This window comes from Magnolia sinica, chromosome 4 (genome assembly GCF_029962835.1).
Source record: "Magnolia sinica isolate HGM2019 chromosome 4, MsV1, whole genome shotgun sequence".
In the NCBI taxonomy this organism is placed as follows: Eukaryota; Viridiplantae; Streptophyta; class Magnoliopsida; order Magnoliales; family Magnoliaceae; genus Magnolia; species Magnolia sinica.
This window is the reverse complement of record NC_080576.1, coordinates 94,984,905-95,273,262: the sequence shown is the minus strand read 5'-3', so window position 1 is coordinate 95,273,262 and position 288,358 is coordinate 94,984,905. Positions and strand designations below refer to the sequence as shown.

Here is a 288,358-nt window from a genome sequence, read left to right as displayed (position 1 = left end):
GGAAGGTTTTTAATGGTAGACATTCAATCACTACTGTTTTCCCATGGTGTGGTCCACATGAGATTTTTCTGCCTCATTTTTGGAATGGCTTTTTAAATTGATGTGTAAAAATGGATGGACGGTGTGGATAAAACACAGAGATTATGATGGGGCCCATCTTTACTTTGAAACTAATGGCGTTTGATGGAAATACAAATTTTATATGTTTGGAATTTAGATGATATATCTGATTTTGATTTTCTAATTCTTGTGTAGACTTATCTTATCAAATAGGTTGGTTTAGGGCTTTGGAGAAATAGGTATATTTAGTTTTAAATGTGTGCATTGATTAGGCAATTAATTTTCATTTAAAAAATAATAATAATGAGAAACGCTGCCGGGGCAAATGTCCTTCGGTACATCGAAAACGCCGACGGTTTAAATCCGTCGGCGAGCAACGTCCACGTTCCCCGTCCCGGCTGACTATCCAATGGCTTTAAGCCGTTGGGGACGGTCATTGCCGACGGTTTTTAACCGTCGGTATTTCCCTATTTTTTGGTAGTGTATTAATGATTTCCAATGAGCTCAAACTTTTCATGACCTAATGATTGAATGGTTTGAAACTCTCCAAACCTCAATAGCAAGATTTGAGCAGAGGGAGCTAGCATATAATGGCCTTTAAGACTCCCTTGCCAGGGTTTACATGGCATAATGACAGGCTCATCACCACATCAGCAAATTACAACTACTTAGATGTAGGTTAAGGAGGGAGGCCAATTGCAGAGCTCACTCTACAAATTTGGAAAGCTGACATCACACGGTTCAGCTTCAACTTTAGGCAGTTCAAAGAGATTTGTGCCTTATAATCACAAGATGGACCAGGGCAGAAGCAGCCATCGACCAAGAGGAGGAGAATATGAAAAGGCGAGATTTCCTCAAGCAAGAAAGGCGACCTCTAAGGGCATTCAGTCAATCTCAATTGGCCGACTACATTACCCGATATGAATCCCTTTGTAACTGGCCACACTTAGAATTTTGACTCTTTTTCTATTGTTTTGTATATGGGGTTCAGCTGAATATCGTGGCCGAATCTCTTTCATATTCTCTTAATTCTTCAGGTATATCAGTCTCTCATGTGAAGGAAGTGAACTTTTTCAAATATTGACCATTAATAGCCTATGTTTCCATCTAACTCTTGTAAAATTTACTCCGCCTTTCATTACTTTATGGATAGACTAAACGTTATTCCAAGTAGGTGACCATTTACCAAATACGTCATCTCTCGTACCAATCGGCAAGACCACTTTTCATACCAACTCTCATTCGACAAAAGATTTACCTTTTACCTTTTTATTATAAATCCTGGCTACCCGCTCCTCTTGACGTTTTAAAGCATATGATTTTTAATTGGAATTTATCTAAATCTTCTAACTCCATAAGTATAACTTATGTAAATTCTTCTGGAGATAGATTTGTTTTTGGAAAACCACCTTTAAAGATGGTATCATTATCTCCTTAGGCAGTCCCACATTGTGAATGTATGTTAGAGTAAACGAAGTCACTTGTGTTCCAGTTCAAGGTAAATTTTGGTAGGTCCAAAGTGCCTCGGATAAATTCATATGCCACATATGTGGCTTATCTTCTATCATTTTTCTGATGATATTTTTGAGAATCTTATTTGTAGATTTTGTATGATTGTTTGCCTGCACGTAATACGACGAAGAGTTTAATATTTTAATCTTATATTCTTCGGCAAACACTTTCACCTAGGTAGCATCGAATGTTGTCCCATTGTCCACTGTAATAGATTCAGGAATGTCGAACCTATGAATGATGTGCTATTGAATGAACTCAATCACATCAGTATGCTTGACTTCTCTCATGGGTTTGGCTTCTACCCATTTAGTAAAATAATCTATAGTTACAATAAAAAAAATTATGCTCGCTTAAAGACGAAGGATATATCATACAAATTAAATCAATGGCTCAACCTTAGAAAGGTCATGGTTTCATGATAGGATGTAGCTCTGTGGCTGACATACACATGTTGGTTGCGTCCAGCCAATAGTAGCCATATCATTGAACCAACATCCTAAGCTTTTTTCCTACCTTGTTGTGACCCATATATGCCTTCATGAGCTTCACCCATCATTCTTAATGCTTCACCCAACGATATGCATTTTAAGAGTATACCATCGTAGCTTTTTCGAAATAATTCATCGTTCATCATAACGTAATTAGTAGCCATCGATCCGTTTGATCTTTCAATCAACTCTCATACCTAGATTACTCAAAAACTGGATTATAGGCATTCGCCAATCAAATGTATCTATGGTTGCGTTTAACACCCTTACATAAGGTTTCCACTCTTTTTATTGATGGCAATGATCGTTTCTAGGTAGTAACGATTATTTTCACTATCCCTTCCAGAAGTTTTAAACCAGAAGTCAATTGCGCCATTACATTGGCATTGGTGTTTTCTTCTCTTGGCACAAAGTTTATAGTAACCTCATCAAAACATCTCATTAATTTGTCTGTTATGAGGAGGTGTGAAATCAAATTGTCGTTTATGCATTTATAAACTCCATTGATCTGGTTCACGACTAAGTAAGAATCTCCATATACATCGACCTTTCAAGCTTTAAGGTCACACAATATATCTAGGCCGATTCTTAAAGCCTCGTATTCAACCTGATTGTTCATGCACTGGAATTCCAGTTAGAATGCTAACTCCTGACTTTCACCAGTGGGAGCCGCGATGATAATTTTGGCTTCGGCCGATTGATCTGATTTCGAGCCGTCAAACATTAGCTTCTAGATGAAATATTAACATGACATATTTTAACTATTTCTTAAAGGGTTGGGCCAACATTCTTAGTTGGGTGCTCAACCAAAAAATCAGTTATCACCAGCCATTTTACAGCTTTTTGAGGTACGTAGTTAAAGTTGAATTCAGACAACGCTAGAATTCATTTTCCGATTCGGCCTCTTAGTATAGGCCGAGTCAGTATCAAGAAGGCAATTACATAGATAGTGCTGAACATGAAATAATGCCGCAATTTAATAGCTGTGAAGTACAACAACAAACACAACTTTTTGAATGGTGAATATCGGATTTTGACATCGTTCAATCGCTTGGTAAGATAGTAAACAACTTGCTCTTTGTGAACACTGTTTTCTTGCGCCAGCAATGCTCTAATCGATTCTTTGGTTGTTGATATGTATAGCCGAAGAGATCTATCCTTGCACGATAGAATTAAGACTAACAACTTTATTAAGTATTCCTTTATCCTATTGAAAGCCTGCTGGTGGCATTATTTCCAGACAAATGTTTCTCATGCTTTTAACTTAATGAGCGAAGAAAAGACCATAGTTTTTCATGCCAAATTTAAAATAAATTGACACAAATAATTAACTTGACCAAGAAACCTTTTTAATTCTTTTTTGTTCTTTGGAGGTTGGGCTTCGATGATGGCCCGAGTTTTGTTCAGGCCAACTATAATGCCCCTTTGATGTACCAGGAAACCTAAACAATTCCTCATTGATACATCGAACACACATTTTAAAGGGTTCATTTTTAATTTGTGCTTCTTTATATGCTCAAAAATTAGGTGTAGGTAAGCTAAATGATCAACCAAAACAAATAATTTGACAGCTACATCATTGACATATACTTCTAACATCCGACCAATCATATCGCGGAAAATGACATTCATAGCCCTTCAATAAGTTGCTCGGCATTTTTAAGACCAAGCAACATTACTTTCCAACAATAGGTACCGATAGCCCCTTGACATCTAATATCCATCTTTGCAACATCATTTTCTGTAATATAAATTTGGTTGTAACCAGAATGATCATGAATGATATTATTCTATGACTCGCCGCTTGATCAATTAACTGATTGACAACATGCATAGGATATTTATCTTTTGGAGTTGTATGATTCAAGTTTCTGAAGTTAATGCAAACTTTTTTTTTGTCATTCTTTTTTATCACTGGAACTATATTGAATATCCATTCAGCATACCCAATTGGCTAGATGAACCCGGCCTTCAGCAATCGCTCGACTTCTTTCTTTACTTTGGTTGTAACCTCCATGGTCATCCTTCTTGGAGGCTGCTTGACTAGACAAAAATCTTTTTTTATCAGTAATCGGTGCTTGACCAATTTTCGGTTAAGACAAGGCATTTTATGATAATTCTAAGCAAAGCAATCTTTATACTCTTGCAATAGCTGACCATTAGTTTGCATTCCTCAAGTGGCAAGCATCCACTAACATATATTGGTCGAAGACATTGATCTGATCCCAAATTAACTTCCACTAGTGGATCTTGCACACTTGCTTTCAAATCATCTAACTTCGTAGGTGCAACTTCTAATTCTTCAAAAGATATGCCGTCTTTGAAAATCTCATCATGTTCCAATAAATATTCAGCTATATTGATGAAACAACCGTTATTTAACTCATGTTTATTCCAAGCCTGCTTAAGTTTAGTAAACCAAGCCATGATCTCGGCTATTTCTTGTTCTTTTGTAAGAGCTTTAATCATGTAACTTTTCAACGATGTAAGATTGTCCTGGGTGATATACAACAAGTACTTTCGGTGCAGCAAGTTTCATGCTTGCAACTAAGTTAATATCTTTTATCTTAATTAACAAGTTTTTTGATATAGAAATTCCCATTGGTTGGCCAAGCTGATCTTGACCCGTGAAAAACATTGTCTCAATCTCATTTTCATATAAATAAGCTTTGACCGTATTGGATTCAGAGCGAAATAGTTTATTGTCAGCTAAAACTAATTTGATGTTTCCCTTATTCCACAAGATAAGAAATTAATGTAGTAAAGATGGAATGCAGTAATTTACATGAATTCAATCTCTTCCAAAGATGGCATTATAACTTGAAGCTGATGGTACTACGAAAAATGTCGTTAATGCTTTTTTTACTTCCAATCGTTAATTCAATCGGCAAAATTCCTTTTGTATCTATTATGCCACATGTGAAATTAGTAACTGCTTTTTTTTTTTTTTTTACACACGCACACACACCCCACACACTCATGCTAGTGTATTTCACCACTTATGGTATTATGAAAAATGCTGCTAATGCTTTTTTACTTCCAATTAAGGATCCGTAACTGCTTCTTCTGTGGCAATCTGATTGGAATAGCATTTTTCCAATTTTCTAAACATGTTTCTTGACAAGATGTTGACCATTGTCCCATTGTCCACCATTATGTGGGGAATAGGACATCCATTTATATATGCGGATATGAATAACAATTTAATATATTGTGAGATTGCATAAGAGGGTTGGTTGAATACTTCTATTTATGCGTGTACATCTAGCTTGATGGTGACTGTAGTCACAGCCTTACAATCTAGTAGTTCCTAAGTTGTTACTTCTTCTGCGACTAGGGTTGCTCTAGTTTCTTTGACTCACATTTGATATTACTTGGCTGATCTGTCTTAGTTAAAAAAAATTAGTGGGAGAGTGAATACCATATTACAATTTACCTGTATTGGTGGTAATGTCCCGAATGTTATGGTTGTCATCTTTTGTTCGTTAGGGTTTTCAACATTTTTTGGATCCGTTGCTTGTTGAAAATTGGTGTCATTTTCTACAATCTTTGCATTTATTAGCATCTATTTAATTAGCAGATCTTCTAGAGAGTTTGAGTCACTTAGAGCCTCCTCAGAGACGTTGTCTTTCATAACTTTGCCAATCAACTCTTGCTTATTCCGGTCATCCTATGCACCACTAGATAGCGCATTTATTTTGAAAATTTTCTTTTTTACCGAAATTAATCTCCCAAGTCCAATTTTGGCTAAAAGATTGTTGACCATGAGTCATTGGCCATCTCACAGATCTATTCTATGTTTGATCTTGTAGATCAATAATTCTCCTCACCGCTCTTTGTCATTGCTAACAACATTTTTGAGTTCTTGTCATTTCTCGTGTGTTGTGGAAACTTTGGATGAATAACCCTAACCCACCCGTTAGCCATAGTTTTGACAGGCTTGACCATCCTTGGTCATTTTCTCTTGTAATTTTCAGGAAAGTTCCTTTGTTTCAAGCTTGGTTGTTGCCTTCTCAAATATTCGGCATGATTTTTTGGAACGGTATTGTTACCATGCACATTCACCTGTTTCTTCAGTGCATAATACACCTTTTGTCAAATACAGTTGTTGACTGTCTTCATGGCATCGTTCACATAGTTGGTTTTTCTTGATTACCGACTCATTGCCATAACACCGCCGCCCCTTAATGTTCTTTTAAAGTTTTGATTTTTTATCGGCATGACTCGGTTGATGACCATGTCGTTTTGTTGCCAATATGAGATTTACTTCTTCTTAGGGGCGTTCATATTTCTCAGATTAGTGAAAACACTGTTGATTCCCCATTGTTGGAGGGAATGGATCAGTACCCACTAGCATGACTTTGTTTTCCTTCTTTGGGAACTTGAGAATCCTATAATATATATTTATCTTGAATCACTTTTCTAAAAGCAATACAATTTCTAGTTGGGTGAGCCCGTGTTTCATGCCATTTAAAATACTCCATTTTTTAAAATTCCTCTTCCATTGGAATATTCTGTTTTAACATAAGTTTGATAAATTTGGCAACTAATAAGATGTCAAAAATCTAATTGGCCTTCGTAATATATCAAAAGAAAATCGCTTGTTTTGTTCAAATTTCTTTTTAACAGTATTGGAACCTTGATAATGAGACTCGTCGTTAGCCTTCGATAATGTCATAAAGATGAATGGTTTGTTGAAGGTTATTTCTGTCAACACCAACTCATAGTTTGGGTCTTGGTAATAGGTTCCCACTGATGAGTTTCTCCGTTGGTTTTTTTCACGAAGGAGCCACTTGTATCCGGCCGCTCTATCAGACAGATCGACCAAATCTTTGAAGTCCATGTCTTCAAACTTCTTTTGAAGTTTGATATCAAGACCTTCCATGGCTAATTTGACAAGCTTCTAGTAGGAATACTCGATATTTGTTCTTGGCTTTTTGAATCTAGTTATGAATATGTTTGCTAACTTGCCAAGAGATTGGCTCAAGCATGATAAATCGACTAAAGAAAATTTAGGTTTAGTTTAGAATAATTGAGCATAAAACATTTCTTCCATATCTTGCCAGTTCTGAACTGAAATTGCGGGCAAATTAATATACCATGTGAATGTTGTGTCGGTTAATGAATTTGCAAACCATTTCAGTTTCACATATTCGTTAGTTGAAAATTCACCTCATTGCATCATGAAAATAATGAAAACTTTAGAATTTTACTCTCTCGGCACCTCAGTAAGCCGATCAACCCAGTCTGGGTATGGCTTCCGAATAATAGGTCGATTAGTATGACAACCATGACATTGGTCGGTTACTTCATTTTTTAGGTTAATTAACTCATCTTGGCCTACTAGAGGGAGTTTGGGATTAAATATCTAAGGTAGCTGCATGCCTTGGGCAAGTTGCAACATTGGAACTTGCCCCCCAAGTGCCCCATTGTTCAACATGAACTATCCTGCATTGAGTATGTCATGGTTAATATCATTTTCATTTTAGTTGTTAATGCAGCCATTTCATCCATTTCTCCCGATGCTTACCTAAGGTGGCATGTTTCAGCCCAACAGACTTGGGTATGACCGAATGTTTCGTGGGCAATTAATCGCCAACTTTGGGGGAGCACTGTCGAATTAAGGTGCTTATGTGTTATAATGACCGTAATCTAACAACCTGTCATTTAGGAATGTCATAAGTCTATTGATGGCCCAAAACTCAATTAGTATATGTAGAATTGTTTTGGGATGATGACCCTACTTTTGGAATGACGGGAAGTGGAGGGTTTGGGATCTTTAGTTCGGCCTGCATTGAAAATTCTTCAATGGCCTAATTAAGTCCTATTCTTCAATATTCCCACTAACTCGAGTAGATCGTCTACTCATATTGTTATAATATTTAATCAACAACTACATACCTCCTATTAGGCATGCCACTTACGGTGTTGAACCCGAAATTCGGATTCATAGGAATCCCGATCGCCGAATCCGGTGCCGACAACCTCTGTAGTACCCCATTCTCGGTTCCTAGCGTCCATATGCTAGATTCCGATCCTAAGATCCTACAAGGAGGATTTTTTAACGTATATTTATCTCATAAGAAGCACAACCACAAGATTACCCAATTCACAAAGGCAACATCATCATCACATATCTACTAATATAATCATTTGAGTACAATGCTGAAAGGGAAATACATAAATCGAAAATCAAGCTCCACAAGCTCCACCGCAAGCTCCAGCCTCAGATCGGCTGCATCCTAACATCACCTACACGCATCTATCGTGAATATGCTTATATAAAGCTTAGTGGGTTGTGTAATTGTTTGCACAAGGTAAGTGACAAGTATTCAATACAATGCCATTATCATACAAACTGAAAATACTGATAATCCATAAATCGTACAATATCGGAAAATATTGACAAGATCACAAATCATAAGATAACAGAGTAAGCAGAAATACTGACAAGTCCATAAGTAATACAATATTAGAATACGTAATACCAATCAACTATGCAAATGAGGAGTCATAGAGCGCCAAATATCAGATGCAGAGGATGCAATGCAATATACATTCCTGATGAGTAACACAAATAGCGTCAGCCATACCTAGACCATATAAATGCAGAAACACAATAACCCAAATTGTCATATGCCGCAGATATAATGCAATATGCGGTGCGAATGGAGTGACCATGCTAGAGTGTGAAGTCGGGATGATAGTACATAGTATCGCAGGCTATAGGGCCCATCACAAGGGACTTCTATCCAAACTAGTCCCATACCTAATTTGGATAGTCAGTCTCAATGTGGTAAACTCCTGATATCAGGTTAGTCGCACACCCCAACTGAAATCCTGGCCATTGCGAATGTACACGTAATAAATAGTTGCGCACTACCAGCCCGAGTGGATAGTGAATGAATGAATGAATGAGTATGCAACTCCTGCTCAATAAGTCTACGTATCAGTACAGTTCACCTTTGAGATCATCACCGGGGTTTAGTACATTCCAAATGGTATTACCGCTCTCTCAGTCGCATAGTCCAAGTGAGAGTAAGAAACCTTACTATCCGCCTGGTCAATAGTCTGCCAATACATATTCAGCACGTCGATAACAGACCCATTCACGAGCTGGCTAAACTCAGCCTAGCAATGCCCCCTGCTCTCCGGCAGGTAAAGCCATACCCCCTCCCAACCGACCACGACACAATGGGAGACGCGGCCTCCTAGTATTCGACACTCGGGCGCTCATGTATCCACTCGATCTCGACGTTGGGGCGTCCTCTGGTACCAAGATGGTTTAGAAATTTTCACTCAGGATCATCTATGGTAGCTCGATGCTAGAATAAATTTTTGGTGTCCCGTTTGGCCATCCACGATATGCCTATGGAGGCTACGGCCCTGATGTCGCTAGGGCGTACAGTAATCATAATGCAAGATGCATGAGTCATATGTAACGCCCGAAATTCGGGGGTCGAGCATAACTCAGCTCCTGAGTTTCAAAACATCACTTATGCAACATATGTAATGATAAATGTATGTTGTCTGTATTAGTGCATAAAATATGAAGTAGATTAAGCCAAACTGCAAACATAATCCAGGGACAGGTGAAATATGCAAGCGAAAGACTAAAGAAATATATATACGTGTATATATACATATATATATATATATATATATATATATATATATAAGTCCTTGAGATATGTATGCTCTGCTAGGTCATAATTATAAGTGTTTGTTTCAACATACAAGTATCAAAACGAAATAAACCATTACAAAAGAAACCCTGAATCCCCGTAGCTCAGGACACGACTCACATGAACCCACCTGAGAATTACATACAGGAGAATGCCTCCTCATCATCCTCATACTCCTACTCTGTCTCGTGGGTCGCATCATCATCTACATCTAAGATAGAGTCTGGTTGGTGTTTAAACACTGTCCCAAAACGTGGGAGTGAGTGATCAACTCGGTGGAACTATACAGTAAAAGTTAACATGTTATCACTTCAATCAAGCAGTAATGATAAGGCAATACAATCAAACATGTCCTAATTACTCTTGTTAATGCAAGGATGTATGTAGAAATGATGCATGACCTTGCCTACACTCTCTCGGTGTCTTCATCTTACGGTACGCATGACAACCTCCCGCAGTGCTCCACAACGCCAAGGCACATGCAATGCGGTGCATGGACATGATTACCAAGTTGTTATTAGTCCTTTTCATACAATAGGATTGGGAAGCTAAGGTACCTTCCTTATATTAATTCTCAAATAGTGATCCATTCTAGGGTCGTCAGTCCTAGACAATCTCATACGATATTATGGTTCTAGGTCGCTGCAAATGGCTCGTCACCAATCAATGCATGCCTAATCATACCTTAGTTACCACAATAAGGCTCATCACCTCAATGCAGTATCAAGGTATGCTCGAGGTCACTACAAAGGGCTCGTCACCAATCAATGTAGGCCGACAACACGAATATAGTGTCCTATACCATCATAATCGGCTCACGAGTCTAGATTGCTCACTGGTCACTACGAGGAGGCTCATCACCCCAGTGTAGGCCGATAGCTTGACCACAGTGTCTCATACCACCATGTTCATCTCATGAGTCTTAGCGGATCGAGGTACCATGGTTAACGGGATTGCACTGGTAAGTTTGGTACCCTAGATTCAAACAGTAGCGTCCATACATGGTGAACATCCATCGAGACAATCGGGTTATTTGACGAGCTCGACTAGCACGAGCATACGTTGAGTTGAATGACATGAAGTGTGCAAACACTCTGTGTGGCCAAACCACTGCCGACAACCCTAATACGACTTGGGTTCGTCAAACACGTCTTACGTGATGAATGAATCTCAACCACGATCTCAATGCCTGTTACCGATTGCCTGGACCATAACATGGCCCCATACACATTCAACCATAATAGCAAACATGTTATAAGATGCAAGATAACGAGAATCCATTCATAAGTAAGGCGGTAAGATTAACAACTTGCATGGAGGAAATCATACACATAGTCAACATGGATAGTTAGACTAAGCAATTCATGGAGGAAATAGTATACATAAATAAGGTAATTGGGATTTCATATCTCAACTGCCTCATAATTCACACCTTACTAAATACGAACTCATTCAGACATTTTCACAAACACTTAAGACTACACTTGGCAACATACATCACATATGTCGGCCATAGTACATATTAGGGCAAATCCTTTTGACAAGGAGTTGTCGCATAAATAACAGTCATATTCTTACGACAATTAATCATGGCAATCACATTGCCAAATTCCAAATGCATACAAACCTTTCAACAAACACATGAATCACACTACTTACAACAAAGATTATATATATACATAAAATGAAACAGATATTGCATTTGGCATGTGAATTGGCACCATGTCAGTAGTAAATCATTAACTGACATTGAAAGCTTTGAAAACCATAACCTATACGAATATAGTCTGCACCTTAAACTAGAAATTGCACAACGGATCTGATTTAGACGATAAGTCGTCGTCAATGGCAAATAGGTAACCTAAGGCATGAATTAGATTAGCTACATCAACACTTAAACTATTCTAAGTTCCAAAACAGGTTAGGGTTTAATTGACTTACCCAAAAATGAGATTAGAATCACCGGAATAACGATTCAGATGCGATGGATTAGGTACGCAGGGTAACTGGAAAGAATTCCAAGATGATTCACCAACTTCTCTCTCACTTTCTCTCTCTTTTCCTCTCTCTCTCTTAGCTAGGGTTTGGAAAATTCGTATGGAATTTGAGAGTGAGGGTTTAAGGTCTTTATATAGGCCTAAAATTGATGGAATTAGCCCCAGGGCCAAGGTATACTTAGGTTATAACCAAATCGGGTCTATTTCGATTCAATGGAGCGTTTCTGGAGGTCCTTTTTCTGAATGCGGTCGGACTTAAGCTCACTAATATTGGATCTTAAGCAAGTTAAGTTTTCAGTCCGATCGGGTTTCCAGATCGCTCATGGCGGACCAATTTCAATTCAACGGTCACCGAAACTCGATCAGGGCCACAAGCACTTTGACATGTGTGGGCCATCTTCCTTGATCCGAGGGTGAATTTGGGTCAGAATCCAACGGTCAGAATGCTTATAATCGACGCGCAAGCGACACGACTCAGATTACTTAAATTCATATTTAATTTCTAAATAAATTCACCTTTCTCACACTCTTCACTCCGGACTCATGCAAATCGTCTCAGGACATCATCTGGACTTGATTTTCGAGGTGATTGTCAAGCCCAACAAGGTGGTCATAATTGTCTAAGTTTATCGCTATCGGACTTTCGACGTGCGGTCCAGGTCCGATACAAAGTTTCCAAGTACTCCCGAGAGCAACTGGGTTTAGCGTTGAATCCTAGATTTCAGGGTAACGTAGCGCTAACGATTCTACAGGTTTTGGGTCTTACAGATCGTATTTAACGTGGTTGGTGCTAATTTTCACAAGTAATCGAGTTTAGCGCTAGTTAATTCACATTTAATTTCTAAAGGATTGAGTCCTAAGAGAATTCTAGTTGAGGTGGTGCTCGGGTCTTTGTAAGGAATTTTTCAGGATGTTACAACAGGTGGTGCAGGTGGGGCAATGTGCATACCGTGTGCTCATGTGAGATAACCTCCGCCTATCAGGGAGTCTCATAACAACACGCTCAATGACATATGCAATGATCAACCACATCTCATAACAAACGTGCAGACGATGCGTATGGGCATGTATCATGATGCTATGTTGTCACATACTCATAATCGGTATCAATAACCAACATCGTCAATCGACCTCGACAATGTGGACATTTAACCAACATTGCCCCGAGGAATGACCCTCATAAATCCTAGCATATAGTGGACCCATGACCTCACACAAGGGCCAAATATACAACACCATAGGCCTCGCTCAAGAGCTTAATACACATCACGATGGACCTTTCACATGGGCCTAACATACATCACAATGGGCTCCATCGCCTGACCCTCAAATGCATCACAATGGGCCTCATCACATAGACCTCATATTCATCACATTAGGCTTAAAACACGGGCCGAATATACATCACAATGGGCCTCAACTACGAGTCGCATATACACCATATAGGTCTCGACAATCGGCCTCGACAATCCAAATCGACACTCGGACTCGACAATCAGAGTCGGCCTCGATACTTGGCCTCAAAAATCGGGATCGATCGATAATCAGAATCGACAAATCAGTCACGTCAATCGGAATCGGCAATCGGCCACGACAATCGGGATCAATTGATAATTAGAATCGACAAATCGGTCATGACAATCGGATTGATTGATAATCAGAATCGGTAAATCGGTTATGGTAATCGGAGTCGGTAATCGGTCACGACAATCGAAATTGATCGATAATCAGAACCGACAAATTGGTCACGTCAAACGGAATCGGCAATCGGCCACGACAATCGGGATCAATCAATAAAATCGGCGTTCACCACGACAATCGGGATCGATCGATAATCGAATCGACAAATCGGTCGCGTCAATCAAAATCGGCAATCTGTCATGATAATCGGCCTCGATCACTAATCGAAACGATCACGATAATCAAAATCGATCGATAATCGGCCTCGATAATCAGAATCGGCAAATCGACCACGTTAATTGGAATCGGCAATCTGCCATGATAATCGGCCTCGATCGCTAATCGAAATGGCCACAACAATCGGAGTCAATCGGAATCGGCCTCGACACTCGGAATCGACCTTGATGATCGGTCGAACAAGGCCTAAGGGAAGGTTACAATGTAGACATTTAACCATCATTGCCCATTGATGTGGTCATTTAACCAACATTGCTCCCAAGGGGTGGCCCACATAGAGCCAAACATATAGCGGGCCCAAGGCCTCACACAAGGGTCTAATACACATCACAATGGGTCTCGCTCATGGACTGCTTATGCATCACATTGGGCCTCGCTCATGGACCTCATGTTCATCATAATGGGCCTCCAGTACGTCGCAATGGGCCTCGGCACATGGGTCATGAATACATCACATTGGTCCTCATATATGGGCCTCATATATACATTAAGTGTGCCGTATCCACGGGCCTTACCAAATGGGCCGGAAATACATCACAATGGGCCTTACCAAATGGGCCAGAAATACATTACAATGGGCCCATGGGCCTTACCAAATGGGCCGAAAATACATCACAATGGGCCGCATCACATGGGCCTGATATATATCACAATGGACCATAACCCATGAGCCTCAATACATCACAATGGGACACAACCCATGGGTCTCAAATACATCACGATGGGCCTCATATCTGTGCCACATATACACCAAGTGGGCCGCATTAGTGGACCGCACCAATGAGCCTCATACACAACAAGTGGGCCGCATCAATGGGCCACACCAATAGGCTTCAAATACACAATAGGTGGCCTCAAATACATCTAATCGGGCCCATCGTTCTAGGTGAGCTATCTACACCATACATCTATTTTTAGAGATCATTCTAGAGTGTTATCCAAATGAATCATAATGGGAGATCATTTGGGCTATACCACAAATAATCGGGGAGATAATGATTCTCACTGTTAAACTAATCACAGGGCCCACCATAAAGTTTATTCCCCATCCAATCTGATCATAAGGTCACAGAGACCTGGATTAAGGGGGAAAACAAATATCATATTGATCCAGAAACCTCTGTGACCCAAAAAGGGTTTCAATGGTGGACATTCAATCTCCACTATTTTCTGCAGTGTGGTCCACATGATAGCCGACGTGGACAACATATTCATCAAAGGTGGACCGGCGGTGTGGATGATGATCATCAAGGTGGGATTGGAAGATGAACGGCGTAGAGTATACATCATGCGGGCCCCGCAAATGGACGACATGGATATATAATGCATATGACACGGTGGGCCGCATACACGGGCCAAATATACATCACTAAGGGCCATGACCCATGGGCCTAATACATCAAATGGGCCTTAACAGATGGGCCACAACGTCAAGGTGTGGTCTACGCCAAAATGGATGGACAGTGTGGATACAACGCATCTTCAAGGTAGGGCCCAACGTAACGTTATTTTCTATGACTTGGATTAAACCAAGCATCAAAGTAGCTATGCAAAACTCCTACCCGTCCAAACTAAGGGCCCGTTTGGACGGGAGTATTAGGGTGGAGTACGGTGCAGTGGGTTGGAGTGCACGAAAAACGAAGCTGAGTACAGTCGCTGATGTGTTTGGACTGGCAAGGGATTGAAGGCCGATGGGATTCACCAGCGATCTAGCTGGATTCGGCACAGCGCCTGGTCATCGGGTGTTGGATACCCTTCTTCTCTGGCTCGTGGCCCACCTGTACACCCTCAGACCCTGGATGACTGACACCTGTCGCCTTGTGCCCACCCAAAATATCCTCTTCTCTTGCTCGTGGCCCACCTGTACACCCTCATACCCTGGATGACTGACATCTGTCGCTTTGTGCCCATCGAAAATACCTTTCTTCTCTTGCTCGTGGCCCACCTGTACACCCTCTTACCCTGGATGACTGACATCTGTCGCCTTGTGCCTACCTGGCAATTTCTCTTTGATTTTCTCCGTCAAACCCTTCTCCCTACGCCCACCTTGTTCATCATCCTCCAACTACAAAATAGACAGACAAATCAAAGTTCTAAAAATAATGAAATCCTTTTAACGGCGTAGATTTGCTACTGCTCATTTCATCTTGTTTCCATCATAATGTTTGATTTGTGATGTGTGGGCCTGCATTTATCCCGTTGATTCATAAAATCGTATCCAGACCTAGATGAGTGGAGTATATGAGCCGATTGACGGTTGTGATTGTATTTCTATGTAACAGGCTTTGGTGGACCTCATACCACCCTATAATTCTATTTTAAAAGGCTTTTAGTGAGGATGTGCACCAAAGCCAGTACGATGGACGACTCATGCGGTCTGCTCATTACCATACAGCGTATCAATCGATCATCATCGCAAGATACGGTGCACAAAAGCCCATAATCACAACCGTTGATTGGCTCTATCTAGTCCACAACGCGATCCACCAAGTGAAATGACCAGAATACCCTTAAGAAACATCAAATATACTTATATTTGAAATGACCAAAAACCCATGCCCGGCCAAACACCCTCCGCATCTACAACGTTTGGAATCGTTGGACCGCCCAAACGTGCACACCATGCGGGCGCTGGATCGTCACTCCAATTGGATAGGAGACAATCCACTGGCTTTCAATAAAGAGCTTCGTTTGATGTGCACTCCAACCCACTGCAACATACTCCACCCTAATACTTCCGTCCAAACGGGCCCTTAGCGAATTCTTAAAATCTTGTATCGTAATTCGTAAACTGGTTCCACGCCGTCGAGCGATGATGAAAGGTCAATGTTCCGTTACCGACCGACGCGGATTGTGCAGTGAGGCGCTCACCACCCTTTATTGTGGTGGTGAAGACTGTGGGGTCCACTGTGATGAATATGTTTTTATCCACACTGTCCATCCGTTTATCCAGGTCATTTTTCGTTATGAGAACAAAATTAAAATTTACCCAAATCTTAAGTATACCACACACCAAAGGAAAATGGGCAAATTGAATATCTACCGTTGAGGACGGCCTGGATTTCAACACATAATCATCATGGTGGCGTCCCACTCCACCTGACGTCTGCTGGGCCTGCCTGTTTGGGTCCCAAGTCCTAAAATGATCTCTCTGATGGATGGCTGGTGTGTACACACCATGCATCAAGACGGGTCCACCTCAGTGTGGCCCACCGGCTAAGGAACAAGCTGGTATTTGTTTTCCCCCCATTCAAATGGTCAACAGCTATGACCATGCAAATGGAAGCCTCTGCTGCTTGCACGGTGCAGCTCACAGAACACTGTGCAGATGAATGGTATAGATGCAGATCACATACATCTCAGGGTGGGGTCCACGTACACATAGCCCACTAGAGGAGATGAAACTGATTTTGTGCTTGCCTTCACCCCAGCAGTCAGCAACAAAGCAGGATGGCCTAGAGATCCACGGTACCAGCACACCACCGTTGCTGCTGCCATGGTGCGACCCACGGACATTGGGTCTGGGCCGTGCAGATGGACGGCTGGGGATATAGAACATACGTACATCAAGGTGGGATCCACGCATGTGGCCCACCAGCTACAAGTTCAAGCTGATATTTATAATCTCCCTTCAAACAACCCTACATGACCGGACGGTCATGCAGGCCCTATGACGGCAGTAAGGTGGTCCCATTAAGTGGGCGTCATGGATAAAATACATACATCAGAGGGGGCTTCACGTAGGTGGGCCACCTAGCTTGAGATCAAGCTAATCTTCATTTTTTCCCTTCAATTGGGCGTGCCTAGAAACGGGCAGCAACTATTGCCCCTGGATGGTCCAACAAGGCTGTCCCATTTTGTGGACAGCGTGGATCTCATATATACATCCATGGTGGGCCATCAAACCAAGAGAGAGAGAGAGAGAGAAAAGCACCCACGTTAGATCTCTTCTTCATTCTTTCGTCAATGCAGGCTAAGACCCCTTTCAATGGTGGAGATGGGCTTGTAAGGGTTGGATTAGGAGAGATCTAAAGGTAAAAGGGCTGGAAATGGAGCTTGCTTGGGACGTCCATGGCTAGCAACGAAAGTGAAGAGGAAGAGAGAGAGAGAGAGAGAGATGGTAAGGGAGAGGGATGGGTGTGATGGGTGTACTTGACTTGAGGGGTATGGGTTGTTTGACTTTAAGGGTTGCTTGGGAATGGGGCATTGTACTTGGCATGAGGGGTGATTGATGGGATTGATTGATGAGACATTCTCTTGAGTTTACAAAGCGCGGAGTTTTCTTCAAACTGAACACGGGCCCACATCTCCTAGCCTGGGTATCGCCTCAGGGCGCGAGACGCGGCATTGGAACCGCGGCATTTGGGATCTTTAGTTTGGCCTGCATTGAAAATTCTTGAATGGCCTAATTAAGTCCTATTCTTCAATATTCCCACTAACTCGAGTAGATTGTCTACTCATATTGTTGTAATATTCAATCAACAACTACATACCTATCCCATTAGGCATGCCACTTACGGTGTTGGTGTGATTTTCAGACACATGAGATACATGTGCTGCTTTATGGGCATACCAAAATCGATTGGGTTTGATTCAAATAGTGATCACTGTTGACCCCTAAAGTAGAGATAGAGTGATGCTTAGCTGATCAGTCAACAGAAAAAACCATCTATTCAACCAACAGTGCACACATGTGTCAATCAAGCAATTGGCGGAGGTCGGGGCTCTTCCTCCAAATAAGCTCTTTTTTCCTTGAAAACCAAGGACTTCTAAAGGTGCAACAGTTGTATGGTCAGAAAGAAATAAAACGAAATGGTAGATGTGGGAGTGAATGGATGAGAGCAGCAGGGTACTTCCTGGAGTAGCGTTCTGATGAGTGAGATCAAGGTAAAAAATCATAGATTACAACCATAGTCAGCCCAACGTGTGAGCTTAGGCAAATGGATCCTAAAGTTAAGTTCTTCCTTCAAATCCGGCTCATAGGCACAGATGGATGGGAATTACAACTATAGGTAATATCTAATGGTTGGTCTAACATATTTGTAGGGTTGAACTGAAACTAACTCTACCTAAAGGTCCATTGCTGAAGAGTGATGACAAATCTAACCTAAGATACACAACGTTGCACTGGATTGAGTTGTGTTTTGGATTGAGGATTCGGATCATCCTCTGTATCTTCTTCTACTATTTATAGCTTTCCCTATAGAGATATGAGAGCAATCGCTTGTCCACATGGCGCCATCACAGGTAACCAGTTGGGAAAGAGCGGTTACCTTTCCTCGATCATGGTCTTGTCTTCGTCGAATGCCCAAGACGTACTCCAACGCTGACGTAGCCTTGACGATTACTTGACTTTATCTTGAGATAGCCTAAATATCAAGGCAAATCTGCAAGGGTGATTTGTCCTCCATATCCTTAATGTGTGCTCTCCAAATATCTTATATGCCACTTGGCTCATCCTGCATCGTTAATCTGGTATGCCAGATTTTGGTACAGACAAGGGCCCATGGGTTATCTTGATCTACGATTAAGATCATTAAACTAATCATTAAGATTAACCCATTAACTTTGTAGGGCACACAACACTAATATAAAATATTTACCACAAAAATTTTTACAAGCATCGAAACAACTCCTAAAAAGCTCACATATTTGTGAATAAAAGTAACAAATCAAGATCCTACTAAGATCCTAGGCCCTCTTGAGTTTGAGGATAAACATCACAAGCATAAGTACAAGTTAATACCAAATAGTAGAATATAAGTTGACTTCTTATATCCAATCAATATTTACACATGCAATCACCTACACATGAGTGGAGGCAATGTCCTGTTGTAGAGACTCCTATACGCCCACCAACCGTACTATGCATATAGCCATAGATTAAATTATCCTGACTTATAAACTAACCTTGACAATATTCTAAGCTTATAAAGAACCGAACAAGTTTGCCATTTGTGTAGGACACCCATACCATGAAAAAAATTAAGCCCTAACATAAGGATTACTGTAACGCTCTAAATTTTGAGGGTTGAGCAAAGCTCGACTCCCGAGATTCCGAACATCACTTATGTTTTGCAGAAGCCAATATCCTGATTACTTTCACGTTAGGCATTTGAGCATGCATAAAATTATACTAAACAATGTATCATACTCCAGGTTTAATGTAATTAAAGCAAATCTGTAAATCAAAATATATATATTGTGAAGTTCCTTCCAGAGTATGAGTCCACGGCTGGGTTTAATGTATATAGATACAATTCCAAAATAATAAATAAAATGTGATAATGTAACATCCAGCTAAGCCCATATGTCCAGCGCTCCATGCCCAGAGGTACATAGCCTACATCGGCCCATCTGAGAGCTAGAAATAGAAGAATTCCTCCCTTAACCCATGAATGCCTGCCCCAGTGTATCGGCATCAACGGTACCTGCATCTACACTAGCGTCTGGTTGGTGTTTTAAAACATCGTCCCAGAGTAGGAGTGAGTGATCAACTCAATGGTTCCATAAAGCAAAGGTTACACATGTTATCAAGTCAATCAATATAATAATGATAAGCAATGTAAAATAATCGCTTCCTAACTACTTTTCTTAATGCAAGAATGGGGTTTATGAATGATGCATGCTCTCACCAATTGACACTCCCTCAACACGCGACTCCAACCACCTATTTCACTCATGCTAACACTTCCTTAACATGCGACTCCAACGCCTATTTCGCCACATTTTAAACTAATGCAATGCGGTACATGATTATGTTAGCCGAGTGGTTAATTATGCCTATTCATCCAATAATTTGAGGAAGATAGGATACCTCCCTTTTAAACATCGATCCCAACTGAATCACTAGGCATGGGATGACCGCAGTAGTCCTACGCCTGTGTTCTTGATCCGTCTAGGTTTGTCACTCCTAGATAAATACATACGATAGACAAGTTGTAAAAAAGTGATATCGCGGTCACTACGAGGAGGCTCGTTGCCCCAGCATAGGCCGACAGCAAGGACACGGTATCTCATACCATCATGCCCAGCTCACGAGTCTTGAGGATCATGGTACAATGGTTAATGAATGATCTTTACAATAGTGAGGGGGTACCTTAGATTTAAGCAATTGCGCTCATACATTGTGAACATACAATAGGTCAACCAGTTCTTTGGGCATTTTTTATTGGTACGGGCGCACACTAACTTAACTGGCATGTTGCGCGTCAGCGCCCCGCGTGGCCTAGCCACTGTCGATAGTCAATGTCCAACACATATCGTTCGAATTTACCCAGGGTGACCAACCTGATTCGGCCACCTAAATGTGGAATTTACCGGTTACCTGGACTACTCTCGTAGTCTTATTCCTATTCAAATCATGTTAACTGGTATGGGTAAATCCAAACCAAGCTACATCAAGATTAATTCTAGCACCATTGAGGAAGGCCTCAAACTAATTACCGTCTGAGGTAAGGTGAACGTCCAACTCGGGAGCTCTTATAGAACTACAACGCCGACCTGGGAATCACATACCCTATGTGTAGGACCTCAGAGCAGTAACAATATGTATAAGCCAATTTGTCTGTTACCCCCGACCGACCCGATCCTCTCTACTTAGTGTATCAATAATTCACTTATCCATGGGCTCGGGTCATCGAGTAAGATCTGAGCCATGAGGTCGACTCGGATGGGAACCTGGTCGGCGACAATATTAATGCACAACCCTAGTAACGCACGACTGGAGTAATGCTCAGAGCACAATCTTCAGGTAACCACCGACGACTACGCGCGCGTAGCCCTCGTGTAGTGGCGATGACCATGCCGAGATTATCGGACACGTTCATTGCAACCCTTAGGTATAAATACAGATCATTTCTATAGGAATAGGTACACAAGATCTTGCACCCTCACTCTACTCTATGCCACTTAGACCCTGTTTCCTTAGCCTGACTTAGGCATCGGAGGGTCCCGTGGTTAACCTAGGTTCTCCTTTGCTTGTTACTTTGCGCAGGACCAGGATTCACTCCGAGCACTCAAGGCTCGGAGGAGGGTGATCCAGATTTTGACATCAACATTTTGGCACCTTCTGTGGGAACTGATACAAAAGGACGGGAGCTTTACCGGAAATGGCAAGAGGAAAGTAAAAAACATTCCCAATAGCAACTACGAAGCCCAAACCGAGCGGGCAACATCACTCGTCCTCGCTACTACACACCGATTAACTCCAACCGGGCTGTCTTAATGGACCTGAAGCCGAGGAGGAAAATACCGAGCCTTATAGAACAAGGTACAGATGCTAAGAGATTAGATCAATCGGATGAAGGAGCAACAAGAGCCTCTCAACCCAGAAGAGGTGGCCCCAGTAACCGAGGAGGAGCTACTCCTCGTAAGCTCCCGTGCCAGAGCATCCTAGAACTTGTCTGTTCGAGCCCCGGAGCCAACGCGGCATGCCGAGCTAACCTACATATCTTCAACCTCGGCGTTAGCCCTGACTGACCTCCGCCACGAACTGGAGAGGAGAAGAAGGGGCAGAACACATGAGGTCGAGGTTCCTTAGGAGACTGTAGCAGAGAATTGAAACCCGTGGGAAGCTCAGCTTGACGAGCTTCAGAATCAAATCAAGACCCTGCAGAGGAACCAGCAAACCCCTGCTTGGACTGTAGTGGAAGTGATGATGGAAGAAACTGAACCTTCCTTCACCAGTGATGTGATGAGCCTCTGAGGTTCAAGATGCCCCCCATCTCTTAATATTCTGAGTCAGGTGAACCAACAGAGCACGTGGAGTCTTACCGCTCATGGATGCAGATTCAATCCACATCGAACGTAATGATGTGCCGAATCTTCTCGATAACCCTTACTGGGGCCGCGAGAAACTGGTATCGACAGCTCAGGCCGAGGTCGATCAGCACATTCGCCAAGCTCAGTAGGTTATTCTTGACTCAGTTTATCATCAGAAAGAAGAGTCGAAGGCCATCGACCCACTTGCTGACCCTCAAGCAGAAGAGTGGAGAGTCATTGAAAGACTACATTTCCACTTCAACGAGGAGGCCCTGCAGGTGGACAACTACTCGGACAAGATGACATTGTCCGCAATGATCAGCGGGCTCAAGGAGGGCAAATTCTTGTTCTCGATCGGGAAGAACCCACCTTCAACTCTTGGCGAGCTTATCAGTCATGCGCAGAAGAACACTAATGTTGAGGAATTCTTCAGCTCGCGTAAGAGCAACCAGACCTTCGAGTCCTCGTTTAAGGGCAAGAAGAGGAGGGACGAAGCACTGTAGTGTGCGGACAAGAGGAGGTCGGACGACAGCGCCTCTTGGGATAGAAGGCCGAGCCGGAAGCCTGAGAGGAAGTTTAGCTTGTACACTCCTATCAACATATCTCCGGAGCAGATCCTTTTAGACATCCGAGATCAGAGGCTACTGCATTGGCCGAGTTGCATGAAAACAAATGTCGACCAGCGGCACAAATACAAATATTGCCGCTTCTATCGCGACCACAACACTAGCGACTGCGTCGACTTAAAAGAGGAGATCGAGACCCTCATCCGTAAGGGTCATCTGCACTAGTATGTGAAAGAAGAGAGGCAGACTTGGAAGGATGACCAGCTTAGTAAAGCCACGGAGGAGGCCACAGAGATTCGAACGATTTATGGTGGCCCGTCTAGTGACAGAGATTCGAATCGGGCTCGTAAAACCCACTCCAGGAGCACCGACCCTGAGCATTACATCCACTTGGCCGAAAGGCCGAGGAAAGAGCTCTGAGTAAGCCCTTGCAATCTTACATTTATAAAAGATGACGCACGAGGAATCCAACAGCCTCATGACGATGCCCTAGTGGTGGCGATGACAATAGCCAATCGCAAGGTCTATCGTATCCTGGTCAACACTTGGAGCTCGGCCAATATACTCTACTCCGAAGTGTTCGATAAGATGGGGATAAACAGGTCATGCCTCTGACCTGTGAAGACTCCGCTGCACAGATTTGCCAGAGATAAGGTGATCTTCAAGGGCAATATTTTCCTCCCAGTTACAGAAGGAGAAGGGCAGAATTAGGTGACTCTGCTAGTGGATTTCCTGGTAGTGAATGTACCATCAGCACACAATGCCATCATAGGTCGGTCGTCCCTTAACGCCATGAGTGCGGTCGTATATACGTATCATCTGATGATGAAGTTCCATGCCGATGGAGGGGTCAAATATGTCTAAGGAGACCAGCATGAGGCACAAAGGTGTTACTCGGTAGCAGTAAGAAAGGGCTCCGCAAAGCAGGCCCTCACAGTAAATGTGCTCAACCCTAAAGAAGACAACCCTGCAGAGGACTCCACTGAAGAACTTGTGACTGTCCCGCTCGAGGAAGCCGATCCAAGCAGAACAGTTCAGCTCGGGTCATCGCTAAATTCCGAGCAGCGAGCTTAGATGCTGACCTTCCTACGACAGCACAAGGACGTCTTCGAGTGAATGCACTAGGACATGTCCGGCATCTCTCCAGAGATCATGGTTCACAAACTGAACGTGGACCCAAAGCACAAGCTAATGAAACAGAAGAGGAGAGCGTTAGAGTCCGAGAGGTACGCGGCCATAGCCGACGAGGTGTCGAAACTCTTCAGCGTTTGTTTCATTGAGGAAATTCACTACTCGGACTAGATCGCTAATGTGGTCCTCGTGAAGAAAGCAAATGGAAAATGGTGGGTTTGCGTGGATTACTCAGATTTGAACAAAGCCTACCCCTAGGATAGTTTCCTCCTACCTTGGATCGACCAATTGGTCGACAGCACGGTCGTGCACGAGCTTCTCACCTTCTTGGACGCATACTCTGGTTACAACCAGATAGCAATGCACCCCTCAAATAGGTAGAAGACGACCTTCGTCACAGACAAGGGACTCTACTGTTACCGGGTCATGCCTTTTGGCCTGAAGAATGCTAAGGCGACATATCAGAAGCTAGTGAACCTGATGTTTGCCCGACAGATTGGTCGGACCATGGAGGTCTACGTCGATGACATGCTCGTCAAGAGTGTCAAAGCATCCGATCACATCAAAAACCTCAGAGAGACTTCTCGATCCTTCGGGAATATCGCATGAAGCTGAACCCCATCAAGTGTGCCTTCAGTGTGGGCTCGGGCAAGTTCCTCAGATTTCAGGTTAGCCAGAGGAGTATTGAGGCAAATCCCGACAAAATCAAGGCTCTACTCGACATAAGCTCACCTTAGACGATGAAAGAAATTCAATGCCTCACTAGACGAGTCACCGCGTTCGGACGGTTCATATCCAGAGCCACTGATAAGTGTCTCCCCTTCTTCCAGCAGTTGAATGGACACAAGAAAGTGGAATGGACCTCGGACTGCGAATAGGCTTTTCAACAGTTGAAGCAGTACTTAGGGTCACCACCTCTGCTGTCCCAACCTGAGGAGGGGGAGCCCCTATTTCTATACTTAGCAGTCTCAGCCTCGACCGTCAGCTTGACACTCAATCGAGAAGTGGAAGGTAAACAGGGACCCGTCTACTACACTAACAAAGCAATGGTACCGGCCGAGACTAGGTACCTGAGCATAGAGAAGCTAGCCCTCAGCCTAGTCGTCTTTGCTCAGAGGTTGCGCCCGTACTTCCAGGCGCACTCCATTATCGTCATCACAGATTCACCCCTTCGATAAGTACTTTAGAAGCCAGAGGTATCTGGGCGGCTTACCAAGTGGACGATAGAGCTCGGAGAGTTCGATATTCATCAGTATCGACCGAGGACTGTGATTAAGGGCTAAGCCATGGTTGAGTTCACTACTTCGAGTTGTGGGATCAGAGACATAAGTTCGAAAGTCGCCCCTATGGTTCTTCTAACTCTTCCTCTTCTTAAGAGCGCAAAACTAGAAGGGGGAGAGATGGACTCTCTTTGTGGATGGGTCGTCTAATTCGAAACGAGCCAGGGCGGGAATCATCCTAGTCGCACCAACTCGACCACTATCCAGTACGCAATCAGGCTCAGTTTCAAGGCATCCAACAATGAAGCGGAGTATGAAGCCTTGCTAGCCGGACTCAGACTAGCCGCTAGTCTGGGAGTTCAACTCCTTGACGTGTGGTGTGATTCTCAGCTTGTTGTGAATCATATATCAATAGAGTATGAGGCTAAGGAGATGAGGATGATAGCTTACTTGGCCAAGGCTCGGAAGTTGACAGGAAAATTTAAAGATTGTGTCATCAACTAGATCCTAAGAGCCGAGAACTCTTGGGCCGAGTTCCTCGCGAAACTGGCCTCAGCTGCTAAAGGGAAGATCCCAAGGATTGTCCCCATTGAACTTTTAGATAGCCTGAGCATCGACTGAACTGACCGAGCCGACCAAGAGATGATCAATCTAGTATAGACAACTTCAAGTTAGATGGATCCGATCATCAAGTACCTCACCACTGGCAAAGTCCCTTAAGATAAATTGGAGGCTCGACGTCCGAAGGTTAGAGCACTGTGGTACATGATTCTGGATGACACATTGTACAAGAAATGGCACTCCCAGTCGTACCTCAGATGTCTCCGACTCGACGAAGCAGACTATGTGATTCGAAAAGTCCATGAAGAAATTTGTGAAAATCATTCCGAGAGTCGTGCCTTAGCTCAGAAAATACTTCGCCAAGGGTACTTCTAGCCAATGATCTGAGAAGCTTCTAGGAACTTTGTCCAAAGGTGTGACAAAGTGTCAAAGATTTACTGTCGTGTCAAGACAGCCCATAGAAAAACTAACCCCCATGAGCGAGTCGTGGTCGTTCGCCTAGTGGGGGATCGACATCATCAGACCTCTGCCTCTTGAAAAGGGACAGCCTAAGTTCGCAGTCGTGGTAATTAACTACTTTACCAAGTGGGCCAAGGCTGAGCCAGTGGTGAAAATTAATGAGCAGAAGGTGACAGACTTCGTGTGGAAGAACATCATCTGTCGATTTAGAATCCAACGCATCATTGAGTCCGATAATGGGAAACAGTTTGACAACGACAGATTCCGAAGCATGTGCCAGGGGCTCGGCATTACCAACACATACTCATCGCCTCAGACAGGTAGAAGTCGTGAATAAGGTGATCAAGCATCACCTCAAGACAAAGTTGGAGAAGGCTAAGGGCAACTGGGTCGATGAGCTCCCGTTCGTTCTTTGGGCCTATAAAACCACAGCTTAGTCATCCATGGGGGAAACCCGCTTTTCATTGCTTTACAGCTTGGAGGCCATCGTCCCTGTCGAGATAAGACTCCCCACTGTGTGAGTGAGGAGCTATCAAGAAGAGTAGAATGCTAACCAGATCGTGACGAGCCTGAATTTACTTGAAGATGTACGAGATACCGTCAAACTCTGAGTCGAGACTCAACATCAACAAGTTGCTCGATTTTACAACTCCAGGGTTAGGATGAGATGGTTTCGATGAGGAGATTTAGTCCTTCACCATGTCTTCTAGAATACTGCGGAGCCTGGAGTAGGGTCCCTTGGGCCGAACTGGAAGAGACCCTATCGAGTGGTCAGCTCGGTTAAACCAGGGTCCTACCGTCTAAAGGACTTGGAAGGACGTCCGTTGCCTCACCCCTGGAATGCCGAGCATTTAAAGATCTACTATCCCTGAGGGAAAAAACTTTATATCTTATACGGATCGGATCTGCTAGCCGCTTCGATTCTTAATAAAAGATCGTCTGCTCTTCTACTCTACTCTTCTACTTGGTTTATTATGAAGTTACTTCACTATGCTGCGAAGGGTCATCTCTCATGTGCAAAGACGAACCGATCCCTTAAAGAAGGGGTCAGCTCGTCATTCGACAAGGGTCTATAAAATGGTTAAGTGCGCTGTAAAGGGCCATCTCAATTACTTAGATGGAACCCTTCGATGAACCAACCCCTTAAAGAAGAGGTCGGCTCGTCATTCGACAAATTCAACAAGCAACAACATGAAAAAGGCAAACATTCACACGCTGAGTCAAAAGATTAGTTTTTTTAATTAAATTGGATATGTTCGATTACAACTTGTCATTACAAAAAGAGGGGCAATGAGAAGGATCAACTTGAAGTCAGGTCGACTGGGGGCTTGGCTTTAGGGGCCTTCTCGGCCTCGGCAGTTGCTGGTGGGTCCACCTCTACCTCTGGAGAATCCTCGGCATCCTCCATCGCCAAGACATCGAAGTCCAGCTTAGGATAAGCACCTCGGACTTCGCCCAAGCACGCTTTGTAGCCGGTGTTGTAGGCAAAGTTGTAAATCTTCTCTAGCTCATCATTTCGCTCCTTGGAGGATTTGAATTCCTCCACAGTCGCTGCGGCCTGGGAAGCAGCCAAAGCCTCAAGTTCTGAGCGCTGCTTGGTAAGACCCTCAGCAGCCAAGGCTTCCAGCTCGGAGCGTTACTTGGCGAGACCTTCAACAATTTAAGCCTGACAGCCTCAAGCTTGGTAATCAACCGAGCATTGTCCACCCTCGAATCATTCAGGTCAGAATTTGTCGAGTCAACACGAGCCTGCAGCTCGTTGATCTCCCCTTGGAGCCCCAGCTCCCTCAGATGACCCTCTTCAAGCCGGACCTTCAGCTTCTCGAATTCTTTAGCCAAGGCCTTCAGGCGTTCTTTCAGCTTGGCCTTCTCCCCTTCAAGCCGAGTTATTGTCCTCAGCCTTTCTCTGATCTGGATGAGTGTCGGCATCACCTAAGAAATCAAGGGTTAAGTCGTCAGATTAACAGCCAAAAGACTACAAGTAAAATGACATAGATCAAAAGACTTACCGTGTAAAGCACGATGCAAAGTCATTTATGACCGACTCGAGAAGTTAGGTCATGGTCCGGACCACAGTCGACTTAGGTGCGTGCTTGGCCGCCCAGCCATTCAGCAGCGACATCTGGTGGCCGGTCACCAGCTCATGTCCCGCAAAAGGGACTGGACTTGCAACACCCTCGACGCCACTGGAGCCAAGGCCTGAGCCTCGACCTCGGGAGCATTGGAGTCGCTAACCAGTGCTTCGACTCCATGGAGCAAATTCGTATTCACCTTCGCAGCGGTGAACACGAGATTGGGGTTCTTGGCATTGGCGACTGAGTCGTGAGAGAAGTCTGGCATCGTGGATTCTCCCACTACCTCCCTTCGAATCCCAAGAGGTGAGGAAAGGAAGGCCTCGGAGGCCGAGGCTGATGCCGATGCTGCGGCCACCTCTGCCATTGACGGCTCGGTGATGATGGGCTCGGCTGCTGGAGTCTTCCTCTTCCGGGCCGTTATCTTGACTCGGGTCTTTGGCGCCGACGCCAGAATGACGTTGAATGGGGGGCGTGCTGCTCCCCCCCTCTTCCTCTTTGATCCCGCTGCCTCAGCCATTCTTGATCAACAAAAGAGTTAGCCTCTTTTACTCAGGAAAAATAAGAAACAAAAAGAAATGAAGTCCTGAAATTTATCTAAGGCCGCGGTGAAAGGCACGACTTTTCAAAAGACGGACGATGCAAGGTTGTCCGGAGTGATCAGACTATGTCAGATATGTTCCTCCTCCTTGAGTAGCCGAGCCCTGACTATCTGAGCTCAGAGGGGGGAGGAAAGTTCTGGTGAGCCCCTTGGGTAATCTACAAGCAAAACAAGCAAAAGTTAGAACAAAAAATGAGTAAAGAAGAAAAGAAAGTTAAAGCCTACGCAAATCCACCTGGGAAGGTAAACTTGGTGGGTACTCGGACTCGAAGGCGTCCGAGCTCGGATGCTGGTGCCTCCCACTCTCCTGAGGCGCAGAACCATTTCCCATTTCAATCCTTGTTGGAAGAAGGAAGCTTGGCGACTAGGCCCGGGTTGTACTAAGCCCTGGCCGAGAAATAGTACCGGTAGGGCTCAGCGCTGTAATGCTTGGGCTGGTACATTGCCAGGAACTCATCCAGAGTCAACTCCTCGTTCCTCAGCTTCTGCCAGATGATGAAGGTCGATGTCAGGATGCACCACACGTTGGGGACGAGCTGACACGGAGCGAGCCTCAGTTACGCCATCAGCGCACATACGAAAGGATGAAGTGAAAACTGAAGTCTGCATTGTAGGGCACAGACAAACTGCTACTTCCCCGTTGGAAGGGGTTCCAGGTCCATCAAGGGCAGAAGGGGCCCTAATGTGCACCAAGTCCGGGATCTGGAACTCGGCACAGAGTTGAGCCATCTGAGACTCAACCAAAACTGAACCCCCTGGAACCTCGGCTTCAACTCGGCCTCCCGAGGGCCCGGCAAGTGATCTCCCAACAGGGTCTCGGAGTACCCTCTTCGTCCCCTCAACTCTGCCCTTGGACTTAGCTCCGGTACTCTTCTTGGGCAGAGGATATAGTGGGATAGCCTCGAGAGTACCCTCCGAGCCCCTTCACTTGGAGTATGTGCTCTCGGGCTCCAACCCGTTCTGAAGTAAAGTGAAATGGTGGAAGACTCACAGCGGTCTGGGCAATTTACTCTAGCGAAAATGCTCCTTTCCAGTAGTCTTCTCCGAGTGAAATCCTCTTTTCTTACTAGAAAAATCCCCTTTTCGACTGGTGACACTCTTTTCTGACAGCAGATCTCTGGGAGGAGAGCAAGAATTAGAAAAAGCTAAAGAGTATTCGAACGCATGAGAGGTGAAATGAAAAGAATCTCAAGATTTTTATAACTCGAGCCCGCCACCTACAATCATGATAGACAACTGTCGTCGAAGCTGAAACGGCTCGGATCCGAGCCCAATCGTACACGTGGCGATTCGCAATACGCCCAACCAAACGTTGCTTTGACCTGTCCGCAGTCAGCATTCAATGCGCTGATGTCTCTTCGTATTTCAAGCTCCACATGGCATCACCTAAATCACTAAGCCGAAATGTCCTGACATCCTTGACCACGTGTCCAATGCCCAATGGTCAAAGCAGGATAAACGGCTACCCCCGTATAGAGCACGGATCTCAAAGCCTATCATGGCAACGCTTCACCCGTGCCCATCATTACAAGGGGAGCAATGACTCGCCTCCCCAAGCCTTGGTTCGTTTCCCCAAGTGTATTATTCTCTGAGTCCGAACTCGGACTTAGAGAGTAGGGGGCTTCTGTTATGGGTAAATCCGAACCAAGCTACATCGAGATTAACTCTAGCACCAATGAGCAAGGCCTCAAACTGATTAACGTCCGAGGCGAGGTGAACGTCCGACCCGGGAGCTCTTGTAGAACTACAACGCTGACCTGGGAATCACGCACCCTACGAGTAGGACCTCGGAGCAGTAACAATATGTTTGAGCCAATTTATCTGTTACCCCCGACTGACCCGATCCTCTCTACTTAGCGTATCAATAATTCACTTATCCATGGGCTTGGGTCGTCGAGTTTGATCAGAGCCATGAGGTCGGTTCAGATGGGAACCTAGTCAGTGACAACATTAATGCACAACCCCAGTAATGCATGACTGGAGTAATGCTCAGAGCACGATCTCCGGGTAACCGCCGACGACTGCGCGCGCATAGCCCTCGCGCAGTGGCGATGACCGTGTCGAGATTATCGAACACGTTCATTGCAACCCTCAAGTATAAATACAGATCATTTCTACAGGAATAGGTACGCAAGATCTCGCACCTTCACTCTACTCTACACCACTTAGACCCTATTTCCCTAGCCTGACTTAGGCATTAGAGGGTCCCCTGCTTGAGCCAGGGTCTCCTTTGCTTGTTGCTTTGCACAGAACCAGGGTTCACTTCGAGCACTCAAGGCTCGGTAGAGGGTGATCCAGATTTTGACATCAACATTAAAAAACATTCATAACACATGTGTTAAAGTTTAATAATCAAATTTTGATAAACTACTCATTTAGGCATTTCATCGAATACATAAACTACATTACACTACAACTTGCAATTCATTAATTCATTTAATATAAATATAAGTTTACCTAAGACAACAAAAAACTCTACGTTAGCAATCATAAATTATTAATTGGAATGAAAGCATTGATAAATCACAATCTAAGCATTTATAGTCCGCACCTTTTGGTAGCATGCTTGACTCAAACTCGCTCCTACGATACGTTTCCAAGGAAGAATCATCGGCCGCCTAAACGAGCACATAGGTTAGTTAGGGTTGGAGAAAACCCACTTGAAGACCTACATCTATAAGGGAGTTTGTAGTCTTTACCCTAGGTCGTAGTCGGAGAAGTTCCGGTAGCGGGAGTGGTGATAATTAGGTTTGTGAGTCAATTGAAGAGAATCACCCTTCGTAGCAAGCACCCCTTCAATCTCTCTCTTCCTTATCTTTCTATTTTCTCTTCTCTTTCTCACCTTAGGGTTCCCAAATTCGTATTTGAAGGAAATGGGGTGAATTGGGAGCTATTTATAGCTCAAGATGGCGTGTAAATGGTCCTAGGGCCACTTTATTTGATACTTATACCCTATGGGTGGCCATTTCTGTCTAACAGGGCCCCTAGGAGGGCCCGCGGGTTCATCTATATCATATGGTAGGCTTCCTATTAATGGATCAACACTAGGACACAATTTTGGTGCGATCGGATAAACAGATCGACCGTGGGAAGCCTGTATCAGATCAACGGTTAGTAATGTTCAATCGGGGCTGCGGTTATGTGGATGTGTCTAGGGAATTTTTCTTACCCTACGTGTGAAGTTTGGTTATAAATCGACGATCCGAAATTCTCAACTTTGCATAAGAGTGGACGACTCAATTCACTCAAGTTTTAACTTATTCTTTTAGGGCATTCACGCTTCTCATGTACTCATCCCTCGGCTCAAGTTGAGCAGTTCTGGACACTAGCTAGGTCCGACTCCCGCGATGGACGTTGAGCCTAGTAAGACAGACATTGCTCTATAGTTTCAAGGCTACCGGACCCCCGATGTGCGATCTAGGTCCTTTATGGACTTTCAGGGTACTCCTGAGAGGGGTGGGCACTTGGGATTTCCCTCGGGTTTTCGGATGGTGGTGCGCTAGTGCACTTGTGATCATGGGCTATATTTATTGGTAGGAATGGTAGCTCGAACTTAATTTCTCTAATGTTATGTATTAATGCACACCTAATCGTAGCTAGCTAGTCGAGTATGGCCCTCGGGCGGTCCTATCCGTGGTTGAACTCGAGTCTTAGTACGAAATTTTTCAAGACGTTACAATTACCTTGCACAAAATAAGATGTGACACACTGTCACAAACAATGGCCAACTAACGGTCATCGTTTAAAATACATGTGTGACACACTTAGTGAGAGGATTAGCCTATTTTAAAAAGGGCCATCTTCATGGTCGGTCCTACCATTTCATGCTACAATGTCCTACACAAGTGGCATATTAGTCGGAAAGATGGTACAACACCACAAGTCGTGTTATTGTTTCTTTTAGATCCTATTTGGTACTAGCAAAAGCTTAATCTTGGATGGCTTGTGTAGATCAGGATTGTCCCTATCTTATTTGTCTAGGTTATCTTGGATTAATTATTCTTGTACCTTTTGTCATGTATTTGGAATAAGGGAGTGATATCTGGCCCACATTAGCACATTGAAAACATGTGGCACATGCCTAATGCTTGAAATATATGATGGCTTATGTGGCATGTGTAGGTCGCTTGATGATATATGGTGCCATTTTTTATTTTTTGTTTGTTAGTACACAACACTATCAGTTCACACTTCACTATTAGCCACCCCCACTAGGCAATCGATACCAAGACCTCAGTGTTGAAACGAGATACTTGGTGGCATTGTAACATATGCATTGTTGCATGTATAGCTTGGCAAATGCAACACATGAAGGGCACTTGAAAGTTTAACGTGACACATTTGAGTCGTTTGAAGATAGATGTAATACTTATGTGGCACATGTGTACTACAAGAGAATAGTTTTGGGTGCACCATAAAAGTGACAACTAAGTTTTAATATTTTAGAACAAAGAAGGGCCTATTGTCATCTTTAAGCACTAAAATGCAACAAGTGCTACTATCATCTTCAAGTGCTACAAATATAATATATTCAACTTACAAATGCCTTCATGTGCTTGATTTCCCACATGTGCCAAATTGTACTTGTGACACATGACTATGTTCGCATGTGCCACTGTAAATTTCAAGCACCCTACATATGCAACCATACATTTTTAAAAGCCACATACGCTAAGTTTTCAAGGTGTAGATTGTTTCTTTTTTGAAGACACGTGGTGTTCCCGCCCCTTTTGAGACGAGACTATTCCATGCGGATACACACAATCACCCGAAATCACGTGTATCGGGTAATGCCGAGGAGGGAGTTTTCAAGGTGTAGATGCATCACATATGCCAAATAATTTTTCTTTATTTTAGGTGCTAGACAAATTATTTGAGATAAGTTAATCCAAGATAGCATAAGCCAAACATACAAGACCTAAATGAGCATGATCTAGACAGGATCTTTAGGACTAAATTTTGCTACTAACAAATTAGCGCTTAGGAGATCAATTTTCATCCAAGGGAGTTATTTGATACTTTGGCTATGCATGACACTTGATACACAAGCACTACAAAACAATAGTGTAGCATACATCAACTCAAAATAAATTGCCTAAATTGTGTAACTCACCATCACTAAGTTATCGTCCAAAAATAAGATTAATTGCACAATCCTAACCTCTGAATGGTGGACATTTGCTTGCTATAATAAAGATCATGTGATACTTTTCATTTTTTACCATCCAATAAATGTCCATAAAGATGATAATAAGATAATGAAGTAAGCATAATTTTTGCTTTATGATACGTTTTGACTTCTATATATAATTGACCATTTAATTTAAATTACTTAGGAGTCGTTTGGATGCCTATAATTTTTTTTAGTTGTAAACACATTAAACCTTAAAAAGATTTCAGGTGTAATCGGTTTGCATGTTATTCTGTTTGGTTTTTAATTGGTAATCTGTATTTATAGGTAAAGAGATTGTGTTTAGCTAGCTTGTAAAGTGTTTAAAATGAATAAAGTAGGTATTCATATCAGAGAGCTTAGGCGGCGAACCTTTCAAAATATACAAAAATCACATAAGAAAGACTTGATTTTTTTAGGACCCTAAGAGGGCATTAAAGCGTGCACACACAGACACACTAAATGGATTGGATGTTTTCCGCCCATCACGGTGGGCCCTAAATGTAATCTAGAAGTTTTTAATGGTGGACGTTCTATCCCTTCCCTCGTGTGGTCCATTTGATAATGGACAAGCTGTTGTTTTAGGCCATAAGAGAGCATCAAGGGAAGTACATGATGGATAAATTGGACGTACCATACACATTATGGTGGCCCACATATCATGAGTGAATATTAACCATTGTGTACTAACATGCATAATGCTTTTCGAAATATAAAGGCTTTTCCAAACATGGCTTTTTACTGGTTTGAGATTACAACAAAAAGTAGTAATATGTTTATTGCCAAAGCCTTTACAGGCAAATAAGTCTATCCAAACAGCCCCTGTAATTGTATTACCTGTAATCGCTTCACAACTTAATAACATTTTAGGCATCCAAACGACCCCTTATATGTTGCGTTCTCAATTTCTCAGTAAGTTATAAGTCGCAAAGACCTTATCATGTAATTCCTCCATGGGAGCACGCAAATGCAGTCCAAAGAAAATGGTGTGTAACACACTCCATCGTGCATTTTAAGATACAACTGTTGTACATTTCATGGGTTGCCATGCAAAATCACACTGGTTGGACAATCCATCCTCGATTTGGCTTTCTTTTTCATAGCCGTCCTTTTTCTCAGCTATGAATGGAACGGTTAGGATTGCCCAACATAAGTGATCCTTTACTAATCACATATAACCCATGATAGGCCCAAAAAATAAAATAAAAATACATAGATCCACATGCTGATTGGACCTAATTTTGAGTAAATGATCTTGATCGTGGTTATTAAATGCTATAGGTTTGTAAGATCGGTCCTGATGTTTGAATTGTAACCCAAGCAATATACTAAGTGTCCCAACTGAGCCATTTTTCATTATATTCTTATTGATTGTTGTAGCAACCTAACAAGTTCTGTGGGCTACCACACATCAGGTAAGAGAAACCATTAAAGTGGTACATGAATGCCTGATCTAATCTATCCAACGGGTGATCCTAGCCTCTTATTTGTGAGGGTGGCAATGGCTGGGAAGTCCACCCAACCCAACGAGCCTGATCTGGCTTTGGACCTACTAGCTTTAGGTCAAATCATTTTTACTACTTGACCTGACCTAACTTTATATGTGCATGTTATATTCTATAAATATATCATTTTAAACCTTAGATATTTATTTAATGTTGGTTTCATCCCTCTAAAATATTTATTTTTTGTTCATGCATGGACAACTTGATAAACGGAAAAAAAAAATTTGAAGGAAAAAAAAAAGGATTTTAGCATTTTTGTGTTGGTTGAGTTGGGCCCAAGCCCAACCAAACTCTTGGTCTGGGACTTCGGTCTTAAGTGTCGGGTTAGGGCATGGCCCAACCTTAAATAGAGGTGTACACGAGTCGAACCATGTCGAGCTTGGCATAGCTCGACTTGGCTTGACCACTAGGTGACCTAGCTTGAACTCGGCTCGGCTCACTCCTTGAGCCCAACTAGCCAGCTTGGCTCGGTTCGGTTAGCAGCTCGAGCCAATGTGGCATTTTCTCAAACACATGGAATGCACCTTCAATTTCTCACGGAAGATAAAGCAGCAATATTGGTTTACAAGTATTTGATCAAACACTCAGCAGGCAACATAAAAAACAAGATACATGGGTATTTGTTTCATATCCATACTGTTCTCACTACCAGCTGATACTTCGGCGGGTCATTTCATCAAACACTTGTGGGGCAACATCAATATCAAAATAACCAAGTCACTTGATTCAATTTGAGTTGAGGTTCGATCCAAGTCGAGTTGAGCTTGAGTAAGCTCGAACTCAGCTTGAAATTTATTCGAGCTAAAAAAATCGGCTCAACCTGGCTCAAACTTAGGTTCGAACCAAGTTGAACTGAGCTTTTTCGAGTTGAGTCAAGCGAGCTGATGGAGCAAACTCGGTTTGTGTACAGCTCTAACCATGACCCAGACCATTGACAACCATACTTAGTTGACATGAACCACTGGAAACCTAAAAGAGCCTGATGGGCACCTGAACCAATCGGATCCGGTCTTCAAGAACGAGAACCAAGCTCGGCAAGATACGACGTTATTTAGCCCGGGTAGGATACAATTGGACCCGACTGGAACTGGACCAGTCGACACCTGGCAGAGACCCGCGTGGCGCATGTTATGGTTCGGAGAGGGCGGAGCGGATTGCCTGTGACCCTGATCAGAGAGATACCTCTATGCCCGGAGCTGTGTGGGGTCCATAGAGATGTCCGTTACAAATCCACTCCGTCCATCTGTTTTGAAAGACCACATTCGGGTAAGATTCTAAAAATCAGGCAGATCCAAAATTCATGTGGGCCATACCACACGAAAAAGTGAGGATTGAAATCTGGGCGGTGAGAGAAGTTTTGTATCAGGATGGTATTTGTTCCGATCCAGGAAGGTTTCAACGGTGGACGTTATTGCTCAGACTGTTTTGTTGGTGTGGCCCACATGAATTTTGAATCTTCTTGATCTATGAGATAACATCATATTCTGGTATTTCAAAACTGATGGACGGAATGGATTGATCACGTACATCTGTGTGGATCCCACAGCCCCGGGCACAGAGATATCTTGTGCCCGGGGTCACAGACAATCCGCTCCCCCAAGGGAGCACCGAGAACAGATTCCGCCCAAACGAAAGCTTGTGTATCACGCACCGTAGCGCATTTTAGGATTCGCTGCTCCACCTCTCTTTCATCTTTCAGAAGCAGCAGAACTGCGATTTCTCTCGATCGCAGGTCTCTTTGCAAGTGAGGAATCATCGCTACCGCATCTTCGGCTTTCAATCGCGGTGATGCTTCTCTCTCTCTCTCTCTCTCTCTCTCTCTCTCTCTCTCTCTCTCTTTTCTTTCACGGTATTGAATTTAGATGAAGCAATTGCAATATTTTGGATATTTTCAGTTATATTTATATTTTCTTCAGCATTGCATTTGTTTGGAATTAGATCTGGTTCGAATCTCCATAATTCTTGATTTCTTCGGCGCTGTATTTGTTTGGATTTCGATCGGAATTGAATTTTCATAATCGTGGAGAATTCAGTCAATAAAACTTGTGTAAGTATACGTGAATTTGAGAGATTTTCTAGCTGGCCCGACATGCACCCCTCCAGACTGTAAATTTACATCCAGCACATGTGCCCACCCAGTTTTGTGGGTGGTATTTGAGCTGTTCATATGGTCGGCCCCAGCGGGCAGGTGATATAATTGCAAATTTCAGGATGGTCCATGCATCAGGTGTGCCATGTGTGTACATTTGAATGTGAACTATTGGCATTTTTTTTTTTCCAAACTTTTGTTGTTTTTGCACAGGGCTGGCTTGCCCGATTCGTGGACCAGTCATCTGCACGATGGTGATGGTCCCACCGCATGCACGCATGTTCGTTTGGCTAGAAAACCTCATGAGTTTGATTGGATTATTCTGCAATTTTTATTTTTTATTTTATTCATTCATTCATTTATTTATTTATTTTTTTGGTGGGGCATGGGGGAGCATCATTCACGTTTGGAGGATCTTTTATTTCTTGAAAATTCTGGTACAGCTGTTCCATTTTATTTTATTTAATTTTAATTTTAATTTTAATTTTTTTGGGAAAAAAAAAACTCATTTATTGGAGTTTGGATAGGAATAGTCTTCAGCAATGACTAAAATCCATCTGAAAACTGGGAGATTACATGATGGATGATAATATGCTGTTTCTCTATGCAATGTGATTTTGTTGCTCCAACATCAAGATAGTTAAAGAGAATGGGGAAGGAAAGCTTTCTGTAAAGATCATTAAATGGAAAGGCACCCAGAGACACAGAAACACATGCAAACACACATGCATGGATCTTTTCTGTCTCCAATGGATTTTTGTCCCGCCATCCTCGAGATTATTAAAGAGAGTGTGGAAGGAAATTGGTGTCCAAAAACGATCTCAACTGGAAACTCAGGTGGGCCATGCCACAAAGAATAGTTGGAAGGAAATGCTCAATCAGTAAAACCTCCCAGACTATTTGTGGGACCACACCCATTAAGCTATACAGGGGTTAATTATTCCGTTTCAAAAACAAAAAGGCTGTATTGGCCCCCAAGGCCAAAATGAGTTGTATCAGTGTTGATATGATCTTTAGAGGTCGATACTAACATGAAGTCCCATTTGAATTTTTCTTCATTTCAACCATATAGGAAGCTTTAAAAGTTAATTTATACTAGATCTAGGCCTGTCGTAAGGATCAGAGATTTGATGAATTGAAGAGAAATGAACCATTTTTGGGAAAAAATAGAAGGGAAAATTCTCTATTTCTCTCTTTTTCTTTCATATTCCTTTTGTAGTAGTTTACAGAATGGGCTTTACTCTATCACATCATGCTTGATTGTGTTCAATTAGGGACTATTTGGTTGACTCTAGCAGCTCAAGCTAACAAACAACATTCTTAACAAAGAAGGGTCTGATACATCATTGGATACATGTTAAAAAACATTAAAAAATAATTAATTCCAGTGTTTTACATGTTTCCTATTTCCTAAAAATTTCAAAATATTTTGGGCAAAAAAAAGAAGGGTCAATGTTGGTCCAATTCGCCTTATTTTTTTCAATCAAAATGGAATGGACCATCATGAAAATCAGAAAAAAACATTTCATCTTCTTTTTGTTGTATTTCAATGTAATGGGCCCTATTTCACCAAATCATGCTTGATCCGTGTTTATCATTAATTTTACAAAAACGAAATGCTTGATTTGTTGTGTTCAATTAGGCCTTATTTTGTTTGCTTTCAGTAGGCCAAGTCAATAGACAACATTCTTATCGAAGAATGGTTTAATACACATTCTTTAAAAAAGGAATGGTAAAGCTTGGTGGGTTGTGCACTTGTGTTCCAAATAGAAGGTCAGGTAGGTCACAGGCTCATGTTAAAGCTCAAGATGCTAAAAGAGAAGATTTTAAAGGTTGGGGTGAAATCAGGAAGGGAATCAATTGAAGATGAAAAAGGCAGGTTACTTGAAGACTAGTCAATGTATTGATGGTAAAGAAGAATGGGGCCCCTTGGAGGAAGCTGATGGGTTGGATAGACATACACTCAAAGTGGAGCTTGATAGGATCCTTCTTCAAGAAGAAATAAAATGGTAACAAATATTAGGAGTGGTGTGGCTCAAAGGTGAAAAGAATGCCAATTTGTTTCAGGGCATTGCCAATGCTAGAAGAAAGGCCAATTGTATTCATATTTTGTTGGTGAATGATATAAAAGTGGAAAAAAAAGGAGGAAAATTGTGATTCTATAGTTAGCTTCTATTCTGAGTTGCTTTTCAAGGAGGCTTGGACTCGGTCGCGGCTAGAACCTACCTATCTCCCTTTTGAGCATATAGAGGAAACTGAAGTTGCTTGGTTAGAGTGGATCTTTGGGGAAGATGAGGTGCTTGATGCAATTCATAGCCTTGCCAAAGATAAAGCTTTCCACCCGGATGGTTTCCCTAAATATTTTGGGAGGGCATTAGAAGGAACATCATAGACTTCTGTTGGAAATTCTATGAGAGAGGCATATTATCTGTAAGGATATAGGGGCATCTTTCATTGTTCCAATCTGCATGAGAGGTTGTAGAATGCTTAAAAGATTTTCATTCAATTAGTCTTATTGGCTGCATGTACAAGATTAGTGGAATGGTAGAACATGATTCATGTAGCCAACCCCAATTAATTGGGATAAGGCTTAGATGATGATGACAACTTGTATAAGATTCTTGCAAAAATCCCGGCGTCCGGGCTTTGCAAATTGTTGAGTGCTATCACTTTGAAATCTTAAATTGCCTTTATGTTTGGGAGGTATATTCTAGATAGTGCCCTTATTATTGTAAATGAGTGTAGTGATTGCGGTATCAAGCAGGGAAAAGTCAGGGATTTTGTGTAAACTCGATTTGGAAAAGGCTTACAACCACGTTGATTGGAATTTCCTTTAATGCATGCTTTTCCTATTGGATTCAGTCTTAAATGATGCAAGCGGATTCAAGAATGTTTAAGTTTGACACCTTTTTCTATTCTAGTTAATGGGTCCCCAAGGGATTTTGAGAGGATCTAGGGGTTGAGACAAGGGGATCCTCTTTCCCATTTTCTTTTTGTCGTCATGGCAAAAGCTCTTAGCAAGATGATGGATTGCATGCTTAGTCAAGGTCTTGTTAGAGGGTTTGATGTGGAGCGTGCCAATTTGTTAATTTCTTACTTGTAATTTGCAGATGATACTTCATTGTTTTGTGAGAGAGATGGGGTAGATCGATAATCTTATGAAAATCTTATGATGCTTTGAGACAGTGTTTGGTTTGAAAATCAACATCCATTGGTGAAATTTTGGGTATTTGCTCGAGTGAGGTGGAGGGTGGCTTCTTTTGCTCAAGTTTTCGGCTGTAAGCCAGGAAATCTCTATCGTCCTATTTAGTTTTACCTCTTTGCATTTGTTATCTGGCCAAGCATCTTTGGGATGTGGTATCTTTGCATTTGTTATCTGGCCAAGCATCTTTGGGATGTGGTTATTGAAAAAATGGAACATAAGTTGTTGGGTTGGGAAAGACGCTATCTTTCCTTGGGGGGAAGAATAACCTAGATCAAGTCCGCTCTTGTTAGTATGCCTCTTTATTTCATGCAACTTTTTCATTCTCTAGTGATTGTCATTCAAAAAATGGAAAAGATCAAAAGAGATTTTCTTTGACAGGGTTTGAAAAATAAGAACAAGTTCCATATGGTTAGTTGGAAACACGTGTGCAAGCCCAAGGAAGAGGGTGGTTTGGGAATTAGGAATCTCAAGCTTATGAATGCTATGCTTCTAGGCAAATGGCTTCGGCGGTTTGGGGAAAAGGTAGTTGCCTTTAGTAGAAGATCATTCTCAGCAAATACGAACGAAGGAAGACGGGTGGTTCCTGTGTTCTTCGATCCAATATAGAGCATCGTCTTGTAGAAAACCATGATAAAGGTGACGGCCCCTCTTCAAAAGGGTATTCTTCTTTAGTCCAGGGGAGGGTTTTAGACTTAGGTTTTGGTTGGACAGATGGTGTGGGTAGGCTTTTCAAGATTGCGATTGACAATGATGGTCCAATCTCTCTTTTCGGTTCAGAGGTGGGTGGGGGTATGTGTGGTCCCCAAAGTTTCATATAAACCTCTCGAGGATGAGATCGATGAGTTTTCTTTTCTCATGCACTTTCTCCATCAATCAAGATGGGTTCCTTCCGAGGTGAATACATGGTTTTGGGGAGTAGACAAATCGGGTTTGTTCTTGTTCAAGTCTTTTTATTTGGCGATGGCTGGGCATTGCCCTTCTGTGCAATCCATTTGGAGATTCCTTCCCAATCTCAGTGATCAATGGGTGATGCCGTGGGAAGGCTGCAAGAAGAGGAAAACTATTTGGTGTTTGTTTTTATGTGTTGTGCTTTGGGTGGTTTGGCTTGAACAGAAAAATCGACCCTTCTGTGATACTATTTATAACTCTAAGGTGGTGTTCCTTATAGCTGAGCATCTTGTACTTGTATGGTCCCATTTGGCCAATATTTCTGGGATATTTTGGGAATGATGTAAGCAGGGGTGGCAATAGGCTGCGCTACCTTTAGGGCCAGGGCTTGGGCCCCTAAACTTGGCCCGAAGGTCAAGCTCAGGCTAGAAGCAAGGCCCGTTGTCCACCCGGGATGGGCCTTGGCCAATGGCAAATATCCCGGCTTGGCTTGGCCCGATCCTTAGGCCCTAGTGGATATAGTATGTGGTGTATAAATTAGTATTAATAGTTTAATACTCTGGTAGTGTTGTGGCTGATACACATGCACTTGTAAATTACTTAGAAATCACATACTTTGCAGACAAATGATTCAAATTAGACTGTCCAAATTATGGACCCTAATTTAAACATATTGTGAAAAAATTACCAATATTTGATTAGCTAGCTATATGATTGGTGGACACTAATTGGATGGTTAAAATGAAAAGATCCGTCCTATTTCAGCAAATAAGTGTCCACAATTCAGTGGTTAGAATTTGTCGACCAATATGATTTTTGGAATGTGACACAGAGACACTTGGTCCCACAATTGACTTGGTTTCATTTGAATTTATTTCTCCCTTGTGTATAATTTCCTAGTGTGTGTATCAAGTGTTGTATGCAACTGAGTGTGAAATAACTCCCTATATAGTAATATAATATGTACCCCTATCGAAGGGTAATGATTTTATGGGCTAACTGCTTGGGAACCTTTCCATGCGCCTATTTTCATTTGGATTTGATGGCATCCACATCACCTTTTAATTTTCACTTTAATATGGGTAGGCCCTGATTCGGGCTGTCCTTCTCTCGTCCCTGGCCTGACTCTCAGTGGCTAGAACTAGAGCCAAACCTCTTTAGCCATTTAGGTCCAGGGCTTAGGGCTTTATGGCTGGGCCAGGGTCAACCTCAGTCTAGCCCTAGCCCAGCCCATTGCCACCTCTAGATGTAAGGGGCTGGGATTGTTTTCTTTTCTTCCTGGGTAATGCCTAGTCATCCTTGTTTTGGTTCAATAAATTGATGGTATCCTTCGAAAGAAAAATAAAGTTCAATCCAAGGTAAAGGACAAAAGCTAATGATGTTTGTATACACAATGAGCAAGTTACCCTAAAACTGATCCAACTTGAAAGCAACCCAATTATAACTTGGGGCTGTCCTTCAATCTGAATGCTATGGAAGGAAATTAGAATTCAACTATTTCCACTTTATTGGAGTAATGATTGTATACTTTTTTGACACTAACAATAACTTCATTAAGATTTAAGACATAAAAAAACCCCTTATGCTAATGCAGGGGCATTTTCACACCGGGCTCGAGTGGGGTAGCTCGTGGGATGCGGGGACACACTTGGGGTGGGTGGCCCATGTGATTTGGGGCCCATGGGGGAGGTCTCGTGTTCGAGACTCCTCACCGGGGTTGATTAATGTGCATTTCACATCGGGCTCGAGTAGGGTAGCTTGTGGGATGTAGAGACACACTCGGGGTGGGTGACCCATGTGATTTGGGGCCCACGAGGGGGGTTCAGCCGAGGTCCTAACTAGAGTTGGGCATTGGATCGAGTCGGATCGAATTGGGTCCAATCCGATTCGGTCCGAAATCTATGTAGGTTGACCCGAACTCGATCCGATCCGAGACCGAGTCCGGGACATCTGACTCGAATCGATCTAATGCACAGTTGGCTTGATCCGAACTGAGTCCGACCCAGTCAGGGAAACCGAGTTGGATCGGGTTGGGTACTGTTCGGATTGGGTTGGGTCTGTAGGTCAAACTATAAGGTATGTGTTATATCCAAACCGTCCATCCATTGGGAGAGTTCGTCTTAAGGCTTGAGCCAAAAAATAAGACAGATCTAAAGATCAATTGGACCACACTGCAAACAATAGTGGGGGATTGAACGTTTACCATTGAAACCCTTTTGGAGATCACGGAAGTTTCGGATTAATATGAAATTTAATTTTCCTCTTCATCCATGTATTTTTAACCTTATTAACAGATTAGATGGAAAATAAACGTTATGGTGGGCCCTACGAATTTTTAACGGTGAAAATCATTATCCTCACTTTTATTTTCGGTGTAGTTCATTTGAGCTTTAGATATGATTTTCTTTTTTTTCAAATGCTCTAAAATGATCACGAAAAATGGATAAATGGCATGGATATAATAAATACATCATTGTGGGCCCCATCTAATTTTGATCTCATTTGAGCCGTTCGTACAACTCAGAGCTCGAGGCGCGTCTCCGCTCGTCCTTGCATGACACATATCTACACCAGCAGTGTTGACGTGCACAACACGAAAGGAGGCGGATTAGATAGTGGCGTGCACAGCACGACGGGTTGAGACTTTGAGGGAGACGGATTGGGGCTGGTGGTCGGTGCTTTGTGGGCCCCACCATGATGTATTTGTTTCATCCATTCCGTTCATCCATTTTTACAGATCATTTTAGGGATTGATTAAAAAAAAGGATAGGGATATAAATCTCAGGTGGACCACACCACAGGAAAACAATAATGATTGGATATCCACCATTAAAATCCTCCGAAGGCCCACTGTACTGTTTATTTGACATCCAATCTGTTGATTAGGTCATAAAGATCCAGATGAAGGGAAACAATAAACATCAGCTTGATCCAAAACTTTTATGGCCCCCAAAACGTTTTTAATGGTCAATGTTCATTCAACATTGTTTCCTGTAATGTGGTCCACTTGAGATTTCGATATACCTCAATTTTTCTCTCAAAACATAAAATGATCTATAAAAATAGATGGACAACATGGATGAAACACATACATCATGGTGGGGCCCACAGAGCACCGACCACCAGCCATTGGCTGGTGGCAGGGGGAGTAGCCAATCTGTTTCCGACTTTGAGTAGGGAGACTCGCTACTGAAGTGACATCACCAAGTTCTGCGGACCCCACTATGATGTATGCGTTGTATCCACAACGTCCATCCATTTGGAGATATCATTTTAAGGTATGAGCCAAAGAAGGAGGTAGATCCAAAGCTTTAGTGGACCCCACCATAGAAAACATCGGGAAGATTGATGCCCACCGTTGAAACTTTCCTAAGGCCCACCATGATGTTTTTTCGAAATCCAACTTGTTCAAAAGTTAACAAAGACATTAAAGAATGGAAAACACAAATATTAGCTTGATGGAAATCTTTTGTGGCCTTTAAAAGTTTTTAACGGTGTCATCACTCTTTCCACTATTTTCTGTGGTGGGGTCCACTGGAGCTTTGGATGTGACTCATTCTTTGGATTTTACCCTAAAATGATCTCTCCAGATGGATGGACGGCGTGGATACAAAACATGCATCATGGTGGGGCCCACAGAACTTGGTGACGTCAGTTCAATAGCATTCTCGCTACTCAACCCGTCAGTAGAGCTGGGCATTTAAAATATCATTTCCCACTCTAAAAATCTTTCTGGCCTGCACTAGCTGTGAGGAGTGCTGCACTAGCACGAGAAAGATGACACCCAGAATGGCCATCCCAACATCAGTCCAGGGCCGTCCGATCGGGATTAGGAGCCCAACTCCCGGCCGTCGGATTGCCTTGGTTGCAAGGAAGAAAGAGAATAGCTAAATGGGAAGTGGAGCGGAGTGGTTGCGTTATTCCCTTTGTTTGGTTCCGACTCCCAAGGCTGTAGCTAGGGTTGCATGGATAGGGCGTGACTATATGTGATAAATATTCATAAGAATTACTCCGGATTGACCACGATTTGAACTTGATCTGATGAATGATCGGACTTGATTGGCCCTACTTGAACCGCACCGATCCAGGCCATCGATTTGGTTCGGGTCGGGTCGGATCCACCGGATTGGGTCAGAAATACCTAGCCTTAGTCCCAACACATGAGATGTGGGGCATGGGCTATGAGATAAAGGGATTAATTCGCCATACTCTAACAGTTCGAGCTTTTAGAGCAAGTGGTTAATTGTCTTGCATCAAATTGGTATCAGAGCGGGAGGTTTCGTGTTCGAGACTCCTCATTGGGGATGATTAATGTAAGGGTATTTTCACACCTGGCTCAAGTGGGGTTGCCTGTGGGATGCAGGGGCACACTTGGGGTGGGCAGGGTACACCGGGGAGGTCTTGTGTTCGAGACTCCTCACCTGAGGTGATTAATGCGTATTTCACACCGGGCTCGAGTGGGGTAGCCTGTGGAATGCGGGGACACACTTGGGGTGGGTAGCCCGTGTGAGGCGGTACACATGTGATTTGGGGCCCACGAGGGTGGTTCGACCAAGGTCCCAACCCATGAGATGTGGGGCCTGAGCTATGAGATAAGGGGATTAATTCGCCATGCTCTAACAGTTCGAGCTTTTAGAGTAAGTGGTTAATTGTCCTGCATCAATTGGTATCAGAGCGGGAAAGTCTTGTGTTCGAGACTCCTCACTGATGGTGATTAATGTAGGGGCATTTTCACACCGGGCTCAAGTGGGTTCGCCTGTGGGATGCAGGGGTACACTCGGGGTGGGTGACCCATGTGATTTATGGCCCATGAGGGGGGTTCGGCTGAGGTCCTAACCCATGAGATGTGGGGCCTGGGCTATGAGATAAAGGGATTAATTCGCCATACTCTAACAGTTCGAGCGTTTAGAGCAAGTGGTTAATTGTTCTGCATCATATGCATTAAGATAATGAATAGGAGTCCAACATACAAGCTAGGCCTAGCTACACCTGATTTGGCTAGATCATCTGCTATAGAATTTATTTCTCAAGGTACTAAATCAAAAGATAGGAACCCCCTCGAGCTTGTAGAGCAAGTGGTTAATTGTCCTGCATCATATGCATTAAGATAATGAATAGGAGTCCAACATACAAGCTAGGCCTAGCTACACCTGATTTGGCTAGATCATCTGCTATAGAATTTGTTTCTCAAGGTACTAAATCAAAAGATAGGAAACACCCCCCCCTAAATAAAATAATACTGCCTCGTTACTTTACATCCCGGGACCTATTTAAGTAACTTTTCATTAAGCTACCTTATTAATCAAGTTAATTGTCGTAGTGGTATCTTCCAGTTGTTTTCTCTAAATTCCGTCAGATTAATTGTGCTTTTCTATAAATGAAAAAATGGCAACAAATAAAATGCAGCATGAAAACACAGACCCACTGCATTTCTCAATCTGAGCGAATAAAATAACAGAGGAAAAGAATCTGAGCAACACATCATTGAAGACAGAGAAGAAGAAAGGAGAAGAGATAAATAAAAGGATAGTGAGAAGAGAGCTCTTTTTTCATTAGAAAGGTTGAAGGGGAGGGGTAACAGAGTCCTCTGTCATGAAAACGACTGCTTTCCTAAAGGACCCAGTGCACCTGGCACATCTTAGTGCAGGGCTAGGCCTGGTTCATGTCATCATGAATAAACATGCGCCTCTCTTCTCTTTTAATCTCCTTTTTAGTTCTTAAGCTTCTCACCTCTCTTCCTTCCCTCTTCTTTTCTTCTTCTTTTATCTCTTGAGAAACGATCTGGTGCTGCAAGAGCTACTGTAACTTACAGTGCTCCTAGTTGTGTAGGGACATATTGACAGTCCCATCCATCGATCTGGACTTCGGGTTTTGTCCGACCCACCCTTCTTCCCCCACCGAGATAAAACCACATGGATTGGACGGTTTTAACCATCCGATTGATGGCCGATGATAAAAGGATGGTTGGCGTTATTTATTGAGAAGTGTTCAATCAGCTATTTTAAAAACATCCATTAGGAAGGACCATTTGTTAATTGCTTGTGGTTCCAAAGAACCAGTTTAATCAAATAATCCCAACAATGGCATGGAAAACGAATGGTTACAGAGAAGATGGCCAACAATGGGTGGATAGGATCATCCGATCAGCTTTTTTTGGTTGGATGTATTGGATAGCCAAGATGGATCGATTGCACCATAATTAAGTGTACTACAAGAGAACTGGATCATTTCTCTTTTCCTGTTGTTTTAATTTTTTGCAGAAGATCCCAGGAATGCCCCTGTTGAATATGGGAAATGTTGGACATGGTTGTGGAAGAATACTACACCGTTTACGATCCATTTTTATGGAAATTGTTCCTTTTCTTTTCGTACATCTCTCCCTTCTTTGGTCGTCGTGTATGGTAGTCCACTGTTCTGTAGCACAGAGTTATTTGGTAATCCCAGTATGTTTGTCAGGAGCAATGGCCCAAAACCATCTGGCCCCACATTGTCCACCAAGAGGAGCCCTGGGGACCGGCTAATTTGTGCTTCAGCAGACTACAGCTTTTTTGTCCCATTTGCATGGGAAAGAGGAAAAAAGAAAGGAAATGTCAGTTGGCATTGGGAGACAAAATCTGTCCATATCTAGTCATCTCTTCCAAGCTCCAACTGGGCCATCTTTCGCTCCTGGAGACGTGCCCAAAAACGTCGTGCTCATTCATGTGTCTGAAGGGTACTTCGGTCATTTCACTAATGGGTAGACCGTAGAGCACAAGTCTGATGGACCACTAATTTTCTTGGTTCACTTGTCATAAATCCATTCCTGAAGTTGTGGGGCCCACCTATTATCCTGTGTCTGCAGTTGAAAATGGTAGGGCACCCAGGGGACCAAATAAATTGGTGGTCCAGGGGACGAACCACCAAAACACATATCCTTTCAGGAGTGTCAACTTCTAGTAGTCGAGAATTCTTCCATGCTTTTGGTTCTTTGGTGCTGTCCCCCAAGGTGGCCTCCATCTGGTTGGTAGGAAGGAAACGTATCATAACCACAGACAATCTCTGAAAGAAGGCGATGGTTCTTCCTAATGTCTGCCTAGTGCCTACTTTGTACGAGAGATGCGGAGACGATTGATCATTTATTCTTTCACTTCCTGTTTGCGTGCCAACTGGTTGCCCTTCCTATAGATTTTTGGTGTGGCTTGGGTGATGCCACAATCAGTAGTGGACTTGCTTTGGATGTGGCATGGGGTTATGTTCAATAAGCAGAGGCTAGTGTTGTGGCGTTTGGTTATCCTTGCAGTCTTATGGAACATTTGGGTGGAGCGCAATAGTCAGTGCTGGGCCCTTGGGAAGTAGTAATTTGGAAGTCAAAGAGGGATATCATAGATTTGGCATCTGGGGTCAAACATGTAGATGTTCTTGATGTTTCATTGATGTTTGGGCTGTAATGTTTTTTCTTTTTCTTTGTTTTGTTTGTATTCTTTGCTGCCTTGGTTATGTCAAGCAGCTTCCCAATAAAAGCAACTCATTATCCTTGAAAAAAAAAAAAAAAGAGGTTGTTGTGGGGCATGTACTTAGCAATAAGCGTCGCTACTAATATTGAATATTTTAGGTACTTTCATACTAGATATTTGCTTATAGATCCAGATATAGTATACATCTGGACTTTAACCTTTGGACTTGGGGTCATCTTTTAATGATCCAAACTGTTGATGGCCCTTGCTCATATGGGGGACAACCAAAAAGGAAAAAAAAAGAAATCTAACATTGGGATATTTTAACCCTTTTATCATTCCACTCTTTTAGTTTAATTTTAAATATACTTACAGTTGTTATCTTTCCATCCGAGGTTTTTTTTTTTGGGAATCTCCTGTCCAATGTGAGGCCCATCATATAAACGGTTTGGATAATTGAAAAGGACCTAGATACAAGTACAGCAACTAAAGCCCCACGGTATCAATACAAACAGTTGACCTCATAAATATTTTGAGTACTAAATACATGTATGTATGTACATCATGGTTGGTAGTTGACTTCTCATTTATTTCAGCAAGAGATAGAGAAGGAAAATTCCAGGGGCATTTTTTGTAATCCACCAAGCCATGTGGGGCAGTTCTGCATATAAAGTTATAAACTTATAGGTGGGCATTTTTGTCATTTATGCAAAAAGCATACTTTTTTTTTTTTCACAAGCACTCAACCCCCCCCCCCCCCCCCCTTAATGCAAAAAGCACCCTTAATGTTATGTAATTTAGAGAAAAATAATGGAAGGTACTGCTATGACAATTAACTTGATTAATAAGGTGGCTTAATGAAATGTTAATTTAAATAGGTACCGAGATGTAAATACCATATTAATGAGGTAGTAATATGTAAAAAAACCCTAAAAGATATAGAAAGATGGGCCAAGAGGTCTTTAATTTCATTAATGCATCCCAATGCCCCTCATTGTGTCTCATAGAAGCTAAAATTGTTCTGTGGGATTGCCAAAGACTGGCTTGGAATTGGTCCCGAGATTTTTTTTTTTTTCCTTTTGAAATTGGACCCAAATTGTTTGTCTTCATGCACTTGTGTCATTAGCATACATTTTATTCCATAACTGGTTCAGTTTCCTTGTCATTGCTTGATATGTTGTCAATTTTATTTTTTTTTATATTAGGAGCTTTGAAGTGCGATCATCTGGTTTTACGGTAGATACTCAAGATGGTATGCCTCATTATCATATTTTTCTTAATTCAGTCACTATATTAGCAATTATGCTATTTGACTACAACTCCCTTGAAATTGACAAAACCTCATGTGCAGCCTTTGCACTTCACAAAATGATGTTTATTGCAATATTAGTTTAGATCATAAGGATTTAATCTTAAATTACTTTTTGTCAAGGTTCTATCCATTTTAATGGTTGTAACAGGATATGGAATAGATATAGTTTTGCTAGGGATAGAACCTTGTAATAAATTTTGGATCTTATTGGCAAAAATCAGCTGTGGATAGTTGGCAAGGAAATTGTGGCTGTGTTTTTCTTGAGTGAAATAATTTTCTTAACACTTTATCAACCTTGCCAAACGACGAAATATGAATGACCATTCTCTCATGCAAAATTGCACTTGATTTCCTTCTTAATTATCTTTTACTTAAATTTCCACTATATTTTTATTATATTACAATTTTTACATTGATACAACACTGATTTGTGTCCTGAAAGTAGCGTCAGTTCTCTCATTGTCTTGGAGTAACATGTTAATATCACGCTTGATGGGTTGAATATTTTCTTGCCTACACCAGTTGAAGCAGGGAAGTCATTTTTGTATTTCTACTTATTATATGTCTGCATCTTTACCCTTTTTGCTTGTATCGTTCTGTCATTCCAATCAATGCAATTCCCAGGGGTTCATTGGTTCTCGAAGCGTGCTTGATTTGGAAGAGGATTTCTTTCTCTTTTTGCTAGGTACATTAGTAGCGTGTAGCGCGTATTGAAGAAAGAAATCATGGCTGCTATTGTTTAGAGAAAATAAAGAATGCAAAATAAAGAAAATAAAGAAACATGGCTGCTATTGTTTTAGAGAAAATAAAGAATGGGATTATTGGATTAAGAATATGGAGCTACAAACAATTTAGACAAGAAACAAGGGCTTCTCTTTTGGTAGGTCAGCACTTCACTGAAACAGCCATCTGTGAGAGACAAGCATGGGACTTCCCTCCAGAGGGTGTTTACTAACCAAGTTGACTTGTGAAGCTAACATGGGCTTCATATGGGAATACAAAATGGAAATGGAATTCTCTATTTATGAAATGAGAACTCTTTGTTTTTAATAGTATTTAAATGGATCTGGGTCTAATTCTTTGACCAGTTCAATGATCAACGAAAAAAAATAAAAATTCTTTGACCAGTTAAAAAATCGTGTTGGGTTGGTTCGATCACTTTAGATGCTTTTAATTTAAGAATCAGGTTCAGTCATGTACCTAAATGGGTGCGGATTAGGCTGACATTGAATGTATCAGATCAGGTTCCTGTAGTCTTGTGATGCGTATTGGGTACTCTTAGACCAATCTGAATGAATTTAGAAGGGTGGATGGGATTAGATCACAGAGAAAGTTGGAAGATTCTTTTGTGATTCAGTAAAAATCTATGGAAAACAGTTGTTTGATATGATAACTGGGTTGGAGGATCAATGGTGATCGCATCAAGTACTAACTAGAACATAGGAATTTATGTGGAATAGTAATCTAAGGCAATGGATAAGAGTCCTCCATGCAAGGAGTTTGGACACCTTTGCAAGCATATTAGTGATACGATTTGTCTTTTAGCAGCACGATTGAATGTAATAATCACACAGCGATTGCATATCTATATCATTATAAACACGAATTCTCAAGGAGGAGGGCTTATCCCATCAGCCCAAGCAATTGCTGAAGTAGAATTCCTTTCAATGATTAGATGTTCTTCCACTCCACTTGTTACAATTTCCATTCCAGTCTTTATCGCTAACCATTCCGCTCCTTTTGAATTCTCAAACCTTGCTGGCCCAGAGTAGGGGAGTCTGACATTCTCATGCTCATCGGTTACAGCATCACCTAACAAAGACCAGGGAAAGAAGTGGGGATATGCATCTGGAATTTTATGTGATCATCATGTACCAATCAAACCGAAGGGGAAATTTTATAGGATAGCTATAAGACTAGCCATGCTTTACAGGACAAAATATTGAGCAGTTAAAAGAACAGTATGCTCATAGGATGAGCATAGCTAAAATAAGGATGTTGAGATGGATGAGTGGCAAGATGATAGAAGAGAGAATTAAAAGTGAATGCATCTGAGGGAATATAGAAGTATCACCAATAGGTAATAAGATTAGGGAAAGTAGACTTAGATGGTTTGGCCATGTGCAACAGAGACCAAGAACTACACCGATTAGCAGTTGCTTGGTTCAAGTTGAAGGTTCTAAAAGGGCAAGGGGAAGTCCCAAAAGGATGTGGGTGGAGGTAGTAAGAAAAGACCTGAGGACCAATAGTTCAACTGAGGATACCATGATTGAGTTGAATGGTGGAACAAGATCATGTAGCGGACTCCAATTAGTTGGATAAGGCTTAGGTGGTGGTGGTGATGTACGGTACCATCCTGGAGAGGTTATCTCTTTAACATATTAATATTGCACGATAAGTAAATTTACAACTATTAAGATCTATGATTCTATCATGATTTTAAAATATTCAAAATTGAAATAAATTTTAAATGCTCGTAGTAAATATTTAATTAACCTTGTTCCTAGGAAATACGGGGTTCAGGAGGGTGGTTGGTATGTGAAGAGATCTTTGCTTTATAGAGCTTCTTATGTGTGGAAAGCAATTGTGAAGACAACATCTTGTTAGACAGGGAATTACATTTTCTTTGGGTGACAGAGCATCTTGTTAGACAGGGAATTACGTTTTCTTTGGGTGATGGTCATCGCATTCGTTTATGGGTTGATAGATTGTGTGGAGATCGAGCTCTTCAAGACCTTTTCTCGAGAGTGGCAAGACTAGCTCATGATCGATTTGTCTTGGTGGCGAGCTGTTTTTCTATGGTTGGTGGCTTAGTGGTTTGGAATCCCCCTTGCAGGAGGCATATGTCGGACGAGGAATTCGTTAATTTTGTTGATTTGTTGGCCCATCCGTCGAATGCTTCCCCTTCCCCTTCTGCATCAGATTCTCTGTTTTGGTTGGGTCACATTTTCGGAAAATTCTCGGTGCATTCTTTTGTGAAGTGTCTAGGTGAGGTCAACTGCTCTTCGCTCCCTCCTTGCCCATTCCATTGCTGGTTCTACAGAGCTCTTCTGAGGGTCGTGGTTTTCGTTTGGCTTGTGGGGTGTAAGAGAATTCTCACCTTGGACAATCTTCAAAGGAGAGCATCGATGTTACCCAATATGTCTGACGTGTGAGGAGAATGTGGAATTGATTGATAATTTGTTTTTGCATTGTTCCTTAGCCTCTAAAGTGTGGGCTCATTTCCTTCGTTTGCTTCATTTGGATTGGGTTATGCCAAAGTCGGTAGAAGATTTCATGTGGGCCTAACATGGAGGAGGAGCGGGCAAATCAGAGAAAGCTAAGTGGTGATTGATTTTGATGGGTTTTTTTTTGGGCTATTTGGGGGCTAGAAGCGGTCATTGTTTTCGGTTTGAAAACACGGGGGTAGAGGATCTTATTAGGTGGATTAAAGGGCTTGTGGCGAGCTGGGCTGTGTATGTTAAAGCCAGTGTGTTCGGCAATCATTTTGGCATTGTCTTGGTTGTATTTTTTTCCTGCTTTGAAGGTTGTTAATAGAAATTTTTGTTCTCTAAAAAAAATAAATTAAAATATTGGATTAGGAAAATTTTAGTGATAAAGAGAAATACATGAAAATTTTCCTAATTAAATTTATTTATTTTATAAGTAAACTACTTAATAAAAACCACAATAGTGCAAATTGGTGCAAGTATTGTTTTATTAACTCAACACTCTCAGAAGAAGTAAGAGAAATCGTACCTGACTGAACAAGGGTAGCCATGGAGGATGAAGCATGCTTGGAGCAAGCTTTCAGAAGCTTGGCATACAATGTACTCTTCCTTTGACAAAGTAACTGTATCATGTGCAACACTTGGCTCGGAATGGGTGGAAATAGACTTGGAGATATAACCCCAAAGCCATCATCCAAAGAGCGAACCTGATTCACTCAAGCTGGTTTATCGATAAGATCCTAACATGTATCAACTGTGTGGTTATTTAGACCATAATGAGTGTACTACTGATTACCATGACTGCGGCTATGACCAAAGTCTGTGCCGCAACCTCCACATGTATTCCTGCCTCCAAAATGACCTACCCCACAATCTCTACCATCAAATCGTCCACTATGACCATGACCACCTTAACTTCCTCCATCCCCTCTACCAGATGCATAGACAAATGCAGGCTGATTAGATGAGGACGAACTCTGTCAATTTATACTTGTTGTACGCTGAACTTGGGCAAATGCCTCACTATCTCCAAGGATTTGAGCTCTCATTGGCTATAACTCAGGATAAAGAGAAGAATTTAGCAATACAGAATTCCTCTCTTTATTGTCTCATGGTCTCATAATCTGTTAATAGCGGTTGGTACACATTTAGTTCTTCCCACATGCCTTGCAAGGCTGAATAATATTCCCTTACGCTCTAATCTCCCTGTTTGAGAGCAAAAATATTCTGGACTAATTTATAGATATGGGTTAGGTTCACTTGAATACATTTCCCTCAAGTTTTCTCACACTTCTTTTGTTGTTTTGAAGATGGCATTTGCACTGATGTGAGGTTCCATAGTATTCTACAACAAAACTTAATCTAAGCATCTTCTACCACCTAATCTTCATATTCCGTTGAGTTTTCTATAGGGTTAGGGGAAGTTGAATACTTTTAACTTTCTCTTACCCATAACACATAATTCTGCAGGTGTGGCCCACTGTAGGTAATTTTCTTTGTTATGTTTAATTGATGTGATTTGCAGATTCATCGACTCAAATGGAGAGGGGAAAGAAGAAATCATGCACACAATGGGAGAACTTTCAACTTGAACTTACCAAATACGTACTTTAAGATAACATATAGCCATGGACACAACCAATTAGAACAATACCTGCTTCCCACATGCTTCGCATTCCGTAATCTCAACTTCATGTTGCAACGCATGTAGACCAGCCGATCTAATGTCTTAGCATGTAACCTGTTTCTTTGCTTTGAATGAATTAGTGCAAAACAACTCAAGTTTCTTTCGCATTTCAAGGAAGAAGTCGTCTGGTTGAAAACTTTTACTGTTGTTTTGAGGGTCATTGCACTTTGTTCAAAATTAATCGATCAATCAGCTATGTAAAAAAATTACGTTATGTAGGTAATAGAAGTGCTGTCAAATACACTACTCTACGTCACTAATAGAACACTGTTTATGATTACTGAATGCCAAGAAAACATCAGTTTCTTTTCCGGAGCCGTCTAAAAATTTGCTCTTACTGCAAGAGGATCTAAGAAGTTGCCTTGGCGTAGTCAATATATTTCCAATTGTGGACAATATGACAACACATTCATATTGTTTTAAGCTCCAAAATAACAAAATATGTATGTAACAAATTAGTAGGAACCAATAATTAACGATTTGAATTCACTTCGTTTCACACCTTTATTTGCATATTTAAGTCAGGTTCTAATCTCTTTATCACCTTTTTCAGTCCAACATGAACTGTTGCATCTTCAACAGATGATGCAGCATAACAGAATCAAGTATTTAGGTAGTAGCCTATGTTATAAAAATGAAAACAATAAAGTTCTTTAATGATTATATCATAAAAATAACTTAGTAATGAATGTGTAATGAACGCGCATGAGATATTACTAGAGAAATAACTTTACATCACTTTTATATTCTTACCTACTACATGAAGGTTGTGGTGAAGTTGATTCGTCTAGCTTTGTCGATCATCTTCTAGTAATCCTTGTAGTTGTTGCAATCACGATGAGTAACAAGCTTCTCTTTATCCATGGCTTCCTAGAGAATGCCCATGGTAAGTATCTCGTCAGATTCTACAAGAGGAAGGACTCTCATCAATGGTTCCATTACCTTTAGGATATTTTGGGCTTTCTTTCAATATTTATTTTTTCTCATGGTCTTTACAACTTCAATTGGTGTTCTTGATGTCTTCTGCCCATTCTTTGTTTTGAGCCACTCTCAAGAAGTAAACATCTGGCTCAACTCTCCCCTATGCTCATGTAAACTCTCAAAGGCAATGAAATTTGTAGCAAATTAAGTCTCGTAAGCATAACTCTCTCCCTTTCACGAACTTTCTCATTATAATTATTTGGTTATGATTATAGATGATTGTGGTAACTTGCCTCACCTTTTCAACCAACTTCACAACATTTTTTTCTTTCTTTGCAATATCTTCTTGTATGAGGTCCATACAATGTGCGACACATGGTGACCAAAATAAATATTTCCACTTCTTCATCAACATTTTTTCCATCTGATTTACATAATACTTCATTGTTAGTAACAGTTTCCATAATGTTTTCCTCCCCAATTTGACCTACCATTAGATGCAGGACATGAAAATTTAAATATGCTATTCAAGATTCCAAGAAGCTTTAGATCATACTAGTTCAGAAATAATAACAAAAAATTCCACATCCCGCATAACGTCAAGCATTCAACAAGGGGAATTTATGCGGGTCTAGGCCTGCACATGCTAGGGTTGGATCAATTGAAGTTATAGACCAAACAATGCCCAAAGGAGAGTAAATTCATCCACACATGCACAAAAATATTTTCCCAATCCAAGGGATTCACAGGTTTCAATTCGGGGAATCCTAGGGTTAGAAAAAGGGGCAAAGAAATTGAGATTTAAGACAATCTAGGGTTAGGGTTAGGAAAATCAGGTAAGAGAGGAGTGAAAGAGAGGAAAGAGTGCACCTGAAGCCAGCCCGTGCGTGTAGACAGTAGGCCAGGCCTGACGCACATGCGTTGAGGGTTGTTCGCACGTGCGTGAGGCCCACGAACCCAAAAATCTCCTCCTTGGGGCTGGTAGGCTAGGGTTGGGCTACAAACCCCCCAAGTTTCGGCTCGATCCGAGGTATGGTCCGCGCGTGGTATGCCGCTGAAGTTTCAGCCCTCCTGCAAGGCCAGATTCCAGAAATCTGCTGTAGAGAAGGAACGACTGCAAAATAACGATGGATTTGCAGGTGGAATGATTGTAGGAGAAGAAGAATATGGATGGTAGAAGGTCGGGGCGAATCGGGGTGGGTGTGGCTTCGCACCACAGTAGTAGCCCTTTGAAGAAGGGAGGGTTTTGCACCCAATTAGGTTTTCATAACTCAGAGAGGCGCAGGAAAACGCAGAAATTTTATTCAATCTTCAATGAGAAAAAAGAGTACAAGGGGTGCCTATTTATAATAAAATCTTATACCCTCAAACTCGCACCATGTGCGCAACCTATTACTTAGAGATAAAGTAACCACAAATAACAACTAATCGAAGCAATCTAAACCATCCATGATATTCTCAATAACAAAAATAACCACAACTCAAAGTACTAGATCGTTTAGAATAGTGGGCCACGATCATGAGAACCCATGATGGGAATTACATGACGATCGAGTCCACTCCAAGGGACTAAAACACAATGCACTAACTAGGAGGAGGCCTTCCCTGGAGTCGTTATCGATCCAGATCGATGGTGGGGCTCTCCTTCTCCTTGCGTACATGCATAGGGGGGCGTGCGTGTGATGTTCCTATCACCATCTTATCCATACGATCGGAAATATAAATTGCATCTTCCATTTCCTCGGATATAGTAATGACAGTTTGGAACATCGTTCCTAAGTGGCAGTACACTATAAAGTTTATCATCCTCCATTAGGTTGGGCTAGTCCAACCATTGCACATAATAACACATCCTCTATTTTTTGCATATCGGTCTAAAAGTGGCCATATATGCCCAGTGTTTCCAGTAGCGCTCATAGTGTGGTGTAGCTAAAATGCTACGTAGCATATGCAAGTAGCGTAATTCCCTGGTAGCATAAGCTAAATGGCATGTAACATAAGCTACAACGCATGTAGTGCGTAGCGCAGCTACGCAGGTAGCGTATGCCACTTGAAATCTCCATTTTTTAAAAGTATTTTTTCTTCATTAGTTTAACACCTATTTTAAAATGGTGGTGACTCGTCCCCATCACACATGTCACTACATTAGATCAATCCGGACTGTCCAAATTGTTGTCCATATCGTGAATTTGTGATGTTTCAATAAATAAAAAAAGAGATCACACTTAGAGATGTTTGAAGGCAAAGAGATAGAGAGGTTTTGCATGAAACATGTGGTTAATGATCCGGATTCACAGTCAAGAACTCATAGGAATTATGCATTTTGTAAATTTTATCATATGTTTCTATTATTTTAACAAAAAAATATTAAGTATCGCTACACGCTATAGAGGGTAAAATGCTACGCTAAACGATACACGCTATTTAAAACACTGCTTATGCTCTAACATCTTTCTACTCTGCATCCATCCATTTCTTCCTAACCTCATGAGTTGTGGGTGCATGAACTCCTTCCCCTTCCTCCGTTGCTGCATTTATTACCACTTGCCAATAGGGAGATTTTGCAACATTTGGAGCTATATTGCCATGTAGGAATCACCTGGTTGTTGCTCTACTAAGCTTCTCAACCACAGTTGTTTCAGCATCTTCCGCTTTATCATCTCTTTTGTAAACAAGATGAGATTACATAAAGGTCTTCTTTCGCTCCACATCTGCATTATTTAAATTCCCAACACGAGCTCTGCCTCTTTAGCAGCAAAAGTGATGCAAGACATGAAATTTTAAACATGATATGCGAGATTCCAGGCTTTAAATCATACTAGTTCAAAACAATCACACAAAATTCCACATCCCACATAAAGTCAAGCACTCAATCAAGGGGAATCTATGCGGGTTCAAGCCTACACATGCTAGGGCTGGATCAATTAAAGTTATAAACCAAACAATACTCAAAGGCTAGTAAATTCATCCACACATGCACAAAAATATTTCCCCAATCCAAGAGATTCACAGGTTTCAATTTGGAGAACCCTAGGGTTGAAAAAAAGGCACAAAAATTGGGGATTTAGGACAATCTAGGGTTAGGGTTAGGAAAATCAGGTGAGAGAGGAATGAAAGAGAGAAGAGTGAACCTGAAGCCAGTCTACGCGCGTGGATAGTAGGTTAGGCCTGACGCAGATGCATGGATGGCAGCCCGCACGTGTGTGGGGCCCATGAATCTGGAATCGACCAAGGATGGGCCACCTTCTCTCCAAATTTTAGGCCAAACAGATGATCGGTTTGAACACGGTGCTCCGCCGAAGTTTCAGCCCTCTTGCAGGGCCAGATTATGAAAATTTGCTGTAGGGGAAAGATTAGCTGCAAACGTGGGTAGATTTGCTGAGGGGATGGCTGTAGGAGATGAGGAATATGGAGGGTAGGAGATGGGGGCGATTTGAGATGGGTGTGGCTTCGAACCACGATAGTTAGTCTTTCGAAGAAGGGAGGGTTTCGCACCCAATTAGGTTTCCTCAATTCAGAGAAATAGAGAAGCAGGAAAACGCAGAATTTTATTCAATCTTCTATAAGAAAAAAGACTACAAGGGGTGCCTATTTATAATAAAATCTTATACCCCAAAAGTCGAGCCATGTGCACAACCTATTACTTAGAGACGAAGTAACCACAAATAACAACTAATTAAAGTAATCTAAACCGTCCATGATGTGGGTGTGCGCGTGATGTCCCCATAAAAAAGGAGCATATGAAGGTTGTCGTTGGTTGAAGGCATGCCATAAGCTACTGAACATACCATGTCTCCCATCTGCACCTTTCCCTGCAATTAATAGGGTTGAATTGTATTGAATTGCAAATCGTAAGAATTTTTTTTTAAAATTTTTTAATTAATTTATTTTTTAAATGATTTTCTTGAAAATATGAAAAATATAAATGAATACAAAAAGTAACAAATTTAGCAATCATCCTTTTACGATCAATATGCACCAAGGATTCTTATATTTCCTCTCTTGTCTTTAAAGAAATTTCCTTAAAAAACATACAAGGATCTTTCAACAATTTATGTTCTTGTTACCATTCTTGAATGTAGAATCACATTGGAAAAGTGGCATTTTATTTTGTAGACCGACAAAAAAGATATTTTGATTTGTAATCATCATTCCACAATACATATAAGTCAACATGATTGTAGCCATCCATAAAAAAACATTCTATATAAGTCATACATCAGTTTGGTGTTTCGACTAGTTAAGAAGTAAGAAATCATAAAAAGAAAAGCTCAACGATTTAACATTGAAGAGAATATATATTATTTTGATCTCTCATAAAAAATAAAATAAAATAATTTACTTTTTCTAAATGATTCTCCTTTTTTTTTTTTTTTGTAAGTTTTTTTTTTTTTTCCTAAATGATTCTTAAAGCCCCACCAATTTAAAAGATACAACGAAAGCCAAGTGAAGCTTAAAATAGAAGAAAACAAGTATAATTTGAATCGTAAATCGTAGGATTCAAATAATAAAATCATAGGATTCATATAAAAAGGGATTCAAATTGTTTTGCTTAAGATTCAACTCAAATTGCAAATCGTAGGATTTTGACAATACTGCCTACAATAACAATCCTAGTCTTACTCCTCTCACTCCCATTGCCCTACTACGTCACAGACTGACCCCCTTCCTCCAAACATCTACCAATGTTCTTTATCTTCACGGGTGGTGCGTGAGCTTTTTCCCCTCACCAAACTCAACATTATCATCATCACCCACACCCATATACTTAGGCTTCAAAACCTATCCTCGGGTTGCATCAAAAGCATATTGCTTTTGTACAATAGCATTTTCTCCCGTAATATCTTTCAAATTATGCTACGTCATCTCCCTTATCTCTTCTACGACGCTTGGGCATCCCGCAACTAACCCCTTTTGATATGCCAAATGCTATTTCACACATAATTCATCCACTTATTAATCTACTAAAATAATCGCATTTTATAGCATGCCTATTCCCACCTATTCTCTCACAATGTTGTCGTATAATATCTTCATTTCCTAGTTGAGCTGCCATTTTTATTTTTATTTTTCTGCTCACAAGTCACAAGTCACAACTTCAACCAACCAAGTATCAAACTATTAACAAACTCTCTGCGTATCAAACTAACTTGTGGGTCCTGCCTGTAGTCGTCAATCCCAAATTAGTCCCAAAGCCTAAGCTCCTAACAAAATATAAACCTATAAGAATGCTCATAAAATAGATCAAAATTCATTTAATCTATGAAATTCATCCCACTAATTCATATCCGTAATCATTTGACACCACTTCTCTCTAGAAATTTAAGGAAAAAGTAAAAAATAAATTTGGATGAAGTGTTAGGCCGATTTGGGACCATTCGAATGCCCGCCCAAAATGGCCCAAAATTCATACAATCTGTGGAACTCGTCCCACAAATTTACATCCCTAACATTTAACACCATTTTCCTCAATAAATTTGAGGAAAAAATTTAAAAATAAATTTGTATGAGTAGTGTTGAGCGTTTGAACCACTCGAATGCCCCGAAATTCATGCAATCTGTGGAACTTATCCCACCAATGTATATCCCCTAACTATTTGACATCATTTCCCTCTAGAAATTTGAGGAAAAAATAAAAAATTAAATTCGGATGAGTAGTGTTGCATTGATTTAGGATCACTCGAATCCCCACTAATGCATTTCCCTAAGCATTTAACATCATTCCCCTTAAGAGATTTGAGGAAAAAATTAAAAACAAATCTAGCAATATTCATTCAAAAAAATATTTCGAAATTATAAAAAAAATACCAAAAAATTAAAAAGAAAAGATTTAAAAAACATTGATTTAGTACTTGCATGTGTACTCCATTCATGTATTTGAACAATTAACACTACAAATATTTTATTTTATTTTATTTTTTTGAAAATTGCTGGAAAGTATATAAAAACCAGCAAAAGTATAAAAAAATTCAAAAAGATATAAACATTTGCCAAATCGAGTACTAGTCAATTTGGTAATAAAATTTTAAATCAATAATTTTGTTTTTTGAAACGTAACACTACCAAGGATTGAACCCTGGATCACTCACATACACTACATTGTCTCTACCAACTCATCTAACGAGCGGGAGACTGAATCAATAAATTTACAGCAAGAAAAAACAAAAGAAGAAGAAGAAGAATAATTTTCACCTTTTTTTATTCGATTTTTCCCAAATTCGGTCCCAGATATTTGATTCTTGAAGAAGAAGATGTTTTAATCTTCAAGGATTGAACAAATCTAGTTAAAAAGGGGTTAAAAGTAGTTGTAAGAAGAAAAACATCAAAAAGTGGAGTAGAAAGGGGAAAAATTGCAAAACAGCCCTCAAAAGGGGGCTTGTATCATCATAAGGGACCGCTATATGCCCTTAGTGGCTGTTATGGGATCCAGCATGGTCCTTTTTTTTGAACGGGCCTTTACGATCCTGTAGCGCGTAACAGCTTGAACCGTCTCCATTATGTAACGGCTGTTATGGCCGTTACTGATGGTTTTTTATTACCTTGAGTAGGAGCCTATGAGTATTCCAATTAGATGGTTAGGATTGTCTGATCGGGCATGATTTTCCGGCTAATGTGGCCTATCCACACTGGCCCACTAGTTGTATGGTCTAGATTTTTTTACACGCACATGGGAATGCATTGCTAGTAATCAACACACAACAAGTGTCAAACACAATCCACTTTCTTTTCCCTTTCAGAAATGCCATGTGTTTTGCAGTTTTTTTTTGGTTAGCTTGTTAGTACACCGCACTGTCAGTTCACACTTCACTGTTAGCCACCCCCACTAGGGATCGATACCAAGACCTCAGTGTTGAAATGAGGTATCTTTCACTTAGTCTACCATGTGTTTTGTGGTTTTCTCATCACCTTCCGTATTTTCGATTACATGCTTCAGTGAGTCTTAGCACATTTATTCTTATAGCCTTTTGTTATGATTCAGCTTTATAAAAAAATGTGCATAGATCCAGTTAATTAGTAATTCATGTCTAACACTCAACATTTGCTTTCGTTAACAACCTTCAAAAAAAAGAAGCTTTAATTGACTTTGATTGATGTTGCAGTTTTTTGAAGGATATGGTTATCATGGAACGTCATTTGAGCAGACTTACCGTTGCTACCCTGCATCTTTTATTGATAAGGTACGGATATCTTTATCACTTAATTTCATTTTCTTTTATTAATCTTCTAACTTGTGCTTCAATGAAAAGAAGTTGATGACCATTTTAAACCATTTATCATTATCTTTTCAAATTATTGGATTCTTTTTTAATTTGAAAATACCTACTAGAATACTCTTCCTCTATTAAATATTATCTTTTGGGTTTCAAAAGCAGTTACCATTTTCTGTGCAGCAGTGGTGACCCACTTACATGGTGTCATGTTAGAATGATTGTAATGCTAGTAACTTCAGGGACATTTTAGTGAATGCTACATCCACATGTCTTAGATGCACCAAGGTGCTGAATTTCCAAATATAAGGCCCATTGCCTCTATTGACCATTCCGGTGACTCACCTTCTCTCCTCCCTGTATTTTGCTGAGATTACCTTTCTCCAGAATTCTGTTCAATTCCTAGCCTCCACCACCACCTTGCTGGCAACACCCAATTTCTTTGAATAATTGTACACAAGCTCAGCCTCCCTTCTTCCTTTTCGTTCTAGACCTCCCAAGTCCAACTAACCGAATGATATTTGTGGCCATTGCACCTGACTTCTCACATCATCTAAGCCCTATCCCAACTAATTGGGGGTCAGCTGCATGAATCCAGTTTCTTCATTCCACTCCATCACGGACCATATCCTTGATTAAACCATTGGTCCTCAGGCCCTTTCTTACTACCTCTACCCACATCCTTTTGGGCCTTCCCCTTCCACAAGAAATTTATTTGAATTTTCTTAAGTTTTCTAGCCACTTGTCTAGAACTCTAAATAAGGAAAGATGGTATGTCAGGAGATTGGATTGATATGTTTGATATAAGTGATGTGAACCCAACCGAAAGATATGATCTTTTCTATGACTTCAATTCCTTTTGAAACCGCTCAGTAACCAAGTCCTAAGTAGCTGATACTCTTGGACTGGTCGTCAGCAGTACACCAAGATGTTCATTATTTAAGAGTGTGGCTGGTCTGCACCTTGTGAATGATGCCAAGGCTCTAACCTATTTGAGGGGATTCCCAACTCCTGCAATTGCACTTTTACCAGAAGTGATTGGAAGACCTGAAATTGCTCCAAAACACCATGATATGGATTTAATAGTTGCTATCTGATCCTGAGAAGCTTCACATAAAATGATGGTACAAAAATTGAAGATGAGAGACTAGAATACTTGGATTACCAATGGCGAAAGAATTTCCATATTGGAAGCCTTCTCAATTAGCCAAGGCCCTTGGCGACAAAATCTCAAGAAGAGGAATGAGTGGAGCAGATTCCTTGACTACAAGTGATACTACTATAAGCTTCAAAATTGCAAACAATTAGAAATTATAAGCTATCCCGGTTGTGTAATTTACAGATGAACAATGTCCAACTGTTGATTTCCCTAAATCCAATGAACCAGCAGAACATCTTTGAAGCACTTTGTTGACATCAGCATGCCGTGTAATATAAATATAGTGGGGAGGTAAATAAATTTCTTGTTCAGTTACATATACCAACTTAAAAACAAATAAACCTCAGTTCCAAGAAATCATATCTTCTACCAAGACATTCACCGAGCAAGCAAAAGCCCTTTTGAAGGAAGCTATCCGGAACAGAAAGAACTGTTTCTACTTCAGGAACAAACATAAAGAAATTGATCACTCTTAGTACAAGAGGAATCGTTCATAAATGTCTCTGATTCAGTTAATTCAAAATATGTTTCTTGGAGTAGCAATCTATAATAGATGTAAATAAATTGTGTCCAATAGGATTTGAACCCATTCCAAAGGTTTAGAAGACCTCTGTGTTATCATACCCATTTTGCTTAATACCTGGCCTCCATTAAAAGGGAGTTTCTTCAATCATCATCGTCGTCACTATCATCACCATGATCATGATCATCGTCGAAGCCTTATTCCAACTAATTGGGATTGCCTACATCCTGTTCTGCCATTCCACTCTATCATCAAAATGTCCAGAGTATTGGGATTCCTGAGAAGATGTGGCTAAAGTTTGTTCAGTCTCTTCTAATTTAATTCTGTCTTTGGATTAATTGGAATAGTTGAAATCTTTTGGTCTTTTTTTTTTTTGCTTGCATATATTTTTAATTTTCTTTTCTTTTCTTCTTGCTCTCTGCAGCCACAGCTGGAAAGTGGTGATAAAAGTATGTTATGTTCTAAATCCTATATCTTCATTTTATCATTTGAAGTTCCACCTTTTGCATTCTGAACCTTTCATGATTTTCATATGCTTTATCTTGTTTCAGTCATAATGCCTCCCTCAGCGCTTGACCGCCTTGGTAAGGGAATTATTCTTGGTCTTGTTATATTGTTCACAAGCTCATTACTCTTAGGCATCTGTTTTACGAGATTATTAAATGGTTCTGCATGGGAGAAAATGTTTCTTGCCATCTGTTCTATCTTCTATTTTATGATACTTAGCTTCACTCTGCAGCATCTCTGCATATTGATTATCCAATGCTATTTGAGCTCCGCAATGCTGCCACTGAGCGCGTCTCACATTGTGGTGTGCTGGAGTTCATTGCTGAAGAAGGCATGATCTACATGCCATACTGGGTAAGGCCAAATAACGTGAAGTTTAAACAGAATTGTTATTATTATTATTATTTTGATTTTCTACTGTTATGTGGAAATGTAAAATCACCCCGAGACGATAGAAAATCCTGAAAGGAAGAGATATACTCTCCCTCTGAATCCAAATGCAAGACTTTCACCGTAGTAGAATATCATGTCTCAACCATGGCACATAATGACGAAAAATAGAAAGCAATTCAGAACAAAGTCTCATAAAGTCAATCCAAGTAAATTTCGAAGAATCATCCATGAATCTCTTCTATGCATTTGATTTTTTTTTCCTCTCTCCCTTCAATTGTTTTGTTCTAGATGATGGAAAACATGCTTTTGCAAGAGGGGGATACAGTGAGGGTGAAAAATGCCACCCTTCCGAAGGGTACATACGTGAAACTGCAGCCACACACGAAGGACTTCTTAGATATATCCAATCCAAAAGCTATGTGAGTGCATGCTTCTTTTAATTGTCAGTAGTGGTTATCATTTAGAAGGTTCGTCTACTGTATGTCTGTTTATGTTTTCTTAAAGTGATGTTTTCAGCAATACTTACAGGATTCTGTTTCTGTTTGTCATTGAATATGAGGCTTGAGAATCACTTCTTTGTTTTCTGCAGCTTGGAAACAACATTAAGGAACTTCTCCTGCTTAACCACGGGTGACAGTATAATGGTGGCCTATAACAACAAGAAATACTACATAGACATCATAGAAACAAAGCCATCTAGTGCGATTAGTATCATTGAAACGGATTGTGAAGTGGACTTTGCACCTCCCCTTGATTATAAAGAACCTGAAAGACCTCCACCCTCGATGCTTTCAAGCAAGGCACCAGCTCAAGGTTTTCATTTTAGCTGTCATTTCCTTGTACTTTGATTTATTTCTTCCTATTTTCATGTTGGTTGTGTTCGTCTCTTCATAAATCATAAAAAACTAAACATAAATAAATATAAAAGATTGTCTTTTTGTATGATTTACTCATGCCTAATTTAAGCATCGTTTGCAAAAAAAAAAAAACACTTCAATACGTACAAGTTTATATGTTTATTCATGCCTTAAAACTTAATAAGAAAGCTCCTGGGATTTGGACTGACTTTAGTTCATACTTTGTGAGCAAAGTCTCAAGGGAAGTCTATGTCTTAAGAGTTTATTCTGTTGAAAAGCAATGAAATACTTTTAGTTGAATTCATTATCTTTCTTTCTTCTTCTTCTTTTTTTTTCCCAATTAAAACAAACTCTAGTCTCTAGCTGATATTGTTGATTACGTGGTTGGAAAGTTCATAATCGGAGTAGCAGTTCTCCTTTGGGAGATTTAGTTATATGCTAGGACAAAACAAAGTGTTGCTTGGTTTGCTTGTTTCGGTAATTCCTCTTGGAGGTCCTCATGTTTTGTTCGTTTATGCATCTATTCCTTGGAGTATTGCTAACATTCATGGTAGAGGGAGGGAGGTTTATTTATAATGACATTAACCCTAAAACAGTAAAACCGTACAATACCCTCAGATTACTTAATACCACACACCCCAGGTGAGTGAAAAATGATTGGGAAGCTGGGAGGGAGGGAAGGAGGGAGGGACTAAAGATTTTCTAGGAAGCCACGAGGATCGGGAGTACCCAATGTTCAGAGTACCAGTATTGTTACATTTATTGAGGGAGGGAGGGAGAGCAATCACACCCACGCAATCAGCAAATTAATACCATACTGGGCTTGTGAGCAGGTGGGAGGGACTAAAGAAAATGACTAGGAAGCCAAGAGGGTCAGGAGTACCCAACATTCAGAGTATCAGTATTGTTACATGTATTGATGATTGGGGATACGGGAACTGGTATCATCGGTATCACTGATATTCAGAAAAATATTTCTGTTTAAGGGAACATTAAGCAAACATTGGGAAAAAGTTGGAATTTTTCAGTGAAACTTCGGGGGATGTCAAAAAACACGTAGGAATCAAAATATTGCAAAAAGCAAGTATTCATAGTAACTATCCATTTTATAGGGGCCTGATCATGTGTTGTTGAAAAAAGTCAGTATAAAGTAATTTTATATAATTTGTAGCCAATCAATAAATTGACCAACGCTCATTAATATATAAAATATCCACATTAATTAATGGTGAAAAATACATTTTTCAATATAAAATGGAAAAAATTAGGATTTCCCCTATTTCCTCCATTTTCCACTAAATGTTAATTTGTTCACAAATGCATGAGGATCATGCATAGACATGGATTTTCATTGCAATCGATGCTAACATTTCCACAAGTAAGTCACATGTTTGATCCACCCATTAAGTTGGATGCTACGAAGTGGAAACAAAGCTATGGTTTTATCATGGGAACATAGTGCGTGATATCTGATCACTTTGATTAGATCAGATTAGAGACTGAGGCAACCTCTTTCGTGTGAGTTTGAGCTAAGTCGCTCTCGTATGTTGATCTGATCATCCGAGTCAATATCGTATTCGTGCTATTGTTTTAGATCAGGTCGTGCATGTTGGTATACTTGCCCTATCAAGTGAAAATATTGATCAGATTTGATCGAGGAACAGACGGCAGGAGAGAACGTTTTTTTGTTTTTCTAGAAAATTGACGAACTCCAATTATGACCTATGGAAGTCATGCATGGAGTTGCGTTTGTAAGGACAAGAACTATGGGAGGTGACATGTGGTTCTAGAATGGATCCACCTGAAGATCATGCACAGAAAGCAAGGTGGAGCAGAAAGGTGGGAAGAGCGTTATTTGCACTCAAGCAATCTGTTGGTGATTAATCTTTTTGTGTCTCAGCTGCAAGAATGCCGAAGTATGGTACACGTTTTCTAAGGTGTTCTTGATGAAGAATACACATAGGTTGCAACTCTTGGAGAAAGAGTTTGGCAGTCTGGAATAAGGGAAACTCTCCATTTTGAAGCATTTCCTCTACATGAAAAACTCATGTGCAGAACTGTCACAATTGGATCTTGATCATAAGCTTACCGATTCCAAACTGCGAAGGTTACTGATAAATGGTCTAATACCTGAGTATGAGGTGTACATGGCTGTGATTGCTGGATGGGCAACATAACCATCTGTAAATGAGCTTGAAAGTCTCTTTATTAATCATGAGATGGTGCGGTCAAAGACGGCAAACCTAAAGATCGATGATAAAGAAGAGGTCTTGTTCTCGAAAGACAAAAGGGTAGTGTCGATCAAAACACAAATCAAAGCCATAGGGATGGTGCTGTCAAAGATGGCAAACCTAAAGATCGATGATAATGAAGAGGTCTTGTTCTCGAAAGACACAAAAGGGTAGCGTCAATCAAAACAGAAATCAAAGCCATAGGGAAAAGGCTCAATAGGCGGGGGAAACTCAAAAATCACAATGGCGATGAAGAAAAGAAGGCGTAAACCACACAACCAAAGAAAGAAGGGTTGTTATCATTGTGGATGGGAAAGACACTTTGTTAGGAATTGAAAGGTGAAACTCATTCTTGCAGAAAGCAATGCTACTACGGAGGCTTCACAGCATGGGGAGTGAGTCAGTGGGAAGCTTCATTGGCCATCACGGAAGATAAAGGTGAGATCTTCTCTTAACATGGAAATGGTGCTATCAAATCTTGTTGGTTGGACCTCACGTATCGTTATGGATACTACCAAGTGTTCTGATTGAGCAGACATGGCATTGGATCATTGCACAGGTGGCATGGATGCCAAGATAGACTATGCCAATGCTTGAATCAATGATTTGGGGTGTCTGAAATGCGTGACTGGCGACAAAGGGAATTTTTATACAACTTTGGCTATATGATGGAAATCGAGTGGTGATGATTGTAGATAACACAAACATGCTCTAAAGCATGTCAACTTTCGCTGTATGATGGAAATCGAGTAGTGATGATTGTTGATAACACAACATGCTGTAAAGCATGTGGGAAATGCAGAAAGTACTGCGAGGTTCAGCAAAGGCCGTGTTCTTCAGGAAGTGTTATACATTCCAGGCATCACAAAGAACTTGTTGTTGGTTCCTTAAATAACTGCAAGAGGACAGTATGTTCTCTTTGGGCCAGAGGATGTGAAAGTTTATTCATAGGTAAACATGATTAGGACATCTGTGGTGGATGGAAAGGTGCAGTTCATGTATGCAATGTCTACAGAGACAACATATGTTGACAAGACTTGCCATAATGAGACCCCAAATCTATGGCATGCAAGATTGGTGCTTGTGGGTTATAACGAGCTCCACGTGATGGTGAAGCATGGACTTGTAGAGGAACATCCTCAGCATGAGTTCCACAAGGACATTGTATGCTGTCAGTATGGTAAGGCACGCAGACTTCATTAAAAGAGTCTGAATTCACGAAATCAAAACCATTGGAACTCATCCATCAGATGCATTTGGGAGATGAAACATGCATCGGTCAGTGGATATTGCTGTATCTTTACCTTCATCGATAACTTCTCAAGGTATGTCTGGGTATGCTTTCTAAAAGAGATGTCTGAGGTGTTTGAAAAGTTCAAGGAGTTTCTTGACATGGGTGGGAAATGATTCGCTGCTTGTGAGTTGACAATGGGGAGAGTACATATCGAAGGAGTTTGATGTGTATCTAAAGAAGAATGGCATACACAGACAATTAACAAGTGCATATACTCCTAAACAAAATGTAGTAGTTGAATGAAAGAATCGACACCTTAGCAAAACGTGTCACAGCATGATGAATTCAAAGAATGTGCAACTGCAATTCCAGGCAGAGTATATGTCAACTGCGGCATGTGTGATTAATCGTCTACCTCAACATTGACTAGATGTTTCTCTCATTACGAAAAGCTTTGGGGAAGGTAACTTGTAGTCAGACACTTCAGGGTGTTCGGGTTTCTGTTATTTATTCCTGTTGGAACAGTTGTGAGCGAAGCTAGAAAAGAAAGCTTTAAGATGTATTATATATTTGTGGGATACGATTCCCAATGAAATGGTTGCAGATGTCCAGATCCTGGTGTTGAAGAATTTACATTTCTCGGAATGTGATCTTTGACAAGGCATCATCCTGGTAGTCCAAGGATGATGTAAATCTACCAGATTCACAGCAACTTGGAGATAAGTCCAAGAGACACTCAAGATGGAAGAGCTACAAGCAATAGACTCCTGTGTTGGTGAACATGAGAAGGCTTAAGACACTGCACGACTAGTCATGCAACAGAATGAAGCACCATAAAACTCAAGTGTGATGGATGCTCGTTCATCTAGCCCAGTGGGTTCATAGAACATGTCAGGATGTTCACACTACCCTTGGAAACAGGTGTAAATCCCTCCCAGCCACAGTCAAGTGAAGAAACATGATCATCACAATTGGAAGTTGGTGTTCATCCACCACAGATCATCATATGTTCGAAGACCAAATCCAAATACTTGGATGCAGCGTATGCCTTTGTTGATGAGGTGATTGAATGCAATTCTTCAGAACGTTTTGGATTGAAAGAGATAGAATCCTTTTAAGGATACAAAAGGTGTCAAAGAGTGGCAATTCGCGGTGCGCGAAGAGACCACTGCGTTGAACAAAAATGACACATGGGAACTTGTACCACATCCACCAGGCATCAAACGTATGACATGAAAATGGGTGCACAAGGTGAAGCAACAGTCTGATGGAACCGTTGACCCGTACATGGCACACCTAGTAGTACATGGATTCTCTCAACGGTATGGAATTGATTTCGATGAGACATTCAGCCCCATTGCAAAAATCATTACCACACGTGTGTTGATAGCAATTACAGCAAGCAAAGAGTGGAAACTCTGGCAGATGGATGCCATGAACGCTTTTCTGCATGGCGAGCTGGACGAGGTCTACATTGAACAACCTTGTGGCTTTCAGAATCAGGAGAAGCCAGACCATATACGCAAGCCGCCAAAAGCACTATATGGATTAAAGAAGCACCACGAGCTTGGTATGAAAATATTGCAAAATTCTTGGTGTTTGGTGGATACACTGTGACATGTACTATCTCAATTTTGTTTGTAAACCAACAGTCAGGAAAAATATCAGTGATTTTGGTGTATGTGGATGACCAGTTTGTCATTGGAGGTGACGTGGACGAAATCAGCCATATTCTTGGACATGTCGCAGTCATATTTGAAATGAAGGAGTTTGGTGAGCTTTCAACATTTCCTTGGTCTGGAAATAGATCGTGCCAGAATGGATTTGTTCTTGTGCCAAAAGAAGTATGCGAAAGACTCGTTAACAAGCTTGGGATGGAGAACTGCAAGTCTTGTGTTTTTTTTGTTTTTTTTTATTTTTTTAGAGGTGAGAACCATAAGTCGGTTTCAACCCTGTCAAAAGTAAATGGAAAGTTGAAAAGTGATGCGGGAGAAGAATTAATACCACTCAACATAGGACAACTAACCACTTGCTTTAAAAGCTCGAACATATAGAGCGTGGCAAATCAATCCCTTTATCTCATAGTCTAGGCCCCACATCACATAGGTTAGGTCTGCAGCTGAACCCCCCTCGTGAGCCCCGCATCACATGGGCCCACATCAGATGGGTCTCGCCTCACATGGGCCGCCCACCCCGAGTGTGCCCCTACATCCCAGAGGCCACCCCACTCGAGCCCAGTGTAAAAATGCCCCTGCATTAATGGCCAACTTAATCAGGTTTCTTGGAGTTGGAAAGCAGGAGCTTGCTTTTGTAGTTGCAGCGACAGATGTTTGAATGTACCCACTTGAAGACCAATTCATACATCAATAAAAATTGGACAATTTATGCTAAACATTAGTAGCTATTGATTGCAGAATCCAATTTTTTTTTTTTAAAGGGCTGTCAATTGTTTTCTATGGAGTGGCCCACCTGATGATAGGATCAGCTTGATCCTCTACATGCCACAATTTTGGTGAGAAACTGAACTATGCGTTCTCATTATTTGATTTGACTCTGAGATATGAGAGGGATTAAAAAATTATTGTGAAGCCAGAAGGGTCACCTAACTCTTGGGTAAGTAGGATGGCCAACTTAATCAGTTTTCTTGGAGTTGGAAAGCAGGAGTTTGCTTTCGTAGTTGCAGTGACAGATGTTCGAATATACCCACTTGAAGTCCAATTCATACATGAATAAGAATTGAACATATTTATTCTAAATATTAGTAACTATCAATTGCAGAATCCAATGGAAAGAAAGGGGCTGTCAATTGTTTTCTATGGAATTGCCCAACTGATGATAGGATCCTACATTCTCCTAGAAACTGAACTATGCATTCTCATTGTTCACTATTGTATTTGCATTTAAGCCTGAATGTTAAACCACATATTTACTTAGGTTTGCTGCTTTAGGTCTGTCCCCTTGACCATAATCAGTTGCCCCAAATATTTCCATGATTCCTTAAAACATGATATTCAACTCCATATAGTTACTACTTTGCCCCTTAATTCTGGTAGGAGGGACTTATAACACCGTAACCTATTGATAGTGACATAAGCTAGTCTCATTTTGTATCGAGTAGCATGAGACATCGTATTTGCATTGACTTCTTGCCTTCGAACTGGCATGCCCATTTGATCCAGTTACTCTTTTATCGGAATGTTAATGTGTGCAATCAGTGTGATTATTGATAGCTCCTAGAATGTTTAGAGTTTGGCATTTCTTTGCAAATCCTCAATTGGCTTAAACATCCCTTTTTTAACAAATGATCCATATTTCTCATTGTCCAGTTGAAGAGGTGCCAGCTGAGGCTGTACCAAGTTTTAACCCATTTACTGGCTCTGGAAGACGCTTGGATGGGAAGCCTTCGAAACATTCAGATACACCTGTTGCTTCCTCAACTCCAAAAGACCAACGACCAGAGGCTACCAATAGTGGGCAGCCGTCAACAGGATCAACTTCAAAAAGCAATTCATTGCGGCAAACTTCAGGAAAGCTTGTTTTTGGTTCGAGCGTAAGCCACACGCCCAAGGATGCACACAAGGTATGTCTCATTTCATTGATCTACAAGTGCTGCTCCCTTGATATTGGAAAAGGAATTGCTTGTCCGAATACTTTGGCATGCACAATGGACACTAATTAAGGCTGTGTTTGGTGTGAATGTCCTGTTTAATTGGAAAGAACAAATGACCAAAAAGTAAATTTGTTTCCTAGTATTCATAGTTAGAAAGTAGCCATCACATTGTGGTTGTGTTCCTACCAATTCCAACTTAAAAGTAATGTCATTGCAATTTTGAGGCCAGACCCTTAAATGTGAATGCTATTAAGGAAATAGCAGTTTGGTTATACCCACTTTCTTAGGCCCAAGGATGCACAGAAGGTATGTCTCATTTCATTGATCTACTAATACAAGTGCTGCTCCCTTGATATCGGAAAAGGAATTGCTTGTCCGACTACTTTGGCATGCACAATGGACACTAATTAAGGCTGTGTTTGGTGTGAATGTCCTGTTTAATTGGAAAGAACAAATGACCAAAAAGTAAATTTGTTTCCTAGTATTCATAGTTAGAAAGTAGCCATCACATTGTGGTTGTGTTCCTACCAATTCCAACTTACAAGTAATGTCATTGCAATTTTGAGGCCAGACCCTTAAATGTGAATGCTATTAAGGAAATAGCAGTTTGGTTATACCCACTTTCTTAGACTAATATTGCCGTTCAGCTGGAATAGTGCATCCAAACACAGCCTAGAAATTGGTCTTAGTGCATGTTTGGATACGTGTACACACACACACACACACACACTCTCTCTCTCTCTCTCTCTCTCTCTCTCTCAGACTTGGTGCATGTTTGGATACATGGATTTTGTGGATAACGTAATGATAATTTCCATGGTCACTGTAGAATTTGGATTCCAAAAATGCAGCGCCTCTTTGCATAGCAATTGGAATCCTCAAAATTCATTAGACAACTGTTACCTTGATACTTGTCCCAGAGAATTCTGACCATGGATAAGAGTAATGATTACAGTGTGGAATCCACATATCCAAACAGCCCATCCATCTTGTCCGTTGGAAAAGAATTTCCATTTCTGCATGGATTCCAAGTATCCAAACATTACCTTAAATATTGCAATTCAGTTGGATAGTGCATCCACATTCATGCTGAAGTGTCTTTAACCATATCTTCCCTTCAGGTTGGCACGAAAGAAACCAAGGCAGAGCCTGAGCAGAAAAATGAGCCCAAGTTCCAAGCGTTCACCGGAAAGAAGTATTCATTGAAAGGTTGATCTCTGCTCATCTTGTGCACCAACAGGACACTTTTAAGCCAGCATAGCATGTGCTTTTGATTGCATACATTGGCCCAACGTACATTGGCCATACTCTTCGTCACCTTTCATGTTGTATTGAAAGTATGGATTAGACACCTTCCCATCGATGGTACAAATGGATTAGTTTTATTTATGATGGGAGTGGAGCTTTGGCAAATCTGAAAATTGAGTTCTTACACATGGCATAGGGAATCAGATGTAGTTTTTCGTTCTCTTTCTTTTATTTTTCTTTCCATGAATTGCAATTAAAGAATGGGCAGTGAGAAATTTCCTACTAAAACAAGTCAAATTTCACATTTCAAGGGATGCCCAGGCAAAGTGGGTATAAATTGGAGTGCATGGATGCTGTTGAGGTCTACTAGTAGAGTAGTCAATGGATCAGGTTTGGGTCAGGTCCTATAGTATACCCGGGCTCGTTGAGTTTGGGTCTTTTCGGGTCTGGATCTAGTTCTTGAAGACCTGGACCAGGATCCAATTGGACTCGGAATCTTATCTGCTACCTGTCCTGTCTTTGTTTCGATTTGGGTTTGGGACAAACAAAAGAATTTATATGGTTGGATTGGATTGGACCTGCGTGCCAGGTGCATGTTGTGTAAAGGGGCTCTCTTAGGTGTGTTTGCCAAGGAAACCTTGTTTCTCATGATAGAATAATCAATATAATGTTAAATATATACAAATTAACTATTAAAACTAACTGCCCTGAAGCCAAATTTAAACAGGTCCATCACATGGACCGAACCTGAACCTGATCAGATTTTTATCTGGGTCTAAAAGCTGAGACCTGAATCCATCCTAATTTCTTAATGGCTCTAATTACCCAACCCATCCCATTAAAATCAGGTACCTATTGGCAGCCCTGTTACAAGCTGTGGATCAGATGATCATATGAGCTATTGTTCCACCCATGCGCAGGCCTACCTGATGAACAAGCCTATTCACAGTAGGGGTGCATACGGAACCGGTGGAACCGACCAGACCACATGGTTTTGTCCTGTTCTAAAGCGCCAGTTCTGAAAATCAAAGAATCGGTTAGTTCAGTTCTAGGTTTGGGGTTCTGTAAAACCACTGTGAACTGAACCTACCGAACCTTGGATCCGAACTTGGAACCGGATCCCTCAGTCAATAAATATTTAAATTTTATTTTTTTTAAAACAAAAAGTAAATTTAAAAAAAAAAAAAAAAAAACACTATTCTTTCTTCATTCTCCCTCTCATTCGTGGCTTCTCTCTGTTTCTCAAAAACTGTGCAATTGGACTGGATTATAAAAATAAAAAAAACAAAAAAAAAACCATGCAATTGGGCTGTATTATAAAAACAAAACATGCAATTGGACTATATTATAAAAAGCCAAGAACCATAGAACCGAACCGGTTTTTTATGGTCTGGTTCCAATTCGGTTCTAGGGTGAAAGCAGTCCGGTTCTGGTTCTGTTTTTCCTGGAACCATTGGGAACTGTTCGGTTCCGGTTTCATCCCAGAACCAGACCAAACCGAACACTGTGCACCCATAATTCACAGTAGCAGTGGATGGATGACAATGCAGTTCATTGTCTTCGAGAGTATCCCCTTTCAAGTTGCCAACTCGATTGAAGTATGTATAGCGCCCTTCACATTTTATGTGAATCTACAATGGAGTGAAAGTAACGGCTGTGATTGTATTAATATCGGCTTAAAGATTTTTGATTTATTTTTATTTTTATTTTTTTCTGATCCTAATTACAGGCACACGTCAAAACAATTTTCTAATAACGGCTCCTGTTCTATTGTGCGCTAATGAAACCCATGGACAGAGTAGATTGTTCACGGACATCGCAGTGGGCCCCTTCACATACGCACCATCAATGGCTAAGCTTGCAAAATCAAATGTTATAGAGCCGTCCAATCAAATGAGATTTTCAAGCCACTCTCCATCCAGAGTTGGCCCACAATTTATGACAGTCCCTAAGAACCTTGCATGCATGACGTGGCGTGGTGGATAAGTTATGGGTGGGGTCCGCAGCTTCAAGGTCAAAAGTTGGTGTGTATGCACGCCACTTCATCACGGGGCTTGGGCCTTAAACTGAGGCCCAATAATTAGGGTTGTACATCGAGTCGTGAGCTCGACTCGGTCGGCCACTGCCTGACCTCAGCACGAACTCGGCTCAGCTCGGTCCTCGAGCCCGACTGGCCAGCTGGGCTCGGTTCGGTCAGCAGCTCGGGCCGAGTTCGAGCCAAGATCGAGTCGAGTTCGCCATTGAGGCATTTCCACAAACACCTGAACTGCAACTTCAAAATCCCACTGTTTTATAAACAGAGAAAATGGTTTTACAGGTATTTTATCAAACACCTTTTAAGCAACATAACAACCAAGAAAAACAAAGAGCAAAAGGGTATTTGTTTCATGTACATACCTTCCTTGCTAGCAGCCACATTTCGTTGAGTCATTTTATCAAACAGTTGGTGAGCAACATCAATGGCAAAGTAACCGAGTCACCAAACTAGTTCGATCTGAGTTCGATTTGAGCTGGATTCGATCCGAGTTGAGTTGAGCTGGGGCCTGCTCGAACTCATTTTCGAGCTCAAAAAATCAGCTTGACTCGACTGGAACTCATTTTCAAGCTCAAAAAATCAGCTCGACTCGACTGGAACTCAGTTTCGAATCGAGCTTTTCGAGTCGAGCTAGCTCGGTTCGTGTATACCCCTACCAATAATGAAGCATTATGAGACTGGGCCTGAATTTAAGGCCCAATGAAGATTTGGGAAATTCAAAGCACGTGAGATGGTGAAACTTCTGAATGAGTGGGTGGCCCACAAATGGAGCCACACACGTGATGGAAAAAGAGAGAAGTCTCTCTCTCTCTCTCTCTCTCTCTCTCTCTCTCTCTCTCTCTCCTAGGGATGGGGATGCCAAAGCCTCTCTATGCTCCATCTACCTCAACTTAGAATCTATTTATAAGGAGAAATCAAGGTTTTAAAGGGAAACACAAGTACAATATTCACTGCAATAAATTTTGATCTGCCCTATTAAGCAAAGTCTAAAAGCCTACCTTATTCATGAACTCAAAGTGACCAAATCCTCCTACTTGTCGCCACTAATCTCATTTCGGTATAAAAGATTGATCGCCAAATCTTAACCAATGGATGTCCCATCAAGCGAGATCAAAACAATTTAACAACTAAAAAAAATCAAAAAGATCAATAGTTAAAATCTATCGGTTAAACATTTAAAACAAGCTAACTAGCTTTAAAATCACTCGATGGATGATAAATAAAATAAAATTAAGACCAGTCCACAAAATCTATCCGAGGTAATCTAGTGGTCTCATGTTGGAGCACGTAGGCTTCCACCACATCCCAATGCATGTGCTCGATCACACTTGTATGCCTGCACTAATGTGACCTTGCAGGGCGAGCTCAAAACACTAGGACCATGAAGTCCCAATATGAAAGTTTAAGGATTAGTTAAAGCTAGTGCATGATCAAGTCGACCTGGTTTAAACATGGTGGACCTCCTAAACCAGAAACTGATGTGATCCTCCAAGGTGAGTCTGTAGTGAGGCGTAGGACCAAGAACCCGTTTACGGGATGAACAATCACATTCCCCTTGTGGGCTCGAGTAACAAAACATAATGCTCGATGTTGGGAACCTTCCATCAAAGTCACCTCCAGTTTCTAGACATAAGGACCAATTAAACCTTTCATGCATTGACCACTCCTGCTACTATAGTCATGGATACTAAGATTCATGAACTGCAACTCATTTGGCCAATGACCTCTGTGTCCAAAGTCATTTTTTCCCTAGGACACCAGAGGAAACCCTCCCATTTAATCTACAAAATATTCACATTTTTCATTAATTCTATACATACAACTAATTGAGGTGACAGAAAATATTTCATTAATATATAACCAATTACAAGCAGAGTTACTACAACAGCAGGTGGCATATGAGTAAGACAAAAAAGGGGATAGTTGTGCTGTCTATTAAACAAAAGGGAATGCCAAGAAGAACTGTCAAAAAAAAAAAAAAAAACGAAGGGAAACAATAGGGCTGACCAAGAAGCAGTTGCTGAATGTGCCACAGGAGTTCCTAAGCCTCCCATGGGAACACCACAAAACCTACCTAGGAAAAGAAGGGACCCTGCTTCTAATGCAAGAAGCCTGGCCACTTCAAGAACAAGTGTACATCCTTAGAGGCAAATATGGTTTGAGCCCATGCTGTAGGTAAACCTAATTCCTCATATATTACCATGTTGTTTGTTTTGTAAATAAACTCTGTATTTGGACCCACTAGCTGATGTTGTCTTGACTGTGGCCAATTCCTTTAAAGGGTTTAAAAAGGTTAGGAAGCCTAAGGAGGATAAGCTTTATTGTTGATAAGCTAGGAAGATAAAGGTCGTAGACTCTTAGGTGTAGGAGGATTGAAACTAAAGCTGGATGGAGGGAAGACGATGATTCTAGACAAGTGTCTTTAAATTCTTGGGATTAGAAGAACTTTGATTTCAGTTTCAACACTTCTCAGATTAGGATATACCTTTTGTTTTGATTTTTTTTTTCATTTCGTAAATTTTACGAGGAAACTAGTTCTATTTGGTATTTTGGTTAATGGTCTACATGTTATTTCTTATATTACCCTACACAATTATGCCTTTAAGAATTCTTTTGATGCCCTAGTTGTTCATTTTAAAAGGAGATCAAGACAGGACAATGATCCCTTATAGTTTGGCATTGCTGCCAATGCAGACTGGCTTGAGAAATTGGCAAAAAGGAACCACTATCAAAACTTTACGTTGAGTCCTTAACCCACCTGTGAAGCCTGTTTATAAAGCAAGATGACCAGGAAACCTTTCCTGAAATGGAATGTAAAGAACTTCTCCAACTCATTCATTCAGATGTTTCGTTTCAAAACTATATTTTTTAAATTATAAATATATAAATATGTATATTTCAAAAACTTCAAAGAATGTTATGCAAGAATGATGAATTTGAATTTGATAAGTAGATAAGTGCATGTATTAGGGCCGAGCAACTTGAGATCAAGGGCCGTCTCCTTCCGATGTGGTCATAGGGTCTAAGGTAAGCCTTTGAAAGCTTGGGAGGTTTCTACGCTAGTGAAGTGGTCATCTGGCACAAATGTGACACTGATTTCTCAACCGGTCACACTCTCGGATCATTTACTCCTTTCTAAGTTGGCCCACTGTAGATCACATGCACACAAAGGGGATGATTAGCAGATGTTAGACAAGAACCTTTAATGGAGCCTAAAATATGGCAGACCAAGCCATTGCTCATCTCAATGGATGGCTGGCCGCACTACTCCCTCTCCCCCTCCTCTCTTACCTACTCCCTTTCTCCATTATGTTCATCACTCTCCCACATTATGTTGCAGACATGATCATGACCTTGGGGGGGAGGTTCATCATCCCTCTTTGTGGTTGGTTGATTTAAGCAAACCTCCTTCTTCTTTTTTTTTTCCTGGTGTTTCGACTCCCTAATTCATTCCATTGTGAAGTGTTGCTTGATCGTCAACATTAATCTAACCATCCCATTGCCTAATAATTTCGTGGTCAAATTTTCCTTTTTTTTGGAGCCTTTCATTCATCTTCAATTAGATCTGCAATCTTGAATCAATGCTAACATTATACAAGCCCAATTCAGTGTTTTGGCAAAAGAAGGTGCTAGTTGTGAGCTTCTTTGCATCATGAATTCTCTCCTGATCCGGCTAGAACCACCACCCAAATAATTTACCACCAAAATCAAGCACTATTTGATTCCAATGGCACATGGAATATGCAAGTAACATGTGCAATGATTAGAAAGAAGATACTAAAGAAAACCAAACCACAAACTACTAAAGAACACAAGATATATGTGGTCCACTAGTTGAGCTATATCCATAGGCAATCTGACAAAGAAAAAATCAACCATAATAAGGAGAAACTACAAAGAACAAGGTATAGAGAACTTCTCTCGAGAAGACAACAAAACCCATTTTGAATCAAAGCTTAGAAAGAAAACCCTCAACTATTGCATATGCTAGCAATAAGCCTTCACCTCGATATGAAGACCTTGGAGCACTCTTGAGCAATTTTTGAATAAACCTTGGAACCCTTAAACCTTGCCTTCAAGAAGAAGAACCCCCGTTTGAACCCTATCTTGATGTGTGTAAGGAAAAACCCACTCAAATTCGTAACTCCACCATTTCACCAATAAAACTTACCCTCGAAGCTTCTTTTTCATTAGTGAAATACCAAAAATACCCCTCCAAGGGTGCAGAAACACTTGGGCCTTGTTTGCTTATGCATAACATGAGTTATATGGACTTAAAAGGTGGTTAAAACTTAAAACCATAGTGATTTTTGTATCACTATTTTAACATTTCCCTCTCTGGTTTTGTTTACCCGTATTCTACAGTATAGAAAGATACAAGTTATATATGAATGATTCAATGCCCTTATAGGTTATAAATAAAATAATAAATAGAACATACAACTACACAGAAATGAATGGGATTTTATGTTTAGTTATACGTTCTATTTATTATTTTATTTATAACCTATAAGGGCATTTAATCATTCATATATAACTTGTATCTTTCCATACTGTAGAATACGGGCCTTGTTTGCTTATGTATAACATGAGTTATATGGACTTAAAAGGTGGTTAAAACTGAAAACCATAGTGATTTTGGTATCACTATTTTAACGTTTCCCTCTCTGGTTTTGTTTACCCGTATTCTACAGTATAGAAAGATACAAGTTATATATGAATGATTAAATGCCCTTATAGGTTATAAATAAAATAATAAATAGAACATACAACTAAACATAAATGAATGGGATTTTCATTGAAATTGCACCTCACTAATTTGGAATTTACATCCCAATACCTTTCTAAGTCATCTTTTCAATAAAATACCTCACTAATTCATGTAGTTTTCATTCCAATACCTTCCATTAGCCTTTTCTATCAACCAACAACTGCCAGAGAAAGTGGCTGATTTCTTTGTAAATCATAAAAATCCTAACTATAAGCCAGGTGGTTGATTTTGCATCCCTGATCATCCATTAGATATCATTTAATCAACTTTTAGAACAATGATCTAGTGTCTTTTGTTTTATAAACCATGTGAAGTGGGTACCAGTACCTGACAGTTTAATTTCAGTAAAAATTTGCTACTTGAAAGATGTTTGCGTACATGTGTATCTGCCAGAGTATCAAACCCCTTTCATGGAACAGGCTCGCAAAAGAGAAACTTTGATACTCTCATAAGCATGCATGGCCATCTCACACGTCCTCCAAAAGGCTTTCCTGCTCTACAGTCGATTCGGACCCCGTTTCACATGAACAATTGGATGTAATTCCATGTACAGCCCATGAATCAGATGGACTCTGATAATCTGAATTGGTGCATGGCCCATCTAACGATGGGACCCATCAGATGAACAGCTGCGAATACTGAAACATGGGCCCACCTTTATCAGTTCTGAGCAGAACAAAAAGACTCACTTCTTTTGAAATGGAGCATCATATAGTTACCTCTTCTAACAGTAATTCTATAAGCAATGCTGGACCAAATCAAGGCCATAAATCTGTCAACAACAGGCTGAATAGAACTTCGAACATTGGAAAAATGCATCTGATTTTCACTGTACAATGTATCATTCTCTAACTTGGCAGAAAGCATGGACACTTCTAGTAAAAGAATAAAGAATAATACATGCTCATTTTCCCAAGGACAAACCTTGCTTCTTTGATGACATGATGGCCCTCAGTGCATCTTTGACATAGGGGTATCTGAATGAGAAACCCAATTCTTTGGCTTTCACAGGAAGCACCTTTTGCCCGTCCAAAACCTGCCATTCACCATAGCCACAAAGTGACTCAAGGGGTCATTCATACTTTCTTTATTCACCATTATCAGAACAAAAATTAAGGAAAAATGTGAGGGCACAGGAACACTTACAATGGTGGCACCTTCACCAAGGACTGCCTTGAGTGCGAAGTCCGGTACAGGCAGCCACGAGGGGCGGCCCATGACCTCTCCCAACTGCTCGCACATCTCTGTCAATCTGACTGGGTTTGGTGCAGTCCCATTGATGATACCTGACATTTACTAGACTATTTTTAAAACCAAAATAACAATCCTCCTTTCAAGAAAAGAGTAATAAATCAGTTACTACAGAGCTGAACAGACCAACCAAACAAAACACTGATGATGGCATATAGATTGTTTGTTTCACAAGAACTGTTATAGACTTATAGTGAAAAACTCAGCAATAAGCAGGTGACTCTTTTTAAGTGTTTGGAAACAACATATGTAAGCAACTCAAAATCTTTTCCAGAGCAATACAAGAACAATCAAATATTTCTGTAAGTTGGTGTGTTTGGATTGGGGGAAACCAAAAGAAGGGATAGAAAACTACGAGGGTGACATAAGCAGAAGGAAAAATGACATCACCACTAGGGAAAGGAAACCTTTCACACCTGTTTATTTTGTCACAGAAATTGTCCTGGAAAATGCTTTTCCTTTCCATTTTCCAGTGTTTGGGTTGCAATTTTTAAAGGAAAACTACTTTTTCCCACCAATTTTATCATTTCAAACATTACATCAAAGGAAAACCTCTTTTGACAACAATCAACTTTTTGGAGAAAAAGGTTTTACTCACTTTTAAGAAAGTAAATCGATTCCTCCTTATGTTCTCAAATAGAGGAAACATCACATCTAAGGAATTTGATTTTGATTTAGTTTTCCAAGGTTTTCACCCAATCCAAAACATTTCCTTGAACCCTGTTAGAAAACCGTCACAGAAGAAAAAAAATAGGGACTTTATTTAAAATGAAAAGACAGCAATACAAAAGAGCAGCCAAAAAGGTCGCTGCTGCAAAACAGCAGCTGCAAAAACACTGAACAGCAATACGTAATAGCACCATACACCAGCTAACCCAACCTCATATTACATATGGATATTGATAAACAAACTCTACCTAGAGACACCATTCTTAGACAGAGTATCCATCTCCTCATTTGCATCTCCGGGGACATATGAGAAAAAGATTTTTCTGCCATTACAAAGATCGAAAATCTCTTCTACAGTGTTTGCAACATGCTAAGATCGAGCCCATCTGATTGCATTAATGGAATACCCTTCCACAATCATATTCCAATAGCCTCTCAATTGTAACCTTGATAGCCTGGAGCATAGCTGCTGCTTCCACGCAATTTAAGACATGCATGGTGGTTGGCCCTGAAAAAGAAATGAAGCAGCTTACCAGGTAATCTCTAATTATGCTGCCCATTCCAGCTGAGCCTAGGTTCCCCAACGAGCTGCCACTGAAGTTAAGCATGACACAACCACCATGAGGATGAAGCTATTTGACCTTTGGACGTCGGACGACCCAGACCCAATTTAAGGACCTCCTTCCACCTTGATTTAACCAATTGGCTTGAGATACCATGCTGATTCCTATCAGCCTTCATCCAATCGAAAATGCAACTAATGACCTTACTGCTAACTCTTTCTGCACGGGAGATTTTGAAAAATGATATAATTTCTTTTCAATCAGATACATCAGCAAACCACATGAAATGTCACCTTCCAGTGTAAATGCCCAACCGGACCCACGGCACAACACGACCATTTGGGGAATAATAGCTCCCTCACCAAACTGGGAATTTCCCAAATAATGCTGGTTGAAAAAATCAGTCCATATCCTTGTTGAGAAACTACAATGCATCATCAAATGGGGAACATTTTCCTCATATGCATAACATAGCAAGCATCTGTTAGGAAGCTAGTGCTCTCTATTTTTTAAGTTGTCCAGCATAAGGATTTATTAGGGATGCAGTCCAACAGAAGGAATTCAACTTCAGCAGAATGGAAGAGTGACAAACAAGGAAAGGAAAGGGCTCCACGGGGTATGAAATCTGATCTAACCTGTCAAAAAAAAAAAAAAAAGATTCCATTTGCTTCAGCCTTGTGACACCCCGGTCCCTGCTCCAATGTGGGCGAGCGTGATGTGGGCGGGGCTGGGTGCCTGAGCGAGCTACTGTTGCAGGTGATTGTGGACGGAACTCTATCCCACATCGCTTGGGCAGTCGTTCGAAGTCTTGGCTATATGTGGAGGCTCTCCCTTAACTATTGTGACGCGTTTTAAAGCCGTGCGGGGGAGACCCCAAAGCGGACAATATCACAATGGTGGGGTGGGTCGTCTCATTTGGTATCAGAGCCGAGGACGACTCTGTTCCAACGGTTGGAGATGGAACACCTGCAACAGTAGCTCGCCCAGCATGGTGGCTCGCCCAGGCACCCAGCCCCGCCCACGTTGGAGCAAGGACCGGGGCGTCACAAGCCTCCCACCATTTGGCACTGCTTCATATTGGAATATAAGTTTCATTCCAAGAACCTTGGTGAATAAATTTGTGATTTGATCATGAGATGAAATATATGCTTCATTCTTTCATGATTATTAACAATATGTATTGTAGCTTGATTGTCGTGTGTAAAGACGTTAGAACTTGGAACTTCGAATGAAGCCTTGAGTAGGATAATTGACAAGGGGGCGAAGGAGAAATTGCTGAGGGGCTTTGCTATATATAATTCCGAGTTTCAACTGACACATCTTCAATCTGCGGATGAAACGCTCCTGCTTTGTAAGGCCGATGAAGATTTGGTGGAAAATCTGTGCATGATTATTGTATGTTTCGAAGTAGTGTCGGGGCTCAGAATTAACATCTTTAAGAGTGAATTACTGGGAGTGGGCTTATCCAAGGAAGAAGTGGCTTCTTTTGCAAGTTTGTTTGGGTGCAAGGCAGGAGACTTTCCGTCCATTTGCCTTGGGCTTCCTTTATGTATAGGTAAACCACCAAAGTGTGTATGGGATAAGGTGATTGAGCGGTTTGTCAAGAAGTTTCGCAATGGTGGACTTGATCTCTATCATTGGGGGGAGGAATCCTCTTATTAAGGTGACAATGTCAAATGTACCGATCTATTTTATGTCTCTGTTTAAATGCCTGAAGTCGGTGTTAGCGAGGTTGGAGAAAATTAGAAGAGATTTCCTTTGGAAGGGAACAGAGGATAAGCATAAGTTCTATCTTATGAAATGTGAGGAAGTGTGTAAGCCTCAGGATCAAGGGGGTGTCGGTTTAAGAAGCTTCGAGAGAATAAATGATGCTTTGATAGGTAAATGGGTGTGGAGGTTTAGGGTGGAAGAGGAATCCTTTTGGAATGAGTTAGTGGGTAGAAAGTATGGAGTGGATGATGGGGGATAGTGGATTCAATCATCATCTTTGTATAGGTCCTCCTCAGTGTGAAGAGTGGCAACTCGTATTAGGAATAAGGTGTGGGAAGGTGTTGGGTTCTCTTTAGGTAATGAGCTAAAGATTAAGTTTTGGGATGACATTTGGGTGGGGGATCAAAAATTTATACTCAAGAAATATTCTGTTCTAAGGAGTACACCTTTCTCCCAGTATCCCCTTTTGTCATGTTTAAGAACACTAAATTATAACTCACATTAGACTCCATGCTATTCCACAACCAAGATTGACTTTGGGCATCCTCATGCATCCATTGTCTATATCTAGGATCAAATTCCTCTGGTTTAGGACGGTGAAGTACTAATCATTTTAGTGGGCTAAGAGGAATACCTCAACAGACTTGGCCCATAGAAAATAATTCTTTTCATTCAATTTCACATAAGTTATTGATGTATTGAAGGAAGGTCATTGCATTTCCCCAAGAGATGAGGAACCAACAACTACACTTTTGGGTTCCATAGACATTCCACAATCGATTTAATTCAACACCAATGGAAAACACTGATCATAGAGGAAGATCTAGACACAACCACGCGTCCAGAATAACATAACACGGATTTCTGATCCGTTATTACTTTAATCCATGTCAATACCATTCCCACATTGCACACAACTTTACGGTGAGAATATTCTACCAAATAATTGCATCCACACAATGCAACCAACATAAATGAATAATTTTAAATATCACCTTATGAAAAATCAACAAGCCTTCATTATTTGTCAAGGCATTTACACTCCTTTTTGTGAGCGCTTCCTTCTACTTGAAGAACAACACAGAAAACATACTTTCTGCCCAAAAGAACAGCAAAACATGCTTCCATTAAGGTCCGATCAGTCCCCTACGCCTTTGGAAGGATCCCAAATTAGATCCAACAACTTGGGGTGGAATGGAAAGGATTGCAGGGCCTGAACCACTTCTAGAATAGCTTTGATACCATGTAGATTTGTATAAAGATGGAAAAGAAGAAAGGAAGAGAGAAAGAGAGAAGGAAGATCGGGAGAAGAAAAGAGGAGTTAGGGTTACACACCCCCAATTCCCCTTCATACTTAAGTGATAGAAAGCAAAAAAAAAAAGGACAAAACCATCCCCAATACAAATATCATTATATCTAACATATCCCAACACCAAAAAGACTAAGCAATAAGTGCGTCATAGGCCTATACCAATAACCGTTAACGCTTTTTTTTTTTTAATACACACACTCACACCCACACACACCATAGTGGAATTTCACCACAATGGGTACTCGAACCCATGACCTCATGTTGAAACTCTTGTGAGTCTACCACTGAGGCATGAGTAAGGACCCAACCATTGACGCTTCTAATATACTAAAATAACTTCATACGTATGGGTACCAACATATCAATGCATATTTTATGTGTTGGAATTTGAAATAAACTATACATGAAAAACAGATGAATTTTGATGTCTATGGGAAATAAATTATCTTTTCATTCTTTCTACATCACAATTACAAACTGAATAAGTTAAAGACTTTTGCCATATCAGCTAAAGATCCTAAGACTTTGGATTGATCTCTAGATAGTTACAATATAAGTCCAAATTTAACCAGTTTTCAAACCTTGAGATATCAATAGGCATTCATCAACAAAGCAAGTCAAATTGATGCACAACACCCCAATGTTTGAGATTTAATTGTATTCACTTTATTCAAGAAATGGATAACAGTTCAACATTCACTTTAATGAATACCACTTACCTTTATAAGATGGGTTTGATAAAGCCTCATAAATGAGGTTCACGAGGTCATCCAAATGAATCCAGGAAAACCTGCATCCTTACACCATTAATTGATTATTGGAGAAGCAAGCAAGTAAAACCACATTAGGATCACAACAAACTATGATTGATTTATATTAGCACTTACATTAAAAGTGAAAGTATTGCATGGCACATAATTTAATATCTTTCTACAGGTAGAATTTTACACTTTGTTTTATATAACATGCAGTGGGAAAATAAGATGTGATCTCCATTGACATTATCAGCCATCGTCTATATCATATTGATGAATCACACCAGTTGTCTGTTATTCATATATACTTCATTTACCAATGAGCAGAATTTATTACAAAGAGAATGGACTACACCCAGCAAGATCATCATCATCATATAAGCCAAATGCGAATTAATTGAGGTCAGCTACATCATACATGAATCCTGTTCCTCCATTCCACTCTACCAAGGGCCAGACCTTAGTATCCCAAAATATAAAACATACAAACCAGCCACCTCCTTGTCTAGGAGAAATGCCCTTCCACTCTGGCACTCCCTACTGAAATCAACCTTCTTATAACCTACAAACTCCTCAAGGACCAACATAGAAGAAGCCACAACTATTGGTGGGATTTGTAACTGACATCGTATTATTACAGTCTTTCCAGACCATCCATATCGTAGCTAGCAGCACAATCTCCAGAGACTGTTTCTTTCAAGTGTCCCACGATTTTCAATCCATTGCCTTTTTTTCATATTTGAAAGTTAGACACAACAGATATCTTTCAAGCTTGTAAAAAATATGAATTAAGTGTATGATTTCATTATCATCATCAACAACACTGAACTTGTGTTGATGTTGTTCAAATTGCCCAACAGTTTCCATCTGTCAAGGTCGGCCAAATGGTTTTGTAAAATTTTCCCTTAGGGGGGGGTTCAGGAATGTGGAAAACCTTAGAAATGAAATCAGTTTCCATGGAAAACCTACTTTTTCCACCATTGAGGGCCAAAAAAAAAAAAAAAAGTAAGATGGAAACCAATTTCCTATTTGCAGCTTTTCCTCCAAAACTATGGACATTCATATCACCCAAAAAAGAATGTCAAATCGATTCTCGATTTAGAGAAGACAAACAAGGTGAGTGTTCAAGATGACCGAATGTGAATCCACGTGAAACTGAAATCCAAAACAAACAACGGAAGGAAAATCGAAATCTATGGTTTTCCATTTCTTGAGGGTTTCAGGTTTCTTTTCAATATGCATGTTTAGTTTTCCTCCATTCAAACCCCCCTCAAGCTTCATGAGCATGCATTGATTACACAACATTGCAGATGTACATCTCCACTTCATCCGCCCACTCTTAACTCTAGTATACGTCCTCATCAATTTCTCCATCCTTTTGGAAAAACAGAGACTAGTTAACGAAACAAATCACTTTGAGAAATCTCTTTATGCATCAACTTTAATTAAATCCTTGCCTCTATAATTGTCCCACTAGAGTTGCATTCCAAATATGCTAATTTTTAAGCATGTAGATTGTAGAGTCTTCCTCCAAAGCTTCAATCTAGCATTCACTCCCTCGTCTCATCAACCATCATTACATCATCCACAAACAACAAACACTTATGGAGCGTGATTTCATCATCATCATCTAAGCCTTATGCCCTTATCCCAACTTACAAAAATATTGTTCCACCAATCCACTCTATCAAGGGCCATATCCTCAGAAAAACCATAGACATCAAATCTTTTCTTACTACCTCCACCCACACCCTTTTGGGCTTTCCCCTTGCTCTTTTATAGACTTTAACTTGAACCAACTCGCTCTTAATGCAGTTCTTATCTCCGATGCACACGGCTAAACCATCCAAGACTACTCCCCATCATCTTATTACCTATTGGTGCTGCTCCTAATTTCCCTCAAGTGCCCTCATTTATAACTCTAGTTACCTCGAATGCATTCATTTCTAATTTTATCCTTCCTCGTCTTGCCATTCATCCATCTCAATATCTTCATTTTAGCTACACTCATTCTATAAACGTGTTGTTCCTTGACTACCCATCATTGTCCTATAAAGCATAGGTGGTCTTATAGTTGTCCTATAAAATATCCCCTTCAATTTGATTGGTACATGCAATAATCATATAAAACTGAAGGCATATCTCCACTCCACTCATCTCTAATTCCATAAGCAACATCCTTTTTCAATCTCTCATTTATTGTGAGTAATCTACCCAAGATATCAGAAATGGTCATTTTGGGGTACTCTTGGCCATTAATCTGCACCAGTACCTCATTTTCTACTCCTATTATTACTAAAATTGCATCCATATATTCTTTCTGTGTCCAGATAATTTTAAAACATTTAGATTCTAAAGCATCTGTCCATAGTTCCAGCTTTGCATTTACCCCGTCTCATCCTGTCGATCAAAACTATGTCAATGGCAAACAACATACACAACAGGACCTCTTCCTGTAAATGCCTCGTTAACTCATTCATAACCAATGCAAAAAAATACAGTCTCAATGATGACCATTGGTGTTGGCCTATTGTAAGTGGAAACTCACTTTTCTCTTCTCTACTGTTACTCATATTAGCTACCACTCCCTCGTACATCTCCTTAATCCTGCCAACATATCCTTTGAAGACTCCTCTTTTTTTCTTTTTCTTTTTCCCAAAACCCACCATATTATCTAAATGGGGACCCTATTTTATGTTTTCTATAAGTCAATAAAGACCATGTGGATATCTGTTCTCACCCTGAACTTACGACTGTTTAAGTAAGAAAATAATCTCAATGGTTCACCTCCCTTGCATAACTGCAAACTGATTTTTTGATACATTTGTTCCATGCCTAAATCTTTGCTGCATCAGTCTTTCCTCAAGTTTAATATCACAATAGTTGGTGCAGCTCTGTACGCCTCCATTATTCTTGTAAATAGGCACCATAGTACACCTTCATTCTTCTGGCATTTTTTTCATTCTTACAATCTTATTGAGCAACATAGTCTACCAAAATAATCCAATCTCTCCTGCACACTTCCAGACCTCTACTGGTAAACATATGGTCCTATCTTAGGGACACTGATTTGCCAAACAAAGTTGATTATAAATTTTATTTAATCAATGAAGTGAGAATCACGAACAAAATTTTGTTATATGCAAATCTACATCTAAGTGTTAAAACACCCTTTAGGTATTCTAGACTGTGAGACTTGATACTCTGTTCCACAAGTCAAAGATTGATATCCCATATAACCTGAATATCTGTGCAGGACTCTACAGATTATATTGTGATGTGCAAGTGTTAGTCATTGAAAAGATTGACAAATTTCAAAAGACATGGTAAACAAAACTTCTAAATGCACTAAACCATAGAGATCTGCATCATTACCACTGTTTTCCAGTCCCCAAAGGTCCACCAGCAAACATCATGAACAGAGGAATCATTTTGGCTGTACAAAGTCAAACAAAGGAATCAATAGAAATGTGCCCCAGATTTGAGTGACAACAACACAATAGATTATCATTAAATTTCAGAAAGTGTAGTTATGAAGTTGGATAAAAGAACCTGGAGAAGCAATATTATGAATTCAAATAGAAAAGAATAGATAAGCATGAAATTCCAGTTTTATTTTTTGTCCTTCCAAAAACTTCCATTTTAATGCTGACCAAGATATCAAGAACAAAAGTAAGATCACCATATTCTAACCAGAATTAAAAAGTGACATGCTCGTTGAAATTTAGTGCCCATGCAACTGTAATGATATACAGAGGGAAATGATCCTTTATAGGTGTCAATATGGTAAGTTACCATGTCAGTGCCTCATATGGGGCCCACCATTCTGTTTGTGTGGTATATGATATCCAAACCAGGCATCAAGTGCATCTGCCATGAAAAACACCACATGCAAAAAATAAGCCTATCCAATCATCAGGTGGGCCCCACCATGGAAAACAAGGGACAACCACCCAAACATGTCCGAATTAACATGGTCCCCGCCGTGGTGTGTGTATGGCATTTAACCAGTCAAGAAGGGTCGCCCCACATAATAAAATAAAATTAAAAAAAAAAAATCCCAAAAATCAAGTCGATTTATCATCATCATGTGAGTGATCACATGAATTTGGAGATTTATTGTTTTTCTATTGTTTGTTATGGTGGTCCACCTAATAATTGGATCGACCTGATTCTTGGGCTAGATAATTTTCATGGGGGCACACTGATTACACAGTTGGATGTCATGCCCAATGTTCGAAGTATCGGTATCACTACAAGTTTCGCTAGCCAGAGATACAGAAATAATATCGATATCGCCGATAATATCGTTGATAACCAGAAATGTGGGGAAACATGGGAAAAACGGTGGAATTTTCAGTGAAACTTCAAGAAATGTTAAAATGTACACATTTGCATATTTAGAAATAAAAAATTACAAAAAGAATGCATACATAACAAGTTTTCATTTAATGGGGCCTTAAAAGCATGCGTTGTTGTAAGAAATCAGTCAAATCATCCCATCCAGCCTATTTAACCATCCAACCTTCCATCTAAACATCCATTGATATTGCAAAATATCAACAACACTTGATATTTCACCAAGAAATCATCAACAATTGGAAATAAAACAAAAGATTGTGGTCTCAATATCGTGCATGTTGCGATATCGATAATATCGAGATATTATTAATATTATCAATGACAAATTGAACAGTACTTACAACCATGTACCAATGAAAAAAAATATGAATTTTTTTTTTTCTAATAAACAAAATTCTAATGATATCAATACGTGGCAATATTGATGCATTGGCAATACAAGTGACACTTAGAATTTACATAGTTGAAAATATTGATGTTTAAATTAGCGGTACATTGCTAACACCTGGAATTTTTTATGCTACCAGTGTTATCGGTATCACTACCAATGTTATCGGTATCGCTGAGCTAGAGATAAAGATAATATCGAAGATAATTCGAACACAGGTCATGCCCACCATGGTGGACCCCACATGAGAGGCGCCAACATGTTAACCTACCTGGTGATGACAACATACATTCACTCCCCATGGGAATGATCATATGGAGTCAATTCCATGCTAAGTTACCATGGAGTCATGTTCTGTAGGTCCCACATGTTGTGTGCATATATCTGTTGTGTCCAACAAGTGTGCCCCTTCATATGGAGTCAACTTCAGGCAAAGTTATCGGAGTCAAGCTCTATGGGGAACACATGATGTGCACAACATCCACAAGTGCAACCTCTTGTGTTTGGCCCTGAGCCTGAAAATTAGACCAATCCAAAACTTAGGTGGATTGGCTTGATGCCCCCCCTCACACACACACACACACACCCACCCACCCACACCATGATGGGTCTACACGTGTGTTTTTGTGTGCACAAGGTCTTAAGTCCAACTGGTTGGACCTTCCAACCTATAAAGCATGTGACATCAAATCCTTCCAATAAGTTGGACTCACGAGGATCACCTAATGAAAAATATGGTCCACCCAACGGATAATTTCCAACCTAAAAAGTGCATGTGACACCTAAACCTTCCAATAGGTTGGACTCACCATAAGGATCACCTAATGCAAAAATAAGACATCCACACATCAGGTGGACCACCACATAGAAAATAATGCCTAGTCATTGATAAATCACAAACTACTAGTGTGGTCCACTCGATGAGTGAGGGTCAGCTATCTATTGGATTGCGCGCGCGCGTGTGTGTGTGTGTGATCAGGGGTTGATCTCTATGGGCCCCATTGTAAAGTGTGTTAGACATCCACCCCGTCCATCAAATGCATTGCCCATTAGTACGCCTAATGCCCAAAATCTAGCCTGATCTACGACTTAGGTGAGCAACACTAAAGGAAATAGTAGAGAGTCGATGTCAAGCCATTCAAAACTTTTGGATTCTTTATGGGGCCCACCATGATGTGGTTTAGACATCCAATCAATTTATTGTGTGTCTCGCCTAGATGCAGTGTTTTTAGTCTCGCAATATCACTGATATACCACACGATATATCCATTATCCCAACTGGGTGATACGAAATCCCGCTTTAATATCCATTTTTCATGGTATCGTGCAACATATTGCACAATATTGTGATATATTGTGGATATCGCCATATCATGCGATATATCCCATGTTTTCCGTATCGTTATCGCATAATGTATTACACCCTTGGGATACAGAAACATATCGATTATTGCTTGGGATATATCTGTTGCATTGCATAATGTATCGTTGTTGTTGGGAAACAAGGGTAAACATTAGGAAATTGGACGAATTTTTCAATAAAACTTCAGGGATTGTTTAAAAAGACATGAATACACACATGAAATCAAAACATCATAAAAAACATGTGCACATAATAGGTCTCCTTTATATGGGGTCCTAATCTATGTGTCGTTTGACTAAATTGATGCAAGTATATTCAAAGTCCATTCATATAATTTTAAATGTAAGAACTAAGAAGACATGTATTGAAACACAAGCAATACATTTAAAAGCAAAGGAAGAAGTTAAAATTAGAAATATAGCTATGAACAACGTGTGTGTTTGTGACTTAGACCCATAGAGTTGCGCGGTGGCTCAAAATTATCATCCCCATCTCGATGGGGCTAGGCATAGAACTGCTGGTCCCAATGATTGCAATATCAATAATATCAACCAATGATAATATCAAAGGTTAGCGATACGAAACATAGGTGGAATATCAAAATTCCATGGTATCACATAATGTATCGCAATGTACCATTAGATATTGCATGATATTGCTTGTATCGCGAGATATCTTTGTATATTTCTTTTGAAATTTTCATTGGTATCGACGATATTTGTCGATATCGATAGGTATCATCGATATCAACAGAAACCGTAGGCTTATTGATGAGGAAATACTTGCGCCCGTTCCAGTGTATGCGAGGAGAGCACCGATGTCCTCGTGGATGGATGGCCCATACATGGGGCCCACTAGTGGTCCTATATCTTCATGACATCTTCCATAGGAGCATCAGACCATTGATTTCTGTCGTCATCTCATTTTGACCATCAGATTGCAATTGGGACCATCATCAACGTCGGATCGTGACCATGGCCACTTGTGCGGCCCAATGGATGATAAATAGGCTTAGGATTGTCTTAGGGTTTTTTTTTCGACTTGATTTTATGTTTTTTTTTTTTTTGGAACTATTTACGATGTGTATTATGTGTTTTGTTTAAAGCTGGGTTATTTGATCAACGTGGAGGAGATAAGGACTTTATTGTAATTTGGGAAAGTTTCTGAGACTATTTAAAGGGGGGGGGGGGGGTGTGACCTCTCTCATGTGTCTTTTTGTCTTTGAAAAGACAAAAAATTCTCTTACTTTCTAATTTGCAAGGAAGATCGGTGCAAGGCCTATCTTCGTCACTAAAGGTGCGAGGCTTCCCCCTATCCCCATACTTGCATATATTCATCAACAATCAAGATATTTCTTCAATTTTCTTTTCTTCTTTATTTTCCTTTCCCCACAAACCATTAGAACCTTTCCCTTTCTTCTCTTTTACACCTTTCTCCACAACTCGAACATTGGAAAACCAAACCCATCTAGCCCACATGTGTGACCGTATGGCCACACGTGTGAACTCATAAGGCTAGCCGTACAGCCCATCTTCTCTTCCCCCTTACATCCCTTTGATTCCCCATCAAAACCATATCACCCCTCACCCTAAACCCTAACCCTAGGTTCTCAAATCTCCCAATTTCCCCAAATTCCCAAACCCTAGGTCTCTAATTTACCTAATTGATCCAAATCCCTAATTTCCCCTCATTCAAAACCCTAATTCCCCTTTACTACTACCTAAATCCATCAATCCCCTTAACCAATTTGCCCAATTTAACACCAATTTCATCCTTTCCTAAAATTTCCCTAACCCTAGACTAAACTATATCTAAATATACCAAGCCCTAGGTAGTATTAGGTTTTTCCTCTTAAAATAGACTTATCCCTATGCTATTTGGATGTCCCTACATCCATTAGATCCTCGTTTCTCGTATTTAATGTTCATGCAGGACGTTGCTGCTAATTTAGGCTTGAACTCTTCATAATTTCTTCTTATGATCATGAGATGTGTGATGGTTTTAGCATGCTTATGACTTTTAATTCTTTAACTTAATTTCCTAATTGATCTCTACTTATGGTTTAGCATCATACATCGATCTTGCATCACTAGTTTTCACAAAAGCACCCAAATCTTCAATTTTTCCCCTCACTTTCCTCCATTCTTCTCTATTCTAAACGCTTTGTTGGTGGATTTCAATCCATCCTTTTCAATCTTTTGGGAGAAAAACAGAGATTTCAAACCGGAATCAAGATTTTGTAGATTTGGGGCCAAATTTCATTTGGTGAGTGTTTTTGCATTTTGATCAATTCTTTTGTTTAAATCATATGAAGTCAGTGCCAATAGGTTAGAAATGATTGATTCTTCTTGCCTGTTTGGTACGCATGATTAAATGGTATGGAATTGTATTAGATGGAATTAACACCATTATTGCATAATGATTGCATGTCTGGAAATACCGTGGTATTTTGATCGTTCAATCCCACGTTTGGGATTAAATTCTTCCTTTGAAAAAAACATGGTATTAAATGAAGCTTGCGTTTAGTGGACCATGGAACTGCAATCAATGGACTAGATTTCACAAATGATGCCAGCCACTTGTACGCATATGCAAGTCAAATGTCACGTGTAAAGGGTGCATATGGATGGATGGTGTGGATAAAACACATGCATCGACGTGGGGCCTACAAATGTAGTCGATTTTGAAATCCACTAGAAATCCCATAGTATCTACTATGTGCACTGGATGATATAATATTAGGATTAATCCAATCCTTCCTGTTGTTTCCAAATGTTAGATGGAATTTGCATGGGACCAAATGCGATTCCATATCACCTAATCACACTTAATACCCTGCATCAAACAAGCCCTTCATTTTTTGCATGGAAAATGAAGGATTTGAACCTTTGATTTCAAGATTTGAGGATAGGTGGTCCAATTTCATAAATTTCCCAAATTCTCCCAAATTGGTTACAATCAGACTGTCCAAACACAAAATCAAACATGTGTGAGGCTTGATCTACTAATTCATGTAGTTTGGTGATATTTTGGAAGAAAGTTATTTTTTAATTAAAAAAAATAATAATAATTTTTATTTTTATTTTTGTAGAAATTCCACTTCTATCAGTAGTCAATTAGGCCTAATTTCATAGTATGTAGGAGCGTTTGACGAGATCATCATCACATACACTCTAATTTCAAGATTTATAAATCTTATGAATTCACTTTGAATTTAGTTGCATCAATTCAGTTAGACGACATATAGCTTAGGACCCTATATAAAGGAAACTTGTTATCTGCACACTTTTGTGATGTTATGATTTAAAAACATGTATTAATGTCTTTTTAAACATCCCTAAAGTTTCATCGAAAATTTTGATAAATTTCCCAATGTTTCCCAAAAAGTGCAATATATTTCCTGATACAAATTACCTGATACAAATGACATATCCCATGCGATACATAACAAGATATTGATACAATAAATATTGGCTGCTCCACAAACCAACAATAATATGCCCAGATCATAATAGAATGATACCAGTGAAGACACTCTCTAACATAACACTAGTACTCATCCTCTTCGATTTGAGAAATTTTAGGAAATTTTCAAAATTTCTCCAATTTTTCGCAAATCGACCCATCTTCACACAAATCCTAAAATAAGTGTATGTAATGATGATTTCATCAAACATAGGGAAATTTCAAAATTTTCCCCATTTTTCACAACTTGGCCCATCTTCACCCAAATCCCAAAATAAGTGTATGTAATAATGATTTTATCAAACACTCCTAAGTACTCCAATTGACCATTGATCGAAGTGGAATTTCGAAAAAAAAAAGAAGTGTATGTAATGATGATTTCATCAAACACTCCTGAATATTCCGAAATGGGAACCAATTGACCGTTGATAGAAGTGGAATTTCAAAAAATATATATATTTTTTAACATTTTTAATTAAAATTAATTTTTCCCAAAAAAAAATCCCTAAATTACCAAGAATAAAACTTGTTTGATTTTGTATTTGGACATAAAGATTGTAACCGATTTGCGAGAAATTAAAAACTTTTGATTTTTCCTAATTTTTCACAACTTGGCTCATCTCCCCCAAATCTCACAATCGAAGATCCAAATCCATGATTCTTCATGCAAAGATTTGTAACCATTTGATATTGATTTAACATGATTTACAAAACCATTTGATACTGATTTAACATGATTTACCAAAATAAAAAAATAAAAAATAAAATAAAAGATAAAAAATTGAAAATTCTCACTAGATTGAACAAGTGGGATATATCGGCTCTACCTATGCGTTTCGTATCGCACAAGTGTGATATAAGATATCGTACGATATATCGGTTGATACCATTTATACTGAAAACATTGGATATATCCATTCCCCATTTATAAATTCTTAATGCATAGTGTGATATATCGATACCGAGTGCTATATCGAAAGGGATAAAAGGAAACTGGCAATGTTTTGTCTGGAAAATCCTAAAAAATTCACAATAATCAATATCTTTTCAAAAAGAAGGGGGGAAAAAAAATTTCTTCATAGTACATTTTAAGGTGATTTTGACTAATCTACTCTAGCTTCTTGGAAGAAAACCTTCAAAATTTCTATGAAATCACGATTGGAAGCTTCTTCAAGCCTAATTCTAAAATGTGTATATGTTTTAGTTTTGATTTTTTTTTTTCATTTTTATTTGTTATAAATAGTGTTAAATGGTAGGAAATCCATGATTCTTCATATTTTGCATGGAAAATTATGGATTTGGAGCGTCGATTTTGAGATTGGGGGAGATGGGCCGAGTTGCAGAAAATTGGAGAAATTTTGAAATTTCCCCAATTTTTCCCAAATTGGTTGCAATCTTAGTATCCAAGCATGAAAATTAAACATATATATAACCTGATCTACTCGTTCTTGGAAATTTAGGGATTTTTTAAAAATATTTTTTAATTACAAAATAATTAAAAATGTTTTAAAAATGTATTTTTTTTTTCTGAAATCCACAGGTATATTTCTAGTTTTCTGCTTCTTTTACTTTTGAATGTAATGCTTGTGTTGCCATATATGTCTTCCTACAATTATAAATTTTATGAATTGACTTTGAATATAGTTGCATCAGTTCAATCAACCAGTGCATGGGATCCTATACAAAGGAAACCTATTATATGCACTTGTTTTTTTGTGATTTTTTTCTGTGTATTGGTGTCTTTTTAACAATCCCTAAAGTTTCATTGAAAAATTCAACCAATTTCCGAATGTTTACTAACAACAATGATAAATTACATGATACAACCGATGTATCTTGTGCGATAACCGATATGTATCCATATCTCAAGGGTGCAATACATTATGCGATAACAATATGGAAAACATTGCCTAGATGAGGGGTTTCATCAACTTTCAAGTCATTACAAAACTCAGATGGGCCCCACCAAGTGATTTTAGATGTTTTAGGCATGATTTTGCACTATTTCGGATGTTGTGCCCAACCTTAGTTTTGGATATGGCTGATTTTTGGCACATCCAATGTTTAGGAGGGGATTTACTAGATGCAGGGTTCAGATGTCACATACACTTCATGGTGGGCCCACATAGCTCGAATCTTATAGGAATATTTCCCTATGTATGTATGTGTGTATGTACGTATGTACATAGGTATGTATATATGTACATATGTACAACAAGGATGTAACTATGTTGGGTATGGATCAACTACACTCCTAAAAGCACTACACGTGTAGTACTCGTATGACCAAGTACCTTTTCACAGTGAAAATGGAAAATGGCCAATACATCTAGTGACAAAGTCCCAAGATTTTAATCTACTTTTGTGAATGAACAGGTGGTTGGAATGTCCCAATGATATTCTTCATCCTGGTGCCTAAAAAAGGTTAGTTGGATTGTCCCATTGATATACTTATGTGTTTCATCAGCTTGCCCTAAAGAGACAAAGTCCCATTGATATACTTCATCTCTTTCTTTTAGTGCCCTACTGGTGCCATTAATTGTATTGAAAATCTACAACGAGACTTTTTATCAAATGGAATGGAGTGAAAGAAAAAACTTCACTTGCTATTGTGGAAGGGACGTACATAAACCACAAAATATGGGGGGATTGAGTATAAAGGATCTAAAGGTGATGAATTGCATATTGTTACGAAAGTGACTCCAAAGGTTTGTCACTGAAGATAGCTGACCATAGAAACAAATTCTCTTGGAAATATGGAGTAAAGGATGGAGGTTGGACTACAACGAGCACGTCTCTTTATCAAGCCTTAGGTGTTTGCAGTGATTTAAATATCGGTAAATGCATGTATCACACCCTTGGGATATGGAAACATATCGCTATCACTTGAGAAATATAGCGTGTATTGCGGAATGAATTGTTGTTTTTGGAAAACATTGGGAAATTGATCAAAATTTTCAATAAAACTTCAGGAATGTTTGAAAATACATTATTACACACTTAGAACTCAAAAGATCACAAAAAATAAGTAGACATAATAAGTTTCCTTTGTCTAGGGTCCTAAATTATGCACTATCTGATAGAAGTAATCCAATTATATCCAACATGAGTTCATATCATTTATAAATTGTACAAGTATGAAAACACAACCAATACATTCAAAATCCAAGAAAGAAGTAAAAATATTCCTCCATTAATGCAATACTTATTTTAAAATAGGATATTTCCAAATTATTTCTTGTCCTTTTTCCATAAAAATTAAATTTATTTAGAAATAATAGTGTCATTGATATTAAGATCAACATACACTCATCAATACCCAAATATATTAGGAATCAATTTTAATTGGTAGGTGTAATTTTTAAAAAATGTTAATTTTTATTTATTTTTTGATATTTTTTATTAAAAATAATTTTCCCAACAATTCCGTCAATCCATAGATTAAACTACAAGCATCTAACATGATTTTTCCACTCTAATTGCAAGTTAAATGGATGAAATCGAGGAAATTTCAGATTTCCCCAAATACCTCTATATTTTCCAAAATAGAAAATAAGAGGTAAAAATCTATGATTAGGCATGCAAAATCATTGATTAGTAACTTGATTCCATCGATTCTAAACCATTTCAATAAGAAAAACACTTCGAATTTCAATAATAATAATAATAAATCACTGATTGGGTTTCAATTGATTTTGATTTCCCCACCCAAATCCAAAAATAAATAAAAATCACAAGAACTTGTCAAAGTACTCTTAGGTCTTTAATCCCAAAAACATTGAGGAAAAACATAGACTTTTTAGCTTTTTGTTTTTTACTTTTCGCAAAGGGGCATTGTTCCCTTGGCCAAAAAACAAATGCTAAAAAATCCATTTTTCTCAAGTTTTTTAGGGGATTAGATTCTCAAGAAGATTATGACCAATATGAGTAGTTTGGAGAATAAAGAGGATTTGAGTGGGGAAATCGAAATCAGACACGTATCGACCATATTTGGGAACTTTATAATATGCTATATTCAAAATATCACAATGTATCAATATATTGTCGATAAATTGTGATAATTTTTGCAATAAAGGAAAGTTTGATAAGTCCCCCCCCCTTGATCAAGTTTTTTTGGGGATTAGATTCTCAAGAAGATTATGACCAATATGAGTAGTTTGGAGAATAAAGAGGATTTGAGTGGGGAAATCGAAATCAGACACGTATCGACCATATTTGGGAACTTTATAATGTGCTATATTCAAAATATCACAATGTATCAATATATTGTCGATAAATTGTGATAATTTTTGCAATAAAGGAAAGTTTGATAAGTCCCCCCCCCTTGATTTCCAAGTTTTTTTGGGGATTAGATTCTCAAGAAGATTATGACCAATATGAGTAGTTTGGAGAATAAAGAGGATTTGAGTGGGGAAATCGAAATCAGACACGTATCGACCATATTTGGGAACTTTATAATGTGCTATATTCAATATATCACAATGTATAAATATATTGTCGATAAAGTGTGATATTTTTTGCAATAAAGGAAAGTTTGATAAGTCCCCTCCATTTTTCTCAAGTTTTTTAGGGGATTAGATTCTCAAGAAGATTATGACCAATATGAGTAGTTTGGAGAATAAAGAGGATTTGAGTGGGGAAATCGAAATCAGACACGTATCGACCATATTTGGGAACTTTATAATGTGCTATATTCAAAATATCACAATGTATCAATATATTGTCGATAAATTGTGATAATTTTTGCAATAAAGGAAAGTTTGATAAGTCCCCCCCCCTTGATCAAGTTTTTTTGGGGATTAGATTCTCAAGAAGATTATGACCAATATGAGTAGTTTGGAGAATAAAGAGGATTTGAGTGGGGAAATCGAAATCAGACACGTATCGACCATATTTGGGAACTTTATAATATGCTATATTCAAAATATCACAATGTATCAATATATTGTCGATAAATTGTGATAATTTTTGCAATAAAGGAAAGTTTGATAAGTCCCCCCCCCTTGATTTCGTATTGCTGGAGTGTGATACCGAGTGTTTGGAGGGTGGTTGCATTTTATTGGCTACGGTGAAAGACAAACTGCTAACTATTGACCATCTCTGTAAAAGGGACATGATTAGTATGCACGCCTGCTCTCTCTACCTCAAGGAGGGGGAATCAGTGAACAACTTTTATTGTACTCCTCGAAATTGTGGAGGCGCTTCATGTCTTTCCGAAGTGTAGCAGGTTATGCTTGGTTCAATTGAGGTTGTCTCTTGCATGCAAGGTGTCCCATATCGGTTACATATCGGCCGTATCGGCCAATACGTAACGGTAACGGCCATGACCGTTACACGATACGAGGGGCCGTAACAGTGCACCCCCCGACTTTGTAGCAGTAACGGACCCGTAATGACAGTTATGGGGCGTAACGGCCGTTACTACCCTGTAACGGTCAAAAAATGGTCATATTTTTTTGGGCTTTTAAAGGTTCGTTTTTTCACTTTTTTTTCACTTTTTTTTTCCAAACTCTTCCTAAATTATTATATTGCCATTTTCGACCACTCTTAGCTTGATATTACAGATAAAAACAACTTATATTAAGGATTTTCTTGATTCGAAGCTCCGTGAGCCATTTTCCAGAAATTCCTCAAAAATAAGTATTTATACTTTTTCTTGAATGTTTTATTGTTTTAATGGTAGAATATGATTCGTTAATCATATTAGAACATGTTAATGTGCATTTTACAAATTGTTGTTGTCATTTTATATTTTTTATAATTTTTTCTATTTATGCACAATTTTTGGCCCTTTTTTTAATTCGAAGAATCATTTTTTATTGAATGTTTTGCTACTTTAATGGTAGAATATGATGTGTTAATCATATTAGAACATGTTAATGTGCATTTTACAGATTATTGTTCTCATCTTATATTTTTTTTATAATTTTTTTTATTTTCGCACTATTTTTGGTTCTTTTTTTTTTTAATTCGAAAAATCATTTTTTATTAAATGTTTTGTTGTTTTAATGGTAGAATATGATGTGTTAATCATATTAGAACATGTTAATGTCCATTTTACAGATTGTTGTTGTCATTTTATATTTTTTTATAATTTTTATTTATTTACACACTATTTTTGGCTCTTTTTTTAAAAAATGAAAAATCATTTTTTATTGAATGTTTTGCTATTTTAATGATAGAATATGATGTGCCGGCCAAACAGGCCCTTAATCTCCATTTTACAGATTGTTGTTGTAATTTTATATTTTTTTATAATTTTTTTCTATTACGCACTAATTTTGGCCCTTTTTTAAAAAATTCGAAAAATCATTTTTTATTGAATGTTTTGCTGTTTTAATGGTAGAATATGATGTTTGAATCATAGTAGAACATGTTAATTTCCATATTACAGATTGTTGTTGTCATTTTATATTTTTTTATAATTTTTTTCTATTTACGCACTATTTTCGGCCCTTTTTTTTAAAATTCGAAAAATCATTTTTTATTGAATGTTTTGTTGTTTTAATGGTAGAATATGATGTGTTAATCATATTAGAACATGTTAATGTGCATTTTACAAATTGTTGTTGTCATTTTATATTTTTTTAATAATTTTTTTCTATTTCCGCCCTATTTTTGGCCCTTTTTTTAAAAATTCGAAAAATCATTTTTTATTGAATGTTTTTCTGTTTTAATGGTAGAATATGATTTGTTAATAATATTAGAATATGTTAATGAGCATTTTACATATTGTTGTTCTCATTTGATATTTTTTTATAATTTTTTCTATTTACGCATTATTTTCGACCCTTTTTTAAAAAATTCGAAAATTCATTTTTTATTGAATGTTTTACTGTTTTAATAGTAGAATATGATGTGTTAATTATAGTAGAACATGTTAATGTCCATTTTACAGATTGTTGTTGTCATTTTATATATATATTTTTTTCGAATTAGTGACTTTATGTTTATATTTTCTTATATTGGACAGGTTTTGGAGCTTCTTAGCATTTAAAACATAAATCATCTTTATTAATTAGATTCTGAAACTGTATATAAATTTAGAATAGAGAGTAGACTCACAATCTCACATAGACATACGTCAAATCTAATCTATATCTAGTATCTACCTAAGCCTAAGGAAATGTCTGGGTCTGGCCAACAAGTAAGTGAGGATATTGGATGGTAACATTGTCAGAGGGTTGGTGGTACCAGGCACTAAATGAAGTGCAACTATTGTGATAAACTAGTAATTGGTGGAATTACTCGTCTCAAACAACATTTGGCATATCAAAAAGGTCAAGTTGCAGGATGTACTAGAGTACCGAAAGATATAATGCTTTCAATGCAAGCTAATCTGGATGAGTCGAAGGGTAAACATGCTGCTGGACAAAAGAAGAAAGATGAGATTTTGGATGCAACTCGACAATAGGTGTTTGGTCCTAAATATATGGGCATTCGTGATGAAGATATTATTGATTCTGACGAAGATATCGGGAATTAACTATACCTAGGAGAGAGAGCTTGCGTCTAGCTCATCAAGAGGAAGAATGTCGCCGCATGTTTGGCGCGAGTGGGTCAATACGTGATACAGGGGGGGTAGGTTTGGTGGGTTATGACGTGTGTTTGGGAGCTGACGACAAACATCTTCACGTGATGCCCCTATACATTTGGATGAAGAAGTAAATGAGCCTAGGAGGCCCTCTATTGATCCAATCCTGTTTAGGAAAGAATCAACTAAACAAAAGAAAATAAACAAATGTGGAGTAGAACTTCCATTGAGAAGCTAAGTAGGGCAGCAGCAAAGTTATTTATACAGTTATTGATTGTATATATCTTGTACAGTTATTGTTTCCTTGTTTGGCAAATTGATGCTTCTTGATCGACCAGCATCAATTTTAGGGAGGTGTCAATCGGGACAGCATATATTTAGCCATAATCAGGTCATCTAATTATGACATGATTGTGTCAATCGGTATAGCATATTTAGCCATAATTAGGTCATCTATTTATGGCATGATTGTATATATCTTGTACAGTTATTGTTTCCTTGTTTGTTAGCCTAGATTGATGTTAATGGCAGCAATTCAGCCTTGTAATTAGCCTAGAGTTTCTATATAAACAAAGGAACCTCACAATGAGGACATTCAATCCAAAATATTTACAAACATACCTCCTAAAGTGGTCAATTCTCCATATTGGCAGGTGGTAATTAATGCAGCAGCAGAAGCAGGTGAAGGAATAAAAGCTCCCACGGCTAAGGAGATTAAGAGGAAATGGACAGATGCAGAGTATGCGGATGTGAAAGCATACGTGGCTACCTTTAAACCTTAATGGCAAGCCAGAGGATGCACGATCATGTGTGATGGTTAGACTGGCCTAACCAGACGCAACATGATCAACTTCATGGTGTACTGCCACTTAGAAATTATATACCACAAGTCAATCGATGCCTCAGAGGTAACAAAAGATTCTAATTATATTACTGGACTAATGGATAAAGTTGTGGAAGGGATTGGAGAGGATAATGTAGTGCAGATTTTGACAAATAATGAAGCATCATATAAGCTTGCAAGACATAAGTTGATGAAGAAGAGACCACATCTTTTTTGGTCACCATGTGCTGCCCATTGTATTGATCTTATATTGGAAAATATTGGGAAGAAGAAGAATGTTAAGGAAATGATCGAAAGGGTAAGAGAAATGACGACGTTTATTTACAACCATAATCAAGTAGTCGCAATAATGAAGAAGTTCATGAAAGGACGAGTTGTTGAGGCCTGCCGCAACTAGATTCGCAACAAACTTTATAGCCTTAGAGAGTTTATTCCAGCATAGGGGAGAGTTGAGTGAGATGTTCTCTTCCCGAGATTGGCTCAACACAAAACATAGGCAGAAGACATCAGGGATACCGGTTGAAGTTGTGAACACCATACAGGATTAAATATAGGAAGAGGGTCAAGTCGATCCTAAAGATGATGGAGCCACTAATGAGAGTACTTTGTCTCGTTGAAACCGATGAAGCACCTACCATAGGCTTCCTATAGAGGGTCAAATATTGCATATCAGACCCAGTTATTGCATGGATTTACAAGCATGATACCGTTTAATAGCCTGATTTAATCGTGTTTGTGATGCAGAGTGTATTTACAAGCATGAACTGAAAAAGGGTGCTTAAACCATGGATTTAACGCTCTGATGACACCCAAGGCAAGGGACGGACTCCAGGGGACCAAGATCGATGGAATTACACACCAGGGATCCGAGGAAATCAAGCCATTCACGTTAAAGAGGCCCGAAATTGGTGAAAAATGCAAGATCACATAGTTCTCGCCATCTGATTGGCTCAAAACTTCATACATGGCCTGAGGGCCATAAATTAACCGTACATATCAAATTTCAGCCCTCGGATCACTATGGAAGTACCCCAACTGACAGATCAGCCCATAAACCGTTGATTCTGGGCCCACCTGATATCTGGAACTGTCTCAACTTTGGTCTCGGCGGTTTAAATAAGATGAGGAAACAAATGGATGGATCGGATCTTGCATGTACATTACAGTGGGCCCCGTATATACAGCGTGTGTACATGAGGTACACACGTGCCGCTGCGCACCAAACCACGTAAGGCGGGTCAGCAGCGCTGACCCGCACCTTCTTCCTAAAACGGCAATTGTCGTTTCACGCTATGTAACGGACGAACGCTGTCCGTTTTTGCGGACGCTAGTGGGCCCCACATAGTGTACGTACGACCAATCTGAACCGTCCATCTTGTAGAGGACCATGAAATCTTCAAACCCATGCTGAACTTTTGGACCCATGCAAGCACACATGCGCAATACAGAGGCCATAAGTGGACTGCCCTGCAACGTTCAAATTGATGTTTGAATGATTTCTTCTCTGGGCCGCGTCAATGGACGTTCAAAACCACCCATTCTTGACCGAAATTTCATCCTGAATCCAATGGACGGGGTGGATTTCCCAGAAAATACCTCTGTGGGGCCCACCGATCACGTCAGCGCCGGACGTGCGAAAGGCTACGCACGTCCGCGAGATCTGATTTTCCAGGCAGTTGTGGCCCACCATCTTTGATCATATGGCAGATCTGAACCGTCCATCGTGTAGACCAGCCAAAATACTTCCAAGAGACGCTGATTTTACAGAAATAATGCAAGGAATACGAGAGTTATGAAGCCCCAAACTTGGCTACGAAAAGGCTTTCGCTGCGCGTGCGATAGCTTCCCAAATCCGATTTCCACTACTCCAAAAGCTATAAAAAGAGTTCCAAACGTGGAGAAGAGGGGGTGCTTGAATAGGGGACGTCAGATAGAGAGAGAGAGGCGGAGAGAGAAGTGTTTGAAATTTTTATGTATTTTTTCTTTATTTTTCTTCTTTTTCCTATGATTATGTTAGGCTAAATCCCTTAGCTAGGGCTAAGAGGTGAAGCTTGTGGCGTGATGGGAGCTTCTACAGGTTTGATTTGAACTGAACTAATTGACTTTGTTTTGATTTAAGAAATTCTTTTAGTCATTAATGGTTTGTTGTGATTTAAATTACAGTAGATCTGTGATGGCTTGAATAATTCCTTTCCTTTTATTTTGATGTTCGGAAACCCTGTTGTTCGCCATCGTCTCATAGACATGGTTGGATGATGGAATCCTTCCTAACACTCATACATCTTTTAGTTGGTTATGGATTGGTCTAAGTTCTGTTGTTTACCTTGTCTCTTAGGCATGGATTTGTGATGGAATCATACCTAATTCTTATACCTTTCATCTCTTGAAAACTATATCAAGTAAGTTCAGTATAATATCCATGAAGCAGGCATAAGATCTCCCTGATCTCTACAAGTGGATCCTCTGAATCCCTAGTTTCCTTCCTTCGAATTCTTTAAGTTTAGATTAATATTTCACCATTATTCCTCAAATCACAATTGGTTTAGATTTCATCTTAGCCTAGTTCTAGATCTGATTATTTTCAGATAACGTACAGGTTTCAATCCCTGTGGATTCGACCTCGGTCTTACTGAGTTTATTACTGCATCACAACCCTGCACTTGGGTTGTGATCAAGTTTTTTGTGCCATTGCCGGGGATTGACGGTTACATTTTCTGAGATTAATTAGTTTTAGAATTAAGTTAAGATTAGGATTTTACTAACTTTAGGTTAAAGGTTTTTATTTTATTTTATTTTTAGGAACTAACTTGTTTTCCTGTTTTGTAGGATCCTGAAATAACTTCTAAATTGGTAATCCCTTTCTAATTCCTTTACTTTTTCTATTTTTAGAATTAGGGTTGAGTTTTGAAAATTTTCTAATTCTAGTATTTTTCTATTTTTAGGAACTAGTTTATTTTTAGAAACTTTCCTCTTTTGTTTTTTTTTTTTTTAGAAACTAGGTTAGTTATTTCCCTTTTTAGAAATTCTTTCTAATTTTAGAAACTAACTCATCTTTCCTTTATTTTATTTTTGGAAACTTTCTTTTTTAAGAATTAGTTTATTTTTAGAAACTTTTTAATTTTAGGGTTAGATTTTTTATTTTAGAAACTTTCTAATTCTGGGTCTTTTTTTAGAAATTAACTTAGCTTAGAGTTTAGGGAACTTTCCTTTTTAAAAACTAACTTTCTATTTCAATTGTAGGAACTTTCTAACTTTAGACTTTCTATTTTAGAGACTAATCTCTTTTGTTTTCTTTTGCAGGATCTTAACATAGGAACTTCTCATTTGGTAACATCCTTCTAACTTCTCCTCTTACTTTCTGTACTGCTATAGGAATTTTTTATTTTCTTCTAGGATTAGAATCAAAATTAAGGTTGCTTGGGTACGTGTCTATGCTGAGATGGATAAGCAGTTTTGGGGAATGCCTGAGGGTTTTGGAATTCAACGTATACATCAAGATTTTTCTCCATCGAGAACCGACATTGAGAACCGACTAGAACGTTATGCTCCATCGGCTAATAGGTCTGTATACGATCATAATTATGGGAATGAGGATTATTATCAACCATCATGTTCTCCCATGTATGATCAGTATGACTATAACCAGTGGAACCATCAAAACTGGGAAGATGAACCAACAACATGTTGTAATGATTATTCTCTTGGATACCCTACCTTTGAGAACCAACCAGAAACGATCCAAGAGAATTCATTTCAGCATAACATGCAGTGTCTTGCTGAAATTAGAAAAGCAATGGAAGCACTCAATTCGCGCCTCGATAGGATAGAGGAAGCTCGCTCATCCCAACTACAATCCAATCCAGAAATACAATGCGAGGAAAGTGATCCTCACTCGCTTTTGAAGGAATCTGGAATTTGGAATGAGGAGTTGGATTCCATTAATGAGCATGCGGTTCAATCTCCTGATGAGAAGATCTCGACGACTGTTAAAAGGAATGGTGAAGATACATGAGTGTCTTTTAAATATAGTGATGATGACACACCTTCCTTACATGACACACAAGATTTCAATGATGAGGGAGAGGTTGGTTTATGTGAACCTCAACCCAATCTGGGAATAGAATGCGAGGAAAGTGATCTCATCCCAAATGTGCACTGCACTGAACTAGAATATGATGAGTATTGGGATGACGATCATGAATGTGCAGCCCCAGTTCCCCTAGAATTAATCTCAAGTTTGGTCCAGGTCAATGATCAAGAAGTGCACGAAGTGAGTGGTCATAATGAGCTACTCCACTCACCTGACATGTCTGATTTAAAGGTGGAGGATGAGCTCCTTACAATCGACCCTTCTAACTCTTGTGAAACATGTTTGGACCACGCCTCTGAATCGAATGATGATGTAATTCAGGAGAAGGACGAGTTGCTCGCTATGAACCTGGAATTTGAAACCATTCATTTGAGGCCACCATCTGAGCTGTACATGTTTAACAATTCAACGCCTCGATTGAGTAGTCTCAATGAACAAAGTGATCATATCGATGCTTACCCTATTGATTTTCAATCTGTCTGTGTAGGACTGGAGGAAGAAAGTGTACATCTGGCTACTTTCAAGGATGATAGTTTCCTTAGGCAGATCATCGTGAGCTACAATGTGGAAAATAAGTCACACTCAGCTGAACTTCCCAACTCTTTGGATGATTGCTTGGCATACTTTGCAGATTCAAACGATCCCATGTCAAAAGATAAAGTGGATGCCTTGTAAGACGACATCTCGGTAGTCATCACTGACCGAGAGAACCCTTATTCTGAAGCCCCTTCTTCCCCTGATCCTAAACGTCTACCAGTAAAGGAAGAGGAGCTGAAAATTGAACCAAAATTTAAAACTTCGGAATGTGTTGAGACTACATCATTTCTTAAGAAGTTTTTTAAACTTTATTTACTTGTAGTCTTTGATTCACCATAGGATACTAACGTTGAAACTTCTTCTGTCATAGGTGAATCGTATATGTTATGGATACCTCAAGCACTTCAACGGAAAATTTCTTATGAGGTACATAAGTTTCTCTAGAAGGTCATGCTCCAAGGCGTCCAAGCCTATTGCAAAAAGGGCTTTTGGATGATCCTGTTGAGGAACTTACTGAGAAACTTATCAAGATATTGGCCGAAAGAGGAACCTTGCGGCTTGACTCAGTAGTTTTTCCTTGTTTTCATAGGACTAGGATAGTTTCCTTTATGCTCTTTTAGGATAGACGGTAAACTTAGCATTCCTGGGAGTCAACCCAACTTTTCATTCTATTTCATTTTCCTAGTTAGTTAGTTCAATGTTTGTGGGTAACATTGCTGCAAACTCTCACGAGACTATAACTCATCCACTAGGGGTAACCTAGGGGTTTAAAGGCTTGTTGCATACGCTAAATGCAATCGAGAGCACCTGCGAAAGTGGTGTAGGTAGGATTTCATTTTTGTTATTTTTATTTTACTTCTGTTGGTTTCTCTCTGGTGCTGACCCGATCTTACGTAGATATCTTTGGAAAGCCTTTTGATTCTTTCGTCCAGGTACTATCTTTCCATCACTCCTCTTATATTTTTGTTGTCCCATGTGCATTGCATGCTTATTTCTTTTACATTGAGGACAATGTAGATTTTAGGTTGGGGGTGGGAGATTAGGTTTCCTAATCAGTGTTTTCTTAGTCTTGAGCAAAAATTGTGAAATTTTTTAATTTTTCTGGACTTTCTTGTGAATTCGAAGGGATTTTGACGGCCATCTAGGGCACTTGGAATTTCAAGATACGTGATGTTGGTAATTTAAGACGCTTGGATTCAGTATCTGTTGGATTTCATAGTTAAGTTTGAATTGTTAATCCAGAATTAGAAGTTGTAAACATTGATTGAGTTATGATCTCACATGTCACATTTCGCTTTCACATTAAGGTTTCAGTTTGATACTGAAGGATTTACTTGGTACTCACTATGCTTGAAAGGAACCAACCTAAGAAATTGAAAGGATTGGGTGAATGGTCTACACCATAGGTTTGCTCCCTATAGGTGTAGAGTTAATTCCCTATGAATAATATGTGAAAAAATTTGGGTGTACAGTCTTCATCATAGGTTTGCTCCCTTTAGGTGAGGATTTGATTCCTCTTCTTGGCGTCACTTTTAATGGAAAAATCAAAAGCTAAAGGAATGAAAAGATAATCTGCGAGGCAAGTTTTGGTTATCATGAATCTTCTTATTGGTTACCAATGATATCTTGAAATAGAGAAGTGAATTTTAATGATGATAAGCTGAGATTACACTGTACGCTCATAGATCTCAATGATTAGAATTTTTCTAATTAATGGAATAATACTTTGAACTTGATTATGAAGTTTACCGTGCGCTTGAGTCTAGGAGAAAGTAATATCCAACATTCATGAATCTGGAAATTCTCATATCTGGATTATTCTACAAAAATCACTCGAGTTTATAGAAATTGTTCTGTAATTCTCAACTTACTTTTCGCATATTTTGCTCGGGACTAGCAAAATGCTGGTTGGGGGTTGTGTTGAGGGTCAAATATTGCATATCAGACCCAGTTATTGCATGGATTTACAAGCATGATACCGTTTAATAGCCTGATTTAATCGTGTTTGTGATGCAGAGTGTATTTACAAGCATGAACTGAAAAAGGGTGCTTAAACCATGGATTTAACGCTCTGATGACACCCAAGGCAAGGGACGGACTCCAGGGGACCAAGATCGATGGAATTACACACCAGGGATCCGAGGAAATCAAGCCATTCATGTTAAAGAGGCCCGAAATTGGTGAAAAATGCAAGATCACATAGTTCTCGCCATCTGATTGGCTCAAAACTTCATACATGGCCTGAGGGCCATAAATTAACCGTACATATCAAATTTCAGCCCTCGGATCACTATGGAAGTACCCCAACTGACAGATCAGCCCATAAACCATTGATTCTGGCCCGCCTGATATTTGGATATACTCCAATTTTGGTCTCAACCCATTAAATAAGAGGAGGAAACAAATGGATGGATCGGATCTTGCATATACATTATAGTGGGCCCCGTATATACAGCGTGTGTACGTGAGGTACACACGTACCGAGCTACACCAAACCACGTAAGGCGGGTCAGCGCTGCTGACCCGCTTCTTCTTCCTAAAACGGCAACTGCCGTATTGGCGCAGGAAACGGACGGACACTGGCCATTTTACGGACGCCAGTGGGCCCCACACATTGTCCTAATGAATGATCCAAGCCGTCCATCTTGTAGAGGGCCATGAGTTCTTCAAACCCATGCTAAACTTTTGGACCCATGCAAGCACACATGCGCGATATAGAGGCCATAAGTGGACTGCCCTGCAACGTTCAAAATGATTTTTGGGGCGTTCAAAACCACCCATTCTTGACTGAAATTTCGTCATGAATCTAATGGACGGGTGGATTTTCCCGAAAATACCTCTGTGGGGCCCACCGATCACGTCAGCGCCGGACATGCGAAAAGGTATGCACGTCCACGAAATCTGACTTTCCAGGTAGTTGTGGGCCACCATCTTTGATCATATGGCAGATCTGAACCGTCCATCGTTTAGGCCAGCCAAAATACTTCCAAGAGATGTTGATTTTACAGAAATAATGCAAGGAACACGAGAGTTATGAAGCCCCGAACTTGGCTGCGAAAAGGCTTTCGCTGCGCGTGCGATAGCTTCCCAAATCCGATTTCCACCACTCCAAAAGCTATAAAAAGAGTTCCAAACGTGGAGAAGAGGGTATGCTTGAATAGGGGACGTCAGATAGAGAAAGAGAGGCGGAGAGAGAAGTGTTTGGAATTTTTATGTATTTTTTCTTTATTTTTCTTCTTTTTCCTATGATTATGTTAGGCTAAATCCCTTAGCTAGGGCTAAGAGGTGAAGCTTGTGGCGTGATGGGAGCTTCTACAGGTTTGATTTGAACTGAACTGATTGACTTTGTTTTGATTTAAGAAATTCTTTTAGTCATTAATGGTTTGTTGTGATTTAAATTACAGTAGATCTGTGATGGCTTGAATAATTCCTTTCCTTTTATTTTGATGTTCGGAAACCCTGTTGTTCGCCATCGTCTCATAGACATGGTTGGATGATGGAATCCTTCCTAACACTCATACATCTTTTAGTTGGTTATGGATTGGTCTAAGTTCTGTTGTTTACCTTGTCTCTTAGGCATGGATTTGTGATGGAATCATACCTAATTCTTATACCTTTCATCTCTTGAAAACTATATCAAGTAAGTTCAATATAATATCCATGAAACAGGCATAAGATCTCCCTGATCTTTACAAGTGAATCCCCTGAATCCCTAGTTCCCTTTCTCTGAATTCTTTAAGTTTAGATTAATATTTCATCATTATTCCTCAAATCACAATTGGTTTAGATTTCATCCTAGCCTAGTTCTAGATCTTATTATTTTCAGATAACGTACAGATTTCAGTCCCTGTGGATTCGACCTCGGTCTTACCGAGTTTATTACTACATCACAACCCCGCACTTGGGGAGTGAACAAGTTTTTGGCGCCGTTGCCGGGGACTGACGGTTACGATTCTCTGAAATTAATTGGTTTTAGGATTAGTTTAAGGAAGATGATCGACAGAAGATGGACAAGATAACTCCATCACGATCTTCATGCCGCAAGTTACTACATAAATCCTAGGTACAGATATGCCCAATCATTTGTTGCGGATGATGAAGTTCGTGTCGGGCTAAAGAATGTGATAAAGAGATTAGAGCTTGACTTAGATATGCAAATAAAGGCGTTGAATGAATTAGATACATTTGGAAATCGCCCGGGTAGCTTTGAAGATGCTCTTACACAACGTGCAGTATCTAGGTTGCAACCGGCCGAATGGTACATTAATTTCGGAGAGAGTACGAAGGCTCTCCAAAAAATTACAGTAAAAGTTTTGAGCCAGACAACATCTTCCTCTAGCTGCGAAAGGAATTGGAGTTGTTTTGCACTTATTTATTCAGAGAATAAGAATAGATTATAAAATAGGACATTAGAAAGACTTGTCTTGATGCACTACAATATAAAACTAAGAATGCGACGACATCATAGGAGCATTACAACCGCTAATGACACAGACTACTGTCCAACAAACTTGGTCAATATTTATGATGAGGATAACTCGCTTCTACCTTGGTTGGAAGCAAGGGAAAAGCAAATTGAAGAGGATAGTGAAGAATTGAAAATTGATGACCTAGTAATACGCACAGCGCAACAAGAGAGTCGTGCAGATGTGTTGGACACAGTAAGAGGAGCAGCTTTGATGCCAAGTACGGCTCAAGATCAACAAAAGAGAACGAGCAGTGGTAGTGTGACCGTGTCGGATGATGGTAATGATGACCCCCTCGCCCCTGGTGCTGGCACTTCTGGTGTTGCTTAGCACACCATACAACCGTCTACAGATCGCGATGCCGATGAACATCGGCAAGGTAGTACACGAGGTCGGACTTATGAGTGTACCAAGTCACGATACAGCCAGCAGGAGGGTAGGTCCACTGGTGCACCGGGTCCAGGAGGTCCGGAACATCAGTAGGCTTATGGTCCTGGTTATTATGATGGATATTCTTATGGCAAACAGGATTATGATTATAGTTATACTGAGCCCGTTCCATCACATTCATGTTGGAGTAGTCCTCCCGATCCATATCCATATGATTACAGATATCCAAATTCAAATCCAAGTTACTCATCACAACAGACATACTCTCAATCTTAAGATTCTCAACAGCCTGAGTACGAGCACCAGTATGACTATTCGACAAGCACTGGTGGATATCCTTACTCGGGGTCGAAGTCATTGCCTAGTCAGGATCAGTCATCATCTGATTTCGTTGATCTAGAATTTCCTTCTAGCACTGGATATTATGGATATGTAGCACCTCCACCTATTGGACAGCCTCAGCCTGATGATGACGATGACGATGATGTGGAGGTCGATCAACCCCCTGACAACCAATCAAGTAATCCTTAATCAAGTTGTAGGTGAGTATATCAGACACTACTATTTATTTTTTTTATAATATTCTTGACTTGGGGATGACAGGTCACAGGACGGGAATCACAGTCACGGCCACAGGTATGTTAAATTGTTAATAACTTAATATAGAATAATTTATGAAAAGTAATTGCAAACACCTACACATGTAAGATATTTTTATATTATATTCATTCTAATATATCTATCATTGATAGTAGATAGTTAGAAAATTAAATATATGAGTTTTGCAGTCAAATCCAAGTTGTCTAGTTCATAAATTCATCAGACAATCCGATACAACTTCTCACCAAAGAGTGGACTGTTACACCACCATAAACATGTTCCAATTTATAAAATAGAATGCTTAGAATATTCTGGATTTAATCCATATTTTTTCATTTTTTTGGCAAAAATAAAATAAATTTGCACCGTTATGGGCTGTTACGCCCTCATTATCGCCGTTACACCCCCGTATCGGTATCGGTATCGGAGGGCACCGTTACGCCAACCAATACCGATACGGGATACCTTCCTTGCATGATGATGGGGTTTCAAGGAACAAGAACAAAAATGTTATGGAGTTTATTTATGCTTGGCGGTCCATCTGGAGAGTGGAACAATAGAATTTTCGTCAAAAAATCAGTCAATAAGCGATCTTTCGGAGTGCTATAAGGAGGGTGATCCTATGGGCATTGATGAACACACAATTTAAGGGTTGTAAATGGGAAGATATTTTGGGCATGTGGGGGACCAATGTATCTCTTTCCCTTGCAGATGAAGTGGACTGATTCCTCATCACCCCTCTTCCCTTCTTTTCATTTTGTACTTCCTTTATTTGGCTTAAGTAAACTTTTTCATTTCCATTCAAACAAATGTGTAGGTCAGCACAACTAGAAGGATGTTAAAGCGTATTTGGAAGTTGTAGGCATATATTTTTTTAGCATAAATATTGTAAAGAAATAATGAACCCTGCCCATAGTAAATAGCCATAGAAACAAACAGAGCTCCCAGAAAATGAATGGCAATATGAGTTTTGTTTAACATACAGCTCTATGACTATACATTTATAAAATATTATGAGGGGGAGAGAGTCATGGCATTGTTCCTACTTCCTATTGATTACCAAAACTTTGAGCAAGAAGTAGATACATTTGAAAGATAATCACCATCAAGATGAACCGGTCAATAGTTGATCTCTCAGCTGGTCAATTAGAATCCAGTTGCAAACAAGAAAAGATTGAGATGCAACATAATACGTTTGAAGTTTCTAACCAATATGGAATCCAGTTTCAGTATGAGGCTGACATTGGTATGCTGGTAAAAATAAATTATTTATGGACATAACTTGAGAGGCTTTTATCCATGCATTCTTCATTCTAGCAACGAGAAAATTTTAAGATGAGTGCTGCTATGATGCATGTGCCTCATAGACTTCATGTGGATGGGACATGTCCCAACAAGCAAGGGGGCACTGGTAGCAGTGGTCTCACAAACACTGTTTGCTTGAAGAAAGCAATGGTTCATATACAATGGGAAGAACGCACAGCAAGATGATGAGATATTTCCAATCACAACAATTTGGTGTAAAGCCAAGCTCAAATAATAGGGTAAGGCTATTAAATGATGATGCATGCATTAGACAGATTACTCTAGTTTTAGTACACGTATCCCCCATGCTGTGCGGAACCAAACCGACCATCCCTCTCTTACCATGTCACACATACCATCCCTCTGTTTCACGCTAATCAAAGGAAATTAGTAGAGTAAAACAGTTCGAAACATATCCAAGGGTCATTCCTCCAGCAGCACAGTTCCACCAAGCAAGCTAGTTCTGCCAACATGATGCAGGACGTGAAAGTTAAATATGATATGCAAGATTTCAGGCTTCAGATCATACTAATTAGAAACAATCACAAAAATTCCACATCCCACATAAGATCAAGCATTCAACAAAGGAAATCTACAAGGGTCCAAGCCTACACATGTTAGGGCTGGATCAATTAAAAATGATAGACCAAACAATGCTCAAAGGAGAGTAGATTCATCCACTCTTGCAAAGGATTATTCCCCAATCTAAAGGATTCACCATGTTTCAATTCAAGAAAGCCTAGGGTTTGCAAAAGTGGAATAGAACTTGGAATTTAGGATTATCTAGGGTTAGGGTTAGGGATTTAAGGTGAGAGAGGAGAGGATTAGAGGAGAGAGAAGAACCTAAAAATAGTCTACACGTGTGAACAGCAATCTGGCTCAGGCGCACGTGCGTGTGTTCCTACCCGCACGTGTGTGGGCCCACGAATCCGGGATTGGCCACCTAGGGTGTGGTCGGCTAGGGATGGGCCACCCACACACCAAATTTCAGCCCGATCAGGTTTCCGATCTGTGCATGGTGCTCCGCCGAAGTTTCAGCCTTCCTGGAGGGCCTGATTTTGCAAATCTATTGTAGATGAAGGATTGGCTGCAAATGGGGGTGGATTTGAAGATTGGATGGTAGTTAGCCCTTCGAAGAAGGGAGGGTTTCGCGCCCAATTAGATTTCCTCAACTTAGAGAATTAGAGAAGCAAGAAAATGCATAATTTTATTCATAATCTTCAATGAGATAAAACCTACATGGGGTTGTCTATTTATAAGAAAACCTTAAACCCCAAAAGCCACGCCATGTGTGCACACTATTACTTAGAAACGAAGTAACAAAAATAACAACTAATCAATGCAATTAAAACCGTTCATGATGTTCCTAATAACGATAATAACCAAAATTCGAAGTCCTAGATTATCTAGGGTAATGGGCCACGATCATGAAATCCAATGGTGGGATCCACATGATGATCGGGTCCACTCCAAGGAACCATAGCACAACCCTCTAAGTAAGAGGCTCTCCATGGATGTCGTCATCGATCCAGATCGATGGTGGGGCCTTCCTCCTCCTTGCATACGTGCATAGGGGGGACGTGCGTGTGCGCATGATGTCCCCCATCAACTCTCCCCGGCTGCGAAGATTTCGCCAATGGCAAAACAAAACTCATGAACCATTCCAAGATGTCAGGACCAATTCGTTAAAGCTCCTCCTCAGTGAGCCATGTACTATCTGAAGCTGAGCGTGACTTGCACTTAACTAGGTACTTTTGAAACTCGCCGTCCGACATTGATACTATCTGATGGTCCAAAATATCCTCTATCTCTTCTCTGCGTGTGGGAATGATAAGTATGGGAGGTAAGGCTAGGAAGAAGGGTCGGAAAGAGGCCATGGATCAAAGGAAATGTCTAGAGAACCAGGATGGTTAGGTGAAAGGCTGGACAATGTATCAGTGGCCTCCTGAAATGCAACTAGATCCTCCACACTGAATGTGAAACTAATTCCCATGGAAGGTGGAAGATCTACCACATACGCATTGAGACCGTTTCGTTTTATAATTTTGAATGATCCAGCATTACACGCGTGTAATTTACAAACGGCTCCCTGAGGGTACCACTTTAGCCTGATGCGGACTATCGCAGAGTCCCCTACATTGAATTCCTTGAAACGTTTATGCTAGTCTGCAGAAAGTTTGTAATGTTCATTACTAGTAGTGATCTTTCGCCTGATTTCTTGATGCAATGAATGAATGTGATGTGCAAAGGACTCTGCAGACTTTAATGGCCTATGGGATAATAACATAGGGATAAGATCAATAGGCTTCCTAGGTTTATAACCAGTAACGACTTCAAAAGGACTTAAACCTATGGACTTATTGACAGAACTATTAAATGCAAACTCAGCTATAGGTAATGCGATGTCCCACGTCCTGGTGTGCTCCCCCACTAAACATCTGAGCAAACTCCCTAGGCTCCTATTGACCACCTCAATCTGACCATTGGTCTGAGGGTGGTAGGCAGAAGAAAATTGGATCCTAGTATTCATCATATGCCATAGTGTCTTCCAAAAATAACTCATGAATCGCACATCACAGTCAGACACTATGGTTTTTGGTAACCCATGAAGTTTGACAACCTCACTAAAGAACAGCTTGGCAACATGAGATGCGTCAGAGGTCTCAGAATAAGGAATGAAGTGGGCTATTTTTGAAAAACGGTCCACGACAACTAATATAGAATCATGTTTCCAAATAGTCTTGGGGAGCCCAAGCACAAAGTCCATACTGATGCCCTGTCAAGGGATGAACGGAACTAGCAAAGGTGTGTATAGTCCCTTATTTTGCTTTTTCTGCTTTGCCAGTTGATAAGTACGACATTGCCCTATAATTTTGGCCACGTCTCGCTTGAGGCTTGGCCAATAGAACCTATCCTCCACTAGGGCAATGGTCTTGTCTCGACCAAAATGACCCGCGCCCCTCCTAAATGTAACTCCCAGACAAGAAAATCGCGGAAGGAGGTGCGCAGTATGCATAAGCAATCACTCCTAAACAAAAATCCATCTAAAATAAAGTACTCACTGCTAGTTCCAGACGGACTCTCTAACAACGATTCGTACACAACTCCAAAATCTAGGCACTCAGAATAATCCTCCCTGACACGCTCGAGGCCCGTGACTTTGACACTCATGGAATTGAGTAACGCGACTCGACGACTGAATGCGTCGGTAGGCTTATTCTCTACACCGGCATTGTGCTTAAGCACAAAAATGTACTCTTGAAGGAATTGGACCCACTTGGCGTGCCTAGGGTTTAATTTCTTTTGAGAGTTCAGATATCTCAAGGCCTCGTGATCTGAGAACAAGACGAATTCTTGTGGCAATAGATAATGACGCCAATGGCGCAATGATTGCATCACCTCATTCAATTTCTCACTAAAAAATGCGACAGGCTGCCCTTTCTAACTAAGTACTCCTCCTATGCCGACTCCTAACGTGTCGCATGCGACTTCAAAAACTTCTGAAAAATTCGGAAGTCGCGTGAGTAGAGCTTCGGTCATCCTGAACTTTATCTCCTTGAAGGCTTTCGAGGCCGCCTTCATACATTGAAACTCTCCTTTTTTTATGCAATCCGTGATGGGAGCCATAATGGAACTGAAGCCTCGAATGAACCACCTATAGAAGGTGGCCAAGCCGTGAAAGCTGCGCACCTCATGAATATTGCGGGGTTCAGGCCAATTAACAATGACTTTGACCTTTTCGGGATCCGCCGACACACCCTTAGCTGACACAACAAAGCCTAAGAAGATAACACTACTAGACATAAACGTACACTTCTTTAGGTTGGCATACAATTTCTCGGCTCTAAGGATCCCACAAACCTGCCTCAAATGGTTGAGGTGTTGTTCCTTGGTCATGTCATAAATCAAGATATCATCAAAGTAGACGACCAGGAACTTCCCCATGAAGGGCCTCAACACTTGGGTCATCACACGCATGAAAGTACTTGGGGCATTAGTCAGCCCAAAAGGTATGACTAGCCACTCGTATAGCCCATCCTTCATCTTGAAGGCTGTCTTCCACTCATTACCAGGGCGTACACGGATTTGGTGATAACCACTTTTGATGTCAATTTTGAGAAGATAGTAGCATTGGCCATCATATCCAACATGTCATCAAAATGCGGTATGGGAAACTGATACTTAACTGTGATTTTGTTGATGGCCCTACTATCAACACACATCCTCCACGTGTCATCCTTCTTAGGTGTAAGAAGGGCAGGCATGGCACACAGGCTCATGCTCTCTCGAATGAAACTCTTTTCTAGGAGTTCATCAATCTGTCTTTTCAACTCTGCATGCTCCTTCGGGTTCATTCTGTAATTAGGGAGGTTTGTAGAGTCGCCCCAGGGACTAAATCAATAGCATGTTGTATATCCCTCATAGGGGGAAGCTCATTCAGTAGATCCTCAGGAAAGACATCACGTAACTCATTCACTACCGAAATGGCCTCAGTGGTGACTCTACACTAGCCTCTGATGCACTTTCCCTAGCCACAAGGGCGTATACCATCGAGTCTGACTCAATCTCTCGTTCAAAGTCTTTGGCATTTAGAATATGGAGAGGCTTAGACTTGGACTTCGATTCCTTCAATTCCTTCGAGCCATTCACACCACTCTGTGGTGGAATCCTTTCTAGTCATGTTCTTGGGTAGAAGTGAATTTAGCTTGACTTTCTTGCCCTCAAACCAAAATGTACACACATTCGAACGACTAAAAATGGTGACATCTCTGTCATAGAGCCAGGGCCTACCCAAATAATATGGTTAACATCAATGGGAATAACATCACACCAAAGTGTCTTTATATGATCCAAATTGAATAGGAACAAGACAACGATGCGAGACTGGAATGAAAGTCTCATTAACCCAAGACACTCTATAGGGTTGAAGATGGGCTTCAAGCTTCAAGCCCAAATGGCTCACAGTGCGGGTTAATGCCACATTGGCACTACCACTATCCACGATCATCTTGCAACTCTTATCACCACATTTTGCATAGGAATAGAAGATCGTGTTGCAGCGCCAATCGTCGGTATTCTTTGCTTGGGCAAAGGCGCAACACACAACTGTCAGGGTCGCAGACTCTTGCGCTCCCTCTTCCTCATCATTAGGGGTCTTTAGTGGCTCATACTCTTCCTCCTCACCGTCACTTTCCGAGGGCACTACTTTTACTTGCTCATCAATAACGAGCACCTTGGTGCCCTCTTTCGTGCCACACTGGTGGGCAAAGTGACCAAACCCCTGATATCTAAAACACCTAGTTGCATCACTTCTGCATGAGCTAGACCCAACAATTCATTTACCCTTATCATCCTTGGGCCTAGACTGAAAACTACTGGAAGGTTTGTTTTGATATCCAGTGTTGGGCTTAGCCCCAGAAGGGTTAGCCTTAGCATTAGAATCGCAAAACTCAAACCGTCTTCCCACAGATGCTTTGAGGTACTGCTCAACCTCCAACACTATTTGATACATCTGTTCAAGAGTGTCTGTCCTTGTCGAGCAACTCTCTCCTACAGAACGGGGGCCCGTCTTAAATCGAGCAAGAGTGAATACAGGATCCTCATCAACTTCACACCGAGTTAAGTACTCTTAGAACTTCTCAATGTATTCCGCAACACTCATGGAACCTTGTTGAAGAGACTGTCATTCCTCAACCAACCTCAAATGATAATGGAAAGGGAGATACTTTATCTTAAGAGTTTCTTTCATTTCTCCCCAATGGACTATTGGGGGCTCCCTCGACCTTTCTTTCTTTCGCTCAACAGTAGCCCAAAACCTCTTTACTTGGCCCACAAGCTTCATCTTGGCAAATTAGACTTGACGAGCATCCGACATGTCATACCACTCAAAATAGTGGTCCATATCCGCCAACCAATTTAGAAAAGCTTTAGGGTCCAAGTGGCCATCAAACGTAGGGACATCTACTCTAACTCCCTTGAGGAGTTGCTCATCTGGGTCATAATGATCCTGATGTCCCTCGCGGGGTGGGTGCATGGGCGTGCGCCCATGACCGTTTCTTTAGCCACCTCCATTCCTTTGTCTATCCTATTGACCACTTGCTTGCGATTGGGCATCTTCCTCAATGGTGGTCTCTAGTGGGTAACGCGCACATTAAGTTGATCCAAGCATTGGTCAATACATTGTTCCAAGCGCCTACCCAAAGACTCAAACTGTCGGGTTAGGTCGTTCACGGATTCTTGCAATTGCTCCATGTTTAGTGTAGGGTGCAAACCAAAACCACAACCAGTACGCATGGGCATACAACCACTCACTCAAAGATCCTCTAATGCAACTATATGCGTCTAAATGGGACTAAATGATCCTATAGGACTATATGAGGGAAACTACACAACGCTACTAAAATTCCAACAACATGACTGCCCAAATAGTTTGTGAACAGAAAATTCAGCCATGAAAATTGAGGATTTTCTGACAACAAAAAATTCAGCAGTCCATGTTGCGAATGATGGGTCCTAAACAGCCCTATATGATGAGACTTGATGCAAAAAAAATGTGAATAGACTAAACCCTAAACATATAATGCATTCCCCTATGAGAAACCTAAGCTCTGATCCCAAATTTGATGCAGGACATGAAAGTTAAATATGATATGCAAGATTTCTGGCTTTAGATCATACTAATTAAAAACAATCACAAAAATTCCACATTCCACATAAGATCAAGCATTCAACAAGGGGAATCTACGAGGGTCTAATTCTACACATGTTAGGGCTGAATCAATTAAAAATTATAGACTAAACAATGCTCAAAGGAGAGTAGATTCATCCACTCTTGCAAAGGATTATTCCCCAATCCAAGGGATTCACCATGTTTCAATTCGGGAAAGCCTAGGATTTGCAAAAGTGGAATAGAACTTGGAATTTATGATTATCTAGGGTTAGGGTTAGGGATTTAAGGTGAGAGAGGAGAGGATTAGAGGAGAGAGAAGAACCTGAAAATAGTCCACACGTGTGGACAGCAATCTGGCTCAGGCGCATGTACGTGGGTTCTTGCCTGCACGTGTGTGGGGCCCACGAATCCGGAATTGGCCACCTAGCGTGTGGTTGGCTAGGGATGGGCAACCCACACACACCAAATTTCAAGCCAATCGGGTGTCCAATCTGTGCACGGTGATCCGCCGAAGTTTCAGCCTTCCTGGAGGGCCTGATTCTGCAAATCTGTTATAAAGGAAGGATTGGCTGCAAAAGGGGGTGGATTTGAAGATTGGATGGCTATGGGAGATGATGAATATTGAGGGTAGGAGGTGGGGGCGATTTGGGATGGGTGTGGCTTCGCACCACGGTAGTTAGCCCTTCGAAGAAGGGAGGGTTTCGCACCCAATTAGATTTCCTCAACTCAGAGAATTAGAGAAGCAGGAAAACGCATAATTTTATTCATAATCTTCAATGAGAAAAAACCTACATAGGGTTGCCTATCTATAAGAAAACCCTAAACCCCAAGAGTCGCGCCATGTGCGCACACTATTACTTAGAGACAAAGTAACAAAAATAACAACTAATCAATGCAATTAAAACCGTTCATGATGTTCCTAATAATGATAATAACCAAAATTCAAAGTCCTAGATTATCTAGGGTAGTGGGCCACGATCATGAGATCTAATGGTGGGATCCACATGATGATCGGGTTCACTCCAATGAACCATAGCACAACTCTCCAAGTAAGAGGCCCTCCATGTATGTCGTCATCGATCCAGATCAATGGTGAGGCCTTCCTCCTTGTGTACGTGCGGGGGGCGGGCGTGTGCACGTCATGTCTCCATCACAACAGTAAGAGCACAAAACTCTTAAAAAGACCAGGCATAAGGTTGAATCAATGAGTGAGATGAAAGTGAAGCATTCAGTGGGAGAAAATGTACAATAGGGAGATGAAGTTTCTATTTCAAGATCAACAGTTCAGCCCGTTTAAGATGAACTACACAATAGAAGCTTGCCAGGACTATTTTAGTCAATTACCACATGAAGCCTACACTGCGTATACTTCAACTTGTCACTGATTTCCACTACAATTTAACTAGCGTGAACGTATTACTACAGAAAGAAGCATGCAGAGAATCCATCCCAATGTGAGATAATGTTATATCCTAAAGCATTGAGTTTGAATTGCAAATGTGGTTAAATAAGGCATTAGAAAGAATAATTATACCTAAAGCACCACCATCTTTTCCAAGAACAACACCGATACGAATAAGCACCAACCTGACTTCCTTATTTACTTCTAGTGCCTTTGCCTCCCATTCTCTACAGACCTGAAAATCTGTGTTAGTACAAGATAAGAATAGCATCTAGATTCCCCAAATAACCCATATAATGAAAAGTGAATGTACACTAGGCAAGCACGTGTTTAATTGGTAACTAAGCAGTTCTTTAAAAATAGAGGCGAACAAAAAACAGGACCAAGAACCCCGAACATGTGAATGGAGATCCTCTGTCTAGAGAGATCAATTCTCTCTACCCCATAATTAAAGACCAAGGATACTTGGATTGTGGGTTGCTCCGGTACGGGATACTGGAATGGGTACACAGTATACTACTTCAAAACATGGTATGCTAAGGGTAAGATTTTGTGTGTTGCGCTAGTACATAACCAAGTATATGCTATATAGTTTTATATACAAGTTGACTTGTAATTTGTATATGAAATGATGCTGTTATTATTATAGATCCTGCATTTTGGCATTATATCATATGCATGCTATTGCAAAAACAAAGTACACGTCTCTACATTCTGCATATAAATTTACATTTCAATTAAATCAACACCTAGGGTTAGAACCCATTTTCGGGTTGGTAAAGATACTGATCTGGATTGCAAATGACCCATTACTCAGATTGACAACGAGGAATTACTTTCCTTCAGATGTGATCCATCCACATATTGTGAAACTCTACCAATCAATGGGCAGCTCTAAAACTTAGGTAGGCACAAAAAAGCAGGGAAAATTTCAATGCCATAACCACTAGAAAAATGGCATAAATCTCAGACTATGTGCCCGCATAATGGATGGGAATCAAGCATATTTATATCAGAGAGAATTACTCACTAACACCTCCATAGTTCCAGCTTTTCATTTGCCCCCTCTCCTGTCCCGTCAATCAAATTTATGTCATCTACAAACAATATACACCACAAGAACTCTTCCTATAAACACCGCATTAACTCATCATAACCAATGAAAAAGGTACAGGCTCAATGACAACAAGCCTACAGTAATTGAAAACTCACTTGTCTCCAATAGTAGTCCTCAAATTTATTACAGCTCCCTCATACGTATCCTTAATCATTTCAATATATCCTCTTGGAATTCCTTTCTTTCCCAACACCCACTAGCTTAAGTCTCAAGGTGCCCTATCTTATGCCTTCTCTAAGCTAATAAAGACCATGTCAAGATCCTTGATGCCGATCCAACACACAAGAAAGGGAAAAAATGGAACAAGCAAGAAAAAAGAAAGTTGATTGCTTTGATTGAAAATGGTGATGACAATACACTAAAGATGACTTAGGGATTCACTCACCCAAATACAAGAGGATTCACTCACTCTCGAGGATCATCAGAAGATCTCACATAGGGAAAAACACATTTGTGCCTTTTCTCATATCACAACACTATATAAAGAGATGGGGGGAGGAGAATAATTATTTCAGAGAAATAGAGAGAGAGAGAGAGAGAGAGAGAGAGAGAAGCAAGATAGGAAGAGAACAGTTGGAAGAGAGAGAGAGAGAGAGAGAGAGAGAGAGAGAGAGACAGAGAGTAAATGGAGAGACGTTGGAGGGATTTAATTGGGGTGGAGCCCAAGGTGGCTGTTGGGCCTCACTCCCAATACAATAGCTGCATCAGTCTCCCCCTCTTTAAAAGAACTCGTCCTCGAGTTCTGCTTAGAAATCCTCTTCCACAACTAGTTGTCAAGACTTTGCAACTCCTCTTCATTGATCCAGGAGTCTTCGGATTGGGGCTTGTTCTTCCACCGGATAAGGTATTGAGTGTAGCTACCTTGCCTTGTAGTCATGGATCATACATCAAGAATGTCAACAATTTCAGATGAACCAATTGTTGAATGTATGCCCAAATCTTTAAGGCTTGGTGGAAATTAATCTGGATCGCCATGAAAGGGATGAAGGTCAGTAGTGTTGAAAATCGGACTAATCCCCATTCCTTCAGGCAGTTCAAGCCAATATGCATTTGGCCCAATCTTCTTACGGATATGGCATGGGCTAGTCATCTTGTTCTTCAATTTGTGGTAAGTACCCATTGGAAATTGCTCTTTTCTCAAGTATACCATAACCAAATCACCTTCTTAGAACCCATTGGAAATTGCTCTTTTCTCAAGTATACCATAACCAAATCACCTTCTTCGAACTCCAAGTGGCGGCGATGAACATCGATGACTTCTTTATTCCATTCATTAGCACTTTTAATGTTAGCTCGAACTTGTTCTTAGACTTCTTGGATGTGTTTGACAAGTTCTTCCGCTTTTCTTTTTTTTTTGAAAGTATAAGCTTTTTTCTTTTTTTTTAAATAGAATCTGTGTATGTCATTAATCCACCCAAACACCTTTACAATAGGGAACTCCAAATCAAAAAAACAGGAGACCCAACTTGGAGACCTAGGAAATAGACACAAAAAAACCCCCAATGGATCAGACCATTTTGATCACACCCAAATCCACTTTGTCTAAAAAAATGTTACCTCGAAGCTGACGAGGAAGGTCAGAGAGATTCTCGAAATAAACCTAAGACTGAGAAGCACTACCCAAACGAGCCAAAAAATCTGCTAGCAAATTCCCTTCCCTTTGGATGTGCACCACCCGAACTGTACCTTGCTGCCTCAACTGACTAATTCTAAACAACCATGCCCTCCATTTCCAGCCTGGCAACGCCAGCCCATTAATGAGGTCAACTACTAGCCTCGAATCCGACTCAATAATGATATGCTCGAAGCCCCTCCGAATACCACTAAGAAGGCCATCATGCACCGCTCATAGCTCGGCAACAGTGTTAGTCCCAAAACCATAACCATCTGAGAATGCGAAAATGAAATCACCCCTCTCCCCTCTACATATTCCACCTCCACCAGAATTTCCAGGATTCCCCCTAGCCGAGCCATCAACATTAATTTTGACTCAACCAGGCTTTGGCCGATTCCACCATACCACCTCTGGTATGCCGCTAGGATTGACCGATGACAGGAAGATATTTTGGGGCCACCGCAACCCTGGCACCCCACCACCATTCTGAGAAGCGTTAAGCACGGCCTCCCACCATCTGATCTTAGCAACTACTCTATGAGGGGACACCGATCGGCCCTCAAAAAAAGCTGCATTGCGCGCTTTCCACAATTCCCAGATAATTAAACATGGCAGTAACATGACATTTACCGATCGTTTATGCATGGCAGTAACAGCTGCCCACCATTGCCCAAGCCTCGCTTCAATCGAAGTGGCTGGCATGACGTTGATACCAGTCCAACTACCCAAAGCCAGCCAAACAGTCTGCGCCAACTTGTTGTTAAGGAAGAGGTGCAACGTAGATTTAATGTCAGAGTAAAGGGTGTCGCAGCAGACACACTTTGACGCAAGATGAACTCCCCGGGATTGCACCGCACTATCCACCGGAACGGCATTTTGAATCACCTTCCAGACGAGGAGAGATATTTTGGGAGGAAGTTTCGTATGCCATACCATGTTGGCTAGCAACGACTCGGATTTGACACCCTTGACAACGACCAGGCAGATTTAATAGAAAAAACCCCGGAAGGAGTTAATGGCCAAAAAGGCTAATCAACATCGTCTGTGGTACAAAATCCTGCCTGAAACACGTGGTCAATGACGGGTTGAGGAAGAAGAAGTAGCGCTGCAGAGGGGGGGAGAGGACCAATCGGACCGATCACCTGACAAACTTGGGTATCCTGCAAACCAACAGGCACTTCTGCTTCTGCTAGCAGGTGGAGAGGGCCCAGGCCCGTCCAATTGACCATCCAGAAATTGCAACACCCTGCACCGATCTGCCATTGAACATGGGAATCAACCGAAGGAATCAGCTCCCTTATACGTTTCCACAAGGGAGAAGATTGCCGGCTGGCCGTTACGGAACCGCTTGCAGACCCATCTCGAAGGTACTTCGCCGTCATGAACACCTTCCAAACATTATCCTCTTTCCCAAATTTAATAGACCAAGCCATTTTAAGATAGAATGCCCTCGTAATGTCAAACAATTTCCTAAATCCAATGCCACCCTCCTCTTTTGGCGTAGACAGCAAATTCCAAGACTTCCAGTGGCACTTCAGATTCCCCTCGGACCAGCCCCACAAGAAGTTGGCCATATGTTTCTCAATTGATTTAAGCACCTGAGCATGAATATGGACCGCTGCCACGAAATGGATGGGAATTGAAGATAGAACATTCTTGATGAGAACCACGCGTCCAACCTGGGATAAGATATGACCCTTCCACCCACTGATACGGCCCACAACTTTATCTACCAAAGGCTTAAACTCGCTTGCTTTGAGCCTCCCTTCTGTGATAGGAACCCCCAGATACTTTAAAGTGGACTGCGATTTCCTAAAACCGAGCACTCCTTCAATTGATCTGAGCCGAGACCACGTCAACTTTTTGGAACAATAAAATGAACATTTTTGCTGATTTATTTTTTGTCCCGAGGAGGCTTGGTAGGAATCTAGAAATCTCTTGAGCTGCTGTAGAAAACATTTGCTCCCGTTCGTGAACAGCACTGTGTTGTCGGCATATAGCAAATGAGAAATGATAGGGCACCCACGACCGAGCGCAAACGGAAGGCTGATTTGATGAGAAATCAAACTTTTAATACCCCTACTGAGAACCTCGGCTGAAATGATAAACAGACTTGGAGAGATCGGGTCCCCTTGCCTTAGTCCCCTTGAGGATTTAAAAAAACCGGCCATTTCGCCATTCATAAGAACCGAGAACCAACTGTTCACCCAAAATTTTTCAACCATCTCAATCCAAGATTCGCTAAACCCAAAGCGAGTTAACACCTGGACTAGGAAATCCCAACTAACCCTGTCATACGCTTTATCCATATCTAATTTGAGAACAATGTTTCCCCCACGGACTGGTCTGTTCAAGTCCCTAAACACTTCTTGCGCTAAGGCAATATTCTCAGCAATCGACCTCCCATGCACAAAAGCCCCTTGTTCAGGGGAAATTATCGACAGAAGAACCTGACTCAACCTCGCTGCAACCACCTTCGAGAAAATTTTGTACAAAACGTTGCACAAGCTAATTGGCCGATAATCAGAAAACTGCTTTGGAGAAGAAGATTTGGGAATTAAACAAATAAACGACGACGTAACTGACCTTGGAAGCTTTCCTCGGAAAAAGAAAGAGACAGCCCTATGAATGTCCTGCGCAACAACCTCCCAAGAAGACTAGAAAAAACTTGCTGAGAAACCATTGGGCCTCGCCGCACTATCGCTCGGAATGGATTGAACTGCAGCCTGGACTTCCGACATCGAAGGGGTAGCCATCAACATTTCATTCTGATCCTACGTAACCTTACGGGGAATGCATTGCAAAATGTTGTGATCAATGCAACATGGCTCAGCGGAGAAAATGTGCTGGAAATGAGCCATCGCCGCATCTCTGAGATCTGCCTGATTGTCAGCGAGATGCCCCGACTCGAGCTCCACTTGACGGATAGTGGCACGCCTTTGTTTTTCCATAGCAGTGGCATGAAAAAATCTCGTATTTCTGTCTCCCTCCGCCAGCCAATCGACTCTCGATTTCTGCCTCCAGAAAATTTCCTGCAGAAGTTCCAAAGAGGATAGTCTGTCTGAGTTAGCATCGAGCTCCTGTTGCAAACTGCGAAGCTGGTCCGACGGTCTAGATAAATCCTGCATATTGGCCTCTAAATCAGCCATCGTACTTTCCACTGTCCTAATTTGCTGAAATATATTCCCAAACACCACCTTGTTCCAGACTTTTAAATCATTTTTGACCTGCTTGAGCTTGGATATAACGTTGTATATTGGATGATTTGACTCGACCCTCTTCCACGTTGTGCTGACCACTCTGAGAAAATCCTCATGTTTCATCCAAATATGTTGAAAACGGAAAGGTTGGACCGGTAATCGGCTGATCTAGGAAGCTGAGAAGAAGAGAAGCATGATCGGATTGAACTCGAGGCAAGTGAGAAACCTGGAATTGTGGGAAAGCCATTGACCACCTGACATCAACAAGGACACGGTCCAGCCGTGCCCAAACACGAGAATTCCCCACCTGATTGTTGCTCCAAGTGAATCTATTTCCAGAAAAACTTGCATCCAGGAGACCCGCTCGATTAATGGCCACGGCAAATTCCTCTGAGGATGCTCTATCTGCAGACCTACGGCTCCTTCTTTCCAAACCGTCCACAATGGCATTGAAATCCCCACAAACTGCCCAAGGGCCTTGAGTCGAAGACGAAATAGAGGCAAGGTCCGCCCATAGACTTCTCCTCAACACTCGAGCACACCTGGCGTAGATAAAGGATATATATAGCGAAGCAGCAGAAGTCTGAAAGGTTACACAAATCGATAAACATTGATCAGATTTAAACATAACAGAAACAGCTGCATTGGATTTATAAAAAATCCAGATCTTGTCACCCTCCTCATAATTCGAAAGGGAAGAATGAAAACCCAGCGCCAACCCTGTTTGCACTCTTCTCTCATCCCCAAGCATGGGCTCTAGAATGGCAACAATCCGAGGATCATGTTTGCTGATGATCCGCTTGGTGGTCCTAACCGATCTTTTATTACCAATGCCACGAATGTTCCACACAATGATCTTATCCATCCGTCACACATCCTGTAATTACGGCCCGTCTCTTCATCCTACGAAGTCTTGAACTCCAGTTTCCTTTAGTGAATAGACTTTTGTGTCTCCTAGTCTGCCGCATAGAATTTTCCCCCTCAAGCAATATGTGTCCCTCCTGTCTTCCTTGGTCCACCGACTCCTGGTACTTGCACTCCCAGTCAAAACCATTCCCCACCTCCTTATCTTGTTCCTGAGCTTGTCTCGAACAGTGAATGTTAGGGGGGCTATCATATCCTTCTTCTCAAGTCCCATATGATTCATTAAGCGGTCTGATATCAGAGGAGAAATAGGCTGAAAGGTCCACTTCAAGGGCAGCTCTCTCCTTCTGGTTTAGCCTTCCTTCCATTCCAGAAAAAGGGAATGAATGTCTCCCACCTCTTGGCACAGCTCTGCTATCACCCCTAACACCCACCTCAATACGCTTCCTCCAATAAACGTTCCATACCTCAGGTGGACGATTCTCCTTTCCACCAGCCTGCATTACTCCCTGAGTCTATACCTGGGATTGGACATGGTTGTTAGTGTTCTTTGGAGATATAGCTGTTACTTCGGAATCAACATTCATTACTTGTAAACCCTCTGGCTGGATCACATCCAGATGACTGATCGCAAGGGCAACGTTCTGTTCCTGGGATTGGAAATGGTTACCGATGTTGTTTGGAGATACAGTTGTTGCTTCGGAGTTAACATTGAAAACTTCTAAACCCTCGGGCTGGATCATATCCCGATGACTGATCACAAGAACAACGTTCTGTTGAGGCTAACCATAGGGCTGCATTCCACACAGCATATCTTCTTCCCCTTGGGAAACAATAATGTGGTCTGAGTTCTTATTGGATTGATTAGTCAGAAGGCAAACCTGCGATCTCGCCTGATAGCACTCCTGACAGCTTGAAGAAATACCTGTTGTGGCGAGAATAGCTGAGTCCTCAGCAGGACCGATCAAAAGAGCATGAGCAGAAGCTCCATGACCTCCCCTTACTTCCGGACTATCGAGAAGCTCTACCCCTCTTCCATCCTTATCACTTGAATAGCGAAGTTCACCTGTGCTGTCATTTCCACCAGTAGGGACATTTACAGAAACGCCTGTTGTGCTTACTCTCCCATTGCCATTTATTCCACCCACTGCCATAATTTCCATTGCACAGTCCTCAGAAGTAGCAGCTCCATCGGTGTCTGAAAGGGACTTGTCCCTTTCTCCCATACGAGCATTGATAAAACTTGCAGGTTGTTTACCCAAGATTTCACCATTGGACTCCTCACCTCTTATTGAGACATTTCCACAAACAGTTACAGGGGGGCCGCTGTAACCATGAAACCTTCTAAGAACCCACTCCTTGGTTCTTTCTCCCGTAGTATGATGAGCAGAAGAAGCAGATCCGCAACTGAATATAGGCTCCAGCTCCGCGATTATAGGATAAACCTTCCCCAGAACTTGTAACCGCAGCACCTGATTAAAAGTTACACCCGGACGGGGAATGACTTTGATCCTCACAAACGCCTGGAAGTATCCGAATCAGGAATTGGAGTCTATTTGGACAATCTTCCCGAAATAGCTCGCCAGATCTAAAATAACGGACTCGATCCAAGCGTGTGTGGGGATACCAAACAATCGGACCCATACCCCATCGCCCCTAATTACCTCATCGAGAGTCCACTTCTCTATCGATTGAAGCCCCATTTCTTTTTGTAGATTCACATTTCCATTGAAGGCGTCCATCTGTGCTACAGATTTGAACAAAATCAAGAATTTCATAGCTGAGATCCTTACGATCTCCACCTCAGAGAACTTCACATCAGGCTTCTTCAGAGAATCATATAGCCGATCAATACGGATATCCCTGTCCACCGCAGTTCCGACCATGGCGAGATTCAACCATCGAAGCCGATTCTCAACTGCTCTAGAATCAGCGATGGTTGTGACCCCAGACTTCGCCTCCATGAGGTTTTGAGAGTAAGGTGTTGATTTTTTTACCACATTGAGATATGGTCGAATCCCATTCGAGTTTCTCTGCTAATGTTCTGAGGAGGAAATGGGTTGTGTTACAACACCTCTACCCGAATCACTTTTCGCCCAAGCAACATGCGCCACCCTCCCATCAATTCTTCGTTCAAGGAGAAAGTGGATAGCGTTAAGAGCATCCTGTTCATAGCAAAACCGGATGAAGGCAAAACCATGCGATCGATTGAGCTGTCTATTCCAAGGAATGAAGACGTCCCGTATTTTCCCATAGCGGCCGAAAATACGAAGCAGATCGTCTTCGGTAGTGTCGAAGGTAAGGTTCGCTGCAAAAAGAGAAGAAGGTTTTGGAGAACTTTCGGGAAGAAACCCGCTCCCAAGGATCCTCCCGATCCCGATCGCGATCTCCAACCTGCTCCCGCTCCCTCTCTCGCTCTTCAACTTCCATGGCAAGTTCTTCCGCTTCGATACTACCTTTTCCCAGATTAGGAATTGGTACCCAATCCAAGATATGGTTTGGGTTTCTTTCATAAACCACTTCAAATGGAATCTTTTGAGTAGATCGACACTTCGAGTTGTTGTAAGAAAATACAGCTTGAGGTAAGACAAGATCCCATTGTCGTGGTTGGTCACTTGCCAAGCATCGGAGTAAATCACTAAGAGATCGGTTAACAAGTTTGGTTTACCGTCGGTTTGTGAAAGATAAGCACTTGAAAATTGGAGTTGAGTGCCCATATGTTTCCACAAAGTTTGCCAAGAGCGGCTCATGAATTGTGTCTTGATCAGATGTGATGGTTCTTGGAACACCATGGAGCCAGAGATCTCTTTGAAGAAGATGTGAGCAATGTGAGAGGCATCGGTAGTTCTCCTACATGGAATAAAATGAGACATTTTAAAAAAGTGATCAACTACCACGAAGATAGAATCATAACCTCATTATGTTCTTGGCAACCCAAGCACAAAGTCAATACTAACGTCCTCCCATGGTTGAGATGGAATAGGCAAAGGTTGGTATAGTCCACAATTTTGTTGCCTACCCCTTAGCTCATACATTTACGAACGAACTATTCTACATCTTGGTTCAACTTTGGCCAAAAGTAATGCTCACAGACCATAGCAATTGTCTTGTCTCAACCAAAGTGACCTCCCAAGCCGCCACCATATAACTTGGCTATGACTTGGTGTCATAGGGATCCTTCGGGAAGGCATAGTTGGTTACCCTTAAAAAGGTACCCATTTATAAGGGATTTGCACATCAGCCGTGGATGAAAGATGCATCTGGACAGACTCCGTCTCGGGATAAATGTCTATTGGGTCGGCATAGCAAAACATCAGAGCTCGCGGCTCCATCAAAGCTTGGTCCAGGTGGGTGTGGCATGCTAAACTTCCGCCGAAACTCTCCCTCTTGACTTGGAAGATAATCCACAAGGCAATCCCAGTGGATGCAAGGATTCAAGGCAAAGGGATTTGCATCGTCTCAAAGTATGAGTGTTGGCCTTCCGATTCCTCGCCTAGATTGAGACGATTGACCACCTTTTCTCCTCTAGTGTTACGGCTAGGCAAGTGTGGGGACACTTCAGTCAGATCTTCACCATTAGTGGGCTGATTCCCTCGACGGTGGGTGGGACGTCCAGTGCTTGGTGGGCTGCTGCTACTACCTCCAACAGATTCTTCCTTTTGAAGGGCCTCATGCCCATTTTCATCTTCTGGGAGCTTTGGAAGGCTAGAAAATCGGCCCGCTTCGAAGGCACCGGATTTCGAGCTTCAGGGGTAATTTCGAACACCCTGCATTGGATCAGCCTATTTGGGTCCATTTTGCCACTTCCAAAGGCTCCAAATCGATCCATGGCGATAACTCTGCGGAACCTGGGGATCATCGGCCATCAGCCCAAACCTCTAAATTTTCGGGTGGTCAACTGGAAAAAGCCTCTCCATGGATGGACAAAGATTAACGTCGGCAGTGGGAAATCTGGGTCCTTTGAGGGGAGGTGGAGTTGCCAGAGACCTCACGAGAGCTTTCCTCTTTGCTTTCCCAGTTGGTTTCGAATTCGGTTCCAGCTCAAGGGTTGAAATCAGGGCGATCTAGGATGGCCTCTCTCGGTGCACTGATAGGGGAATTGCTAAATTGGTGGTTGAAAGTGAATCCCAGCCTGTCATTGTTGCCCTCTCCAAACAAACATGCTGCGCCTAGTCAATGTGGTATTGGGTGGCTAGAATCGAGGCTCTCAAGAATAGAATGGAGGTCCACCTTGTTCACCTTCCCAGATAGGCGAACTCGGTGGCGGATGGGCTAGCTAGGCCAGGGAGTGCTAGGCAAGGTAGTAGGCAATATCTGTAACTGGGAGAGCTCCCATCATCCATTCGTGGCCTTCTGTTCCTAGATAGAGTGGGCCTTGGCTCGCTGCGAGAAAGCTAAGCCCCCCCTTTCCTTTTTGTTTTCTTTTCCTTTACAATAGGTGAGCCTGCTTCCCTTTCTTGGTTGACCCTCCCGAAAAATTGTCTGTGCCCACACAATTGTACTTACAAATCCTATGAATATATATGCTGGCTTAAAATTTTAAATTTAAAAAAAAAAAAAAAGGGTACCCATTTATAATGGGATATTTTTCATTTTGCCCATTTTGACACTCTTCCCAAACATTTCCAAAATATGGGTCAATTTAGTAATTTTTCGGCAATAGATCAAATCCAATCACTTTAAAAGACAGTCTTAAGGAGATAAGATTTTCAATTAAGCAAATTCATAATTTTGTACCTGCCTTATGATGAATCACAAAGGTATACTCTTGTAAATACGAAACCCACTTAGCATGCCTAGAATTAAGTTTCTTTTAGGCATTGAGAAAACAGAGAGCCTCATAATCGAAGTACAACACAAACTCCTTGTGAACTAAGTAGTGACACCAAAACTGCGAGGCTTGCACAACGTCATACAATTCAACATCATAGGTAGAATAATGCTTCTTAGCATCATTAAGTTTCTCACTAAAGTAGGCAATGGGGTGTCCCTTTCGGCTTAAGATGACCCCAGTACCTATGTGCGATGCATCACATTTTACCTCAAACATTGCATTAAAATTTGGCAAGGCAAGCACAGATGCTTTGGTTAGTTTTTCCTTAATTAAGTCAAAACTCTCTTGGGCTTCTTGAGTCCAAGCAAAGTCTTTGGCCCTTATGCAATTGGTCACGGGAGTAATGATACTACAAAAGTTCTTAATGAACAGTCGGTAAAATGTAGCTAGGCCATAGAAGTTTCACACTTCAGTCACCGATTTTGGAGTCGACCACTCTACAATTGCTTTGATCTTCTACTCATCAACCTTAACACCTTGAGATGAGACAACATAGCCTAAAAAGACTAACGTAGCTATGTCATGAAAAAGCGGTCTGCTATCACACCGATGAATGCTATGAATTGAAAGGAATATTAATAATATAAACATTTGGAACTTGCCATCAAAGAATTCTATTCCATGCTTCAAGTAGTTCATGTTAGCGTGGATTAAATTATAATAAAATAATTAGGATACAAAACATAAGTGAATCCTAAGCATTAAATTTGGTAGGTTATTGTCATCAATGTTTGCAGTATCGGTATCACGTTATGAATCACACCCTTGGGATATAAACATGTGTCGGTTATCGCAAGGGAAATATCGTTTGTATCAAGTAATGTATCACACTTTTTGGGAAAAAATGGAAAACATTGGGAAATTGGTCGAATTTTTCAATGAAACTTCAAGGATTGTTAACAAGGACCTTAATGTACACTTTTAAATCATAACATCACAAGAAAAAGTGCATAAAATAGGTTTCCTTTGTATAGGGTACTAAGCAATGCGCTATCTCACTAAACTGATGCAATTATATACAAAGTGAACTCATGATAGTTATAAATGCAAGAAGACATTTATGAAAATGCAACCAATACATTGAAAACCAAAAGAAGGGATAGAACATTATGTTAGCACAATAGGGTACTATATCAAGATTTTTCACATTTATTAATTATTTTTAAATAAATTTATAGTTATATTTTTGAAAAAATCATCAAAAACCTTTAAATTCTCAGAAAATGCATCCAATTGACTGGTGGAAGAAAAAAAATCGAATAAAAATATTTTTTATTAATTTTTAATTAAAAATATTATTTAAGTCAGAAAAATATTAAAAAATAATAATAATTGAAATAGTAGATCACGCCCCATATATGTTTGATTCATGTTTTAAGTGTAAGACTGCAACAAATTTGGGAAATTTCGAATTATCCCCTATTTCCTGCAAATCAAACCTACTCTCAAATCTCAAAATTAGAGTGTATGTGATGATCATTTCCTCAAACAGTCCTAAATACTATGCAAATGAACAAAATGAACTGCTGCTAGAAGTGAAATTTTGAAAATATATATATATATATAATTTTTTTAATTAAAAAATATTTTTCTCTGAAATTTCAAAAAAAAAAAACTCCATAAATCAGTAGATCAGGCCTCATCGATGTTTGATTTCATGTTGGATTGTAAGATTGCAAGCAATTTGGGAGAAATTGGGAAAATTTTGAATTTTCCCCAAATTGGGCCACCTACCCTCAAATCTCGAAATCGAATGTTGAAATCGTTAATTTTCCATGCAAAACATGAAGAATCAAGGATTTCTAACATTTTCACTATGTCTTTGTTTGATTTAAACAAAAAGAAATGGATCAAAATTCAAAATACCTCACCGATTAAGAAACAACCCTAAATCCGAGAAAATGTTGAATCCAATTTGAAATGTAAGTTTTTCTCCCAAATCCTTGTAAAGGATGGACCGAAATCCCACCCATAAGCTTCTTAGAAGAGAGAAATTTGATGGAAAAAGTGGGAAAATGGATTTTTGGGGTTTTTAGAAGAGAGTACTATCGGTTCCTGAGTGGTATCGACGATATCTGTCAATATTGACAAGTATTTTCGACACAAATGTTTTCAGTATCGACAATATCAGCTGATATATTCCAGGATATATCTTGTGTCCCACCTGTGCGATACAAAATGCACTGGTAGTGTTGATATATCTCACATGTTCAATCTGCAAGTTGAAATTTTCCAATTTCTCGTAAATTAATTGCAATCTTTGTTTCTAAACACAAAATCAAACATATATGTAACCTGATATGGTGATTCTTGGTAATTTTAGGAATTTTCAGAAAATTTTATTTTCAATTAAAAATGTTAAAAAATATTATTTTCAAAATTCCACTTGGATTAGTAGTCAATTGGCCCCCAGTTCAGAGTATTCAGGAGTGTTTGATGAGATCATCATCACATACACTAATTTTGGAATTTGAGGGAGGATGGGCTGATTTGCCAAAAATTGGGAAAAATTAGAATTTTTTCCAAATTTTCTCAAATTGGAGAGGATGAGTACCAAGTACCAACGTTACGTTAGAAAGTATCTTCATTAGTCCCATTCTATTATGACCTAGGCATAGTATTGTTAGTTTGTAAAGCAATAGTACTATGCCTAGCCCCATCGATATGGAGACGATAATTTTGAGCAACCGCACAAGTCTATGTGGGTCTAAGCCATAGCCATACATATTATTTATAGGCATATTTCTAGTATTCTACTTCTTTTGCTTTTGAATGTATTTCTAGTGTTTCCATACATGTCTTCTTGCATTTATAAATTATATGAATAGACTTTGAATGTACTTGCATCAATTTAGTCAGACAACGGATAGACTAGGACCCCATACAAAGGAAACCTATTATGTGCACTTGTTTTTTTTATGATGTTTTGATTTCTAAGTGTGTATTGATGTCTTTTTTAACAATCCCTAAAGTTTCATTGAAAAATTCAAACAATTTCCCAATGTTTCCCAACAATAGCGATACAATATGCGATACAACCGATATATCCCATGCGATAACCAAAACGTATCTGTATCCCAAGGGTGCGATACATTACGTAATAATGATATGGAAAACATTGGTCGATGCTAAGTAAAATTTCAAACAGAAAATGGGCGATAAATCACGATATCGGGAAATATCACCAATACATTGTGATATATTGCAATATATTGCAATACATTGCGATGTATCGTGTGATACTCAGGATTTTTGGCGTTCCAGTGATATTCCAGGGAAGATTTGTATCCCTGGAGTGCAATATCAATAATATAAGCTGATATATTGGCCGATAGTATCGATACTACAAACATTGATTGTCATAACTCTCCAAGCTATGGTTTGTCGTATTTACTTCATAGCATATGAGTTTGTTATAATGACAGACATACTTCAAGATATTCAGTAGATTAGATTCCATATTTTTAACTAGAACAAAAATTTATGAGCAAAGTATTTCCATCTAACCATCAATAAATAATGCAATAAAAAATAAAGGTAGATTTTCAAGTTACTTCAATCATTAAGTCCGTAATGAGGATTTCATACCTCTGATAAGTAGTCATTTCCTGAAGGACTTCGTTCATCAAATACCTGAGTATCACTTGTGCCTGAAAGTGTGCCAAGAGTAACAAAAAGAGGTGAACAGAGAACAATTAAGAGTGTTTCTGTTCAAAATAAATTAATCTTTGCCCCTTCCAAAGATTCCATTGCATGGGTTTCAATTACACGCTCTTTAGCAATGAAGCATGGGCAAACAAACTCATGATGAGTTATCATGACATGCCATCATCAACGTAGCCTTGTTCCAGCTATTTAGGTCAGCTTTGCAGATCCTATTGTGCCAAAAACAAGAATTCTCATAACACTTATACATGTAAAAATCATTGCAATTAGTTGCATGTTATAGATAACATAAGCACTGTATTTTCCCAAGAAATGGCTAGGAAATTGCCATGCCATGTGGTGGTGGTATTCCACATTCATCTGGTACGGCATGCCTTGTGTACGGTATTGGAACTCCAAGGAATTATATGATGTTTGCTCTCACAGTGTGCATTCCAGAATATGGGGGATCATAGGCAGGCATACTATCCATATATGCATGATATGCATCTAATTTAATTGAAGCCACCCACAATGTGGACCTCAATTTGGTTTGCACATAGCCCAAAAATCACACTTTTTCATTGGTTTACCACTATCCAAACATATGATCATTAGCCACTGAATGGAATCCAGTGTTGCATATTCAATAAAAACATGCCATTGATTGGATTTAGCTTTGTTAGATCAAAGTGCTTGTTTTAGTCATTCAGCATCCAAAGTGGGTTGGAAATTTGAATGGTTTGCATTGAAGTTTATAAATACTCCGTATGCAATGAAAGTATGCATGAATATGGCCCTCATTGCTCAACGAAGTACATAAAATTCCTTTTGGCCTTATCTGCAACTTGCCTTTTATAATTTATAAATAAATAAATATATATATAAGACCCCATTTGTAGACACCTTAAAATGAGTTCATCTCACTTTATTTAATAGTAATTATATATTAGAAATTTTAACAGTAATTATATATTAGAAATGTTGACTCTCTCTCTCTCTCTCTCTCTCTCTCTCTCTCTCTCTCTCTCTCACACACACACACACACACATTAGAAATATTGATCTCTAATGCACAATGAGTTCATCTCATTTTAGTTAAAAAGTAGTAATGTATTAGAGATCTCGATCTCTAATACATAATTACTGTTAACCAAAATAAGACGAACTCATTTTTAGGCGATTTACCAAATAGGGCCTAAGCTTTTGAAATTAAATAACAATAATTCTGCCACTCCTCTTTCCCTTCCCCACAATAATCTTTTTATCGCTCCATATTCACCATCCATTCGTGGTTCATGTCCGAGCCCATACAGTTTCATAATCTCCATACAAGTAAAACGGGAGAAAGTTTTCCTTGATCCACATGAATAGGAGGAACAAGATGGGGCATGCAAAGCCCCAAAAGTTTATGTTTTGCCAGTACAACATGAAGTTGTGACTAAGGCAACCACTGGCAAAAAGTGCAAGAAAACTAGAGAGCAATCCCTTGGACATGATGGCAATCAGTAAAGATCCATTCATCTTGTTGGAGAAGACAAGGGCCCACTTTACGAGTTGATTATATTGGCAGCCTTGAATGAGCAAACAGATGCCCTCATCCCACGATAGCCAGAGAGGCAGCAATCATGGGCATCGAGGTCGACCAAGTTCTAGATGAAGAAGTGGCATCTCAAGATGATTGCTTTGGTGCCTTGACGAGGGACAAGGCATCAAGAAGTGAGAGCCATGAGTAGAGGTGGGCAGGATCCGACCCAAACCGACGGATCCGACTCAATCAAACCGGTCGGATCCGATCCGACCTAAACCAAAAGCCAGGATCGGGTCGGATTGAGTAGACCCACTTAGATCCGACTGCACGACGAGTCGAGTTTGGATTAGATAGTAACCCGATCTGAAATCCAATTCGGTCAGATCCGATCCGATCCAAAACCCGACTCACACTGGAATCGAATAATATAAAATAAACTTTTTTAAAAAAAAATTTACCTTCATGGACAGTTAGGCAAGCAAAATTGGCTGGGATTAGAAGGGATAGTATTGTCATATCCAACCTGACAATACCGCCCATTGTTTGGGACGCGTGGTTTTTGGGCCCAAATTCCTCTCCTTGGATTCTCTGCTGCAACACTGGATTGCGAGAATCCCTCGTTGGATTCAACACCGGATTCATCCCATCCCTCAAGCCCTTCGCGGAGTACGGTTGAATCCAGTGTACGGACTGGGTTTAATGGAATGGCTTCACAGGTGCTACACAGTATTCATGTATTCATGTCCTACAAGAATCGCTCGGTCGAATAGTGCAGGTGGCGACTCACAACGTAGGCCGGAGCTCTTGGGATATTTTGGGCCTGAAGGGCTAACCATCTGTTACGGGGTAACATGCCCCAAACACGAGTTACCTGGTAACACCTAATCCTCTCCCATCTAGAAGACACTACCCGACGTTCCAATCCAAGTTCGTTCTGTTTTCCCAGAGTTTTGAAAGAGATAGATAGAGCGAGAGTTTTGAGGGAGAGGGAGAAGGAGAGAGAGATGAGTTTATCTTCTCAAGATAATGGCATCGTGATTCGTGATAATCGGTGCCGGTATTGTTGACCTTGCCACCACCCTTGCCATTCACAGGTATTCACTCTCTCATTCTCTCTGTGTTTGTATATATGGGTGAAAAATAGGGAAATGTTTCTATTGGTTGGCAAAAAACTTTTCTTTGTCATGTGCGTGTGTGGGCCCCACCACAGAAAACAGTGGGGGCAGTGACCCACCATTGAAACCTTCCTATGGCCTACCCATGATGTTTATGTGAGATCCAACCCGTTTATAAGTTAACATAGACATGGAATAAGGTAACACACAAATATCAGATTGATAGAAAACCCGATCCGAATCGTAGCCAACTCGATCCGACTTAGTTTCTCTGACCGAGTCGGACTCGGTTCGGGTCAACCCAGCCAAGATTCGGTTCGGATCGAGTCAGGCCTGCAGGACTCGGTCCCGAGTCGGATCGAGTTCGGGTCAAGGGGTTGGCAAAACCAGATCGAGTCGAGTTGGACCTAACTCGGTCCGACTCGACTCGATGCGCACCTCTAGCCATGAGGCATCAAGGTCACAGGGTGGGTTGTGTCATGGCTTAAGGAATCCATACAGGAATGGCAATCAAGTTGCGTCCCCATCTGACAAAGATAGCAATGTATGTGATGATGGCATTAACGGCAACAATGACAAGGTGGCAATGGCAATGGCAATATAGACTTTCATAGAGAGAGTCTAAGTTAAGGCTCGTTAGCACATTCAATATGGAGAGGGGCTTTCACCATGCTGCCCGAGACCTAAACCACTATGTTGTGTCCCAATACGAGCTTCTAAACCAAGGAAGCAATTCTCTCATCATATGAGATAGCTCTAGTTCCACGGCTTTGGGTCATAGATGACAGTGATTTGTAAGGGAGCTCTAGTTCCACATTGTAGTACGAGTATGGCTTGTATGGCTGTGGGATGAGCAACTCTAGCAACTATGACACAACTTGCAATCATCTAATATAAATATGGCGAGGAGATCACCTATGGACATGGATAGGGATATGGCTATGGAAAAATTTATCCAAGATACAGATATGGGTGTGGAGATGCCCAACAACAGTCACAACCAGTGGAGACAACTGCGGTGTCTACTCAGCATCCACCGATGGGCATACTAGTGTCACTTGGTGAGGATGACTACCAGAGATAAGAGTACATAGTCCTGTATCATCAGCTCATGAGTTGGCATAGTATTGCAGCAGTTATGTGTGGTAACAGGATTATGTCCGCCACTATACGGATAGGGATGATGACTTTGAGTTGCCTAGTAACTCCATTTGGATCTAAGTATATGTGTATCTTTTGTTTTTTTATCTTTTGGTTGTATTATTCATATTGTATGAGATTTGAATGATATGAACTCATTTTGGATACAAGTGTTCGAGGTCTAAATGTGAAATTATGTCTTTAAATCCTCAATGTTTCCCACAGACTGCGATACATATGATATTTCCCAATGTTTCCCACAATGTTTCTGTATCCCAAGGCTATGTAAATAGTGTGATACCGATACATAAAACATTGGATGCTACCAATGGTTTCTACCCCCACTTATCTCATGCGATTTTGTTTGAGCCTGGGAGAAAATGTGCTAATTCGTTTAGCCCTTCTTCAAATTTACTCAATGATTATTTCTTGTTTGGTGAGGACCCAATGCTGTATCAGGAAGGGGCTTAAAAGGGACAAAATGGAGTAGTTTAAGAATGAATATAGTGATCTGGAATATTAGAGATTTGGGCTCAAGAGTGCAGGCCTGCAGTAAATCAATGTCAGAAAATGGAGATTGGGCATTTTAAAGTTGAAAGAAACGAAGTTTAGATAAGATGGATTAGGAGTCTAGGAAATAGCTAGAGATGTTCGAAAAAGAAAAAGACGCATATGGTAGCTGAAGACTAAAATGGGGTGGAATGATAATGATGTGGGACGATGACATTCTAGAAGCTTTGGAAGAGCGGGCCACAATCCTCTCTTGGCAAAGTTTCAAGAGAGTGGGATAAACTCAAATGGGCAATGACCTTGTTTATGATACAAATGATAAGCAGTTTAGAAGGCATTTTGGAGAGGAACAGTCATATCCATATGGAAAAATCCCAGTGCCTCAGGGATGTCAAATTAACCCGCTTGTCATATGAAAAATCAAGGTACAAAGGATCTCTTCTTGTATGAGATGTTTTTACAAGTTCATATACAATCTGGAATTAATTGATCTTCCTCTTGGAAGAGCTCAATTCATGTGGTCTAATAATCAGTAGGTGACAATCTCATGTCGCTTGGATCGGTTTCACATCTTCAAAAGCTGGGAAGAGTTCTTCATTGGAGCACCCGAATCTATCCTCCTGATGTCTGCATTTGATTACTACCCAGTAGTTCTTGAAATCCTTGAACACTCGTCGTGCTCAAAATCATTCCACTTCTGAACATGTGGCCTAAGGATAAAGGTCTCCATGCTCCAAGTGAAGAGTGCTAGAGGGAAGAACCAGTCATCAAATGGAGCAATTTTACATTCATGAAGAAGCTCAAAGTACTAAAAATAAGGCTGAAACAACGGACAGAATAGTTGATAACAGAGTATTCTCAACCATCTCATCTTGAGTAGGAACAACTTGGCATTTTATAGATAGTTGATAAGGATAGGAGATGCTTAAGACCACAATGAAAATTTTGAGGGAATACTTCTGAGATAAACATGGGAGCTACTTGGCTTAAGGGGACAAACAAGAGTTTTTTTTTCTGTCCAATGGAAAAATGGCAGACAAGGACACAATGGTAAACATTGAGAGAAATGAGAGGAGTGGATTGAAGAGTGATGCAGGACAATTAACCACTTGCTCTAAAAGCTCGAACTGTTAGAGCATGGCGAATCAATCCCTTCATCTCATAGCCCAGGCCCCACATCGCATGGGTTAGGACCTCAGCCAAACCCCCCTTGTGGGCCCCAAATCACATGGGCCGCCCACCCCGAGCGTGTCCCCACATCCCACGGGCTACCCCACTCGAGCCCGGTGTGAAATGCACATTAATCACCCCCGGTGAGGAGTCTCAAACACGAGATCTCCCCCGTGGGCCCCAAATCACATGGATCACCCACCCCGAGTGTGTCCCCGCATCCCACGAGCTACCCCACTCTAGCCTGGTGTGAAAATGCCCCTGCATTAATCACCCCCGGTGAGGAGTCTTGAACACGAGACCTCCCGCTTTGATACCAATTTGATGTAGGACATGAAAATTAGATATGATGTGCAAGATTTCAGGCTTTAGATCATAATAATTTAGAAACAATCACAATAATTCCACATCCCACATAAAGTCCAGCATTCAGCAAGGGGAATGTACGAGGATCCAAACCTACATATGTTAGGGCTGAATCAATTAAAAATTATAGACCAAACAATGCTCAAAGGATAGTAGATTCATCCACACATGCAAAGGATTATTTCCCAATCTAAAGAATTCTCACGTTTCAATTCGGGAAAACCTATAGAGAATGCTAGTGTATAGTGTAGTGGCCCTTTTACGGCTGACGTCAGCAAGGTGATGTGTCGCCTCTCAATTTGTTGGATGCGGAATGCCTGGATCTATTCTCTGATACCAAGTAGAGAATGGATTGATGATTATAATGTGAAGAAGAGAGGAGAAATTGAGAAAGGAGGAGATTTTGGGAAAGATGTTGTGTTAGGCTATCTTGCCCTAACACACAATATTTTATTATAATAGAGTATAAAGTACACCGCAGGAGAAGAGGAAAGTGTGCAAATGCACTAACACTAAAAAGGGCCACAACACTATACACTAGCATTCTCTATAAAACCTAAGGTTTCAAAAGTGAAATAGAACTTAGGAATTTGAGATGATCTAGGGTTAGGATTATGGAAACAAGGCGAAAGAGGAGTGAAATAAAGACGAGAGGGAACCTATGATCAGCCCGCACGTGTGGACAGCAAATTGGCCTAACGCACGTGCGTGAATGGCGGCCCGCACATGTGTGGGGCCCACGAATCTGGAATCGGCTAGGGATGGGCTGCCTTCCCTCCAAATTTCAAGCCAAACGGATGATCGGTTTGAATACGGTACTCCGCCGAAGTTTCAGCCCTCTTACAGGGCAAGATTCTGGAAATTTGCTATAGAGGAAAGATTAGCTACAAACGTAGGTGGATTTGATGAGAGGATGGCTGTAGGAGACGAGGAATATGGAGGGTAAGAGATGGGGGCGATTTGGGATGGGTGTGGCTTCGCACCATGGTAGTTAGCCCTTCGAAGAAGGGAGGGTTTCGCACCCAATTAGGTTTCCACAACTCAGAGAAGTAGGAAAACGCAGAATTTTATTAATCATCTTCAATGAAAAAAAACCCTACAAGGGGTTGCCTATTTATAAGAAAAACTTATACCTCAAAAGTCGCGCCATGTGCGCATACTATTACTTAAAGACGAAGTAATCAAAAATAACAACTAATCAATACAATCTAAACCGTTCATGATATTCCAAATAATGGTAATAAGCAAAACTCAAAGTCCTAGGTCACCTAAGGTAGTGGACCACGATCATGAGATCCAATGATGGAATCCACATGATGATCGGGTCCACCCTAAGGAACCAAAACACAGTCCTTTAACTAGGAGACCCTCCATGGATGTCATCATTGATCCAGATCGAAGGTGAAGCCCTCCTTGGGTTCGTGCGTAAGGGGGGAGTGCGGGTGCATGAGATGTCCCCATCAACTCTCCCCGGCTGCGAAGATTTCGCCATTAGTGAAACAAAACTCCTAAACCGCTCCAAGATGTCAGGATCAAGTCTCTGAAGCTCCTCCTCAGTGAGCCACGTACTATTTGAAGCTGGGCGTGACTTCCACTTGACCAAAAACTTTTGAAATCAGCCGTCTGACGTCGATATTATCTGATGGTCCAAAATATCCTCTATCTCCTCTCTGGGTGTGAGAAGGGTTGGTATGGGAGGTAGAGGCTGGGAAGATGGGTTGGGAGGGAACCATAGATCAAGAGAAAGGTCTAGAGAATCAGGATGGTTAGGTGACAGGCTGGATATTGTGTCAGTGGTCCCCTGAAATACAACTAGATCCTCCACATTAAATGTGGAACTAATTCCCATGGAAAGTGGAAGATCTACCACATACGCATTGAGACCGTTTCGTGTTATAATTTTAAATGGTCTAGCACTATGCACGTGTAATTTACGAACGGTTCCTTGAGGGTACCGCTTTGGCCTCATGCGAACCATCACAGTCCCCTACATTGAATTCCTTGAATCGTTTATGTTGGTCAGCAGAAATTTTGTAATGTTCATTACTAGTATTGATCTTTCGCCTGATTTCTTAATGCAATGAATGAATGTGATGTGATGTGCAAAGGACTCTACAAACTCTAATAGCCTATGGGACAGGGACATAGGGACAAGATCAATAGGCTTCCTAGGTTTATGACCAGTAACGACTTCAAAAAGACTTAAACCTGTGGATCTATTGACAGAACTATTAAATGCAAACTTGGCGATAGGTAGCGCAGTGTCCCACGTCCTGGTGTGCTCCCCTACTAAACACCTGAGCAAATTTCCCAGACTCCTATTGACCACCTCAGACAGGTTTGGTAGAGTCGGCCCAGGGACTAAATCAATGGCGTGTTGTATATCCCTCATAGGGGGAAGCTCATCCGGTAGATCATCGGGAAAGACATCACAAAACTCATCCACTACCGGAATGACCTCAGTGGGTAACTCTGCACTAGCCTCTAGTGCACTTTCCCTAGCCACAAGGGCGTACACCATCGAGTTCGACTCAGTCTCTTGCTCAAAGTCTTTAGTATTTAGAATTTAGAGAGGCTTAGACTTGGACTTCCATTCCTCAACCAACCTCAATGGACTATTGGGGGTTCCCTCAACCTCTCTTTCTTACGCTCCATAGTAGCCAAAAACCTCTTTACTTGGCCCACAAGCTTCATCTTGGTAAATCGGACTCGACGAGCATCCGACATGTTATACCACTCAAAATAGTAATCCATATCCGCCAACCAATCTAGAAAAGCTTTAAGGCCCAAGGAGTTGCGCATCTGGGTCATAATGATCATGATGCCCCTCACGGGGTGGGTGCACAGGTGCACGCCCATGTCTGTTTCTTTAACCACCCTCATTCCCTTGTCTATCCTCTTAACCACCTGCTTGAGATTGGACATCTTCCCCAATAGCAAGGTTTGCCCAGGCGAAGGTCTTTACTTGGGTAACGCGCATATTAAGCTGATCTCAGCGTTGGTCAATACGTTGTTCCAAGCGCCTACCCAAAGACTCAAACTGTCGGGTTATGTTGTCCATCGACTCTTGTAATTGCTCCATGTTTAGTGCATGGTGCAAGCTAAAATCGCGACCAGTACGCGTGGGCATACAACTACCCACGCAACTCAAAGGTCCTCTAATGCAACTATATGCGTCTAAATGGGACTAAATGCTCCTATAGGATTCTATATGAGGGAAACTACGCAACGCTCCTAAAATTCCAGTAACATAAATGTCCAAACAGTTTGTTAACAGAAAATTCAGCAATGAAAATTGGAGAATTTCTGACAACAGAAAATTCAATAGTCTATGTTGTGAATGATAGGTCCTAAACAACCCTATATGATGAAATTTAATGCAAAATAAATGCGAGTAGACTAAACCCTAAACATGCAATGCAATCCCTATAGAGAATAAGAGGAAAAGAATTGAGACTTACCAGTCATATGGAAGGAAGCTCCAGAGCCTATGACCAAGGAGGTAGGAGAGGATGACGCAAGAAAAGCAGTACCTGACTGGGCCAAAGCTGCGTAAGATGGCTCAAGAATATCACGAATGTGAAGCTGCATAAGGGCATCATATGCAGCCCGAGAAATGATAAGAGACTCCCCTGAAGTATACTGCTCAGTTGTCGAGGTGGAGAAGCAGCGGCATACGTAGGACGACCATGTATCTGCCAACAATAATCAACAGTGTGATTAGTTCCACCGCAATGTGAACAAATGCGGGAACCATCGCGTCCTCGTCCACGTCCGCCACGACCACGAAGACTACGACCGCCACGACTACGATCTCCCTCGCGACCTCTACCACGACCACCAAAACTAAAAAAGCGCCCTGAACTCAAGGATGGTACCCGAAGGCCAAGAGAGGACTAATCACCAGTAAGATGTGTCGAACGCTCTGGTGGCACAAATGAAAGAGAATGAAGAGTAGAGACAGTAGCACGCTGACACATGGCATAGACTGTCGTCAATGGGGGAAGAGGATCCTGCATAACAACCTGATCTCGAACATGAAGATAATCGGAATTCAACTCAGCTATGAACTGCATGATACGAGTATCATCCCGCTGCTTATGAGCATGTTTATGATCCTCTTTACATTTGGAAGGAAGAGGCTGATACATATCCAACTCATCCCACATACCCCGAAGCGTCGAATAGTAATCTTTTAATGATCTTGAGTTTTGCTGAAACTGACCAATTTCTTGAATAAGCCGGAATACACGTGAAAATTTCTGAGATTCCGAAAACATATCATGAAGCGTATCTCAAATGCCTTTAGTTGAGGATAAAAACATCACTGAGTGGCTAATCAAGGAATCCATACAATTCAACAACCGTGCAATAACTTAATAATCTCCTTTGTCCAAGACTTGTAGGTAACATCTGTAGAGCTTGGGGGATCATCCAAAATATACAACAACTTCTCACGGGCTCCTAAGAACACTTTTACAGATTATGCCCATTGAAGACAGTTGTTACCATTTAACTTAGTGGAGGTAATCTGTAAGGGGTGGGATTCAAGAAATCCTATGCCAAGAGATGAGGGCCCTTTGTCAGCCATAGGAGAGTCCAAGAGAGATAAACCTATGCCAAGAGAGGCCCTATGCCAAAAAGAATTGATTCAAACAACTTTATCTCACTCAATCTTTCAAGATAATAAGATATAAACCTCCAACAAATAGAAATCATCCAAAATAACATGAAACACAGTAAAAAACGGCCCAACCGAGTGAAAAACGGCCACGTCCATTTGAGGTTAAAACCCTCTCAAACATGGATCTTAGGTAAAAACTCCTCCATGGGTAGCTTGGGAGGGAGATTTCGGTCCATCTTGAGCAAAGAAACCAAAGAAAAGCTTACCAATTTGAGGTAGATCAAAGAAAAACGGAAAAAGGGCCCGATTTTCAAATTTTTCTATTTCACCCAAAATACCATGAAAGAAGGTCCAAAAAATTCTGAAAAATCATGACAAATCTTCTAAAATCAACATCTATCAAACCCCTAAACTTTTAGCTCAAACGAAGTCCATTCGTCCCTTTTTGGTGTAAGTGCATTTGCACACTTTCCTCCTCCTGCGATGTACTATATGCTCTATTATAATAAAATATTGTGTGTTAAGGCAAGATAGCTTAACACAACATCTTTCCCAAACTCTCCTCCTCTCTCAATTTATCCTCTCTTCTTCACATTATAATCATCAAACCATTCTCTACTATCCTCTATGAAAAACCTAAGCTCTGATACCAAATTTGATGCAAGACAGTTAACCACTTGCTCTAAAAGCTCGAACTGTTAGAGCATGGTGAATCAATCCCTTTATCTCATAACCCAGGCCCCACATCGTATGGGTTAGGACCTCGGCCGAACCCCCCTCGTGGGCCCCAAATCACATGGGCCGCCCACCCCGAGCGTGTCCCCGCATCCCACGGGCTACCCCACTCGAGCCCAGTGTGAAATGCGCATTAATCACCCCCGGTGAGGAGTCTCAAACACGAGATCTCCCCCGTGGGCCCCAAATCACATGGGTCACCCACCCGAGTGTGTCCCCGCATCCCACAGGCTACCCCACTTAAGCCCGGTGTGAAAATGCCCCTACATTAAAGAGCTTCAAGATACAAAGAACAAAAAAGAGGACTTCTACATGAAGCTTTACAAGGGAAAAGTTTCGAGGCCTGAGCTGAGTTGTAAAGGATTCCGAAGAGAGTGCGAGTTGTCTTGAGAAGTTTCGAGAGCAGGAGATGGAAAAGTGTAATCGAGAAATTAGGTGAAGTCTGTGGGGATAAAGTGTGTGGTCGGATGGCTTTGTTTTGATCTTTTAATAAGAATATTGGGATTTTATCAACGATGATCTTATGAAGGTGGTAGTGTTCCATGAAAGAGCTTTCCTTCACAAGGAGATTCATCATGTTGATTCTGAAGGTGGAAGGGGGCTGCTAAGGCGTTTGGGTGATTAGTCTAGTCGACAACACCTATAAAGTAATTAGTAAAGTTTAGGCGAATAGAATATGGAAGTTATGTTCATAATCATTTCCATTTTTCAAGAGGCTTTCATTTTAGAATCCAAAAAGTTGTCCTTTTCACAAGTTAATGCATTCATTCTAGAAGGATGGATAAAATTCTGGCATCATTTGCAAAGTTGATATGAAGAAGGCATATGATTGGGTTAAGGGGGATTTCATGGAGTATACGCTTAACATATAGGGTTCAAAGAAAAATGGATGAAATGGATCATGGTGTGTATTTCAACAATATCAGTCTTGATCCTTGTAAATTGCACCGCATTGTGTTCCTTTCGAAGTTCTAGAGGTTCACCGCAAGGTCACCCTCTCTTCATTCCTCTCAGAGAAAATGGTTTAGAAATTCTTTTTTCTTGAAAGCAAAGGAAAATGGTGAGTTTCATGGTTCCAAAGTGGACGATCCTGTCGTCTCTCATATGTCATTTGCAAAAGACATTTGTCCAATGTTTAGGAAGAGCAAGTGAAGAACCACAATTCCATCCTTAGATGTTACAATGTGGTATTCAGTCTAAGAGTTGAGCCCAACAAGAGTGCTATAGTTGATATCGAAGTGGGAGAGAGTTGACTCAATTTTCCTGTGAATTTGATGGGGTATATAAGCTTGGAAAACTCCCATTCCTTTCTTAGTGTTCCACTTGGGGATACCAAAAACTCCCCTTCCTCTATACTAAGCCCACATGAGTTGCAGCCACACATGTCAGTATGGCACATTTGTGAGATCAAATATTTCCATCATGGCAACCATACTACTTAGATCTTCCGATTAAAAATTCAAGCCATTTCACTTTATTTCTTTACACTACGTTAAAGCCCACATGCATCTACTAGAGGAAAGCAAACAGAGATAGGAGGAACAATTTTTCTTGTGTATCGGCCATGCAACTCATCCAATTTTGGATGAGTTGTACCAACTTCAGCTAGGCATACTAATTTTTGAAGTGCACGAATCGCACCCCAACCAATATTTAAAACCACAATTCCAATAGGATTTTCTTTGGAGGGAGGGGGAGGAAAAAGAACTATCACTTAGTGAATGGGAAAGTGGTTCAAATGACTAGGAAGAATGGCAAAATTGACAGTGAAATACCAAAGCAAAAGATTGGGCCCTTCGGACTAAACAATGGCAAATGCCTAGTACGAAGCCTGGATCCTTTTGGAATAAGGTAGACGTGGCCCCATACTGGATACAAATTATTGGATCGTGTCTAGCTTTCAATGTTAGGTTATGACTTTTTTTATTTGGACTAAATTTTTTTTGTCAAATTTGGCTTGCGTAGCACATGCACTATATACGCACATGGGCATGTGAGCGGGCGGGCGTGTGTACTATATACGTTGTAGGGAATGCAACCAGAGTAGATAAGAGGCAAAGGCTTCATGTGAAGTAATGTAAGTCAATTAATAACATGTGAAATGAGTCAAAAATGAGCCAGAAAACATTTTCAATATAGCTTCACAAAGGGTGAAGGGAGCAGCAACAAATTCAGTTTGGGAGTGGGAAGCGTTAATTTCAAAATTTTAGTACGTATAGACAACTAGGATGTAAGAGGGGAGCAAGAGTTTGAAGTGTGATTCGGAGTGGGAGTTGCACCTAATTAGAAGGAGGGAGCAGGTTTAGTTTGAGCATCTCTGATGAAATTTTGTTATAGGGGAGTGTTTGGGCGAGGTCAAAATCCATGCCTCCAGGTTTGCAAGAAGTTAGTTTGAACACTAAATTTAGACATATAATCTTAAGGATAGGAAGTTGAATCTTTTATCAAATTGCTCAACCTCCTAGAGCGACACGTCCAATTTTATGTCAAAATGGATTTATAGGACTTGGTTAGAGATTGGATATTTCCTTTGGACCTAAGTCATTCTTTGATATCTCTACTACTTCTAGCCTCGCCGCTTGCACCAATTTCTGTAAAAGGAACTCCTAGAGCGGAGGCTGCTTTTGGACGATAGAAACATATGAGATTCTAACAATCTAAAAGTTAAAGAAGAGGAAGCAAAGAATGCTGAGTCAACACATCATTTGTAAATACGATGAAGAAAATCCCCTCAAGCTCTCTCTTAAACACTCTCCCTCAAGATTAGGGGAAGTTTGAGAGTTAGAGGAGCTTAGGGGAGGAGCATCACCATCCACGCCATTCGATTGACGGTACGATCCAATCCGACTGTTCAACGTCATAGTAAGTGCAAGGGAGGACAAACTCCCTTTTTCCTTGCTTTTTTCCATTTGCATGGGCCCACAAGGTGTGGGACCCACCTCGTTTATGTGCTAGATGTGTATGGAGGGCCCCATAGTGACAAGGGTCCATCCAATGGCCCGATCTCCCTCTTCCTTCCTTCCTTTCTCCCTACTCTTTCTTTCCTTTAATGTTGTGGACCATTGTAGGGACCACAAGTGGGCCACGTAGTGAGACAGTGTGCCCCACATGCTATCACAGCGTGGACCACCTTGTGTGGCCCGTTGTGATATTTATTTGTCATTCAACTTATTTGTAAGGTCGCACAGATCTGGATGATAGAAAAAATACAAGATCAAATTGATTCAGAGCTCTTTGGGCCCGCCTTAAGCTGGTCAACCCAATGGATGGAGTGGATCGTCCACGTATGGACCCCACAAGACAAAATTAAAGAGAAAAGAATATGAATGTCCAAACGCTGGACCTTAGCGTCAGGGACATCTGGACTACCAGCTTCATGGATGCTACTTAGTTTGGAGGTGAGAGTGGGGTCTCCACTCGTGGGACCCACCATGATGTATGTGTCATTTACAGCATCCATCCTTTTTGACAGATCATTTCAAGCAATGGGCCCAAATTTGAGCCAGATCCGGATCTCGGGTGGGCCACACCATAGAAAACAGTGGTGACAGTGGCACTCACTGTTGAAACTTTCCAAGGCCCATTATGATGGGTGTATGCCATGGAACTTGGCCAAGGCTGGACTCTTTAAGTCAACGGCAAGCTGGCTGATAAGGTGGTTGGAGAGGATCATCCCAGTGTGGACCCTATTTATCAGAAAATTTAAAAATTAAAAAAAAAAAAAAGTGTTTCACATGCATGGCGTTATGCCCAGTGACGTGAGAATGGCGGAAGCCCTCTTGGGCAAGGAGAGGTGGTCCCACTTGTGGGGCCCACCCTGATGCATATGTGTCATCCACGCCGCCCATTCATTTTGCCATATTATTTTAGGCCCGGGGCACAAATATGAGCCAAATCCAGATTTTGAGTGGGCCACACCATGGAAAACAATGGTGATAATGCCACCCACTGTTGAAACTTTCTAAGGCCCACTATGATGTGAGTGTGTGTAGTGGAACATGTCCAAGTTTGGACTCCTTGGGTCCACAGCGAGCTGGCCGACAAGATTGATGGAGCAGATCACCCCAATGTGGGCCCTATTCAACAGTAAACACAAAAAAAGAAGAAAAACAAAAACAATTGTCACCTGCATGGGCATTTCTGCCCAGCGATGTTAGGATGGCAGGAGGCCTCCTTTGGGGGTGGATTGAGCCCCACTCGTGGGACCCACCATGATGTAAGTGTTTAATCCACACCATGGTGTGTCATAAAGGTCGTTACGTAAAGGAAACGGTGGCAACCGTTACACATTACGAGGTCGTAACGGCCGTAACAACCGTTATGGAAAAAAAAGACCCGTAATTGCCATTAACAGCACGTTACGTCCCCTATAAAGGCCATAACAGCCCTATAATTGTCTGTTATAGGGAATATATAGGTTTTCCATACTTTTTAATCAACATTATGGGGCAAATATAGGTTTTTCAGGATTTTAAAAAAAAAAAAAAAACAAGAGACCGTAATGGTTGTTAAGGGAGCCGTAATAGCCGTTATGACCCGTATCGTAAAGGTAACGGTGGTGGCCATTACGGCCACCGTTACCGTTACAGAAAACCTTGATCCACACCATCCATCTTCTTTGTTAGATCACATTAGGCCCATGGCCCAAAAATGAGGAAGATTCGAATCTCAGGTGTGCCACTCCACTAGGAACAGCGGAGACAGTGACGTCCGCCCACTAAAACCTTCCCAGGGGCGTTGCCCCTTCTGCAACAAAGGCAAGCCCCACTCGTCGAACCTGCCATGATGTAAGTGTTTAATCCACACCGTCCATCAGTTTTGCCAAATCATTTTAGGCATGGGGGCCAAAAAATGAAGAACATCCAATTCTTAGGTGACCACAGCATGGGACGCAGTGGGACATCATCCTTTACGATGCCTCCTTTTGGCAGCTGGAGGCGGCCCAACTCATGGGTCCCACCTTGATGCTTGTGTTTCATCCTCACCGTTCACCTATTTCACCATATTATTTTAGGGCAGGGCCCCAAAAATGAGGGCAATCCAAATCTCAGGTGGACCACACCCCTAGAAACAGTGGAGACGAGGACGCCACCAATTGAAGCCTCCTTGGGGCGCTGCCCCTTTCTTTGTGCATCCAACAGGTGGTCCACTTGTGGGACCCACCATGTTGTATGTGTTTCATCCTTGCCACCTATTTGTCCCTTCAGCTCATTTCAGTGTCAAGACCCAAAAACGAGGCTGATCCATATCTCAGGTGGGCCATACCTTAGGAAAACAATGGGACAATGGTGTCCACCGTCGAGATCTCCCCAGGGGCCACCATGATGTTTGTATGCTATCCATGTTGTCCATCTGGCAGCAAGACCCGCAATGATGTATCTATTTTATCCATACTGCCCATATGTTTTTCAATAACAATTTAGGTCATGAGCCCAAAGATGAGGCTGATGAGACCTTCAAGCAGGCCGCACTAGAGGAAATAGTGGGAATTGAATGCCTTCCACTGAAGGACTCCCACAAGTCCATTGTAATGTTGATGCTACCCAGCTTATCCATGGGGCCTACTGTGGACCCCACCCTGGTGCATGTGTTTGTTTAATCCGTCCTAAGTAGGTTCCACCTTGATGTATATAATGTATCCGCATCGATCAGTCATTTTACAAGTTCATGTTATGTGCATAGGCCCAAGTGTGTGGCCGATTTTAGTTGCAAGTGGGCAATGCCACATAGACCTTAACATTGCTAGAGGAGCCCACTAATCGGCTCCCACTCCCAATATGTCAGGCCATTTATGGCTGATTATCATGTGATATGCTAAGGTACTTAGCCTGATAGGTTGACACTGATAATATGCTTAGTGTAATGGATACTTTGCTCATTCATCTGCCCATACGCATCATCAGTATGCCTGTCTTGGAATGACGAATGATCATAGCATACATTTTCTTTGCTTGAGGTATTTGGGGGACCCGTATGAGATAGGGTCGTCCTACATGACTATGTGGTACGCGCAGAATTGATGCATGACTTGGATAGTGTGATTCATGCATTATGCATCATATATGACACTTTACATCTTTTACTCCCTAATGACACTAGAGAGGTAGTCTCACAGTCTCGTTGTGGCTGGTGGATGATTTTATGGATGCCGAAAACTATTGAGGTTATAGGGCGTCACAAGCGTCCCTGAGTGAAAGTCCCTAAACCCTGTAGTACCAGTAAGATGCTCCAACATCTAGATCGAGTGAATTTATGAGCGCATGATGGCTGAATACCAGTAGGCCGTGTCTCCCACTGTGTCGGGGTCGGTTGGAAGGGGGTTTGACCTTACCAACTCGGGTGCAGAGGGCTAGAAGCTAGGTTGAGTCTGACGAGCTCGTGAAATGGGTTCGCCATGGACGAGCCGGGTGGTTTTCTGTGTACCACTAACGAGGCGGATAGTGAGGTCTTTTGCACTTACTTGTTCTTGCGCGGGATGGGCGGCAGCAAATGTCAGAAGTGTACTGGACCCCGGTGATGATCCAATTGAGAATTATTCTGATATGTGGACCAGTGGAGGATTGGCATGTTGCATTGCATCATTAGCATATGACATTTGGCCATGTAGGCTCTTGCATCACATAGCCTGGGCATGGCTGATAGCATTTATGGATTTGCCATTTTGGCCCTCCATCATTTCCGCTTACTCTGATATTTGTATGCTTGGCAAATGCATTGCGTACGCATGAACTCTCTAAGCTTTGCAGTAAGCTTACGCACGTTGTTTACGGGCAGGTTATGCTAGACTGTAGCAGCATTAAGGCAAGAGCATGTGCTTGATCTTTTGAACTTTTGTTATATCATGTGTATCCCTTCCAACACTGTACTCGAACTAATATTATAGTGGAAATGTGATATGTTTCTCGTTTTGGTACACTTGTGGTTATACTCATGAAAAAAAAAATCACCCTGAAAATCCTCTGTGGGATCCCAGGATAGGAACCTGAAGTATGGGAGCTATGAGCCAAGAATAGGATACTACGGAGGCTGTCACCACCAGATTCGGAGCTCGGGAATTCTATGAGCCCGTTCACCAAGTTTGGGGCGGGACAGAGTATGGAGCTTCTTCTTTACCTTCTTTACTGATTTGGGTTGAGAACCTATTGTAATAACATTGAATTTTACTATGCATGCATACCTTCACACGTGCATTCACCCACATGTCCACACACGTGCATCCACCCACACGCACCTATTCTCACCCATGTGCCACACACACACACCCATTATACAATACTACTCACACTCTAAACCTACACACACCTCCATTGACCATTAACCATTGACCATTGACCATTGACACTTGACTTTGACCATGAAACCCACGTGCCACATATACCTCCACATCATGCCCTCTTACACCTCACCCCTCAACCTTGAACTTGACCAAGCAGGGCCTAGGCCTGTCACTCCCCCAACCACTCCTACCTACCCCCATGGCCCCCCTCTCCTCTTCCATGCTATCTCCTCTCCACTCTCATCCCTCTCCCATGCTCTTTCCCTCCTTCCCCTATCTCTTACCTCATCATACCTTACCTCTCATCCCTCTCTCCTTCCCTCTCCTCTCTCTTACTTCAGCAAACCTTACCTCTCTCTCTCTCTCTCTCTCTCTCTCTCTCTCTCCATATAAGCAAGGCCCACTCCCCCATTGCTAGCCCTTCACACACCTAAGATTGGAAAAGAGAAAAAATGAGAGAAAGAAGAAGAGAAAGAAGAGAGAGGAGTCATACTTCAAGCCACCAAAACTATTCATCAAATGGACACAACACAAGAGGAAACAAGTGAGTACATCTCACTCATTGTTCCCCCTTTTTTTCTCCTGCTCCTTGCATGATCCAAGGCACAAGGTGGCAAGCCACCTAAGACGGCTTAGTGGGCCCAAAACAGCCCACTCAAATGTATGGTAATGATGCTAAGATCGGCCCACTAGAACATGTGTTTATGATGCTTAAATCAGTCCACTTGGATATTTATTTATGATGCTTAAATCAGTCCACTTGGACATGTATTTATGATACTTAAATCAGTCCACTAAAACATGTGTTTCTGATACTAAAATCAATTCACTCGATGTGTGATAATGATGCTACGATCAGCCTACTAAAAACATGTGTTCATGATGTTTAAATCAGTCCACTTGGACATGTGTTTACGATGCCTAAATCAGTCCGCCTGGACATGTGTTTATGATGCTTAAATCAGTCCACTGGAACATGTGTTTATGACACTTAAATCAGTTAACTTGGATGTGTGATAATGATGCTAGGATCAGCCCACTAGAACATGTGTTTATGATGTTTAAATCAGTCCACTTGCACATGTGTTTGCGATGCTTAAATCAGTCCACTTGGAAATGTGTTTATGATGATTAAATCAGTCTACTCAGTGTTCGAAATATCAATACTATCGGCCAATATTATCGGTATCGCAGTCCAGCGATATGATATCCTTTGAAATAGACCAAAAAGTTTTTTTTTTTTTTTTTAAAGGCCAAATATCATTCGGGATAGCGTCATTATCCGAAAAAATCGGAAAAAAAAAAAAAGGAAACCAGATGATGGATTTCGGTACCTATAGAAGAGTTCGCCATGATCAGAAGCTTCCATTTGATGGGCCATTCGAATCGAAGCATCGTTCGTAGGTTACCATAGATAAAATCTCCGATTTTGAAGAGAAATCTGTCGAAATCCTCGCTGATACTTGAGATATGGGAGAAATTTTAGGGTTCCGGCCTTCCAGAACCCTCTCTACTTAAAAAAAGGAGTGCTCGAGCCCTTTTTAAGGAAATGGGGTACCATACCGCACATGCCTGAGCTGGTGTGTTGACGTCACCAAGTTTTATGGGTCCCACCATGAGGTATGTGTTATATCCAGACCGTTCGTCCATTTGGCGAGCTCTTCATAAGGCTTGAGCCGAAAAATAAGATAGATCCAAATATCAAGTGAACCACACTGCAAACAACAATGGAAGATTGAACGTCTACCATTGAAACCCTTAGGGGTCACAGAAGTTTTGGATCAATATGATATTTATTTTTCCTCTTCATCCAAGTCTGTGTGACCAAATTAACAGAGTGGATTGAAAATAAACGTTATGGTGGGCCCTACGAATGTTTTAACGGTGAGAATCAGTATTGTTATTTGTGGTGTGGTCTACTTGAGCTTTGGATATGACTCATTTTTTATTCACGATCTAAAATGATTTCTCCAAATGCATGAATGGTGTAGATATAATAAATACATTATTGTGGGGCCATGTAACATTGAAATGTTCGTACAACTCGAGCTTAAGCAACGTCAGTGCCGGACGCCGATTTCTTTCAAAGCCTTTCGAAGGAAGTTCCTGCTATTGAAACCTTAAGTGGGGCCTACTATGATGTTTGCGAGGAATCCACTCCGTCAATCTGTTTTGTGAGATCATTTTAGGACATGGGGTCAAAAATGAGTAGGTTCTGATACTCAAGTGCGCCGAAAACGTGAGGATTGAACGTTAACACTTGAAATATTCATGGGGCCACAGAGGTTTTGAATCAGACTAATATTTGTATTTTCAATTCATCCCGGCAGGAATGGCGTTATGAACGGTATCTTGGATCTTGCTCACTTTTGCTCTCAAGTTCTAAAATGAGCTCAAAAAACGGATGGACAAGGTGGATTTCTTACGAACATCACAATGGGCCCCACCTAGGTTTCGAGCGCAGGAACTTTGCAGGAAATATGCGTCCCTCACTGTGTATTTGGAGTGTGGTGGGAAGAGGGTAGCGTAGTGAGCAGTGTACTTTGTAAACTTTGCGGGGCCCACTATAATTCATGTATTTTATCCACTCTGTCCATCCATTTTACTAGATACTTTTATGGTTTTAGCCTAAAAATGAAGCATATCCAAAGCTCAAGTGGACCACACCATAGAAAACGGTGCAAATTGAACATTTACCGTTAACAAATCCTTGGGGGCCAGAGAAGTTTTGGATCAAGCTGATATTTGTTCTTTTCCTTCATCCATGTCTTTGTGATCTTATGAACAGGTTAGATGAAAAATAAACATCACTGTAGGTCCTAGGAAGGTTTCAACGGTGGAAATCATTATTCCTACTGTTTCATGTGGTCCATTTGAGCTTTGGATATGTTTCAAATTTGTGTTCAACCCCTAGAATAAGCTAGAAAAATGGATGGATGACGTGGATAAACCATGTACATTCACGGTGGGCCCAACAGAGTTTATTCAATACTATAAGAGCGTATTTAAGTGCACTGGGAGCAAATTAGGTGAGACCCCGGCCACACCCAAGACCGTACAACCCCTACCGTGGGACCCAACTTGACATGTGTATTTTGTATCCACTCCGTCCATCCATTTTTTCAGATCATTTTACAGCATGATCCCAATAATTAAGAAGATCCAATTATCAAGTGGACTATACTCAAAGCAGTGGTAGTTGAACAGGGTACCATTAAAAACTTATTAGGGTACACCTTAATTTTCCCTATATTTTATTAGGCATCCAATTTGTTGATAACTTCACATAAGTTTTAATGAAGAGAAAAAACTTTTATCAGCTTGATCCAAAACTTTTGTGGCCCACAAATGGTCAATCACCATTGTTTCCTATGGTATGGTCTACCTGATTATTGGATCCACTTTATTTTTTGGATAATGTCTTGAAATGATATGGAAAAATGTATGGACAGGGTGGATACTGAATATATTTGTATCAGTTCAATCGAACAACGCATAGCTTAGGACCCTATACAAAGAAAACCTATTATGTGCACTTCTTTTTTGAGACTTTATGATTTAAATATGTATTAAGGTCTTTTTTAATAATCCCTGAAGTTTCATTGAAAAATTCAACCATTTTCCCAATGTTTCCCCATGTTTCCCAAAAAGTGCGATAAATTACGCAATACAAACGATATATCCCGTGCGATAACCGTTACATATTTGTATCCCAAGGGTGCGATACATGGCACGATACCGATATTTCGAACACTAAGTCTACTAGAACATGTGTAATGTGTTTATGATGTTTATATCAGTTCACTTGGACATGTGTTTACGATGCTTAAATCAGTCCACTTGCACATGTGTTTACAATGCTTAAATCAGTCCACTAGCACGTGTTTATGATGCTTAAATCAGTCCACTAGAATGTGTTTATGATGCTTAAATCAATCCACTCGGATGTGTGGTCATAATGCTAAGATCAACCCATTAGAACATGTGTTTATGGTACTTAAATCAGTCCACTTGGGCATGTGTTTACGACACTTAAATCAGTCATGTGTTTATGATGCTTAAATCAGTCCACTAGAACATGTGTTTATAATGCTTCAATCAGTCCACTAGAACATGTTAAGATGCTTAAATCAATCCATCTGGACATATGTTTATGATGCTTAAATCAGTCTACTAGCACGTGTTTATGATCCTTAAATCAGTCCATTTGGATGTGTGGTGATGATGCTAAGATCAGGCCACTAGAACATGTGTTGATGATGCTTGAATCAGTCCACTTGGACATGTGTTTACAATGCTTAATTCAGCTCGCTAGAACATGTGTTTATGATGCTTGAATCTGTCTACTTGAACATGTGTGAATGATGTTTAACTTAGTTCACTTGAACATGTGCAAATGATGCTTGACTTGTTCACTTGAACACGTAAATGAAGATTGACTTGGTTCACTTGAGCATAAGTGTATGATGCCTATGTTGGTCCACTTGACAATTGTTAGCAGTGCACAAACCAGCCCACTCAACCTTGTATGGTGGTGACTAAAATAGTCCACTATTTGAATGTGATGTGTGTGCAAGATAGACCAATGTTCAAGTATATTAGTGTGGCAAGTTAGACCCATGGGGTGCGCACTGTGTGTGTAAAAGTTAGACTCTTGCACAAGTGTACAAGTGCAACAAACTAGACAATGGTGATGCACGCTCAAGTGCATGCAAATTAAACCTCTTATTGAATGGGGAATCATGTGTAGATTAGCCCTTTACTAAAGTGGCAAATCATGTGTAAACCTACAATTTGATAACTTGTTAACTTGAAAGTTCCTCTCAAATCATGCATAAGAACTCATGCATGTGCACCATGGAATGGTTGAAAATTGTGAGCTCATGTGAATAGTTAGTACCTTGAGATGGTTCAGATTTGAGAGCTCATGTGGATAGTTAGAACCTCGAGATAGTTCAAATTTGTGAGCTCATGTGAATAATTAGAACCTTAAGATGGTTCGGATTTATGAGCTCATATGGATAGTTAGAACCTTGAGATGGTTAGGATTTGTAAGCTCATGTGAATGGTTACAACCTTGAGATGGTTGGAAATGGTGAACATGCATGTAGATGATTAGAACCACAAGAATATTTTGGTAACACCGGAAAATTTGGGAGGGACAATTGAGTCCCCTAGGTTAAAATCCCCTAAAGCTAAATAGAAGGGAACATCGAGGGGTCTCTTGGGTGAGAGTTCCTAAACCCCACTTGGTATCAATTGGGACCTCCATTGTTGGGCCAAATGAGGTGAGCACATGTTGCAAGAGGTCCCCATTACCAAGGTCGGGTGGAGAAGAGGTGTAACAAGCCTACAGCATATGTTGCAATAAAAGGGGTTTCCTATCATCGGGCCGGGTTGGATGAGCACGTTGAGTGTGCAATAGGCTCCCCATTGCCGAGGTCGGATAGTGGTTGGGAAAGTTTTGGCCAACTAATGTAAAATGGACCTGATTGTTCAATGAAGTTAACTGTACAGAGATGTGTTGGCTATTGCATTCCCAAACATCACATTCATAATTATCTCTCATGCATAGTTTTATACATGTTTCCCAAATTAACATGTTAATCATGATTAACTGTAGTAAGATAAGTTTAATTATCTCACATGCATAGAGATATACTCACTGGGCTTGTTAAGCTCACCCAAGTTGTTGTTTTTAATCTTAAGGAAAAGTTCACCTGTAACGATAGCTTGGCATGGACCTGACAATATTTTGCTTAGTTTATTTTTAGAAGCATTTATTGTAATATTTGCATTGGGAATAAGTATTGTTTTGCAAGCTTGAATGGTTATCAAATGAGGTTAATATTAGTTACTATTGTTAGTACACTTATTTGCACTCATGTTTGTCAATTACGTGACTAGTTGTTTCTTGTAGTTAGATGAGTTCTTGGCAAGTAAAGACTGGCGACGCAACTGGATCAAAAGCATCAAAGCCACATTGAAAACAAAGAACTACTTCTACGATCTTGACCTTGCAAATAGATGATCCCAACCCAAATAAGAATACCTTCTTAGGTCATCTATTCTAAGTCAATCCCAAGTCCATATTTTATATCCTATAGTCTTGGCTTTTGCATATCCCAAGTTGTTGAAAGATTAAAAGGACAAACAGGAAAATCTGTGCACCTTCGGCAGGAAGAAGGTGTCACCGAATGGCATCTTCGGTATCATCGAAGATACCTTCGGTGTTACCGAAGGGGCTCAAAACTGTCCAGCAACATCACGACTATATTTCGGTATCACCAACTGGATAATTCAGTGACACCGACTGCCACCGACGAACAATGTTCGGTGCCACCGAAAGGGACTTATTTTGATCAGTAACTTGAGGAATTAATTCGGTACTACCGAATGATATTTTGGTACCACCGAAGCAAGTTCGGTGATACCGAAGTTGACTTCGGTAGCACCGTAAACTAGCAGTTTTCTAGCCATTTTCTAACCGTTTTCTATCCGTTAGAAGCTTTTATCTATAAAAGCGGCTTGTAGAAACTTGCAAAATTAATGGAAATAGGCACCATAGAGTCTCTAGTGTATCCTAAGCTTATCCTAGCCCTTTTAGACTCTATCCATATGAGTTTCATGTTCTCTTCATTGTGATCTTTCACTCCTATGAGCATTCAAAGCTCCGATTAATGAAGAACATAAACTCGTGCCTTCTCTAGATTACAAAGACCAAACCAATAAGAAAATCCTTGGTTCTTTGATACTCTAGAGCGTCCATAGGTTGAATCCCTTAGGAAATCCACTCATTATCCTAGATAGGAGATTCAACCAACTCCCATAACCTTGGTCACCTTTATAGGTACATCTTATGCAAGGTTCTTGATCATGAAGCTGAGCCAACAGGTAAATCCAAGCTACGCGATCGGGGGAGCACCGGGAAGCTGATTCAAGTACGAGAGCGCGAAGATCTAGCAACACGAGACAAGCTACAATAGAGAACTCAATCCGACAAATAAGTTTCATTTTAAGAGTTCAAAAGTTTAGTCTCTTTCCTCGTGTAGGATTGAAGCTAAGAGTTTGCTATCAACAAACTCGTTTAGGTTCCTTGTGTGGAACCTTGGCCGGTGGGCCTAAACGGTAGGTGCCAAGTGTGAGACCTTGGCCGGTGGGCCTAAACATGGGTTCTAGGTGTAGAACCTTTGCTCTTGCGGAGAGCATAAATTGTGTCCTTAGTATAGGACTGTAAAGGTTATTGGTGAACCTGTTTAAAACCATTGATAGTGAAATCCGGTGCAATCTGGGATTGAGTGTGGATGCCGAGAGTGGAGTAGGCACGTAGCCGAACCACTACAAATGCTTGTGTTTGGAATTGTCATTTGCGCATATGTTTAATCATGCTTATGCTTGAATGTTTTAACTTATCATACATGATTGAATGAATGATATGGATTGATAGGAAGGACATTCCACACATAAGCTCACAATACTAGGCTAGTTATTATATCTACATATCTCTAATAGCCTTTATGATTGGATCTTCTAACTGGCTTGGAAGCCGTTAGAGTTATATTGCCTTACTTGCTTTAAATTGAATAATCATTTAAGTTAAGCAATCAAGTTTTTAAATAGGAGGAAATAATTGAAAAGTCCTATTCACCCCCCCTCTGGGACATTACCTCATATTCATTCTTCAGTATCAACAATATAAACCGCAATTTCAACTATTAGTTGAATGTTGTAATGATTGAATGAGTAATTGTGTACTTAGTGCTTTTTAAAAAAAAAAAATCTTTCTCCTAAGTTGCGGCTTTGGGCTAGGTGTCGGGGTCACGTGTGTATCCAAGCGCCAGATTCAGGGCATGACACCTATCAATGCTAGGGGTAAAATTCTTTGAAAATTGATCCCTTTTGATGTCGTTTGGAGGATTTGGAAGGAAATGGCCAATAGGATTCAAGATAAGGAAACCCCGTTTAGCGTCTTTAAGAAAGAACCCGGTCTACATTGTTGAATTGGCTCTTATTCAAAAACAGTTTGCCGAAGTTTCACCCATCAACTTGGTGAGAACTAAAAGATCCCTATCTCAAGCAACTGATTTATATGTCTAAGGCCTCATGGAAGGCTCCTCCTAAGGTTTGAATACTCCTTTACGATGGCTCCTTCTAAGGCAATCCATTGCCTTTTGGTATTAGTGACGTCATTCACAATGATAAAGAGAATATATGCAAAGCCTTCAAGATCCTAGCTGGTGTGGGGATTCAAATAAGATGGAGGCATTGTAGTTAAAGGCGAGCTAGGTGCACACCATAGGCATTTAGGCCACATGCACCTAGACTGGGCATGGGCAAGGTGAAAAACCCAGAACATGCACATAGGTGCGCCTATGTAGGCACAAATCTCCTAGGCATGCACCTAGGTGCAACGCAAGAAAACATGAAAAGTACCACCTGTGAGGACCTTAAATAAAGAGTATTTGGACATTTTAACACCCACTAAGGGTGGAAAAAGACAAGGGTATCATGTAAACTCCCTTCACACATGTTTCCCCTTTATTTTGGATCCACGCTAAGGATTATGGAAAATACCTCCTCCAGAATTTCTTATATTTTCCAGTACTCACAAAATCTTTTTCTTCTTGATTTCTTTCTTCTATTGAGGTGGATTTATTTGCACCAAATATTGTAAAATTCCATGATAAATCAGTCTAATCTGGAGCAAAATTTCATGATATCTCATGAAATTTGGTGCAACCAAACACATTGTTAGTATTGTAAGCATGGCATTTAAAAACAATTATGTAACAGCCATAACAACCATTATGTGATGGTAATGTGGGAGCCATTACACGATACGGGGTTGTAATGCCAGTTTTGAAAAGATGGCCCATAATGACCTTCATGGGGCCATACTGGGCCAATAAGGGCCCATAATGGTCCATTACGAGACCAATACATTTTCTTCCTTTATAAAAATGTTGACCATTATAGCATGTATCGTAACGGCCATAAGGCTACCCGTTATAGCCATTGTTACCATTGTTGAATACGTTGGTTGTAAATAACTATATTTGGTAATTTGAATAATAGTTTGATGAATAAATGGTGGTTTTGTGTAGCTTGCTTAATTCTCATCACTTTTACTTTTGACTTTCTACAATATTTGAAATTGCTATGAGATATGATTTGATTCGTTTTAATGTCCATAAGCACATATCATGGCATGGAATAGACCGGCAAAATTCAGTAAAAATAAAGGAGCTGCCACCAGCCACAAATCTTGGAATATGTGGAAGAATGGGATCCATAGGAAACCCGGATGGTTAAGGGAAATTTTGATTGAATAACTCCAATGGTCTAGCTTTACAAAAGATTTCAAGCAAGAGTCTCAGTTACAAAGAAGGAAGGCGTTAAGCATCTTCGCCGCCCATATGTATGTGTGGCCTCTACCCAATGGGATTCAAGATTTTTAAAACCAAAGCTCTAGGGAAAGAAATCCTCCACTTGAATAATAACAATAAGAAAGTAAATCTGAACAAGGGGGTGTAAGACAGAGGAAATGTAGCAAATGCAAAATGTAAAAACGCCGTCTACATGTATTTTGTAGTTTTATCGGAGGGCCTTCGTCGTAGAGAACCAAGAGGAAAGAAGAACTCTCAAATCCTCCTTCTAGCAATAGTTTGGGAGCCATTTGTCAAAACCCGAAGGTTGAGGCGCGCATCCTCTATCGATTGCTTGGGTAAAATTAAAGAGGTCTTAAATCCCAAGCTCTCTCTTCCTTGATATGCAGCCACTCTTCTCCTTTACAAGGTTATACTCAAGGTACATGAGCTTCCTAAGCTTTTTCCAAGGAAAGCGGGAGGAGAGAAGGAGAAAACCAAAGGCCCTTCATGATGAAACAAGAGGGACTTATTTATAGACTTGAGATTGGTTTTTTGGTAAATAGTAGAGAGGTTTGGGGGTAGAGATGCTAGGGAACACTTGGCATCATGTCATTAGCTCTTGGGTGGTTTATCGAGTAATTTGGAGTGTTTGGAGGGAAAAGGTATATATGAGGGAAAAGGTATAAGGAAGAAAAAGGTGATTGGTTGTGTCCTTTCGAAGGAAAAAAGTCAATGGCATTTCCAAGAATCAGCTCTGGCAGGTGGTGGAAATCCAATTTCCGCCACATGTTGTCAGCAGCTGCTAACTGTGGTGGCAGAAATCCAATACCTGCCACCTGCTGTCAGTAAGCTGTTGGAATCTGGTGGCAGAAATTGGATTTCCACCACCACTATTTTGTGAGAAATGAGATCAAGGTAGGGCTAAGTTGCATCGCAGCCCGGTCCCACCTTTATTGTGTTGAGATCGAAGTATTGGTAGTTTTGGATCAAAGTTGGGATAAGGTTTAGGTTCAATCTAACCCTTATGACTGCAAAACATGTGAAGCGGGTCTCTTGATCCAATTGAAAGGTTTTGATGACCTCAATGTCAGGTGGGGTGTCTTTGGTCTACACTTAATTTGATTCATTTGAATGATTTTGAATTATGATTTGATTCATGTTAATGGTTTGTAGAATTTGAATAATTTCATTTGAATGACTAATTGACTTAATGGAACATTTGAGTATTGTGAGTTTCAAGTAGTGGTGCCTAGTCATCTAACACATGCAATAACTTTAAAATTACATCCATTCCTAATGTTAAATTTATTCTGGGGATGAAACTATCAAAAAATATATATACATTAGGAATGTATCATATATGCTATACTATATACAAGTAGAAATAACAAACCACCAAGCATGTGCCTTAGTGCTGCCTATCGTCATGGGCATTCTAAGTGTCCTTTCTATGTTGATGAGCAACTTGATTATCAAAGGTGGCTCAAAGCTTGTCATTGTTTGTGTGGCAAGGACAAGTCCACACTTGTAGAAGCTGAGTATTATCTTTTAGGACATTTATGGTTGTCAGTGGGTCAAGTTTGGGACAATACCAATGTATCTATACCCAGACCCGTCTAGGACAGCCAAGTTCAGGTCAGGCTACTATATTGGAGGTACTAGACCTGAACCCAATTGGGTTCATGTACAAATTGGATCCGATGATGGAAGTCAAAAGGGTTCTTTTGTTTCAGATTACCAAAACATGGGCCTATTATGTGCATGTGTGACCATATAATTTCTTGAAAAGAAAAGATAAGGGTTAAACTCAATGGAGTTCCATCACCACAGTACATCTTTTAAATTTTTGAGATTACAACTAAAAAATCACTTCATTTTGGGGAAAAAAAAAAAAATCTAGATCTAGGATTTCCATGAATTTGAAAGAGCCCTAAATGCAATTTTAGGAAGCTCTCCCTCCCTCCCTCTCTGAAGACTGTGTTTACTTTGCTTAAAGTGGTTACTTTTCTTTTAAGTTGTCAAAATATAATCCCTCTCCCCTGCCCCTTCCCCCTCTCTCTCAAAAGATGAAGTGGTTACTTAGGTTGTGAAAATATAATACTATATTATATTAATAACTCTTATGTTAATGTCTACTGTTAATCAGGTATCAACCAGATATCCAATTAGTTATTGAGCATGAAACTTAAACAGGTCTGCAGTGTTTTAAAAGAACCAAAATCGATTTTTAAATGGGTCCGCAAAATGGATGCAGATCTGCTTAAATCGGGTTAGGGTGCTTGGGGACCTGTTGACAGCCTAATGTCATCCACATCCCTCCTTGATAAAACATTTCAGTTAGAGCTGTCAATGGATTGGATCTTGATCTGGATCTGATTCACATTTGGCCTGATTAAATCAGATTTGTATCGATAGCTGAATCTATCAGATCGAATTCAGGTCATGAGAACAGGAACCGTTTATAATCAGATTGGATTCGGATCTACCCCAATTCAATTTGAAAAAGAACTGATCCAACATTTCTCTACTATATATTATGTCAGGACAATTTTACCCTCACAGATCGCAAAGGGATTTGGAAAATATTGATGGTACTTCCATTTAAAAAAGAGGGGGGGGCGGGGGTTTGTAGGATTGGATCCCAATTATTCTTAGTCGGTTTGGATTTGGATATGCACAGATCCGCTCCAAATTCGATCGGTTTACAGCCCTGATTTCAGTTAATCATATTGAACGAGTAAAATGAAATAGCCAATTGCTATCAAAAAGGGTTGTATTGTGTTCAATTTTTTCTAATGACGACCAGTGCCCTTTTGACATAGCCATTTTTTATTAAAATATGTCATTCATCAAAGTAAATGAATAAACTTGCTTCATTTGAAATACGGTCCCATGGATAGAGATAAATTTGGTTCTCAGTGTGAGCCTATTTACTCCAATTGCATGTTAATGAAATGAAAAAGGATTGATAGTATCATTCCACTATATGGTCAAGTGAAGGACATGGATAGAGAGGAACAGATTATTTTGCATAGGACGCACCATAATAACCAATGGCTGTTGCACTGACCAAAACTCTAGGCCGAACATCATCTCTTGAGTTGTTTATTAGATCTACTACCTTCACAAGCAAACTGTGAAATTAAGTGTTTAACCAGAAGATGAAGCATGCAGAATCCAGTTGTTTGTTTTTAAATCATCTTTTTGTAACTATGAAATAGAACTCATGCATGCAGAATTCACAAATTGCAGATGAAAGAAAGAATAGTAACCTTCGAGGTGGTCTTGATCCTGCTTTGCTTGATCTCTTTCTTGATCTGAATTATTAACATCAATAGCAATAGGAACCCAACATACTCAAGAACATAGAATACAAAACATCATACAGTGACACCATAGAACAACCACAAACAGAGTGCTAGATAATTATACAAAACCAAAATCTCCAAAAGAGATAGTTCTCAAAAGAAAAGAAAGAAAGAAACAGAAAAAGCTACACAAGAGATGTTCCATGTCCACATTCAGGTTTTGCCTGTTAGAGAGATAAACCCTATTTTCTCACTATTTCTTCTATTTTAGATAGGGTTCCGTTGTAATTTTCTTTCACTAAGGGGTATAATGGTCATTTACTTTTACTAAGGGGTATGATTGTATTTAGCTAGTTGTACTATAAACATTCTCACAATTGAGAATCTTCAGAAATGGGCCATGATCCTTCCGAACATGTCTTATGTGCACGAGGAATGCGGAGTCCAAAGACCATCTTTTTATTCACTGCGAATTCGCCCACAAAATCTGGTCTCATTTGTTCAAGGTCTTCAACACAGCCTGGGTGATGACGGCTTCAGTTCTTCATCTGTTTAGGATGTGGCAGATCTCTAGTCCTCTTCGGATCCTCTGGTGAATGTCGCTTTTAGCCATCCTATGGAACATTTGGGGGGGAGCGTGATGCTAGATGTTTTTGCAGCAAAGAATGTCCGTGGGAAGATGTTCTTTGGAAAATCAAGAGGGATATTTTGGAATGGGCATCTTCATCAGCTAAAGTGGATTCTTCTCTTCCGTGTCCTTTTCTTCAGTTTTAGCTTTTTCGCTACCCTTGTAACTTTTTCTCAGCTTGTTTTTAATCTGTTTTCTAATAAATCATTTATTACTCAACAAAAAACAAAAAGAAAACAAAACAAAACAAAATGAATACCTAAATGCATGCCACCAGGAGCCAGACATGCTTAAGAACTTAACATTGGAAGTATGGTGCACACCATATGAACTTAAAATTTTAAGTATGGTAGTACACCATAAAATAATAGCATATGGAAGTTTACTTAGCTAATATAAAGTTACAATCTCAATCCTCAGTTTACTTAGCTAAAATAAAGTTCCAATCTCAATCCTCAGCTAAAACATCCACGAAAGAAGTTTGCTGCCCTCGAAACTTTCCTGAGGGCCTGTTTGGTATAAGGCAGCAATACATTGCTACCCAAACTCCCGCAAAAATATCATGATATTTTAATATTTAAACTTGGCACGAAGACGCAGGATTTATAAAGCCAATCCTAAATAGCTGAGACAAGAGTATGATGACAGTGAATGTAAAGAAATTCATTGCTACTGACCTCAGATGACCATCTTGTACTTATAGGCATCCCAGCCAAATTCACAACAGCATCTGAACCTTGAATACAGTTTTTCCACTCTGGTTCCTCTGCAATTGTAATTCTGGGAAATTCCTTTACTGCATAGGTACCAGTCCAAATGAAATCATCAAAGAGACAGAAAAAACTTAAAAATCCAAAAAAAGAAAGAAAGAATCTATAACCACAAGAGGAACAATACTATTTAAGTATTTCAAACTGAGGAAATAGTAGATGATGATGGTAAACAGATTTCCTCAGGTATGGAATCTATATCATCAAAAAATATATATATATATATATATATATATATATATATATATATATATATATATATATATATATATATATATATATATATCATCAAGTTTCCTTAACAGATACAAATGCATTTATCCCAACCAAAAAAAAATCATCAGGTCAACAAGTGTAACTCCAAACAGGAGAGCCCTGTTGAAGTAATAAAAGTCCATTGATATACATTGATACACCACACTCTAACAGCTTAAGCTTTTGGAGTAAATGGTTGTTTGACATGGTATCAGAGAGGAAGATTCTATGTTTGAATCTCGAGAGCAGCAAATATGCCTCGCTAATATATTATTCTCCCATGGGGGGTTAGGAAAATCAGGTCCGGCCCAGGGACCGGGAAATCAAGCCTGGCCTATTTATGGTGTGAGCGTCCCTCCACCCTTGTCAGTATGTTCCCGTGCAGAGTTCTCACCCCGCACGTGCGGGGGGTGTTGAAGTAATAAAAGTCCATTAATATACATTGATACACTACACTCTGTCAGCTTAAGCTTTTGGAGTAAATGGTTGTTTGACAAGCCCAAGTGCTGGTCATTTCTATGAACAAGAGCTATATGTATCAGGAGCAAGGGTGTCAATGAGTTGGGTTGGCCCGATGGGCTTCCGGGCCTGGCCCACCTTGGGCCAGGCTTCGGCTGAAGTATCAAGCCCGAGCGCCTGGCTCTGGCTTAAATTTCAAGCCCATTTTGAATTCGAGCCAAGCTTGGAGTAAGACATCCAAGAGCCCATCAACCCAGACTGGCCCATTAGAGTTTAAAATATAGTTTCAAATTCCAATGGCTTCGACGTCTGCTAGAGGGAAAAGTTATTTCACTTGCACAAAAGGGGTTACCAGCTCGGATGGGCCCCATCATGGTGTGAAATCCACCCTACCCAACAGTTATTTGAAATTTATTTAAAATTTCTAACTGAATATATATATATATATATATATATGAATGTTCTATTTCAAAAAAAAAAATAATGATAGTGTTTCAAGAAAAACCTATTAATTTTGCTATTTATAGATGGATGTCGATGAGTGATGCATTGCAGTTTTTATTAAAAAGTTATTTAATAATTATGAAAAAATCTATTTACTTTTAAAAAATAATTATGTTATTCCATAATTATGTATGCATGTATGGATGGATGTATGATATATGTATGTTGGATTTGTGCATTGATGGATGAATGAATGGATGTGTTATGGATGGATGGATGGATGGATGTGTTATGCATATATAAAAGTATCATGCATGAATGGACTGATAGGTGTTTATGAATGCATGAATGCATGCATGTTTGTACGTGTGCATGGATGGATGGATGGATGGATGGATGGATGGACATGCATGTATGCATAAATGGATGGATGTGTTATGCATGTGTGAGAGTATCATGCATGAATGGACTGACAGGCGTTATGAATGCATGCAAATATGTATGCATGTGTGCATGGATGGATGGATGGATGAATGGGTGCTATGCATGTCTGAAAGTACCATGCATGAATGGACTAATAGGTGTTTATGAACGCATGCAAGTATGTATGTCTGTGTGCATGAATGGATGGATGGATGGTTGATGGATAATGTACTGATGTATGAATGGATGGATGGATGGATGGATGGTTGATGGATGATGTACTGATGTATGCATGCATGCATGGAAAAAATTGTTACTTTTATAGCAGTTTTTATGGCAGCACATGGTTCAGGCCCCTATTAAATGAAAACTTACTATTTATGGTTCTTCTTTTGCAATTTTTTTTATTCATAATATGTAAACATGTTTTTTTAGCGCTCTCCTAAAGTTTCACTGAAAAAATCCACCTTTTTCTTCATTTTTCCCCAATGTTCCTTCAGTTAGCAATACATTTCTGAGCATCGGCAATATCGATACATGTTTCCATATACTTGGTCAGTGATACATGTAATGATACTGATACTCCCTCTTCAAAAATAATGTCATGTGATAATGTACAAAAACCATATGCACTACCCAAAAAATTTTCTAGGAAACACAGGACTAGAAAAGGTAGCCTTTCAATCACTATCAATTCAGAAAGCGCATAAACTAGCACGGACATGATTCATAGAATATATATTGGTAGAAGCAGTAAAATATTACTAAAATTGCTTCACATGAAAACAGTAAAACTGCACTCTAGATCATTTACCAAATGAAACTCATATTTAATGCACTTTCAAAGTGAACATGGAGCTTCAGAAATACTAGATACCATGAGCAACTAAAAGCAGCCATTACCTTCTTACCAGGAAAAATTAGCTGTGCTTTTGAACTAGAACGTGTCAACACACGAACACTATGATTATCTGCATTTCAAATGAAGAATGTGATGCAGTAGAAACTAAGACTTACAAACATTATGGAGAAGTTAAAGAGAATGTATAGCAAAGCAAAGATGAAATGAAGTGTAATGAGTGTATATATGTATAATATTAAAAGAAAAAAAGGCAAGATAGTTCTTCAAGGAATAGCAAAAGAGCTAGATATAAAAAGTAAACACAGATGCATGAAAAAATTGACAAATTTTGGTTGATCAGCCAGATTAACAAACAACCTAATGCAATCATGAAGACAAGAGTCTAGATGTTGAAACAAATGGATGATATGTACGAGTTTTGAGATTCTATCTGGGAAAAGAAAGCTTGGCGTGGCGGAACTTGGTTTCAATGCTCTAGCTGCTGTACCTTTCTTCTGTAACATCCAGTGGAGAAAATTACTTCCAGATTAGAAAATAAGGAGACACTATGGTTGCATGAGATAGATAATTGAAGAAAGAATGGCCTGTAGAATAGTAATGGGAGAAGACCATCCCTCATTTACCATCATACATTGGAAAGAAGAAGAAGAAGAAGAAGAAATGGAAAGATGGCTCTCAAAATGAATATATCAGAAAGGAGACAAAAAATTATAAGGAGAAGGAAGTAGGGAGGGAGGGAAAACAAAAGGGTGAATCAGAGAAGCTCTGATATCATGTGAAACATAGTAGGAGAAAAGGAGCAAAGGGAAGACGTAGAGGAGAGAAAAGAGGACTTGATATCCTCCTCGTAGAAGAACATTATTTAAAATAATCCCAGGATTACAGTGATAAGCTCAAATTAAATATAAAGCAATCCAAAAAGATACCCTTATCTCCTTATGGTAACATTCTCCTAAGAACTACAGAAAAAAAATAAAATGTGCTTCCTCTAGAAAAGAAACAGTACTTGTCATGTGCATCAGAGCAGTGTATTCTAACACTACTGAAAGTAGCAAAAGTCGATGCTCGGCTCTATCAACACTAGTGACTTGTATAGTTTATAGTTCCTTCTTGATGCCCGTCCTCTCCTCTGCCCTATTCGATATCTAGGTGCCACTTGCCGTTGACTCTATGATTCTGTTATGATCATCAATTCATGCCACTTCTCCGTGTAATCTTCAACTGTTGAACTCCTAGTCGAGACAGACAATTCCTAAACTATAGTCTCATAAAAATGGAGGGGGAGGCATTTCTTTCAGCTCCATCTCTTCCCAATCAACAATGGAGGGCTGGTTTCACCCAATAATACCCATTTTGACCCATCATCAAACCTTTCACCATGATCGTCAAGCATCAATCTAAGGATAGCCTGAAGATTTCTCATTTGATTCCAGCTTCCACCCTTAAATGTGGGCTGTCATTTTAAAACTGTTGATGCATCAGGAGCAGTTTCCCTAACATCATTGTCCAGTCATAAGGGGGTAGGAACACGTGGCTGCTTCACCTGAACCTTCATTGCCTGCTTCCTCATCAGGATGTTCCTTCAGAAGCCAATTCTAATGCTCATCCAAGGATCGAGTCTGTGAGAACCATCTGCATGTGTGATTCCCGACAAGGTGATTCCGCAAAATATCCATATGCTGGCTTTGGGGATGTATCTAGGCCACCAATTATAGGAGATCATTTCACTGAGTTTGCGAGTGTCTAGATTCTTAAGTGTGTCGCCTTCTTGCCGGCATCAGTACAACAATAACCAGACTAAACAACTACGAACCGAACCAATCACAAAGGAAAAGGAATTTTCAAAAAAAAAAAAAAAAGCAACCAACGCAAACAAGTGGGCGGATATGAATTGGCAGTTTATGTGCCTGAATGGAGTACGTATGGACTGAAAATGGACCACCAGCTTATGGTGGAAGGTTTGAACCTATGAAAAGAGAATGAGAAAAAGAGACAATGAGTACTGCCTAGGAAATGATAGTTTCTGCATGGCAGGTATGCATATTATAAAGGCCATCTGATTTGGAGCAGAAACTGGTTATGAACGACTCCAAAGATAGGATAGCGGACGTGCAGATTTTGATGAATTATTAGACGAATGAAATTTAGCAACTATAAATAATTTCAAACTGGTGTGATGAGATTAGTTTAATTGGAAGATCAAACGACTAAAATTTTTAAAATTTATTCGAAACGAAGGTTTCCTGAACTCCAATCAAATTTCAGATATCTGATCAAATTTCAGCAGCAAAAGACCACTGAATAGTGACCCAAAAAGCTCCAAAAGGACAAAATTCCAAACATAAATTCAATGACCTCACCTCTTTAATCAATGGACATCTAATAGTTGACAAAAGTCAAGCTCCAAGTATTGAAACTTGCTCCGATACCAAAATTCATGGGGCACATCCAAAGTGAAAAAGCAACATATTAGCCTAAAGTAAGAATCTGAAAATATGCACAGTATGACTAAAGCTGCTACTTGCGTGCAGAATACCCCCCAGACTGAAATATATCTATCTGAATTATGCACAAACAATAGAACTAGAAAAATTGCATGTAAGTAGCAAACTGTTTTTGAAAAATCTCCCCAGGAACACATGGAATCCCACCAACGCTAAAGAATCACAATTCAGAAATTTCCAGTTACAGGAATCAAAGGAACGAGAGTTTTAATTCACTAAATATATCTCTATAATTCTAACGCGCAAGTGTTTACATGAGCCTCTGCAACCTTTAGCCTTAAACCTTCTTTTTAAAAAATGATAATAATAATAATAATAAAAGAGAAGAAGAAGAAGACTCAAATAGAAAGCTCAAAGAACAAGCAATCAACTAAATAGAACCAACTAGGACTTGAAATAAAAACTGCTAATAAAACTAGACTAAGATTCTCTGCATAAAGAAGTTGCTTCTGACTATCGTCATCAGTAGGACCATATGGGACCCACATTTTGGTCAAACAGACCAACTGCTTGGCCGTGTGGCTTGTGAGACGCACGCTGTATGGACAACACATGTAGCTGTACAGATCACTTGTGGAGCTAACGAATTTGGCCAGACTGATTTATCAGACCAATCGTGGGATGCAACATTTGATTAGTACCAAATACTCCAGTGATCAAGAGCCAGGATGCAGTAGTGAACTACTATACCATAAGCACGCATATTTTCAGCTTAAAATCTTACCAAGTAAAATGTTTGCTTTCTTGCTTGAATCACTTATCAATTAAACATTCCATAAAAAATGTTTGCAGTTTTCACTATGTTGTAACTTGTGAAGTGATTGTAACCTGCAAGAAGCCTCTGGACCAATCTTCTACCTATAAAACCTGTTGCCCCTGTTATTGATATAGCCATCTGATTTTTCTGCAATGAACAACATAGCATGAATTAAATCTCCAACTAATCAAGCTACCCTAATGCAGCAAAAGTGAAAGGAATCTGCAATCAACTTTTTTTTACACACACACTCACACCCCACACCCACTCACGCACTCAACTGAACAAACTGAACATCTCCCAAATTAAAGTTTCAAATTCTTCCACTTATGCCAATTCTCGATCTCTAATGACTCAAGATCAGTAATAATGTAAGGAAAAAAAAAAGCTGTCAACTGGTCAAATTCCACTAGGTCCTGGTATACCCATACCGAGCTGATCGGGGCCCGAGTCCTTCCGGGTTGAATCCTACTAGGTCAAGGCAGTGTTCGAAATATCGGTATCGCATTACGTATCGCATCCTTGGGATATAGGCATGTATTGGTTATCGCAAGGGATATATCATTTGTATCGAGTAATTTATCACACTTTTTCGGAAACATTGGGGAAATTGTTGAATTTTTCAATGAAACTTCAGAGATTGTTAAAAAAAAAAATAAGACCTTAATACACATTTTTAAATTATAACATCTCAAAAAAAAAAAAAAAAAGTGTACATAATAGGTTTCCTTTGTATAGGGTCCTAAGCTATGCGTTGTCTGACTGAACTAATACAACTATATTCAAATTGAATGCATGTAATTTGGAGTGTAAGTGATGATCATTTCATCAAACACTCCTGAATACTTCAAAATTAGTCTTAATTGACAACTAGTTGAAGGAAATTTTTGAAAAAAAAAATAATATTTTAATAAAAAAATTATTAATTTTTAATTAAAAATAATTATTATTTCCAATAATTGACAGTAGTGGATCAGCCCTCATACATGCTTGATTTCATGTTTAGAGTACAACATTGCAAGCAAATTGGGAGAAATTGGGGAAATTCTGAATTTTCCGCAAATCGGATCACCTACACTCAAATTTTGAAATTAGAGGGTTTGTGATGATCATTTCATCAAATACCTCCTAAATACTTCAAAAATTAGACTCAATTGACAGCTGGTTGAAGGAAAATTTTGAAAAAAAAAAACATGGAGAACATGAAGAACCAATGGATATCGAAACCAAAGCTCCAACTCTATGATTTTTCATGCAAAACATGAAGAACCGATGGATTTGTAACCATTTGATACTGATTTAACATCTTTTCAACCAAAAAAAAAAAGGATCAGATATTGAAAATGCTCACCGGATCGAACATGTGGGATATTTCAACACTACATATGCATTTTGTATCGCATAGGTGGGATACAAGATATATCATGGGATATATCGACCGATATCGTCAATATTTAAAACATTGGGTCAGGGTACCATATTTAGGTGTCCCCCTCCCTCCCTCCCTCCCTATGAGGGTGTGGGTGTGAGGTGCTCTCACATGGTACCAGTACTACCAAACTTGTAGAAGTACCAGGCTATTGTGGGTCCCATGTGGTGTACACATCAGATCCACCCCGACCGTGTGTGCACCGCCTCATGTTCACTGTTCACCATAGACCCAAAAAGTGCTTTCACATGGTACCAGTACTATCACAACTTGCGATGGTATTGGGCTATTGTGGGACTCACGTGATATGTACATCAAATCCACCCTCATCATCATGTGCACTACCTCAAGTTCACCATAGACCCCAAAAATCAAGCCTATCCAAAACTCAGGTGGGCCATACCATAGGGAACCATATAAAATCATGCCAAAATCTCTAAATTCAGATGGTGTGGCCCCACATGAGTTTTGAAATGGCTCAATTTTCAAGATGTCCCTTCCTCCTGGTGAAGCACGTCGGATGCATGTATTGGATGGCATAAACACACCACTAGGGGTGGCAATTGCCTAAGCTAGGGCTAGGCAGGGGTTGCCCCTAGCTCAGCCCTTGTGCTGGCCCTACTTACAACAAGTCTTGACCTCTAATAACTAACAAACTGTAATAATATATTCAGAAAAGGTTGGTAAGTGGTCAGGTTCAGTTGGGTCATGGTAAACCCATACCTAGCTGATTGGAGCCCTGGTCCTTCCGGGTTGGGTCCTACTAGGTCAGGGTACCAGATTTAGGTCTTTCTCTCTCTGGAAGTACCAGGCTATTGTGGGACACACATGATGTGTGCATCAGATCCACCTTAATCATCATGTGTGCGACCACATGTTCATCGTAGACCCAAAATCAGGCCAATCCAAAACTCAGGTGGGCCACACCATAGTGAGCCATGTAAAATCCAGTGTAGCTTATGCTACGTAGCTTAGCTTAGCCTTAATGCTATGTAGCTAATGAAAATAACTTGAGTCACATGTAGCCTACGCTACATAGCTCACATTATAAATTTTTTTTTCACTACAACATTAAAATCAACTAATGTTTTCAATGATTAGTTGCAAATTTCTATTTTCAATAAAATTTAGTAATCTTTTCAATGCTTTTAGTAAAAAAATATAAGTAACAATACTAAATCAGTTTCGTTGCTCTTTCTTTACCTTTATATTTAATCATTGCCCTTTCCTATCACTTTAGGTTGTGTTTGGTTACACCGAATATTATGAAATTTTGTTACATTTCATTATTAATCAATCTAATTTGGTGCAGAATATCATGAATTGGTGCAACCAAGCACAACCTTGATTAAAAATCTAGAACTAGGCACTATGCAGCTTACACCTCACGCTTCAAAGGGGTGAATGCTATGCTACACACTATTCATCATTTAAAACATTGGTAAAATCATGCCAAGACCTCTAAATTCATATGGTGTTACATCTATGATGACTCCCATTATATAAACAGTTTGGATCATTTAAACATGACCTAGATCCAACAAGCATAATTATAACTACACGTATGGTGAACTAGAACTGTTCATGAATGTCTTTAACCATCCGTTCTTTAACAAGCATAATTATGCATATTCCATCTATGATGACTCCCATCATATAAACAGTTTGGATCATTTAAACATGACCTAGATCCAACAAGCATAATTAAACTACACGCATGGTGAACTAGAACTGTTCATGAATGTCTTTAACCATCTTTTTGTATAATGGTGGCACACTCGATGGTTCGAGTAGGCTGACAGACCATTCATCATTTGCCCGAGCCTGGCCTACTCCTAGTCCCAACACTAGACCTAGATTTCAGGCCCAAGCCCAACCATTGGTTGAAGTTTAGGGCCCCAAGCCCTAGCCATACAAAGTTGGGCAACCAACCCATTGCCACCCGTACACACCACGCTGGGCCTCACAAAAATCTGAAAGATTTCAATGGGTGGAAACCCTGTTCCAACTGTTCCTTGTGGTATGATGCACTTGAGCTTCCAATCGGGCTATTTTTATTTGACGGCTTAACATTGAAGGGCAGACAAGATGGATGGGGTGGATTTGATGCACACATCGCATGGGCCCCATGATAGCCTGGTACCACCATAAGTTGTGGTGATACCGGTACCATTTGAGCACGCCTCACACACACACAGGGGTGCGATCACATGGTACTAGTACCACCACAACTTATGGTTGCACAAGGTATCGTGGGGCCCACGTGATGTGTTGATCCAATTGACTCTATCAATCATGTTGGCTCCCTCCTGTTCACAATAAAGCCCAAAAGTCAGGTTCAACCAAGAGTCAGGTGGGCAACACCATAAGAAACAATGTCAAATCATGTCTAAAACTTCTAAATTCATGTGGTGTCGCCCATGATTCTTGGAATCACCTTGTGTCTTCATCTTGGGGGGCATGACTGATGAATGACTTAGATGACATATACACAACCCGATGGGCCCCATAGACCTCTCAGGAAGCTTTCGTGGTTGGTCGTCCCCTCATAAGTCATAACTAACCCCTATGGTGTGGCCCACCTGAGTTTCTGTTCAAGCTGAATTTTGGCCTCATGGTCTAACATCAAAGAGTGAACCAATGCAGAAGACAGCTTTTATGCACGAATTATGTGGGCGCCGCAATAGCCCAATACCACCACTACTCGTGTCGCCCACCTAAGTTTCCATTCAGCCTGATTATTTGGCCCACCACCAAACGAGCCAAGACATGCACAATGGTCGAAGTGGATGTCCCACATGCATCACACGAGATCTATTTCAAAAATTACCATCGTAATTATGGTGGTAACATTACCATGGAAGCATTTCCCATGTGTGTGTGTCTATATATGCATACATGTATGTATTATGTATGTATGTAACATCCCCACCTTCATGGGGATGTTAGCAACGTTCCCAGACCTTTTAACAGCACACGGGGTGACCTATCATCGATATGAACCATTCATTCATTCATTCATACAACTAGGAGCTAGCCAGGGTACAAGAATCACCCTAATCGGATGATCCTAACCCTTTGAATAGGGCTAATTTGTTACAAATGTCCGTTGTTTACGAGCCATAAATCACATGGTTAGAATCATGAAATCAAAGTGTTACTTTAGAATCATAAGAAATATAAAGTGGGATCTATCTATAGATGTTCTAAGATGATGATTGGACCTACTTTGTTTCTCCAATAAATCTTGATTGCCCATTTTCATTCAATTGATCGGAAGCTTAGGATCACCCGATTGGCATGATTTTTGAAACATGGCTTTCTCCTAGTTTGTATGAATGAATGAACGGTTCAGATTGAAATAGGTCGCCCCGTGTGCCATTTAAAAGGTTTGGGACATTGCTAACATCGACATGAAGGTGGGAACACACACACAAAATTTATGGTAGTGTCAACCTCTATGTGGCCACGTGATGTGTGCATTGGATCCACCTCATCTATGAGGTGTGTCCTTTGATATTAGGCAATGAGAAGAAATAAAAAATCATCCTGATCGAAAACTCAAGTGGGCATATCACAAGGAAAAATTGAGAGGAGATGCCCAATCAATAAAATCTTCCAAACTATTTTGTGGGGCCCACCTGTTGTGTATTCAGCTATTCGCCATCCAATCCATTCATCAAATGCACCTCACCATGATGAAGGGCCACCAAAATCATGCATTACAAAATTCGTGGGCCACACCAAGTGAATATAGAGGTTTCAAGCATGATCTTCACTATTCCCTCAAGTGTGGCCCACCTGAATGTTTGATAGGGATGATTTTTGGGTTCCAGGGTGAGCTTAAGGCGGCATACCTGATCGACAAAGCGGATTTCATGCACATGTCATGGTGGCCCCACAAAAAGTCGACACTACTTTTTTAAAGATTATTAATTTTGGTGTGAAGTGGTATAAATGGGCCTAAATTTTCCTCTTGGAATTAAATTCTAGTGACCATATCCAAAATTTCTTTGACCATCTGAAGAAACAACAACCCTAATATTGACGTAGGATTGCATAGAATTCAAAAGACAAGTTATAACAAGTCAATTCTCATTTTTGCAAATCATCATAAGTCGAATTTTCAAATTTATGACTTTTCTTGGTCCCAAGAATGTACCCTAACTTCTTTCGGACCCCTATGAACATTATATTGGACACTCTCTAAGTAGTTCGTTCCATCTTGTTTGATAGTTGTAATTTAGAGCCTAGGGTTATCAGTCTAAGTTGTTGAAATCATTTTACCCAAAAGATCCCCCATCCTAAGAAATAAACAAAATAATGACCCCTACAAAAGAGAATCGGAACTTGACAAGGGGCGGAGAAGATACCCAAATCTCACAATAGGGTTGGAGTCTTGGAGACCTTGTTTGGTGATGCTGATGGCCATGGTTGGAGCTTCAAACATGGCTGGAGGTATCAGGAAAGGATTCTAGAAGGACGAAAGGCCCTCTCGGTGATCGTTTGGAGCAATGTTCGTAGTATCGATATTGATAAATGTATATCGATACATGTATTGTTGGTTGGGGATACGGAAACACGTATTAATATCATCGATATTATCGATGATACCCGGAAATGTATCGCTAACTGAGATAACCACTAGGGAAACACGAGGAAATGGTGAATTTCTCAATGAAACTTCAGGAGATTCTAAAATACACATATATGCATATTTAGGAATCAAATAATTGCAAAAAAGACACATACATAATAAGTTTCTCTTTAATCGGGGTCTAAAAGCATATAACACTGACTTGGGAAACATTAGAGATCGTCGATATTATCGCTAATAATCGGAAATGTATCACTGACTAAGAGAAACATTGAAAAAACACGAAGAATGATGGAATTTCTCAATGAAACTTCAGGAGATGCTAAAACACACATATGTGCATATTTAGGAATCAAATAATTGCAAAAAACGCATACATAATAAGTTTCTCTTTGATGGGGATCTAAAAGCATATAACGCTGACTCACGGAAACATTAGAGAAACATGGGGAAAATAGTGGAATTTTTCAACGATACTTCAAGAGATGCTAAAATACACATTTGCATATTTAAGAATTAAATAATGGTGAAAAAGACACATACTTGTATATTTAAGAATCAAATAATAAGTTTCACTTTAATGGGGCCTAAAAGCATGTATCGTTGACTTAGGGGGTGTTTGATTTTACAATTCCTCGATAAATACCAGTAAATAGTTGCAAATAGCTCATTATTGTTATTTAAGTCCATTTGATTTCTAGGGGGTATTTCCACCTTGAAACTTGGTCTAGAAAAGGTTGATTTAAATATGTGGGGTCCGCCATGACGTATGTGACATATCCACACCATCCATCTGTTTTACCTGAACATTTTAGGACATGAATGAGACAGATCCAAATCTCAAGTGGCCCACACCATAGGCAATCGTGGTCTTAAAAGGTTTTTAATGGTAGGCATTCAGCCCACTGTTTTCGTGTGGTGTGGTCAACTTGAGCTTTGGATCTACCCCAATTTTGGATTTAATGCCCTAAAATAACCCTGCAAAATGAATGTATGTCATGGATAAGCCACATGTATCACAATGGGCCCCACATGAAATTTGCACCCTCGATTTTAGTGTTAAAAAAGCAAATGGTCATTATCAGCATAGAAAAATGTGCGGGAATTACATTAGTAATTAATCATTACCCATTTACATTTGCATGTAAATGAGAATTGAAAAATAAACACCCCTTAGGGAAACATTGGGGAAACATGGGGAAATGATGGATCCATCCATCTGTGCATGCACATACATGCATTCAAACACACATGCATGATCCATCCATGCTTGTGCGCATACACATACAAACTAACACACACACACACACACACACACACACACACACATCTAACCAACCAACCATCCATCCATCCATGCATGCATACCTACATCCATCCATGCGTATGCATGCATACATATACACATATACAAACATGCATTTCATTATACAACCATGCATCCATAAAAAAAATTGACATATAAATTTTTTCCAATATCAATACATTGGTGATATTATCGAAATATTGCCAATACATTGGCGATACAAGCGAATCTAGAACTAACACAGTCAAACTTATTGGCGATGCATTGGCCGTACAGGTGACACGTGAAATTTATACAGTTGAAAATATTGGCAATACATTGGCAATATCAATACATTGACGATACTTAGCGATATACCGATAATATTTGGAACTTTTAATACTACCAATGTTTCAGTATCGCCGAGCTAAGGATACAAATAATATCAAGGATATTATCGGTAATATCGGGAAAACTCTAAACGATGGTTGTCAGGCTTAACAGGACTTCTAGTGGATGCCCTTTCTGGTGACTATTGAGGGGGGTTCAATAGTACTTCTGGTGGCTATTGAGGGGATAGTTGCTCTTTTCAATGACCTCTAGGAGGCCCAAACAAGACTTCCAATGGCCGCTAGAAAGGCAGATGCCCTTTTCAGTGGCTACCACTGAGACTAGTGGTCCAACTAAGCCACCTACTGGTGACTTCAGTTGGAGTTATCGGAGCTCCTAAGTGACCTATCAAGGCCTACAATCGAGGATGAAGAGGTTTGGTTGTGAGATTTGATCAGACTTGATGCTACAAATATAGATTTGATGGTCCAGTGCACTTCCAAAAAAGGTTAATGGCCAAAAAAGGCTCATGCAATCAGCGTTAAGGAAGGGATAGTGGACCCTCATAACCAAGAAAAGGAAAGAAAGGAGGAATGGAAGGGGAAGAGACAGTTGAGAAGAAGAAAAAACGAGGAAAGGATTTGATACAAGTCTCTAATACCACATGGAATGGTATGAGAAGAAGATATTGTGGAGAGAAAGATGAAGAAGAGAAGATGTAGAAGAGAAAATAAGAGGATTCAATAATCCTCCTCAATCTCACATCAATTATTTATAATCAAAATTAATTACATATGATAAACCAAAATTAGATACAATATAATCCAAAGAGATACACCCTAATCTCCTCAAAGATACAATCTTATACAACAAGAATTGTGTATAACAATATCAAATAATGCAATATTGGGGACAACATCTCTAGGATTAATGCAATTACAATTGTGTTGTTCTCTTTTGTAGTTGTCTTTTGTTTAATAAACATTCATTAAAAAAGTGTTAAATAATGCACTTTGGTTGATATTGGAGTTGGCAACACTATCCAATTGGACTTATGGGGCCAATAGTCCAACCGATTTCTCTTCTAAACAAAATCTGTCACATGTGTGGCCCATTTGGACTTCACTCGTGTGGTTTACAACTTGGATCCATCACACCATATGTCAATATGTCAAACATAAAGCCAAAAAGGATGAAAAACTTGAGCTCTAAATGCATCTAATAGAAAAGAAAACAAAAATAACATAAAAGGAGGACGGATATTAGAAAAGAATAAAAGAACATGGTTCTATAGAAGTATAAAGAATGTAAAGGTGCATAAGCAATGAAATTCCAATAACAGGTAGAGGTTGCTCCATGCCAATGACAGCTGACCAACCCCTTATTAATGCATATCCAACCATTGGATCTTAATGACTAGCTAGTTTAGTGTAGATCCAACAATTGGATTGCAATGATCAAGCCCACAATCTCAACCACTCAAATCCACAAAATAAATGAGTTACTAATATGGAAGAGTATCCCACAGTATAAGATAGGCAATGTTTGCTGGATGCCGGTGGGGCCTATCATATCAGGTTTCAATCACGGGACCATCGGCACCACTTGTGCAAACGAACACACAAGTCCGTGGTTGATATTCTCATGAATAGCATTATATAATATATATATAGTGCCTCTATAAAATCCCAGAAGAGAACAATGTAACGAAGAAATCCAATAGTAGTCGTCCAAGCCTTCCTCTCCCATACGTGCCAACAAAAAGCTTGTGTGATAAACCCTGGCCATTTATCAAGTGGGACCCACCATGTATGTGCCAAGGCTCATGCTAGTCTGCTCATTAGGTCATTACACATATAAAGAGAAGGACAATGGTAAGAGAGTGACAAGGCATTAACCATTTAACATGCACGTGTGGCCCACTTTATAAAGCGACTAACCTGATTTTCAGGCCATGAAAAACAACATGGACCCACCTAATGAATGACCCTAACCACAAAGACATACCACATTGGCATGTGTGGTGAGAGTAAAGCTAGGATGGGTACTCCTATGAGTAGAAATACCACATTCCTCATGTTGAGATCAAAATGGATTCACAGTCTAGCAGAAGACCTTGGGGGATTTATCAGAGACGTTTCCATTGTTGTCATTGCCGAGGCACAAGACCCTGAATCTCTTACCCTCATATAATGCCTACAACAAGAAAGAAATGATCATCAATATCATAGAGAAAGATATAGGGTGCATTTGGATGGTAATGGGAATGTTCACAGGCACCTCAATGGATAATAAGCTACCATCCACCTCATAGACATGCCGATTGTTGGGTCGAAGTTTACATACGGTTAGGATCAAGCGACCCAACTACAAAAGAATACTGAATTGGGGAGCCTAAACACGGGAACCAATGGTCCACTCAAATCAAGCAGTAAACCAAGAAGATCTATTCACTTCCTCATCCAACAGTGATGACGATTTGCCAATGAATGCACCCTCAATGCAGGCAAGACACACATCTTCTTCCTCTTCCTTTCTCTTCTCTTCTTTCTTTTCCTTTTTCTTCATTTTTAAAATAGTGAGGGCTTGATAGAGAGAGAGAGAGAGAGAGAGAGAGAGAGAGAGAGAGAGAGAAAGTGGGGGTGAGGAATAGGACAGAAGGACGGGCAATTCCACTACCTAATCGGCTCTCCCCCTACACGTCATCATCATCATCAAAGCTTTATCACAACTACATGGGGAAATGTTAGATTATTAGGATTCATGATAAAAGAATGTGACCAAAGTTTGACAGCGGCTACCAATGCCAGGCTGCTAGCCTAACTCAAGCTCCTCCTTCATCCATGGTTAGGACTGACAATGAAAGTGAAAAACTCCCACTAGCAGAGTTACCCTCTACATGTGGGATGGGAAAATAAAACATGTGGGCTTCACTTGGGGTTGCCCCATGCAACATTCTCCCCCAGTCTCACTCAATCCCATGGTGGGAAAAACTTTCTCATTCCTACTTTGATTAGATTGATTGACATTATGTTAAATGAGCAAAGATTAGGTAAGTGGGATGAGTAGGGATTCTAGTGTTTATGCACATAGTTACCTACATTCCAAACGACCACCACACTTGCGCACAGTCTCCTAAGCTCTCCAAGGCCTTCCCTAGATCCATATGACCACATCTGAATGAAACGGACCTCGATCTTGAGTCTATTGGTGTACACACATACTTATCCTATTATCAAGTTCAAAACTATCTACTTTTGTAAACGTTTTTCGAAGTTTTCGGAAGTATATTATTTACACAAAATAGTTTAGAAATGAATTTTTTCAGAAGAAAAAAAAAATGATGATGATGCGGCAGATAAGTCTCAAAGTGTGCAATAATGGTCCTAAAACCTGATATCGCTGTGAAGGGATCTTGCGATGCAACTACACAACTCAAAATCAACTAAGCTGCTCTTTCGAGCAATACATCCCTAACCGAACTAATTATGACCTTTATATTGTATGCCAAAGTGGCAACACAAAACCTCATCATCCTACACATAAAGATAGGTACATAAGGGCACAAGGGTCACCTAGGGCATGTTTGATTTTTCAATTCACCGGAAAATACCGCGTAAATATCTAATGATTATTTCCCCTGCATTTAGCTCACTCTTTCCAACGTTTGATTTGACCACATGCTTTTTTGACTCAAAAATCGAGAACACCACATCATATTTGTGGGTCCCACCGTGATGTATATCGCTTATCCACACCGTTCATCTAATATGCCTAATGCATTAATGGCATGAGCCAGAAAATGAGGCATATCCAAAGCTCAAGTGGACCATGCCACGGGAAAAAGGGAATCGAATACTTACCATTAAAAACCTCTTAGGGCCACTGTTTCTTGTGGTGTGGGCCATTTGAGTGTTCGATGTGCCTCATTTTTCGACTCATGCCTTAAAATATTGTGTTAAAACGGCTGGACGGAGTGGATATATTATATACATCACCTTGGGGTCCACAAATATAAAAGAGCTCTTTTGAACCGGTTTCCAATGTAGCAAGTACGATGGATTTTCAAACGAGTGAAATGGTAATAATTACCCATTTCAAGGGTATTTACACAGGCCCTGAAAAATCAAACGCGCCCCTAAGGAACTAGTTGCTCGCACAATGCATTTTTAGATCAAATTAGGCATTCGTAGGTAATTGATCCAGGAAGTTAAGTATGTGCTTGTCCATCCACGTTGCGAAGTAGACATTACTAGGCATACAACGGATCTACAATTTGCAGGTTCTATATAAAAGGCAGCAAGTATCGGGTTCATCTCAGTAATTCCTAATTTGGATCCATATATACCATGACATCATTAGGAGAGAATGGCCATGTCTAAAATGCATCAAGCATTGACTTAACACAGTAACTTGGACTCACTATGGACATCATTCAGCTCCCAAAAACCTCATTCTCAGTCATCTAAAGCTATCCATAGAGCTATCAAGGGGTCAGGTCTTGGAGGATCCAAAGCCAGGCTGATTGGATTCAAATAATACTGGGTCCAAGTCCTTGCAGGTCTGGGTCACATTTTTTAGGAGCCAGACATAGAACTAATAGGGTTCAAGCCCCATCGGGCCTTTGGAATTTGGTATCAAGTCAGGTCAAATAAGGGCACTTACACGGCCAGACCTACCTAAATAGATGGATTAGATCACACACATGTGCCACTCACATGCACAGGGTGAATGAGCTCTCTTACATGTGTGTGGCTTAGCAGACCTCATTGCAATGCTAGAATAATAATAATAATAATAATATATAATACATATAATATTACTACTAAAATTAACTACACCTAACTTAGCCCAAACCACCCAATTTTAACCAAGTCCAAGAAGGTAGACCCAACTCGAACCTAGCTAGACTTGGTTTTTAAACCAGGTCCAAAATGCAGACCCAAACCTGACCCAATTTCTAAACGGGTCTAAGAGATTAGGGATACAAGTGTGTCTTGATAGGAGCTAGGTTCATCCCCATCTATTGCGATGCATGAATACCTCAAAACTTTTGTTACAAAGTATTTTCTATAAATTCTGCCTCGCGAACATTGTAGCAACTCAAGAACACTAGCCGATGCACTCCCATTGCCTTCATGGATCATGGGAATGATCTGATAATTATCATTTGGAACTAATATCCCACTGTCCAGAGCTGCTCCTGACATCTCAAATAGTTCCACTTTTATCATAGGATTCTTTCTTCTATGATATTTGCCTTCCAAAAAATGTCACATCTCGCGACTCGATCTCAATCCATCTACCGCGCTGTTCACATACCAACATATATCCCTTGGAATGGATAGAGCATCAAATAAATGTGCACTCAATTCTCCTTTTGTCCAACTGACTTTAGTGTGATGCATGAATTAAAACGTGACCTAATGACCCTCACGAACATTAATGACCCAATGCATGTCTTCTTTCAATCCACAATTGACAGCACATTTTTTATCGGCCAATTTTTTGCATCAAGCGATCTTCAAGGTAGGGCCAACCTTTTAGATAGATCAAGTGCTCTACACATGTGACACATTGGCCAATATGGGCATGGAGGATAATTCACCATCCTTCGAGGTACATTTCAACAGGCAGAACTGTGATCCAATACAATTTCTTCATACCTAGCGCAAACTTAAATCGGACCAAGTGGACCCACCAATGATCACAGTGACCCATTATCACTGAGATTGGATGATCAAGCCCATCCAAATATGGGCCAGCAAAATGGATGCTAAGACTCTTACAACACATTTTGCATGTCCCTAACTACATGGCTTTAATTTTCCAACCATGGTTATTTTCTCATCACCTGCAATCTACAGTCGACTCATCCTATCCAACGGTCTTCGTTCATCATAGGTGGGCCACACCACAGGAATCCGCGACATAATAAGGTGCGAAGAATTCACACTAGAACAGCCCTCCCAAATTGCAATTTCCTTCCTTAGCATTCATACTGAGAGTTTCTGGGCTCCAAATTGCAATTAGAACACTTACAAGTTGGACTTGAAAGATACTTAACCACAATTTGAGGGCCACTTCCTCATTAAACATCCCTAATTTTAAAATATGAAAAGTTTGCAATTCAATTCACTTGTGCATCCAAAAGCAGCCAAGAAGAACAATGCAAGAGAGGGAAGAGTTGGAACTGACGGGCGTGGGTGGTTGGGGAATGATGTGGAGAAATGGGGATGCGAGGTTGGCAGTCCAAGAGATAGTTGATGTGGCCCGCAAGAGCTCCATAGGTGGTGGTGATGATGATGATGATGGACGGCTGACAGAAGCGCGCGCTCTCCTTCCTTCTCTATTCGTTGCTTGTGAGAGCAGAGCAGGAACTGATCCGAAGTGTTTAAAATGCGGTGCGTCGTGTTTGGTCGGGAGCCACACCAACGGAAATGCGATATCTATCACCCGTTTCCTCCCACGCAAGCGGAATAACTGTCTGATGAGATGGGGCTATGATCCGGTAATCCAGACCGTTGGTCTCTTGTGCCCCACTATGGATGGTTTGCGGCTCAAAGAATCTGTCGATACGATGGTACGTACCTTTTCTTTTTATGGCCTACTGATAGCTGATTGAGAACAAAAATAATATAGCAACGGTCCACATTCAACTGAATATAACTTACATGACACCTGCATATTTTCATAGTGTACACGATTCTCGATCTTGACAAATGGAGTTCATGATTCGATAATCCAGACCGTTTGTCTGTTGTGTTGCGCGCTGGATGGATTATCCCTCAAACATATCCTGAATAAGGCAATCTTAACCTTTTGATTTTGGCCCAAGATGGACGCTTGAGAATAAAATTTTAAAAACTGTCCATGTTCATCTAAGCATGCTGATACATGACACGTCAGACGCTAACTTTTGGAAGGTTGGCCATGCGTGAAGGACTATAATAAATATGCATAGGGTCAGGCGAGCAAGTGATTTTTTGCTCATGATGGACAGTCTGGATCACTTACAAGACCTCTCATCGTATAAAGATAGAATCAATTTCCCTCCCATTTATGGAATGGCTAGGATCATCGCATCATATGGTTGCTCAGCAATAAAGAATGAGCTCCAGTTCATGGATGCCAGTGAGTAGTACTTTTCACGTATCATTAGTTTATATAGGCACCAGGGAATGGACCGTTGCTTAGTGGTCATCAATGGTTCAGGACGTTTGAAAAACATTCCCGACCGTTGATCATTAATTTTAGCCGTTTCTGGTCATCGGATCGAAAGTTCTGACCCTTGGATCAGCAAGGGTCATCTGTTTTCTGATCGTTGTGGCTTTCAAGGCAACTAACCGTTTTCAGAAACGATCAACCGTTTCGGATTAAAAATCCGACCGTTCTCTGTCACCTATAAAGCCCTAACTCAGTTTAGATCCATCGCGCCTAGGTTCCTACTAGACCGCTTGCACCACGATCGCACCGTCTCGCAACGGTTCGGGAGGGAGCAACTACTCTGCGACATGTGCGAAATGTGCCAACTAGTGCCACACTGCCCACATACGTGTGTTCTAGTGTACAGTGCTACGCATTAGAACACGCAACCCAGGCGTCACAATCTCCAAAGCTCTAAGTAAGAATATCATACACACATCCACATATAAACTTCAAATCTTCTCTTATCATTTCCGATGTGGGACAAAAGCACACACCGCACTTTTCCATTTGAAATTCCCCAAAATCATTTTGGAAGCAAAATCCTAAAATTTTAAAATATTTTTTTCACAAAATCACAAATCTCAACACAATATATACCATATGTTTTAATGCCATCTATCACGCCCCAAACTCGAAGACCCGGCTCACAAAATTCTCGATCGCCGAATCTAGCGCCAATAGCCTCCGTAGTACTCCATTCTCGGCTCCCGACGCCCATTCGCTAGGTTCCGATCCTAAGATGCTACGAGGAGGATTTTCCACATCAGTTTAATTCGTAATAAGCATAACTAAAGGCATAACCCACGAACAACAACCAAAAACTCCATCACATTTCCACTGTAATCAAAAAATTATAAGTACAGTGTGCGTAAAGGAAAATACAATGATGATAGACAAAAGCTCCAAAATGATCTATCACGTGCTCTAGCCTCAGCGCTGCTGCGATCCAACGTCACCTGCACGCAACAGTCGTGCATAAGCTTATGGAAAACTTAGAGGGTGGTGAAAGTGTGTGCGCAAGGTAGTAATACAATTATGCAGTATCATAGTAATGCGGAATATGCTGATGAATCCATGAATACCATTAACCGTACCAAGGCTATGCGATGCAAGGCATGAATGATGTCGGTTATACCAAGGCCATGCAATGCAAGATGCAACTCAAGCATACAAATCCTCATCTGAGTCCACATATCAATACAGTTCAACTCTAGAATATAACCGGGGTCTAGTACACTCCAACCAGATTGCCGCCCCATCGCGCGCAATAAGGTGAGTGGAAGAGACCTCACTATCTGCCTGCCAATATTGGGCTTGGCCCGTCGATAGCGGACCCATTCCTCAAGCTGGTCAGACTCAGCCTAGCTTTACCCCCTCCTCTCGGGCGGGTAAGGTCGCACCCCTTTCCAAACCGATCACGACATAGTGGAAAAGCGCGACCTTCTGGTAATTGGCCCTCGGCGCTCATGCACCCACTCGGTCTAGACGTTGGAGCAACCTCCTGGTACTATAAGAGTTTAGGGACTTTCACCCAGGGATATCTATAGCACCCCATGTAGACACAAAGATTTTCGGTATCCAATCCTGCCAACCACGATAGGCCTGTGGAGGCTATGGCCCTGATGTCGCTAGGGTGTACAGTATACATGTCACACAATGCGAGATGCATGAATCACGCAATCCAGTCATACAGCAATCATGCGCGTACCACGCGCTCATGTGGGCATCTCCCTTCACCAGGGAGTCCCATAACAATCTGCCTAATGGCATGTGTTATGATCAGTCACTCATTTTATCACAAGCATACAAATGATGCGCATGGGCATGTATTATAATGTTATGTTGTCACATACTCATAATCAGTATCGATAGCCGGCGTCGACCTCGATAATCGGCACCAATAATCAGGGTTGATAATCGGCGTCGACTTCGATAATCGGCACCGATAATCAACATCGATAATCAGGATCGATAATCGGTGTCGGCCTCGATAATCGGCACCGATAATCAGCATTGATAATCGGTACCAACAATCGGCATATATAAGCAAGGCGGGGGTCCATAGATGATCAGCCAATCAACCATAGTATAAAGATCGGCATCAGCCGTGGTTATATCAAATCCATTAACATGGAATCATCCGTCTACGGCGAATGGGGCCACTTATTTGGATTAACCCGCGAAGGGAATGGGCCTAACAAGGCCTAAGGGAAGGTCACAGTGAGGACATCTAACCATTATTGCCCCTCAATGTGGACATCTAACCAACATTGCTCCCAAGGAGTGACCTACATAAGGAATTCATAAACAATATAACGGCCACACACATACATTATATTGGGCCTCACTCATGGGCCTCACACACATCACATTGGACTTCATATACATCAAATGGGCCGATCGAACGGGCCGATTCAAATGAGCCGACGAAATGGGCCGATTCAAATGGGTCGATCAAATGGGCCAAATGCATATCAAATCAGGCTCACCCTTATGTATTTGAGATCCAACCTATTCATAAGTTAGCATAGAGATAGATGAAGTAAAAACCAAATATCAGCTTGGGTGGGAACCACTGTAGCCCGTAAGAAGTTTTAAATAGTGGATGTCACTGTACCCCATTATTGTTGCAAATGGTGGGGTCCACTTGAACTTTAGATCTCACTCATTTACCCCATGCAAAAAATGATCTCACCAATGGTTGGACGGTTTGGATACAACACATGTATCATGGTGGGTCCCATAGATAAATGGCATGGATGGAATGGGTGGGACCCACGGAACTTGCTGTCATCAGGACAACAGCCAGCGGTGGGGTCCACATAGCTGGACGGTGTGGGTTACACCCCCACGTAAAGTAGGTGCAGACCTGCTGACATTAATAGGGCAGCCGTATAGCTGTTGTACTTGCAGTTACGCTATTTTTTTATTTTTTATTTTAAGAAGCAAAAGCTCCCTACTTGAAATCTCTCCTCATCTATACACACACACACAAAATATTATGATATATTATATATATATATATATATATATATATATATATATATATATATCTATATATATAAAACATTATATTATAATATAATATGTAATATATCATATTATATATTAATATAATATAATATAATATAATAATATTATATTTAATATACACAACGTCCAGGCCCTGGACGGCCTGGACATACACATACATCATGGGTAGCCGACACGTGGGGTGGGTCCCATGTCCAAGGACGGTGGATGCCCCACACGCATCACAGTGTGGCCCATCTAAATGGGTGGACGAGGTGGGTGGGTCCCACGGACCCCACCGTCCGCACACATATCACTATTAGTACAACCACTACCAGTACACTGCTGCTGTCAGTGTTGCAACGAGGTATCTTTCACTCAATCTACCTCAAGAGCTATCGATCTGGGTGTGCATAGATATCAAGGAGGGCCCCACATGGACGTGGGTCCCACCGTCCAAGGGCGGTGAACGGTTTGGATAAAACACACACACTATGATGTGGCCCATCAAAGGGGATGGAGGACGTGGATGGGTCCCATGGACCCCACTGTCAACCCACACTTCACTGTCAGCCACCCCACTATCAGCCACACTTCACTGTCAGCCACCCCATTGTCAGCCACACCCCATGTCGGTTCACACTTCACTGATAGTCCACGTCCAACGTCCCTAGATGCTAGACAGTGTGGATATGGCACATGCATCATGGTGGGACCCACTTGGACATGGCCCATCGGATTTAGATCAATCTGGTATTTGTGTTTCGCCTACATCCAGGCCCACTTGAATACGGTCAGCAAGGTAGGCCCTATGGATGGGACAGCGTGGATCATACATCATAGTGGGGTCCACAATACATGAGAGAGAGAGAGAGACATCGGCGAGGATGGAGGGGCCCCGCCACTATGGGCCCCTCTTTGATACAAAGCCTACATCGAGGTGGGTCCCACCATAAGTAGGCCCTTACATCACAAAAATTAAAGAAATGAAGATCCAAGATCACCCACTGCCTTCTTCTTACTCCCTTGGCTTCCTTTGCTCCTTAGCTTCGACCCCGACAAAAGAGATGAAGTTTTGATGGTTGAGATGGGAGATGAGAGAGTGGGAAAGTGGGCCACACTTGTTGCTTGGGAGAGCTTGGAGAGGCTTGGACATATGAAATTTTTTTGGGTTGCTTGGAAAGTGGTTTGAGAATGAGAGAGAGAGAGAGAGAGAGAGAGAGATGTGTGATGGATATGGTGAGTGATGGGTGAGGTGAGAGATTTGTTGACTTTAGGGTAGATTGTATAAGAAGGGGTATGGGCTTGTGTAAGAACTTTTGACTTTAGGGGTTGCTTGGGGATGGGTGTGAGGTGATGGTGTACTTGACATGTACTTGACCCTTGATGGAATTGATTGATTGATGGATATGACATTCAGTAGAGATTCTCTTGTGTTTTGCAACGCGCGGCTTTTTTCTCTAACTGAACACGGGCCCACATCTCCTGGGCTGGGTATCGCCTCGGTGCACGAGACGCGGCATAGGAACCACGGCGACAACGCGGTTGCTAGGGTACAAGTCTCGGGTCGAGTCGACTCGGGTTGACAAGACTCAGCTTAGGATCATGCGCAAATGTCGGATAAAGGTCGAAGGTTGTCGGAATTCGACCAGGAAAACTACGAAAGCCTACGGAACAGTACGGTCTAGGATACGGGTCTTACACCATCAATCAATCATTAGGTTTAGTGTTTAATGGCCATCAATTTAATCACCGGTTAAAGTAACTTTTATGAGTGATAAGCAAGTGGGCCCCACATGATGGTTGTCCAAATCAGTGAAATTTTCATCATCATCATCTTATTAAGGTCCTTTGCATCAACCATTTTCCATTATTCCACTCTATCAAGGCCTTGAGGTAAACCATAGGTAATCGAGTATTACTTGCATCTAGAGCTGTACACGAGTCGAGCCAAGCCGAGTATTGCCCAGCTCATGCTTAACTCGAACTGCCCAAGTCCTACTCGTACTCGGCTCTGCTCGGGCATCGAGCAGATATCGAGTCGAGTCCGAGTTTTCAAGTCGAATTCGAGTCCGAATCCGAATTTGAGCCCAATTTCTATATTAACATATTAACAATTTCTATATTAACATATTAACAATTTCTATATTAACATATATTAGCTATATTAACATATTAACATATTTCTATATTAACAATTTCTGACATATGTTAACATATTAACAATTTCTATATTAACATATATTACCTATATTAACATATATTAACAATTTCTGACATATATTAGCAATATATGATATCAATTTCTGAATGAGCTGCGATAGGAACGACCGGCACCGTGTGTGCAGGGCAAGGATGATGGACGAGTGGTAAGGACGAGCTACGGCACCGGACAGGGGCACTGGGCAGGCCGCAGGGACGAGCGGCAGGGACTTACACCGCCGGACAGAGGAGTGAGAGAGAGAGAGAGGGAAGAAGAGGGACGGGCCAGATGGCGGACAACAACGGACAAGGGAATGAGAGGAGAGAGAGAGAGAGAGAGAGAGAGAGAGAGAGAGAGGGAATGAGTTTTTTTCGAACGGGCGCTGGGAGGGAAGGGGTTTTAGGTTTCGGCGGGCGGCAAAAAACGACTGGAAGGAATAAGGGCGAGCGTAGGGTTTTTTTTTTGGGGGTGGGTATATATACCCTCGAATACGAGTCGAGTACGAGTCAAGCACACGAGTCGAGTACTGCCCAGCTCGTACTCTACTTAAAATCAAAACGAGTATAAAAAATCCGCTCATGCTCGGCTTAAACTCATGATGAGTCGAGTCGAGTCGAGCGAGTAACCAAGCTTACTCTGCTCATGTATATCTCTACGTTGCATCCTTACCTTTGTCCTTTGACATTTTAGAGTCTTCAGCCAGTACCAACGTGCTCTTAATTTAGACCTTGCTAAAGACAGACGGTTCAGGAAGGGGTTTTATAGGGCCCACTGTGATGTATGCATTTTATCTACACAGTCCATCTATTTTGAATTATCGTTTTAGTTGATGAGCCCAAAAAAGATGGGGATCGAATGCTCAAGTAAATCACACCAGTGGAAACGGTGAGGATTGAACACCTACCATTAAAAACTCCTCGAGGCCACAAAATTTTTGGATCAAGCTGTAACGTCTCGGAAAAATCCGTAGAAAGGCCCGAGTACCACCTCAGGCAGAAATCACACAGGACCAAATCCTTTAGAAATTAGGCGGGAATTAACTAGTGTTAAACTAGCTTATCTGTGAAATTAGCACTAATCACTTTAAATATTATCTGCAAAACTCAAACCATGCAGAATCATTACCACTGCATTACCTTAAGACTTAGGATCAATCTTAAGTCTCAGTTGCTCTTGGGAGTACATTGAAACTCCATACAGACCTGGACCACACGTCGAAAGTCCGGTAACTGTGAAACTATATGAATATGACCGCCTCGTTGGACTTGACAATCATCCCGAAAATTAAGTCCTAATAGTATCCAGAAACGCACAACTTGAGCCCCGAGCGAAGTGTGTGAGAAATGCGAATACCTTTAAAAAATAAACCCAAACTTAAGTAAATTGAGTCGTTCACTTGCAGGTCCAAATATAAGGATTCAGACTGTCAGAATCTGACCCAATTACATCCTTGGATCAGGGAAAATTTTCAACATATGTCAGTACACTAGTGGCCTTGATCGAGCGCCGGTGACCGTTGAACTGAAATTGGTCTGCCACGGCCAATCTGTAAATCCGATTGAACTGAAAACTTAGCCTGACTTAGATCTAATGTCAGGGAGCTTAAGTCCGACCTCACGCAAAAGAAGGGCCACCAGAAGTGCTCCGTTGGGCTGAAACAGATGCCCTTTGGATATAACCTAAGTATACCTTGGCCCCGGGGCCATTTCCATCAGACATGGGCCTATATAAAGGCCTAAACCTACTTCTCTCTCACCACATACGAATTTCCAAACCCTAGGAAAAAAAGAAAGAAAAAAGAGAAGGAGAAAGGGTGGAGAAATGAGTGAGAGTGAGAGTTAGTTGTCGGGATCTTTCCCTAACGCTCCACGTACTTAACCACAATCCCTATATCGCTATACGGGCGATTCCAATTTCGTTCATATGTAAGAAAAACCTAGCCCTAACCTGTTTTAGGGTTTTAAATAGTGTAAGTGACGAAATAGCTAACCTATTTTGTACTGTAGGTTGATGTTGTGCCGTAGACAAAGACTCGGTATACAAACTGAGTTCGATACTTGTTTACCGGCGTAAGGTGCGGACTATAAATGTTTAGGTTATGGTTTTCAAGGCTTTCAATGTCAGTAATGATTTATGACTGCCTTGATTGCTATCACATGTACTTAAATACGAGGGTTTCCGTATATTACACATATATGTGAACTATGTTGATTTTAAATGCATTCCATGTGTTTGTTGAAATGTCTGAATGAGTATGGAATTATGATTTGTGATTGCCATGATTTCTGATTGGAAATACTTGATTGTTGTACGTATGGCAACTCCTATATGGAAGGATTTGCTATAATATGTGTTATAACTAATATATTACATGTATGTAATATGTGTAGTCTAAGTGTTTGATAAAATGCCTGAATGAGAAAATGCTTGATGTAATGTATCTAATGAGGGTGTTGAGATAGGATTTTCGATCTCCTCATACGTAGTTACAGTTTCCTGTGTGAAGCCTATCTTACTACTATGTGATTATAGATAAATGCTTATGTGTGATAACATGTGTATGATGTGGTTATTTAAATGCTTAAGTAAGATTTATATTTACATTGGTTGTCACATGCTGTTTTGGATTATTATATATGAGTGCGAGTGTTTAGAATGTGAGTGGGGCTACGATGTGGTCCAGGCAATCGGTAATGGTTTACGATGGGTGGCTAAATTGATTTAGCTACGATGGATACGTTCGACGAATCCGAGTCGTACGTCGTTTGACGGTAGTGCTTAGGCCACGCGGAATGCTTACGCACTCCATGTCGATCAAGTCAACGTGCGCTCGTACCAGTCGAGCTCTTCAAGTAACCCGATTGACCCGATGTATGTTCACCATATATAGACGCTACTGCTTGAATCTAAGATAGCAAACTCACCAGTGGAAACCCCTTTAACCTTGGTACCTCGATCCGCTAAGACTCATGAGTCGGGCATGGTGGTATGGGACACCGTGGTCGAGCTGTCGGCCTACACTGATCAGGTGACGAGCCCATCCGTAGTGACCATTGAGCAACACCACTTTGTGAGCCGAATACGGTGGTATGAGACACTGTATTCGAGCTGTCAGCCTACACTGATCAGGTGACGAGCCCTTTATAGTGACCTCGAGCATACTCTGAGACTGCGAGGCAACGAGTCTTTCCGTAGCAACTAGAGTACAAACTAGGCTTACACTGATCAGGTGACGAGCCCTTTGTAGCGACCTAAAACCGTAATATCGTATGAGATTTACTAGGACTGACGACCCTATAATGGATTACTGTTTGGAAAATGTTATAAGGGAGGTACCTTAGTTTCCCAATCCTACTGTATGAAAAGGACTAATAAGAACTTGGTGAGCACGCTCATGCACCGCATTACGTGTGCCTTTGGCATAGCAGGTCAAGCACTGAGAAAGTGTTTCATGCCGCGATTGTGAGATGAAGTCGCTGAGGGAGCGCAGGTGAGAGCATGCGTCATTATTTCATATCATTCTTGCATTAACAATAATACTTAGGACCTGATTGTTGTATTGCGTTATCATTACTGCTTGACTGAATTGATAACATGTTAACCTTTGCTTTATTGTTCCACTGAGTTGATCACTCACTCCCACGTTATGGGACGGTGTTTTAAACACCAACCAGACCCTGTTGTAGTTTCAGATGATGGCGCAGCCTGCGAGGCGGAGCCGGACTTTGAGGATGATGAGGAGGCATTCTCATATATGCAGTATTCAGGCGGGTTTGTATAGACCATTCTAATTGGGGGCTTCAGGGCTTATACTTGTAGTGGACCATCACTTTTTGATATTTTGTATTTTGAAACAATACTTATAACTATTTGATCTGGCAATGCGTTCATACTTTGAGGACCTACAATGGTTCATACATTTTATACACTTATCACAGCCTTCCGCTTGCGTAAATTCAACCGTCCCTAGAGTATGATTTGCTGATTTAGCTTAATCTCATTCATGTTTTATGCACTAACATGGACAACATCAAATCATCATTATCTATGTTGCATAAGTGATGCGTTGGAACTCGGGAGTTGGGTACCTACTCAACCCCCAATTTTCAGGGCGTTACAGTTTTATAGGGCCCACTGTAATGTATGCATTTTATCTACACTGTCCATCTATTTCGAATTATGATTTTAGTTGATGAGCCCAAAAAAGATGGGGATCGAATGCTCGAGTAAACCACACCAGTGGAAACGGTGAGGATCGAACACCTACCATTAAAAACTCCTCAAAGCCACAAAATTTTTGGATCAAGCTGATATTTATATTTTACTTCATTCAAATGTATGTGACTTATGACAAATAAACATCACTCTAGGTCCTAGGAAGCTTTCACCAGTGGCAAACAATTTCATCACTGCTTCCTTTGGCGTGGTCCACTTAAGCCTTCAATCTGCCTCCTTTTTAGGATCATCACCTAAAATGATCTGTAAAAATGAATGAACTAACGACATGAATAAAACGCATAAATCGCAGTGGCCCCACAAAGCCCCTACATTCCTTAATATGTATTCCCTAGTCTTATGTCCTATTTGTGCTGCACTGTTAATCCTAAATTCACTCAAATGCATTCATTTTTTTATTTTATTCTTATCTACATCTCAACACCCTCATTTCAACTATATTCTTCATTTTGTTCACTCCACGTGAATTATATAGGCAACATTATTTTCAATCTCTCCACTCTCACAAATTATTAAGATATCAGAAGTAGTTATTTTGGGAAACTATTTAGCCAACATTCTTGACTAATTTCCATTTTCATAAAGTGGTTATTTTGGAAAACTTCTTAGTCAATAATCTTAACTAATTCCTTCTTCTCACTCTTATTGTTATTAAAATTCACTCTTATTGTTATTAAAATTACACTTCACATACTTTGTTTTAGTCTGATCAATTTTTTATCTTTTAGATTCTAAACAATCTTTTTATAAATCTAACTTTATGTATATGTGCTCTCTCTTTTTGTGGATCAAAACTATGTCATCCGTAAATAACATTCACGATGAAAAAAAAACTTCCTACAAATGTCTAGTTAGCTCATACATAACGAATTAAACTTTATATTTAATTTATGTGAACCATCCATTTTCCTAGCCATTGATCCAATGGTTAAATAATCCAATTATAGTAATCTTTGAGAGAGAGAGAGAGAGAGAGAGAGGCATTCAAATGTTGGAAGAATGAAAGACGGCTCAAATCTATGACCAGACTTTTTTGTGTTATTTCATTGAGCCATTAGTTGGAGGGTTCGGACCATCCAATCTTAAGTGATTCTAGTAACTTAGAGAAAATGCTCTCAATTTATAAATTTGATCAAAATAACCAAAGGACAGAAGTGAAAATTTTATGAATTTGATTTTTATTTTTATTTTTATTTTTTTTTAAAAGCAACAAATCTACTCACCAAACTTCTAATTTCATGAAGATACAAAATTAATCTCCAAATTCATGGATTAATTAATTTTATGCCTCTAAACACTAACTTAACTACAATCTTATCATAAATGTTTAAAGTCAGGTATCTTGGTCAAATTAATTTCATCATAAGTTTAGATCCTAGGTTTATATTATGCTATTTTAAAGTGTGCTTGAAATTTTAATTTGAAAAATGCCTGAGGGTGAAACAATAGATGCATTTCGTGCTACGAAATGATGCCCATGCACCAATTTGAGAAAGCTAGCATCGGTAATTGTGCTCCAAAATGATGACTATAACCATACAATCGTGTTTGGTGAATGTTTTTCGAAGTATGTTTATCTTTTCAACTTAAACTAGATCTTGTTTGGACTGATGGTGTTAAAAATGAAATTAATTAAAACTAAGATGTGCAGGTGCAATGAATGTAAGGAGGGTGGAGTAAAAAGTAGTGGGCTACATCCAAATGCATGCTGCATGTAGAGAGGATGCAACGTGAGTGCCGGTTACTTGCACCACCAAGGAGTTGAAATGGCAAATGCCATGGTAAAAAGCCAAAGATTACCTATCCATGCATTACTACTGCAAGGGTAAATTTGGCCAAATTCCACTTGCTACTAAAATTGAAATTATTTAGTGGAATTTTGGCAGGCATAGTTTGAACCCAACATTGAACACTGCCCACATCTTTTAATTCAAAAAATACTCCTAAATTCATGAGCTAAAAAATGAGATAGATCTAAATCTTAGGTGAACCATGGTACACGAAAATAGTGGAGATTGAACGACCGCTCTGTAGGGCCGCTGTAATGTTTATTTGCCACCCAACTTGTTATTTAGGTTAGAGAGACCTAGATGAAGGTAAAATACAAATACCATGTTGATGCAAAACTTTTGTGGGCCCGCCCTAAGAAGTTTTCAACAGTAGGCATTCAATCACCGTTCTTAACTGTGCTGTAGTCCACCTGAGATTTTGATCCGCCTAACTTTTGGCATCAAGTCCTATAATGAACTAGAAAATGCATGGACGGCATGGATAAAACACATACATCATGGTGTTTACCACGAAGCACCCTCCAATAGCTACACACTACTCAATGCCAATAGGCAATCTACCATCAACCCAACTTGGGTTCTTGGTGGTCATGGCAGGAGCTCAAATGATCTAAACTTAAGGTTTTGTGGCCCAAACAATTTTTTCATTTTTTAAAGGATGAAAATGTTCCTCTGTTACAATTAGCACTTGCATGGTGGGCTCTTGTCTCAAAAAGAGAAATGTCCCTTTAAAAAGGGACGTGGCCTCCACCAAAAACTGAAATTCAGCCTACCCATTGGACGATCTAATCCGTTCATTTCAATCAGACGGTCATGAACCCACAAAAGAAATTTTTCAGTTTTTTGTTTGAAGATGTCTATGGCCCACAACTACATCAATATTGTGTATTAATTTTAAACTATTTCCTTCAGTGTGATCCATCTGTGATGGGTTTTGCTCTCAAACTTGGACCAATGACGTGTGATAAGCTAGCGGGCCCCACATAAGATGTGGATGGGTTCAAAACATGGGGCCCTTCTTGCACGATGCCATTTGGTTGTTTCCTTCCTCCTTCATTGGTTTTTTCACGGGAGGAGAGGAGGGTGTAAAAGGGACGATTGTATTTTTTGGTTCCTTTCCTTCTTCATTCTTCATTCTCCCTTTCTTGATTTCCTTTGTAATTGTTTTTTGGATTTTTTTAATTGGGTATGAATTGTGGAAATTTGTGAAAGGGAGGAGGGTGTGAAAGAATGCTTAATGATGAATTTTTATAATGAAAGAATGTTGTAATTGATGAATTTTGTAATTGAATGTTGTGATGAATGAATGTGATGAATGTTGTAATTGATGAATTTTCGTAATGAAAATATATCGTAATGGAAGTACATCGTAATGGATGGATGTTGTATGGTGGATAATTGATATTTACTGTGATTCGCCCATATTCCACATAGATCGCCAAAATTTATACTGTGGATTGTCAATATACAATGTATATCATTAATATTCACTATGGATCGCCGATATCGCCAATATTCCAGGTGGATCACAGATATTCACTATGGGGCATTAACCCCACAAAAATGGCCATAACTCCCTTGTTACATATTTGATTTAGGTGATTTTGTGCTCATTGGAAAGATAATTAGATGAACTTTTAAATAGCTTGAGAATTATCCCACTTGGACATCATTTGACTGCCCAAAAGTTAGCCCAGATTTCATCATTTACTATGGGCTACCGATCTGACGAAAACAGTCGTAGCTCTCTCATTATATGTTCGATTTAGGTGATATTATATTCGTTGAAAAGATAATTTGATGAACTTTCAAATGGATTTTGAATTATATTATTTGGACACCATTTGATTTCCAAAAAAAATGGTATACAATGAATATCATCAATTTATAGTAAATTATGAACTTTTAGCCTACTTTTAGGCAATCAAATGATGTCTAAATGAGATAATTATAAATCCATTTGAAATTTTATCAAATTATATTTCTAATGAGCATAAGATCATTCAAATAAGATATTTAACAAGGGAGTTGTGGCCGTTTTCATCGGATCAGTGACCCACAACGAATTATGAACTTTGGGCTCACTTTTAGGCAATCAAATGGTGTCTATATGAGATGATTCCAAAGACATTTGAAAGTTCATCAAATTATTTTTTTAATGAGTATAAGATCACCTAAATCAAACTTGCAGCGAGAAAATTATGACAATTATTCATAGGATTAGTACCCCATAGTAAATATCTATGATCCACAGTGAGAATATCTGCGATCCACAGTAAATATCAGTGATTCACACTGAATATCGATGATCCACAGTTAATATCAATGATATACAACAAATATCAGTGATCCACAATAAAAATATCGACGATCCGCAATAAACATGTACGATCCACAGTATATATCGATGATCCACTATACAACATTTATCCATTACAACATACTTCCATCTCAAAATTATTTTATTACAAAAAATCATCAATTACAACATTCATCCATTCCAATATTCATCACATTCATTCATTATAACATTATTCAATTATAAATTTCACTCATTACGAAATTCATCCATTACAACATCCTTACATTATGAAAATTCATCCAATGCAATATTCTTTAACACCATCTCTCATTTCACAAAATCTTAATTCATACACAATATATATGTTTTTTAAACAATTGTAAAGAAAACCAATGAAGGAAGAATGAAGAGAATAAAAAACACTACCCTCCCTTTCACACCCTCCCCTCCTCCTGTGAAAAAAACCAACGAAGAAGGAAATGGCCAAGTGGCCTCGTGCGGCAAGAGTCTTACATTTTGAACACATTTACATCTTATGTGAGATCCGTTGGGTTATTATGAAGCAAATTTAATCCTTTCACATGTAAGTGTTTTAAGTTCACATTATTCATTTAAGTTTGAGGGCAAAACTTATTATAGATGAGTCCACTGGATGAAAACCATGCATTAATCCATAATGTTAGTGTAATTGTGGGTAACTGTGGGTTAAATATAACTGGACAAGGAATGCTGTCCTAAGAAAAAATAAAAAAGTAGTTTCAGGCTACAAAACTTTACGTTTGTTCAAGTTTACTCCGTGTAGGCTCCTGTCACGACTACATCCCAATACGGGGCCATCTGTAACCCACCCAACCCGGCTGGATATGAGCAGTCTTGAGTTTCGAGCCTTTAAACTATGGTACGCGCCTGGATCCTGTTCAAAGCCTGCCCATCTGAAGGCTGATATTGGGGTGAGAGAGAGAGAGAGGCATGGCGACGATGATGCGGCAGCTGTGCAGCAGCATGGCGCGGCGGATGGTGCTGGCGGGGCGAGAAGGAGGCGCAGCGGCGGCGTCATCTCGGCCGCACGCAGAGCTGTGCGGGCGGGGCGACAAGAAGACGAAGAGGGGGAAGCATTTCAAGGGCTCCTACGGGAATGCCAGGCCGAAGAGGGAGAAGAAGATCGAGAGGATAAAGGACAAGGTTGAGGTCCCCAGGTCCACTCCTTGGCCCCTCCCTTTCAAGCTCATCTGAATTTTTCGCGGTTTCATTTCAGTCAAGAAAAGAAAAGAAAATATCCAAGATTATCCGTTCACGTGACTGATTTTTCGTGTATGAATCGTTCTTGTTCGGGTTTTATTGGTACTGGAAATGGTTATCAGCTCATTCTGATTTTGCAGTAGCGCATAATTAGTCTTGATCGAGTGGTGTTTTGATAACTGGAATGGCTCGTAACGTCATTCTAACGCATCACATTGCTGTCTGAATTTATCGCAACACATTCCCGACTGAAAAAAGCTATTGGGATGGGATAACTTTCAGTAAGGGGTCGTTTGGTTGCCTGTAAGTTTTTAAGTTGTGGCTTTCACCTGAAAGTTAACTTTTGTATGTTTGGATGTAAGCTGTAAGTCAAATGTAAGTAGTTTTTTGTGTGTTTGGGTAACCTGTACCTGTAAGTCACTTATAGGCAAGTACTTGTGTGTTCATATCAAAGAGAGCTTAGAGTAGGGAATCGTTTCAAAATATTCAAATCATAAAAAAAGCTTGGCATAAGATACTTATTGGGTTGAGCTCATTTACATGACTTTTTTAGCTGATTCTTAGGCTAAACCAATCATCAGGTGTGCCACAAAGGGGGCCCATAGATTCAAAAGAGCAGCTATTTAATATAAGCAACAAACAAATCAATAATAATAATAACAACAACAAATTCCAAACATAAACTTTAATGACTATGATCCAATACAAACAAATAAAGTACATCAATTAGATATTATTTGGGAATAATCTTCTCCAACCATGTATGTTTGTCGCTAGGGTTTACTCTATTAAGGAATGTCTTAGCTAAATGCGGCCATTCTGTAAGGAATGTGTAAGCCCTCTACATCATATCCTTATCAATAGTTGTCATATTCTCCAACTCTTCCCATAATTTTTCCATTGTTTCGGTTTTGGTGGCTCCTTACCATTTCTTCAAGAGTATTCACAGTGTTGGCCAATTTCGTCCTTGCTCTCATTTCTTATCTTTTGCAGTTAAATGATTGAACTTGTTTCTCTACAAGGTTAGATCAATAGAATGTGATGCCAATGTTACCTAGAAATGCGGACCTTGTGCCAAGCGTCAGAGTGCTCTAAGGTCTCCTGCACAACACGCTACATAAATCTAGGCAAATGGGCACTAGTATAAACAACTTAACAATTATTTTAATTCAATAAATTGGCCAACCCAAATGGTTGGGACTATGCTATGACAAAGACAATTTTCATCATCATAGCCGTCCTTGCCATTTAGGATTGGCTTGACTAATCATGTTTTTCCTGTCAATCTAAGGCCTTATACTTGGTAAAAGATCAAGCCTTCGCATCCCATCTCACCACCCCAATCCACTATCATTTTAGGTATTGATCTCATTCTCCTTTTTGACCTTCAAACCCTAGTCCCTCCATAAAGCCACCTTTGGTCTTTGTTGTACATAATCTAGCCACCTTAATCTGCCTTCCATCATTTTATCTCTTCTAGTCTTATTATACTACTCTTCATCCATTGTTACTTCTAATGACCTCATTTTTAAATCTCTCTTTTGAATTTTCGCACACCCATCTCAACATCCTTATATCTACAACACTTAATCTCTACTCATGCTGCCTTCTGACTACCCAACACTGCTCCATATAACATACGTGTTGGACAACTATCTTACAAAAATTCCCTTACATTTCATTGGCATGCGGCGATCACACTGCACTCAAGAGGAACATCTGCACTTCATCCACCCTTCTCTAATTCTATTGGAAGCGCCCTTCTTCGACCTCCCCATCCTTTTGAATAATAGAGCCAAGGTTATGAAAAAATCTCTTGACCGTTGTTTTTAACCAAAGCCTTGCTTCAATAGAGGTTCCTACTGAAATTGCATCCCAAATGCTTCGTCATGGTTGCACTGATTCTAATCCTACCTCCAATTTAGCATGTGCCCCCTTTGAGTGTTGTCAACCAACACTATGTCATTTGTAATCAACATGCCCTAAGAGACCTCATTCTTGCAGTAGCAGCTAATTCATTTTGTAAAAATTACAACTAGGCATGGCCTTAATGGCATCTCCTGATGAAGGCCAATTGCTAGTAGGAACTTGACCCATTCTAACTCTTGCAATGACACCTCATATGCATGGCTTTAAATATCAGTTACGATATGACTGTATAGTAACCGTATCGACATCCCCATTATGCAATCCAAGGTGAACTGGTCTGTTTTTTTTTAAAAAGGCCATAACGGTCTGTATCACCGATATGTGCCAACACACCCTGCATTGGCACTGATACAGGGTCATTACGGCCGATACCATCCATAAAGGCCCCATTTTGTAGTTTTTATTTTCAAAATTTCTCTTGGTTTTCCACTTCTTTCTTCATTTCAACCATGAAAGAAGCTTAGAAACCAATATTTTGAGGATCGGAAGACAAGATTTGAGTGCATTCGATGAATCGAAGCAGAATGGACCGTTTTGGAAATTATCAAAAGAAGGGATAAACTATCACCTTCTTCTTTTTTCATCTTCCTTTTGCTGTATTAATATGGAATGGGCCATAATCCAACAAATCATGCTTGATTTGCGTTTGATTAGGACCTATTGATTTTCAGCAGGTCATGTTGAAATACGACATCCTTATTATAGTATGATAAAGCATTGAGTACACGTTAACAAGAGATTGATTCTGACGTTTTACATATTTTCCCCTATGTTTCAATATCTTTTAAGAATTTTTTGTGCGAAAAAAAAAGAGGGCAGTATAGGCTTGTATCTTATGGTACAGGTCCAAGACACACCGTATTGTATCGTTCTTGGGCCCATTGATACACCCACCGATTCCATTATTCAAAACCTTATTCTTGTTTTTAGTGTCATCAATATATTGTCTCCTCCAAATCGTACATGATTATATCTTCTTGAAACCACTGTATTTCATCATGATTGCCTTAGATTCCCTAAGAACATTTTCATCGATATATTGTCTCCTCCAAATCGTACATGATTTTATCTTCTTGAAATCACCATATTTTGGTTATGTGTGCCTTAGATTCCCCATGAACCTTCCTTGTCTATCTTTTTATAGGGTCATCCATCTTTGTCCACATTGTCATGCGTGCCTTAGATTCCACTTGCCTTCTAGGCCTAGCCAAGTTTTCAAACCTGGATTGAGGCCCAACTTGTTTTTGCAGGTGGTTCAGTCCAATAGGTAGTCTGACCAGTCAAACCCATTCCAACCTATTTCGGGTTGTGAATCTACTTTTTCTTTTTAGATGTAACTCTAAGACTTTATTCATGGAAAAATCGAAAGATACATAAAGAGTGGGGAACGAGCTCAGAATAACAAGATAAAGAGGGCATCCCTCTTTTTGTTAAACCTAAACCATCAATTAATGAATTTACTTCTCTACAAACCATGGTTTGTCGAGTCGCCTGATCTACCCATAACTCACCTAAGTCGACCACATTTTTATGTGACACCGAGAAAAATAGTTGTTGATCCGGTTATGGAGAATGGCAATCCTAGCAGTTTGGTGGTCAGTTTGAGAAAAATAGTTGATGATCCGGTTAGGTCAGAATTTTGTGCTCGTTTCAGCATATGCTAGTGTCTCCCTGATTCGGCGGATCAACTTTTGAAGGCATGGCACGGGGTTAGCATAGGCAAGCAAAAGTCTCAGTTATGGAGAATGGCAATCCTAGCAGTTTGGTGGTCAGTTTGGGAAGAAAGAAATGGGAGATGCTTTAGGGATATTTCTAATTCTGTTCAGGCTGTTGCCTCTAAGGCAAAGCGCCTAATCTTAGAGTGGGCTGTTCATGTAGATTTTTTGAAGGGTTATGACCTTTTTTTTCTAGGAGTTTAGTAGAGTTTGCTTTCTCAGCAGATTCTCTCTCCTTTTTCTTGTATTTCCTTTTCGTTTTTAATACAAATTTTGTGATCTTTCAAAAAAAAAAAAAAAAAAAAGTTGCTGATCCATGAGGCCACAAAATTCTCTATTCCTTCCCCATACTTTTAGCAATAATCTTTCTCTGAAGCACACTATGCTCCTCTTTAACAACCCCATTTAGAAAGAAGGCTCCCATTTCTCTCACTGAAAACTGCCTTCTTTTCTTACCTTTCAAAAAAAAAAACTGCCTTCTTTCTTACTTTTCTGAACGTTGTTTCCACATAATTAAGTGGAATTTATTCTTCTCCGTTGCCTTCTTCATAAAAATATCTTTGGAGTTTTTCCAACTTCTTTGCCACTTCAACCAGGATCTTGAATAGCGAGAAACACGTAGGAAAATTAGAAACAACAGCTTTGATGAGGGTGATGCATCCCCCAAGGAATAGGTAGCCCCTTTCCCACATGGCGAGTTTCCTTGCCAACAATTTCACTACTGTGTCTCACAACGAGGTGGAGTTCACCTTGATTCACGAAGGAAGCCCAACCGAGGGCAGGTAATTGGGAAAGAGATCTTGCATCCAGATCTTGAAGGTTAGTCTACAGCAATGTGGGCATCCTGCTCTTGGAGGTATTGGTGCGCAGCCCAAAAACAACCTTAAAACATCCAAGGATTCTCATGACATTATCAATTGGAGAGGTGGAAGTGTTGTAGAGCAGTAGTGTTGTTGATAGAACTGAAGGTGAGATATATAGAATACTGATTTATAACTTCCAAGTCTTTAACCAAACCGCACACCTACACTTTATATAGCAATTTTCGGAGGCCCTTTCTCACCAGTGTGGATAGTAGTGGGGAGAGGGGGTCAACTTGACTAAGCCCTTAAGCTTTTGAAGAAACCTGTCAGAGAACTATTCAACAAGATCTAAAGGAGGCTGTAAACATACACTCCTTATCCACTTCATCTTTCTCTGAATCCTATGGTTCACAATGTGCAGGACAAAATCCCACACAAAATGATCGTTTTCTCCATATTGATTTTGCAAAGAACACTAGGTTCTCTTTAAAACTCTCTTGAATGCAAACATTCATTTGCAATGAGGACCCTGTCAAGAATTTGGTATACCCCAATGGAAGTTCCTTTCAAAGGGGAAAATATATTCTGGAGAACAATAATTAGGGGACATGGGAGTATTTTGTCATGATCTTGGACAAACTGCCCAAGGGTTTTATCAGCTGGAAGTCCTTGGCTTTAGTTTGTGATGAGTACTAAGTATGTAGCATTCACACTTGAGTTTTATCATTCAAACTAGAGTTCTGTCTTGCTTCTTAATGAAATTTGTTCAATAGATCCCCTTCAACCACATCCTGATAGCATTGAAAGAAGGCTATGGAGAAGCCATTTGGGCATGGGGGGCCTTGTTTTTTTCAAACGCCAAGACAACTGATCACACTTTTTCTCATCAAACTTCCTTTCCAACCAATCAACCTTTTGGGAGAGATTCAATCAAAATGGAGATCATCAAACTTTGGCCGGGTGTTGTCTTCCTTTTTGCAGACACTCATGAATTACTCTGCAAAAATTGTTTTTATCAATGCCGGTCAGGTCTAATCATAGAAAAGATTTTCCTCAAGTGAACCGGCCTATTCTCTGTAGGGGGACTCACACGGTGGTGGGAACAAAAACACATGTGGTTGTGAATTCCAATGCGGTCGATAAAATCATATATCTGCACGGCCCAATTAATTGGTGATCTCATTTCCTTTTGTTGATGTAGAGATGGTATTGCCCATCTTTCTTACATTCACTATTCGGTGAAAAGATGTTGTACTTGTTCCCTTGAACCACAACAACTCTTGATATTTGTCTCCAAGCTATCTCTCCCAAGTTGATAATCTCATTAAATTCTCTTCTTAGAATGATTCGGTGACATCTTTCATCTGCGGATCCGTGGCAGGATTACCCATTTGTTGTCCCATTTCTCTCTCTTGCATATGAACCTTCTTGTCCCCCTTTCCAAATCTTGAGCATTCCAACTTTGGCTCTCCTTTTTAACTCTTGTATCGTCGTAAGATAGTCTCTACAACCAACCCAATCATCAGCCACGCATTACCATTTTCCGACCATGTAGATGAAACCTTGGGTCTCTAACCATTATTTTTCAGTGAGTAACCTTCTCGTCTATACATTAATGGACAATCTTGATTACTGACCATGCGTGTAAAGCTCCTTCTAGAGGGAGATCATGACAAGGTCAGGACCTCTAAACCCCCAAAAAAAAAAAAAAAAAAAACAAAAAACCTTGTACGAGAATATGATACTGTTGAAATCTCCCCTATGCTCTAGGGGAGGTTCCATAGAGATCTTACCCCATCCAACACAGTCCAACCGCAAAAAACCCTTCACCACCCCTAGCGGGATATTTACTACCAATACCATCTGCCTGAATCTGTCAGGTTTGAAGATGAATACAATTGAAACAGAAAAATCTAATTTTACCAACTTATTCTGCTAGGATCTTTTTTTATTTTTATTTTTTTTAAAGCAACGATTTCATTAAAGAAAGAGTAAAAGGGACAAAACAGAGAAAACAACAAAAAAACAAGGAAAGAGAACCCAGACTGCTGAGATAGCAGAAAAAGGCCTCTAAAAATCTAGAAACGAAAAATCATAAGAGTGCAACTCGATAACATTACTGGCCCATTCGATCAACATTTTCTTAGCCCTGGAACCCACTGTCCTCGCTGCAGAAGAAGTGTCATTAAAGCATCTTTCATTCCTTTCTTCCCAGACAGACCACCAGATAGCTAGAATGGCCATGCGCCATATGAGAGATCTCTTCTTATCCAATCTGAGACCATGCCAGGAGGATGGGAGGTTAGAAGTTGAATCTGGAACGCACCAACTGATGGAGAAAGCCTGACAGAACTCCACCCAAATATGGGATATGAACGAGCGGTGAACCAACAGATGATTATTCAGCCTCCCGCATGCAATAGAGACACACATTAACTATCTGCATACCTCTCTTGGAAAAGTTATTTGTGGTTAAGGTTCTATTACGACCCACTAGCCAGCCAAAGCATATGAACTTTGGAGGCGCCTGATATTTCCAAATAAAAGGGGAGGCGTCGTGGGTTGAAATCGATGTAGCATATATGAATGAGTAGAGGGACCTGACAAAGAAGGTTCCTGATTTTTCAAGCCTCCAAACAAGTCTGTCGGGCTAATTGAGGATGGGCATAGTTTTGGACAGGCGATCCTGAAGAGACATATACTCCGATGCCTCGTTGTCATTTAGATTCCTGTTGCATCTGATATCCCAGACCACTTGAGCAGGCGAGATAGAGAAACATCTGCTGATAAAAACATTCTTGTCGGGGGCCAGACGGTAAATACTAGGGAACCGGATCTTGAGGACCTCTTCTCCCACCCATAAATCTTCCCAAAAGCGAATAAACTCTCCGTTGCCCAAGTCGAAACAACAGTTCTGACAAACAGAAGATTTAGCCCGCAGAATCCCTTTCCAGATATGAGACGCCTTATAAAACGAGGAATCCTTAGACCACCAGTCCCCTGGGGAGGTGCCATATTTCCCTTTAATAATTAAAGACCACAGGACATTTTTTTCTACGCCTTGCCTCCAAGACCATTTCCCTAACAGGGCCTTGTTCATGAATTTGAAATTTTTGACGTTGGCGCCACCTTCCTTCCTTTACAGACATCCTTCCAATCCAGCAGATGGAATTTCTTCTGATTATCCTTTCCGTACCGTAAAAAATCTCTTATGATCTTGTCGATGGACTTTAAAACCTTGGTCGAACATTCAAATAGAGACATGAAATACAGCGGTAGGTTCGTGAGAGCTGCTTTGATTAGAGTTAATCGACCGCCCAGAGTCAGATACATTTCCAAATGGCCAAAGATTTATGAAACTTACTGATAACCCTGTCCCACATAAATTTAGGAGGGGCGCCCACTGAGAGAGGGAGGCTGACGAACGACGAAGGGAATGATTGGATGTGGCAACCAAGAATATTAGCAAAAGATTGTAGCGTTTCAGGAGAGACATGGATCCCAAGCAACTTGGATTTTCCCATATTGATCTTGAGGCCTGATGTGGCTTCAAAACATCGCAGTGCCGTGTGAAGATTTAATGGGCTGAGGCCTCAGAGAAGATTAATGTGTCGTCAGCGAATTGAATATGCATGATAGGATGCGTCATCCTAGGCATCGCTATGCCACGAAGCATGCCATGATCCTGCCGATTAATCAACATCTTGGAAAGGGCCTCCCCAACTATTAGAAAGAGGAGAGGAGACAGGGGGTCCCCTTGGCGAAGACCTCTAGAGCTTTTAAAGAATCCTTTGGGAGATCCGTTGATGATTACTGAGAAATGAGCGGAGCCAATACATGCCGCGATCCATTTTCTCCACTTAGCCCTGAAGCCCATACGGGTAAGCATGTAAAGAAGAAAACCCCAGTCAACGTGATCATAAGCCTTTGCAATATCTAGCTTACAGAAAACTCCTTCGGAATGATTCTTGTGGCAGGAGTGGAGAATTTCATTAGTGATCAGCGCACCATCCGATATCTAACGACCTTTAATGAAAGCATTTTGATTTGGCGAAATGAGATTGCCTCGACAGATGGGAGGATAGAATTTTGGCCAGAATTTTGTATGGGCTCCCAATCAAACTGATGGGTCTGAAATTAGAAAACAACGCTGCCCTAGCAATTTTGGGAATGAGAGCTATGAAGGAGGCCCCCAAACCTTTCGATAACCTGCCTCTGCTGTGAAATTCATGGACGAATAGGAGAATATCATCACGGACAGTCTCCCAAAAGGACTGATAAAAGCTAATTGGCAAGCCGTTTGGGCCAGGAGCCTTGTCCCCTCCCAACGCATCAACCGCAGCTTTAACCTCTTCCTCTGAGAACGGGGCTTCCAGGAGAACTGAATCAGGCCCATTTAAAGAGTTGAAGGAGAGAAGGTCCAGTCTCGGTTTGATCCAGTTATCAGAAGATAAGAGATCTCTGAAATGATTAATAGCGAGATCCTCAATAGTTTGCTTGTCTTCAATTTGAACTCCATTCTCATGTATGCTAAGAATAGCCTTGGACCGAAAATTCATATTAGTGATATTGTGAAAAAATTTTGTGTTCTTGTCACCCTCTGCGATCCATCTGACTCTGGCCTTTATCCTCCAAGAAGATTCTTCTTCAAGGGCTCTGTTGGATAAGTCTTGAATGATGCTGATGCGTCTAGCTAACGTGGCAGAGGGGATTGGTGTTCCGTCGAATTTTGAGTCAATAACCTGCAATTCCGTATGAAGAGAGTCTATCTCAGCCTCTCTTTTCTGAATTTCCTGCTGGCACCACTCCTTGATCTTACATTTAAGAAGCCTGAGCTTGCAGAGAAGTCTATGCCCAGCAAAACCATCCACCTTGAAATTGGACCACCAATCTACGACCTTTTCGCGGAAGCCTTCAATATGCAGCCAAGAAGAGCCTGAATTTGAAGGGTTTCGGACCCCAGTTATTCTCCTCCATCACCAACATAATCGGGCAGTGATCTAAAGTTGTTCTTGGCAGTGCCGCTTGGATTGCCAAAGGAAAAGCCTCTAACCATTCAGGTGAGACAATATATCTATCCAACCTAGATTAGACAGGGAGCCTGCGACTATCAGTCCAAGTGAATCTAGCCCCAAGAAGAGGAAGATCAATGGGCTCTTGGCTCTGAATCCATTCCGAAAAACGGAGCATGGCAGATGACACCCTTCTCCTTCTAGAGTGTTCGTCCGCAAATCGAATAATATTGAAATCACCCACCAGGCAAACCGGACCTGCTAGGATCTCACTGTTGCAAATGACAAGAATTTGTCCAGACTTGGAATTTGACATCGGAGCTGCCCATTTTAAACTCTTTTGGCCCAAACTCTTACTAATCCACCTTCTATGAGTTCCAACTTTGTTTCCAGAAGAACTGCGGCCGTGCGTGCCAAGATCCTTATGTTCCAGCCTAAGATCTTCATGCCTTCATATCTATCCTGCTTCTTTCTTCCCTTTTCTCGCCAAAAATATGTTAGGCCCTATCTTGGTAAGTGAAATGGTTCACATCCCTTCTCACCACCTCTATGCTAGTCCTTTCTTTTAGGGCTTCTTGTCATCTTCCTTTGGGGCCCTTCAACCTCAGTCAAAGTTGTGTTCCCTGCTTGCATTTGTCTCCAGTTTTCTCAGCACATGACGGAACCATCTTAATTGCTTCTCCTCATCATGTTATCTCCAACGTGGGTTACTCTCAGGTTACTATAAATGACCTCTTTCGTAATTTTGTCATTTCTAGTCTTCCCACACATCTTAAAATCCTTATCTTTGCACCGCTCATCCTTTGCTTATGGTGCTTCTTAATTGCGCAACATGGTTACAGATAGGCTATAGCATAGTTAGTCTTATAGCTGCCTTATAAAAATTTCCCTCAAGTTTTATTGGTATGCAACGGTTGCACAGTACCCCAAAGGCACACCTTCAATTCATCCACTCATCTCTAATTCTATTGGAAGCATCCTCCTCGATCTCTCCATCCTTTCAGGTGATAGAGCCAGATAATGAAACATGTCACTTTGAGGAATCAATTGGCCCTCGATTTTAACCAGAGCCTTGTATCTATTACTATTATGCTAATGTTGCATTCCGAACGCTATCTTGATCTGCTAGTTTCTGAACCTCCAGATTCTGGAGCCTTCCTCTGAACCTTCAGTCTAGCATATGCCCTTTCTCAAGTCACATCAACCAACATTTCATTGCAAACAACATACACCAAGTGACCTCATTCTGTATAACAACAGTTCATTATAACAAGTTGAAAAAAGTAAGGGCTTAATACAAACCCCTGGTGAAGACCTATCACAACTGGGAACTCAGTCACCTGTCTTATCACATGCCATCCTCAGTCTGGTAATAACACTTCATACATGTCTTCAATTATATCAATGTCTTCGTGATATCCTCTTCCTGCCATCACCCAGTGATACCCACTACATGGCTTCTTTAGGCACTTTTTCTTATTGCCTTCTCCCACTCAATGAAAACTGTGTAGGATGATTCTGCTTCTCTTCATAATTTTCTGTCAATTGCCTTAGTAGGAAAATAGCTTCAACTGTTGATATCCCCGGCATGAAGCCAAACTGATTCTCTAGTATCCTTGTTTTTGTCCTAATCTTTGTTCCACCACACTCTCTCAGAGCTTCATAGCATGACTCATAAGTGTGATCCCTTGATAATTGTTGCAACTTTATCCATCTGCTTTGTTCTTCTAAACAGGTATCACAATGCCTCTGCTCGTATGAGACATGAATAAATTAGTTAGTAAACAAGAAAATAAAACAATAACAACATAAGATTAAAGTTAATTTATCACATAATTTTCAATCATAACCAATTAGTAATAGTGGTTATTCTTGAAGGTGGTTCACGGAATTCTATTTCGCGGGCCTTGGGTGGGCTCTACCTGTGGGGAATAGCGGACGCCATCAAAAGAGGCCAGAGATAAATGCTCTGATTGTGCTTATTCTTTCATCCACATTCCTAGAGAGGCTAACTCGGAATCAGACAGGCTCGTGAAGGAATGGGCATCCAGGCCTGCTATTTGGATCAACAGAATTTAGTTTTTGCCTTCGTTTGGGCCCAGTTCCTCTTGGCAGCCTCTTGCCGCATCTGCTCCTGCTTTGGGTTTTTTTTTTTTTTTGCTGCCTGCGTTCCCCCAGGCTTTGTTTTTGTGTCGTTCTCTTGATCTCTTAATGAAATCCTCTTTGATTCATTAAAAATAAAAAACCCTTGTAATAGTTCAATTGACAAATAATCAATTACCAAAAGATAAAATATTACTCAATAATCATCTGAACAAAAAGTTGTTTTTTATAAACATACATTCTCCTAAAAACCTCTACAAAGAACAAAAAAGTAAATGATAAAAAGGATTTGTGATTTTTTTAAAATTTTTTATGCGAGCCATGATACCGATAAAAGAAAGAATAACATTTTGAGTGTGACAATGAGGATGCAAGACATACAACATGCAGGCAGTGGGTAGAGATTTTGCTACAGGTGAGCCGAACTTACCTCTCTCATCTTGAACAATGACACCCACATCTTTTATAATGCTTGAATAGCCGAAGTTACGTTTCTCTCATCTGATTGGTGTGATTCTTGGACTATGGCATGCTCCCAATGGTACTATCAAATCAATTGTCTCAATTGATATAGCAGCTGATACCATCGGTGTCGAGGCTCAGCGATATGAAACAGCCCGGAAGTGTTATGGCTTCTGGGTATTGTGCGATATATCGGTAAATATCATAATGTATTTTGGAAGTTTCGATACATTGCAATATTTTCAATATATTGCTGTTATATAATACAAAGTATCGATGATACAGTTGATGTGTATCGTAGATACATTCCAACCGACACCCCCCTTTCAAAAATTCAGAAAAAAATCACAAGAAAACCTCTAAATTAGCTATTTCTCTCTCTTTGTTTTTTGTTTTTTTGTTTTTTTCCAAACCCTTCCGAAGCTGATTTCCACCAACAATTTCCTATTTTTTGGAGAGAAAGGAGGATTTGCGTGTGGAAATCGAGATCGGAAAGGTTGGAAATGAAATCAGTGAGTTTTTTTGTTTTCAAATTTAATCATGTTTCTCTCTCTCTCTCTCTCCCTCTCTGCTTTAAATGACTTGGAATCAGTATAACAAAGACGAAAATTCATGATTTTGCATTCTCAATCATGGATTTCAACCTCAATTTGCGAATTTGGGGGAAATGGGAGAAGTTGCAGAAAATCCATTTTTTTTTCGATTTTACCCATTTAACTTGCAATTAGAGTGTGGAAAAATCACATTAGAGTGGTTGGAGGATGATCTATGGATTGACAAAAGTTTTTAGAATTTTTGAAAAAAAATATATTTTTAGTTAAAAATATTGAAAATACTATAAAATATTTTTTTTTCCAAAAATTCCAGATTGATCAGGTTTTTTTTTTTTTTTTTTAAACACACGCACACACACCCCCACACACTCACACTGTAGTGGGATTTCACCACCTATGGATACTCGAACCCTTGACCGGGTGTTGAAACTCCTGAAAGTTTACCCCTGGAGCAAGAGTAAGGATCCAGATTGATCGGTGGTTATTTAGCTTTAATGTTCATGTGTTTAAGAGTGTTGGCTGATCTTAATATCAGTTAAACTCTGATTTGAATATAGTTGCATCACTTCTGTCAGAAAATGCATAGTTTAGGACCTATACAAAGGAAACTTATAATGTGCATTTTTTTTATTTTTTATTTTTTATTTTGTGATCTTTTGATTTTTAAGTGTGTAATGATGTCTTTTTTAAAAACATGCGTCAATACCAATACTAAAAACACTAATCCCAACTAATTGGGGTCGCTACGTGAATCCTATTATGCCATTCCATGCTTTCATCAAATCGATGTTGGCCAATTTTCTAGTACACTTCTTTTTAAGGTTGGGGCCATTATAGTAGAGGGTTTCAAGGGACGTTGTAAGGAGCGGTGATGGGTAGAGGTTCCTTCTTTACTCGCACAATTGGCATGTGCAACAAATGTGGAGAGAGGTGGTGTTTTTTTGCCATAGAATTTTGTTTCTAACTAGGTTTTATTGTTTGGTGGAGGGAGGGAAGGAGGTGCTGTGCTTTTGCCGGAGAATTTCGTTTCCAACTAGGTTTTATCGTTTGGTGAAGAGGAAAGTCATTTTGATTAGAAATTGTTCAGAATTCTTAAGATCAAAGTTGCCTGGAACATTTGCTTCTAGGCAAAAAGTGTTCATGGTGCTTTAGGGGGTCTTAGAAGGTAGAGGGCAATTTCCCCTTGAAATGTTTTCTCTTGTGTCTTCTTCTATAGGGTGTTCTTGAATTAAGGAATTAGAAACTTAAATTTTTATTTTTATTTTATAAACATTGGGGATGTGAAAATTGAAAGTTCTTTACAACCTTGAGGATGAGAAAAATGAAATTTAAAGGTGTTGATGATGGTCGAGGTCCTCAGAAGGTTCAGAAGTGGAATCTAGTGTGGGCAATTTCTCTTTCAAAATTTGCTTATTGACTATTGGTTAGAGAGGAGTCTGGCCTGCCATGAATGTTTGGTGAGACTATTCCTAGAGCTGAGGCATTCTTGTGGATCTCCGCCACCAATTAAATTCCATCCTCAACATTTTCCGGATGTGGCATCAATCCCTCCTGAGATTTTGTTTTGTGATGGGTCGGGGAGGAGAAGGCTGATCATCTGTTTAATTGCCCCTATGCTTGGAATTGTTGAAGCTGTATATTTTGCCATTTTCAATTTGATTACGTGGTGGGCCATTGTGGAAGATGGTGCTGTTTGCTATTTTGTGGGTCATATGGAAAGAAATGACAAATGGTTGCATCCGATTTGCTTTTATCTTCTCTTAGCCAAGGGTTGGTAATATGATTAAAAGATTCTCAACCGCTTGGACCTACTCACCAGGTGTTTGAGTTGTCTGCCTGCATCAAGAATGAATGGACCTGACTCGGCCCAATTAAGGGTGAATTGTTGGGGTGACTTGTGGTGTTGAACTGCATTGTGTTTGAGTTGCATCTGAGTCTTAAAACCATGGTTGGTAATTTATCCACTGCAAAAGGGGCACAAATGTACTCATCCTTCAGCACGATTTTGAAATGGTGGGCCAACAAAATGTGCTCTAGACATTCCAATGGCAAAGTGTGACAGTTGATCTCTCTCAATCAAGCAAGGTCCACTGGAAATTTGCTCAAGTGATAGAAACCAGGCCTGTCTGCCTATCAAGTGGGCTAGGGATGTATGTTGAATGTGAACTGTGGTTATCTATCAGTTTATTGTTTCATACATGGTGTGGCAACCCAAATTTGGACCAACCTTGCCTTTGGATCGGTGCAGTAACCACGCAGGTGAACACTTATACGTGTGCACAGGTGCAAGCGTGGCTTAACATTTGCAGGTTGTGCTTACGACTGGCTTCGTCTCGGAATTTTCAGAACGCTGTGGCTGAACAGTACCATGTAGGGTTGCAATGAGGCAATTTTCAACATTCTCTGCTGATTTCTCTTGGAGAGGCAGTTTTCAACACTGCTGATTCCTTTTGGGGTGAGAGAGCGCAATTGTCAGGTCGATTCAAAACTCAGGTGGGGTATGCCAAGGGGAACAGATGAGATGAGGACGCCTACCATTTAAAGTCCAGTCATCCAAATTGTGGGGTCCAGTGGTGTATATTTGCCATGCAATCTATTCAGGTGACAAGCTCCACTAGGATGAAGGACGCCATAAACATGGGGAGACTGTCAACATCCAGGTGAGCCAAAACCATGTGAACTTTGAGATTTTTTTTGCATTATTTTACACAGTCCCTTATGTTGTGACCCACCTGGGTCTTGGATTGAACTGATTTTTAGCATCCATGATGCAAATGTGGCAGCTTGATGGCTAGAGGATTCCGGTCAGCTAAGATCATGGTGCCACTTCCGTTTCCCAATTGTCATTTCCATTGAAATGAGGGGTCAGTGATTAGACTCGGTTACTACATTGGAAGGAAAATAATAAAAGGGCCGCTGGTCCGAGAAGGGCAACACGATGCAGGAAATGTGCTGCTACTTTTTTTAATTTTTAATTTTTTATTTTAACACACGCACACACACCCCACACACTCACGCAAGTGGAATTTCACCACCTATGGGTACTCGAACCCTTGACCAGGCGTTGAAACTCCTTGAGAGTACCACCGGAGCAAGAGTAAGGACCCTATATGTGAAATGTGCTGCTACTTGTGTTGATGGCTTTTTTTCATGTTGATGGTCAATTTAGTGGGCCCTGCCATGGATGACTTACGTTTCAAAAAAAAATCGGACCTAAGATATTCTAGTCTTCTCACTTGCTGAAAATTTTGACATTTTTCCACTTTAATTTTCTAACATTGGCTTTGAACTATTTGCGGCCATTCATAGCAAGGGCAAGGGAATGCAACGTTTGGATTATTAGTTCCCATGACAGTGTGATGTGGAGAGATGGCTATGTGGGAATTGTGCGCTAGCAGCATTTGTGTAATGTTCATCCATACAATGGACCACATTGGTCCCCTGTATTGTGATCCATGCGGATTTTTATTTTTATTTTTATCTTTTCAAAGTTTTCCAAGAAAAAATATATATTTTGTAGAAATATATGAATTCCACATTTTGCTTCTGATGCGCCCAAGCAAGGCCTGAGAATTGCAAAGGTACCATAGATTAGTCCACGGGAGCAAGTCACAGCTGATGCTCTTCTAAAATGTAGCAGGGTGGGGCCCACATGGCTGCCTACTGATGCCGCCAATAGCAGGGTTACGACTGGACAGTAGTATGTGGGCGCCACCATTATATGTGTTTCATCAACACCGTCCATCTATTTTCCAGGTCATTTTAGGGCATTAGACAAATCCAGATCTCAAGTGGACCACACCACAGAAAACAGTGGTGATTGAACGCCCATTATTAAAAACTTCCTAGGGCCCACTGTAATGTTTATTTGCCATCCAACCCATTGATTAGGTCACACAAACCTAGATGAAGGGGAAAAAATAATAATAATATCAGTTTCATTTAAAACTTCTGTGGCCCTAAGGAGTTTTTAATGGTGGTTTCAAACACCACTGTTTCCTTTGGTGTGGTCCACATGTGATTTGGATCTGCCACATTTTTTGGGCGGGCTCGTGTCCTAAGTTGAGATCACAAAATGAATGGAAGGCACATACGAAACACACATCATGGTGGGCCCCACAGAACACTGTCCAGTAACTACTGGCTACTGACAGCGCCGGTAGGCAAGCTGCCTCCTGCACGAGCCAGATGATCCATCTCATGTGCCACCTAACTATGAATCATTGGGCAGTTTTGTTTCCATTTCATGTCACCAAGCGTATCTGGGTCCTTACTCATGCCCAGGTGGACCGGTGGTACCCGTTGTGGTGAAAACCGCGTGTAGTGTGAGTGCGTGTGTGAATAAATAAATTTAAAAAAAAACGAAAAAAAGAAGAGGAGGAGAAGAAGCGGATGAGATATACATAGGCCCTACTCCATAGATGCCTGCAAATGAGTTCGTCCAAATGAACCAGACCATCCATCTCATGACCCACCTACCTGGCTACCTCCGAACCATTGAGCAGTTCTGTTTCCATTTCAAAGGTCACCATGAGGATGAAATATGCTAAGGCCCTGTTTCATAGATGGCTACAAATGAGTTTGTTCAAATAATGAAGCAGACGATCCATCTCATGGCCCACCTACCTATGCACCACTGAGCAATTCTGTTTATATTTCAAAGGTCACCAAGTCCTTGAAATATGGTAAGGCCCTGTTCAGTAGATGGCTGTAGATGAGTTCATCTCATTCTAGTTAATAGTAGTTATGTATTAGAGATCGGTATATCTGATATATTATTACTGTGAGCTAAAATGAGATCTCATTTCTAGGCCTCTAGCAAACAGGGCCTAAATAATTCTGTTTATACCCAAATAGTTTTTTGGTATTGCTAAAAAATATGCATATTATTAAAGGGCACAAAGAAGGTTTTGAAACAAAAGTCAGGGCATTCAACTAATCTGCAAGTGAGAATGAGATTATTATTATTATACTCTGGCATAGCTTGATGGGCACTGGAAATTTGTACACTCATCTAATAATTAAACTGTACAAATCATGGGCCCCACTTTATATGGCTCTTAAACCATAAATTACATTGATTAATTTTCCAGCTGGCTGAGCTGTGGACATTCATTGGATGGCTGAAATGAGAACAGTCAATGGTCCGAATCCACCAAACGCTCATTAATCATAGGTAAAGATTGTTAAATCAATCTGAATTTTGAATGTTGACCTATCTAAATCTAAAGTGGGTCCTGTAACAATTCTAGTTCATTTCTCATGCCATTTGGGAATCTAGATGGTGCCATTGGGCAGTGTTCCCAACATGTTTGTTCTTACATGATGCACACAAATATTAAATTTTTTTATATTCCAAGAAAAGCGCTCATAGGCTATATGGAGAAATGGTCAACAATAAACCCATTCAGAATTCAAGATTATTCCCAAGTAGCGCCCTTGCCCTTAAGTACCTTAGCATTTCGTGGAGAAAGAAAATCTACATAAATATGTTGTTCATGTAAAGTACATGAAAATCCAGTTATTTGAGAAGATTTTAAAAATAAAACATACAAGAGTACATTGAATAAGAAAGTAAGCCTGATAGAGATGTGTCAACAGGTCCCTAGCTTGGGCAAAAGAAGATTGTTTGTGTCAGTTAGGCAGTTGATCATTCAAGTTTCGCCAAGTAACCATTGGAAATCAAGCTGACCCAATATAGCTGGGACAAATCAAAATGTCACCAGAATCCATTTCCATTGCAAAGTCTCAAACCAGCCTCCCCCTTTTCTCTAACCCCCATCCCATATTGAAGAATTTATTGAGTCTGAGAATCTAGTTTTGGCAATGTAGTTTTTATTTTATTTTATTTATGACAACAGGACCCCGCCCCTTTTTAAGGTGAGACTAATCCCTGTGGATGCACGCAATCACCCGCAAACCACATGCATTGGATAGTCCCGAGGAGGTGAATCGATATCGCGTACGCTAGCCATTCGCCCCAAATCCCACGCGGGTGTTTTGGCAGTATAGTTATGATCAATATACTATATATGAATAGGGTTTTATATGATACCTTACTGACATCCTTGAAAGTATACAAAGCTTTTCAAATATGACAAGTGGGACTGTGGGACACATTATGAGGTAATCCAGACTGTTATTTATGACACTTATAAGGTAATGCCACAAAACATTCCTTATTTTTATAAAATCTAAATAATATTCTGAGTGTTTTATTCATACAGGACCATTTTCTTTGCAAGCATTACCTTTTGCTATGAAAATTATTGATTATAAGATTTGCATCCAACTTAATATTCCAAAATTTTACACAACAACTTCAGATTATTGAGTGAAGTCGGAATCTTGATATTCTCGAGTTTCATTCAAACAAATAGCATTGCAATTTATCAAGACTACGGAATATTTTAAAAAAAAGGCACTTGTTCAGCCAAACAAAAGAAAGGGTGCTAGAAGTTCAAATAGTTGTACTTGCATATCCTGATTGAAACAAATGGCAACAACAGCAGAACAACATCTTGAATCCTAACCCTCATCTTTATTAGCAGAGACACAAGCATGTTGCTCGTTTCAGTCGTTGTCTTCTCGACCATAGTCGTAGACGATCTCAATCTGCATCAGTGATAAAATCTCACGAGGAATAAAAAAGCAGTCACATACTCATAAACTATATTTCTGAGTCTCACAAGTGTCTATGATCAAGTTCATAACTATGGTCATATTATCAACAGAAAAGGTAGCAGCTTAGACTACACAACCCAAAACAAAAAGAAAAAAGAAAAAAGAAAAAGAAGCTACAACAATAACAGCACAACAACCAGGGGAGAGCAGAATAAAAGGATCCAGTCATGTTAAGATTCCAAAACAAGATCTCAGCACAAGAGATCACACTCTGACAGACTTTCCCGAAAGATGGATAATTTTACTCACTGATGTTTAAAGCATTCTAGATGGGGTCAAGATTGGTCTGAAATGAATGACTTGTTGACCCCATTGATCCAACAAAGCCCAGTTTCAGAGCTTTGATAGAATGCCTCTGCTGTATTATGATTATGAGGTTAAAAAATGATATATTTTATTATTTTCTGTTTTCATCTCCAATTTTAAATATCATCCAAATACATTTTAACAATATATTAATCCTTTTACTGACTCCAAATGAACTTGAAAGCAAATGGCTCTGGGTTGGAATCACCCAACTCAAGCAAACAATGGCCGCTACCCACTTTGCATTTGTCAACTATGACTGAAACGGGACAATGCTTCAGCATATGCATTCATATGGATTTTTAGTTTTAAAATCTAGCCATGATCTAACCATAAGGAACTAGATACAAAGAACAATCTGACAATGTTTCTCGTGGCCCTAGAGTTCCTATTGAGGAACTAGAAACTAGAGAAGTGCAGGAGCTGCAAAAGGGACCATTAGTCATATTGAGGTGTTCTTTAAAGGCCTTGCATTAAGGGACACCTTACAGCATCAGAGTGCACGTTTTAAAATCTCATCGTTTTAGAAGTTCAAAATTTAAGAGAATTTATATAAAGAAAACAAAAATATGGATTTGTCAAGTATTCATGGACAGTCGAGATATAGAGCTGACCTTTTTTTGAGGTCCATCTTAAATTTCCCTTATTAAATTTTTTTTTTTTTTAATTTTTTTTTTTGTTTTTGTTTTTGAGAGAGAGAGAGAGAGAGAGAGAGAGAGAGAGAGAGAGAGAGAGCAATGATTTTATTAAAAGAGCTCGCAAAGGGGGAGCAAAGAATACAACTCCAAATAAACTAAATCAAGGAGGTGAAGTGACCGAAGTGGCTTTTACAATAAAAGCCCAACACTCTAAATAAAAGGAGACTTTTCTAATAACCTCCTCAGCCCCCACCCAAACATTTCTAAAACAACACCCGTTTCTCACCCCCCCAAATTGCCCAAAACACCGCCATAATAAGCAGTCTCCACACCACTTTTATGGATTTCCCTATGTCTCCTCTGTGCCAAGCCAAAAGATCTTCCACCATCACCAACATCACCCAATCCATTTGGAACAACGAGAGGAAATGGTTCCACACCTCGCCGGCGAAGGGGCAATGGATAAAGAGGTGGTCGATCGTCTCCTCACTAACCATGCACATCAAACAAATATTAGGAAGGATCGTTGCCCTCTACAAATTATTGATAGTAGGGGTTCTCTTACGACATACCAACCATACGGACACCGCCACCCGAGGTGGGGGCCCATAAAACCAATGATGGAATAGATGGAGGGGGAGGCACCGCCTTGAGTCTGAAACCAAACCATAAAGCGACTTAACGGAAAATTTCCCAGAAGCATTTTTGGCCCACAAAATAGAATCTTCCTCTTGAACGTCAAACTTGACATAGAATCTCAAGGAGGCTAGTGAACTCGATAACGTCTGCGACAAGGAGGCGCTCAAACTTTCGAGTCTCCCATAACTGAGTAACAATCCGCCACTGCAACAAAGTTGTCAGGAGCCAAGCAAGCAATTCTCGGAAACAAAACTTGCAACGCTTGATCGCCACACCTAAAATTGGCCTGGAAGCAAATGCGGAGCCCCTTTCCTAGGGAAAAAAGATAAGCCCCTACGAACAAAATGTTCAATAGACACAATTGCTTTCCAAATAGCGGATGCCCAGTCCAAAGAAGAAGTTTTCACGAACCAATCGCACTCCTGTGTATTGTACTTAGCAACGACCACATCTCTCCACAGCTTCCCTTCCTCTACTCCAAACCCATTTACCCAACAACACTATGTTCATATCCCCCGATGGCTTGATTCCTACCCCACCTTTCTTGATCAACCTGCACACCTCGTCCCATTTAAGGAGATGAAATTTCTTCCCCTCATTTTTTTTTTTATAGAAGCAACTAGAAAATTCATTAAAACCAGAAAAGAACAAAGAAGAAAAGAACAAGGGAAAGAGAAAAGGGACACAGCTGCTGAGATAGCAGACAGGCCCTAGAAGCCTAAGGAGCTAAAATTAAAAGACTTAAGGTCGGTTACAATGGAAGCCCATTCAATCACTCATTAGTGCCATTTTAAAGAAATTCTCATCTCAACCTTTCAAGTCTCATAATAACCATCTTCGGGCATTGGAATAGAGATAAGAAATAAATGGGCATATTAGAGAAAGTTGTCTTGATGAGGGTTAAGTGACCTCCCAGAGACATGTAGCGGCATTTCCAGCAAGCAAGCTTCCTTTCAATTCTCTCCATCACCCTAACCCAAAGGTGAATAGCTGGCTTCACAATACAAAGCGGCAACCCAAGATAGGTGGAAGGAAACGTCAAATTGTTTCATTACATGAATATATTGGGCATGAGGCTAAGTGAGTTGCAGTGCATTTTGGTTGTGCCCTAGCATGCCTTAAGCCTGTACACCTCAAACACCAAGAACATTAGTGGAAAGTAAGGACCTTTCAAGGGGCTGCCGAGTTACCTCAATCAAGGCTATCCTTCTGCCTGGAAAATAGGGATTGCTACAAGGCAAATTTAGAAGATGCAAGTGATGGGGACATCAGAGGACCGACTCGGGTGTACCAGAGATGGAGACGACACCCACATCAGCACAACTTTCTTTGTGGATGAGAGACGAGTTCCAGATGGGGCCTACTGGGCCATTTTGAAAACCCCACATGCATTGGACGTGCATCAGGAAGACCCCACCTTGGGATGATGCATGTGGGCTGCTTAGGAAATAATTTTGGTCATAATATTTCTATTTCGTGTCGATTCGACCATTGAATCTTGTAGATCAAGCCATCGGGCCACCAGATCTTTTAGATGTGAGCCCCTTGAACTCTAATATTTTTTTCCTTATGTTTTTCGTTATTTTTAGGAGTTATTTGATGGTTGAGATTGATAACATATGTTTTAGTTTTCTTATTTTGGATAATGGGCCACTTTACTTAAGTGAGTGACATAGTTGTAATTATGCTGGATTTAATTCCGAATTTTTAATTATAAAAGCACCAGGGGGATGGAGTTCCAACCCTAGTGGTGTTATTGAGAAGAAAAAAAGAAGAAGAAGAAGAGTGGAGCTCTCTTGTGCGAAGGAATTTTCCTCCTTATTTTCCAGGGTTCTTCCAATTAAATTGTGGAATGGTAGAAACTTGTTTGGTGGTGGATTCCCCAAGGTACATCCTTCCTCTTCCTCTTCTTCGAAAGGTATTCTTCGTCTTACATCATTTCTCTCTCTTCTTCGAAAGGAATTCTTCTTCTCATGTCTTTCTCTTTTCCTTCCCATTACAACCTTCTAAACCCCATCTCTTCATTTTCCTATTTTCTCCAATTTCTAAAAACCCTAATTCTAAAATCCTCAATTCCCATGAACCCTAATTTTTCTAATTTCAAAATTTTCCCTTTCCTAACCCTAATCATAAAACCTACAAATCTGTCCATTGAGTGTAGAACGTGCCTATGCTAAATTGGAAGTTCTATCCTTCCATCGTTCCTAGTTTTGATTGATTGATGTGATTTTTTAGCATGCGGGCATGTGATTTAGGTTAAATCAGATTTTATTTCCTATTATTTACTCTTAATTAATTGGTAGGTTAGCATCTTTTGTTAATTGAATAACTTTATGAACTCTTTCATAATCTCCACGTTGCATGCTAGCATTAAATCATGTGTCCTGCATTAGCAAGTAAATGAGTCCAATTTATCAAAGTGGAGGAAAGGTATGCTACCAAGATTAATTTTTTATTGGCAATTTTTTATTTTTTATTTTGTTAAAAAAATGAAAAGGCCCAAATAGGCAAACAATACAACCCAGAAAAGGGACAAGCACCCTTACTACATCAGGACATGGTCCATTGGCTATAGTAATCATCCTTACTATAACCCAATAACTTCTCTAAGGACCTAGCCTAAGAACTAACAAAGTACCTTATTTGATGACATGGATAACTGATTTGTATTTGCAATTAAATGTCCAGTTAGTTCTTTCTTTCCAAACTGACCACAAAAATTGCAATGCAAGAAAGATTCCACAACACCATGCCTTTGCCCCCCAGGTCTGCCCTCCAGAAGCATAACCAAAGTAGTCGAACAATTGGCAGGACACCACTGCCATATAGATGCAGCAAACAGGCAATGGAGGAAAAGGTGGTTCACACTTTCACATCCTTGGGAACCATTGACAAAAGTTTTATCTACTGCACAAGTGAGAGTGGACATATTCAATTCTAGCATGCCTATTACTAGCAATATGCATCTTCGAGCACCCTTTCATTGTTCACACTAGTTCCTATAACCACAAGTATTTCTTAATGGTTTTCTTTAGACATGCGCAATGGATTATTTTTTTGCTTACTACTTAAATATCCCTAATATGCTCCCCTGCAAATTGCAAACATGAAAGGCACGAGGCGACAAAGTCAGTGACAAGAACCTCTCCTAATTATTCCTGTCATTATCGTTGATTCATAGATTTGCCTATATTTCCAATCCTCTTGAAATTCTATTTCAAAGATTGACATTATTAGGAGTGAATTAGTTGCTTGTAAGTATGGATTTAAGGAAGGGGGACGGGAGGTGGAGTCTTCTCTCTATCGGGCTTCTCATATATGGGAGTCAATTTCAGTGGTGAGAGGCGAGTTTAAGGCATATCATTTAGTTTGGGTAATGGTACTCGTATCAGATTTTGGAAGGACCCTTGGTGTGGAGACCAGTCTCTAAATCTCAATTTCCTACCTTGCGACATCAGAAGATTTGAAAGTGGCACATTGTTTCCATAGCAATGGGCCATCAACGCATTGGATGCCTCATTGCAGAAGAAACCTATTAGATAGCGAGATGACCGAGCTTCTATCCCTATTAGATCGCATCCATTTTCGGTCCCCTTCGGATGAGCTAGATTCTATGATATGGACCAATCATAGTTCAGGGCAATTCATAGTAAGCTCCGATAAAATGTTATGCTCGACCTCGGCAAATTCAGGTGAGTCTTATGCTTATCATTTTGTCCTATGGAGCTCTGACTAAGGTGGTCGCTTTCTCTTGGTTGGTGGGTAGAAGAAAGTGTTGACGGTTGATAACCTTCAGAAGTGCGGGATGGTTATTTCGAACTTGTGTTTTTTATGCAATCAAGATGCCAAATCCATCGATCACATCTTTATTTTCTGATCATTTATGTTTAGAATATGGTTGCACTTGCTTGCCATATTCGGGTGCTCTTGGGTTATGCCCAAGACAATTAAATATCTTCTTTGGGCTTGGCATGGGGGAGGTGTAATCAAGTACAGTAGGACTATTTGGCATTTGATTTTGCCGGCTGTTTGGTGGCAGATTGGGCGTGGCAGAATAAACGTCAATTTCGGAACACTACAGGATCGAGCGATGCAGTGGTTTTCGTCAAAGTTTGTCTCTGAGTGGGCTTCCATTCTTAATGTTTTGCACAATCTTTTAGTGTTTGTTTTAGGGTTGTAGTCCTTTTGGGAACCTCCTCATGTTTTTTTTTTTTTTTTTTGTTTCCCGTCTTGCTTGCAAGTGGGCCTCTAATAAAATTTTTGTTACTCCTTAAAAAAATAAAAAATAAAAAGATTGACATTATTATAATCATCATCATAGCCTTTCCCAATCATTTGGGATCGGTTGTCTTGTCAAAATTCCCATCGATGGGCCTATCATTAGTAAGTTAAAGAGCCTTTGTATCTCCTCTCACCATCTCTAGCCAAGTTCATTTACATCATCTTCTAACCACCTCTACCGAAGTTCTTTCACAAGTTCCTCTTGCCTCCTTTCAAACTGTAAAACTAATAAAAGTTCCCTTTATTATCATGGCTATAAAATTTTGACTTCATTTAATCAGTGTGCTATGTATCAATGACATCAGCCGATATTTTCCGTATTCATGGTTGGCAATGCAAAACTGTCTGAAAAATCATATGTATCTACAATAATATCATTGATACATGTCAATAGTTTGTTTTTTTTTTTTTTATTAGCTTTTTCCTTTTTGGGTTGCTTTTGATCCCTTTAATAAAATTTCCAATCTTCAAAAAAAAAATAAAAAAATAAAATCCCTTTTGTATCTTCCACTTAGAGAACTAAATGAAATTGATTTCTCCTTATTAATCTTCTCCACTTTGCATCTCATATTTTCTTGTATCGTTCAATCATGAAGGTGGTTTCTAATCACTTAACACTATCACTCCCTTGTCATATCTTCTTTGTTAAAAGATTTTGTTCCTTTACTTGCCTGCCAATTGCATTTACTCAGGTATCTATTCAGTCTCCGTCTTCCTTAATTGCTTTCTAATGTTTCTCCCAATGGACCGTTTGGTTACCACATTCATCCCTTTTATTTGTAGGCTGTTTGCTCCATAAGATCCTACTACTACCAATACCTTGAAGTCATAAGATGATGCCGCCCAAACTTAGTACAGCAAGACTCCTCTTTGTCCTAACTCTTTTTTTTTTTATTTTATATATACACTCGCACCCACACACCACATGGGTGCTCAAACCCATGAACTCAACATTGAAACGCACTCCGTCTACCACTGAGCCATGAGTAAGGACCCAACTCTTTGTCAAATTTGGTTGTATGGTTTGTGTTTTTATTGCTTGTATTGTGTGAAATTAGAATGATAAGAAATCAGTCCATCAATTATGGCTCACAACACAGTTTTGCCCCAAAACAATGGATAGCTAATATGCATAGTTTTTGACAAGGTTCTTAGTACCAAGTGTATAATCAAGTGACTTGTAACACCTTCTAAAGTTACACCAAAGAATTCCACAAATTTTCATAAGGGCCTGTTTGGATATGAAGAACCAGAGTGTGGACATTCATCACTGTAATGAATACAATGTTTTTTTTTACAAGGGTTGCAGTGTGTCAGTCTTGGGCCGGGCCCGACCTGTTCACTAAGTGGGCCAAGAAGTGATACCATAGCTGACCCATTTACTAAAAAGGCCAAGAATTCAAACCCAAGGCAAACCCACCATGGTTCACAAAAAACATATCATATGGGCTGTTGCCAATATGGGAGATGGGTGAAATGAGCATATTAAAAAATTGGACTTTAGCCCATTGTTGGTCATAAGGGCATAAATAACCCCTTCTGCAATTTTGTTTCAACCTTTCCCCATTTTTTGCTTATTTTCTTCATTCAAAGCATACGTGAAGGCTAGAAAACCATTTTCAACCAGATTTAGACCTATTTTGGAGATCAAAACACAAGATTTAAGCACAATTTGACGAATTGAAGTGGGGTCTACCAGTATCGACTATTAAAAAACATCTTCTTTTAATGGAAAAACACAACATTATCAATTTATAAGAATCCAATGTGTTCCAAAATGGTAATGGTGGCCGTAATGGCCACCACTGTTACTGTTATGATACAGGTCATAACGGCCGTTACGGCCCTTTTTTATTTTTATTTTAAAAAAAAACTGTTACAGAACCATTACAGGGCCGTTATGGGACCGTTACAGGACCTTTACAGACTATTTTTTTTTGTAACGGCCATTGCGGCCGTTTTGACCCCGTAACGCATAACGGTTATGACCGTTACCGTTACGTAACCGATTTTGAATACCTTGTAAGAACCACTAAAGATAAAATTTCCAATTCCCAAATGCACCATTGGATGCATGTCCAAAACACAAGAAAAATGAAAGAAATGTGGGTTTCCTTTTTTTTCCCTTTCCCTGACATTTTATCACATCCTTTGGCCAAAAAAGATTGGGTCCAATAAGGGGCTGATACAAGCTGTATCAGCAGCTTTGGGAGGGCCAATACACCTGTTGCAACCCACACCACATGAATCAGAACCCAAGTCCAACCTTCTCTTCAAGGGTGAGAATTATTTTTATTAGAAAAAAAAAAAAGGAATCCCAAGGGAGGGAGGGAATTCCCAATCATCGGTGATTGGAGCAGTAGGATGGTAGCTTCACCAATCCATAGGTTCCCGATGGGAGTGAAGCAAAGAAACAAAAGGACCTCCCACAATTCAAGAATTTCCTCAACCATCTCACTACCTACAAGGGTATTCCCTTGTAGATGAAGCCCATTTCATCGCAATAAAGGGGTCACCATTTATTACTTGGGTGGAGCCCGAACCCTTTAAAATTCTTTCTTACCAATCCACAGTGCTCTCACCTCAGCCTCATTGGAATCCACATTTCCAACAAAGAGTATGCATAACTTGATCTTGACCAAATTGGGGGCCCCTAGAGAAGTAGTGAACTACCATCAAAATAGAAACCATCTAAATTGAGCTTCTGGATGCCTCTAGGCATTGGAAATACCACATGATCCTACCATGCACTTTTTTTCCACCTGATTTCAACCTTTACTAAACAGTCTCAAAACAAATCATTAGGCCGAAGGTCCACTCTCAACTCGTCCTATTTATGCAGCAGACCTGATTTTTAGGTCAATCAGTAAACATGTTTGGCGATTAAAGGCTTCTTGTTACTATATTTAAACTTCTTATAAGCATGTCAGGTCGGGTCAGATTGGGACCAACCAAAGATTGACCCATTTACTTAATGTCTCATTTTCTGGCCCAAACTTGACCCAAGACCCATCAAATGTGGCCCAAACCCATCTAAGAAGTGGACTGAGCTAGCTGGTCCATGGGTCACCTGCTCATTGCCAACCCTACTTTTTACAATTGCAGGATGGGTGAACTAGGTGTACTTGGAAGCAACTATTTGGGGTCTAGTTCCCATTTCACAGATATGCGTCCTAAAATGTATTATCCTCCATTAAAGAGCCAACCCCGACATAAAGAAACCAGAATAATGCAATTGTCAAAGATGAAATGCGTCCTTATCTCATAATCATCATCATAGCATTGTCCCAGTTATTTATGCCCTTTCCTATTAAAAATTATCATCAAATGCACCACTGAAAAAAGAAATATATTGTCTCGTGGTTTTAGTAAAATGAGTAAATGATGCAGAATCAAGCACATTTATTAAACTGATGTCATGACTCAAAACTATAGGACACTTGAAGGGGGCGTAAACATGTGATATCTTACAAAACATATTTTTTGTTTTTTTTGAAAGATAACTAGAACTTTCAACAAAACAATTTATAGACCAATATCATGACCCTAAAGCGATGAAAATAATAAATAAAATAAACGAAAGCAAAGTCATAGAAACAATCATTTCTAAAATGGAAAATCTTACCCCCTGAGGTGGTGGTGGGTTTCTAGTAAACTTGCTGCCGCCAGGAGCCCAGGGAACTGCTCATTGAGAAATATGCAAAATATCAAATTGAATATATGAGGTAACAAGAATAAATGCAAACTCAAGTCATAAAAACAAGCACCACAAGGGAAAGAGATACTCTCAAACCAGATAAGAAGGGGCAATGTGGAAATGGTTTTGAACTTTAAAGCCTACAAATCTTGAATAAAGTTGTGCAACAAATAAAGAATCAAGGCGTGGCTCTGTCTGGAATATAATACAACAACGACTTGAGCTTCATGCACTAGATTTTGTAAGTGTTGCAACATCTAGTTCATAGTTCTCACTGTACCTACCAAAGAAAAAGGAAGATGAAAAAGAAGATACTGGCTATGAGCTAATGTGATCAGAAATGTGATCCATGGGCTGCCAACAAGTGTAAGGATCCTCGCTCCTCGGAGACTTTCCTTTTTATTAAATGACATCATCTTCCTCCAAGTAACTTTAGTGAAGTGTAAGCCAAGGAAGGTGTTTTGGATCTTTTCTTTGTTCAGGGAACTTGTATCCATTGCCTTGAAGCATTGTCTCAAGTCACTCCTTTCTTTGCCCAGTGGCCTTTTGTACGCTTTTTCTTCTTCTCTTCAATAAAATTTGATTTCTATCCATACAAAAATATGTGTAAGAGCTTCAAATTAAGGTGATACTTACAGCTCTCTTATCATGAGTCTTTGCTTTTGAAATATAAGACCAGCCCACTATGATTTCCACCACAAAGTAACAAAATTTTGGTATCTACTCACAAAAATCAGTGGGATAAGCAAACGACTTCATGCTCCAGATACTAACCGTCCATAATTCCCCCTAGTGGGCAGCAAGCAATAGCTGTGCTAAGGTGCAGAGAGAGGCCTAACTGTGCTGGCATGCAAGTCATTGGCAATCAGGTATTGGAGGATTCCTTGTTATTTTGAGCAGCCAACTGCTTGCCATGATCATTCGCGTGTGTGGGTGTTTCATGCTTCGCAGTCTGTCTGGCAACCACTCCTCCATGACCCTACATTGCTTGCACCCCCTTTGGGGTGTGCATGTAATAATTGGGCTGGGCGGGTCAATATAGAGTGGGACTCTATTGGCATGTGAATGGTGTCAATGCGAGCTGCTACATGGCCGGTTCCAACAGCTAAAAGAGAACGGTCAATTTCTGGTGGGCAGCCAGTTGTAGAATTTTTGCACATCTACCACTTGATAGCCAACCCCAATTTGCTGGGAGAAATGCTGGGACTAGGACTAGGATTAAGATGATTAAGGTGGTGGTGGTGGTGAAGGCTAAGACTAAAATTGTGCTGGTGGTGGTGGTGTGAAATTGCAAATCCCAGCAAATAGGATCGATTTTCATCAGACATACACCATTTCGAGCAACCGTTCACAATTTGCAGCAAGCCAGCAATTCAGAATAAGACTGCAGCAGTTAAACATACATACTGGGAATAAAATTGTAATTTCCAGCCAAAAGAAAAAAAACATAAGACCACACCAGTTTTCACGCATGAAAAAAAGGGAGAGACGTTCTTCAACTTCAATATGAGAAGGTTTCAAAACCCCCCAAACCCCAAAAACCCAAAAACGATCCACATGTTTCGTCCTCCCCAAGAAACTTCTGTTCAGTCAACCTATCATGCGGCTGACAAAAACAGCTCCTTTTTATTCTCTTAAAATAAACCCTAAACCTAATATTTGAGCTAGCATCAGCAAGTATAAACCCCTAAATGAAGACACCTATATAGATAAAGTAAAACTCTAATTCCTACTTAAAACACATACCGGGCCCATGTAACAGCCCATGGAAGCCTTTAAATGTTTCCAATCTGAAGTCATTTGATTTCGACTTTACTTCTAACTACAATAAGAAAGCCTATTTTAAAAATCCTAAACCACTCCTGTAAAAGTTTTCAAGATTTTGGATTCTCAGCATTTGCAAAAACAGCCTGGACACTGAAGGTGATCTCAACCTGACTTCTGGCCTCCGGACACTTCATACCATCTCCTCCTTGCTGCTGTTTGGTAGGCTTCAGAACAAGATCTCCCAACAGCCGAATCTGATCTTGTATCACTGCTTACGGCCATCTTCTGCACCCGTATCCAGACCATTGTGGCCAATTTTCTATACCAAATCTTGCTTTCATTGCCCCCATATGCTTGCATCTTCATCCAAGCTTGGAACCAGAGCTCAAGTTTGCATCACTGATGGTTTTTTTTAAGCAACATTTATATTTAAAAAAAAAGGTGAACTGGAATTTTTTTTATTTATAGCATGCCAAGATGGCGCAAAGTCTACATCCTCAAAAGAAAAGCAAAATTACAATCCCGTAAATAATCTATTGAGGCCCATTTAACAATGAAGAGCTTAGCTTTAATAGCCACATCCTCTTCCAAGTTTTGATCATTCTGGAAACACCTATCGATATAGTCACATCGGCCAGCTAACGAAGAGCCTAGCTTTAAGTAACAGAATTTTAATCAAATGGGAAAAAAGAATGAGGATAATACAAATATCTATTAGGATAATTAATCGGCATTCACCACAGACAATTAACATTCAGATCCAATAATGGTGGTGGATTTGGCTTTACTAGGAAAATGGTGGAGGATTGGTGCCAGAGAGGACACATTTTTGAAGAATAACCTTATTGCAAAAGATGTAGAAAATGGTTGAGATGTCAATTGTGCCAACCGCCAAAAGGATTCTACCATTTGGATGGCAATATCTTCAGTTTCAGGTTCGTTTCAGCAGATCCATCAGATATAGAGTGGGATGTGGAGACAGGATACGGTTTTGGGAAGGCTGGTGGTGTGGAGATGTGCCATTATGCAGAAAACTCAAAGCCCTATGTAGTCAATTGCAGTTCATAAATGTGCAGCCATTTAGAACTGTTCCCAGTGGCTTGTAAGGAAAGGTGGTGTGGGCATTGGTCTTTAGACGTAATCTTCATGACGAGGAGATCCTGCTGTTGGGGCAAAAGCTAGATCAGTTATACGAGTTTATTGCCATGTTCTGGGGTGTAAAGGATGTTGGAGTTCGGGAGCTGATGGGAATTTCTCCTGCAATCAATTTTCATGTCATCACCATCCATGCTTTCTCATGTCTATCCAGCCTCCGGTTTACCAGCCACGCGGTTAAAAGTTAATGCATTTTAATGGACAGCTTGTTCGGATAAAGGACTGAATGCAATTTTGATATCCATCATCCTGAAAAAGGAGGATATGGTGGACATTCAAATTTAGACCTATTACCCTGGGGGAGGCATACAAAGGTTCTGTGGCTAAGGTGTTCGTGAAGAGGTTAAGAGAGGCTTTAAGTTGCGTCATTTCCCCTTTCTAAGGAGATTTCATTAAGTAGAGACAGATCCTGAATGGTGTATTGGTGGCAAATGAATTCATTGATTCTGGAACCGAAGTAGGGGAGGTGGGATAGTTTTTAAAATCAACATGGAAAAGGCACATGACTATGTTCTGATGTAGGACAATTAACCACTTGCTCTAAAAACTCGAACTATAGAGCATGGCGAATCAATCCCTTTATCTCATAGCCCAGGCCCCACATCTCATGGGTTAGGACCTTGGCCGAACCCCCCTTGTGGGACCCACTTTACATGGGTTTTGCCTCACTCAGGCTACCCACCTCAAGTGTGCCCCTGCATCCCATTGGCCACCCCACTCGAGCCCGGTGTGAAAATGCCCTTGCATTAATCACCCCCGGTGAGGAGTCTCAAAAACGAGACCTCCCACTCTGATACCACTTTGATGTAGGACAATTAACCACTTGCTCTAAAAGCTCGAATTGATAGAGTGTGGCAAATCAATCCCTTTATCTCATAGCCCATGACCTACATCTCATGGGTTAGGACCTCGGCCGAACACCCCTCATGGGCTCCACTTCACATGGGTTCCACCTCACACGGCCCGCCCACCCTGAGTGTGCCCACGCATCCCACGGGCCACTCCACTCAATCCCGGTGTGAAAATGCCCTTGCATTACGTTCAATGGAATTTCTTATCTACATGCTCTCTAGGATGGGTTTTAGGGAAAGATGGAAGCAGTGGATAAAGGAGTGCATTCTCCAAAGTCATATAATCAAGGGGATGCTCACTGGTTTTTCACAAGATCAAGGAGAATTCACCAGGGTGATCCTGCAAATTGTTTATGGATTTCAGGTAGGAAATCCATCTCCAATTTGGGGATGTTACCATCTTGTTTTGCAAAATGCAACCCAAGTGTCTAATGCATAGTTACCTAAATTGTCTTGACATGCCTTGAACTGCAATTTAGGTTGAGCAATCAAAATTGCAGTTTGATTCACCATAATTCTATAATCCTCATGGACTTGGATATATGCAATTCTGTGTATAAGGGAACTCACGTAAACAATGCAACATATGTCAACATGGCAAATTGAGACGATCCAATCAATCCATCATGAGGGTGCCGCTATGTTGATGTCATGGCCCAAGAATCTTTTTATTCTTAGGCCAAAGTTGGAAACAAAAGTACAGCTCAAAAAACTTAGAAGAAGTTTTATAAGCAGTCCACTTGTTTCTATCGTAGTGGCCCACCTAATGTGGATCCAACCGGCATATTTTTTGGGTGGGAACAACTAAATGCTCAGACCTACCTGATGGACAGCTTGAATATTGTACCTGCCTACCACATTTGCACATGCGTGAGCATGTAGATGGTATGCCATGTAACATGTGTGTGTGCTTATAAAACATCTAAGTTGTTTGTGATTTGCCAGGATCTAATTACTTTAGAGGGCCGGTTCCTCTACAATTCCTTGTAGAATAAGGTATTCTACCAGTGCCTACGTTGGGGCCACAAAAGTTTGTGTATGGCATCCAACCTGTTTGTTAGGTTCAGCAAACAATCAAATTTGGATGCCCCAAAAATAGGCCAATCCAATCATCATGTGGGACACCATGTGAATTTGGAGATATATTTCTATCATGTGAATTTGAAGGTTTTTGGACGGGTTGTGCGTTATTTTCCATGGTGGGCTCACCAACCTGTGCATTAAGTAACCCCTGTGATACTAATGGGATGTCCCGAAAATTAGGCTATGCAATCCTTCGTGGGCCACACCATAGAAAACAATGACAACCATATCAAAATCTCCAAATTGATGTGGTGGCCCACATGATGGTTGGTGATCAGCCTGATTTTGGGGGTGTCCAACTTTCATGTGGGACAACTATGTTGGACAGGTTGGATGCCATACACACGCCTCTAGGTGGTCCATACGCTTATTCTATAAGGACTTTGTAGAGGAACCGGCCTTTATTTTTTGATGGTTTGCAATCTTTAAATTATATCAAAGATGCTTTCAATTGTTCTTAACTAGAAAGGAAATAAACCATTTAATTATGTGGATATAAGAAAGAAATCTTTAGTTATTAGGAATTTAGTAATTCAGAAATCTCTCCCTCTTACGACTGTTCCACAACTCCCACCTGGTCCGTTACACTATTGGATACACTGATAGTGTATGGATCATGCATGTAGGCCATCTTTGATAGGACCCAATCCTATTCGATACATGACCACGCCAGGTGTATTGTGGAGAGATTGCTCCGTTATATTTCTATGTTCATATAGGGAGTGGATCAAATTATGTTAAAACAAAACAATGTACTAGCATATTGAGCTAGGAGAACTTGAATTGCAAACTGAAGAACAAACCAAATGAACCTAACCTATCATCATCATCTAAGCCTTATCCAACTAATTGGGGTGGGCTACATGAATCTTGTTCTACCATTCCTCCCTATCAAAGGCCATAACTTCCGTTAGACCATAGGTAATCAAGCCTTTTCCGAGTAATTTTGAAAAGTAAAGAACTGTGAAATTTAAACAACCTAGAATAGATCGAACTTCAATTCAAGTAACTACATAACATCAATGATATCCTCAAATGCTTTGAGGCAGCGTCCGATATGTTGTTCCTTAACTACCCAACATTCTATCCCATAAAGCATGGCTGGTCTTATATCCATCCTATAAAATTTCCCTTTCAGTTTGAGTAGTAAACGACAATCATATAAAACTCCAGAGGCACATCTCCAATTCTTCCACCTAGCTTGAATTCTATGGGCAATATCCTCCTCAATCTCCAGTCATGAATTATTGACCTAAGGTATTGAAAGTGGTCGTTTTGGGAAACTTCTTGGTCAACACTCTTAACTAATTCCTCATTTTCACTCCTATTGTTACTAAAATTACACCCCATATACTTTGTTTTAGTCTGACTAATTTTAATCTTTCAAATTCTGAAGCATCCTTCTCAATCTCCAGTCATGAATTATTGACCTAAGGTATTGAAAGTGGTCGTTTTGGGAAACTTCTTGGTCAACACTCTTAACTAATTCCTCATTTTCACTCCTATTGTTACTAAAATTACGCTCCATTAGAGCTGGGCATCGGACCGAGTCAGATCAGATTGGGTCCAACTCGATTCGGTCCGAAACCCACGTGGGCTGACCCGAAACCGATCCGAACCGGGACCGAGTCCGAGACACCTGGCTCGATCCGATTCGATGCACAGTTGGCCTGACCCGAACCGAGTCTGACTCAGTCAGGGAAACCGAGTCGGATCGGGTTGGGTACGATTCGGGTCGATTTTTTTTTTTACGGTGAAAATCATCATCCTCGCTTCTATTTTCAGTGTGGTCCATTTGAGCTTTAGATATGATTAAATTTTCTTTTCCAAATGCTCTAAAATAATCAGAAAAAATGGATAAAAGGTATGGATATAATAAATACACCATTGTGAGGCCCATGTAATGTTGATCTCATTTGAGCAGTTCGTACAACCAGGAGCTCGAGGCGTGTACAGGCAACTGTCTGTGTTGACATCCTGTGAAAGGAAGTGCAGTTGTGTTTACGTGGAGTGCACGAAAGTGCCGTTGCTGTATTGGCGTTAGCAAGTTCGGTAGGTCTGATCATAGGGTATGTGCTATATCCAAACCGTCCATTCATTTGGAGCGCTCGTTTTAAGGCTTGAGACAAAATAAGACAGATCTAACTATCAAGTGGACCACAATGAAAAAAGAAGTCTAGATTGAAAGTCTACCATTGAAACCCTTTTTAGGGTCACAGTCTCACAGAAAATTTGGATCAATTTGAAATTTGTTTTTCCTCTTAATTCAAGTCTTTGTGACCTTATGAACAGATTGGATGGAAAATAAATGTTATGGTGGGCCTATGAATTGTTTAATGGTGAAAATCATTATCTCTGCTGCTATTTGTGGTGTGGTCCAGATGATCTTTGGATATGATTCATTTTTTGGATAATGCACTATAATGATCTCTAAAAATATATGAACGGTGTAGATATAATAAATACATCACTGTGGGGCCCATATAACTTTGATCTCCTTTGAACGTTCATACAACTCGGAGCTCGAGGAGCGTCAGTGCTCGTCTTCGCATGACACGTTAGCTACGAGCTACAACTATATAGCTGGTGTGTGGTACACCATGAATGTTCTTCTTATCGTACCGAGTAAATTCTGTTGGGGCCCACCGTGAATGCATGTGGTTTATCCACACCGTTCATTTGTTTTTTCAGATCATTTTAGTGGTTGAACCCAAAATTAATGCATATCCAAAGCTCAAGTGGACCATATCATAGGAAAAATGTACAAGTATTGATAAGAATCATTCCAGATTGAGCAGGATCGGATCGGTCCGATCAAGTTTTCGGATCGGATCGGTTCGGATTGACCACGACCCGATCTCGATCCAAAAAAACCGTCGGATCTGAATGGCCTACTCGATCCGAACCGATCCAGGCCGTCGGTTCGGTTCGGTTCGGAACGGGTCGGAACGGGTCTGACCGGGTCGGATCCACCGGTCGGGTCAGACATGCCCAGCTCTACGCTCCATATACTTTGTTTTAGTCTGACTAATTTTAATCTTTCAAATTCTAAAGCATCCCTCCATAAATCTAGATTTGTATTATGCCCTCCCTTGTCTTGTTGATCAAAACTATGTCACCTATAACCAACATACACCATCAGATCTCTCTGCAAATGCCTCAGTAACTCATTCATAACCAATGCAAAAGGGTATCGGCTCAATGCCAACCCCCGGTGCAAGCCTATAATAATTAGGAATTCACTTGTCTCTCTACTAGTAGTCCTCACATTTGTTACCGCTCCCTCATAGATATCCTTAATCACGTCAATATAACCACTTAAAACCCCTTTTCCCAACACCCACCATATTAACTCTATAGGGACCCTATGCTTTCTCTAAGTCAATAAAGACCATGTGGAGATTCTTCCTTGTCTCCCCATATTTCTCCATCAATTGTCTAAGTACGAAGCATGAAACCAAATTGACTTCTGATACATATTCGTCTCATGCCTTAGTCTTTGCTCAATCACTCTCTCCCAAAGTTTTCATAGTATGACTCCTAAGCTTAATCCCACAATAGTTAGTGCAGTTCTGCACGTCTCCTTTACTCTTATAAGTAGGTTCGGCGGTAATTTTCCTCCATTCGCATGGCATTTTCTTCGATCTTACAATCTTGTTGAACTTGTCAACTAAAATAACCCAACATCTCACATACACTTCTGAAACCTCTATTGATATACCATTTGGTCCGAGGGCCTTTCCTGTTTTCATCTTCCTCAAAGTTTCTTTCACCAATCACTACAGATATCCTAATCATACATAAGTATCTAAGACTATAATCTTCGATATCATTTGAGTTTATGGTTCCTTCTATCCCCATGCTCTTAGAGTTGTCATTTAACAAGTTCTGAAAATAGCCTCTCAACCTTTCATTGATCTCATTTTCCTTTACCAGTACCCTTTGATTATCACTCTTAATGCATCTAACATGATCTAGATCCCTAACCTTCCTCTCTCTCAATTTTGCAAGTTTAAAGGCATCTTTCTTGCCTAAAGTGAACTTTGAAGCAAATACGCTTCCAAAGGAGCAACCAGAGAGTTCTCAATTATCACCTACATGAGATAGGTTTTGAGTTTCTTCATTCATTTTTGGTTTTGGGCATGATCATATAGATGTTATGTCACCCAGAAAAAAAGGATTTAGAGTGCCAAAAGCTACCAAGCATATTTAACATGAAAGCAATATGTTCTTACAAGGAGGGGAGGGTGATTTCCTTTTATTTGAATGTACAAAGAAAAAACAAAATTGTATTTGAGATATATTCTGCAGATAGGATAAGATGATAATGGTGAACATAACAATAAAATGTGAGCACAAGAGCTTCTTCATAGAAATTACCAATGTAAGGATCAGGGTGTCGCCACTTATCATAACTTGCTTCGGCATCATTGATCAATCTATCGATGTGGTTGATATCTTCCTGGAAAGGCACCGAAAGAGACAAGACAAGATAATAAATATATTTATAGGACACTTCAGTTCAATGCTTCCTTTGACAGAAAAGAAGAAAATCAATCTTTTTGAGAAGTAATAGGACCATTCCTTCCCACATCTCATTGATAACAAAACATAGCATCACATGGATGCTAAATGTTGATGATTCGATGAAAAATCAAGCAACAATGAATATAGAGGCTCGTTAATACAATATATATATATATAAGGAAATTCGATTTCTATAAATAATGGATTAACCCATAATACCCATCAATAAGTATAAACTTTTTTATGCTAATATCTTGGGAGAGAAATTCAAAGATAATTACAGGGACTTGAAAAAATTACAAATTTCAGTGATAATCCTTCCATGTAGTGCAAGCAGTGTTCAAATTGTCGGCGAAAAATCGATAATATCGCCGATATTATCGGTGTCGCCAAGCCGGCGATACCGAAACCCCCTAGTTTCATATCTCTTCCAATTGTCGGTGATTTTTTAGTGATAAATAAAGTTATCAACGATAAATAAAGTTATCGGTGATAAATTCGCTGTAGCTAACCCACCGAAAATATCAGGAGTGCATAAATATGAAAAAAAAATGAAAAAAAAATGAAGAAAGTGAAAAATCATTCCGATCCATGTAAGAGGATATTTTCGATACCTTTAAAAAAGGATTCAGAATTTGGAGGTAGCACACCAGTCGATCGATCGTTGAAATCCATGTGTTGTTCTTCCATATGTAAAAAAAACAACCTCCATTTTTCCTTTTTTTTCTTCAAATAAATGAAAGATTTCAAAGAAGCGGCAATTTCGGTAAAGAATCTTACATAGATGGGTGGATATTTCCTAAAATTTGGAGAGAATTTGAGAAATTTCAAGGATTTGAGGGATTCGAGGGGTTCGGAAGATGGTTTCCCGCATCCGAAGCTCCCTTTTACGGGATGACCGCACGTGAGACGTAAGTCCTCGCTGCTCTGTGGGCCCACTATGATGTAATGTGTTTCATTTACACCGTCCATTTATTTTGAAAGATCATTTTAGGTCATGAGCCTTTAAATGAGTCAGATCCGCATTTCAGGTGGACCACATCAAAGGAAACAACGGTGATTGAATGCTTACCATTAAAAACTTTTCAAGGCCCACTGTGATGGTTATTTGCCATCCAACTATTTGATTAAGTCACACAGATTTGGATGAAGGGAAAACACAAATATCAGCTTGATTGAAACTTTTGTGGCTCCCGATGAGTTTTTAATGGTGGCCATTCAATGAACACTATTTCCTGCCATGTGGTCCACCTTAAATTTGGATCTGTCTCATTTTTTGTCCAATGCCTTAAAATGATCTGCCAAAATGAATGGACGGTATAGAATATAGATACACAACTGTTGATAAGGTCACGTGATGTTTATTTGACATCCAACATGTTGATGAGGTACACAACTGTTGATAAGGTCACGTGATCCTTGGGCCCACCATAATGTTTCTGTGATGTTTATTTGACATCCAACATGTTGATAAGGTCACGCGACCGTAGATGAAGGAAAAAAACAAATATTTGCTTGATTCAAAATTTTTGTGGCCCATTAATGGATAATGGCCACTTTTTCCTACGGTAGGGTCTAACTGAGAATTGGATCTACTTCATTTTTTGGGGTCATGCCCTAAAATAATCTTAAAAATTGGATGGACAGCATGGATATAGAAGACATACACCAAGGTAGTCCCCACACTAAGGGTTGCACCGTCTTGCGTGAGTTTGCACCTAATCCTCATTGGAGCGTGACTTGGGTGTGACCCCGGAACTAGTGGCGTGGGTGCCTGTAGGGCCCACTTGTTAAGGCGTGATCCAAAAAAATTAAGAAGATATAAATTACAAGTCTTCCACACTACAGGAAATAGTGGTTGAATGCCCACCATTAAAAATTTCCTAAGGTCCACGGTAATATTTTTTAACCATCTAACCTGTTGATAAGGTCAAACAGACCTGTAGGGCCCACTTGTTAAGGCATGATCCAAAAAAAAATTAAGATGATATAAATTACAGGTCTTCCACACTATAGGAAATAGTGGTTGAATGCCCACCATAAAAAATTTCCTAAGGTCCAGGGTAATATTTTTTGACCATCTAACCTGTTGATAAGGTCAAACAGACCTGAATGAAAGGAAAAAAAAAAAAAACCACACAAATATCAGCTTGATCCAAAACTTATGTGGCCCACAAAAGGTTTTTAATGGTCATTAACCACTGTTTCGTATGGCGTGGTCCACGCAAAATTTGTATCTACTTTATTTTTGAGTCCACACCTAAAATAAGCCGGCAAAATAGATGAACGTCGTGGATATACAATGCATACATTGAGGTGGGTCCTACGATCAAGATTTAGACGATGACTACAAGCCACCTCATCACTCCATGTAGGGATGAGGGATGCCAAAAAAGGTATGTTTTGTGAGTTCATTTAATTTTACATATCTTAATTATTGTACGACAGTTGCATTTGTATTATATAAACTCATTTTGGTTATTGTTGAAGTAATTTCTTACGGCAACGCATGCTTTTTGGATCCTATTAAATGAAAATTTATCATGTAATACATTCTTTTGTAAATTTTTTTATTCCTAAATATCCAAATATGTGCATTTAGGCATGTCCTAAAGTTTTACTGAAAAATTCTACCATTTCCCACATGTTTTCCTATTTTTCATCGCATTTCCAGTTATCAGCGATATTATCGGCGATAACGACATAATATCTTTATCTCTAGCCAGCGAAACTTGTAGCAATACCGACAACTTGAACACTGAGTGCAAGAGATTGAAAGGGTATTTCTTGACTACAAGCCATGGATAGAGATGATTGTGTCATTTTGGACCAACTAGTTTTATGCCTGTTGGAAAATCAGTTCACCCACAAGAAAGTTTATCGAGGTATTAACTAAACACCAAACTAGAACCCTCATTGAGCAGATAGCAACAAACAACTATTAGGTCCACCTTTGATACGAGTTCGGCCCTATACTTAAACCTTGGCAAGCCAATAAATATTGCATCCAATTTTCACCATAATTAACTAGAACTCATAAGCCCTATGGTTATATGTTTGAAAGCAAAATTCTAGAACTGATTCTATGCATTCTTGCTTACGGTACTGAAGAACTTCCAACATTCTAAGTAACAGAGAAAGGGTACGGTGGACTTCTTAAAAAACTAGAGCAAGTAGTTTTGACAATAGTTACCTCCAACTCATATGCCCTAATGCTCGACATTCTAGAGCTGAAATTCTAGAATGAATTCTAAATTCTAGTTTACATTCACTCCGTTAGGAAGCAAAGTGATGTAGGCCCAAGGCCCACCATGGGGCCCAACATGTTCTGAATTTTGCATTGTTTGCTACTAGTTTTGGAGCTAAATGTCAAAGACTACCATTTACTATTTCTTGAAGATAGGGGGCTGATTTTGAAGATATGGCTGTTGATTCTCTAAAGATTTTGGAGGTTAAATGCTAGATTTACTAATATTATTTTTGGACCATTATAATATGGTCAGTCTTTGTGTATAGAGTTGTTGCCATTTAGTAGCGATTAGATTGTTTGCAATCAATCTAATAGTTGTAAAATCTCAATTAAACATATAAGGATTTTAGGGTGTCTAGGTCTATAAAAAGGGTTGTTCCAAGAGGTAGGGGTATTCCAATTTTCTCAGCTTCGTGAGGTTTACTCTTCATACTTTTTTAGTGATTTGGATATCAAGATTTCATTGATTCAATAACCAGATCGCATCACAAAGCCCCGGGTGGTCCCGTTGCATGGGTCCCCCAATTGAATACATGTGCACACTATCATGTTAATCAATGTGATTTTAGAGTATGTAACTTCATTCTCCAGCAAAGAACCAAAACCAGATCTCTTAAATAAATAAAAAGCACATTGGAACACAAGTGCATGGAGTTAATTGCAGTGATTCATATGTGGGTGCTGCTGACTTCATGCATTATTATATGGCTGAGGTCTATATGATCCAACAGGGGGTCCATTGGTTACCTAGGAACCTTCTTATTGCTGAGATTTGGTAGATCAGACCATCCATCAAGTGGTTTTTAAATGGTTTTATAAATGATTTTAACAATTGATCTATATGGGTGTTGTTGATTCACATGTGGGTGTTGTTGAGTTCATAAATTACGATACGGTTGACGTCTATATGATGTAACAAGAGATCCATTGGTTACCTAGGAACATTCTTATGGCTGAAGTTTGGTAGATCGGACCATTCATCAAGTGGTTTTTAAATGGTTATGTAAATTATTTTAATAGTTGATCTCTTGTTTAAATCGCGCTTGATGGTAATTCTACTGTTGAGGTCTCGTGGTCCACCACTTGGTTTGTAGGGGTATTGAATTAAGGGTGGATGGAGATGATAAGTGGAGGGATTGGATTACTTTGGGTACAAGGTTAGGCATGATTGCAAACTTAAGATGTAGTAGGGCAAACCAAGTCGGTAGGGTGATGGAGCACCATACTAGTGTTTCTCCTTGCAACCTAGCTCCTCTTTATAAATAAGTCCTATAGCATAGGGATTGAGAAGTAGCCTTGGACGTCTAGACCTCCTTAGGCGTCACACACACACACACACACACACACACCCCGTCTAGATTTTATGCCGACATCACATGTCAAAAGTTCTCACATAGTTACTATGAGAACTAATTCCCATGAGAGCATTATATATATATCTGTGTGTGTAAGAAATGCTCACACACAATTGGACGTCCAACAAGTTAGCATGTGGGGCCCACCATGGTGTTTGTATGACATCTTGCGGGCTAGCATGGTTGTCCCACCATGAAAACAGGATGCCCTAAAAATCAGGTCGATCCAACCATTAGATGCATCCCACATGAATATAGAGTTTTTTGAGTGGTTGTTCATAGTTTTCTATGATGTGCCCAACCTAATAGTTGGATTGACCTGATTTTTGGAGCATTCCATTGTCATGGTGGGACAACCCTGCTAAATGGACAAGATGTCATACAAACACCATGGTGGGCCCCCCATGCCAACTAGTTGGACGTCTAACTAGTTGTGTGTGATCATTACTCTTATATATATATATATATATATATATATAGAGAGAGAGAGAGAGAGAGAGAGAGAGAGAGAGAGAGAGAGAGAGAGAGAAGACGAGTGGGAGATCATATCTCTCTTCCTTCCTACATCCATGTGTATATGTGTGAGGTCCAACTATGGACAATGCTCGGTGCTGCCCTAGCCTTGCTCTAGAGAATGGCGTGTCAACTCCTCTCCTTATCTAGAAAACTAGGATAGATCTAGGGGAAATCTTTTCAGTTGAAGGTACAACATCAGCAACCTACATGGTTTTCAGTGGTGACGATCTATAGCCAATTGTAGACACAAAATTCTTTGGTTTTGGTTTTTGCATAAACTTGAGGGTATCTAAACAAAGATCCTTAGGGCTATCCTCAAAATTAAAATAAATTTATTAAAAAAAAAAAAAAAGATCCTTAAGGCTAATGTATCAAAAATAGACCTTTTCAAAATTCACATCAAGGAAGCATCTAGAAGAAAAGGTTCAGGCATTTGGACAGCCATATCATGGGCTAGTCCATTTTGTGCCTCGTTCTAAGATTCGATGTGGGAAAAGGTGCTAATTTAAGGTTTTGGAATCATCTATGGTGTGTTGTGGAGACGGTTTGAGAAAGATTTGAAGAGTTATATAATATTGCAATAAACAAAGAAGCGTCGATGCAAGAATACTACCACAGAGTAGGAAAGAGAGTGATTTGGTGCCCTATGTTTAGGAGCAATATGAAGGATAGCAAAGTCTCCGACTCTCCGCCCGCCTTGGTAGAATTGCTTCTGGTTATCCTCTTGCTATATCCATCAGGAGGGGAAGGATAAAGGAATTTGGGTGTTAGAATCAAATAGAAACTTCTCGGTAAAATCTATGGCTAGGGGAGCTTTCTAGGAGAAATTCGAAAGTGGCTATGGCTTCATTAAGTAATGTCATACAGCAATCCCATTAAAAATGAAGGCTTTTGTATGCTGGGTTACTTTGGGAAGATCCTAACTATTGACAATCTTAAAAGGTAGGGTATGGCGATGCCAAATCCTTGCAGATAGACGGCAAGCCAAGTGTTTTGAATAGAGCCCATAGCATAGCGGTAGCGCCTGTAGCGCGGCGTAGCTATGACACTACCTAGTGTTAGCAAATAGCATATATCCCCTATAGTGTACGCTACAGGGGTCGTAGAGTATGTAGCGTATGTAGCGTACGCTATGCGGCTACGCCTTTTTAAAAATAAATAGTAATTACATTTTGTATTTTTTAAAAGGTAATTATATTTTGTATTTTGTACTTAATACTCTCAACCTGTGGGATTTTAATTTCTTTTCGTACTTGTGACTTGTAGTTTCGATTAGACACTATTAATTATAGTTTGTTTAAAAAGTTGTTGATGTGATAATAATTTAATTTGGTTTATGTATGCGAATTAGTTTTTGATAAATGATGATTAATAACTTGTTTAAAAATGCTTATACTTGAAAAAATGAATCACCTTTTAGGCATTTCTACTTTATTTTTGTTTTTTTCTTACTATTCATCATATATCTATATTATTTTTAAATTAAAAAATAGAAGTATCGTGTAACTTATGCTACACGCTACAGAGGGTTGAATGCTATGCATCACAATACTACTATTTAAAACATTGGGCATGCCTCACCACCTTGTGGGTGATCTGGCTAGAAGGAAACAATACGATCTCTAAAAGAAGATTTAGCAGGTTAAAGAAATAGCAGGAAAAATATTCTGGCTTTTGCAGTTTTGGAGTAAATCCAGCGTGGAGTTGAAAAGAATCCCGCAGGCCTTGTTCTCTTTAGAGTGGAGTAAAGTGTTGTAGTAGAATTAAAAAAGAAAAAAAAGAAAAAAGAAAAAAAAGCAAGCTGTTCCATAACAATAACGGTGGCCGTAACAGCCACCACCATTACCGTTAGATACGGGCCGTAATGCCCTCTCTTTTTTCTTTTTCTTTTCCGGGACCATTATGGATCATTTTTTATGTATCCACCATTTTGGCCCCATAATGCATAACAATTACCACTATTACAGATGTTATGTAACCGTTTTAGCATAACATGATCAAAAGGTTGATATGCCACTTGCTGCTTGGAAGCCTCCCCCAGTCAGTGACTTCAAAATTAATTTTGATGGCTGCTCCCAAGTTATGGAGGAATCATCTGGGACCACAGTGGATGCACTCGAGACGAATTCTGAGGGCCCCTTGGAATTCAGGACTCTAGCCAGCTTCAAGTAGTCTAGCTGATGGTGGCAAAGAAATTTGTTCCTACGGTTACTGAAGGGAATTCATGTACCGATATCTTGTGGGCTTCTTTAGGAAGCATTCCTTAGAAACTAGTCCACTGAATAGAAGAAACCCGTGATCATTGTAGGGGAAGCAGGTAGTTTTCACCCAGGCGAATGAGCTAGCAGATATTCTAATTTTATTTTGAGACGTTGTAGTTGCCCCCTGTAGTGGGTTGATGTTTCCTCATTGGTCCTTTTGTTTGGCCATTTTCATTGTTGTATTTCTAGTTTTCTTTCTGAATAAAATGGACTACCCTTCTAATATATATATATATATATATATATATATAAGCAACAAGTTTTCAGAATTTTGATAGTAAACTTTTATACCATGAGATGGAAAACATACCACATGCTTGTTTGCCTCGAATCTTTCCCTCAGGTTTGATGCCTGACAATGATGATGAGTAGAACAAATAAGAAAAAAGTAAAAAAAGAATCAGACATTGCTTCACAGAGAAACTGCTCTGAAACAGTATAAAATCTGTTTTTCAACATTGGAAACCAATGCTAGTAATAGGGTACATATTTGAGCTTTTCCTTTTTCATTTTCCTTTTCCAGCCAAGCTACAAAGCCCATGAGAGGAATTATACGATTCTCAACCCAAGAATACTCACAGTAAATTTGGGTTTTCAGTTTCTACAAGTGGGTCCGCAGTTCAGTGATCCGGATCAAGACCACTGATCTGTTTAGCCTCACCATCAATGGACCAGCCTTCAGATTCACCTCAATAGGAAAATCCCCTCTTTCAATTCACATCCCGTGAATAGACGATCGAAAAGAGAAACACAGCAACAGTCGTTCGACATCCAACAGAAGAAATGCCCAAAATGCTGGACGGCAGGGCACAACAGATGAGCGGATTCAATCGCTGAACCATGGGCCCCGACTGTATAAACTGAAAAGCCATGTAAGATCAGCATCCAAAGTATAGTAGAAAAAAAGGAAATGAAAATGGTGATAGGGATCGATATCAGAAAGCAAAAGGAAGAGGAAAAGAAGATGGAGTGATCGGTTATTGGAGACGAAAGGCTAGGGTTGAGAACGACAAGGTAATGGAATTATCGGATGCAGGTGCAATAGGAAAGTTGAAAGAATTGAAGGGTGAAGAAGAAGAGAGAAGGGAAGAGAAAATGCATACATCTTCATAGAAGAGATGCCTGTGAACGGCCCAGTTGAGAGTGTCTTTGAGGGCCCGCCTGTAGAGGATCCTCACCCTCTCCTTCTGAGATGCCCTCCGTGCGAGGTATGAAGCCGTACTCAAGCTCATTTCTCTCCTCTCCTCTCTCTCTCTCTCTCTCTCTCTCTCGAAGAGGACTGTGTTATATGAGCTAGCTTGCGGTCCATCTTCTTGTGTCCGTCTCAACCCGAACCCGACTGGCCCAACCCGAAATTTTGGTCGGGTCGGGTTGGGCTCTGGCTGGAAATTCACGACCATGCCCGGGGTGGGTGGGCTCGGGCAAATCGACCGTACAGCATGGTTTTTCTCTTTTTTAATTTTTTTAATTTTTTGCTTATACATGTATTTAAGAAGAGAGAGAGAGAGAATTACTTAGACACAACTAGGGGTGTACACGAACCGAGTTAGCTCGGTTAGCTCCCTTGACTCGACCTGAAAAAGCCCGATTCGACTCAGTTCGAAGCTGAACCAAGTTAAGCTGATTTTTCTGAGCTCGAAAAAATTTCGAACCGAGTTCAAGCTTGCCCAAGCTCGACTCCACTCGGATCGAACCCCAACTCGAATCGAACTCGAAGCAAACTAGTTCGGTGACTCAATTACTTTGATATTGATGTTGCTCACCAAGTGTTTGATGAAATAACTCAATGAAGTGTCGACTAATGGCAAGGAAGGTATGTATATGGAACAAATATCATTTTTTCTTGATTTTGATGTTGCCTAGAAGATGTCTGATGAAAATACTTGTAAACAGCTGCAGCTGTTTTACACATAGTGATAAATTGAAAGTGCACAACATGTGTTTGTGAAAATGTCGCAGAGGCTGGATTTTGGCTCGAACTGGCCCGAGATGCTGAACGAATCGAGCCGAGCTGGCCTATCAGGCTTGAAGACCGAGCTGAGCCGAGTTCGAGCTGGGGTCAGCTAGTGGCCGAGCCAAGTCGAGTTAAGACCAGCTCAACTCAGTTCAACTCAGTGTACACCCCTAGACATAACTAGTTTTTGTGCGGGGCCCATAGTAGTGTTTGTACGATGTCTGGCGAATCCAGCATGGTCATCCTCATCCCACCATTTTCACGGGACATCTAAACAATCAGGTTCATCTAACCATCAAATGTACAACACATGAATCGGGATTTATTTTTTAATGATTGTTCATTGCTTTCTATTTGTGTGTCCCACTAGATAATTAGATTTACTTGATTTTTGGGTCTCTTTTTTTACTTTCATTATTAGGTATGGGTGGATTTAATTATTCCAAGAAGAAAAAAAAAAACGCATGTATGGATCATATGTTAGTACGCAAGTGACTTTTGCAGCTTATCAGTAGGTAGATTCAAATTAATTGACAAGTTGCCCGATCTTATAAACTATATAATTGATGGTGTTTACTAACGTGGTATCTTTTTCAGGCCAATAGTCCGTGCGAGTGGAGCCAGCAATCATAGTTCATTTAAGCTATATCCCAAGTAATTGGGTGAGTAATGTATCAAGAGCTATACCTTCGGTTAAATCATAGGTCATCACATTGTTTCTTACTCCACACATCCATATCCTTTTGAGTTTTTCTTCTTATCCTTTCAAAGCCTTCAATTGGTACCAACTCACTTCTAACTTGCGCTGTTTTTGGTCTCTATTGCATATGACCAAACCATTTAAGTTTATTTTCCTTCATCTTATTACTTATTAGTGTTACTGCTAATTTCCCAAAAATGCATTCATTTCTAATTCGACCCTTCAAAGCCTTTCCATTCATCTATCTCAACATCCTTATTTCAGCCAAACTCATTCTAAACATGTTGTTTCTTAGCTGCCCAACATTATGCTCTACAAAGCATGATTTGTCTTATATTTATCTTATAGAATTTCTCTCTCAATTTAAGTGGTATATGACAATCATATGAGACACATCTCCACTTCTTTCACCCAGCTTGAATTATATGGCAACAACCTCTCAATCCCTCTACTCGTGTATTATTTGATATTACGATTTTGAAAAATAAATTGGAAAATAATAAAAAGTAGGAACCATGCATTTATTAAGATGATTGTTATGCAATAGGATTGTAATTGTTTCCTATTCGGACAAGATATAGACCTAGTCACTATCTTTGAGATAGTTCGTGCCCCTCAGTTCGTTGGGCCGGTGCAGTAGATTTCTCGACACACTACCTCTAGTATACAACGCACGGAATAGACATCTTTAGTGTGCACGGGCGTAAATAAACCCAACACGAATAAGATGATCCTTCGTATGCCTAATATGAGAAGAAAAATGAGAAGGAAAACATTTAAAATTTTTATCCGTGAGTTATGTATGATCAGGACCCAGTCCATAGCCTCCTTTTATAGACATAGGGGAGAGACTGTTTTCAAATATAGGTGTAAAACCAGCCATCCGTTTATGGCCATTCTTGGATGCAATTGATAAGCCAAGCCTTAATGTGAGACACGTTTCTCACGGTGGAAACAGTATAGATTGATGGGCTCATTAACACACAAGAAGAAGTAGCTAGAAATGCTAGCCCATTTAAGATAGTTAGAAGCACGAATTTGAACTGGGCTCAGTCAATTGGCCCCAGTTCAATAGCCGATCTCTTTTCGCAGTTCTGCTTTTGCTTCTTTTGGTAAGCAGCAGGTCATCAATTTGTTGATTACGGCTCAGCATTAGCATTCAGTTAACTTAGAAAGTTTTTGATACATGCATAGCCAAGCTCCAGAAGTCAGGAAAAAGGAAGTGTCCTACCCCCGTTGAGGATGAAGAAGAAGACCGTTGCTCGAAAGAAAGTAGCGGTCCCCTCTGTCGCCCAGATACTCACTCCTCCAACAGAGGTGGGGTTTGTGCTTGGTGCCAAACAACTCCCATCAGCCTGACCGGCTTTGGCCAAGGTGGGCGAGAAGGAGACCTTCGCCCCGACTGCCTCTTCACAGCCAAATACCATGGAGGTAGTAGACTTGGATCCAGAGGAGGTGCTCATCGCTCCTAAGGTCCATACGGTCAAGGGCGCTGAGGTTGCTCGTCGAGGGGGATGAACTTCCAATGGCTGAGGAGTCTGTTCCCTCAACGGCCCTAGCTGGTGCTGAAGGGGATGAGGTCTCGAGCCCCCAAGCTAATGAGGAGGTCAGGACATTCTCACCGAGCCATCATATGTCTCGTTTAACAGACTGGGCGACGAGACATGCCCCGAAGGAAGAGATTGTCGATCTGATAGATTCCCATCCAGAGGCCTTCCTCACTGATGTCGTTGCGCTCTACTATAAGGTATGTCTCTTACTTGATATTATTTCTACTTTGTTTCATAATGTTGACTCATTCCCTTTATGTTCAGCTCGTCCCGACACTACTAACCACCCGTCAGAAGGTGAGGCAGATAGTTGATGTGCGTGAGCGGGCTAAGGTGGTGCTCAAGGAGAAGACCGCTGAGGTCAAGGCCCCTCGTTTGGGTCTTCAGGAGGTGGCAGCGAAGGCTGCGTCCCTAAAGGGGGCTCTGAAGTGTGCTGAGGAGGAACGGGATGCTCTAAAGATCTAGCTGGATGAGGCTTGACATAAAGAGGGGCTGGTCATGGTTGAGCTTAAAGGGACAAAGTCCCACCTTAGCTCTGTCAGGGCCAAACTGGAGAGGGTGAAGGCACACCTCTCGTTCGTCCAATCCGACATTGCAAGGCTGAAGGCCAAACTGGAGCGGGTGAAGACAAGCTCGACGGCTAAGCTAGCTGAAGTCGAGCGCTCAGACATTTGAGTCTAAGGCGGCCATCCCAGCATTTAAGGTTGCAGCCGTAAAGGAGTACAGAGACTTGAAGGAAAGAGCCAATGAGGTGGACGTAGTCTACAACTGCGGCTACAACCGTTGTATCGAGGACGTCAAGTGGCTGTACCCTGAGCTGAACTTGGACACCCTCTTTAGTGATGAAGTCTCGCAAGGGCCCTCACAACCGAAAGCCGAAGCCAAGCAACCTCCTCCACCCGAGTAGCTTCCCTCAAATTAATTGTGTTTTTGTAGCTCTTTTTTTGGGTTTGAAATGAAAAGGAACTTTTTGCCTCATGCCTGCTCATCCTCTATGTATATGAATGGTAGGTCATTAGAACCATGCATGTGCAGTGATCAGCTAGTTTTAGCCATACCCAGTTGAAGAGACGAATGTTGTTATGACCTATACACTACAGATCGATTCATCTGTTGCTGTAATTAATAATCCGACCTCTTCTCTAAGGGTTAGACTACTAGATGAACATTTAATTAATAATTCGGCCTCTTCTTTAAGGGTCAGATTATTATAGGAAATTTTCTCCTTGCATTGAAGGAGGTCCTCGGTAGTCAGAGTAGATGGAGAAAATAGTAGAACAAACTCCTCGTGCTAAGCAATCTTTATTGAAGAACATAAGTGGATTTACATGCCATTTCGTCGTTCCTTGGTCCTGACGATCTATGAACGATAAATATTTAGGTGCTTGACATTCCAAGGGTGTGGCAAAGGCTGCCCTTCTAGATTCTCCAGTCGATAGGTGCCCGGTCGAGCTGTGCCTGCCACTCGATATGGTCCTTCCCAATTTGGTCTCAGCACTCTTGATCTGGGCTCCTTAGTGTTCTGGAATGCTTTGCGAAGGACCAAGTCTCCTTATCTGAATCTCCCGATTCTTACTCTGGAAATGTACAACCAAGCGACTTGTTGTTGTCATGCAGAAGTCCTAAGACTGGCTAGCTCCCTTGTTTCTTTGAGAAGGTCAAGACTCGTGGTTATCTGCTCTACGCTTTGGGCTTCGCTGTAAGACTACGTGCGTGCTGTAGGGAGTCTTACCACGATTGGAACGACGGCCTCATCTCCATAGGCTAAAGAGAATGGGTCTCTCCAGTCGCTGTTCGGGCAGTTGATGGGGACATCACGCGCACACTCGCATGCACGTTGCCCCTCTACGCATGTACGCACGAAGGAGGACCCCACCGTCGATCTGGCTCAATGACGACGTCCAAGGAGGGCCTCCTGGTTAGAAGACATAGTTTTGGTTTAAAAGAGTGGACCCATTAGTCAAGTAAAGCCTATCATGAGATCTCGTGATCGTGGCCCACTAGTTGGATTAGGTTTTGCTTATTTATGTTATTTAGAACATTAGGAACGCTTTAAATTTCTTGTATTGGCTTTTATTTTGGTTTACTTCATCGTTAAGTAATAAGTTGCGCACAAAGCGTGAGTTTTAGGGTATAGGGTTTTCTTATAAATAGGCACCCCTTGTACTTCTTTTGATTCATTGAAGTTGAATAAAAATTCCTGCGTGTTTTTCTGCTCTCTGAGTTTCTGAATTGTGGAAAAATTCAAGTGGGTGCGAAGCTCTCACTTTTCGAAGGGCTAACTACCGTGGTCCGAAGTCACGCTTATCCCAATCCGCTCCTACCTTCTTCCATCCATATCCCTCACCTTCTACAATCATTCTTGCTTTGAATCCACCAGTTTTTACAGCTGCTCTTATCTCTACAGCCAGTTTCCAGAATTTGGCCCTGCAGGAGGGTCGAAACTTCGGCGGAGCACTGCACGCAAATCGTACTTCGGATCGCCACGAAACTTGGAGGTTTTAAAGACCTCCCCTGGCTGACCAAGGCCAAGGAGGCTGTTTGGGGAATCGGGCCCCGCTCGCACATGCGGCCAGGCTCATGAGCATGCGCGCCGGGTCCTGCCGCTGTTCACACGCATGGACTTTATTCGGTTCAGGTTTTCCTCCTTATTTTTTCTCTTTTTATACTTATTTTCGTAAACCCTAATTCTATATTGCATTATCTTTAATTTAATTACCCCTTTCTCACCCTAGGGTTCCTTGAATTGAAATTGGGGAATCCCTTGGATTAGAGACTGATTGTTGTGCATGTGTGGCTGAATTCTATTTCCTTTTGAGCATCATTTGATCCATAATTTTATTGATCCAGTCCTAACCTGTGTAGGCCTGGACCCGGGCAGATTTTCCTTTACTTGAATGTTTAAGCTTTTGTGTGGGATGTAGAATTATTATGTGATTATTTTGAATTAGTATGATCTAAGCCTAAAATCTTGTCTATCATATTTAAATTTCATGTCTTACATCAAATTTGGTATCAAAGCCTATGGTTCTTATAGGGGAATACATTACATGTTCAGGGTTAATTTGTTTAAGTCCTTCATGCATCCAGTTTCATCACATATCACATATAGCTGTTTAGAAGCCCGTAGTCCCTGATATTAGTTGCTGAAATTTCTGTTAGCAAGGAGTTAGCAATTCATATTGCTGTAACTTTCTGTTATTCCCGTATTTCGCCAACTATTTTGCTGGATTTTAGTAACACTACGTAGTTTCCCTCATATAAAGTCTCATAGCATCATTTAGTCTTTTCTAGTTGCATATAGTCGTCATAGAAAGTCCTTAAGTGAAGTTAGCAAGTGTATGCTCACACGTACGGGTCGTTGTTTTGGTTTGCACCCTACACTAAAAATGGAGCAATTGCAGGAAGCAGTGACCAAGTTAACCTAGCAGGTTGATTTCTTGAGTAAGTGCTTGGAACAATGCAAAGATCAACGCCTTAACTAAATAGAGGCCTCCCTCGGGATAAACCCCACCATTAAGGAAGATGTCCAATCTCAGGCAGGTGGTCAAGAAGTTAGACCAAGGAATGGGGGCAGCCAAGGAGTTGGTCATGGGCGCGTACCTGTGCACCTACCTCGTGAGGGACATCATGATCAATATGACCCAGATGTGCAACTCCTTAAGGGAGTTAGAGTAGATGCCCCTACATTTGATGGCCACTTGGACCTTAAAGCCGTTCTAGATTGGTTGGCGGATACGGACCACTATTTTGAGTGGTATAACATGTCGGATGTTCGACGAGTTCGATTCGCTAGGATGAAGCTTGTGGGCTAAAGAAAGAGGTTTTGGGAGACGGTCAAGACAAAGAAAGAAAGAGCAAGGGAACCCCCAATAGTCTATTTGGGAGAAATGAAAGAAACGCTTAAAGAGAAGTACCTCCATTTCTCTTATCGCTTGCGGTTGATTGAGGAGTGACAGTCTCTTCGACAGTGTTCTATGAGTGTTACTCACTATATTGAGAAATTCGAAAAGTACTTGATCCGCTGTGAGGTTGATGAGGACCTCATACTCACCCTTGCTCCTTTTAAAATGGGCATCCGTCCTGACATTAGGAGAGAGGTGCTCGCCAAAGACATAGACACTATTGAACAGTTGAATCAAGTAGTGTTGGATGTCGAGCAATATCTCAAAGCGTCTGTGGAAAGGCGGTTTAACTTTCGCGATTTTAATGCTAAGGCTAATCCCTCTGGGGCTAAACCTAACACTGGATACCAAAACAAACCTTCTAACAATTTTTAACATAGGTCTAAGGATGATAAGGGTAAAGAAATTGCTGGGTCTAGTTCACGTGGAAGTGGGGCCACTGGGTGTTTTACTTGTCAGGGGTTTGGTCACTTTGCCCACTAGTGCGGTACGAGAGAGGGCACCAAAGTACTCCTTATTGATGGACAAGTAGAAGTAGTGCCCCCAGAGAGTGATGGTGAGGAGAAAGAATATGAGTTACTAGAAACCCCTAATGATGATGAGGAGGGACCACAAGAGTCAGCGACCATCGCAGTTGTGCGTTGCGCCTTTGCTCAAGCCAAGAATACGGACGATTGGCGCTGCAACACGATCTTTTATACTTATGCAAAGTGTGGGGAAAAGTGCTGTAAGATGATCGTGGATAGTGATAGTTGTGCTAACGTGGCATCAACTAGCACTGTGAGCCGTTTGGGCTTAAAGTTGGAAGCCCATCCTCAACCTTATAGAGTTTCCTGGGTTAATGAAACTTCTATTCCAGTTTCACACCGATGTCTTGTTCCTATTTAGTTTGGATCTTATAAAGACATACTTTGGTGTGATGTTGTTCCTATGAATGTTAGCCATATTATTCTGGGCAGACCATGGCTCTATGACAGGGATGTCACCATATTTTGTCGTTCAAATGTGTGTACATTTTGGTTTAAGGTCAAGAAGGTCAAGTTAAATCCTCTGCCACCTTTTGATGGTCAAATATTATATATTAGAACCCATTTATTACTTGCTTTTACGAACATGATACTGTTTAACAACCTATTTTAATCGTGTTTGTGGTGCAAGGTGAATTTAGGAGCCTGGACTGAAAAGTGTATTAAAAGCATGGATTTAATGCTCAGCCAAGGGACAGACTCCGGGGGACTGAGATTGAAGAATTTACACAGCCAAGATTCGAGAAAATCACATGTTTCACGCTAAAGAGGCCTAAAAGTTATCCTGAATGCAAGATCACAGGGTTTTCACCATTCGTTCGGCTCGAAACTTTATATATGGCCTAAGGACCCTAAATTAACTGTACACGTCAAATTTTAGCTCTTGGATCCTTGTGGAAGTGGCCTAACAGACAGTTCAGCCCATGAATCTCTGATTCGGGGCCCACCTGAGATCTGGATATGCTTCAAATTTGATCTCAACCCATTATATGAGGAGAAAAGACGGATGGATGAAGAGGATTTCTCATAAACATCACACTTGGACCCAACTGGCAGTGCCGGTGCACAGTGCACAAGTGCACTCAACGTGCACTGGACCAAACCGCTCGGTCAAAGTCGGTTTGACCGACTTTCCAAAGTGGGAGAGACTTTCTCTCTCTCTCCTTCGTTCGTCCGTTCGCAAGGCATTCCACTGGGATGATGCGTGGCCCACCTTCATCCCCCGGACGGATAATCCGAACCGTCCAGAGTGTCCAGAGGAGGGTTTCGACCAAAACCCAATAGTTTTCATGATTCTAGGCACATGTTCAAGACTGTAGCAACAAGGAAAACACTGCTACGTCCAGTGATGGTGTGGCCCATATGAATCTCGGATTCACGCCAAACTTGGGCCCGTAATCCTGAGCTGATGCAGATGTCTGAAGAAGGGAGTGACTCCATAAAAGGACGGCGATGTGGACCCCACCGATTTCAGCAACAACAAGGAAATCAGCGCCTTCCGCGATCCATCCGGTTTGAACGAGTTGTGGCCCAACAAACCGCTCCAATTGGAAAATCCAGACCATCTATCTTGTAGAGGGGTCAAAAACGTCCGTAGGGACGTTTTTTGCGTCGTTTGTGGATGCCACGAATACCAGCAAAGGGCGGAAATTCCGTGGTTTTCTCTTGCTGCGCAAAGAGACTTCCAAATCCAATGCTGCGTAAAGAAAACTTCCGACTGAAGTTTTGCATGGACGCGAGCCACCACCCTTACGTCTTCTGTAAAAAGAAAGGATGAGAGAGGGAGAGAGAGTGAGGAATCCAATCCAAGCTTGGACGTCTGCACAAGAGAGAGAGATAGTTAGAGTTTTTTTTTTTTTTTTTTTTTTTTTTTTTAAATGTTTTTGTTTAAGAGAATTAGTCTAATCATGTCGGGCTAAAACTCTTAGCTAGGGCGAAGAGGTGAAGCTTGTAACGTGATCGGTGATTTCTACGGCCTGAATTCATGATGGAACTGATGTTGATTCTGGTTGATTAATAGGAATGCTTTCAGTTTTTAATAGTTTGTTGTGACTAAAATTACAATAGATCTGCGATAACTTTGAGTATTTCTTTCCCCTTATTATGATTATGCAGTTAGGAAGCCCTGTTGTTCACCATCGCCCATTGGACATGGTTGGATGATGGAACCCTTCTTAACATTCATACATCTCTCAGATTGGTTGTGGATTGGTTTAATTCTGTTGTTTACTTTGTCTCATGGGCATGGTTTTGTGATGGAATTTATTCTAATTTACATCCATCTTATCTCTTGAAAACCAGTTCAAAAGAAATTCAGATTTGATTTTCATGGTTATATCTTCCAACTAGATGAAGATGGGACTCGAAGTCCAGTTGAGTTCATGAATCAAGCGTAGATCTCCCTGATCTCTACAAGTGGATCCTTTGCACCCTAGTTTTCTACCCTTGAATTTTTTAAGTTTTAGTTTAATATTTCACTATTACTCTCTTAAAAGCCTATGATTTAGATTTCATTTTCACCTAGTTCTAGTTCAAGTTACTTTTAGATTACATACAAGGTTCATTCCCTGTGGATTCGACCTCGGTCTTACCGAGATTACTACTACATCACAACCCTATACTTGGGGTGTGAACACCACCCAAGAATACGACTGGAAAGGATTCCACCACACAGAGTGGTGTGAGTGGCTCAAAAGAATTGAAGGAGTCGAAGTCCAAATCTAAATCGCTCCATATTCTAAATGTCAAAGACTTTAAGCGAAAAACGGATGCGGACTCGATGGTATATGCCCTTGTGGCTAGGGAGAGTGTACTAGAGGCTAGTGTAGAGTTACCCACTGAGGTCGTTCAGATAGTGCATGAGTTTCGTGATGTCTTTCCTGATGATCTACCGAATGAGCTTCCCCCTATGAGGGATATACAACATGCCATTGATTTAATCTATAGGGCGACTCTACCAAACCTCCTGCATTACATAATGAACCCAAAGGAACACGCTGGGTTGAAAAGACAGATTGACAAACTCCTAGAGAAGGGTTTTATTTAAGAGAGCATGAGCCCGTGTGCCGTGCTCGCCCTTCTTATACCTAAGAAAGATGACACATTGAGGATGTATGTTGATAGTAGGGCCATCAACAAAATCACAGTCAAGTATCGATTTTTCATACCACGTCTTGATAACATGTTGGATATGATGGCCAATGTTACTATCTTCTCAAAAATTGACTTCAAAAGTGGTTATCACCAAATCTGTGTACGCCCTAGTGATGAGTGGAAGATGGCCTTCAAGACAAAGGATGGGCTATACGAGTGGCTAGTTATGCCTTTTGGGTTAACTAACGCCCCAAGCACTTTTATGCGTGTGATGACCTAAGTGTTGAGGCCCTTCATGGAGAAATTCCTGGTCGTATACTTTGATGATATCTTGATTTATAGCATGACCAAGGAGCAACACCTCAACCATTTGAGGTAGGTTTGTGGGATCCTTAGGGTTGAGAAATTATACGCCAACCTAAAGAAGTGTGCATTTTTGTCTAGTAGTGTGATCTTCTTAGGTTTTATTGTGTCAGTTGAGGGCGTATCGGCGGATCCCGAGAAGGTCAAGGCCATCGTCAATTGGCCCGAGCCCCGCAATATTCGTGAGGTGCGCAGCTTTCATGGCTTAACCACCTTCTATAGGCGGTTCATTCGAGGTTTCAATTCCATTATGCCTCCCATCACGGATTGCATAAAAAAAGGAGAATTTCAATGGACGAAGGCAGCCTCGAAGGCCTTCATGGAGATAAAGGTCAAGATGACCGAAGCTACGCGACTTTCAGATTTTTCAAAAGCTTTTGAAGTCGCATGTGACATATCAGGAGTCGGCATAGGAGGAGTACTTAGTCAGGAAGGGCATCTTGTCACCTTTTTTAGTGAGAAACTGAATGAGGTGAAACAAAAATATTCCACCTATGACAAGGAATTCTATACGGTAGTGCAATTATTGCGTCATTGGCGTCATTACTTATTGCCGCAAGAATTCGTCTTATTCTCAGATCATGAGGCCTTGAGATATCTGAACTCTCAGAAGAAATTAAACCCTAGGCATGCCAAGTGGGTACAATTCCTTCAAGAGTACACTTTTGTGCTTAAGCACAAGGCCGGTGTAGAGAATAAGCATGCAGACGCGCTGAGTCGTCAAGTCGCATTACTCAACTCAACTCCATGAGCGTTGAAGTTACGGGCCTTGAGCACATCAAAGAAGATTATTCTGAGTGTCCAGATTTTGGAGTTGTGTACGCGTCATTGTTAGAGAGTCCATCAAGAGCTAGTAGTGAGTACTTGATTTTAGATAGATATTTATTTAGGAGTGACTACTTGTGCATACCACGCACCTCCCTCCGCGATTTTCTTGTCTGAGAGTTACATTCGGGAGGGGTCGCGGGTCATTTCGGTCGAGACAAGACTATTGCCCTAGTGGAGGATAGGTTTTATTGGCCAAGCCTCAAGCGAGACGTGGCCAAAATTATAAGGCAATGTCGTACTTGTCAACTAGCAAAGCAAATGAAATAAAATACAGGATTATACACACCTTTGCTAGTTCCATTCATTCCTTGGCATAACATCAATATGGACTTCATGCTTGGACTTCCCAAGACTATTCGGAAACACGATTTCATATTTGTTGTCGTGGACTGTTTCTCTAAAATGACCTACTTCATTCCTTGTTTTAAGATCTCTAATGCATCTCATGTTGCCAAGTTGTTCTTTAGCGAGGTCGTCAAACTGCATGGGTTACCAAAAACCATAGCGTCTGACCGTGACATGCGATTAATGAGTTACTTTTGGAAGACACTATGGCACATGATTAATACTAGGCTCCAATTTTCTTCTGCCTATCACCCTCAGATCGATGGTCAGACTGAGGTGGTTAATAGGAGCCAAGGGAGTTTGCTCAGATGTTTGGTGGGGGAGCATACCAGGACATGAGACACCGTACTACCCATAGCCGAGTTTGCATTCAATAGTTCTGTCAATAGGTCCATAGGTCTAAGTTCTTTTGAAGTCGTTACTGGTTATAAGCCTAAGAAGCCTATTGATCTTGTCCCTATGTCATTGTCCCATAAGCCATCAGACTTTGCAGAGTCTTTTGTTCATTACATCCATTCATTACATCGAAAAATCAGGCGAAAGATCACTACTAGTAATGAACATCACAAATTTTTTACAGACCAACATAAACATTTCAAAGAATTCAATATTGGGGACTTGTGATGGTCTGCATCAGGCCCGAGCAGTATCCTCTAGGGGCCGTTCGCAAGTTACACGCGCGTAGCGCTGGACCCTTCAAAATTATAAAACGAAACGGTTTCAATGCGTATGAGGTAGTTCTTCCACCTTCCATGGGAATTAGTTCTACATTCAATGTGGAGGATATACTTACTTTTCAGGGGACCACTAATACTTTATCCGGCCCTTCGCCCACCCATCATGATTCTCCAGATTTATCCCTTGATCCATGACCTCTTCCCAACCTTTCTTCCCAGCCTCTACCTCTCATACTTAGCCTTCACACACCCAGAGAGGAAATAGAGGATATCTTGGACCATTAGATAGTTTCGACGTTGGACGACATGTTTCAGAAGTACCTGGTTAAATGGAAGTTGCGCCCAACTTCAGACAGCATGTGGCTCACTAAGGAGGAGCTTCAGAGACTTGATCCTCACATTCTATAGTGGTTCAGGAGTTTTATTTCGCCAGTAGCGAAATCTTCGCAACCGGGGAGAGTTGATGGAGACATCACGCGTATACGTGCACGCACGCCGCCCCCTTATGCACATACACAGGGAAAAGGACCCCACCGTCAATCTGGCTCGATGACGACGTCCAGGGAGGGCCTCCTGGTTAGAAGACGGAGTTTTGTTTCAAAATAGTGGGCCCGATAGTCAAGTAAAGCCCATCATGGGATCTTATGATCGTGGCCCACTAGTCAGATTAAGTTCATATTTTAGGTTTTGCTTATTTATGTTATTTAGAACATCATGAACACTTTAAATTTATTTGATTAGTTTTTATTTTGGTTTACTTCATCGCCAAGTAATAGGTTGCGCACAAGGCGCGAGTTTTGGGGTATAGGGTTTTCTTATAAATAAGCACCCTTTGTAGTTCTTTTGATTCATTGAAGTTAAATAAAAATTTCAGCGTGTTTTTCTGCTCTCTGAGTTTCTAATTTGTGGAAAAATTCAAGTGGGTGCGAAGCCCTCCATTTTCGAAGGGATAATTACCGTGGTGCAAAGCCACACCTATCCCAATCCGCCCCCACCTTCTTCCATCTATATCTCTCACCTTCTATAATCATTCTTGCTTTGAATCCACCAGTTTTTGCAGCCGTTCTTATCCCTACAGTCAGTTTTCAGAATCTGGCCCTGTAAGAGGGCCGAAACTTCGACGGAGCACTGCACGCAGACCGTAAGTCGGATCGCCACGAAACTTGGAGGTTTTGAAGACCTCCCCTGGCCGACTAAGGTCAAGGAGGCTGTTTGGGGAATCGGGCCCCACTTGCACATGTGACCAGGTTCGTACGCATGTGCATCAAGTCCTGCCGCTGTCCAAACGCGTGGACTTTCTTCAGTTCAGGTTTTCCTCCTTATTTACCCTCTTTTCATACTTATTTTCAAAAACCCTAACCCTAGATTGCATTATCCTTAATTTATTTGCCACTTTTCTCACTTTAGGGTTCCTTGAATTGAAATTGGGGAATCCCTTGGATTAAGGACTGATTGCTGTGCATGTGTGGCTGAATTCTATTTCCCTTTGAGTACCGCTTGGTCCATAATTTTATTGATCCAGTCCTAACCTGTGTAGGCGTGGACCCGTGCAGATTCCCCTTTACTTGAATGTTTGAGCTTTTGTGTAGGATGTGAAATTATTATGTGATTGTTCTGAATTAGTATGATCTAAGCCTGAAATCTTGCATATCATATTTAAATTTCATGTCCTGCATCAGTAGTGGTCCTACAAGCCCAGAGCGTGTAAGGAAGTTCCTTAACCTATGCACCTTTTGCTTTTTCGAGCCTAGTCTTGAGGTGATTTTTTATTATCTTATTGATTGCTTCCACTTGCCCATTAGCTTGGGGGTGCTGAGGAGATGAGTAGGCATTATGGATACCAAACTCCCTGCACATTCCATGAAATTTGTTATTATCGAACTGCTTACCATTGTCTGAGACAATGATATGTGGAATTCCGAACCAGCAGATGATGTTTTTCCAAAAAAAATCGGTGACCTTCTGCTCAGTGATTTTGGCTAAGGTCTCGGCCTCGGCCCACTTGGTGAGATAGTCAACCGTTACAACCACGTATCGGGTCTACCCTTTTCCTACGGGCAATGGACTGATGATATCTATCCCCCATTGGGCAAATGGCCAAGGTCCAGTCATCTAGCTCATTTCCTCTGCGGGCTGATGAGGAATGGTTACAAATCTTTGACACTTGTCGCAGCTCCGAGTATACTGTCTAGCATCCTTCTGAATAGTTGGCCAGAACTATCCTTATCGGATCACCTTGTGGGCAAGAGCTCGTCTTCCAGAATGATTGCCACATATTCCTTCATGAATTTCTCTTAGGACATAATTGGCCTCATCCTGTCAGAGACACTTGAAATAGGGCAACGAGTACCCTTTCTTGTATAGGACATTCCTATCATCATATATCGAGCCGACCTATATCTGAGTTTGCGTGCTTCTAGTCGGTGATCGGGAAGCTTGCCTTCTCGAAGGAATTCGATTATTGGATCCATCCAGCTCAGAATCGAATGCACGGGAAGGGCGGCTTCTTGATCGGGCTTATGGATGCTCGGCTTGGCTAGGAACTCGATTAGGATTGTCCTTGGGACATCTTCTTTGGCAACGGATGCTAATTTTGCCAACACATCTGCTTTCGAGTTTTCTGGCCTCGGGATTAGGCTGATGCCACATTTCCTCAATTTGCCTATCAGTTCCCGAGTTCTTTGCAGATACACGATCATCCGCTTCTCCTTAGCTTGATATTCACTGGTGATCTGATTAACAACGAGTTGGGAGTCGAAGCGAACCTCAAGGACCCGAGCTCCCATAGATGCTGTTAACTTGAGCCCTGCTAGCATTGCTTCGTATTCCATGACATTATTAGATGTGCAGAATCCGAACTGTAGAGTGTACTGGACAGACGTCAGGTCGGGTGCTATAAGGACGATTCTAGCCCTGCCGCGCCTGGAGTTGGAAGATCCGTGGATGTACAATGTCCAGGTGTGGGGGTTGGCCTAGGTCATTTGGGTGTCATCTACTGAATGCTTGCACTCTGGATCATTAGTTGTGGTGAGCGACGAGCCCCATGCCGATCAGCCTATCAGACTCGTACATCCGATCCGCAAACTCTTTTGGTTTGTCTGAAGTAGTTTGGCCTTCATGATTAGTGAGCTCGACGATGAAGTCAGCCATCGCTTGACCCTTGATGGCTTTCCTTGGCTGGTATCTTATGTCGAATTCATCGAGCTCGATAGCCCATTTTGTGAGTCTTCCCGATACTTCAAGCCTTTGGAGCACTTGGTGGAGAGGTTGATTGGTTGAGACTATTATCGCATGGGCTTGGAAGTATGGGCGAAGATGTCTGGATGAGATTACCAATGCTAATGAGAGCTTCTCTATATCTGGGTACCTAGTTTCGGTAGGGACTAAGGCTTTATTGACATAATATACCGGGAATTGTTTTCCTTTGGACTCTCTGATGAGGGTCGAACTCACCACCGTTGTTGAGACTGCCAAGTATAGCAGCAAGGGTTCTCCATGTTCGGGCTTTAGGAGCAGCGGGGGTGATCTCAGGTATTACTTTAGTTGTTGGAATGCTTGTTCACAATCCTTAGTCTATTCTACCTTCTTATTACCCTTTAGTTGCTAGAAAAAGGGGAGGCATTTGTCGGTTGCTCTAAACACGCAATAATTGAGGGTGGCAATTTTGCTGGTGAGGCATTGGATTTCCTTAGCAGTCCGGGGTGAGCTCATATCTAATAAGGCTCTAATCTTGTCGGGATTTGCCTCGATCCCTCTCTGGCTGACCAGGAACCCAAGGAATTTTCCCGAGCTGACCTCAAATGCACACTTGGTCAGGTTCAGCTTCATTCTGTATTGTTGCAGAATTGAGAACATCTCATTAAGGTCAGTAATGTGGTTGGCAGGTTTGACGCTTTTCACCAACATGTCGTCGATGTAAACCTCAATCTCTCACCCAAAACCCCTCGACAATACTAGACCCAGATTCCTAGCTTGACTCTAATCCTGCAGTGCCCGCTCCTCGATCCTGCACCCGAGGTGGTCAATTAGTCTCCTTGGAAAACTAGGTCGAAGCCCTGAATAAAAACATGAATCAACTCATACAACTCCTGGAGAGACATAATCCACCTCTCAGTAGTAATGCAGAGGAGGGTGATACCACTGCATCACCTCAAGCACAGGTCAACTCGCAAAGAAACAAGCAACCTCCTGAGCTGCCAGCCCAAGCTCTTTCCCATACTTCAGGAGCAGCCACACTGGCAGACTCTAACCTGCGCCCCGCGCCAGAGAGGAAGAGCTGTGGAAAAGTCCTCAAAGTAGTGGCCGAGAACGATGGCCCTTGAAAGGCAGAGCTCGGGAAAATTCGAGGGCAAATCAGCGACATCAAACAAGTCTACCGTGTCCAAGTGTCGACCTCAGTAGATGCCATGTTAGGAGAAACTGAACCACAATTTACCGATGACATTATGACATCTCTACTTCCGCCCAAGTTCCGGATGCCACAGATGACCCCCTACTCTAGAACCGCCATCCGGTCGAGCACCTCGAGTCCTTCAAAGCCTTTATGGAGCTTCATGGAGCCTCGGGCACCGTATATGCCAAACATTCTCCTTGACCTTATCAGGAGCTGCTCGGCGGTGGTTTAGGTAGCTAAAGCTGAGGTCCATCAATTCCTTCTCGCAGCTCAGCAAAGTCTTCCTGACAGAAGAAAGCCATCAGCTTATCTTCTCACAATCAAGCAGAGGGAGGTCAAGCTATTAAGAGACTACCTCATCCATTTCAATGTTGAAACTATCCAGGTTGATGATTATTCCAACCAAATAGCTTTGACCGCCATGGTAGCCAGCCTCAAACAAGGAAATTTCCTCTTCTTTATTGGTAAGAACCCCCTGACTACCATCGCCGACCTACTTAATCGAGCTAAAAAATATTCCAATGCCAAGGAGCTCTTTAGTTCACGAAGAGCTGCTTAAACAGGAAATAACTCGATTGAGAATATGAAGCAAAGGGAAAAGGGGGAGCCCTCTAACGTGAACGCAAAAAGAAAGAAAGAGGACGACTAAGACCGAAACCATTATACCAACCGACATCCAGAAAGTCGCTTCCATTGGTACACTCTCTTGAACACCAAGCCAGAGCAGGTACTAAAAGAAGCAGAGTTGAGCAAGGAAACCTGACGACCGAGCTGAACCAATCAACCGAGTTCGTTAATAAGACTCATCGGCCAACCCCGACCTACTCGATTAAAAGCGGCCTACATTTTTAAAAGGGAAAAAAATGCTCATGATTCTACTATCATGTTTTCTACTGTTCGACGTTTTTTACAATAAAAGAACTTCTCCTAGTTAGGAGAATGGAATTTCTTTTAAATGTACTGATGATCCAAGCTACTGGGACTTTCCTCAATTAAAGGGAAGAAAGTCCCTCTTACTAGAACTATACGACTGACTATGAGGACTTCCCTTAGTGCAAGGTAAAAACAATCCTCAACCAGTCATCTGACCCTTGAAGAAGAGGTTGGACCACTGATTGGTAACAACACTCGAATCGCATGATCGACAATGAGGATCTCTTAGTGTAAGGGAAAATAATCCTCCTAAGTAAACTGCTTGACCCCTCATGAAGGGGTCATTGCAGCTAACCCATCTGTTCGACAAAAGCAAAAATTCCTCTAATAAAATGAAGAGCTCACCCCAACTCTCCTACTCGGCTAAAATGTCCGACCTCACCAAAACCAACTTACTTCCCAAGCTCGCTGCGCGAGCTCGAAAGTAGGGGGGCTTACGATTATGGATAAAAATAGACTGGCTAAAGAGAAGAAGTTAGCTCAGACATCTATGTGGGACACGAGGTCGGCTAGCACCGGTCATGACCAATGATCTCCTTAATGGAAGAGAGGTCAGTCACCTACTACATATGAAGACAGGTTTGATGTCGGCAGGTCAGCATACTCCTTAATGGCCAATGATAAGGGGAGGCCCAAAGCTTATCCAAGTACCCAGGTCAAGTCGGCATACTACCCCCAGGTCAGGTCGGCTACAGGCCTCAGCCTCGGCCATCTGCCTCAACTTTCTTAAGGTTCGACCACTTGAACTTATCTTCACCATAAATCTCGCGTAACGGTTGAGAAACTTATGCAAAAATTATTCCTAAGATCAAGAACCGTCTCTAGCCTACCTACACTATAAATAAGGGGCCAATCTACATGAGAAGGTACGCAAAATCTCTCAGCCAAAACCCCTCGACACTACCAGACTCAGATTCCTAGCCTGACTTTGGCATCGGAGGGTCCATTGCTCTAGCCAGGGTCTCCCTTGTCTTCTTCCTATGCAGGTGTTTGAAGGTCCAACAGCTTGGTGAGGGTGAACTAGATTTTTGCATCAACAATTACAGTTTTAGATCCTAAGAGAGAGAAACTAAGAAATCAGTAAATAGAAGCCGCATAAATCCAAAATCGGGTTGTCGGAAACCCTAATTTCTAGGATCTCTCTCTCTCTCTCTCTCTCTCTCTATTTTTGGACTATTTACTGCCAAAAGGATGCAGTTTGGATGGGAGCTGATTAGGTGAGACCCCGGCCTTACCCAAGTTGGTGTGGCCCTTAACCATGGGCCCAACTTTATGTTTTTATTCTGTATCCACGTTGACCATTCTTCTTTCTTCTTTTTTTTTTCCAGATCATATTAGTCCGTTATCTAAAAAATCAAGTAAATCCAATTAGCAAGTGGATCACACCGTAGGAAACAGTGGTTATCGACCATTAATGGGCCACAAAATTTTTAGATCAAGTTGATATAGGTTCTTTACCTTCATCCAGGCTTATGTGGCCTTTTTAACAGATTGGATGGCAAATAAACACCACAGAAACATTAAGGTGCGCCCTAAAAGATTTTTAATGGTAGGGCATCAATCACCACTATTTCCTAGAGCATAATCCACTTGAGATTTAGATCTTCTTCATCTTTAGAACCATACACAAATGGTCTGGAAAGACGGATGGACGGCATGGATACAAAATAAATACATCAAGATGGGCTGTAAGGTAAGGGTTGCACCATCTTTGGTGAGGTTGGGGTCTCACCTAATCTATTCCCCAAGATATTGATGATGCCACTAGCCAGGTGGTTAGTGGTCAGTATCATGTGGCCCCCACCACGATATGTGTTTTATCCACACCGTCTATCCATTTTTCAAAATCATTTTAGGGCTCAATACAAAAAGTGAGATAGATTTAAATCTCAGGTAGATCACACCACAACATTACCAAAAAACAGGGCAACGCCAACGGTTTAAAACTGTCGGCGATGACCTTCCCCAATGGCTCTTTAGCCGTCGAACGGCCCGTTGGGAAAGGGGGTGTCAGCATTTTCGACGGCTTAAAGTTGTCCATGTTTCCAACGGCTAAGGGAGATTGCTAAAGCCGTCGGTGTTTCCAATGGCCAAGTCCCGCAGCCATTCGCCGATGGTTTTAGCCGTCGGCATTTTTCATTAATATAAAAAATATATATAATGAAAATGAATTGCCTAATCAATGCACACATCCCAAACTAGATGTGCCCATTTCTCCAAAGTCCTAAACCAAGCAACCTATTTGAAAAGGTAAGTTTACACAAAAATATAAAGGAAGAAATCAAAATTAGATCTATCATCCGAATCCCAAAAATATAAAATTTGTATTTCCATAAAAAATTGATTGTATATTACCCGATCTCAGGTTGCCACCTGGCCATGATAGAATGTACTTCCTCTTTTTGTTTCGTATGAGATTAGTCTAGCTAATAGAAAACATTGCCCGAGATCTATTGCCACTAAAAGAAGGCAAACAAGGAGATTGAATTGACATAAATTCCTAATTTATTCTCTTGTTTAGCTAACAATATCAGCAAAAAGTTCTGCACTAAATGATTGTTGCATAGTTGGATGTGTTTGGTCTGTGTAAGGCTGGTCATGGGCCCGATGAGCATTGAAACCCTTGAATCCTAGCAAATCTACTTGACATGCAGCCCACAAAATGAGAGAACACCATAAATGTAATGACTAAGAGAGGGAAATGAAAATCAATCAGTATATTGAAATGAACAATCATACAACTCAATAGAGTTTAAAGAATTAAACATTCAACATATAAATCTATGTTTCTAAAGTTACTTAATCAAGCCTACATTTACAAGATGATAAGAGAACAAATCAAACAAATTTACAATTCAATCAACACAAAATAATGAAATTTGAACGCTACAAACAAAGGTTGTATGACTCAACCTACAAATGGGGCCCATCTAATGAGTGGATCAACATGATTTAGGAAACGAGTGAGATTCATGATGGGGTGTATCATTTGCATGGTACGGATTACGGCGCCATGGCCTGTATGTGATCGGTTCATGAAAGATGATCTTGACCTTGTAAATCCTAGGACCCATCTTGTAGAGGGAACATCCTAAAGATTGCACTCATTGGAAAATCTCAACCATCTTATAGAGGTCGTTGAATTATTACTAGGGCAAATGGAAGGTTATGATCGCTCCGTCGACTTGAATTTTGGCATACTCTCCATCAGCGATGGTTCCTACAATTTGGACGGTCTAGAATGTTTGGATTGATGTAAATCAGCATAGAGGGTGGATGAGCTACCAACATTTAAGAAACTGCAAGAACACGCATGGTGGTCTACTCCATAAATTTAGTGCTCCCATCGCCTATCAATTGGTTTGACAATAATTAAAATGAAGTCTTGACATATTGGACCATCTCTTTTGGCTCAAAGACAAATAATTCCGTGTCTTAGGGGTGGCAGTGGGCCGGGGCGGCCTGTTATTAAGGTGAGTTTGGGTTAAGGTAAATGGGTAGCAGGTTGAGCTCAGGCTAGAAATGTAACCCGTAAAAGTAAATGGGTCGGGCTTGGGATAACCCTACTTGACCCAATCATTGGGTTGAGCCAGATGACCTAAACCATGATGATTATATGAAATCCACTGATGTCACATGAAAATTTAGGTATGAGGACTAAAAATCAAGCCAATCTATGATTCAAGTGGGCCATACCAAGTGAGATAGTTTATTAGCGTTACCCTGTACAATATTGCTTCCAATCGTGTGGTTCACCTAATCATAGATGGGACTAAGTTTTGGTTCTTAACCGTAACAAAGGGTGAAGCATCTAATGGTGGGGTGACTTCACTTAAACATCAAGGTGGAGCCTATTCGAGCCAAACAACTTATTTGCTCACATGATAGCCATTAAGAAATTTAACCAGTATTGGGATGATAATGAGGTGGCTTATTAAAAATGCTTTAAAAAATATATTGGAATGTAAAATATTATATATTAATTAGGCAGTTTTTTGGTAAACATTTCTTTCTTAAATAATATATATTTTCTATATTTACTAAAAACCACCCTATAGTTAACATTTATGGGGAAAATGTAAGGGAACTTGCTAAAGCTGTTATAGTTCAACCGTTTACCAAATAAACATTCAACATCACAAGGCATTCTTCAAGGTAATTTGAAGCCCAGCTTAAAGCGAATATCACATAATGTCATTGCTTATCATTCCAATCCTAAAAATACCAACAGTTGATATTATGCAAGAATATACTATCTACGTGAAATAACCAAAGAACATCGAATTTATACATAATTGAACCGAGGAACCTTGAAGCCGTCGTCATTCCACCTTTTGCCAGCCCTTGGATTGCTCATCTCCTTAAAGTCCTTGAATCCTGTCGCTCCGTGCTTTCCATTGGCTGCAGCTAGATATGGAGGCACTTGTGGGACCCAAATCGGCAAATCATTGGAACCAAAAATCTTATATTTAGTAATTTTAGATTGGTAGTATTAATATATACTTAAACCCTATTTAGTAGGCTTCATTTAGGTCATGGAAGTCTATGCAAACCCTTATTTGGCCATTCATTTTCATAACCGGGACAATATTGGAAGATCTCCAAACAGTGAGACTTATGTGAGCTTTTTATTGCCTGGATCGCCAGCCAACTTCTTCATATCGATTAGTAGTGAAATCTGGAGCAGTTATTACCACGATGGCCTGTGGAGAACATGCAGCCCCGTCCATCCCGAGGTTGCCGTTATTCAAGTGGGAATGGCCTATGAAAAAGCATTGGTATAATCAGATTGGAATAAAAAATCATAACATGAAATCAACAGCTGGAATGGGTCTAATCAAAGATAAAGAACTTCAGCCAATTCCATGAAGAGGGAAAATGGTGCAAACATGCTCAACTCAATAAAAAAAAATAAAATCAAAACATAATTTGCACTGTTCAAACGACAGGATAGTCTTCATAGCAGCCATGCTTCTCAAGAAGAAGATAGAGATGCAGAAATGTGGGTGGCATGCCTACCCAGATCAATTGCAGAAATCTCCTAATTTTATGTTTTAAATAAAAATGGCATTTCAAAGCAACTAGATCGAATAAGAAAACACGGTACCATTTTCATGTACTTGCAACTGAGGAGTTGAACTATCTTTGATGCGAGGATATGTATGTATTTCCAGGCCCCAAGTTCATATGGTGGGGCCCATGGTTCTGTGATCCAGAACATTGATTTGATAGACTGCTGTCGATTGACTGTGCCCAAAAATTTTACAAATGGGAAAATCCTAATCCCTTCAATCAGGGGCCTCCAGTTCAGACATTGTGTGTGTGTAAAAGAATACATGGGCAGTAGATATCTGAGAATTGGAATGGTTTCAAAATTCTTTGGGATGACACTGCTAAAGTGGTTGTTTTGGATGTTACTGACAAGAATCAGAACTGGAATAAGATTACAAAAATAAACATGTTTAAAGACTTGCTAAGAACACACTAGAGTTTGAGACATACAGTTCAGACAATGGGAGATTAGCCAGGAAGATAACCGATATGGTGAATTGGTTGTTCTGTAAGTGACTGTTGGAGAAATTATAGAAGTAAGCATTAACAAAGGAGACGAATGCAGAACAATTACATTTGTGATTAGAACAAGTATAGGTCTATTGTCATGCTTACAGAATGTTAAGATTGGTCAAATTAGTGAATGAGACTGGCAAATCTCCACTGAAATTGTTGTAAGATAGATCCCTGAAAAGATATTTAAGCAATATAATTTGGGTCAAATTCAATGGGTAAATTCTGATTCTAAAGAAAAACGAGTACTCAAAATCGAGACCAAACAAATTACATATAGATACCTAAATTCTCACCTACTTTTCTACATAGCAAAAGTATTGTTTCAAATCTTACAATTGTTTTAGATTTAGCATATCTGTAAATATGTTTCTAATGGGCCCAGATAGGGAATTGTGGCTAAGATTCCTGCATTCAGATAAAATGTGATTCATGAAAATCTGTCGCATATTCATAAACCAAAATCTTTTTAAGTTCTTATTCAACAAGAAACTCACAGGGAGCGGAGATATTTCATAGAAGCCAAGGAGGATGGGATGTTCTAGCTGATTTGATTGAATGCCAAATTTCTGCATTGCAAAAGATAAGAAAAGAAAAAGTCAAAAGCAGAAGACAATAACATGACTGAAGGAGGAAAAAAACCCAGTAAAAAGGTTCTCATCTTCTGTAGCTTTGGAAACAGTTAGTAGTCGTTGCAAACAGTCATGGGATAGAATCAAGATGTCAGCCCGATAGATTTTCATAGTTTACTATAGTATCAGAACAAGGAAACAACTATAAGGAAAGTGATGAAGGGACTTCTAGAACTTATGGTAACATTTGCATTTGCATCGCCGTGCTTAGTAATGTATGTCCGACCTGTCAACTGATCAACATTTTCACCAAGATAAGGTGTCAGTTGCTTCAGCATCTTGGGGGTGAGCTATCTATCAAAAGAAAAATGGGAGATGACATGTGACACATTAATTAGAGAAGCATCAAATGAATGTTCTCCTGAATGCGCTGAGATGACAAGGTTGCCGGGAACCTGCACAATAAGAAGGCAACTCAAAAATAAGGTGCCCGAGGCTACAGAGTATTGTGATAATTTCATTAGAATTCTTTAAACAACTACAGACTAGTTACATAATGGAAAAGCTAGAGGATTTTTTGTGATTTAAATAATTGTGTGGAAATATTTTTATCATGAGGTCCAAATTTGCAGCCAGCCACTTCCATTCTTGAAGTACCAGGTTGGTGGGATGTTGAAACAACTGAGAAATGCTACTGAGACTTCAAAGTACTATAAAGTGCCCTGTTGTACACATAGTAAACAGCACAGTGATCAGGATTGTTGATTTGGTGGGCCACCACAGGGATGGGAAATTGGCCACAAATCATAGTGGTTGGTAAACATTGACCCTGACGTTATTGCTAGTCCTATCTATTGAATGTGGGCGTTGGTCATTTTTAGTCAAGCAGTGCCTTTCATCAGTGGATAGCAGCCAGAGTCCGATCCCAATATCCACATGATAACCCACCAATAAGCAGTCCTGATCTCTGTAGATAAGTGCTAAGTCTATTGATTTCAAGTTTTTTTTTTGATAGATAAGCTGGGCTCAAACCTCAATGTTAGGCCCTGTCAACTATTGAGCTACAAGCTTGAACCCTTGATTTGCAATGGAACTAGCCTGTCGGTAGACAAGTAAATGGTATGCTTTTCCTAGATGCGAGAAAGGGGCATGTTCTTTGAGGAACATGTTAAATGCAGGTAAACCACTACAGTAAAAAAGATGCAAGTTCAACTTCTTTGCCATTATAGAAGTGAGACATTATTGACACATGGTAGGGATGATATTTTTATTTTTTATTTTTGAAAGATGACATTGTAGGAATGATATACAAAGACGAACAAAAAAAAATGAAAGGATCAGAATCTCAGTTTTCTACATGGTATTGCCCAATCCCAAGAATAAATGGATCTAGAAGAGCTCTTTCTTCCCATACTCTTAAGGATAGAATTAGCATCACGCAGTGTTCAGGGTATTGATATTGTAACATGTATTGAAGACTGGGGATACAGAAACATGTACCGCTATTGCCGATACTATGGCCCATACCCAGAAAAATATCGATAACTGAGGGAAACATTTGGATTTGCGGAAAGCATGGGAAAGGAAATATCATTTCCTGAGAAACCTGGTTTTGTTTCAAGGAAAGCATGAGAAAGGAAATATTTTACACTGTTTTCCATGTTTGGTTATCAACAACATTTTTCCTCAAGAAATTTGGATGTTTCTAAATCAGTTAGAAAAATACTATTTCTCAAGTGTCCCATCCTTCATTTGATGAGGCTTCTCATGTTCATCTTATAGCCCAAAACTCGCCGGATCCGAAACTCAGGTAGGGTACACCATTTGGAACAATGTAACTAGATAAATGGGTCAGATGGATCATGGACACCACAGTCTGCGTTATTCAAACGCAATCAATGCACAAAATATTTCAATCTTCAATTAACATTTCTTTTTCTCATCCTACTCCTGCAATCCATGGAGCACCTGCATCATATCCCTCGAGGTTGAGCTTATGGATATACATTCTATCCGTTGAAGACAGCATTTGATGTTGGGATTGAACAATTGGGCCAGGGCTGTGTACGGACCATTTGTTGGATGGATTCCATATATGTCCTAACCACCGAAAATTTTGCCAGATTGGAAGATCCCCACATCCAATTTTGGCCCATTTGCCTTGCAAGTAACTTGGTGTTGCATCTCTTGTCAATTTGCAAATGAGATTTGGTTGAATACATACTGATGTATTACAAGGCACTCTAGCTGTTGGATTTGGGCCTTTTTCAATGACACAAACTGTTTACTTCGTTTACCTCATAGGCTCCCCTTGGCCATGCATGGAAAAAAAAATAAAAATAAAAAATCTCTGATTGAATATATACTTCAACCCGTTGATTATGCAATGGTTATGGTGACTGATCATATTCAAGGCAAGAGTCAAATTATCAAAGAGTTGAAATAATCCAATTGAGAGATTTTATTTGTTGTCTACAAACCATAAAAGGTAAAATAAGTCAAGCAGACCTCCTTGCAGGCCACTAGTGGGACGTTTCATTCAAATTCAATGGTTTGGATAATTGACCTTTGCCTGAGGGATGTTGTTTGATATTCAATTTTTTACCATAACTTAAAATTCAGACACTTAGAAAGAAGAGACGCCATGTTCATCATGCAATGAGAGATGCCAATATGAATTGTAGGATTATTAGTCAAATGCAAGCTAGCCGTCTAGCTTGATCTATTCACGGGCTAAACAGGTAGGCTTGAATCCGGCCTAAGGGGGGGAGTGGGCCCTTCACAGGCTAAACAGATAGGCTGAATCTGGCCCCAGATACTTATATGGATGACAAGCTCCACAGAAAGAGAGAATGATGAGTGTAGCATTGAAAAAAAGAAAAGAAAAGACAAATGAACTCCAAAACAAGAAGTTGCTTGAATCTATATTGAAACAAATTGAATGTTTGATTACAAAAGACAATAATAAAATAAAAATAACAATGTATTTTTTATAAACAAATTGAATGTTTGATTACAAAATAGAAATAACAATGTATTTTCAGATATGCATTCTACATAGCGGGCAAGAATCACTTTCTTCCAACCATCTCTTGATGCACCTCACATGAAACGGATGTGAACAGGGCAGAACACTAACTTCCTCTGTCTCACTATCACCCAACTCATCCAAACAAATCCCACAATTCTCCAATGCATCCCAGCTCTTAACTTTACATTTCTCCAGCAAAGCCTCTATCTCAGCCAATGATCTCGACCCATGAGCCTCGGCCTGCCCATCATCAATAACCATCAAGTCATCATAAGATCCTGTCGACAGAAGCTTTATATGAATGAAAATCTCCATTGAATTAAACCCCATACGGATGATCTCTTGGATCTTCTCACGGATGTAAGAGGAAATAATACAATCCAAATACTCGGCGAGGGCCTGGTCATCGATTCCCATCGAGGAAAGCATGCGGAGGACTCGACGGTGAGAAGTCTGAGGACATAAGAAGCCGGACATCCTAGTAGGAAAAGACGTAGCGGATACGGTAGACGGAATGATGAGAGGAGGTCGGCTTCTGTCAGAATTGAAGAAGACATGACACTCGTTATTCAGCTCAACTCGAAATGTGAGCGAGGGTTCTTCAGTTTCAGATTCTTGTTTTGCTTTCCACGTTCTATATCTCAATGATACATTGGGTTGAGTTGTGGTGGGAATAAACAAGGAAGACATTTCTCTCTCTCTATCTATCTATCAGAGACTGGAGAGCAGAAAAACAAGGAGTAAAAACAAAGAAAGAAATGGAACTTCTCTCTCAGAGAGGAGAATGAAATTGGAAAGCAACGGTTATTTCCTCGGTTGGGATTTGGGCATTATTTATAGAAAGCGCGTATTTCCTTTCGCAGCAACTTCTGCGACCGGAAGCTAGGTGGGGCCCACCGTAATGTTTGTGAGAAATCCACCCCGTCCATCCGTTTTTCCAGATCATATTAGGACATGCCCCCAAAAATGACGCAAATCCAAAACTCAAGTGGGCCTTGTGACAGAGGATTGAGCCTCTATCGTTGAAACATTTATGGGGCCGTAGAAGTTTTGGATCAGACTAATTTTTGTGGTTTCAGTTAATCCATGTAGAAACGACCTTATGAATGGTATGGATGGTATATAAACATCATGAATGATGGATGGTATATCCACCCATGTTTCCCTCACGTGCGGCTCACTTGAGTTTTTTTTTTTTTTCAATTCACATCATATCATTTTAGAGAAGTCCTAATATGACTGGCAAAACGGACGGACGGGGTCGATTTCCCACAATCACCACGGTGGGCTCCACGCAGCTTCCTGCCGCGGGAAGTAACTGCGAAGAAGGAAACTCCGCGTCCGTTGTCCGCGTACTCGGATTCGGCAGTGGCTCCTCCAGCTCCGAGTTCGGTAAGGGTCGGTACTTGAAAAGCTTTGTGGGCCCTAACATGATGTATGTTTATTATCCACACCGTCCATTTATATTACGGTCTCATTTTAGATTATGAGTCACAAAATGAGACAGATCCAAAGCTCAAGTGGACCACACCACACGGAGCAGTAGGGATTTAACGCCACCATTGAAACCTTCCTTAGGCCCACCGTGATGTTCATTTTCCACCCAACCTGTACATAAGGTCACATAGACCTGGATAAAGGGAAAACATATACGTCCGCTTGATCCAAAACTTCCAAGGCATTATTCAATCTCGACTTTTTCTTGTGGTCCACTTGAGATTTGGATCCATCTCATTTTTTGAAGTGATGTCCTAAAATGAGCTGGAAAAATGGATGGACGGTGTGGATAAAACACATACATCACGATAGCCCTACGTAACTTTGAGCAGTACCCACGGCTAGATACAGTGCATGGGAGATTCACCAGGCCAAATGAGCATGTAAAACGGATGCGCGTAGTGGATTAAACACGTACATATCAGTGGGCCCCACAAATTTTGGGATATGGTTTTTAATATATTTACATCACGAGGCCTAATTATCTTGTAAATCCCTTTCCTTTAGTTAGTTGTAAAAACGTAAGGACTACTTATTTACACTTTATTTACTATCTAAATTGAAAAATAAATGAGCCTCAAATAGAAAATATTCATCTCACTTTAAAAGCTCAAGCCTCCCACAAATGTCACTTTGTTATACGTACGTGTCCCGCCTATTGATGCATCTGTACAAATCCCACACGCGTGTGGAATTAGCAAATTTAGAAAAAAGAAAAAAAAAAAAAAAGAAGAAGAAGAAAGAAAAGAAAGAAGAGAATATGGATGATGAACAATCTAGTAAGTGTTACATTATCAACAAGTTAGGTGGCAAATAAACATTATGAGAGGCCCTATGAAGGTTTCAGTCCCTTACTTGAGCTTTCAGTCTCATTTTTTGATGTGAATTGAGTATTACTCTGCCCATCCTGGTTAAGAACTTACGAGGCTCTAAGGGGCCACCGTGTTGTATGGGTTTTATCCACAACGTATATCCAATTTTTCATATCATTTTAAGCTACAAGCTTGAAACATGGCAACTCAAGACTCAAATAAACCACACGATAGGGATTAAAACCCAACTGTTGATTTATTTACGATCACGAGAGTTTTGAATTGAGCTTAATAGATGTGTTTTCCCTTAATCCGAAGATACTTAGCCTTAAGATGATTCCTGAGTTTGAGTTCCAAAAATTTTGAATAAGGGACCACGGTTACAGAGATAGAAAGTGTTAAGCACTTACTTTGTTCGTATGAGCATACGCTCTTTACTTTGTACGATTTGACTATTTTTTAAAGAATATGATTAATTCTCACACACAAAAGATTGAAATGCTAGGGAATGACAACAACAACTAATCAGTCAGAATTTCTTATGGGCATGGGCTAATTTAAAATTGTGCATGGTGGGCCCACAGGCTATACGTGTGGAAGCTTGGTGGAGCTAAGGAATGATAATTATATCTTAGAGGGGGTGATCAGAACCAATTAAAAATCATGTCTTTAAATCCAATTGACTACTTAAACTAATATACAAATTAAACTCAGTAGGACAATTAACTCTAAGAATTCCAAGCCATTAGAGGGTACAATCACATAGACTACGAGGGATGTGGTAATAAGCAACTAGTCTATAATATGTGTGTGTGGGATGTACTAACTATTAATACTTTACATGCATGTAATCATTCATACATATAATTAAACACTCAATCATATAAGCATAATTAAATAAGTGCGCAAATAATAATCCCAACACAAGCATGTATAGTGGTTTGGTTTCCCTACTCCACTCTCGGCGGACACACTCAATATATGAGTGTATCAGATTTCACTATCGGAGGTTTTTAATTAGGTTAACCTCTAACCTTTACAATCCTGCACAAGGAAGGGCTCTCGTAAGAGACTTTATGTGGTTTTTTATAGGTTCGCCACGAACTTATGCCCTATTCAAGAACATACTGTTGTACACTCCCGTCGGAGGCTCCTACAAGAGACTTTGGTTAGTTTTCCATAGGCTAACAAACAATCTCGGTCATAATCAAATGACCTACGTTTACTCCCACCGGAGGCTCTCATAGAGACTAACATGTATGCACTTGTATCCGGTGGCCTACATAAGAACTTTGATTTAGGCCATACATAAGAGCCAAGGTCCTACATAAGAACTTAGTCAAGTTTAGAAATTCAAACTCTTACATTTAATCCTACACAAGGAATGAGTGTAAAAGAACTCTTACAATTACAACTTATCGGATTAAGCCTCTTTTGTAGTGCCTTATTGGTTGCTTGATTGATGCTCTCCCATGCTTCAATCAGCTCTCCATTTTCCCTCGATCATGATGTTGATGCTTTAACAATGCTTCAACTCCAAAATCAAACACTTACGATGCTTCGATGCGGTGACCAAGATGATGAGAATTTTCGTAGAATCTTCTCATTACACCAAAATTCTTATTTAGGAACGATTAAAAACCATTCCTAAATGGTTCAGGAACGGTTTTAAACCATTTTTAAATAGGGCGTTGCAAGTAAAAAAATATCATCAATTTTGAACCGCCAGTAGCAAAAAATTAGCAATGGTTAAGAATCGTCACAATAAAAAATTAGCAACGGTTGAAAACCGTTGCAAATTTTAGAAACAACAATTTCGAAATGAATCTAAACCCTTCTTAATTTTGGAAACGACATTTTTGGGAATGGTATTTTTCCTTATTTAGGAACTATTTTGAACCCTTATGAAGCGCCCATAAAAGCTATGCAACCGCTAGTAAAAGCCAGTTATTTTATTTTTCGAACGAAACCTGTATTTTATTTAATATTTGACACCCAAAGAATGTTGTAGTATAATTAAAAATCACCAGGGGTTGAACAATTACAAATTTTCATTTGTATCAGTGTTAAGAAACTTTCTCAAATAATAGCACATTATCACACAAACCATTTTATCTAAAATAACATCATAACTTGATGTAGGTTGTAACCTAGTAGTGAATAGGCATGAACACTCTCCATCCTCATCTCATGCAGCTTACCAACTTTATCAGGATCAAGGCCCCATTAGTACACTATTCTAGTCATGGGAATCAATTATGAAAAATTACTACCATGTCTCATTAGCTTATCAAACTCTATTACCAGCTCTCCATGTGCAACCGGATTGATGGATATAAGCTTTTACATCTCGTGGGGGCTCACACTGAAACATAAGCAATTTAGTCAACTGAACATAGCCTAATTTAGTTCATGCTTTGAAGCAAATCCATGTCAAAGTATATGCAAACATGAATAATCAACTGCACATCATTGATGTCCAAGCCACGTGCTGCAATGTTGTGTTGTTGGGATCAGCTACAATGGCTTCAAAGTATGTTTCCTCTGCAGTGGTGAGGTCTTTCCGAGGCAGCCACAGACTCGAGCGGCATGTTTGAAGTATTCTTCCGCTATGCTCCAAAACGACAAAGAAACCAACAGTGAGATAACGTTATACAATAAGAAAGAGGATTAAGAAAAAAAAAGAAAAAGAAATGATAACCAGAATCAGTCATTCGAGGAAAAAAGATTAATCACTCACAATCTAAGATTCTGGCAGAAAAAAAAGGAAACAAATTAAATCCCACTCAAATTATTAGCAAATTCAGCAGCAAGCCGGGTTTTACCCCCATAAATAAATAAATAAATGCCCAGGTCAGAAGATAGATTCACATTCCATTAAAGAGGAAAGAAACAGAAGATAGATTCACATCCCATTTTTTAAGTAATCACAAATAAGCATTGGATTTCAAACCTAATACATTTGCT

The 288,358-nt window shown here is 40.4% G+C and overlaps 4 protein-coding genes and 1 long non-coding RNA gene across 11 annotated transcripts; 2 read left to right on the top strand and 3 right to left on the bottom strand.

The window, feature by feature from the left end:
- The first annotated feature begins 37,298 nt into the window (after positions 1–37,298).
- On the top strand, positions 37,299–75,610 carry LOC131243415 (uncharacterized). 3 transcript variants are annotated; one of them, XM_058242775.1, is made up of 10 exons: positions 37,299–37,495; positions 50,531–50,577; positions 63,555–63,632; positions 65,769–65,793; positions 65,896–65,928; positions 66,084–66,205; positions 66,533–66,663; positions 66,834–67,057; positions 73,893–74,146; positions 75,298–75,610. In XM_058242775.1, the coding sequence occupies exons 2-10, from the start codon at positions 50,575–50,577 to the stop codon at positions 75,388–75,390; spliced, it is 963 nt and encodes a 320-aa protein (XP_058098758.1). In that variant the 5' UTR covers positions 37,299–37,495; positions 50,531–50,574; the 3' UTR covers positions 75,391–75,610. The 3 variants fall into 3 exon arrangements, with proteins under 3 accessions (XP_058098758.1, XP_058098759.1, XP_058098757.1); XM_058242776.1 differs by lacking the exon at positions 50,531–50,577 and having other exon boundaries at positions 37,300–37,495; XM_058242774.1 differs by lacking the exons at positions 37,299–37,495; positions 50,531–50,577 and having other exon boundaries at positions 63,546–63,632.
- A 7,332-nt stretch (positions 75,611–82,942) lies between these two features.
- LOC131243414 (epimerase family protein SDR39U1 homolog, chloroplastic) lies at positions 82,943–193,612 on the bottom strand. Of its 4 annotated transcripts, XM_058242770.1 has the most exons (13): positions 193,266–193,606; positions 189,183–189,263; positions 179,498–179,573; positions 176,215–176,274; positions 173,630–173,748; positions 172,289–172,333; positions 172,059–172,137; positions 141,125–141,186; positions 126,039–126,141; positions 91,866–91,926; positions 88,455–88,525; positions 83,377–83,516; positions 82,943–83,266 (listed from the first exon to the last, which is right to left on the bottom strand). In XM_058242770.1, exons 1-13 carry the CDS (start codon positions 193,353–193,355, stop codon positions 83,135–83,137), a joined length of 1,119 nt encoding a protein of 372 aa, XP_058098753.1. In that variant the 5' UTR covers positions 193,356–193,606; the 3' UTR covers positions 82,943–83,134. The 4 variants fall into 4 exon arrangements, with proteins under 4 accessions (XP_058098753.1, XP_058098755.1, XP_058098754.1 ...); XM_058242772.1 differs by lacking the exon at positions 189,183–189,263 and having other exon boundaries at positions 193,266–193,611; XM_058242771.1 differs by lacking the exon at positions 176,215–176,274 and having other exon boundaries at positions 193,266–193,609.
- A 15,085-nt stretch (positions 193,613–208,697) lies between these two features.
- Positions 208,698–209,200, top strand: LOC131243413 (small ribosomal subunit protein bTHXm). Its single transcript, XM_058242769.1, has one exon. It carries the CDS (start codon positions 208,789–208,791, stop codon positions 209,050–209,052), a length of 264 nt encoding a protein of 87 aa, XP_058098752.1. The 5' UTR covers positions 208,698–208,788; the 3' UTR covers positions 209,053–209,200.
- Positions 209,201–227,971: 18,771 nt separating this feature from the next.
- LOC131243411 (NADH dehydrogenase [ubiquinone] 1 beta subcomplex subunit 9) lies at positions 227,972–255,935 on the bottom strand. Of its 2 annotated transcripts, XM_058242767.1 has the most exons (5): positions 255,750–255,926; positions 254,957–254,998; positions 247,118–247,199; positions 237,810–237,865; positions 227,972–228,251 (listed from the first exon to the last, which is right to left on the bottom strand). In XM_058242767.1, the coding sequence occupies exons 1-5, from the start codon at positions 255,876–255,878 to the stop codon at positions 228,210–228,212; spliced, it is 351 nt and encodes a 116-aa protein (XP_058098750.1). In that variant the 5' UTR covers positions 255,879–255,926; the 3' UTR covers positions 227,972–228,209. The 2 variants fall into 2 exon arrangements, with proteins under 2 accessions (XP_058098750.1, XP_058098749.1); XM_058242766.1 differs by lacking the exon at positions 247,118–247,199 and having other exon boundaries at positions 255,750–255,935.
- LOC131243412 (uncharacterized) lies at positions 231,957–236,089 on the bottom strand. Its single transcript, XR_009170050.1, has 2 exons — positions 234,933–236,089; positions 231,957–234,899 (listed from the first exon to the last, which is right to left on the bottom strand). It is a non-coding gene; the product is annotated as an uncharacterized LOC131243412 (long non-coding RNA).
- Positions 255,936–288,358: the final 32,423 nt, after the last annotated feature.

Bases quoted from the DNA above. Each gene is read 5' to 3' on its own strand.
- LOC131243415 (XM_058242774.1), top strand. From the start codon at position 63,546: ATGTTGCAGTTTTTTGAAGGATATGGTTATCATGGAACGTCATTTGAG. The intron at 63,633-65,768 runs GTACGGATATCT...TGCTCTCTGCAG, and splicing joins CTGCATCTTTTATTGATAAG to CCACAGCTGGAAAGTGGTGA. The intron at 67,058-73,892 runs GTTTTCATTTTA...CTCATTGTCCAG, and splicing joins AAGCAAGGCACCAGCTCAAG to TTGAAGAGGTGCCAGCTGAG.
- LOC131243414 (XM_058242770.1), bottom strand. From the start codon at position 193,355: ATGGAGCTCTTGCGGGCCACATCAACTATCTCTTGGACTGCCAACCTC. The intron at 189,264-193,265 runs GTCAGTTCCAAC...TTCTTGTTGTAG, and splicing joins TTCCCCAACCACCCACGCCC to GCATTATATGAGGGTAAGAG. The intron at 83,517-88,454 runs GTAAGTGGTATT...AGTAAATGTCAG, and splicing joins ATCAAACCCATCTTATAAAG to GTATCATCAATGGGACTGCA.
- LOC131243413 (XM_058242769.1), top strand. From the start codon at position 208,789: ATGGCGACGATGATGCGGCAGCTGTGCAGCAGCATGGCGCGGCGGATG.
- LOC131243411 (XM_058242766.1), bottom strand. From the start codon at position 255,878: ATGAGCTTGAGTACGGCTTCATACCTCGCACGGAGGGCATCTCAGAAG. The intron at 254,999-255,749 runs GTATGCATTTTC...CATCATTGTCAG, and splicing joins GGCATCTCTTCTATGAAGAT to GCATCAAACCTGAGGGAAAG. The intron at 228,252-237,809 runs GTAAGATTTTCC...TCACTGATGCAG, and splicing joins ACCCACCACCACCTCAGGGG to ATTGAGATCGTCTACGACTA.